This window comes from Panthera pardus, unplaced genomic scaffold, assembly GCF_024362965.1.
Source record: "Panthera pardus isolate Hobbes unplaced genomic scaffold, ASM2436296v1 HiC_scaffold_13, whole genome shotgun sequence".
Taxonomy (NCBI): domain Eukaryota; kingdom Metazoa; phylum Chordata; class Mammalia; order Carnivora; family Felidae; genus Panthera; species Panthera pardus.
The window spans coordinates 70,796,138-71,084,495 of NW_026526688.1; the positions used below are offsets into that span (position 1 = coordinate 70,796,138).

The window sequence follows — 288,358 nt, forward strand, 5'->3', positions numbered from 1 at the left end:
GGGATTCTAGAGGAAACCCTCTGGGTTATCTGATTTTGATTCTAGGGAAACTATGAAAGCTATTTTCCAACACCATAAATTGTAGATAGCTGTTAGTAATGCAAAAATAACTCTTGTCTATGTACATGCAAATTCTGTCCTGTCCAGTAGAAGTCCAACTGACAATCCCTCACCATTACGGGAAAAAAAAACAAGTTTGCCTTCACTTGTGCAGTCATTTCAATATTCCTGATCTATAAATGTGCCCAGTCTGGATTTTCTTTTGAAACAGTTACATTTGTCTGCTTTCCTCATTGGCTACGAGTTTAATGAAATCTTTAATATGTATTCATTTTTATGTCTGCGTGGGAGTCATGATTTTCTCTTGTTTAAAAATTAACTTTTAAAGGAAATAAGTCCCTGTTTCATTCTTCCTTCCTGGTGTTGTCATAGGTTCTGACCACCAAACTGATATTGAAGAAATGGGAAATAACAAGAGAAGGGACACCAAAATAATAAGGAAACCTCAAAACCTGCCATACAGTGAATACTTGAAAAAATTGGGGAAATTTATGTTGGAGCGGAGTAATCTAAAAGGGAAATGATCGTTATTCCCCCTAAACCCAAATGGTTATCATATGGAAAAATGACTAGTCAGGCTTTATGAGTTTTCAGAGGATAAATCTGAAACATGGAGTGACATTTATACAGAGGTCAATTTTGACTTAACATAAATCCGAACTTGCCAATAATTAGAACTAAACAGAAATGGTGTAGTTAGCTTTGACATGTCTGGATGTCTTTGCCTCCAAGGGTATTCAAGAAGAGTTCCAACAAAATCTTAAAAGGATTCTTTTAGTGTTGATTAGATTATAAGCTATAGAATTGGACTAGATATCTTGTGGAGAATTTCAATCCAGAGTTATTAATTTCGTGATTCAGTCTGATCCTGGTTGTATATGTGGATTAGAGCTCCTGGAACGCTGGCACCTTTGTAAATATGCTCTCCTGAAGTTACTATGTCATCTTTTTGTAGTAGGATCTTAAGTTACCATTGTCATCTTTTTTTTAGTAAGATGTTAAGTAAGGCTTTGCCTATTATCTGGGATTTTGGGTTCAGATCCCAAAGCTGAGGACAAAGCATAAGAACCCTTGATATGGGTGATTAAGATACTCAACTGTGTAGAATGGAGTGTTTGTCAGCTTGCCAGAGACATAGAAATAGATCTCTGTACCCAGCTGGGTGCTCATGAAACTGTAGAAACTCAGTCCTTCTTTCTAAACACAGTGGCAGAGTCCTTGGCAGTGTGTGATCTCTGGGGCTTGGGGGTGAGTGGTTGGTTGAGACAATGGGGATTGATTCTTCCCTGCTAGAGTCAAAGTCTAGGATTGAAGTTACTTGAAGATCAGAGCAAAGATTGTGGCTGCCAGGGGAGTGGCCAGTCTGTAAAGAATTTGGTGGGCAAGAGAAGTGTAATATTTCCCAAAGCCAGAGGCAATAGCCTGGAAGGTAGCCAGGTGTGAGTCATAGGGAAAGAACATTACACCAGTGACTGCTCCTCTGTGAATACTGTTGGGGCAAGAGCTGAGTGGCAATTGTAAGGAAAATGTTAGCCAAAAATTTCACTGCTTGAATTAGGAAACAGTACAGTGTTGGAGAAGGGGGGTGAGGACGGGAATGGGGACTTCTCAGGTCCAATAGGAGAGAAATATAATTTGGGCCTTTGCCATGACAGAAGACCCATATTCCGCATTGCAAGAACAGCAGTTCCTAAAAAAAATGTGTCCTTTTCCTCTCATTCCTTCCCCTTTCCTCATCCCAAGGAGCCATTGACAACATGGGAGAGGAGAAGGGGTAGCGGGGGAGCAAGTGGGGAAAGAGAGAGGAAACCTGCCATCCCCCAATGCTTAGCTGCAGAATTCCTGGCCTGGTCTGTGCTGGGACAGGGAGAAGCTTTGGGAGATTAAAATTATGACATTGTTAGATTAGAGAAACATTTCAACAACTAAAACTGAAATTGTACTAATAAGCAAAAGACACTGGAAGGCTGGGGCAGAAACAGGAGAGAGGACCCCAAAAGGCACTAAGTCTGTAGAGCTGAGGTGAGAGAACAAAGCTTTGTCAGCTTGAAAGTACGACAGATTTTATGAACCTGCTTCAGGTATCACAGCAGAGTTTTATGTCTGAACATGAGCTACCCTTTCTTGGTCACTCTTTGCAGTTATGTATAGATCTGGTAATAAAATGCATCATTCTATGATTTCAATGAGGCAGCATCCACAGTTCAATCAACTGTCATCAGACAGCTCACACAGAGTTCACAAATTTACATTGGTGAAGAAATTCTTCGCACGGCCTAGTAGAATACACAAGCGTTCCCTCTTTCTCGTCTTTTTCTTTTAAACTAAAAACGTAATACATTTTGGACATTAGCTATTTGAGAACATTAGTTTAGTTCATGAGTTGAGTTATGGCTGGAAGATCTTTTGCTCCTCCTTGGCCACATCCTTCACCATTGACACTCCACTCTCTATCCACTACCAGCCTGAGACACAAACAAGGAGATGGGAAGGAAATGTTAATATCATGGAGGGGATATTTTAAAAAATAATTTGAAGATGAAGGAAAGGGCAATGCTTGCTTAGAATAACACTGGACTGCAAATTGTTGCAGGTGTTCTAGCCAGAGATTCAAGTTTACTTTTAAAATTGGATTTGTTTTTTAATAGTCCGTCTAGAAGCCAGATGACTTTGAAATTCTCAGTTCTACCTCCTCCTGCTGCTCCTCTATCCTGGGAGGATGAGCGAGGGAGAGGAGAAAGGGCAGCCACTGGCCCAAAAGGCCACTTATAAAGAGATTCAGAGAACCTGAATGCACGGGGAAGAGACGGAAAGGGAGGCTCAGGGAAAAACTTGTTTTGTTATAAGTCAGCCCCTAGAACTAAGCCCCCAGGCCTGGACACCGAGATGGGAAAAATGTGGGGGGAAAAAACTGGAGCACTCAGAAATCTATGAATCTTTCTGTATTTTGTACGGGCCAAAATATCTACCTGCTGTTCTTCTTGACCTGTCTCTAATTCAGTCTGCACCTTGCAAGTGGAATAAAGCATCCTCTCTTATCCAAGACCCCTGGTGGATGCCCAAAACCATGACTAGTACTGAACCCTATAGGTGCTATGTTGTTTCCTATACATACATATCTATGAAAAAGTTCAATTTATAATTTAAGCACAGTAGGAGATTTATGACAGCAACTAATAATTAAGTAGAAAAATTATAACAATATGTTGTAATAGAAGTTATGTGAATGTGTCCTCTCTCTTATCTTATTGTACATCTTATTGTACTGTATTCACCTGTCTTCTTGTGATGATATGAGATGATAAAATGCCTACCTAGTGAGATGAAGTGAGGCAAATGGCCTGGACACTGTGACGTAGCATTAGGACACTATAGATGTACTGATGATTTGGTCATCTGCTTCTAGACCCGGGATGACTGCAGATAGCTGAAACCTTGAAGAGGGAAACTTAGGATAAGGGCGGAACTACTAATCTTTCTAAAACACCATTTGAATCAGGTCATTCGTTCTACTCCTCCTTGCCCCTAGGACAAAGTCCAACCTCTAGACTAGGCATGGAAACTCTGCTCCACTCTACTTTTAATGATGACCCCTCCACTTCCTTAGTCTTCAAGAGCCAGTAATTCCACATATCTTTGTTTCTATTCCCTCAATGAGCCACATTCCCTCTTGCCTTCAGGTGTTAACATATGATATTTTTTTTCTGATTGGAATTCTTTCCCACCCCATGTTTACCTGAAGATCTCCTGTGATTTCTTTATATCTCTTCTTTGTATCTCTTCTTTATATCAGAGTACCTCCCTCTGGGAAAGCCATCCCTGTCCCCCAATCTGGATTAAATTTCTTTTCTATGTTCTATGGATGTCAGCTCTTTTTCTCTCAGGATATGGTACATGGTGCTAAAGTGACTTATACACATGGCCTATATGTTCCAACTGTGCTCAGACCTGGAACCTTCGGGTCACTGGCTGATCCTTAGTACCTAGCACCTGCCTGGCACCTAAGAGACACTCCGTAGAGGATCATTGGGTAGATGAATATTGAAGTTTACTAGACGACATACTTGACTGTTGAAACTAAAATTAAGAATTAAGCTTCTTGTCTTCTGAAACAGAACCACTGGTGGTTTTCCAACCCTTCTACAATTCTAGAGTTTGATCTCAGTATTCTTTTGATCAGTGACAAGGACCTTCATCCATGTTCCAGCAGTTGTTTATATTTCTTTTTTACTGAATTACATTTTATTATAAAAATGTGGTTATGAATGTGTTCCCCCAAAAGTCTCTCAACATATAAGAAACAACATATTTTCTTCATTTTAGTATTGGGTGACCTACATTATAAGCCTTTAATAAGTGTTTGCTAATGTTTAATGGAACCTCTTACATAAAGTGATCATTTCAGAGAAATGATCCCTCTAGTGGCTAACCTATTTCAATACATATTTTTACGTCAACGAAACTTAAGTTATGAACCAACTAAGCACAATATAGAAAGTGAGAATTAAATTTTGGTCTATCAATCTTATTATATGATATTAGCATTACCTCAACTTTTGTACACCTTAATATTGATGAGAAGGGAAAGATGTGGCATAATTTGTTAGTATGTTTAAAATACGAATTCACTGCATTCTCATATTTATTGATCTCTTAATATACGTCTAATGAGCAATAATTTTTTTTTAAATTTTTTTTAACGTTTATTTATTTTTGAGACAGAGAGAGACAGAGCATGAACAGGGGAGGGGCAGAGAGAGAGGAAGTCACAGAATCTGAAACAGGCTCCAGGCTTTGAGCTGTCAGCACAGAGCCCGACGCGGGGCTCGAACTCACGGACCATGAGATCATGACCTGAGCCGAAGTCTGACGCCTAACCGACCAAGCCACCCAGGCGCCCCAATACTTTTTTAACAGCTACAAAATGTTTGCAAGAATTTGTGGGAATGTAAGTATAATTTTACAAGAAAAAATATTTACTGTAAAACAATTAAATAAATAGTTGTTTTTCCTACATTACCATGCCGGTAACAGGGAATGTGATAGCTCAATGATATACACATCCTATTTGGAATCTATTAGATTCTGGATGCATTCTTAAGATTTGGCCTATTAACATTTGAATTGATGCCATGAACTTCCAAAAAAACATATTTTTAATCTTCTCCTATTTGTGTGAGTGAAACCCACCAATTGTTATTTGATCAGAAACCACTCTTAGCAATTTTTGCATTGGCTACATGGGGACTGAGGAGGTAATAAAACTCCAATTTCCATCCTCGTTACATGTACTTTCAAGAAATGCTTTTCTAGTAGCTTCATGATATGGTAATAATTTATCTTTTGATTTATGCTTCTAATGCAACTATGTCCATAAATTAATATGACTAATTTAGGTTTGAACAATCATCTATCCAAAAGTTCTTTGTCATACTCAAAAGAGGTTTTGGGATATCAATCACCTATACCAATATGATTCAAAACATACTTTTTAGAGCATCATATTAGTAGAGGAGCATACATGTACAGTAATACCTTGGATTGCGAGTAACTTGTTCTCTGAGTATTCTGTAAGGTGAGCAAACATTTCTAATAAATTTTACCTTGATAAACGAGCGACGTCTTCCAATACGAGTAGTATGTGCCACTGAACACCACACGATCACAACTGAGCCAATGGTTCTTGAAATTTGCTTTGATATATGAGGACTTTGGATGACAAGCATATTTCTGGAACAAATTATGCTCGCGAACCTAGGTTTTACTGTATATGGCTTTATTTACTTTGCAAACATTTAATGTTCATCTGCCACATGCCTGGTTTGCGACACAACCTCTGTCTCAAAATTTGGGGATCAGGGTGGGTGGTAAAGATATATAAACAGATAATTATAACACAGTGTGGTACATGAAGAGATGGAGATATTCAAAAACTCTTATGGGATCACAGAGGAGAGTCATCTTGCTCAACACAAGAGTTTGTGAAAGTTTCTTTTTTTTTTTTTAATGTTTATTATTGAGAGACAGAGAGACACAGAGCGTGAGCAGGGGAGGGGCAGAGAGAGAGGGAGACACAATCCGAAGCAGGCTCCAGGCTCCGAGCTGTCAGCGCAGAGCCCGACGCGGGGCTCCAGCTCACAAACTGCGAGATCATGACCTGAGCCAAAGTCGGACGCTTACCCAACTGAGCCACCCAGGTGCCCCGATAGAGTTTGTGAAAGTTTCTAGAGTGAGATCATGTCTGAACTGTGACTTAATATATAAATGGACATGAGCCGGGGGGAGAAAGGGGAATGAAAACTTGTAAGTAAAAGTATGAAGGTGAGAAGGATCTGATGTGTGGGAGAAAATGTGCGCAGTTTGATATTGCTGGCAACTGAATCCAAAGCAGTGGTTCTGAAAGATGAAGGAAAACAAGTCGACGACCTGCTCTCTTGTGAAGATCATGCCACATTACTTCGTAGTGAAGAAGAACAGTTGAAGGATTTTGAGGGGGAACGATGTAGACAGATTTGGGAAGAAGTGTGAATCTGAGAAAGAAAAGGCAAGAAACACCAAGATCAATTAAGAAGCACCTGAAATAGCTCAGGCAAAGATAATGAGGCCCTTAAATAGAGCAATAATAGGAGGACTAGACGGCAGAGGATGAATTGGAGAAATATTTAAAAGATCACATTGGAAGTATCTGAGCTATGAGGGAGATAGGAGGAATTGAGGATGACTTCTTAGACTCTAGCTAGGGTGATAAAGCAGCTACAATAATTTATCTCAGAGGTAATAGAAAACCCATTTCAAACTGGCTTTAGAAAAACCGAGACTAAAAATTTCAGAAGTCGTTCTTGCTTCAGGCACAAAGCTTGGGCTGATATGTCATTGAGGCTTAGACTCTTTGTCCTTCCTTTCAGCCCAGTTTGAGCCACACCTCTCAAGTGCACCGGCCAACAGAGGGCTTCTCCAGGAGCCCCTGGGCTTCTCTGAGATCCAGTAATAAAGATTTGCCTCTGGCCCAGCATGGGACCTCCCTGAATCTGCTCCAGTACTTGGTCAATTTAGGTGCTGCATATGTTGTTAAATATTTTGAATAGCTCCTTTTGATATATGACTCATAGCACATATTAATTTTATATTAGACATATGTAATAAAGAGTGCTTTGTTATATGAGATGATACTGCAGATTAATCAGATTTGAACAGGAATTGGCAAGTACTCTGGATGCCCTAGTGAAAAACATGTGTGCTGGCCCATAAAGCTTAAAGAGATTCAGGGGCCTGGCACGTTGGTGAAGTTTTAGGGGTCCAGTGATCTGAGTCAGGCCATGATGTTCTTTCCATGGCACTGGATATATTGTCATAGTTTACATTCCCCTAGAAGCAAGGTCTGAGACAAGGGTTAAAGTGTAACAAATTTATTTGGAAAGTGATCCTAAGAAACACCAATAAGGCAATAGAGATGTTAGACCTAATAAGGACATTTTACAAGCAAATTACCATTATGTCAGTGGCTTGGTTCCATGAAACTCTAGCAGGCAATAAGGCTTGAACTCAAGCCGCAGTGTTGGTCCACTTAAGAAGCATAGGAATTGGGATATTTATACGTCAGCTTCCACTAGCCATTTGTTAAGAATTGCTTCTAAGGGGGTTAATTCCCCAGTACTTCTGGTTTTCAAGTAGTTCTGACCACCAAGAAAACACTCAGTTAAAAAGTTGCATATGCTGGCGTTTAGAAGTTTATGCTGAGAGAAGGCTGAGAGAAGGATGAGGCACCACTGAGATGTACTCATGCCCCTTGACAAGTTCACTCTGTCCTGTCACTGCTTCTTCAAGGTGATGCCTATCACATTTTCTGATAAAAAGGATTACAGCAGAAGGATTTGTAGAACCAGATATTGTCCCTGCTGCATCTGTTGAGGTCAATGATTCAACTGATATTTATCAACTCCATCCTTTACCTCCCATTCTAGATACTTCTCATCCATAGCCATTACCTCTTGTGGTCCAGTTTGCTTTCCCACTGGAAAGATCTATGCGTCAGATCTCATCCTTTAGGGTTGTAGCCTGTGGTTACTCTGCCCTTAGCAAACAGTAGTTGCTGCAATTGCCCTGCCCAGGCCATTATGGGCCATGGAAGCAGAAAAAAGCACCAGAGTGAATCTTCTGAATTCCAGACATAACACTTCCTGCTCCATTACGGAGTAGCAATCCTATCTCTTTAAGATAACTAGTGTCAATTAGTCCAGTTAGTTTGGGAAACTTTTTCTTTACTCCTAATATGTGAGTATGATGAGCCCCACATGATCAGAAGATAGTTACACTTTTGTAGAATTCTTAATACTGTTTCTGGTAGACTATTTCCCCTAGCCAAGCACTCAGGAACCAATATCACTAATTCAGCAGAGCCCCTCTTATTCCACTCTTGATTCTAAAACCATATATTCTAGCTACTGGGCACAAAGCCCCATATAATGAACATGGATTTAAAATATACATGGCATCTTGAAGGTCAGAGCCTCAACCCTACAAGGTATCCACTGCCAGCTAGCACCTTAGCTACATCGTTATGAGGCTTTTTCAATATTTTATTGGTCCAAAAACTTCCAGATATGTCAAAATCAGTGTATTCCAATATCATATTTTCACCATATCATCTCATTTACCTTGAAAGGGATTCCTTGGGCGAAGGTGATGTTTTGTAGAATGTTAGTAAACCAGACATTATGAGCCCTTACTAGAATTACACAAGAATCACCAAAGATCTGTAGAATACCTAAATTACACTATCAATCACCTTCACAAATTAGTGCAAGACATGCACTTCTCAAGTTTGAACACTCACCTACATAGACCACTTTAGGAGGCCAGTGTTACATTAACACCAAAGCGAGAAAAGACATTCCAAATAAAGAAAACTGCAGACCACAGACACAAAAATTTTAAACAAATTCTTTATAAATTCAGTATTATCCAATTGAATATGACAACAAATACATAGAATGATACATCCTGGCAAAGTAGGATTTATTCTTGTAATGAAAAATTTGGTTTAACATTTGAAATTTATCACAATCTTAAAGAAACATAAGAGAAAAACTTCATGGTTATCTAAATAGATGCATTTGATAACATTCAATAGATTCTCAACAAACTAAGAATAGAAGAGAACTTTCTCAACCTGATAAAAACTCCTACGTAATGGTGAAATGGTCTGAATACATGCTTTCTGAGATTAGGATCAAGGCAAGAATGTACCTTCTCCTCAGTTCTGTTCTACATTTTACTGGCTATCTTAGTCACTGTAATAAGACAAGAATAAGAAATGAAAGACCTAGAGATTGAAAAAAAATAAAACTGCTTTAGAGATGAATATTATTTTCCTGGGGTTGCCACACCAAAGGACCACAAATTGGGTGGCTAAAAACAACAAAAAATATTCTGGAAGCTAGAAGTCCAAAACTAAGGTGCATGGTCCCTCTGAAACAACTAGTTGTTTTCTTTTTTATTTTTATTTTAGAGAGAGGGGGAGCACACGAGTGGGGATGGGGGCAGAGGGAGAGAGAGAAAGAAAGAGAATCTCAAGGAGGCTTCACTCTCAGCCCTACATGGGGCTCGATCTCATGACCCTAGGATCATGACCCGAGCTGAAATCAAAAGTTGGGCACTCAACTGACTGAGTCACTCAGGTGCCCCTGAAACTTCTAGAAAGAAGATCCTTTCTTGTTTGTTCTTAGCTTCTGGTGGTGTTGATCAGTCCTTGACATTCTTTTCCTTGTTCAACTCTAATACCTGCCTCCATCTTCACATGGTGTTCTCTTGTGTGTCTATGGCTTTACATGTCCATTTCCTTATAAAGAATAAATTATATTGGATTAAGGCTTACCCTAATGACCTCATCTTAACTTAATTGAATCTGCAAAGATCTATTTCCATATAAGGTCACATTCATAGGTACCAGAAGTTAGGACTTCAACATATCTTTTTGGGGGAAATGTTCAACCCATAACAAGATGATATGATGTATACACAGAAAATCATAAGAAATTTACAAAAGAGGTATTAGAATTAATAAGTGGTGGGCGCCTGGGTGGCTCAGTTGGTTAAGTGTCCAACTTTGGCTCAGGGCATGCTCCCACAGCTTGTGGGTTCGACCCCCACATTGGGCTCTGTGCTGACAGCTCAGAGCCTGGAGCCTGCTTCAGATTCTGTGTCTTCATGTCTCTCTACCCCTTCTCCTTTTATGCTTTCTCTTTCTCTCAAAAATAAATAAACATTAAAAAAAAGAATTAAGTCAATTTACCTAGGTCAACAAGATCAGTAATCAAAGCTTAATATTATTTTTATTTACTAGGAAATCAATTGGAAAAAGAAATAAAAAGATATAATTCCATTTATAATAGTATTCAAAAAAACCCTGGAAATATTTAGGGGAAAATTTCACCAAGTATGTACAAAATCTATAGGCTGAAAACTACAGAACATTGCTTAGAGTAGCTAAAGATGTGAATCAATAGGAAATAATGTGTTCATGGATTAAAAGATTTGATGCTATTAACATGTTGATTCTCCTCCAATTTATCTGTAGTTTTAAAGCAATTCTATTTCAAATTCTGGCAAGATTTTGCAAAGAATTTGACAAACTGATTCAGATTATGTAGAAGAGTCAAAACAATTTAAACAAGAAAAAGTCCAAACCTAGAGAGAGGACTTATACTACTAGAATTCCAGGTTTGCTACAAAGCTACAAGAGTTAAGACTGTGGTTTTAGCATAAGGATAAAAATATAAATTCAGGGAACTAAACAAAGAATTTAGAACTAGACCAACACATTTAATTGTGTTTAATTGGTTGTCAAAAAAAAAAAAAAAAGTGTCAGGACAATCCAATGGGGAAGATCAAATCTTTTCAACAGATGGTTTTGGAACAATTAGATATTCATACTGAGGAAAATGTTGATTTTTTTTCTTTTAGCCTTTCTCTGTGCCCAAATGTTAACTTGATATGGACCATAGACCTAAATATAAAAACTTAAACTGTAAAAGTTCTAGAAGACAAGCATAGGGGAAAATCTTCTAACCTTGAGAGATAAAGGTTTCTCAGATACAACATAAAAAACGCGACAAACTTTGTAACAAAAACCCTAAAGTAAAAATGATTTATCAGACTCTATCCAAATTTAAAACATAGTCTTCTGCAAAGATATCGTTACACAACAAAAAAGGCTAACCACAGAATGGGAGGAAATGTTCTCAATATTTGTGGTAAAAGATGTTTATCTAGAATAGATAGAGAACTCTTACTATTTAATAAATAGACAAATAGGAGATGGGGTTTCATATCCATAGCAATACCACAGACTGAGTAGTTTAGCAACAGAGATTTATTTTCTCATGGTTCTGGAGATTAGAAGTCCAATATAAAGATATGGCCAGGTATGATTTCTTCTGAGGTCTCTCTCTTTGGTTTGTAAATGGCCACCTTCTCACTGCGTCTTCATATAATTGTCACCCTGTGCATCTGTCTGCTATCTCTCTGTATGTCCAAATTTCCTTTCCTTAAAAGAACAACAGTCAGGTTGGACTAAGGCCCACCCTAAAAACCTCATTTTTATCACTTCTGAAAGATCACATCTCCAAATAGAGGTACTATATTCTGAGGTACTAAAGGTTAGAACTTCAACATATAAATGAGACACAATTTAGCCCATAACACTTGTGCAGACACTTCACATAAAAAGAGTTCTAAATGGCCAATATCAATATGCAGCTGATCAACATCATCAATCATTAGAGAAATGCAAGTTAAGGCCACAGTAAACCATCACTACATGACCATTAAATTGCCTAAAATTAAAAATATTGACAATACCAATAGAGGAACAATTGGAACTTTCACACACTGATGGTGTTGTTATGAAATGGTACAACCACTTTGAAAAACTGGCAATTTCCTAAACAAATATAGATTTACCATGCAGTCTAGCAATTCCACTCAAAGGTATTGATCCAATAGAAATGGATATATATGCCTTCATAGAGTTTTACATGAATGTTCCATAGTAGCTTTATTTATCACAGCAAGAAAAAAAAAACTAGCTAGACATTTTCAAAGTGTCCATCAATATGCAAATGAATAAATAAGCACTAACCAGTAAGTAAATAATTATAATGATACAATACAATAGCATCAGCAATAAAAAATAATAAACCACTACTTATAAAAACGTGGATGAATTTTTGAGTCATCATGCAGAGTTAATGAAGTCATAAACAAAAGAGTACATACTGAGTGATTCCATTTATATAAAATTTTAGAAAATGCGAACTAATTTTTAGTGACAAAAAGCAGGTCAGCAGTTGTCTGGGAACCGGGGTAAAAGGATATATGGACTACAAAATAGCACAAAGGAATTTTTTAAAGTAATGACAATGTCTCATATCATCAATGTATAGATCTGACAAAACTCACTAAATTGTCCACTTAAAATGCATTCACTAATTGTATCTAAATTATACGTCAATGAATTATTTTCAATTAAAAAGTAATCTACAATTAACTCTTCAGCTCATTGTATTCTGTCATTACTTTATCAAGAAAAGTTTTGTCAAGGTCACTGAATTTCCATGTTTCCAAATCAATATATCCTTCTTCTTTTCTTTTTTTTAACGTTTATTTTTGAGCGACAGAGAGAGACAGAGCATGAGCAGGGAAGGGGCAGAGAGAGGAGGAGACGCAGAATCCGAAGCAGGCTCCAGGCTCTGAGCTGTCAGCACAGAGCCAGACGCGGGGCTCGAACTCACAAACCGCGAGATCATGACCTGAGCCGAAGTTGGACACTTAACGGACTGAGCCAGCCAGGCACCCCTCTGCTTTTCTGTTTTTGCTGTATTCTATCCATTAGCTGCCTTCCATACCTCCGGCCGGTGAATGAATTCCTTCTTCCGAGCTTTCATGACAGCATCTCTTGTTTTATTATACTCAAAGAATTGGCTCTTCTTAGTCTCTTTTTCTCAGTTGTACTTCTCTACCCAAAGTCTACATATTAGAGATTTTCAGGGCTTCATCTTGGGTCCTTTTTTTTTTTTTTCTCAATCCACTCTCAATTGTCTTCCAGAACCTAGCATAGCGCCTGATAGTCATCATTAATATTTGTTGAAAAAAAAAAGGGTAAATCAAATATGAAATTACAAGCTCAGAGAGAGAGTGTCTGTATTAATACACTACTATAATTTACGATCTGGGCTGGAATATCTTTCTAAGATCTTAATAGTGACACTTTAATCAAGTAAATACTACAAGATAAATTTGTCTCCTCATTCTTTAAACCTGATTTTGGGGGGCGCCTGGGTGGCTCAGTCGGTTAAGCGCCCAACTTCGGCTCAGGTCATGATCTCATAGTCCGTGAGTTCAAGCCCCGCATCAGGCTCTGTGCTGACAGCTCAGAGCCTGGAGCCTGCTTCAGATTCTGTGTCTCCCTGTCTCTCTGACACTCCCCCATTCATGCTCTGTCTCTCTCTGTCTCAAAATTAAATAAACATAAAAAAAAATAAAGTTTATTAAACCTGGTTTTGGTCAGTGTATTCAACTAAAATATATCCATCACATATTCCAATTTCTTTTTATGATTTCTTTCATGTTATAGGTTAGAATAAACAAATAAGTGGCAGAGCTGTGATTTGAGCCAGATCAAGCATCTCTAGAGCCTATGTACTTAATAATAATTTAAATATTTTTAGAGAAAAACAGAAGCTGTGGTTTACTGTCCTTAAAACTCAGCTATTTATATCATTGCAACAAATGATATGTTTCTTGAGAAGAAAAATAGGAAGCATATGACTTTAAAATTTGAGGTCTACTTCCCTACAACAATTATAAAATGGTGGACAGTAATATTTTAAATTTATGCATACATGATGGTTTCTCTCCTTTAAAATATGTCTAATAGTTACCATAGTAACAGAGGCAGAGTCTCCTCTATGTGCCTCCCGGTGTTACCAGTGTGAATAACAACACAATATTATATTCGTAGAAAGACGAAGAACAAATCCGTGGCAGAACATCATGAAATAAGTTTTAATTGTAGTGTTTTAAAGTTACCTTTAAATGTATAAAATATTCATATTCATATAATATTATTATATAATTATAAAGGAAATATTTCCCTTTGTATCTAGAATATATTCATATTAATGCAAATATAATTTGCATATGTATAGAAGGATATACAGAGCCATCAATCAATATCCTTTTACAGGACTCTGTGGTGTGCAAACAACATAGTCTTGCTACTGTGGAACCACCAGCACGGGCCAAACCAGAAATTGGCCGCTGTCATTTGACAACTTATATTTATATAAAAAGATGCTGACCAAAGGCAATATTAAAATCTTACATTGTTAAACATTTGAAGAACAATTTGAAAAATAGAGTTTTTTAAAAAAATTAATGTTTTATTTATTTTTCAGAAAAAGAGAAAGGGAGAGAGAGAGAGAGAGAGAATGAACAGGGGAGGGGCAGAGAGAGAGAGAGAGGCACAGAATCTGAAGCAGGCTCCAGGCTCTGAGCTGTCAGCACAGAGCCCAACTTGGGGCTCGAACTCACGAATTGCGAGATCATGACCTGAGCCGAAGTCGGATGCTTAACCAACTGAGCCACCCCGGCACCCCTAAAATATATCTTTTTTTAGAAAAAAAATTAACGTTTATTCTAGGGAGAGAGAGAGAGAGAGAAAGAGACAGGGTGCAAGCAGGGGAGGGGCAGAGAGAGGGAGACCCAGAATCTGAAGCAGGCTCTAGGCTCTGAGCTGTCAGCACAGAGCCCAACTTGGGGCTCGAACTCATGAACTGTGACATTGTGACCTGAGCCAAAGTTGGACGCTTAACCGACTGAGCCACCCAGGCGCCCTGAAAAACAGATTTTTCTAAACAAATGGAAAAGTTAATTATAAGAACTTTGTCTTCTTCCCTTGAGAGCTTCTTCTTTTCTTCTTTTCTTTCCTCCTAAGTAAGTTTTTGTTTTTTTAAAAATTTTATAATCATTTTACTCTCATCTATACTCTGTCTCTGGTCAGAAATGTCTGCAAGGCCCATATAGAAATGTCTTTAAGAAACAATAACTGCTTAATGGGATATCCTGCTACGTAGAAGAAGCTCTCTGGACTAACGTTGTTTTTCCTCCAAAGAAAAAAGAATCTTTGAGAAGTAAATATGAGAATACAAGAATGAGAATCTATATGTTTCCTAGTAGAAATAAAAGAATTGGATATGAATCAGAAAATGTTCAAAATGGAAAGAATCTTGATATCAGTCAGGTAAACGTACATTTTTTTCAGCGATGGAAGCTGAGGACTCAAAAAGTTAATTTAAAGTCACCTAATTGTGGTAGAACTTAGAATTTCTGATTGTGAGCTCTTATCATTTTACCAAGATGTCTAAATAAATTTACAGTGTGGACTAACAATTTGCTGTGTTTTGAAACATTTTTAAAACTTTCAAAATTAGATTACTAATGAAGACTCACTTTCTCCTATGAAACCTAGTTGTCTGATCCATTTCACCAGGGACCTTTAAATGGAGCAGTGGTTGAAAACTCTATACTATGTCAGCTGCAAATGCATTTAAGCATATGACATGTATCAGAGACATCTACCAAGGGATAAAGGAGAGATATCATCAGAAACAGCATTTTTATATCACAGTAAATAGAAGCAATTTTTATGAGTTTGAAGAATCATTAAAGTAATTGTATCTTATCTGAGCTCATTAAGGAAGTTCATTATTACTGTACTATGAATTAATTAAGTTATTTCACAAAATAGAATCTCAGAATGTATACTGTTTTCAAAGTAATACATTGGTGCCAGATAAGGGCAAGAAAACATAAAGTGCCATGTTTGATTCAGTCCATGACAGTTTCTTTATATTTTAAGATATTAACAGAGAGCTGAAGTCTCAGAGTTCATAGTAAAAGTAATTGTCCAAAATACATGAGATAACAAATGAATTGTCATTTCATTAATTTACTTTACATAGGAATATTCATGAAATAGCAATGCTTCATACCCTATTTTAGGTTAGTGGCTCTTAAAATTTCCTCTATCTGGGCAGTAGTAGTCAGTAATACTTTTTTCAAAACCACATGCTTTCCTATATACATATTTTAAATTGTCACATACAGACTTTAAATCTAAAAAGAAAAAGCAAGATTTTCATTTGATGTCATATTTTCAAATTATGAAGAAGATACTTCCATAGAAGTTATTTTCCAAAATGATGACATCTTGGATACAACAGATTGGCTATTAAATAGACACAGGTTTGTGAACCATCTGTTATGTAAAATTTCTCTATCAAAAAGAATTAACTCTATTTCAACCAGTCAGGCAATATGAGTATGGGCTCTTTGCCAGGCCTTAGAAATAACCTTGTCATATTGGCATGAATGTTACCACAGTATTTGTGAAAAGACAGATAGATACTCCATTTCTGCCATTTTGGAAAATGCCTACCTGGTCTTCTTTTCAGCTCATCAAACACAAAAAGTTATATGAATAACTTAGGTGTGAGCTTAAAGATTAGTATAGTTTGACTCCTGTTTTCCATAATTTAGGACTTCCTTTTATAAGATCCCCAACTTTGACCCACAACCAAACAAGTAAATGAACTCCACACAGTTCTAGTCACCCTGATTATGTCAGAAGTAGCTGTTTCCTGTATTATTCTTTTATGAAGATTTATCATAGTATTTGCATTTGGCTACTTCCCATTTTTATTAATTATACTCAATAAGTTTTCAAAGATGTGCTAAACATGGAAATCCACATTTATCTTGGAAAGTTCTTAGAAGGATGAGAGACATATTCCTATATTGTGGGTAGTGATGATGGAAAAGGGAGAGAAGATAGGGAGACAGGGAAAATCCTTTTTACTTAGTCAAAAAATTACTTAGTGTTATCTTCATTTTTAAGACACCATTTATTATAAAATTTCCCATTGAAATAATAACAACCTTTGGGAAAGAAAAAAAAGGATAGTTGCCAAGTTTCTTTTGACATTGACTATAAGACATGTCAGAAATGTTAAATAGAAGAAAAGTTTATTTTATAATTCAGAAAATCGGTTACACAATTGACTACAGGAAAAGATACTCAAGGCATTGTACCAAAGGCTTTACGTACTTTGTCTCATTTATTTCCCACTGATTTCTGAGGTAGATTCTATTATTATCTGTTTATAGTAATAGTGATCTATTAGGTGATATGAGGTGATAACCAACAGTGAATATTAGGTCTGGCATATGTTTCCTTAAATGTAATGGCTAAGATGTTAGCTTATATCTCTGACTTCAGTGCTTAGGTAATGAGTGGGAGTCTATACTGTCTCCAAATATTGCTTGGACTCTATTAGAGGCAAAGTGATGGTCAAGTGTGGACTACTCACATTCAAAGCCCAGCTCTGTCACTTTTCCACATGTATGGTCTTAGGCAAATTGCTTAGCCTCCAAGCATTTTACTTTGTTCCCCTCCAAAATCTATTAAATATATCTGTCTCATATGTTTATCCTGAGGACAAAGGAATGAATGTATGTGAAATTCTTAAAATAGTGCCTAGCATATAGTAAAAGTTAGCTATTATTATTTAATAAGTGCAGTAGGTTAAGTGTTGTGCTAAAGGGGACAAAAAGTAGAGTAAAAAATAATAGAATAAATGCTATATTGGGTTATGTACCATGGTGGAGGGAGAATAAGAAGCAAAGACAGTAGGTGCCAGTACATAAAGTATGTCGTCAGGAACCACAAGACACTCCGAGAGCATGGGACCTGGGCATGTAGGGAAGAGCGGATCCTGCCTATGGGAGTATAGATTTTACCTGCAGCCAAAAACCAGACAGACTGGTATAAAACTTTCAGAGTAGAGCATGGGATGGTGATCACATTTATGTGTTAAATAGATCAAGCTGGTCACAGAAGGATAGTTTGAAGGAAGGTAAGAGTTAACTAGGCAGAGAGCAGTGGGAAGGAAGGCCTTTGTGTAGGGGAGTGGACAATTCCATAAGACAAGGATTACATTTGAGGTGGACTCCAACGCGAATGAAGTTTGATAGGATACACAGAGTGAGGTGAACTCCTTGAGTGTAGCAATAATGTCTTTTCACTTACTTTGTAATTTGTAACTTCTTGGACCCAACAGCATGCATTGTTGTCCCGGACAGATTGCTGTTTTGTAAAGTCTGGGATCATCTCCAGGTTAGTGGTAACAGAAACTGTGTCTCTTATTTACAGTTTTCACCTTCACCAAGAAAATAGTAAGTCATCTCACTAACTTTGCTTTTTCCTACTATCGTCCTTCAGAAACTTATTTGAATACACATTATGCGCTTCCTTCATCATAGGTTGTCAGCACCAGCAACATGTTAATGGTGATTTTATGGCAAAGTTTTATTGCTAAGAATAAGGGCAACAGATCCTTTTTTCCTTCATATAGTTTCAGAAGATTCATTTCTCATTTCTATAGCCACTAAAAGGGGTATTCAGTCTAAAACACAGTGACATTTTCATTGACTAAGTGCTTAGTTCCTGTAGGCTTGGAGCACCGTCCTTTTGATGTCAGGCAAAATCAGAATGATTTACTATTTGTTGTTGGCAATAGAATTTTAAGTTACGTATTTATGACTGGGATTGTGCGGTGTTATAAAATAAACACTGAATGCTTAATATAAATGTACATTTAATAAGTTTGAAATGTATTTTTTGAGACAATACAAACCCAGCGTTGTGCTAGATGAGATGGGGAGCATGAGAACATAACGTTAAAAGTTCCAGCTCTCTGGGGCGCCTGGGTGGTTCAGTCGGTTAAACATCTGACTTTGGCTCAGGTCATGATCTCACAGTTTGTGGGTTTGAGTCCTGCGGCGGGCTCTGTACTGACAGCTCAGAGCCTGGAGCCTGCTTCGGATTCTGTGTCACCCTCTCTTTCTGTACCGCCCCCCTCCACCCCCCTTGCACTGTGTTTCTTTCTGTCTCTCAAAAATAAATGCACCTTAAAAAATTTAAAAAAAAAAGTGCCAGTTCTGGACTGACTACCTGCGTTCAAATTCTGGCTTCAATACTTGTAAATGGTATGACCTTGGGCAAGTTACCAAACCTTTCCGGGGCTCAGTTTCTCATCTTTATTTATTTATGTATTTATGTATGTATGTATGTATGTATGTATGTATTTATTTATTTATTTAAAAGTTTATTTATTTATTTTGAGAGAGAGAGAGAGAGAGAGAGAGAGAGCATGCAGGGGAGGGACAGAGAGAGAGAGAGAGAGGGAGAGAGAGAATCCCAAGCAGGGTCCACACTGTCAGTGCAGAGCCCAACACAGGGCTCCATCCCACCAACCCTGTGATCATGATCTGAGCTGAAATCAAGAATTGGCTGCTTTACCCAACTGGACCATCCACACACCCCATTTTCTCATCTTTAAAATGGCACTTGTATTAATATTTACTCATAGAGTTGTTAATTTATCAGTTGTTTAATAAGCAGAGGATCCCCTTGTGGAGTACTTCATTGTGAATATTAAAAAAAGAAAAGTTAATTGAGGCCTCTGGTTGGCTTAGTCGGTTAAGTCTCCAACTCTTGATTTCAGCTCCGGTCATGACCTCATCAGGCTCTGCCCTGACAGCATGGAGCTGGATTGGGGTTCCCTCTTCCTCTCTGCCCCTCCCCCACTCATGTTCTCTCCGTCCCTCTCTCTCTGTCTCGCTCAAAAATAAACACATCAACATTAAACAAAAAAAAAAGTTAATAGTGTGACATCAGCAGCTCCACACCACGTAAAATGAAAGTATGTAGGCTGCTCTAGTTCACAGAATAGGTGACCAGTCCTTCCTATACCAGACTAGATTCTCAGGAATGAGAATCTTTCTTCCCCTTGGCAGGGCTGAGAATTTTGAAAGTGGGGAGTAAACTGTGATAATAATCTTCAAACAGAAATCTAGATAGGCCGAAAGAAAAATATATTAGGGAGTGCTTTGAATTCTTAAAATACCATTTTTATGGATTCATCATATTATCATTCACCTCAATAAATATGAGTAATTGTAGTTATAATAATTAGCTAATTCTCACATTATTCCATTTTTATGTGTGTTTAAAAGCCATTTATAAAAGAAAGGGAACTAAAGAATGTTTTTCCACTTACTATCCAGTGGGATAAAAACTGGGGTCCTGCACAAGGTATAGCCTTTCAGATACAAATGGAATTTATCTAAGGAATTAGAATTTCAATTGAAGCCTTTTGCTTGCCTGAGGGCTTAACAAGTCACTGGTTACTTCTTGGAGCAATCTTTCTACTCTGAATAACTCCAACTAATCTAAAAATACCTTTGTAAAATTATCAATGAAAATGCTAATTTTCCTCACCTTATGACTTAAAAAAACCCATAGAACCAGGAATTGTAAATTAGAAACACATGGGGGGATACATATAGGAATTTTGTAAATAAGAGAGGCCTAGTCTCTGACATCTCTAGTTAATCATAAATTGATTCTTCAAAGGGAGCCACTGGGAAAACAGTGTATTTCTTCTCAGCCCTGATGCTTTAATCCAGTAGCAATCATGAGTAGGAAAGGAAGAATGATAATTTATTCCCTTTGTCCTCAAAGACAAGGAGATGGATTCTCTGAAATAACTGCCCACAGATGGTCTAGGCTAAGGCATTAGCTGGATGACTAACTTTGGCCTGCCTGGATAAACAGGATACTCATGCTAGCCCACACTTTGGGTGGGCTTCCGCCCCAAGGCCAGCTATCAGATGCCTTAGTCACTACCACTGCTTAAGTAACCCGTATTCACTCTGGCTCAAATATTTTACTTAGGCTGTTCTAGAAAGATAGCTGTCTAGTGTTACATTAGTGTTCTCAAACACATGGGAAAATTCATCTACAGATCCCATAGTACACCTCAAGTTAAACATAGGCAAAGACCGCCATTGTGGAGGAAACCTAGAGGGGAAAGGTAAGACAGCTTCAATCAGAATGTTTTCGCCCCCAGTCCAGGGCCTAAGTGGGCGAAAAGCCCTGGAGTAGAAAGGGGAAGACCTGAATCAAATGGTGACTGTACCTGTCATTGATAGTGTCACCCTGGGAAAACTCATTATCCTCAGAGCTTGAGTTTCTTTACAGTAAAATGGCAAAGCTGTGATCATCCTGGAAGGATTGGTGGGCAGATTCAATGAGAAAATGTATCTGAAGGTGTCAAACAGTTCCTGGGACATGATAGGTGCTTCAAAAAGTAAATTTGAATCTGAAGAATTCTTTCCTCATTTTTATTTTCTTGGTTGGCTTTTTTGAACTATAAATCTTTTGAGCTGCCTGTGAGAGGGAAACCTGTTTTTTTTTTTTTTTTTTTATCCTCCATGGAGGACAGGTGAAAGAAGATTCAGATGAAGAGAAAGGAGACAAGGTGGTCCAGGAAGATGAGGAAAATGTCAAAGCAAAATGTGCTGATAAAACAAAATTTGGGAATATAAAATGATGCCTTAACATGTTGCAAAGTTTTGGGATATAAGAGGACAAGTATCTTTCTTACTGTAAAGATTGCAAAGAGCAAAACGAGTAAGAAACTCTTTTGAACCATCTTGAGCTTTAGAAGCAATGATATTTCTAAAATGTTCATTAAGTAGTGCACTGAGACTATCCACCTCTTCTGTCAAGGCTGTTAGCCAAGGAAAGGTCTCTATGTGAAACAATGATCACAAAGTGAAAGGGTTCTTCTCCCATGACCTTTGAAATAAGAGGGTTGCTATCTGAGAAAGGAGGATCTGTAACTGGGCCATGACCTCTTTCCTACGATTTGTCACAATGCGGACAGCAGCCTTCATATCCTATACATGATTCCAGGGAGAGAAGAATGACATCTTATTGAGTGGAGGATATGACCAAACACAGTGTTAAGTTTGCTGCCCACATGTTTAGGGGATGCCCCTTGCTCTCAGGATTGTTTCACATTCTCACTGACTCTACAGAACAGTAGGAGATCAGCCATCTGTTCTTGGCTAATACCAATATTATTTCTTTATTATTTACAACTCACTCATGTGCTATCGCTATTCTTCTTTACTTTGAAACCACACTCTGCCTCTTTTCATATTGTTATCATCATACCAAGCAAATATTAAAAATTGAAACGCGGATACCTATACATAATTTATTTAGGTTTCTTGAAATCAATAAAATTCCTGATACTTGCATTAGTCATTGATTTCCAAACTCTTTTTTACTCCTTCTCTTTTTGTTTATCAGTAGAACCTGTCTTTCCAAACTCTGTTCATAACAGATGAAAGAGGTCTACCTTGATTGGCCAAGTTTAGGGAGAAGAACCCCTTTCATCATCTCTTGCCAGCCACCAAGTCACCTTTGGAGTTGAGGCTAAGAAACCATTGTTTTAGCCATGTATTACCACAGAAGCACAATTAAGTTAAAAAAAAATTTTGCTATCATTATCTCTAATAGCTCAGAGAATCAGAGAATTCTAGAACAGTAAGAGGATTGAGACAGAATCTGGTGTAAATTTCTTATGTAAAGAAAAGGGAAAGAGGATTTCTAGATCGAGGTTGTACTGTCTGGTAGTGGTAAAGCCAGACTAAGTCCCTGGTGTCCCATCTCTGGGTAAAATGATCTTCTGTTGTGGTGGTTCACAAGTCACCAGGCCTCTCCTTTCTTTGGGGCTGTTTCTGGCTATGTACTCCCTCTGAATTCTGTGTCAGACAAGCACTTCTGAGATTTTGAAAAATATCTTTGCATACTCAACCATGATTTCAAAAAGGAAACTGCAGCTTTACTTCAATGGGAAAAGCCACAGAGGGTCACCCAAAGGCCAGTTCTTGTCACCTGTTTCCTTGGCCACATACTTCTAACTTCCTACCTCCCAACTCCCTTCCCCAGAAAAGTAAAAATCAAAAAGTGCAGGGCCTTAGCTCAACCCTCTACTATTTGCCACAGTGAGCAGGTCTTTCTCAGATTAACAGTTGTTACACGGGCAGGTAAAGGGTGATTGATCTAAAAGTAAAATTTAATCAATAGTGTGTTTTACAATTTTTAGGTTAGAAAAACAGAGTATTAATATATCCTAGATATCTGGAGCAAAGTCATACATTCCTCAAGATGGGTATAGTTGGAGAAAATAGAGAAAAGGGTGACTCTGGGAGGGACTACTATATATTTTTTTCTAGAACACTCTTGGAGCACCTGGGTGGCTCAGGCAGTTGAGCGTCCAACTCTTGATTTTGGCTCAGATCATAATCCCAGGGTTATGGGATCAAGCCTTGCATCGGGCTTTGTGCTGAGCATAGAGCCTGCTTTTAAGATTCTCTCTCTCTCTCTCTCTCTCTGCCCCTTTCCCCTTGTGCTGCACTCTCTCTCTCTCTCTCTCTCAAAAAGGAAAAAAAAACCATCATATGACAATCTTTATTTCTGCTATGATCTATGGGCATTTACTTCCTTACTAATAATACCTCCAGCCCCAGGCCTCATTTAAATGCAGATGTAAGTGTTGCTTGTCATTCTGGAAACACAGTGGGGATTTAAGTAGATCAGAAATTTCCGAACTTCAGAAACTCACGCTCAATTATCTGCCACTAAAATGCTGAAAAGTTAGAGTTCTGGGAAAAATTGTAAAATAATTTTGTATATATACCTATGTGTGTGTATGTGTGTGTGTGTGTGTGTGTGTGTGTGTGTGTGTGTGTGTTTGGATCAAATCAGAAGAAGACAGAGCAAGAAAACCTGTAATATTTGATTTTCTGAGGCAAAAATATATCCTTATGGTTCTTGCCCTCCTGGGTGTCACATGACTAGCTACATGAGTAATTTGCTTTAGATCTTATTTCACTTAAAAAAAATTAATAGTGACACCCATTCTCCCTCCCCCAAATTATTATTGTTAATAACCAAGTACATTCTACCATGTTCTTCAATAGGAATTTGTAGGTAACAGTGTTCATGCATTCAGCCTGAATGGGCACTCCTTCCTAAGGTTTAAGAAAACATGAAAACCACAAAGAATGTTTGCAATTATTTTCTCTTGGTTGGCGGAACAGATGCCTTTCCTCAAGGAAAATGCCTTAGGCCAAAACAAAGCCATATTCATTCAAAATATATTGTTCAGTAATTGTGCAGACTCTGGATTACATAAAATTGACTTTCAATGCAAGGGCCCCACTTTTCTAGGAAAGGTTTATAAGCAAAATGGAGCAGGAAGACAGGCAGAGGATAAAGTGTTAAAAGAATCAACTATGCCAAGGGCAAGGGCAGTACAAGGAACAACAATGCAAGTACATTGAAAGGAAACCAGTTGATGTGAACGTGATTTTGTCTAGGGGTCATGCAGGAGCACCTGGCTGGCTTTATTTATAAGGTGATTGTCAAATCAATCTGTAGAATATGGATGAGGTGAAATGCAGAGGTAGAGTATTATTCTAGATCATCTGTAACTTTTCAAATACAACCTTCATGCTGAAATTCCAGGGAGAATGTAAGTGACTCCAATAAAGAAAACTGTCAGTCAGTCAAGAGTGTTTATTTATTATCCCCCTGAGCCAGGCACTGTTCTAGCCAATATGAAATGATACAAAATAAAGAGTAGTCATCACCCTTATAATCTCATGAGAGCAAGTGGATTAAATCTGCAGACACACACACACACACACACACACACACACACACACACACACACACTCTATGTGGGTGGTCAAGAAATGTCAACTATAGGGACATTTAACAGCCTCATTTAGAAAAATCCTGATTAGAAAATTAACTTACAAAGTTAGAAGGCTTAATTACAAATTAGTAATTAGTTTTATTACAAATAGATGAAAACACACTCATAAAGCGTATCTTTTATATAACAAGTCTCATTATGTTATTAAAATTGGGAACACCCCTCCCCCCCAAATCTACAAAGTAGTTTTGGAACATATTTGTCATGCAAATATGGATTCACTGTCATGTTGGGGAGCTGCTGAAGTGCATAAAGTAACAGGCCTGTGTCTGCTAACCTGTAAATTCTTTCAAGTCAGAGAATGGGCCTTGTATATTTGCCTTGATATCTTGTACTGTGAAGACAGAGTGGTAAAGAAATAAGAATGAATGAATGAATGAATGAATGGGATAGGTGAGTAAAGAGGAATTGAGCTTATTTGAATTTTAAGAAGCAAAAAAAAAAAAGAGGACCAGGATATTGCAGAGAGGTCAAGTTGGTGGGTCTCAGTGGGTGTCCAAATACAGGGAGAGGGCTTGGCCTTTTCAGCATGACTGAGGAAGGTCAGCTCCTGGTTTGGTCCTATCGGTGAACTTTCTCACCGATCCTATCGGTGTCCTATCGATGCCTTTCTCAAGCATCCCTGGATCCTTTTAAAGGGCAGCTCTCCTCCACCCTCAGTAGATGGCCTTGCAAGGCCAGAAAGGGTCTCCTGAAAAAGAGCCATTTGAGACTCCACGCATATTTCAGCATGTACCTTAAGGCTATATCCTTTCTTCCAGCACCCCCCCCCCCCCCCCCCCCCCCCGTGGAACACCATACCTGGCCAAATTGTTTGCATGCACTTAATTTAACAAGAGGCAGGGTGCCATTTGTGATGATTTGCTTGCCACGGGACTCTCTTGATATTAATTTAATGAAGTTCAACTAGTATGCAAGCTTCCGGAGAACAGAAACTTTCTTGTGTTTTCACTACCGCCGCCCCAGCTCCTAGAACAGTGCCTGACACAGTAGGCGGTCAACAAATAACAGTGTTTGCGAAATGAATGAATGTTGCTGTTAATGTGCTGGCGGTTTGTCTTTACTTTTCTTCTCTCCATCTCGCTTCAGAGAGCTGGCAACTGAAGGGAAATCTTTGAAATCTAATTTCCCTTCTTCCTCCGGTCCAGAAACTCTGGCCAAGCCTTTGGTTACGGGGATACCCTCGGAAATTAATGACGAGTCACGACCACGGGGGGCGGGGGACGAGGGAGAGTTGCAGGAAGTTCTTCTGCACTCAGTTTTGCGTCTGCAGTACCCTTCGCCACCCATCTTGCTCTTTATTTGGGGCTAGGGGTGTCCCGGGGGAAGGAAACCAAGGGCCGCTCCGGCTGCATTCCTCGCCTGGGCCATTTAGGTCCTGTCTGCAGCGAGCCCCGCAGCACCCCCTGTCTGTGCCAGCACCTGTTGGACCGCCAGTTGGCGGCCCGAGTCGGCGCGAGCGGACGCGGCCCGGGGCTGCCCCTCCCGGAGGCGCCGACCCTCGCCCGCCCCTGCGGCCGCCCGCGGGAGAGCGGCTCAGCCTCCCCCGCTCGCCAGCCGCGCGCTCCGCCCGGGCTCTGCCCACGGCCCCCTCCTCCCGACTGCCGCCGGCTGGGGGAAGGTAGAGAAGGGGAGGGGACAAGCCGGAGCCTTGGGCCGCCGGCCTTCTCTCTCTACCCCGTGCCGAGACGCCGCGCGGAGCCCCGAGGTTTGCGCGGAGCCCGAGGCGTGGGGGGAGGGGACCGGGTACGACTGGAGCCCCGCGGTGACCCCGAGCTGCCGAATTTCCCTTGGCTTCGAGGAGCGGGGGACGCACCCAAACAAGGTGAACTTTGGTCGCGGAAAACTCCAGCCAGGTGCCGGTATCCGTGCTGCTGCGGCGGTCGGGACCGGGTGCAGGCTGCGCGCCGGGCTGGGGAGCGGGAGCCCAGCGGCCTCCCTCCGCCGGCGCCCGGGGCGGCCTCGGCCCGGAGCCCCCCGGCCTCGCTCCGGCTCCGCGGCCCCGGGGACCCGCCGCGGCGCCCTAGCCTTGTTTCTTCCCCCTCCCCCTTCGGGGGTGGGGGTGGGGCGGGGGAGAGGGGCGCCCGGAGAGCGCATCTATTGGCAGCTTTGTTATTGATCAGAAACTGCTCGCCGCCGACTTGGCTTCGGGCTGGCTTCGCTCGACCCTTGAGTTTTCGCCTCTGTCCTGTCCCCCGAACTGACAGGTGCTCCCAGCAACTTGCTGGTGACTTCTCGCCGCTCCCCCGGCTCCCCCGCGTCCCCACCCCCTCTTTCCTCCCTCGCCTTCACCCCCACCCCCACCACTTCGGCACAGCTCAGGATTTGTTTAAACCTTGGGAAACTGGTTCAGGTCCAGGTTTTGCTTTGATCCTTTTCAAAAACTGGAGACACAGAAGAGGACTCTAGGAAAAAGTTTTGGATGGGATTATGTGGAAACTACCCTGCGATTCCTTGCTGCCAGAGCAGGCTCGGCGCTTCCACCCCAGTGCAGCCTTCCCCTGGCGGTGGTGAAAGAGACTCAGGAGTAGCTGCTTCCAAAGTGCCCGCCGTGAGTGAGTTCTCGCCCCAGTCAGCCAAATGCTCCTCTTCGGGCTTCTCCTGCTGACATCTGCCCTGGCCGGCCAGAGACACGGGACTCAGGCTGAGTCCAACCTGAGTAGTAAATTCCAGTACTCCAGCAACAAGGAACAGAACGGTGAGTCTTTTCCCCCCTTCTCCCCCTTCTTGTTTCTCGCTGTATGTGTTACGTTGGCATTGTGCGTTAGTGTGTGATGTACACCAGCCTGCGAGGGTATTATCGTCTCTCCATGCAAACACGCGCTGCGTTCATTGGCATGGGCTTGAGGAGGTTACGTGCAGTTTGCAGCTTCGGGAGCTGCCACAAAGCTGTAACAGGGCAACGTGAGTGCCACTGCTGGCTGAGTTAGAGAGGACATTCTGGGAGCGATTGTGAACGTCAGTTCAAACGCACATTGCAGAGCCTTTCATTGCCAGAGTTATAAGTTCAAGAACTGCCTCTAAAAATGAGTCCAAAATGAATGAGTCTTGGCATGTTTGACTTTACTCAGCTTTTCTTTTTCATGGGGAGGGGGATGTTTGAGGAAATCTATCAGCTGCATTAATTGAAGCACTCAAAGTGGAAAGGCATCAGTTAATCAGTAAGTAGATAGGAAATACACAGGTCAAGAGGCTGTGTGGATGTTTTTGGGGAGAGTTAAAAATGTATTTCTCTTGCGCTCTGTTTTTTTTTTTTTTTTTTTTTTTTTTTTTTTTTTTTTAAATGTGCCTTTGTACTCTGAAGTCCTTACCTTTATGGTGTGTGTTTTTATATGTGTCGGTGAATGACTGCTATTTTGTGTGTGCTGGAAACGACTTAATCCTGCATAGGAAATGAGAATTACTTTCAGCTTTCAAGTGTACCTGAAATGTTTAGAAAACTCTCAGATGCAAGTTCCCTTGGGCTGGGATTGCACAGAGCTGGAGAAAGGCTCCTTTCATAAAGCCAGGGCAGCGTCAGGGTGTGTAATTTGCTTAGCCTCTGAACCCCATATGATTTACATCATTCAATTTCTAAACTCTTTTTCTCTTGATCTACCATTATGAAGTCATTTTTGAGAATACTTTGTAAATAGAAATTTTATACTGCCCATGAAACCACAATGTTAATGTAGGCTGTCTAAAATTAGAATATTAAATACCCTGTTTACAAGTGGTGGCTCTTTACTTGAAAAGAAATGTGCATGTTTTTACTGCTTTGGATGCCATCTATTCAGAATGCAAGGATGCTGTCACTTTATTAACCAGGCGAAAGGAACACAAGCAGCGTACCTAGAAAATCAGAATGGTGTGTGCTCTGTTTTTAAGTCACAGCAACTTTTTCTTTATGTATTGGGGTGTTTTAAAACTTCAACGTTGCATTTAAACTCTCTGAAAGTGTTCATCTTTAAGAAAGCACAGAAAGTTTTAGAGTACAGAGATAGATTAAATAAGGATTCCTGGGATTTTTGTAGACATTGTTTGGTATTTGCTGTATGTGCAGTAAATATACATTATCACGTTTATCAGTCACTATTAATGTAGTTGCTTCTTACAACTTGCTAATGTGATGGCTCATGGCACCTGCAGGCTGCTTGAGCTGCTGATCAAAGGGCAGCCTAGGGATCTATCTCTAATCACAGGAGCTGCAGAGGACTGGGGGAAAGTGATCAAAGGAGCCCCAGCACCAGCTGTACCCTGGCAGGAAACAGATCAGACCAACCTTTGTTCTTTTTCATGTAAAATAAATGTCCAATTCAAAATATTGTTTCTTACTAGACAAGCTTCTCTAAAATGACAGTGCACAATATTCCTGGCTTCTGTCTTCTATTTTTTTATTGTTCCTGTGCCATTATCATTTCTCCTTCTGCTTCTGTTTTTATCAAGCCTGGCATCTGTCATCTTCCTGATTCCCTTTGCTACTTGTGCCTCTGATTGTCATTCTTTCTTGTGATCCGCCTACCATCACCTCTTTGTAATGGGCCCCAGACCTCTCGCGTGGTCGTTGGCCACTTTACTGAGTAGGTTCACACTCTCAGGAGAGGTGAGTTCATTAAGCCAGGCAGGCCACACACATTCTGTTGCCATCAGAGGCTGGGCCATTTCCATTCCTAAGTTGCATGATGCTAAAAATAGCCTGGCTGTTTCCTAATCTGTGGGTAGAGGATTGGGCTATGTTTAGCTCCTGGGAGGGTTGGCAGCAGGAAGTAACTAGAGGTAAGGGAACTACTCACCTTGTAGTTTTCAGCCTGAGAAGAAGTGGGACTATCCAGCACTAGGGGGCAATATAGAGCTATTTTCCTGCACATGCTCAGGTTGATTTTATGCTTCGAGGTTCCAAGATTTGAGGATAACAGGTAGGTGCCAAAGAAGCTCCACCTGGAATGTGAACACATTTGCTGGAACGTCTTCTTCTTTCTTCTTCTTCTTCTTCTTCTTCTTCTTCTTCTTCTTCTTCTTCTTCTTCTTCTTCTTCCTTTTTTTGTGGGGGGGGGGGTGTTCCAATTTTCAATTCCCTTATGTTGGTATTTTTTGCCCTAATAGTGATTTATGGTTGATTTTTGATTGCCCTCTTGCTATTCTCAATTTTGATGATTGCCCAGTTCTGGAAGTACAGACCCTTCTGGAGATGCCACATAGAAATGTCATTGGTCCATTGTGTGCATTGCATCATTTTGTGAAAGGTCTTCTAAGTGCCCAGTGTCCAAATCGATCTATTTATTATGACTATAGTAACTCATTCTTGTTTTCAAAGACCTTTACCCAATGATACTATCTTTTCTTCAGTATTCTAAAGTCTCAAATGTTGACACAATCAGATCCCCAGGACTGCGTCATTTCAGTATTGACTTAGTGTCCCAAGAGGTGTTGTAAATAAATGGAAATTGATTGCTGTAGCCAATGCTAGATATTTGGATTTAGAGTGAATCATATGCAGGTGCTTCAAAATTAGTTTTGAGGGATCGGTGTCATTTACCCTGTTATTATGACTTACCTGGCTTTTGACTTAACGCTATTTGCAATTCTTGCCACTTTGCTGTCAGAATAGTTTTATCCTCCAATATTATGAGTTACCTTTGTGTCCTTCATCTTGAACCTGACTTCTAACTGTGAAGTCTCACATATAAACCAAGGGTCTCCAGATGTAACGTAAAGGACATAAAAGATAAGAACACTGACTTATATAGGGTTCCTGGCCTATACTTCTTTAATGACCACAGGAAAAATTACTAATATCTGTGTGCACTCACTTAGAAGAGAATACCTCCTCTGAAATTGACAAGTTCTGGGCTGGTTCTCCTGAGTTGTAGCAGAAGAGATCATATACATCAAAAAACGAAAAGAACCAAAGCTTACTTTGTCTATAGCATGTAGCCCCAAATAGACACCAATCACAAAGTTGTTGATGGAGTAAGGCCTCACCCACTTTGTGTCATTGGTAAGTGATTTTAATTCATCCATAGATCTGAAATGTGCTTATTGTTCTCATTTCCTTTAACCATTTTGAGTATAGATTTGGAATATGCCTCTATTAGGGTTATCCCTGTGAAAATCATTTATTGTATGTGCTCTTTTCCACAAGAACTTTTGTGGCCTGTGGGGCCATTTACTCTGCAGACAGGTGGTTATCTAGTGATGCCTATCTGAGTACATGTATCTTATGCTTGTGGCTTCTCTGTCTCTCTCTCTGTCTCTCTCTTTTTTTTAATGCCAACTTGCTCCTCCTCTTCCTGCCATGTGCCTGTGTCTAACAAAGTTGTGTCCATTCCCCCTACCCTTTTAAGGGTACCCTTCAAAGCTCAATTTTACTGAAAATAGATAATCACCATCCCTAGAATGGTGTCCAAGAGTAAATAGTCTCTGACTGAGTGCTAAAGGGACTTCCTGTGAGTTAGTCTATAAGTTGTAGTGCATGACCTTTGTGACATTTATTTTTGTTGTTTAGAGGCTTTTTTTTAAAGAACTTCCTCCTTGTTCTCTGCTCTGTTTGAGATTGTTGAGGAAGTTGAAGAAGTAAAGTGTCATTATGTAATGATGAATATTGTTTTTCACAATAGATGACCAAAAAAGGCCCATTCTATTTTTTGGGTAACGTTTCCCTCCTACCAACTGTTATCTTTTACACTTAATGTGATATATTTTATATTTACCTCTAAAAGGTGACCAAGTCTGTAGTAGGCTTTACATAGTTGTGAATAGACACCAGGATCTGACCCTAAATATTCCCCAGTGGTGGCGTTTTAGAGAGCTCCATCTTGGACACCAAAATCTTAGCTTTGTCCATTCTTATTTCGGCCTTCCTGACACTTATTTTTTTTACAGATCTTCTTTATATTCTTTTCCACTTCATGTTTTTTCAGCCTTTATAGTGCCAGAATTCTGCTGTATGTACAAACATGCACATTTGTTGTAGATATAGAACTCTAATCATAATGTGATGAGTGTTAAGTAAATAGTAATTGAATCAGTGCATTCATCATGTCCATACTCCCCCACCCCCATAAAAAAATGTTTCCAGAATTGCTAAAATTTTCCTCATGGGTTTCTATTGGTGTTAGCTCAAGTGGTAGAAGTCATAAAAGTCCCTTTATTTACTAGGTCTAGTTTTGATGTTTCTGGTTTTATTTGGAAGTACTACACGTAGCCAGAGTATCTCTATGCAATGCTGTATAATGTCTGTGTAACTCATATATGAAACAGTCTGTCTGTGATATTTTTCTCTACCACCTCTGCCAACTGTGGTGTGTGTGTGTGTGTGTGTGTATGTGTGTGTGTGTGTGTGAATCTCTCTTATTTCATTTCCTAAGGACACCTCTAGTGGTTGATTTTTATTTGGGATGCACCAGCACCACCCCACAGATTGTTAAAATCTTGAAATATTCCTAACGGGCTGGGAAGGAGCCAGTGCTCCTCTTTTAGGACAAACTGACCATCTGTGAATCAGAAATGACAAGGTTAGTGTTTGATAGTTCAGGAATTCTAGAATACTATTTCCACCCCGCTGGCCTCCTTCCTGATTGGTCGGTGTGCCTGCCCCGTTGATTATTATCCATTTTCACACTTTTAGCTACTCACAATTTCAGTCATATTGGAGTTCCAACACCTCTCTCTTCTGCTCTCTGCCTGGCAGCAGAGGCCACGGTGAGGCGTGAAGGACCTTGAGTGAAGAAAGGAGATGGCCTTTTTAAAGCCTCTTTCTTGCAGCTTCTTTTGTTGTGCTGCCTCAAGGGTTGGGGGCTGGGAAGTGAGATGAGGCATAGGGATGTGGCCTACAATAGCACGGGATTGTAGTCCTCAGTTGGTTGTCCTTATTTCTGTGGGCAGCACTGGTCAGGTGCATGTGTGTGGGTAGCCCCTTATTGGCATCTGAATTAAATGGATCACTTTCTCAGGGAGGTCTTTTCCTGACCACTTAATCTGAATTAGCCAGCCCTCACAATCACATCAAGGCTAACTAACTGCATAGTGCTTATTGTCACGTTTGGATATTCTTCTTGTTATTGAGTTAAGTCGTCGTCAGCGTACCCCGACCACCACCCCCAGAGTACACGAGTTCCCTGAGGGTATGGACCTTGTCTGACTTGCTCTCTTCAGGAGCTTGGAGCTTTAGCATCTGGAACAGGGGGTTGTATACAGTATGTGCTCAATAAATATTTGTTGCATGGTTCTGGATGTAGTGCCTTATTAGAGTAAGACTGTGGTGTTGGCTATAATATTAGGCCATCTTTGAAGATGTCTGTTGGTCTTGGAACTTGTACTTTGTTTTAGATTTTTCGTAGGAAGGTAAACTTGTTTATTTATTGGTTGTGATGGGATATGCCAATCAGAGTACTACTTTATAATCTTGGTAAATATACCATGTTACCTGGTGAGCATGTACCAAGCAAGTGGGTAAGTTTCCTAGAACTGGTGCTAGTAACTTTCTTAAAAGTGCCATTGGTGTGCATACCTCTCTCTGTGTTTTCCAAAGATGGGGTGTTGTGTGATATGGACCAAGGATCTGAATAATGGTAAATTTTAGGTGGCTAGACGTGCCTCAAAAAAGCAGTGTGCTTTCCATCCTCTGCTTGTGGCTCACAGATAACTTGTGCGGGATGGACGTCAGCAATAAATATGGCGTGTGGAATGTTAGGACTAGAAGGATCCTGAGAGGCTCTCCTCACCTATGTGTAAAGCGAGACTTGGAGAGCTGAAATGACGTCATCAAGGTCACTGTTGAGTGCAACAGTTTTAAACTGCTAATGTGGTGATATATTTTTGCTTGTGTAAAGAACCAACTAGGCAAATGGGATTCTCATTTTAACTTTCTGATGCATTGTGTAAAAGCCATTCTTTATTACTTTAGGGGGTTGCATGCTTTGTGGGTTGTGAAGGAAGATGGGACGCCCGTGGTCCTGCAACACAGCTTATAAGAACACTACGGAAAACAATGTGAAAGTAATCACATTGATTACATGTGACAGATACTCTGGCTAATATCTATTACAGTATTTCTGTTGGGGTAGCAATCTGACAGTTTGGCAAATAACTTGAAATGCTATGTTTAGAATTGTTAATATTACATGTCGAGACTTTATTTTAAGCAGGTGTACCCGATCCATGGATGTTTATTTCAGTATTTTGGTTTATGAATTGATGATGAAGAGGATGGTTGACATTTGAATACTTGATTCCACAGGGAGGTTTTTTTTTTTTAAACAATAATTTTGAGCATTTCGTTTAGGAGGATGTCTCCCTGGTACAAGTTCCATGGGAATGACTAAATAAGCATGGCTTAGTGGGTTCTAGAAAGCACAACCTGTTATTCTTTCGAATGAATTTAATGAGTGGCCTTCATTTTTATTTACATTATAATATATAGGATTTTCTATGCCAAGGTTCAAATTTCTCTTGAATGTCAGCAACATCAGGAAATAAATTCATAGGTGCGGACTTGAATGGCCTGCCAAAAACAGGATTAAATGACCAAAATTCTGTTTGTAAATTTTCCAAATCTGAGAACAAAAGGAGCTACAAATGATAAAGAGGCGTCATACTAACGACATTTATCGTTAAAGTCAAGTTACTCAGAGTGATTTTGGGAGTAGCATTAGCTCGTTTCGTCTTTGACTTCACGAGAATGCATTTTAAAAAAAATTTTTTTTTTAACGTTTATTTACTTTTGAGACAGAGAGAGACAGAGCATGAATGGGGGAGGGTCAGAGAGAGAGGGAGACACAGAATCTGAAACAGGCTCCAGGCTCTGAGCTGTCAGCACAGAGCCTGACTCGGGGCTCGAACTCACAGACCGTGAGATCATGACCTGAGCCAAAGTCAGACGCTTAACCGACTGAGCCACCCAGGTGCACCACGAGAATGCATTTTAAATCGAGCTGAGCCGATCCTGTTATCTGACTTCACGTTACGTTTCCTTTGCCATCTTCAAGCAGTTACTGCCCGTCCTCTGGTGACTGAACGGTTTCTTCCCTGGATATTTGGCTTTTGTCTAAGCCAAACCATCTTTGCCAGGCCGGCTTCGCTAATTTTGCTTTCTTGGTGTTAGGCTTTATTATTCTTTTACTTTCAAGCTATGATTTTTTTTTGTACTGGGCTTTTACCCTATCGGATAGTAGTTGAGCCATTTTTCAATCAAATGAGGTGTGTATTAGGTTGTTGCAGGGAGTGGAGAATGGAGGGCCTGTTTTTCTGAGGGAAACCAACATCCCCAAACAGCATGAGGCACATTGATGGTAAAGGCAAGGATATAGATTTGTACTATTACTGGTCACTGCGTCCTGGCAAGACCGCCGTGAGAGCTCTCAGGAGAGACACAGGGAGCGCAGTATTTGGATGTGTTTTTTTGTGGGTCGGTAGATGGGTCTAAAGATCTCCCAGTGGGTCTCTGGTTTTGTAATGCTTAATAATGACACCCGAAGAGTGCCTGTTAGTTGCCACACTTGGGCTCAATGTCTGTAGACAGTAGACAGCTTATCTTTATAACCTCCCCGTAGGGTATGAATGGGAAAAACACCAAGGCTTCGCTAGCTAAGTAGCTTAGCCAAGGGCTCAGAGCTGGTAAATGTTTGGACCTAGGTCTGACTCCAAGCCAGGACGGAGTCACATGCTTCTTCCTTCCTGAGTTAAATGGTCTAACGTTTTATTAGAACATTGTTTTTATTCAGCACGTATTCATAAGCATCTGCTCTTGGCGAAGCTCTGCACTAGGTGCTGGACCCACAAAGAAGAAGATGCGGTTCTGCCCTTGAGGAGGTCTGTCCAAGAAGGATGACCGGTCCTTCCTTTGTCTCACGGTCTGTGGCGCTGTGCTCGACGTGCTATGGGAACACAGAATGCTTTATTTCACTTCAAAAATCCTCCTTTGATGGATGAAGCGATTGATTGTGCCTGGAAGAGACGTGCAGGGAGAGAAGTTCCCACAGGGGACGTGACATATTTTGAAGTGGGTTTGAGAGAGGAAAAGAGGAAAACGTTCTAGGTGGAGGGAATAGCGTCCGCGAAAGAATACAGACCTGAGAAGGCATATCATGTGCGGGAGGCAGGAAGAATCTAGTGTTGTAAATATGAGTAGAGGCAAGAAAAAAGTGGAAAGGTGTCCTGGATGGCTGCATTCAAAGGCCCTGAGGCTGTTTGCAGTGTGCTTCCTGCAGAGTTTGCACTGAACAAACCACGTAAAAGAAAAAGTGGTCTCGCAGTTTCAGGGTTAGTTATTTTCTGTCACTTTCTGAGCAGACAGTGGAGTAGCAATGTTCTACTTTGGCGTGGGTAGTTGACTGCTTCTTGGTGGAACTTTCTCCCAGTCATTAGACAACGTTCGGATGTTCGGACTTGGATAGAAGGGCAGCCTGTATAGCCTCCGTTACACTCAAATAAAGTAAGCCTGTGTCCACACTACTCTCTATTGCCTTCCTTCTGTAAACAAAGAACTATTTTCATACTTCATTCACAAAATGGATGGCATGCGGAATGAGGCTGGGTGAGGGATCAGGAGATTGTGGTAAAAGGTAGACAGCTTCCAGCCCACCGAATTAGTGTAATGAAGCTATTACGTTGCAGGAAGCAAAGAAAACAGCCTTAACGCTTTTCAGGGAAAGGCTCTCAAGTTTTGTGGAAAATTAATTCCCGTGAGTGTCCTCTACCTTGAGAAGCTGCAACGTTTCTCTAGTGAGGTTCCTTCTGGTCTCTTGTGTATGCATGGGTTCTAGAAATATTTTGTGGGACTTAAGGACTTGACGAGAATGAGTTTTCTTGGTGGATGTGCTTTCTAGATGCCATGCCATTTTTTTGAAGCTATGCTATTTGCATTCTAGGAAAGCCTCATTTGTGAGTGGATACTATTTTGGGCTTTCCAGTGTTTGCAAGATGGAGATAGGCTTCCGCACTTAAATATGCCCAGCTGGCCATTGCACCTGCCTTTTGAGTCACTACAGAGATCAGGAACCATTAACAACAGAAGTTGGACTTTCGTAGTACTTATCTCATGTTGTTTCTGGCAGTTATTTTTGCTGGGTATTTATAAGGACATCTGTCTTTTAAGGAGTCGTATTACTTATCCTTTTTTTTCCCACTAAGGAATAAATCACAGCTTGTTTCCCATACTGCCACTCTCATTCATAGTCTGAGGTGATTAGAAATGCAAATTGGGAGTCATTAAAACATTATAATTTCTTTTTCTATGGCATCAGGCGATGTTTAAAATCAGTGTGCTAAGAAGGAACATGTGCTTAAAATGTGATTAAGATGTGAACAAATGAGTAGAATGAAATATTCACTTCCTTCCTGGAAATCTCTTACTGGGTCTGGAAATAAGGGGGACCTGTAGTATTCATCATTTCTGATTTATCATACTTGAAGCCTGAGACGTAAGCCTGAGATGTGCACGTTGTTTAAGAACACGGGAAAACACAGTAGCTTCTAATGTTTTCAAATTGCTTTGTGGAAATATATACTAAAGACTCCTTCTTGCAAGAGTGTGATTTACAGTCGGATTACCCACTCAAAGGACAGATCAGATTCAGCTGTATTTCTCGTAGTGATTCTTGGATATGTAAACACTATAAAAACAAGAAGGAAAAATGGGATAGCTTAAGTATGAAAAGTATTGATCTGCACATTCAGAGCCAGAGATGGGATGTGCTGGAGGCAGATTTCCTCCACTGGAAATATGTGTATGTTGTAGGTAATAAAAAGTACTGGGGGATGCTTCCTATTCAGTAAGTAGCAGTGTCTCTGTAAGTATGCATTTTGTTCCTGACTTTAATTTATAAACAGAAGTACATTGTCTTTCTGGAGGTCTACATGAAAATGAATTGCTTTTACAAAACAAGGGACCAGACCTCATAGTGTTTTTATAATTTCACATGCGGTTTTACGTATATTGGAGATATATATGATGGGCTCGGCTCTGTCTTTACTTTGTGTTAGTCACTGCAGTCAAAACATTTTACTATTTCTAGAAAAATCAACAGTCTAAAAATAGCAGGTGTTTCCCAGGTCAAAAAACCTGCCTCAGATATTGAGAGATGTTGACCGTCTAGATACCTAAATGATGAATGCTAAACCCTGAAAATATCATTTTAATCTGTTTTCTTGTGAATATTAGCAGGCTTGAGGTTTATAAGCAAGAATAAGAATGTAAAATTAGGAATCAAATGATCTCTATGTTGAATTTTTTCAAAAAAGCTTTTCTTTCATGCTATAAAATTTATCTTTAATCTGTGCTGATAACTTTTAATGGGCATCAGTTGGGTACCCCATTAAACTAACTGCTTTAAAATGGTTTCCTTTTAGAACTCACATTTACATTCTAGGAAATCAATTAGAGTGCATGGATTTTACATTTCCCTTGCAATCTTCCTTTACAGTCATTTCTGAATGACCAGCCTACCAGAGCAAAACACTCAGAGGTGCAAATCTTTTGGAAGAAGTGCAAATGCCACACTTTTACTTGGAAAACTGGAAAAAAAAATTGGACTTATTTAATATATCTGCCGAACATTTAAAACTGCGGAAAGCACGGGAAATACTTTTGGTGTATGGGAATGTGTGGTGTTTCCAAATTACAAACATTGTTTTGAAAATTTCCCCGGTAGTGGTGAATTATATGAGACCACGTCCATCCAAGAAGAGCTTGTTTAACTGGCTTGTGGTTCTGGGGCTCATTCAAACACTCTTAAACAAAATAAAAGGAATGGATGTAATAACCTCTTTATGGAAAGGCCGTAAAAAGGTACAGGGCCATGTAAACAAATTGGGTCATTTACTAGATGTTTTAAGTGATAGATTTGCAATCCAAATTCAGGGGTGTGTATTAGGTTTTATAGGATCGTGACCATGTTCTGTTCTGAAAATGAAGGTTCCAAGCTTATTTTTTGTTTGTTTGTTTGTTTTTCTTTAGTGCATGGAATCCTATTTTACATATCCTATAGTACATGCTGTTTTATACTGTAGTTTGAACTCACACTCACGATTTTGAGCATTTTCACTTACAAGTTTGTTCAACTTTGGAAAATGGTTAGAAACCCACGTGTGAACAGTTGAATTGACCTGATTTTTGGTAGCACTGGGTTCTGTTCAAGGAAAATAAGATGATTGAAATTGAAATTTTCCTCCTGGGCTCAGACATGTCTAAACTAATTGTAAAATAATTGTTCTGGCTTACAAGAGCAGACTCATAACTACGACTATGTAAAGTAGAAATCCAACAACAGTTATGATTTACAATTACTGTAACTCTGCCAATCTTGTAATAAAACCGCTATTATAACCCACCTACCGTGACATTCATTTGCCTTCCTTGAGACATAGGTTAAAAAAAAAAAAAAGCCTCTCCCAAGTTGTCTGGCTTTAGAGAGCCATTCCATTACAGCAGGGTATTCATTTATCTTCTCTGAAATGGGTACGAGGGTTGTGCCAGAGCAGCCTGACACGGGGAGGAGGGTGGGCGGGCATACAAGAATGTGTGGTGCTGTGCTCCGGTGGTGATGCCTAGTGGCAGTGGAAGCCAGAAATAAATTTGGAAGGTGAAGTGAGGAAAGGAAACGAAGTCATTTCTCTGTTGATACCATAGCATTCATTCATTCCGCAGCTTCTCTCAATCAGGGTTGGCTCACTTGGCCTTAAAGGAAGTAGATTGTGTAAGAAACCTCAGTAAAAATCAATGAGCCTTTCTAAGTTTTAAACACTGATGGCATCATACCATACTGGCAACTTTTAAGTGTTGCTGCTGGAAGTTTGGCAGCAGAAATCACTGCTCCAGGTTCATAAGCCTTAAAAAACAAGGGACAATGGTGGATATTATAGTTTCTGTGTAATTTGTGACTTGCTATTTCCTTTCTTCTTTCTTTTCTTTCTTTCTTTCTTTCATTCTTTCTTTTCTTTCTTTTGTTCTTTCATTCTTTCGTTCTTTTGTTCTTTCTTTCTTTCTTTTGTTCTTTTGTTCTTTCTTTTGTTCTTTTCTTTCTTTCTTTCTTTTTTCATTCTTTCTTTTGTTCTTTTCTTTCTTTCTTTCTTTTCTTTCATTCTTTCTTTCTTTTGTTCTTTTGTTCTTTCTTTTGTTCTTTTCTTTCTTTCTTTCTTTTGTTCTTTCTTTTGTTCTTTTCTTTCTTTCTTTTCTTTTGCTTGCTTGCTTTCTTTCTTTCTATCTTTCTTTCTTAACTTAGAACTAGATGGCCTTAAGTCTATGGAAAACCTAAGCTCTGTCTTTAAATTGGGTTCTGGGTAACCTTAAAAACAACGATTCACATCTTTTTGCCTTAGTTGTGCACTCACCTCTTTTATGTAGCACGGAGTCGTGTGTGGTTGTGTACTACATAAATACGCATCAAACTGAGGTGAATACCACAAAGTGACACCACTACCTGCCTGGAACCGTGAGGTGTTGTGAGAGATGCGCTGCTGACTTTGACTTAATCACTGCCTTCAAGTAGTTTATAGTGCAATGGGGAGATAAGACATAGAGCCAGCTGTAATACAGAATAAAATGCAGCATTGGGGGTGGGGATTGAGGGAAAAGCAAACTTATTTACAGCAGAGCCATTAGAAACCACTTAGGAGAGTTGTCAGGGGAGACTTCTATTTTGAGCAAAGGTGCCTGGAAAGATGAGTGGCTGTGTGCATGCGGGGTTGGAGGTACAGTGGAGTGGATTTTAGGTGATGGGAGCCTGCTGGAAATATGAAAAGGAAGGGAGTCCGGGAAATCCATGCAGTCAGTCCAGTGGGGTTTGTTCTGACTGAGACCTCAGAAATGGATTCAGCAGCCAAATGACTAGAAGAAGCACTAGGGGTGCCCACGTGGCTCAGTCGCTTAAGCTCCCGACTTGGGCTCAGGTCAGGAAGGATCTCACGGTTCATGGGTTCGAGCCCTGCACTGGGCTCTGTGCTGACAGCTCAGAACCTGGACCTGCTTCGGATTCTGGAGAGAAAGAAAGAGGAAAGAAGCAGGTTGATTTAACTTGTTTGATGGGTTTGAGAGTCTCCGGAGGAGACCCAAAAGGTTGTATGTGTAACGAGAGATAAGACTTCTGGGCTGGAAATTGCCTGTGCAGTTGCTGAAGGAACATGGGAGAAATGACCGCAGAGCACTGGGCAGCATGTCAAATTATCGCAGAAAGAACTGAGCATACCTGGCAGAGAAGAAGGAACTAAATTTTGGAGGAAGCGAGCCTTGAGGCAAATTTTGACCAAGTGAGAAAGTGAGAGGAGATGCAGGAGAAATTGTAGTGAAGTTTCCCTGGAGGTGGTGTCAGAAAATTCCATCCCTATGGTGACGTTTTAGTCCTGCCTGGTGTGTAAAGTAGAAGCATCAATGATAGGAGGGACGAGATAACAAAAATAGATGTTTTGGCTTGGTCAGTCCACCTGGAGGATAACGGATTAGTTATCCCTAAGTCTGGGGATATGGGGATGGAGGAAGGAGAGGGGGGCTGGTAGGTAGAGGTGTATGATTGCAGTGGCCGGAATCAGCATCACATGTAGTAGAAAACAATAGTTACGGGGAAGGGCGTGACATGTGGAAGAACGTATGTTTAAAAGACCCATGCTAAACCAGGGTGAGTCAAGGCTTCTAACCAGTTACAGAGCTGCAGAGACGTGAAAAACAATCATGGACATTCAAATCAAAAAGCCACTTTAATGCCCCTTACTTTTTCTTTCTGGTGCTGATGCCCTTAAAAGTGTGCGGTCAAAAATGATAAAAGGATGGGGGGAAGCCACTGCAGGCCTCTGGGATCTCTGCTGGGGAAACTCTAGCATCTGTTGCAAGCACCACACAGGTTTTTTGTTTTTGTTTTTGTTTTTTTTTAACAGCTATTAAGACTGCAGAAAATTGTTGGGGGGGGTTCAAGGTACACCTATTGTTTGCTCAAGAGAAGAATATACCTCGGTGTGTGTATTCCGCACTCCCCAGAGAGGCTGTGTCCTGAGGATTGTGTGTGCTTTGATCGTGGGGAATCTTTTATGTTCCTATAACCATTGGCAACGTGTGCGTGGAACTGGTTTGTTGAATAACCATGACCATTGATTGAGTCTTGATCAAAAATGCAACTTTATTTTTGTTGTTCCTGAGTTTTATTGAACAGGGAAAATCTTCCCCTGTTCCAGTATGGATATTTCTATAAGACATGGTTTTTCATGGGCACCTGAGTGGCTCAGGAGGTTAGGCATCCGACTTCGGCTTAGGTCATGATCTCGAGGTTCGTGAGTTCGAGCCCCGTGTCAGGCTCTGTGCTGACAGCTTGGAGCCTGGAGCCTGCTTCAGATTCTGTGTCTCCCTCTCTCTCTCTCTCTCCGCTCCTCCTCTCCTTGCTCTCTTTCTCTCTTTCTAAAAAATAAATAAACATTAAACAAATTAAAAGAAAAAAAAAGACATGGTTTTTCAACTCACCCTTAAGAGATGCTGAGTTTGAGAGTGGTTTCAAATGTAAACACCCTATGATTTAGAAATAAGATTGCCCAGGCCTTTGGCAGTTAAAACTCCAAATGTCTTCACTACCTACCCAGGTCTGCTGCTGAGTGGATTCTGTCTGGGAAAGCAGCTGGCGGGAGGAGGCAGGAGTTTTGATGTGTCTGAGGGGTTCCACCTTCAGGGAGTAGCTCCTGGCCATTTCCCATGAACGTCTTACTATCGCTGTGGTGTAACTGTACCCATCCTGCTGGCCCCTCAGTGCCATCCATTCTAGAATTCAGGTACCCGTATGTTCCGAGGACTCCCTTTGTCCGGGGCTTGCTTTCAGGATTCCAAATCTGAGAACGCCACTTCAAACGAAGTCTCTGTTCTGCTTAAATAGGATTCCTTCACAAACATTTAAAATGTGGAATATGGTCCATTAAACACGCACAGACTTATCGTCAGGCTAATGAATGAAAACATTTCTATTTTTGAGTAAAGTAATTATGTTGGTATTTGTAATTTCTGCATTCTCCCTGTCATCACCCCTGGTCGGGTGCTGGTCACCTAAACTGTTGCATAAATGTCCTTATTCTTCCTTAAGAGGGTCTTTCCATCCCCCCTCCCCCCCCCCCCCCGATGGATCATATAAAAGAGGCTGAGGCTGATATAGGATAATCATCCTGTAATAGAGTTCTGGTTGTGTTTACTCAGTGCTTCTCAATCTTTTTTTTTTTTTTTTTTTTGGAAATTTTATTTTTTTTAAGTTTATTTATTTTGAGAGTTAGAGGGAGAGACAGAATCCTAAGGAGGCTCTGTGCCATCAGCATAGAGCCTGATGTGGGATTCAAACTCATATACATACTGTGAGATCATGACCTGAGCTGGAATCAAGAGTCAGACACTTAACTGACTGGGCCACCCAGATATGCTTGTGCTTCTCAAACTTGAACGTGTGTACACATGAGCTGGGGACCTTATTAAAATGCACATTCTGATTTTGTAGGTGGTTGGTGGGGCCAGAGAATTTGCATTGTAGCAAGCTTCCAGATGCTGCTGTTGCTGGGCCGAGGACCAAACGTTGAGTAATGAGGGCCTGCTTGGGTGTTCTCAAGGTCTGCTGTGATCTCACCTCAATCTTTCCAGTGAAAAGATTGCACAGAGCTGATCTCTGCTCACCGCAGAGATGACTCCATGCCTCTGATCTTGGAACTCTTTTAACCCAGAAGTCAGTTCATTCCAATAAATATCACATGCCTTGTGTTCTAGTTACCATGGCACATCCTGAAAACAGAGAACAAAACGCAGGTTTTTGAGTCCTGATGGTGACAACCAAATGTGGCTTTTCCTACACTAGAGACAGGGGTAGGCTTAGTATGCTGAAGGAGCCCAGAGATGTTCCGTATCCTGGTCGTGAACGGCTTCGGGTGAGGCCTTCTCTTAATTGGGTCTTGAAGGATGGTTCCCTAGAAAGTAAGAGGATTCGAAGCAAAAGTCAGAGACTTGTAGGAAAGCATGAATGAAGTCTTTTGAAAAATCAGCTCTGTTTTTTGGAAAATAAGATTGAAAAAATTACTCATTGATTGTGAAGAACTCTGTGTGATATACTAAGGAGTGTGTTTAGACATCATGTTCGAGGTCCTAGGGAGAAGGCTGCATGCTTTCTGCACCAGCTTCTAGTGATAGTGGCCTGTCTTTCCCCCCATTTTCGTATTCTTATATCTGTAACAGATCAGTAACTATTCATTGAATGATCTGATTTAGGTTTGGTTTTGGTTGTTTTGTTTTTTGTTTTTTGTGTTTTTTTTTGCTTCCAAAAAAAGAAAAAAAAGTATAGCAGGATGATTGTAAAATACAGAGAAGTGAGGGACAAGGATACCAGTTTAAAGGCATTGGCAATAGTCCAGATATCAAATAATGACTAATGGACCAGTTACTGCCTGTGGGGAGATGGGAAGGGTAACCATCAGGTAACTATCATCCCTCTTTCACTCTGTCTGTTCAAAGCCTATGTGTATTTAAGGTCCAGCCCGATTGCTGCTGCCTCTACAAATCCTGTGTGTTTCACTAGTCTGACATGTGTGCCTGCCCTAAACTCCCAGGATATTGCAGAACTTGCCACTTTCTACCTTAAATTCTAGTTCTGTATGTGCCTTTTCTTCCATCATTTTCAAGTGTCAGAAAATAAAATGTTAAATAATCTTTAGCTTAGTGTCTCCTTAGATGGTAGATCTTTTTAAGTGAAGTGAAAACAGCCCACTTGGACCCAACACAGCCGGTTCTGTTGTAGCGTTGACATCTGGTCTCCCAGGTCATCACTGATAGGCTCTAAAGAGGTCATATGCTTTATTTCACAACTGAGGGATGTAACTGATGTCTGGCTTCATTTTGAGGAACTAAAAGGGGACACACTGGAAGGACTCCTAATCTTTCTGCTTAGACTGAGTAAAATGAATGTACAAAGAACATTATTAGCAAAATTATAATGATGACTGTTTAGAATGTTATTTCCTCAACAAGAAGAAGAAATGTATCATTTCCAGGAAACTTATTTTTAAACAGGGAACTTTATGATAGCGTTTATTGCAATCAGTTTAAGAAAAGCATGACTATCAAAAGTCTGTTTTCAAAACTTTAGCTTATTTTTATTTTGAAGTATTTCCTCCTTCTGTTCTTTCTAGTGAATGTGAGATTTATCCTCATGTGCTTGCTTATTTTCAGTTTGCTTTTCCTTTTTTTGTTTTCGGCTTTTGAGACTGACAACTGTGATTTATCCCCGGGAAAGCAAAAATCTTGGAAAAGTCATTATTTCAAAAAATCATTCAAAGGATGTATTTATTTTTTTCTTGGAAATAAAGTCGATTTTCTCAGCTCTGATCATATGAGATTATGGGCAAGTAGTCCTTAGTTCTGGCATGTGGACAAAACAGAAGCAGCCCCTGGAGAGAGAGTTCAAAATTCATGGCAGTAAGCACATGTTCAGTATGCCAATATTTATGGTGTCACAACCAAATTAAAACCATACCCTCTGTGATTTACATAAGTACGGTACCCAGACTACAGAGGGTTATGCCCAACTTTCTCAGTAGATTTAAGGCAACACGGTTGTTCAGGACTCTCGGAGACCAGTCTGTTTGTTTTTATATTCATTTTATTCATCTCTGTGAGGGAAAGTGAATTATCTTCACTTATATTTGTTTTGCAGTCATCCCGAATTAGCAGGGGTGGCAGATAGCAGGGCTGAAAACTGACTTTGTGCTTCCATATACAGTTTATTCAGGCAGTTGTATCCTAATATTCTCAGTTCCTGTGCTGGGGGAGTTAGATGTATTGGTTACTGAGAGTGAACACAGATAGATGGGTAATTCTCAATCTTTCATTTCTCGTGTCTTACTCATGCTATTAGAAAACCAAGGTTTCACCAATTTGGAAAAAAAAAAACCAGAATATATACTTTTGGCAGGAGGGCATACTTTATGTCTTTTTATGGCAACTTTTAAAGTAATACCATCTGGTAAGATTTTTAAGAACAATAAAGTTTCAGAAGCCCTGTTGAGAATACATCGTATTTCTCTACTTTGACCAAAGATATCTAGAAATGTATATTCTAACACATGATGCACTTGTACAGCAATGTAAGTGACAAAGATAATTCAAAAACTACAGTGGGGAGTAGGTTTGGTAGGAGCTAGTGAGTCACCTTTGCTGGTGGATATGACATTAGGGTGTTAATGCTTTCTTAATGACCCTTTTGAAAGTCCCAGATTTTTTCCAGATTCCTCCTGATTCCACTGTAGCAGGGACTCTAATCTAGAAAACAGTCTGGACAAGAACCCAGTTCCTGGATGTTTTTAATAGATTGGCTCTTTAGGGTTTTGAGAGACGGTCATATAACCATCATGCTATCAAGCAGAAATTTTTCACAACTGATGACTGCAAGTGGCAATCTTTTGTGAAGGCAGGGAGGTCTTCTCATTTATAGGATAAAATCATTTCTTAAGAGTAAGTCTCATGTGAACAAATGAAGCTTGACTATGTAAATCTTTCTTTTACTATGGGATAGAATCCAAGGTATGTAAGAAGTTATTTTATTTTTTGAGTTCAGTAATTTAAACATTGTGCTTCGGCTCTTTTTTGGTACTCCAAACATTTATTATTAAGGTTTCCTTTGGTGTTTCCTTAAAAAGACAAAATTCAGCATGTTTTCTTTGCAAACGATTGTCTTATACACAAAACAGAAAACAAACTTTCCTTTACTATTTTTTTCTCAGACCTAATTATTCAGTTGTTTTTATGCCTACGGATTTTTCAATGATCACAGATTTTTCACAGATCTTTTCATGTCTTATATTGGTGCTGGAAAAAAAAAAACTGTTTGAATCCTGTGCAGATTAATACAAAAATACCGAGGAAATTTGCTTGGTTGTGTACTAGAAATTTGAGGAAGATCCCTGACTTTTGCAGTTTATTAGTGGATCAATTTATTGAATGTTTGGTGTTAGGTATCTCATGTATCAGACGGGTCTTAAGAGCTAGAGAAACCTGGCCTGTGCAGTTTCCATTCTCGTCTAGCTGCCAAAATTGATTTTTCCATTTTGTATATGACTTAGGTCTTTGTACTGTAATAGATGCCAAGTTGAAGAATTGTTTTTGTCTTAAAACATGATTAGATTGAGTCAATGCTGTCAATAATTTTAGTGAATAACAGAAAATACACTTTCACTTAAATGTTCTTGAAGATTTCTATTTGATTTTCTACATAGTAATGAATAATTACTATCTCCCTCAGTGATAACTGACAATAAATAAATATTACATTTCCTAAGAAACTTGGTAGTGTCATCTTAGGTCTGTGTGTACTAACTAACCTATAATTTAGGCTAACTCCATCATTATATTGTGACTTGAGATTCTTTGTTTCTGACTGCTTCATGATTCCTCTTATATTTTATGGAAAATACCTTGTTTATTTAAGTGCAAAGAGGATGTTGGTGAAATGAGATATTTAGTAAATGCTCTAGGAAAAAAAGAAGTTTTGATTATTTGAAAACCCTGCATTTTAAAAGCCAACAGATTCATGCTTTTGCCTAAATGTATAATGCCTCATGTTATAAACAGGACATTTTTTGTTTCGTTTCAGTGGCCGTATTAAAACAGGTTACACAGCAAGTCAGCTAATGTGACCAATCGTTGTCATTATACAATTTTTTGGGGAAGGAAGTCTGAAGCAGAAGAATATTCCTGGGGGAAGGATTTCTTTTTTTTCTACCAATTTAGACCTTCACTGGCAGTCTCTTTCCCCTAAAATTTATTCTTGAAATGGCCCAGAGATTTTAAATGTGGGGCATGTTAGGGGCCTTAAGTACGTTGGTGGATTTAAGAATGATTTGCTTTGAACCTTCTTGCAGTGAATCTTCAGTAGAAAGCAAGGATTTTAATCTCTCCAACCAGATGGAGTGTGGATCTCCAGGCTCAGATTTTGGCTAAATTGAGAAAGACCTTTCTCTGGCTAGGTTAGTATTACGAAACTAAGGCTGGCTCTGGTACCGGGGCAGGGATTTCCTTCTTTTCATTATTATTTACCATTTGAATTGTATTTGACAGGTTAATATCAAGACCCGCAACAAGAAACCACTCAGGAGTCCTGGTTAACTTATGCCCACTTAATGACATATCAGTTGACATTTTTATTCTGAAATCTTTGCCAGTTTTTATCATTGACTGAATTTTTCATTCCATGAATTTGTAAAGCCGTTTAGCAATTCAACAGTTCTAAATTTCAAAGATCTATATATCTGTGAAAGTAAGTAGAATGTTTCCAATTGCAGCACTGCTCTTCAAGTTTCCTAGTGAATTGTGGGGGCGGGGGAAAAAGGCAAAAAAAAATCCTTTTTTCTACCCTTTCAGGTTCTGTTGTATTTGAATTTAACTGACAGAAGTCAAATTATCAGGAAAAAAAGGCATATAGATTTTGTTAATATTTTTAGTTTTCTGTGGACAAGGGCTTTACAGAAAGGAATGAAGAGCTCAACGTAGCAGTTAGACTCAGAGGCTTATATACCATTTTAGCAAAGGGCTATAAACTGTGGGAGAATTATTGGCTCTAAAACACATGGGGAAGGGGCGCCTGGCCGCCTCACTTGGTGGAGCATGTGACTCTTGATCTCCAGGTTGTAAATTCGAGTCCCATGTTGAGCGTAGAGATTAGTTAAAAATAATTTATGCCACCTTCACAAAGGGAAATTTATGCTCTGCTTTTAGGCAGATAAGGGGAAGACAGAGAACTTTTCCTGCATTTGTTGATTCTCACTCGCCGTAGGCTCAAAATGATCCGTCTGCCAAAGCGGCATATTTTGGGGTGGCATCCCTTCATAACCGTCAGATATAACAGTTGGCTTTTTCTAATAACCTGTATGTTCTAGAAGAGGGGCATGGGGGTGCTGGTGGTGTGTGGTTGCTGGTGCTTTTGTACCTCTGAGCAAAGCTATTTTTATTTTCTGGTCCACTCCTTCTTCTCCTGTAGGTAAAGCTGACAGTTACAAATAATATGTCATCCGGTTTTTAATAGTTTCTGCCAGGACTGGATCTATACCATCTCAGATATTTCCTCAAACAGGGTAGGGAGGAGGGGCAGGGCGAAACAGTCTACATCCTCATTTGTGGCATTCTTGATTTCCGTAGAAAATCCGAGGTCATTCTAGTAATATCCAGTTAGGAAATGTGAAGTGTTATGACTCACTTTATTTTGGCTTTGCACAATATAGAAAATTTCTTGGCTAGGAAGGAATTCCTTTTCAAACTGCCAGTCCTCCCCAACAATTCTGAATAGGTAGTTCTCTCTCTGCACATTCTTTTGGGTTTAACTGCTGTGTAACCTCCTAACCCCTCATTAATAATTTCCTGAGGCTGGTTTGTTATAAAGAAACATCGCAGCACAGACTGTGTGTGTGTGTGTGTGTGTGTGTGTGTGTGTGTGTGTGTGTAAGTATGTGAGTGTGTGTGTGTGTGTGTGTGTGATTACTCCTTAATGACCAACTCAAATGGTATTAATGCTCTGAAGGAAAAAACAAGTGAACATTAGCTTCTTTCCCATTAGTGCGCATGTTAATCAAGGAGATCACACCCTTAGGCAGAAAGTAATGAATGCTTTTTAACTTCTCTTCATTATTCAAATTAAATGGCCCATTTTCTATATTGTACACACATTTCAATGGCTTGAGCATTTAAAGGAATAATCATGGATCTTTCAAAGCCTTCTTAATATCAGGATTCCAGAGAATAAATTTGTCTCTTTTTGGTTCTTAACAAGAACAAGAAATCGCCAAGGAACTGAACGTGTTTTGAGATGGGCACTTGGGCTTCCATTCTTCCACCCTGTAATCTCTTCTCACCTTTCTCATATTTCAGCTACACATGCCATCGGTGAATTTGACACTGGTCCCGTGTTGGTCAGTAGAGTAATAAACCTCCCATGAGAAATGCTGTGAATTATACACAGTTGTTGTTACTCATGGGATTTAGGGTGGTGATCAAAATGTGGTGTCCTCTTGGGAAAACGCTCACACTACGCTAAGTGAAGAAGCAGGGTGACAGTAGCATTGTAAATATTTTTATGCGTGCCCACATACATCTTTCCACATAAGTAGAAAGACTAAAATGAAGTATAGTCAAATGTTATTAGAATTTTGTCTAGAGGGGCTGTAGGGGAGCAGTGGGGGTGTTGATATTTTATTTCCTAAAATACATTTAGGATTTGCTAAATTTTCCATAATAATCTATACTATTTCTGTCATAGAAACAAGGCTGTGCAGATTCTAAGCCTAATTTAAACAGTGAGGAAGGGGGGCAAATACAAACAATAGCCTTTTCTTCTATTCTAAAGGAAAGCACCTAAAATGCAAGACTTGTTTTTTAGAAGCTTAGGAGATGGCATTCTGAAAGGTGGCCCTTTGGGGTTAAGATTTAAAGTTGACTCTTAATTTTATCCCAGAGGCTAGATGTGGATAAGCAAAGCAGTAAGGCTGTTGCGGCAGCCGGTGAGGAGAGCCATCACAACAATTATCTGTGTTGTTTTTGGCACTTTGCAGGAAATGTTGTTTTCATAAGACCTAAGAGTTTTGTCTGGGAAGAAAGAAGATAGCTGCCAACATTTGGCACCATATGGGATTTTCTTCTTTTTTCTTTTGTTTCTTTCCTTTTTTTAAAAAAAAAGCTTAGCGTGTAGTCTGTACATCCTGCTCTTAAGCCTGAAAGATCAAGAAAATATTATGGGGTGTTTTTTTCCCCCGTACACTTGCTGGAAACATCTGGAACATGCCATTTGTTTGCACACCACAGGCTTTAAGAGTGTGATATAAACCATGATAAAAACCCAAAATCAAACCCCTGCCTTCCTTTGCAGCTGCGTTCTATAGCGCACTGTGAGCCAGGGTCTGTATTGACCATACAGATGCTCGCCAATCACATTTATCGAGCCTGGTGGATTGAGAAACCGCACGTTACTTGACTTTCTAAGTACGGTGTATCCTTCAGGCATACCAGCACCTGGTCCCTCATGGAAATCAGGCAGCTTCTGCCTGTACTGCATTAACCCTGGGGCTGCATGCTCACGCGCTTTGCAGTATGTAAGCTCATCTGTTCGGTGAGCCTTTTAGAAATTCAAGAGTAAAAATTATTTCAGACCCCAGGTGTAAAGCAGGTAGGAAATTCTCCTCTAAGGAATAATACTATTTCATTTTTGGAAGAAATACTATAGCTGCATTTATGACACTAAACTTTCAGTTAAGGGAAAGGAAAAAAAAAAAGACGAGTGGTGAAGACTTTGTTTTTTTATACTTGTGATTGAAATTACACCTCAACCGAGGCTCACATTTTGGGATTTCACCCATGATAGGTTCATCTAACACATAAGAAATGAAATAAGTAACAAATAAAAAACCCAAATAAACAAAACCCACAAAGTAACAAAAAACTACATGTTTTGTTTCCTGCATCTCATTTTTCTCATATTGCTCGTATCCTTCGTCATCATGCCTTCATTTTGGTGTTTAATTATTATGGTTTCATGTCTCAGGTGAAAACTTCTGTCTGCAGAGTCCAGAACCCCTCAAAGTGCATTGACCTCTGAGACTAGGATAGTCTCAAGGGAGAACTCTACATTAAAAGGGAGTTTTGAGGAGGGAAGTAAATTTGGAGCTTTGAGTAGGGAAGGGAGTGCCAAAGCAACCTTGTGTGTAAACTGTGGAGGGTAGGGAACATCCACGGCAGAGGCCTGGGGGGCCACCGCTGTGTGTATATATACAGATCCATAATAGGAGATCACTAGTCAGGGCCTTGTGTGTGTTCCTCCTTTATTTCCCCATTGGTCTTCTGCCCTGTTTACTTCCTGGTGTCAAGAATCCTAAGAGATCCAAGGGCGATTCCTTTTGTTTCATTCTGCTGCCCTCCTTTCCTTATGCAGTTTAAGATTCGTAATGGTGACTCATGACCACTGTGCTATGAGAGAGTTGGAGCCGGGTGATGCACACGCACGCTCCTGCGTCCAGCCCTTCTCAGCTTTGGAACAGACATTACTCTGGCCCTCTACCCTCTTCACCAAAGTAATTGTAAACATTACTTCAAGCATTCTGAAATGAACGTGAAGATGTCTTTTTAATGCTTTTGTTCTGGAAAGTTTCAGGGCTCGCAGAGTCTTTAAAAAAATTGGGAACGTGCCCCCGGGAGCGACGTAGGTATGGTCTCGTGAAGTCCTCCTTGCCTTGTTTTCCCAGAGGTGAAGTCATTTTCTTAGTCATGTAGATCTTGGAAGCAGGAACAGAACACAAGTGTAGCTCTCTGTGCTGGGCTCTGTCGGGCTCGGCCCAACATGCTCCGTTCAGGTTGTCTTGTTGATAAATAGGTGAACTCTTGAGAGAAGGCAGGAGCTCTTCCCTCAGTGCTTTGGCAGTTTTGAGCTCACTTGTTGCTCAGAAAACGGATTCGTCCTTTAACAAATACCGTGCTCACTAAACGAAGAAATAGTATCAAGGCCTTTTGTCAAAACAGGTAAAAACCTTGCTCTGGCTTACTCAGTTTATAATTTTCATTGCGAAGCAAATGAAATCATCTTGGGTGAAATATTGTGTCGTATGCTTCCAAATGGGTTGGTCTCTTTTTCCGATTTATACATCTTGTATTTCCGGGTAGTTTGTTTACCATATGCTGTGAAACCAGAGCTATTATTTTTGCCTCAACCCGAGAACATGTTCAGTGTTCTAGGTGGCAGATAAGGAGAGACTTCAGCCTCTCACTTCAGATTTCTTGAGTTTTAAAAATTATTTTCTCCGTATCTTCTTTGTCAGAGGTGAATAATATTAAGTAGTACTTTCTGCAGGACTCACCGTACTCCTATCTGCATATTCTGTAGGCTGTTTTTTTTTTAAATTTTTTTAACGTTTATTTATTTTCTTGAGACAGAGAGAGAGAGACAGAGCATGAACAGGGGAGGGTCAGAAAGACGGGGAGACACAGAATCTAAAACAGGCTCCAGGCTCTGAGCTGTCAGCACAGAGCCCGACGCGGGGCTCGAACTCATGGATCGCGAGATCATGACCTCAGCTGAAGTCAGACGTTTAACCGACTGAGCCACCCAGACGCCCCTCTGTAGGCTGTTTTAATAGGTGGGAGGACATAACCTACTTTGTCCAGTTTTTTTCATAAACAAAATGCATGCTCCACAGTTTACAAGAAGATTAAAGTATGATGTCGTTGGAATGATATTAGCAACCAAATATGAGAAGAAGACAGAATGTGAATTCTGATTTCTTAGTGTTCAGCGGTTGGTTTGGGTGAGACGTGGCTAGCTTGTGGCAGCAGAGGGCTGGAATCCTTCTGATAAGGGCCCAGGTGCTTCAAGAGTCATACTGAACTCATGAGCACCTCTGTTATGATAACAGAGGACAGTACTGGATAGTTTTCAGGTTAGAAGTGAAACTAAACTGTTGAGTCTGTGTGGTCATTAAAATTCCCGAGGTGCTTTTTGCAAGATTATGAGTGTTAGCCATCTTCCTGGCCAAATGAGTAATTGCTCTGTCAGTCGGCCCCTGCAATTTCATTCGTACAAGGTCATCACATCCACTCCTTGAGCTGGACTGTCACAGTAAGGGAGAATGGCCTCTTAAGGGAGATGGGACAATCTCTTTAATTAACAAACTCATACATTTATGAAGGTTTTTTTTTTTTTTTTGCCCCTGCTTTGAGAAAAGATAGCAGTTGTTCAGCTTCTATAAATTGGAGTTTAGTTTTTTTTTCTTTTAAATCTTTGGGTTTTGATTTAGGTTTTTTTTTTTGTTTGTTTGTTTTTTTTTAATAGGAGAAAGCATTTTGCTGTCTTAAGTTTTCCCTGTGGAAGCTATATATGTGTGTCTTGAAATACTGGAAACATCTAGACTATTTATTTGTCTAGGGGTGAATAGGATGCCCCCTGCTCGTTTGTTCTTTCAATGAGAACATTGAGCATTTATTACGTATGCAGCAGGATGCTAGACACGGGCGATACAGCTGTGGACAGAACGTACAAAACCTGTGACCTCATTGAGTTTACACTTGAGGGAGGAGAGGAAAATGACAAATAGCATACATAAGTGAACTGTCAGTAGAAGAGAATATGATCAGTGTTGTGTATTGGGAGACCGGGAGTGTGTCTGGTTAGAGAACATTGTGAGGTAATACAAGCAAAGAATATTCAAGTAAGCCCTGGGCGGGGGGGCACTCAGGTGACTTGTTTGAGGTGGTTGACGTCTTCGTTGCTTTGGAGGTGAGGGGCAGGTGCTCAGGAGCTCTTGGTGGGCGGGCCTGCTTCCTCTTCACCATTCCAGGCTGTGGCTGCCAGGATGGCTCCGGCTCTGAGAATGGCAGCCAAGGGCAGACCTGGGCCCCACTGGTGCCTGATGCTGCTGGGGGTGGCCCATGGTGGTCTGCACGTAGGAGGTGGCGGGTTTTCGCTGGCCGGATCTCTGCTCCACGACCACCACGCCTTTGTCTTCAGCCGGCCGGTGGCTCCACCCTCACGGGCTCGCGAGGAATCAGCCTGTCGTAGCGGAAGTTGCGAGCTTTCAGGTTATGGGGCTCGGTGCCGCGTGCCCGCTGGATCCTCCTCATCGGGAAGCGGGAGCAGTTCCGCACCACCATCCGTTGCAGTGGGTGGACGTGGCGGCAGCTAGAATTCCTAGATATCTCCTAGTAGTCCTCTCACTACTGCGCCTGGAAATGGAAAAAGCCCACCGAGGTGCCTTTGACCTTGGAGCTGAGGAGATAGATGGGGGAGAAGGCCTTACCGGCAGGGCCCGTGGGGAGTGGCAAGACCCTAAGAGAAGAGTGTGGCTGGCAAGATGGGGCACAGCTGGGGAGCCGGAGTGAGCTGAGCAGACGAGTGATGCATTTTATAGGGATGATTATTTCTGCTGGCATGAGTGGGGAAGGGAAGACACGCCATCCTGGTGTCTTAGACCAGCATGAAGTAGGTAAGTGGTCAGTGAGATTTTGGATATATTTTGCAGTTGGAGCTGTTAGAATTGCAGGCGGACTGGAAATCAGGAGATGTGAATGGATTGTAAGGAGCAAGGCCAAAACTCTCACCTGTAGGTCTGGACATGCATCTTGGTCTTTGGCCTGTTGTTTATGTGTTAAAAGTCTTCAGGCTACCGTTTGTTAACTGTTCTAACTAGGTACCAGTGGACACATGAATTGACTGTGGCAGGCAAAGGCTGTAAAAAATACAAGTTGGTGATGGATTTTATAGTTCACTTGTAATAATGATAAGCAATCAATGTATGTGAGGTTTAGATCAATGAAAGAGAAGGAAGCAAATGTCGTATTGATTTGGAACACTATTACCAACTGCTTAGCTAAGTGGAAGGATTTTTTTTTTTAATAGAGGCAGGTTATACTACAAGCAGAAATTCCATTGAATAATAAATATAGTTAACACTTATTAAGTGCTTACAGCACACCACACGTGCATTAGTATATGCTTTACATACATTAATTCCTTTAAACCTCACAAAAAAGCCTGTGAGGGCACAATTACTAGTATTATTCCACGTTTAAGAAGAATGTAAGCCATTTGGCCAAGGTCAAGTAGCTGAGCAAGGGTTCCAACGAAGACAGTCTGGTTCCAGGCTGTATGCCCTTAATCATGACATTATCAGCTTCCAATAGCTGCTTTAATTTGTTAGAACTACAGCTCTAATTTGGTTAGATGCTGAGCAGACTTGCTCAGCTTATGGTCACTTCTTAAATGTAGGGAAGTCAATGAAGGCTCTAAATACCCTGGAGTTTTTGTCTTGCTAATGCCACATATTTATTTTCAGTAGAGGAAGCCTGGATATTTGGGATAAAAAGAATCCATAGAGGAAGAAAAGGCAGAGTGTGAAAATATGACTTACTGAAGTCTGGAACTGAGTTTAAATCCTGGCTTACCCACCTGTTAGTTACATGATCTCAACTTAGTCACTCAACCTTTCTGATCACCTAAGACTCCCAATTTGTAGAATTTTGAAACAAAGAGTTACCTCACAGAGGTAGAGTTAATGAAACTCCCAGCAAAATGTCCGGTCTACTTAATGAATTTTACTTTCTTCACCCATCTTTCCAGCCAGATAGGCTGAAAATGCACATAGGGGTTTCTAAAAATAAATTGGATAGGATGAACAAAAGAAAAAGCTTGATGTAGGGAGGCTAGCAAAATAATCCAATGTGGCTCCATAAGAGAACATTAAAGAAATAATGGGTGTGCATGTACTTAGATCAGTGCTTGTCAGACTCGAATGTTTATTTGAACCCTCTGGGATCTTGTTAAAATACAGATTCTGCTTCAGTAGGCTTGGGGTGGGGCCTGATAGTCTGCATTTCTAACATGCTCATGTGATGCTGATGTTGCTAGTCTGTGGATCACACCCCGACCAGCAAGATTTATCAAAATAGATTTATGAAGTACGATGGGAAGTTAAAGTGGCTAACAGTGAGGTTGACATCAGTGAGACAGTTTGCCCGAGCTTCTCAGAGATGAAGTGAGCTGTGTCACAGGTATATTTCTTTCACTGCTGACCTGTACTATTGATACGTCCAGTAATCCGGAGGCGGAGCTGGGCTTGCATTTTATCCTATCCACGGGGGCAAGTTAACCTTAAGTAGAAGGTGGTAGAACATTTAAGCATTATTGGTTAGATGGGTTCCTGGGGGAAGGGACTGAGTCTCTCTGGACTGCAAGACCACGAAGCACAGATGTTTTAGGTGGAATTCACTCACCGAAGAGATAATCAAATTAGACGATTGCTAATGTTCACTTTGGCCTTGTAATGAGTTTTTATGTCAGACTCTATCTCAGTGTGATAATCTGAGATCTATATGGCGTGCGTCTAACCCATGTTACTAAGCAGAAATATCAGAATTTCCCAAGAGTTTTAAGAGGAAACCATTCACTGTATTCACAGTCATGTTCACTTGTTTGCTCTGTAATCATAATATTGTAATTATTCATACACACACACACACACACACACACACACACACACACCACCTGCCAGGTATTGTGTACCTGCATTATGCTGTTCCTTTAATGTATTGTTACCAGTATTTTTGGGGACCTGAAACGGTCATGATAATTTGTTCACTTACTATTTCTCAGAAGGTTTCAAACTCTTGCCTTCTAAGTTACTGAGAAATGTCAAGAGATAGGGCATTGTTATTGACCACAAATACATTCTTCCTTATTCCTCAGCTTTCGCACAGCTGTAATGTTGCAAGAAAAAAGTGCCTATTTATGGAAATGTGTTTTCTGTCCTCCTGCTGAAACTTAAAGGCTTATTTTAAAGTATTTGTAGGGCTGCCACCTGTTAAATGATAGCAATCTTAGGCTTTGTAGATATTTTTATCATGAAAGAACATAAGCTAGAAAAATAAAGTACGTTCGATGTTGGAAAATGTCTTAGACTTTTTGAATCCTGTTTGCGTCGAGCCTGTGGACCCTCCTCTTCTGGCCAGCCTTCAGGAGTGCCTGTGAGCACAAAGGAATGGCATGTATTTATACTTGTGTAAATAAGATCCTGTATACTTTCCACTGAGAACATGCAGGCAGCCCTTTTATGGTCAACAAGGGGTTTTCCCTCTGGCCTTTAGGCAGACCACAGGGCTAGGCACCCAGGAGTGTATTTTTGATATCATACAGAATAGTTTCACAGCTGGCTCCCTTTTATAAAATCTTAGAATGGTTTTGTTATGCTTGCCTTTACTCATTAATAAGTCATTCAGGAACTTATGAAGGGTTTTATATAAAAAGTCCAAGTTGTATTATTTATTTATTTATTTTTAAATTTATTTATTTATTTATTGATTGATTGATTGATTCAAGTTAGTTAATGTACAGAGTAGTATTGGTTTCAGGAGTGGAACCCAGTGAGTGATTCATCTCTTACTTATGACCCCCAGTGCTCATCCCAACAAGTGTCCTCCTCAATGCCCATCACCTGTTTAGCACATCCCTCAACCAGCCTCCCTTCTAGCAACCCCCAGTCTGTTCTCTGTGTTTAAGAGTCTCTTGTGGTTTGCCTCCCCCTGTGTTTTTATTTTATTTTTCCTTCCCTTCCCCTTTGTTCATCTGTTGTGTTTCTTAAATTCCACATATGAGTGAAATCGTATGTTACTTGTTTTTCTCTGCCTGACTTATTCTGCTTAGCGTAGTACCCTCTAGCTCCATCCACGTAGTTGCAAATGGCAAGATTTCATTCTTTTTGATTGCCGAGTAATATTCCATTGTACATATATACCACATCTTTATCCCTTCAACAGTTGATGGACATTTGGGCCTTTTCCATAATTCGGCTATTGTTGATACCACTGCTATAAACATTGGGGTGCATGTACCTCTTCGAATCAGCATTTTTGTATCCTTTGGATAAATACCTAGTAGTGCAATTGCTTGTTGTAGGGTCATCCTATTTTTTTTTTTAAGTCACCTCTGTTTCTGTTCAATTTTTAGCTTTGTTACTAGGTTTTGCCTGCAAAATGGATAATACTTTATGTGTTTGATTATATCTTATGTTTAGAGTTGCTAGTGTCCCTTTAAGGGATATATAGCACCTTATTTTATCATTTAAGTAACTTCAAAATTTGTCTTTGATGAAGAGTCTTATGCATTCACATATCCAAAAAATGATTAACAATCTGAAAGTTGAAAGCAGGATAATGGGTGAGTAATTTTAGAAAACATAATTGAGCAAACATGTGTTTCATATTTTGTTTTGATTTGACATTATTTTTAACAGCAGTTAGTATTAATGTTGATTTTTTAAATATTTATTTATTTTTGAGAGAGAGAGAAACAAAGTGCAAGTGGTGGGGGGGGGGGGAAGAAAGAGAGGGAGACACAGAATCTGAAAGAGGATCCAGGCTCTGAGCTGTCAGCACAGAGCCTGATGTGGGACTTGAACTCACGAACTGCGAGATCATGACCTGAGCCAAAGTCAGATGCTTAACTGACTGAGCCACCCAGGTGCCCCTATTAATGTTGATCTTAATAACATTTTAAAACATATTAATTCTAGAAAATGACAGAGCTAATGATAAGCCAGTCTCTTTCCCTTGAAAGATGGTTGGATGTCCAGCTTCGAATCCAAGATTTTCTCTAGAACTACAGAATAGTTTGTGGAGAGGCATTCATTTTTATGACTGGTAGCCCCCCATCTTGTCCATTTTCTCCTTTGTAAGAAAATAACTTCATTTTTAGTCATTTTCTATAAGTTATTCAACTACACGGAAAACGTTTTAAATAGCACTGTTTTTAAACTTAACCTTTCACTCGTCTCAAAGACCTCTGTCCATCCCTTCAGATCTTGGCTTAGTAATCACTACATTAGTATAACCCTCCCTGTTAATTCACTAATCAGTACTCATTGACAACCAACTATGTGCTCGGCCATTTGTCCTCAGTCTTCTTGGTCTCAAGATCTTTTTATACTTGTGAAAACTATTGAAGATGCCAAAGAGCTTTTGTTTGTGTGGATTATGTCTATTAATGATTATCATATTAGAAATTAAGATTGAAAAAGTATAAACATATTGATTTATTCATTTAGAAATAGCAAATTCACTTAAAAAGAGCAGTGATCAACATATTAACATTAACCTAGCTTATGGCGACAATAATTATATTCTCCAGAATAAAAACACTTAGAAGAGTGGCATCGTTTCACATTTTTTGCAAATCTCTTTAGTGTGTGGCATGCTGGAAGACAGATAAATTCTCGTATCTGCCTCTGTGCTCACTCTACTGTGATATCACATATTAAGTGATCTCAATAAAACTTGACTGCACACTTATGGGAAAATAGCTTTGATCTTATAGACCAACACAAGGGTCTTGTGGACAGACTCCCAGAGGTTCCTAGAACATACTTTGAGAACCTCTGGTCTAGGGTGTAGACCAGGGTACAAAGAGATGCCAATCCTGGCCCTTGTGAACCTGAGGCTTATTCTCATAATACTGAGCGATTTTCCTTCTTAATTTGTACTTCTAACTCTTTTACTAAAGTGAAGTTTCTAAAATGGCAGAGATTCTTTGTTTTCGATTCTTACTCATTGGTCTATTTTTCTGGTTTACATTATTAAACATTTATTGAGTGAATGGGTAAAATTAACTCTTCATAATGTTGAATATATGTTTTCTAATCCTATATTTAGGGTATTCACTTTATTAGCATAGACATGGTGTGATTCCAAAATCTTAAGGAAGACCGGCTTAAGTCTCCCCAGATTAAATGTGTACCTTTTACACTTTTTCAGGGTACCTGGGAATATATACTTAAGTACTTATTTAGGAAGGAATGGCTATCTTCAAACTAGAAAATAATTGATTTGATGTAATAATGGGATGGTTTCCGTTACAGTTTAGTGACTACAAATCAATGATTTGACTCTTTAAATGTGTATTTTTTATTTTTAATTATTTTTTAAAAAGTTTATTTATTTATTTTGAGACAAAGAGAGAGGGAGGGAGGGAGAGAAAGAATCCCAAGCATACTCCATGCTGTCAGTGCAGAGCTGGACGCAAGGCTCCATCTCATGAACCGTGGTATCTTGACCTGAGCCGAAACCAGGAGTGGGACGCGTAACCTACTGAGCCACCCACGTGCCCCTAAATGTGTATTTTAAGTTATTTACATTGTTCGTCATTATAAAGGCCTTTCGTATATGAAGTAGCTATCTGAATTGTTGTTAATTATTTTAGACATAATGAGAAAATCCGATCTTTTTTTTCCATGCATGTGATTGTAAGTAAGGAACAGTGCTTCTAGAAAGCAGTATTGCGGACTGACTACAGTTGCTCACAAGTTTCCAGTGAGCCACTTTCTTTCCACTAAGCCACTAACAGCTTTATATGTTGTAAACCCTAGTAGTGGTTCCATCATTATTCTGTTTTCTGTCAACAGGAAACTGGTATCAGTGTTCACAGTGTTATATCATATGGGTTGTATCTAAGAAGTAATGTTTGTAGAGGAAGGATCAGAGTTAGGAATCAAAATTATTACACAGTCAGTGCTTAGAATTAATATTTGTTAGAAGGATGTGTTAATTCCATTTCTTCTTGAAGATATGTTGATTTTATAACCTACTTTTGAAAGGTATTTTATTTTAAAAAGCCACAATTTAAATATACAGTGATAAAACATTTTTTTTTTCATATATTTCATTTGGCTCATAAGACAACTCTGAGGTGAATTTCTCATTGCCATTTAAATGAAAAATATCTTTTCTTATATATGAGATTTGTATAGACTCATCCTTTCAAGCCCTCTTTTATGAGCCTAATTTTATTTTTTAGGTTTATGAGAGAAGATCCAGTAAGTGAGAATAAGACCTTGCTGATTATAGGATTTTCTTTCATGTAGGGTTGAACTTGCTTGTTATTTCTTGTTTCTTTGTATGACTCATTGAGTTATTTTTCTAGTGAATTCACATTGTTCATGATGTCATGATATTACAAGTTTATACACATGTTGTTGTATAATATAATTTAAGACAATATTTGGAAGCAGAAAACAAATGTAACTTTAAAGGGGTGATGTAGTAACTCCAGTAGAGGTTGGAGTAGTGTGTATGGCTTGGCATATCTTTGAGCCTAAATAGCGATAGATGAATTAAATATCAAATGATCTTTAATTAATTACATAGGCCTGGATTTTATTCATCCGAAGGCTGAAACAGAAACCATTATGTGGTTTGGATTAATTTGTGGGCAGTACTGAATCTCAAATCCCAGATCCTTAGGGGTCGTATCCTGTACTGGCTTTGACATTTATTTAATAGAAAATCTAATATTTGATAGTAATGCAATCATTACCTCAAATCAAATTTGATTACAAAAACTTCAAACTATTATACCTATTTTAGTATCTAGAATATTTCTCTAAGTAGCAACATGTATCATCAAATAAACTATAGTTAATAGTTTACTTATATGAGAAAGCATTAAATATACAGATGGTTTATAATTTCCAGATTTTTTCTTTTGATAAGAATGTCTAAAATCTACTTGCAGTAGCTATTCTTAATACTTTGTTACATGGCTTTTATAACTTTTTATATGTGTGAATATGTATGCATTTCGAATTATCGTTTACAAAAATGAGATCTCATAAAAATGTTATTTTTCTGATTGAAGTATAGCTGATACCCAATGTTACATTGCTTTCAGGTGTACAACATAGTGATTTGACAAGCTTATATGTCATGCTGTGCTCACTGCAAGTGTAGCCACCTTCTGTCACTATACAACATTCTTGCAATATCATTGACTATATTCCCTCTGCTTTACCTTTTATCCCTGTAACTTATTCATTCCATAAGTGGGAGCCCGTATCTCCCATTCCCCTTCACCTGTATAGCCCATCCCCCCGCCACCTCCCTACCCTCTGGCCATCATCAGTTTGTTCTCTATGTTTATGGGTCTGTTACTGCTTTTTGTTTGTTCACTCATTTTTTCTTTTCGATTACACATGTAAGTGAAATCATATGGTATCTGTCCTTCTCTGTCTGACTTATTTCACTTGCCCTCTAGGTCCATCTACGTTGTCATAAATAGCAAGACTTCATCCTGAGTAATACTCCATTGTGTGTGTATTATATATCTCCCATATCTTTATTCATCTATTGATGGACACTTATGAGAAGGGGTTAATATCCAAAATATATAAAGAAGTTACATAACTTTACACACCAAAAATAAATATTCCAGTTAAAAAATGGGCAGAAGACCTGAATAGACACTTTTCCAAAGAAGACATCCAGATGGCAAACAGACACATGAAAAGATGCTCATTCTCACTAATCGTCAGAGAAATGCAAATTAAAACCACAATGAAGTATCATCTTACACCTGTCAGAATGGCTGCAATCAAAAAGACAAGAAGTTGGCAAAGACGTGGAGAAAAAGGAACCCCTCTGCACTGTTGGTAGGAACGTGCAGCCACTGTGGAAAACAGTATGGGGATTTCTCAAAAAAATTAAAAATAGAAATACCATATGATCCAGTAAGAATGGATGTTTACCCAAAGAAATAAAAACACCAATTTAAAAATATAATATATTAATTTAAATTCTAACACCCTTATGTTTGTTTATTGCGGCATTATTTACAATAGGCAAGATATGGAAGCAACCCAAGTGTCCATCAATAGGTGAAAGGATATGTTATTTTTTAACCTGATTTTTTCACTTGACAAAATACTGTCAGTGTCTTTCTGTATAAATAGTTGCTTGTAATGTCAGTGATCCTCAAAATCCTTTGTGTTATAACTCATTTGATATTCTACATAAATCTGTGGAACATCTCTCTCCATCATAAGAATGTATATAGAAGAAAATATTATATAATGTTGTAGGGGTCTCAGGGCCATGAATCTCTGAATGAGAAACATTGATCATATAATTCTTAATTGCCTCATAGGATTCCTACCAGTGGAATGTAGTTTAAGTGGTAACACATGGTTGGGCTTTAAAATTATTTAATTTATTTTTTTTAATGTTTAATTGTTATTTATTTTGAGAGAGAGAGAGAGAGAGACAGGGAGAGAGAGAATCCCAAGCAAGCTTCATGCTTAGTGCAGAGCTGGACGCAAGGCTAAATCCCACTATGCTGAGGTCATGACCTGAGATGATATCAAGATTCCACTGCTTAACCCACTGAGCCACCCAGGCGTCCCCTAAGATTATTTTAAATTTGACTCATACCTACTCTACAGTGAACATTTTGGTTATAAACATATTTATATATATATATATATATATGTATATATATATACATATATATATATATATATATATATATATATATATATATATTCTATTTCATTATAATGATTTCCAGAAAGTTGAATTATTGGATCAAAATTTTGCTTTATTCAATATGTTTGATACATATTGCCCTATTGCTTTAAAAAAGTTATACTAATGTCTTTTCATAAGAACTATGTAAGAGTACCATTTTAGTTTATTTGGTATAATGCCTCTAATATTTGTCAACCTGATGTGCAAATGTATTATATTACTTTATAATTAGTAAATGTAACATATTAATATTAAGTGTGTTACTAAAATTTAGAAGAATTTTCAGGTCCTGGTTTTGTTAATCAGCTAATGGATTGTAAATCCCCTGGTCGTTGTCTTCTTGAAGGAAAGAATTCAGTCCATAGACTGTTAAAGCAGCAAAGGTTTTATTTCGTAGAGCAAAGGTACACTGCAGAGAAGTAAAAGAAGCAGGCTGGCCCGAAGTAGGTAACCGCCCTGCTGAGTTCCGCATTGTGTTTTCTATGGGGGTCTGTTTTGCCTCCTCCTGCCCATCTTGTCATTATTATACCACCCTCTGGATCTGCCCTGGTTTCCTCCCCTCCAACTTTGCTTCATGTTAAGCGCCATCTTCCCAGGAGTGCCTATGGGATACCCAAGGTGCTGGAGGGAGAGAGCAAAACTGCAAAGCAAATGATACCATAACAGCCTTGGAGTTACTAGAGGACAAAGTTTTTTCCTTAAGTGTGCATGCTCCAATGTTGAGAACGTCTCTGTGGCTTGTGTCTTTTGCTTATTGGGCTGTGCTAAACCGCAAAAGGGATTGGTCTAAAGGAGTCGGGTGGTCTCTGGGCAGAGACTGGGTGGTCCCTGGCAGTTTCCCATCTACCGTCCTCTCCTCTCTCCTGCTCACGTGTACATAACTGCCTACTCCAGATAGATTACCCTGCTGGTGCCTTCATCCTGCATTTCACAGTCTCTAGAACAGTGAGAAATAAATGTTTGTGTAAGCCACCCAGTCTGTGGTACTTTTGTTATAGCAGCCCGAAGGGAGTAAGACATTATAAATTAAAGCCCATTATGGATTCTTGTTCTCTAAGAACTTTGTCTTAGGTGACTTTTTTCCCCACCAGGAATAAAACTGCGACAGAAAGAAATTTTGCTTTCGATAAATGTTAGAGATGTGGGGGTCATAGAACATTCAGAAACTTATTTAGAGATTTTTAGAGACTTTAAGAAATATTTAGTCCAACATGTTCCAATAGATGATTATGTCTTTCTTATTTTAAGCTATCTAAGTGATTTTTTGGATTGTTCACTTTACGTTTTATTGTGGCGACATGCAGAAGAAATCACTCAGATTGGGTTCATGACGGAAAGGCTGTAGCACGTCATCCAGCTCCACGTAGAATCTTATGAACACTCATTCTTGAGAAACAAGACTCAAAAGCTTTAAATGATGACGTTTCCAAGAATCCCATCTTAGCCTTCTTACTATAGCCTTTTCTTGGGAGATTTCTTCCACGACTGTGGCTTCAATAACCATACATTTATTGATAATTTTCAAATCTGTATTTTCTGCACACACGTTGCTTTTGTCATTCAGCCCCAACGTATCCAAATGCCTGCCGGTCATAACTACGTGGATGTTCCCTTAATATCCCAATTTCAATATATTGAAAACTGCTGTTGACTCCCATGCTTAATTCTTCCCAAAGAATTCCATTGTAAAGGAATGTCTTAGCCCATTGGGCTGCTATCACAAAAGTAGTATGGACTGAGTGGCTTACACAAACATGCATTTCTCACAGTTCTGGGGGCTGTGAAATGCAAGATCAAAGCACCAGAGAGATTATGTATCTGCTGAGCGCCTGCTTCCTTGTTCTTGGACAGCAGTCTCTTCACTGTAACTTCACATGGTAGAAGGGGCAAGGGAACTCTCTTAAGGCACTGATACTATCCATAAGGGCTCCACTCTCATGCCTTAGGTCCCACCTCCTGATAAAATCACACTGGAGTTTAGTTTGCAATATGTGAATTTCGAGGGAAACAAACGTTCAGTCTGTAACAAAGGGAATAGTAACACTTTTCACCAAATTGTTTCAGTCGGAAATCTGAATTCCTCATTCCCATCTCTATCCTTATATTTAAATGTTTTCCAGGATCTATTGTTTCTACTTCCTAGCTCTGTCTTAAATATTCCTTTCCATCACCTCTGTTGCAGCTTGAGTTTTAGGCAACATCATAGCCTCCTGGATTATGCAGTGGCTTCCAATTTGCCATTCCCCTGCCATTCATGTAGCCCATTCCATATGTCTTCTACACTGCTGTCAGAAATATCAGTCTCTTAAAGTTCTTCTGTCGATGGAAGCCCCTTCCGTGCCTCTGTGCCTTACCTCTGCACCAACCTTAGTTCTTGGGTTGGACCAAGAAACTCTCAAGTAAGTAAGAGTTTAATGGCAGTTAAAGGGAAAGTACGCTTGTAAGATGGGAGAGCGCGCAGGCCCAGAGGTACCAAATGCCGTGGGGTTTAGGAGCGTCTTTTCTTCTTATGTTTGCAAAGGTTATGGGTCATAGCTAGGGCGGTCTCCTGCTGAGGTTGCCTCCACTCATTTAAGAGACTCCTCCAACCAGTGAGGAGGGGATGTTTTTGGCTGTGTATGGTGATTGCCAGAACTGTCCTGACAGTTATCGCTGTGTGTGTGTGCGTGTGTGCATGTGTGTGTGTGTGTGTGTGTGTGTGTGTGTGTGTGTAATCAGCAATATACATGTGTTATGCTGTAGCTATAGGTTACTGTAGAGCAGCAGTTGTAGGGAAAGGTACATGAATGCTCCCGGGGCTTTTTCTAGCTGTTTGTCTTCCAGGGGTGGTTGGTGGTTTCTCGATTTCTGTCTTTTTAGTGGTCAGAAAGTACCATTCCCTGCTTACATCTAACTAACTGCCTATTCTGTCACTTCTGACAACTCTCCTTTCCTTTTCAGATAAAATCTGGGTTTCTCAGCGTGGCATTCAATCTTTCAGTCTAGTTTTTCCTCTTCTACCCTCCACCCTTCATTAACCTCATGGTCGTACCGCATGAAACAGAACTGCAGAATTGGAACCTCATGCCTTCTCATAGCTCTGCATATACCCTGCCGTCTTCCTGGTACACCCTTCCTCACCATGAGGCTATAATTCTGGCGCTCAGTTCTGGGTTTCCTCGTCCACAAAGCCTTCCCTAAATCTTTTGTGCTGTGTTCTATGTTTCTCCTTCCTTTCATGGATCTTGGCCACATGTTTACTCAGGCTACATTTTGGTGTATAACCTCCCATCTTTTTTATTGTGGGTGTATACATTTCTGTTTTCACAAACATGGAATCATGGTGCATCCCCTTTATAATATGATGTTTTCAACAAATAATAAAATACAATGGGTATTAAACAATTTGTCCAGAGCATTACTTTATTCACCATATGCTGCTGTTCTTTTCAATTCATGTTCTGCAATTCCTTCAACCAGTTGTCTGTTGAACACTATGTAAATTTTGACTCCAATTTTTTTGTGTCTCTTTAAGCGATGATATAATGATTATCCTTTTTGCCTAAAACTTAAAGCACTTAAAAGCCATTTCTCATTTTGGTTAGCATGTTTTTAGTGCTAGTAGAGGTACACATTTTTCTTTACCAATTTGTGGTCATTTGCTTCTCTCTTTTGGTGAGTACCTCTTCTCACCCTCGATCTATTTTTCTGTTGGTCAACATCCCTACTGTGCCTGAAAGGGTCCTGGCAAGAAACAGATGGAAACTTAATAATGAAGAAACTTTAATAATATACTCATTATATGTTAACGTAACTTTATAAAAATAATCCAGTTTTTCAAAGAAGAGCTTTATTGATAATGATGGAATCGTTTTAAATTTTTGGAATTTTCTTAATGTCTGACATCATGGAAGATAGGTAGATGTTCATTTCTGCTTCTGCATCCAGTCCATCGTGATACCATGCCATGTTGGCATTGACAAACGTCACTGGACCCTCATGAGACAATGAGTATGCAAAAGGCAAAATGTATGTTAAGATTATCATGAAAATAATTTTGATATCGTGGACCTCTTGAAAGGGCCTTGGAAACACCGGGGGTCCCTGAATCATACTTTGAGAGTCATTAAGGACAGGGTTTTAGAGGAAGAGGTCACCTGACTAGAAAATAAATAACACTCCAGGACTTTAGTGAGACAGGATATAGAAGTAGATAGCCTAGCGTTTCTTTCCTTTTGCCCTCTGTAGTTCTGCCAGTGCTTTGCTTTGACCAAATCCAGTCAGATGCTGGAGGGCAAGGGAGCCTGGTCTGGGACCCTGTCAAGGTCAGCTCCCTGAAGGCACAGAAGGAGGCACAGAAGGAGGCAGAGCAGAGTGCAGAATGATGAAGGGATCAGCCAGCTCATCCTCTGCCTTTCTTTGTACCGGAGGATAAAATAAAGAACAAAAAGCTGAGTGCTGGCATGGGTAAGTCCAGGAGAAGGGGTAGAAGTTGTTGCTGTCGTTGTTGTTATTTCAGACACAGCAAGCACAGTAAGCCACTTGTTAGACCAGTTAGGAGTATGAGTTCCTAGGAGCATAGGGTGAATCAAGTAAAAACTTGAAAAAGGAGAGAGTGGTAGTTCCTTCCCCCTCTCTTGAATAGGAGTGAGTTGGGGGTGTGTGAGGGAGGTTGTGGGGAAGAAGAGGACCTGAAGTTTGGTGGAAATTGCCTTCCAAAGTTTCTCACCCCGCCACCCCCAACTTCTCACTTATTCTTGAGATGCAGTCAAGGCTTGAAGTTCAAATACTCAAGGGAAACAATTCATATCCTGGACAAGCTAAAGACGGATACTTTTGAAACTCAGCCTACAGAGATGATGGGCATGCGTAGATTTAGCTAATAGATATATCAGACTGTGATAGGAAGTCATATAGCTAATAAATAAGCCAGGCATTTTTGGTATTTACTGCAGCCAAAAAACAAGGAGGTAATTTATATTTTAATATTAATCTCCAATGACCTGACGTTTATGTTTTTCACACAATAGGAAAAGGAAACGTTCTGATTTGTAAATTACACCTTGCCGATCATATTTCCATTCTAGCAGCTGTGAGTTTGTATTCTAAAGTTTACAAAGTGAGTGGCTGACATTTTAATTTCTTTGTGAGTAAAGACCTACATTTTTAAATTGTGTATTACTGTTGTTTAACATAAAATCCAGCATACACAGTTGGTTCTTGTAACTCATTGTAGTTATGTTCTATAAAGTCATTAAAAACATGGAACTAGTGAATACTGAACCATTGCTCCTTGGGGACATATAGGAGGATCAAGTTTCTTTGAGCCCTTTGTCACATTGTCATCAACTGATAAATAGAAAAACTTGTGTTGTATGTACTTCTGTTTAAAGACACCTTATGTTATATATATTGTTGAATCATTGACACTGAATTCATAGCCAACAGCGCGATAACTCGTGCCTGAATAAAGCTTACCTAGCACACCTGTTTTCTCCGTAAGGACTCAGTCTATCCTTCCTGTGCCTAGGAACATTAGATAGCACTTCAGAGGTGTGCTTGGGGCCTTTTTAAACAGTGAAATCACCAACAGAAAGCAGAAAAATGCGAAAAACAGGGCACTACATGCACTGTGAAAGGGACACTTTGTTGTCAGTGAGAGAGCTGAAACCAGCTGGCAGAGGATTACCTTGGTCCACATAGGCTGGGAATGTGCACCTTGGATGATTCCAAGTTTTTACAACTGCACATGCACTTGTCCACGAATGACCACAAAAGTGCTGCATGTGGATTTTGGGGTTGCAAAGGACTTTTAGCCAGTAGGCAAATTAGCAAATATGGACTCCATGAAAAATGAGAATCTACTATGGTAAGTTTTAATATTTTATTAAATACATGAACAGCATTCCATTTTATAGAAGGAGATGGAGCTAATATCTAGCGCTATCTACTGTGGGCCAACATTTTGTTAGCTTTCTTTCACTTAGGTCTGTAAGCGAACCCATGAATTAGCAAAGATGAGGCAGCTCGGACTCCAGAGAAGTTATGGAGCTTTCCCAGGGTCTTAACGGTGGGGTACAAAGTGGCAGCCCTGTCTGACTCCACCAGGTGATGATTATGAACAAATATTAACTCATTCCACACTTTTTTTTTTCTTCACTCTTTGACTACAAATACAGTGTGCCGTTTCTGGGTTCACTTCCTTTAACTAGATAAAGTAAATATTATGCTTGCCCGGATATCTGAAAGCTAAACCTGAGTGCATTCATTTATATTTTTTTTCAGTGTTGCCCTTAGAAATGTAAATTGTATGAAATGTGAAGTTCAACTTAACACAGTCAGACTCCTGCTCAGAGCAGACTCTTTGGCGTATTAAAAGCTCCTAATAATAGATTAAATTAGCATTACATTAGTAAGTAAATGTACCCCTCTCACTTCTTTGGCTTATACATTTTCTAAAACTTGGAGCTATTTTTAAACCAAATTATATACTCTAAGTGACATGACTAGGTATTGTAAGTGCTTTTTAAATGTTGCCGTAATATACTTTTTATGCAGAATGTATGTACTGATTTTCAAGGGAGAGAAGGTTCTTAAAAAAATAATGAAGCACATGGTACCACCTGAAGGTTTTCTGTTCAACAGATATAGTTAAAAAAAAAACCTCCTATAAATGTAATGTTTAAAATACATATGAAGATACGTTCCACTGTAAGCATAACCCCTCATTCTGAGTAAATATCTCCACTTTAGTTGAAGAGGATGGTTAGCAAAGTGAATGTCTGGGTGGTCCAAGATTTCATGGGAGCAGAGCAGTCCAGGGCATAAGGGCCAGGAACTTCATTTCTGATATTAACACCCTTACATCCGGCCACTGTCATGCCCTTAATTGTCCCAGCTCTAATAAACAGTTAAGGTGTAATGTGCTTCAAGATTATCCTGGGACACTTTTCCTCAATAGCCGTGGAAGAGAATCACCACTGACCCTCCTCCCCCACTGCCAGCCAACCCTGTGATTGTCAGGCTTTCTAAAGCACATGCACTAACCAAAGAGGTTAATGTGAACCTGGGCAACTTAAGCCTTCGTGGATCTCTGCCTACAGAGAGTGTTCTTCTCACTAGAAATGCAATACTGTTTGTCCTGTAGCTTAGAGGCCCCCTTTAACAATCTTTTTATTGTCACTGTGCAGTTATCTTTTCAGAAGCTGTATGTTAACATCTTGGGAAGATAATCCCAAAATGTTTTAATAACAGGAAATATTTGCCATTGTACCCAGAATACAAAAGAGTTCATGTGTATTGGGGAGCTGAGTCATACATCTGGTTTCAAGTTCTAAAGGTCAAAATTCTGGGGCTGTCACATCCTTTGTTTTCACAATTCTTGTCAATTTTGTCTGTTCAGAACGACTTTGCTGCATTCCACACCTCGCCCCCGCCCCCTCCCTCCCACCCCCAATAGGTAGCAGGGAAAAAAAAGTTAAAATACAGTTATGGGATTACTGGGCAGGAAAATTAGAACCAATAATAAAGGTGATAAGTGAAAAGAAGTGAGTGTTATGTACAATAAAAATATAAACCCAGATTCTTAATTGTGGTCTTTATTACAAGGAGCCTGGGCTTTATAATGAGATTACGTTTTTGTTTACAATTATATGACTATTGTGGTCAGGTCTTATTTAAATGAAATTTCTTTTAAGGTAGTGTAAACATTTTACTCTGTACGTTGTGTTCCTCCCACACCCCCCAAATCTAATAGTAGGATTTCCTATTCTACGAATCCTTCAGTGATCAAGCTCAAATATCTTACGGCAACTTCATTCATCCTCTTTAGATACCTTGAGTTGAGCCCCTGAGAAGTCTTTTCAGTTTTCCAAATTTGATGATGATTCCACAATTTTGTATATGCTCTTTCTTCCTAATGCCTGAAATTCTTTTTCCACTTGTCTGCCTGAAAAAAAGTCAATAGACTTTTTTCAATAAGAGTAAACTATATATTTTTAGTTAAATCCGATGTTGAACAAGATTATTTTTTCGATGCTATTTTTTCTTAAAGTGCAATTTTGAGTAACATGTGCATCCAGTATATATAATAGATTACCCAGTATTCACACAAAGGCATATACTGGTGAGGTAAAAAGTAAACTGTGCTTTTGGGAGGTTGGAGATGTCAGTCTAATGACAGACAAATGAATTCAGTTAGCAAGCCAGTTCATTTAATTTAAATCCAAAATCAAATGACAACTTATTTGGTGTTCTAGCATCTGGTATATTACCATCTGTGAACCCAGATTTTTTTCAACATTTCTACTTGTGTGGGCCTTCTGAACACGGCTGTGCACTTCTCAGGACACTACAAGTTCTAGCCTGTCAACACAGATATCTTGAAAGGGCCATTTGAAAGTAGGTAACTTGTTGTGAAATCAAATATTTAAAAATATTATCAGCCATTCCTAATATCTAATAAGTCACTGCAGGATAAATAATCAGGATATATTTTCTGTTCTACTTTACATTAAGGTTGAGCACTAGCTCCCTTTTTCTTTTCTTTTCTTCTTCTTCTTCTTTTTTTTTTTTTTAAGTTGACCTGAGTTAACCTTTATTGAATGGTAAATCATTCACTGAAGGAGGAGGAGGGGGAAGAGGAAAGATTGTGTCTCTTTGGATAATTCTTTTGTATTTTTATGCTTTCCAGAAGGCTGGAGGAATCAGAATTGTATGCGCGGGTGCCCTGGGGCAAAATCAGTTTTATTTTTTTAACTGGAAAGTAGTTTATATTTTATTGATCTTTTTTTGCTATGAAAAATTGATTTTATGTACTGTAAAATTATTTTTATAAGGTACTACTTACTTTTTCCCCTTTATTTCCTTTTTCTTCTCTTTCCTCCCTCGACTGATTATCAAGGTAGCTTAAGACATAGAATGTATATTTTCATAATTTCTAAGTTTTGAATAGACAATGATAAATTTTCTTTGGAAGTACATAGATATTTACATGTTGGATTGGGACATTATTTACATAGTATTTTTACCTTTATTCAGTCATTTTCCAAAGGGTTGATGGACATACATGTTTTATCTTCTTGCTGGTTGGCATTTTGCATATTTACTCATGTATTTATATAAGTACGTATGTATGTATGTATGTATTTAGAGTGAGCAGGGGAGGGTCTTGGAGAGAGAGAGAATCCCAAGCAGGCTCTGCACTGTCAGCACAGAGCCCGACGTGGAGTTTGAACTCACAAGACCTGAGCTGATGTCAAGAGCCAGACGCTTAATTGACTGAGCTGCCCAGGCGGCTTTTTTTTTAAACTAAGATTTTCCAAATTTTGAGGGTCTGTAATGTTGTAATGTTCAGTCTGTACAGCAGAGTCACTGCTTTCTTGTCTGTTGCTTCCATTTGACATCCGTGAGTGTCCCCCTCATGGGCTCATTTATTTGAATTGTTTCTATTCGTTCTCTATTTTTGAAAGAGTTCCTGCACATTTTTGTGTTTAATGTTTCGTTGCCTTGTTGCGTTTTCTCCTTCTTTTGTTTGGCTCTCTTGTGCATGTAATCATATTGTTAGCATGGCGGTCCTCTTGAGAACCTCCATGGAGATAAACACTTGGTCCTTCACTAATGATAAACTTTATTCTTATGACCAGCAATATGAGAAAAAAAAAAAGGATTGTCTTGTAAGCAGTGTTTTTCAGAAAGCTCTTTATGGCTAAATTGTGTTTTTTAGGGGCTGTGTATGAAAAAGTCTTTAAAGGCCACCATAAAAGGATGTTTCTCATAGTCTTTTAAAGAATGGCAAAAAGAAACTGAACTTATGCGTTTAAAATGAAGTCTGTCTAACGTGACTTTTGATCACGGGGCCGTGAATTTGAGCCCCACGTTGGGTGTAGATATTACTTAGAAAAATGAAAGCTATCTAAAGGAACGAGTTTAGAGCATGGAACTGGGTGAAATACCTCTTTACAGTCTGTGAATTTGCCCATCCCTTCTGTTGGCCATTTGTGCCTCCATTCTTCCCACCAGTGTGCCCCCTGGTGCTGTTTACTCCTCTGAGCCTGTGTTTTATCTCCTTACCCAGCCTACGTCTTTTTCTTTTCCTTTATACTGACTAGCTTATAATGCATGAGTTTCCAGCGTTTAAAGATAAAGTTGGATAGATGGAAAAGGTGCTATGAAATGATTAAATGAAGAAAAATATAACCAAAATGGACAGTAGATGTGAGAAGTGAATTTCTAAGCGCAGAATGATTGCTCATGGTGCATTAGTACAGTGAATTGAAATGAAATGAACTTACGGCTTAACATTTTTTCTTAAACCCAATCAAATTTGTGTTTGACACCATGGAAAGTGAATTATTTCTTTACATGGAAAACGTTAGAGATGTATTTAATAAATGTGGTATCCTAGAAATGTTCACCATCTATCCCATTCAGGTATTTTATCATCTAGCAAATTGAACTGTTCAATGAGCTCTAGAATTATCCTCCCTCCAAAGTCTTCTCTCTGTGGTTTTGTTCTTTAAGTCTCTCACTCTTGAAATGCATCCACTTCCTAAGTGTTTAGAGGGCAAGTTTTACAAATTTGAAAAGGCTTTAAGCCCCAGCTTAAATGCTGTTTTCCACTCAAAACCTTTTATGATTTTGCCAGGTGGAAATAATCTCTTTCTCCTAAGTTACCATGGTTCTTTCTCTGTATCTCTCTTAGAACAATTACCACAGTCAGTCTTTAATCTGTATGGGTTTAGACCCTGAGCCCTTAAAAATGAGGATTAATATATGATAGATTTTAAATTTCTTACAGTTCTCGGCGTAATGCCCTGAGTCTATTTTAAACTCAATAAATACTGAACGAATGAATGACAGAATGGGTTGGCCGTGACTACTGAGGTATATTTTACTGTGATACAATAAAATGTTATTGACAGATGTGTTCTTATTATTTGCAGTGTAAAAGTCGGTCTTTGGAGCCCGTTTCTTCTTTATGTATAATACTACCCCTGATCTAATTTCTTGCCTTCCAGTGCTATACACATGTAGATGCTTCCTTTGTGTCGGTCTCTGGTCCTGATGTTTCTCTGGTTCCAAACTTGTGTCTTTAACCTTAACTAAAAGAAACTTCACTGTTTTTCACAAATCTACTTCTCACCTCATCTTCTTCCTTCCTAGTAAAAGGGACCACTGCGCCTACCTTATATAGAGTTGCTAGTGAGGGATGTATGAGGGATTCTTCACCCCGCCTGCCTCTCCCGTACCCTTTATTGCATATCCAGCTCCCTGGCAGGTCCGCTTTCTTCATATCTCCTGCCACCACTGTAACTTCACTGTGGCAGTGTCCCCAGTTTCTTATTTTCACTCATGGTCCGACTATTCATTTGCACCAAAGCCCTCTTTTCAAAACGTAGGTAAGATCCCGCCAAGCCTGTACTTCCCACCCGTGTCTTCCCAGTTTGATTAGAATGAACTCCAGGCATTTTATTCTGGCTTCAGAGCCCTTTGTCATCTGGTCTGTATCTGCTTTTCCGACCTGATTTTCCCAGCCTCCCTCTTTGCGCCATGCATTCTGTCCAGCTGACCTTTTCATAAGTATACCGAGCTTGATCTTGTTCTGGCAGTTTCTTGTGACCGGAAAGCTTGTATCCCAGATCCTCCTGTCCATTTAGATTCCAGCATATATGTATGTCGCCCTGCCATCAGGCTTCATGCAGGCCCGCCCGTACACTCTGCTTTGCCTCCTTCACAGCACGACGGTGGCACCTGCCTTTGATTGTCCGCATGCTGTCTTTCCCCATGTGGGCCTCCTGTTACTGACCAGAAGGACACAGGCACTGGGGAAGTGGTTCTGTCTCCCCCATCAGCTCTCAACCAGGAACCGTTAGGGTTTGGTATATAAATATCCCAGCCCCCCCACCCCTCAGATGGAAAACTCTGAAGCATGCATATGTTCACTGGGTCCCAGAGTTGACCCAGTGGGATTAAATAAAGTTGCTGGCAGTGTAGCTGTCCTGGTAAGGAACCCTGTAATGGCCACTTGGTCTCCTTGTCTTAGTTCCCGCCTTCCCACTGATGTTTCCTCCACCCCCCAACTAAACTTTTTGTACCTAAATCCTTTCCCAAGGTCTACTTCTCCAGGAATCAAAACTCAGACACCTTCTGAGACCACCAGCAGACTCACCCCGTCATTTTAATTCTCTGCATAGCACATATCACTATTTGATAGTATTTTTCCTTTTACTTTAGATAAAGTTTATTTAAAAATTGTTTTTCTTCCTGCTGGATTTTAAGAACTAGCAGCTTTTTTTTTTTTTTTCCCCATTAGCAACTGTGTGTATGGTTGGGGCAGTGGTCCCTTTTATTAAGAAGGAAAACCAGGGGAGAAGTGTATTTGTGGGAAAAAAAACAATGAAGAGTTTGTTTTGTTGTGTTAAAATTGAGGTACCTATCAGATGTCTACAGATAGATTAAGTATAAAAGTTTGGAATCAGAGAAACATCAGAACTAAGTATATATACCCACTTCATTATACCCAGCAACTAACGGGATGCCTTGTGTATCATAGGTCCTCAATAAATGATTGGTGAAGAAGTGGGTACCGCTCTTACACAGAAAGAAAGAAAGGGCTCGATTTCAGGAATGCACATTGTAAGTTCAAAACTGTTCAGCTGTTCATGAATAGACACTTGACTGCACGCAATGAAGTTTTGAACTTTTACATGGACCAGCTTTGCATAGAGGGAAAAAAATGTCTATTCATTTGGCCAACATTTATTGAGTAGCTCTTCAGTGCATTTTAGGGTAGGCTGCCCGGCTAGGGTAGAATATTAAGCAGATCCTTTTAAGAGTAATATTTCAACTGCTGCAGCCATGGGGATTGCAACTTTTCTTTTTAGGAATAGGCGTCAGCATTTCCTCACAGCACATCTTTCTTTCATTTTCCCTGCCCCACGACCCATCTGTCCGTGTTCCCCATTGGTCTCTCCGCCCCCTCTCCCAACACCCATGTTTGCTGCTTTTCTGTCCTGACTCTTTCTCTAGACCTTGAGGGGCAGAATTGCAAGAACTGATTTTTTTCTCAGCTCTTTGTGCTCTGTTTCTTGCATGAGTTAGTAAATGATGAGTAAATATTTGCTGACTGATTAGATGTTATGTCTGTTGGAGTGTGGGTTTATGTCACATTGTCCTTTTTCCAAGAATCATGTAGGTTACTTTAAAAGAATTAGTGGCAATTGTTTGTCGTTCTAATGACATTGAATGGAATTCAGAAAAAGAAGCTCTGCTTTTATATTTCATTTAAAAAGATGTCTTGGAGAAAATGACTTTTGAGTTTTCTTTAGAACTACTTCTTTGTTTACTTCCGAATTAATGGCTTTTTGTAGCGTTTCCCTTTAGTGCTGGTAATTAAGAGTATTTAAAAATAATTGACAAGCACATCCAGTCCTGATTTTCAAAGTCTGTTCATTGGATAAAATTGAATAGTGTGGTTTTGTCTTTTTATTGTTTTTCAGCTAGTTTTCCTAGCTGTTTATTTGTTTATTTATTTATTTATTTTTGTTGTTATTTAAGGTTCACAGAGCATTGAGTTTGATTCATAGATTTAAAATAGTTCTTGGGGCGCCTGGGTGGCTCAGTCGGTTGGGTGTCCGACTTCAGCTCAGGTCATGATCTCACAGTCTGTGAGTTCGAGACCCACGTCGGGCTCTGTGCTGATAGCTCAGAGCCTGGAGCCTGCTGTGGATTCCGTGTCTCCCTCTCTCTCTGCCCCTCCCCTGCTCATGCTCTGTCTCTCTCTGTCTCAAAAATAAATAAAAAACATTTAAAAAAATTAAAATAAAATAGTTCTCATTGAATTCTAGCTATTAACTAGTTTGAGATATTTTTAATAGTGTACTATAATTGTGGGAGAACATGAGCTACAGATAGATATGATGAATTAATAATTATATGTTTTATGAATATATGTTAATTTTCCCCATACTTAACACTTTTTATAAGGAAGAAATTAATTACCCTTAACTGTTTTAGTCACATAACTTATTTCTAAAAAACAACAAAGTACGCATATTTGAGGATATTTTATTTTTTAATTTTTAACACTTTTGAGAGAGAGAGGGAGAGAGAGAGAGCAAGCGTGCACTTGCACAAGCAGGGGAGTGGGACAGAGAGAGAGGGAGACAGAACGCCAAGCAGTCTTCATGCTCAGCGCAGATCTTGACGCAAGGCTCAGTCTCACGACTGCAAGATCACGACCTGAGCTGAAATCAAGAGTTGGGACTTAACCCACTGAGCCACCCAGGCACCCCTGGGACATTTTAAACAAAGATTTTACAAAGCCAAAACGGATAGCAATGGTCTCTGGAATTTCATGTCTAATGCACAATATTACTACAATCTGTAAGCCACTCTTAGGGAGTTTTGTGTGTAAAAATGCAGGAAATTCAAAACTCTGTTTCACATTTATCATTAGCAAATGCTATTCTTTAGGACTGACTTTAACTTAAACCATTATTAAGAAAAAATAAAATGGGGGCCCCTTGGGTGGCTCAGTCAGATGAGCATCCAACTTGATTTTGGCTCAGGCCATGATCTTATGGTTCATGAGTTTGAGTCCTGCATCAGGCTCTGTGCTGACAACACAGAGCCTGCTTGGGGTTCTCTCTCTCCTCTCTCTGCTCCTCCCCTGCTTACTCTCTCTCTTTCTCTCTCTCTCAAACTAAAAAACATTTAAAAAAAATAAAATGGGTAGGCCTTGCTATTGGAGACATTTCCAGTTACACTTTTTATATATTTATTGTGCACATTATTTGTTATTTTGTCAAACAGTATTGGCATGGGTTAATATGATTTTTGTGTACTTTTTCATTACGCATACAATCTGTTTATAACTTAATAATAGCAATAAATATAACAAACTGATTGATGGTGTTATAATCATTTAATATTCCTCTAGTGAACATTTGTATTTCCTTGATTCTAAGACACTCGGTTTTTATAATTTTCCATTTGCTGAAAGAGTAATATGCCTTCTAGTTGGAATGCATACATAAATTAATTAATTTTTAAGTTTGTATCTATTTATTTTGAGGGAGAGGGAGAGAGAGAGAGAATGAACAAAGGAGGGGCCAAGGGAGAGGGAGAGGGAGAGAAAGAATCCCAAGCAGGCTCCAAGCTCAGCATAGAGCCCAACACAGGGCTTGATCCCACGAACCGTGAGATCATGACCTGAGCTGAAATCAAGATTTGGATGCTTAACTGACTGAGCCACCCAGGCGTCCCTGGAATACATTCAATGTCCTCTTGGTTTTTTCTTCAAAGCTGTGATGTGTCTTAAAGCAAGTGACATCTTAGGCATATTAATTATATATAAACAGTATAACCCTTTTAAAGTGTGACATATGATGATTTAAATCATATGTATTTGAGATAGAAAAGATCTTAAGGTATCAAATGGTTCACTAGAGCACATTTATTTTACTGCTAAGGTAGCTGAGGTCCAGAAAAATTAAAAGAAGTATTGAAGGCCAGACAGCTAATACATTTATGAGTGGAGTAAGGGGACTTCAGTAATAATGTTTATTATCTGATCCTTTAGAAATTATATGTTATTTTAACTCTCCTTCTAGGTTAGTGAGAAAGAAGGAGATCATATTATTTCTTTTATACCAGCTTCCATTAATGAGTGCTAAGACTAGATCTATGGCCTAATTATGTTATTCAAGACAATGGCCACCATGTACATCTGGTTATGTAAATTTAAATGAATTAAAATTAAATAAAATTTAAATTAATTTAAAACATTAATTTCTTCCATTGCTGTACTTACAAGTCTATGATCACAAATGGCTAGTGCCTACAGATATTTCTATATTCGAGAAATTTCTTTTGGATGGTGCTGGCTAACTGATGAGAAATCTACATTGGGGTGGTATCTTTGAAACTTAAAAGCCATCTAGGAGAAGTGAATTTTTATTAAGACTTAATGTGACTGGGAGTGCATGGCTCAGTTGGCAGAGTATGTGACTCTTGATTCCAGAGTCACAAGTTCGAGCCCCAAGTTGGGGGTAGAGTTTACTTAAAAAAAAAAAAAATAAGGTGAATGAATCTCTATCTATATTCTGAGGCATTTGTCTTTGTTTATTAACTTTAACCTTGGTAGCAAAATCTTTTTAACACCTAGAAGAGGTCATTAGAAAGCGTTCTTCATTTATGGGAGATTGTTTCTCTTATAAGATATTTTCACTGTCTTATATACTTAACTTCAGAATGTTGTATTTACCTAGATGCATGGTTGGGGAGGCCTATAAGTCTCTACTTGTCCTGAATCTCTTTTCCATGGGCTTGCTCTGTAATGCCTTTCCCTCTGGAAGGAGTGCGATTCCTAACATTAAGACCCATCACTACATTAGAAATCAAAGGACACTGTTTCCAGAAGGCTGCTTGTAACATTTGTTCTGAGACTGGAAAGAGGAAGTAGCCTCTGTAGCAATTTCCTAGGAGAATAAAGTATTAATATAGTATTAACCGTGTCTTCAAAGTTGTGCTCATAGTAGGTGTCCAATAGATGTTTGAAAATGAAAGGGGATTGGAAGAAAGAATGATTAGATGGCTTAGGAAGAGTCCTTTAATGTTGATGTTGTAGGATTCGATAGTTGAGCCACAACTCTTATCATAATGACCTGTTGGTTTGTTAGCCCATTTAATAGGAATTCATTGAACTTTTGTCATGTACTGGGCACCCTTAGGCAGGAAGGATGTGTTCAGCTACTCAGTTGATGATTCATACATTGCTCAGGCTGATTTCACTGTCCCTACTAGGACTAGAGTGCTAGACTAGAGCTATGGCCTAATTATGTTGTTTAGTACACCACCCTAGTCTCAGTCTCTTGGGATGACAGTCTCTTCCTCATTTCTAGAGAGTATCAGTACTGTCCTTGCTTCCTCATGGGCTTTAATTTCGATCTGGGGCTATTAATTTTTTTTCCTCTTGCATTCTAATACTCCACTTGCCCTTTGAGCTTTCACTCCTGTGTTACCTCATGTTTATCTCATATCTCCTGTCATCTCATTGAGTATGTCACTGTTTCAGCAAACCTTTCTACCAGCCTTCCCATTTAGTTGTCCTCTTCTGGGCTTATCCCTTTCTTAGGTCCTCTCGCTCATTCTTTAATATCTTTAATTCTTAAATATTATTATGAGGGTCTACTATGTGCCAGGCATTGTTCTCAGCGCTGGGAATGGAAAGGTAAATGACAGAGGGCAAGTCCCTTCTAGAGTTTACATTGTAGTGCAGGAGAAACAATAAACAAGAAACTTCACACCACACACACACACACACACACACACACACACACACGAAAGAAAAAAATACGTCTTTAGATAGTAGTAGCTGCTTTGAGTAAAATGAAGCAAGACGAAGGGAACAGGGAGGATAGGAGTGCATGGGGGAAGGAGTGTGAGTGCGGGAGAATGGGGTTAGTCATGATGGACAGGAAAGGGCGTCACATCTGGCTGGAGACATGGATGATGAAAAGGAAGCAGCTATACCCAAACCAAAGGCAAGAGTTTCTAGGCAGAAAGAAGAGGAAGTATAGAGACCCTGAATAGGGACCAGCCTAGCCTGTTAAAGGAACAGCTTCCAGCTCTAATAGTTCCTGATCTTTGATCATAAAGATCAAGTTAGTTTACATTGTCATTTTAAGTTTCAAAAGTCAAGCATTGCACTGGAAACATCCTTCTGTCCCTTGACTTGATCACCAAGGGAGGAGGGAAACGCTTCTATTTCAGTGGTTGTCTCTTTTTTTTTTTCTTTTCCTTTCTTCTTTCCTTCCTTCTTTCCTGCCTTCCTGCCTGCTTTCCTTTTTTCTTTTTCTCCTCCTTCTCCTCTTCCTTCTTTTTCCTCTCTCTGTCTCTGTCTCTCTCTCTCCTTCTTTCCTTCCCTCCCTTTTTCTTTTCTTGCTCTTTTTTCTTTCTTTTCTTTTCTTTTTTCCTTCCTCCCCTTTTTCTTCCTTTATTTCCAGCTGCTTCTCCCTTTCCCCTCTTCTTTTTGAAAATTCATGCTTACCCACCAAATTCTCCGGACTTGTGTGATTATATTCCCTTAATACCCAAACACACCCCATCCCATTTATTAGGGGAAGTTTAGCACTGTTCTTAGTGTTCTTGAGGCTGGGTTTGAGTACTTACTCTCTGAGTACCTGTTGTTCTGAATACATGGTTATAGCTTGATTGCATTCTTTTTAACACTGTGTTATTTTCTATTTTAACTTTTTTTTAATTCATTTTTGAGAGACAGAGAGAGGCAGAGCATGAGCAGGAGAGGGGCAGAGAGAGAGGGAGACATAGAATCCGAAGCAGGCTCCAGGCTCCAAGCTGTCAGCACAGAGCCCAACACGGGGCTCGAACTCACAAACCGCGAGATCATAACCAGAGCCAAAGTCAGTCGTTTAACCGACTGAGCCACCCAGGCACCACAGCTTGATTGCATTCTTGATCACTACTCCTTCTGTCCTTGCCGTCATGCATTCTGTAGCTTTGCTGCACATATGGGACAGTTCCTCTCTTCTTTACTAGCACAAAGTTGTTATGTATTACAGACTTTAATTGAAGCCTTGGGGGTAAGCAAGGAAGGCAGACTCATCATGGTAAGAGAAGAAAACAGCCTGAAATTGCTTAGGAATTTTAAAATTTCTGTTCTTCACATGGCAATTATCTTATTGGTTGTCTTATTCGATAGGCCCAGCTATGTTCTTAGTGTTTGAGGGGCCCTTTCTCTATTTTAATCCATGTTCCATCTCACTTCTGTCTCCCCAGGTTACACATTTTTGTTATTTTGCTATGGAGAGAGAAATTTAACGTTCAGTCTCTAACCACTAGACTCCAACATACCTTGGCATATACAAGTGTTCGTTACGTTTTCTGAAACAAAAGAACCATCTACCAGACCATACACTTTTAGAACCAGGAAAAAAAAAGTAGGAAAAGGTTTGCAATTACAGTTTCATTTAAGTCCGGCCAGAGCAGATTCTTACGCAGAACTGTTCCCTACTCACGGGACAAACTATAGTGGTTGTGTGTGTGTGTGTGTGTATGTGTGCACGTTGTGTGTCTGTGTTTCCTTTCCTTTTAATCTTTTCGAAAGCAGAATTTATATACACTCAAAATACAAATACTTTCTCAGATCACTTGATTGTTCCTTTAAATGGGGAAGTCTGCTGATTTAAGCTAATTTAAAAATTATCTTGAAACTAAAGACATTTTCCTTGAGCTAGTACAGAAGTTTGAAGAGAGTGTAGAATTTGGAGCCAGACTCTTCTGTATTCAAACTCCCAATTAGCTTTTTTAGTTATTTGATCTATAACCTCAATGTATCCGTCTGTAGAAACTGTGATAGTACTCTCCACTTCACAAAATTGTTATGGGGACTAAATGGGACTAATGGGACCCAGGCCTACTTTCCTATGTAAGGAACGTATTGCTTGGATACATTAAAATTTTAAAACAGAGAAGTGGATCGTAGGTTTATGTATGAATAAGAACAGTTATGCTTTTAAAGAGCTAAGATATTTTGTAAGTCCAATGATGTTTCATGCAGGTAACCGTGTCCAAATTAATAACTGCTGTCTCACTCTTCAAGTGGCTACAGGAAGTCGCGGCTGGACTGTAAAGGGTTTTTGACTTCTGATAATGCTGATAATGCTGACTTCTCTGCATTATCCTTTAAGGGGCTAATGACACATCCTGGGGAGCCTTCTGTCTGGTCCCCAGCTTCTCTCCTCATTATCTGTGCTTCCTCCTAAGGACAGGGCCTAGGCAGACAGCTCCTTGGGGGTGATTTACAGTCTGATAAGCAGGATCCCAGGGAAGTAGGAAATACAAAGAGGAACAGAATAGAATGCATGTGAGGAAATGGAACCAGACTATCACTTGAGTTGTTTCCTTTTTTGGAATTAATCTTCCTCTTCAGTTGGGGGTTTCAGAAAACTTCTACATAAGCTCTTTGGATTGGTCCATTTTCCATACCAACAATTTCTCTACTCAGAGTAAAATTATGAAATTTGGGAATCGTTTAGGAAAGTTAGCAATTACCTCTGGGTAGAAAGAGGTATGTGTACTTTTCTCTATTGAACTGTTAGCTTTTCTTTTTTAATCTGTAAGGAGATAAGTGAGAAAATATGATTTGTAAAGCAGACCTGCTTTAAAAGATAATGCTTTGCTTTGCTTTTTTCAGATGTCCTGACATAAAAAATATACTGCATACTTTACTCTTTTAAAAAAACTTATATTGTTGGGGCACCTGGGTGGCTCAGTCGGTTGAGCATCTGACTTCGGCTCAGGTCATGGTCTCACGGTTTGTGGGTTCAAGCCCGTGTTGGGCTCTGTGCTGACAGCTCAGAGCCTGGAGCCTGCTTCAGATTCTGTGTCTCCCTCTTTCTCTACCCCTCCCCTAGTCATGCTCTGTCTCTCTCTGTCAAAAATAAACATTAAAAAATTTTTAAAAACATATATTGTCTATATTGGATTGTATGTATATTTGGAAACAAGTGAACATTTTTGTGGGTCTGAAAGAGGGCGCTTAATATCATTGGAAACATGTTCATACTTGTGAAGTCATTGAAAAATCACTTTACTTTTTGGCCGTACCTTTATTCCCGTACAACTTAATTGGTACAGTACCAAAAAACATTTTATAATGTTCATTGAAAGAAAATTCTTTTAGGGAATTTGGTAATGTCTGTTTTGATAACTTTATGAATTTTACTTTTCAAGGATCTTCACGATAACAAATGACTTGGGACATAATAACTATCTAAGGGGACATGATCTACAGATATCACTTTTTCAATTCCTGTTTTCTCCTTTATTTTTCCTAAATGGAACTTATATCTCTTTAACTCCCTATTGAGTGCAGATCTTTAGTGTTAAAACAATTATACTCTCCTAGAGTAAATTCCTCAAGACCAGTTATTTCTGAGGAGAAGCATAACTTTAAGAGTAACCCAATTTTAAAATGCCCCTAGGACAAAAGATAATAAAATATATTAAAATATGACTTAAGGATGACGTAGCAGAAGTGTTTGATTTATTTAGCAATGTCAACTTTGTTAGGTATATCAGTATCAGAAAGTAAATGCCCTGAAGCAGACATCTAAAATTTGAGAAGTTTTTTCCCCTAATTAATGGACTTTAATTAGATTTGAAACAAATTAAAACTCTTCCAAATGTTAGAACAGACAAGTGTTTTGAAGTTCGGGTCTATTTGAGAACCCAATGAAACAAAAAAAAAAGTATTATTTATAGTTCATGCAGAATTCTTTTAACATTCTGAAATTTTGAAAAACTAAAACCTCCATCTGCAAGCAAAATATTCCGTTGACTGTAACTCATGTCAATTAAGTGAGTTAAAGATGGATTAACTTAATTTGGTAAAGATTTCGCAAAATAAACATTTTGAAGTATCGTAAAACCCTAACTTAGGAGATTTTTTATATCTAGTGTTTATAATATGTAATTGAAAGATCAGACTCAAGGCTTAAAATAGAACCCTTTATGTTTAAGTTTTAGCATTGCTGTTATACAAGTGTGATAGCATTAAAATGATTCAAAGGTGCTTTTCAAATTGTATTTACTGGAACCTTTTCTGCAGTGCTTATGTTTTACCCTAGGTATGGATGGAGAATTTGACAACTCTCATTTGTGTCTCTAATTGTTTTATTGTGTAAGAAGCGGGCGGGGGGGGGGTGCTTTCTGAGTGCCTGGGTGTTACAGTAGCACGGGGTAGAGGCTTGAGCTCAAGCCTCCTTGAACTTCTCCAGAATGCAGCCCACTGAGTCTCAACCTCCAGGAAGCTCAGAGGTTCAAATTAAATCTTAAAAAATTAGGAGAAGGTAGTTTTTGATATATATAGGCATTGGCTAACCTTTTTTGGAAAGAGCAGTTGAAGATTATGAATATGATGATGTTCATATATCCAACAGTTTCTGAAATGATGATGAGAATAATTAGTAAATTAAAATGATGGCAGCCCCATACTAATGCCGAGTTAATTAGTTAACGTTTATGAAGTTGTGAATATTTGAAAACCATTGAATTATACACTTCATGGGGGTGAATTATATGGTGGCAAATTATATCTTAATAAAACGTTTCCAAAAAAATAAATCATTGACTCACGAGCTCTAGATGGGCTGTGGCTTAGCTGAAGGATGGAAGTAGGAGCTGGGATTGGGAAATGTTTGCTATGTAAGTGCCAGTTGATGTCCAGGGTATCTGTGAAATTTTTCAGGATCTTGTTTACTCTTTGAACAAAAAAGGGTATGAAGGAGACTAGCTTTGAAGAGGCAGATTTTTTAAAAGTCAACATTATCTTTGTTGTTGTTGTTAGTGTTTCATGGGAGGCAACTTCTCAGCTGTAAGCCTGCATCTAAAATGTAAGAATGGATGTGGGTTGTGTCTCAAAAGACTATAATCATAAAAGTGAAGGGAAAATACCTCTTGGAGTTTTGTTTTTTTGTTTTTCTGTTTTTCTTTTACTCCTCCAGCTCTTTCAGCCAGCATTCTTCTTATTTTAGTTCATAGTTAAAAAAAAAATATGTGTAGGCTATGTGGCATCCTACTGTGAAGGACACCCAAAATCTGAATACCTCCCATGTAAACACACATTTAAATATTCATGTAATATTGACAGTTATATACCTCTTGAGTTTGCCTCTTAAGATTATTATTGACTTCTTTGGTTAAAATTCCTTTTCCTGTGTAATCTCATTGGAGTAGACAAACGATGCCAACTTAGGTCATGGTAGGTCGTTAGAGTGCTTGTGGTTCATTCTCAGAATTTAGGGATACTTCTGTGGCTTTGCCCTAGACTTCTTAGGGTTCCATACAATTTCCTTACCTACCAGAAAGAAAGGAAGGAAGGAGGGAAGGAGGGAAGAAGAAGGAGGTAAGGGACATTAAGGAGAGGCAGAGGGTCATTTTTAAAGGACATGTGCCTCCACTGCAGTAACCACTCCAAACAGTAAAAGGCAAATATTAACAAACATTTGAACATTTGAGTGTCTACTATATATAAGGGACTGAGCTCTCAGTTGTAGCAGATTTAATGTTGAAAAACATAGGATGCCTGGCCTTGAAGGAGTTTACCAGTTTATTTCTCAGATGGCAAATGCAGCCAAATGGAATATATGGGTCCAGCTATTTTCAATTTTGATGATATCCTTAGGATTTCCCTTGTTCCATTTGATTTTCATCTAGCTTGCAAAAATTGGAAGCCCGGTTCTTATACTAGAATCCCTTTTTCCTGACTGCCAGGAAAAAAGTCAATTTCCTAGTTCAATACTAAATTCACTCTGTCTCCTTATGTATTTTTCTTGTCTAAATTCTTACAAAACTCTTCTACTCTCTCAAGTCCAGACTCTAATCCAGTCTGCTTTTTTTATATTAAAAGTTTGATCCAAAATCATTTAATGTCTGCTAAAGAATACAGGTAATTGCTGCTTGACTGTAATTAGTTAATTCTCCCATCATCATTCTATCATGTATAAATCATAAACATATCTCTGCATTGGAAATCCAACTTTTACCTACCAATCCATAGTCCATTAACTATGTAGATATATTTTCAAATATCCCATGTCTTACACTTCACTATTTAGATGGCCATTTAGGATAATTACACCTATATGATTCTCAAGGAACTAATTCTAGAGTCAGACAAAATTGGATTGATTTCTCATCTCTGTCACTCTGTAGCTGTTGTGGACCGAATGTTTGTGCCCCTCCCCCCACCCCCCTCAATTCATATGTTGAGGTCCTAACTCCCAATGTGAGGTACTAGGAAATGTGGTAGTATAGGAGGGAATGTCAAATGCTATAGCCACTCTGGGAAGTAGTTGGGCAGTTTCTTATAAAACTAAATATGTACTGACCATATGACTCAGAAGTTGCACTCTTGGGCACTGATTCCAGGTAAACGAAAGCTATGTTCTCACAAAAAAAATCTGTAGATGAATTTTCGTAGCAGCTTTATGGATAAGTTGGATGTCCTAAGGGCATATCATGCCTAATGAAAAAGCCAGTTTTAAAAGGGTACATGATGTGTAATTTCATTTATATACTCTCCTCTAAATGACCAAACTATAGAGATAGTATCTGATTTGTGGTTGCCAAAGGACAGGCTGGAGGTGCAGGATCTGAAATAACAGAGTTCCATGAGGGAATTCCTTTGTGGCTCTGGAAAACCAGACTGCAGTGGTGGTTAGCAGAATCAGTACATGGGGTCAAGTTAAACAGATTTAACACACACACACTGGTACACACTCGCACACACACATGCGTACATAGATGAGTGCATGTGGAGAACTGATTGAAGGTTGTAGTCCAGTCAACAGTGTTGTTCCCATGCAGTTACCTGGTTTTGGTATTTTGCTGTACTTGTAGGAGATGTCCCCATTAAGGGCAGGGCAGCGGGTGATAGGTTGAAAGGACAGTAGTTTTACAACTTGATGAGTCTGTGATTCTTTCAAACTATTTAAAAGTCAAAAATTACAGGGGTGCCTGGGTGGCTCAGTTGGTTAAGCATCCGACTTCGGCTCAGGTTATGATCTCATCATTTGGGAGTTCGAGTCCCTTGTAGGGCTCTGTGCTGACAGCTTGAAGCCTGGAGCCTGCTTCGGATCCTGTGTCTCCCTCTCTCTCTGTCCCTCTTCCACTTGTGCTGTGTCACTCTCTTCCTCAAAAATAAATAAACATGAAAAAAAAATTTTTTAAAGTCAAATATTATAAAATGTAGCTACTGTATCAGTTTACTAAGGCTGTGGTAGCAAATTACCGCAAACTGAGCGGGTTAAAATAACAGCTTCTTCTCCCACAGCTCAGAAGGCCAGAAATATGAAATCAAGAGGTCAGCAGCATTGGTTCCTTCTTGGAGTCACTGATATACTTCTCTCCTAGCTTCTAATGGCTCCGGTGATTGTTTGGTGTTGTCTTGTAGTTTCCTCACTCCAGTCTACCTTTGTCTTCAAAGGACTTTCCCCGGTGTCTCTACTCTTTTCTCTTGTGAGGACACCGATCATTGGATTTAGGGACCACCTGCAGGATGGTCTTATTCCGAGATTCATCATCAAAGAATCCATACAGATGTTATTTCCACATGAGATCAAATCTCTCTCTTTTCTCTTGTGAAGGCACCAATCATTGGATTTAGGGACCATCTTAAATGCAGGATGGTCTTATCTTGATATTCATCTTCAAAGAATCCATAAAGATGTTATTTCCATATAAGGTCACTTTCATAGGTACAGGGATTTAGGACTTGGACTTCTCTTTTTGTGGGAACACTTTTTAACCCACCACAACGAAGAGCAAGGAAAAGAAAATAACCCATAATTTCATTATCCAAAGATAACCACTGTTTTAATATTGGAATATATTTGTATATTGATAATGTCACCTCACTTGTCTGGTTGTTACCTAAGGCTATTGAAATTATAATTTCAAGCACAGATCCCTTTGAGGGATAACTGGCATGGATAGGGGACTTTAATATATGGTAGGTTCAGGTAGCCAGAAGTCCACACAAAGTTACTAGATGGGAAAGAGGTTGTTCAAAGGATTGGGGTTTGCCAAAACAGAAGTAGGATATCATCGCAGTATTACTAAAATTTGTTATTTTGTTTAATGTTCTTGTGCTGACAGTTTCTCAGTGCCTGGGTTTGATGCTTTTTATGACTTTTAAAATGAGAAAGAATGCCATACTTTTGTGCTTCTAATTAAAAGTGTTTCTGTGGTACCTGGGTGGCTCAGTCGGTTAAGTGTCTGACTCTTGATTTTGGCTCAGGTCATGATCTCGTGGTTGGTGAGATCAAGCACGAGTTGGGCTCTGCACTGACAGTACAGAGCCTGCTTGGGATTCTCTCTCTCCCTCTCTTTCTCACCCTTCCCCATTCGCACTCTCTCTCTCTCTCAAAATAAATAAGTAAACATTAAAAAAACAGTATTTCTGTTGCATTGTGTAGCAGCTAGTATTATTCATATAAATATTTTAATTTGAAATTGGCATTTCTAGATTGAAATAAAATCATTATATTTACATGAATGAAGAGAATTACGAAAGTTAAATTGTTTAGTAAATTGCCATTAATGAGATATTATATGTTTCATCCACTTTCCAGGTAATTAGAATACTATCTTGATGAAAACAGTGTAAATGTGTTATAAATATCAGTATTTTATTATTAATCTGTTAATATTTTATTATTGCCTTAAAGCTAAGCTTTCTTTTTGTGAAATGAAATATAAGTGAATGAAGTGTTCAAATGTTGAGATGAAGCAAAGCAAGAAGAAAACAAAGTTTTCATTTCATCCATTTTGGAGTATAAGAACTCTAAACTTTTATGTTCCGTTTTTCTGGGTATAGATACCTAAAGTAAGCTTTAGACATCCTTGGGTTTCTTTTGTTTGCAATTCTGACTTGCGTTTAATATTATATAATTTCACTCATAAATAAGTAAATGTGTAGTTTAGAATTAAGGTGTTAGTTTAAGACAATTTGGTGAAAAAATCAAAATGTGTAAAAAGGTATAATGGTTTTATTTTTCACGTATGAAAATAAAGACAAGAGCTATTTAAGAAATCATGCATCTTTTTAATCTCTTTAAAATCTCTTTAAAAACGTATTGTTAATGTCTTTTTGGTCCATGTGTATTTAAGTCTATTGCAGTAGTAAATACTCCTGGTGTAAGAGGGTGGGCTCCAAACGTGCACGTGCTCTGAGCAACATAAATACAGCTAATAAACAATAGGATTTGTTTGTTTGTTTGTTTGTTTGTTTATCAGACGAAAGTACATTTTTTTTTCCCTTCAGTACAGACTTAAGTTCTATTGTGACACGTGTTTGACTATATGCACATCAGGTTTTTGATGCACGGTGTCGTGAATGGGACAGAAGCAGTATCCCATCTGTCTTCATCTTCATGCCATCACACAATCCCATCTTCCTGAGCTGCCATGATACAATACCATAGACTGGGTGGCTTAAACTCCAGGAATTTATTTCTCCCAGGTCTGGAGGCTGGGAATTCCAAGATCAAGTTTCCAAATCAAGTAGATTTGGTTCTCTGGTGAGAACTCTCCGGTTTGCAGACAGCTGCCTTCTCACTGTGTCCTCACATGGCCGAGTGAGAAGGAACTCTGATCTCTCTACCTCTTGTTAAGGACTCCAATCCCCTCATTATAACACATGTAGCATAGGAAGGTTAAGATGGTAAACATAGGGAAATAAGGGTTAGGGTTTCTGGGTACTCTGTGCTATCTTCACAGTTTTTCTAGAAATCTAAAGCTTGTCTAAGATAAAAGTTTATTTAATTTTTTTTAATGTTTATTTATTTTTGAGACAGAGAGAGACAGAGCATGAATGGGGGAGGGTCAGGGAGAGGGAGACACAGAATCTGAAGCAGGCTCCAGGCTCTGAGCTGTCAGCACAGAGCCTGACGCGGGGCTCGAACTCACGGACCGCGAGATCGTGACCTGAGCCGAAGTCGGCCGCTTAACCGACTGAGCCACCCAGGCGCCCCTAAAAGTTTATTTAAAAATTACATGTAATTAAGGACAAAAATCCCAGTTGCCAAATTGAATTGATATACAAGTACAGCTTACTATGTCTTCTCTTCCCTTAAGACTCCCTCAGAACAAGACTCCCTCAGAACAATGCAAAGTATCATCAGAAACCCATGTCTGCAAAGAGGAAATTATAACAGCATTATGAATCACAAGTCTATTTCCACTCTAATTATATCCCTAAACTTCAAAGATAAACTTTTGTCCATGCTCAGAATTTTTTTGAAGTACGTCATAAATCTGTTTTAAACTGTCCCCCTAAGCTACCTTCCAAGAATTCATAATTAACAACACAGTGCAAAACCAGGAAGTCAGCTCTCATTATTCATCTGTCTACTCTTAAGATTATAGTTTTACATTCCATTGTATCACATATTCTACAAGTGATTGTAAAAAAAATACAGTAAATCAAAGGGAGAAAGTGATTATTCCAACTTTACATTACATAGGAGTAGGCCAAACCACACTTCACCAGGAGCCATAATCATTGTAGAATTTTAAGCAAAGAAATAGAAATGGAATTTCAATTACCATCTTTAACAATAGATAATAATTTTGATGAAAAGAAAGCAGAAAAGCTTACATTTGCCATTTTCAAATTTAGGACACTAAGAAATCTAAGCAGGCGATATGTATGTATATATGTGTATATATATATTTTTTCAATGTTTATTTTTGAGAGACAGAGACAAAGCATGAGCAGGGGAGGGGCAGAAAGAGAGGGAGACACAGAATCTGAAGCAGGCTTCAGGCTCTGAGCTGTCAGCACAGAGCCTGATGTGGGGCTCGAGCTCACTAACTGCGAAATCATGACCTGAGCCAAAGTCGGACACTCAACCGACTGAGCCACCCAGACGCCCCAGCAAGCGATATTTTTAAGTGATTTCTATTATTTGCGTAAAATGACCATGTGAAATATTCTGTTTGTTTTTAAAATTTCTGATCTTATAACTGCAGAAGTGCCAGCATGAAAAGTGTATTTTGCGTGTATATATATTATATATATATATATAAAATATTTTATATATTTAATTATATTATTTATTTATATATCTATATATAAAATATATATATATGAGAATGCATATATATGTGTATAGACATGAACATATGCATATTGACATGAACATAAATGCATATGTGTGGGTTATAAGTACATGTCTCTCTGTATACTTACACACACACACATACACACACACACACAAGCAGACGAAGGAACAAGCATTTTTCTCCTCTTAATCCTGGCTTTCATGTGTTACCTTTGGTCCCTGACACACCTGTATAGTGGACATGTAAGCAGAGGTAAGGTGTATGTTTGAGGTGTTGTGTCTGCAGTATGTTAAATGTGAGACAGTATTTGACAATTGTGTCTTTATTCCATCTCAGAGATAGAATATATAACTTGAATGCCCCTTGGGTAATATAGAAGCCTTTTCTAATGTAATTAAAATAAAGCTTAGATCTTTAAACTCTAAACTGAGTTACTTTGGTATCTGAGCAAATAGTATTTCTCTGGGAATGAATCAGAGATTGGATGCGACTCTTTCTAAATGGTTGATGAAAAGGGGAGAGTTAGATATATTTTCTACTCTAAGTTGAACCACTTGATAGTTTAGAAGCTCTCATTTATAAACATTTGAAGTGGAAGTTTAATATTTTAGATTAAGGAGCTTTGAAGATTAGGCTTGGGTATAAATCCTGGCTCTGGTACCTACGTGTCTGTGTTATTTGGGTAAAATTTACTAACCTCTTGAGTCACAGTCTCAGTTTACACATCTGTAAATTAGGGACAACTATCTTATCTTTGAGAAACAAACATGCGATTAAGCGAAATACCTTAGCAAGGTGTGTTTTGCACAGGAGCAGAATTCAAAGATGATACTGAAGCCACTCAGGGTTTTAGTGAGGATTCAATGATATAATAAATATAAAACATCTGAAGCAATGTCTGGCGTAGAGTCGACACACAGAATAACGTCGTCATTATTCAGCAGGTGCTCTCAAAATCATACTTTTATTCACTAAGAAATTATGATTAATTCATTCATTCAAATTTGAAGGTTACATTTGAAATTAGTGTTTATTTCTGGTTCTCAGCCTAGTCCAAGACTTTGCCTCTCCAGCACCTCTGTCCTGTCTATTTCACACATGTCCAAAAGAGGCACAGAATCTCGTTCTCACAGCCCCATGGTTCCAAGATACTGTTGTTGCTAAGATACGGGAATCTAAGCAAGGATGATTTTCCACTTCCAGTGTTCCATTTGCTCTAAAGATAATTTTCTTTTTAAGAGATGCCTCTAGATAATTTTCTTCTTAAGTGATGCTTTTATTCAGCAACTACTTATTGAGCACCTGTTATGGCAGCAGTTTTGCAGTAGCCAACCCAGATGCAGCCTCTGCTCTCATGGAGCTTACATTCCAGTGGGGATAGGCAACAGACAGACACATGATATATCAAGAGGTGAGGAGTGCTAGGAAGAAGAATAAAGCGAGAGCAACAGATTAGAGAGACAAATAGACTGGTTGGCAGGTCCTGTTTTATGAGCCAGGGAGGACCTCATGGAGGAGGTACATTTGAGCGTCAAGTTGGAACAACTATAAAGCACATGAACACAGATGAAACTTTCTTAAAGCTTGTTCATATCCCCCAAACTTTATGCCACATAAAAATCTTAACAGATAATTAATTCTTTTTGGATCTTATACATGGTGGGACTAGTATTTTGAGAGATGTGTAAATAGTGGCCATTTTTACTAAGGAAAGGATAAGTGTTTAATATGCAAAGGAACTAATAAATACAGGACCCGTTCAATGGGTTCTTTTATTTACTGTTCACAATGGCTTAAGAAGGTATAATTAGACCTGTTGTAGAGGTGATAGAAGCACAATGAAATTAAGTGATTTTCCTAAAGTCACTATTAACGACTGATGGAAGAAGGATTTCTGGCCTGATCTCTTGCCTTTCCGTGAACTTTTATCTATTATATCACGTGATCAATTAAGAGCACCTCAGGGATGAAAGTCTACGTCAGCTGATAAGGAACTCGGTTCTTTGTTCAAATGAAGAGGATTGATTCTCTCCTAGGTCTCCACCATTCCATTTTCATCCCGATTTAATCCCTTTTTACCTGTAAATCGTATATTGTCATTTCATTGCAACAGTATGACCCATAATGTTCACTTTCATTTACAAATTCAGTTATTACATTTTTTTTGCAGTTATTTTAGTATTTAGGTTACCTGGTTTTGGATTACTAGCAAGGCATGATTGAGTCAGGGTTCTCGAAGGCTGGTATTTATCACTTTGAACATTAGATCACCCTAGTGAGATTAAACTGGCTAAAAAAACTTGCATCATCTTGGCTTCTGGAGTCTTGCTTTCCTTCTTCTTCCTGCCAAACCTGTGTCATTACATATTTTCTCTACATGTACTTTGCTATAGTTTTAAATTAATTTTGAAATCCTGTCAAGAGACTATACTGAATTATTTGCACTACAAAGTGGATTGTCTAGTCTGTTTGCTGGTATTTGATGGAACACACTATTTGCACCCTTGGATTTATTTCTACTTCTATAATTTGAAGAGCATATTGCCTTGAATAACCATGTCTGTTGTTAGTTTTAGCAGCCAAAACCCATTCTTTTATTTTTGAGTCACTTTCATTCTTAATATCTGTTTCTGCACTTGCTATGTGTTATTTTTTATGATATACTTATGTGTTGTTCATAGATGAGAACTGTCATGTTAACTTGCTGGTGTGTATCATTTGTAATAAGTATAGATGTGGAAGAAGTACTTAATTTTGCTATGTTGGAATATAAATTCTTGTGAGAAGTTCTTCTATCAACTTAGTTTGGTGTGGTCTTCTATTTGTTTTCATTGATAATGTATTCAACTATTAAGACTTAGATGTATACGTATACACATTTGATGTTGCTTATTGCATCATTTTATTATAGAAAGTTGATGTCTAATTGGTTCCATAAATTACTTTATTTCATAATGATGTACTATACAGCAATTAAATAAACTAGAGCCCTTTTTACATGGATAAACCTCAAAAACATATCATGGAATTGAGAAAAGTAAAGTGTAGGCGATCCTTATAGTTTGATAGAATTATGTGAAGTGTGGAAACATGCAAAGCTATACATATGTTTATGAATATACACATATTGGGGATATTATAAAGCATTCACGAAGTAATTGAAACCAAATTTATGATAGGGGCGCCTGGATGGCTCAGTCAGTTAAGTATCCGACTTCAGCTCAGGTCACGATCTCACTGTTGTTGAGTTCGAGACCTCCGTTGGGCTCTGTGCTGACAGCTCAGAGCTTGGAGCCTGCTTTGGATTCTGTGTTTCCCTCTCTCTGCCCCTCCTCCCCCCCAAAAAATAAATAAACATTAAAAAATTAAAAGAAAAACAAATTTATGATGAAAGTTATCTCGAGGGGGGCAAGGGTCTTCAACTGTGTCTTCAAGAACTAATTTCTTTTAACAATTCTGAAGCAAATTTGGCAGAATATTAAGATTTGTTAAAAAGCTGGATAGAAGATACTAATTTTTCACTGTAGTAGTTTCTCAACTTTTCTTTTAGTTTGAGATATTTTATGTCAAAAATGACATATATTTTATGATAAGATATGGTAGTAGTTAAAAAACAAGAAGTTGAAGAAATAGAGGAGTTAGATTCTGAAGTGTCTTGCGTGGCATGCTGAATGTGTGTTCTTCCTATGCAAGCGTGTCTTTGTTACTCATCTTTTTGTTGATGACTCTGACGTCATTGAGCACAACCAAACCCAGCCTACTCCTGTGCAGATTTCTGTATCCTACCGCCCTTGATCTGGTATCATGGGCATGTTCAAAACTAGACGTCTTTTACTTTATGCTAGATACCTAGCTGTAATTCTTATCTCTCTCTCACCACCAATATATTATTATTCACTTACTTCTACCTGTTTCTTCCTTCCATAGATGCAGAGTGTGTGATCTCTTTTCCCCTTTGCCATCATTAACTCCGTCTGGGGTCCCTCAGTTCCTCTTTCCCTGCCTGCTGCAGTGTCTTTGTTGGCCTTTTCTGGGGCTTACTCTCTTAATATAAGTCCTTTCCGTAGTTTCTAGAGAGACCCACCAAGAGCAAGTCTGACCATTATGTGTTATTCTCTTGCTGAGAATACTTTTATGACTGCCTATTATCCTTAAGAACATTTTATATGATCCAAGGATCTCCCAATATCAAAGCCACGTGTGGTCCTTGTTAAAAATGCCATTTCCCTGGCATAGATTCTGAACTGATGAATCAGAATCTCTAAGGATGGGTCCAAGATATGTATTTATAAGAAACATCCTGGATGATTTATGTGCATAATACAATTTGAGAACATCAGTCTGTTAGATAAAATACAAGTTTTTTTTTTTTTTTAATAAAGCACTCTCTTTTTTTAAAGTTTACTTATTTATTTTGAGAGAGACAGAGTGTAAGTGGGGAAGGGGCAGAGAGAGATGGGAGAGAGAGAATTACAAGCAGGCTCCACACTGTCAGCACAGAGCCCAATGTGGTGCTCAAAGTTGTGAGATCATGACCTGAGCTGAAACAGAGTCGGACCCTTAACTGACTGAACCAACCAGGTGCACCCTGAAATACATGCTTTTTTACTAGATATAGAAAGCCTATTTTTCACTCTTTAGTCTCCTCTGTTTTCATTCTCTGCCTTCTATATTCCCTTCCCTGATCTCTTCTTTAGTTAGTACATTCTTGCTTATTTTCTTAAGAATAAATACAGTACCCTCTCCTCTCAAAGTCTTAACCTGTTACTGTCCCCAACTCCTCACATTTATCTCTATCATTATACCCATCCTATTTTTTCAATTCCTCCCTTCCTTTAAATAATCTTGGTTGTGAGGCTAGGAGATTTTTTTTTTTGCATGACCTATAACAAGGTCTTATCTTTGTTAAGATACCACTAGGCATACAGTGGGCTTTTTAAAAAGATTGTTAAATGAATGACATTGCTCTTTAGTTGACAGGGTGCCAACTACAAAATTTGAGCCCATATTTTAGGTAGGTCGCCCGAGAGCTGTATGAAGAAGAGACCAAAACTGGAGACAGTGGATTCTAGTTAGAATTTATAAAAGCAGATGCTTAGAAGATCAAGGTTGAAGAAGAACAGTAGATGAAAGTAGAGATGATTAACGGCTGAGACCAGTAGCCAAGGGGGAGGCAGAGGATGAGGGTGTAGTTTTACACATATTTGGTTCAAATGTTCTGTTTATTTCTTTAATAAAGATGACCAGTATTTATTTAGAGATATAAGGTCGTGGTCTTAAGTGTAGAAATGAACTATTTGGCAGATGGCAGCCAAGTTGGAGGTAGGTGAGGTGATGTGATTAGATTATCATTTAGAGTAAGGAATACAAAGTGTGTAAATTGTAGAGAATACCAATATTTAAAGAGACATTGAGAATCAGGACTGCAGGGGAGTATCCAGATAGTAAGAGCAGAAGAGCAGAGGTGTTATGGCACAAGGGAGTTGTCATCTGTGTGAAATGCTGCACTAAGGTCAAGTGAATTTAGGATTGGAAATTATCTTTTGGATTTTGCACTTAGGATGTGAATAGACACCATAAGAAAAACAATTTGAATGGTGCTGTGGGAGTGGAAGCCATTGGGTTAGTAAGTGAATGGCTCATGAAGATACATCGACAATGAGAATCCACTACCTGTTCAAGAAACTTTGAACTAGGGCCATAAGGCAGTAAGGCAAATATGGTAAATAATACTGTATTTTGCTGGTTTGTTTTGTTGGTTTTTAATTACGATAGGTGTCACCGGAGCAGTGTGAATGCCGAAGAGAGGGAATTCCTAGAAAAAGAAAAAAATCCTTAAGAACTGGGAATTGATCTTACGATTGATACTAAGAGGGGTGTGGAGGTAGATTATCCCGAGCATAAGGAGCGGAACTTTAACTTGAGCAGGGGAGCAAATACCTCTTCCTCTGGAATGAAGAGGAAAGAGAAACAGAAACTGTAGTCGGAGTGAAGAACTAGAAACGAGAGAGCAAGGAGTAGGATCTGGGGGGCTTGTCATACCAAACTCATTTATCTTATCCTCCTCGACTATAGGTTCTGATAACTTTCAGGGTGTATTTAACTTCTTTGTTAAGATACCACTAGGCTTCATCTCCTCCATCTCAGGCAGAGCAACAGCCTTATGGTATGAAGCTTATGATTTTGAGAGACTTATTCATGAAGTGAGACTCACTTTATTTTTGAGTCAAATGCCTTTCTGTTTACCTCTATAGAACCTAAAAAAATTAATCTCACTGCCTCTAAATCTCCAAATAAGTTTCTCTCCTACTTCCTGTTCTGCATAGAGGTCTGCACATTGGAAGATTTTGTATTATTGAAGAGGGGTATTGGCCAGCTTTCTTAACGTAGATATTAAATTATACTTCTCATAAAGTGAGTGAGATCATTTCTGCCAAAAATGATGCCATCATTTTAGCAGATGGTCGATAGGCACATTGTTAGTATCTTCTCGGCTCAATTTCAAATCTTAATAGAATATCTGTCTTCCAATAAAAAAAAATCTATTTCCAGATATGGTGCTTGGTGGTACTTAAAGCTTACACAGTTTTCTCATGAAGTGTCTTTCAGTGGCTGCTCTTGTTTTCCTGAGCTTCATGTACCTGAATGGTTGAATAACTTTCTACTTTCTACCTGCTTTCGTTGCTATAGTAACTTGCTGTTCAGAGAGCACAGTGAAATCTGCATAGTTTTCTCTTTATTTTCACCTCTCAATGCACATTTGATGTGCTATATGTATGACTTTTGTAACTATATAACTGAAATTTTTGATTTGTTCATGTTCAGTGTTGTATCAATCTGTTAATTATGATTTACCAGTTTGAAGTTGTGATAATAGTTTGCCGGGCTTTGTTATAAATAGTAGCTATGACAGAGGGCTGGAGGGAACCAGCCTGTTCCCTGTAAGAGAACAGTCCAGCCTATGGACCGCTGTGGCCAGGAGCACGTAAAACTCCTTGATCCTTGGGTTTCGCATCTGCAAAAGGAAGATATCACTTACCCCTCAGGGTTGTTTTGGGGCAATGGGGACCTAAGTACTCTTACAGTCATAGATTAGATACTCATAAATGTTGGTTGAAACTTGTTGACCCTTGGGGCGCCTGGGTGGCTCAGTCGGTTGGGCATCCGACTTTGGCTCAGGTCATGATCTTGTGGCTCCTGGGTTCGAGACCTGCATCTGGCTCTGTGCTGACAGCTCGGAGCCTGGAACCTTCTTCGGATTCTTGTCTCCCTCTCTCTCCTCTCCTCCCCTGCTCACACCCTGTGTGTGTGTGTGTGTTTCTCTCTCAAAAATAAACATTTAAAAAAAGAAAAAAGAAGTTGTTGACCCTCAAAAACTTAAGACAATTATAATTTTTATATCTAATCTGTAGACATTTATAGGGTTATTAAGTATTTTTTAATTATGCCAACAAAGATTAAAGTATGCCCTATATATTTGATTAAAAGGTACATTATGTTTGATAAATTAATTGCTTTGATTAATATTTAATTAACCAGAATTTTTAAATCCTGATATTGAATTTTCATCATTAGGCATTTTCTTTATAATCTGTAGTTGAAATGCCATAATCCTTTCTAATCGTATTTAATTTTTGGGAAGATTTGGCTGAGTTATCTTCTTTTGACCCTCTCCATGAGTGTGAATTAATTATTATAGCAACATTAATGTTTACTATATTAGTCTTGTTTTTTTCCCTAGTAAATCAACATTTCCAGCTCTTCTGTTACTTTACTAACTTCTGTTTCAATATTTTATTCTTCCTTGTTTACTTATTCTCTTGCTTTTCTGTGTGACTTGTTTTAGTCTCACCGTTTTGTTTAAAACCACGTAGATGCTTTACACATACAGCATATTGTACTGTATATACACAGGCATGTGGACCTATAGATTTTAGATCTTTGAGGAAGACTGGTAGAACTTGTATGATAGCCTTGCTTTTTCCTGTTGATTGTTATCATAAATTAGATACAACAGCATTTAAATTCTTGTATATTTTATAGCACTTTTGTGTTAACATCTTTTTTAAGAAAAAGATTTTGGGAACTAAGGGGTCCTTACAAGCTTGTCTGGTCTTCTGTCTAAAATGAGTGAAGAATCTATCGCTTGGTTTTTGTTCATGTTCCTTGTAACTTTTCCGTTAACTTTCATGACCTCTGTCGTCTGGGTTATTAAGCAGAGGCCTTTTAATTTCCTATTTGGTGGCATCCCAGTTAGCCAGCAACCTTATGCTGTCCATTTTATCTTCTGTTTAACGTATTTCCTGCATACTACCTGCCTCTGCACTAGAGAATTCGTCAGTGTTGACTACAAGCTCTTGGAGGTGGAATTATTGCTATACATTTGTCTTGATTAATTGATTAGTTGCTAATTTTCTTAAATGTGTGTTGAAGCACCCATTGTGTACATTGCAATAGTGATGGGTCCAGCCTTGCTGGAGCACAGGGTTAGTGATGGGCAGAACGCTAAGATACTGTTGGAATGTGGTCCATGACACGGCTATGCAGAGACTTCACTCCTAGGCCTCCGTGTGAATTTGGGGGGAGAACTAGATACGTAAGCTGTCCATTTAGGAAGTGAGAGTGGCAGTCTCAGTTTTGAGATTTCATGTTGTATATTTAGACTCTAATTAGGCTACTTTTTCCCTAAAGATTTTAAAAACAGCCTCCAATTAAAAAGTCAAGATTATTCAAGTGAAATATAGTCAATCAAAATTGTACACTGAGGGAGTTAATACACTGAAATCGTTGCCAATATGTTTATAGTGATAAAGTAATAAATTTGGGCACGATGTCCTTTTAGGTGTGGAACAGTGGAATTGAATAAATGATTAGTTAGTTCACCAGTTATTTTTTGAGCCCTTGCTATATATATCAGGCACCTTAGGGGATGTTAGGAATAAAAAATGAATGATACAAAGGTGTGAACTTCAGGGAATGCACAATTTAAGGGGGTTTTTCAAAGTCTAGTTTTATGAGAGAAAAAAATTACCAAAGAGAAAGAAGTCATGTAGCCGTTGGTATGCTTTATATGGATGACTTTAAAACATAGTATTTATGTATATTTTTATTTTCTACCTAAGATGTCAAAACACTTTGAGTTTCTAAATTATATTTGTTTTGCTTGCACTTTGATTTTCTTAGTGTACCTCACTGCTGTTTAACCAAGTGTAGAAATCAACAGACCATTGAGAGCAGTAATTGTCCCACTATTGCTTCATCAAGAATATTTTTTTAAAAGTGATGAATGATTTCATAAATATATCCAGTAAAGCTCCTTGTATTCGTTGTATTCACAGGGGCCTTCTCACCATTAAATCACAGGACTAAAGTTTAAAACATTTACCGTTACTGCTATAGGTAATGAACAGAATAGCTCTGTTCACGTTAAAAGAACTAGACTCTCATCTTAACCTTTTTTGTTTTTACTGAAACTCTTTTGTAGACTTGCAAAATATTTTATTTTAATTTTTTCTAAATGTTTATTTATTCTTGACAGAGAGAGAGAGAAAGAGCATGAGTGGGGGAGGGGCAGAGAGAGAGAGGGAGACCCAGAATCTGAAGCAGGCTCCAGGCTCTGAGCTGTCAGCACAGAGCCCCACGCAGGGCTCGAACTCACAGATCGCAAGACCATGACCTGAGCCGAAGTCGGACGCTCAACTGACTGAGCCACCCAGGCGCCCCTGACTTGCAAAACAGTTTAAAAGAACTATGACAGAGACTGTTATTCTATTTTCAAATGGACAATATTGAAATGCGAACTACTGAGAAAGGATGTTACAAGGTCCTTTTAAGAATTGTGTGTTAACCTAAGAACCTGTGTGGTCGAGAGGGTAGTGAGGACTTGATCAGGCATGTGCCAGGCATCTGTACAGTTTCACTCCAAGGCACTCAGTGGGAAGGGCAAGTCCTCTGAACACACCCGCAAGCACATAGCTGTGAGAGCCCCGAGCCCTGCACTGGAGGTCTGACACCATAAGATCATAGCTCGAGTGACAATACTGTGGTCTCCCATGCATGTGCAGTTCAATTTATGTCATCTGTGTCATCATCTGTCAAGAAGTGATAAATTCAGATGAAGTCCTTTGGCCGAAAAGTTCATTTATGGAATTCATTTATAGTTAGTTTTTGTCCAACTTTCCCTTCCCCCATAATAGTCCCCTGCGTTTTTTATTTTTTTTTCTGGACTTCACGTTTACCATTCATCAAGGATTAGGACAGTATTCTGTTATGATTTATGTTTCATTTGAGAGTCGTGGTAAGAGAAATGATAGTGCCATCAAAGAAAATTTAAAAATAACTAAAAAACCCCACAACAACAAAAATTAAAAATAAACACTGTCTAAGAACTGTTTGTGGGGAGACCATTAATTCTGCATTGCATGTGTTGTGTTTTGGTTTCGCAGGACTTCAGAGCTGAGTTGGGAAGCATGTCACTTTTGTGAATTGTGACTCAGCTAGAGTATAACCTACTTAAAGAGAGTGACTGTCATTTTTGTCATAATTTCTGCCACTGTTGATGTGTCAGTGGTCTTGACATTTACTGGTGCTTTATATATGTTTTTGCATTTGTCTTGTGAAGCTGTATTATTTCCCCCCTTTTTTATAGATAAGGAACTCCAAGAGTAGGAATTTTAATTAATTGTTCTAGGCTATCTGGCTGGTAGAGCCAGCCTTTGAGTCTAGCCTTGACTGTGTTGAGAGCTTGTGGAAGACTTACTTTCCAGTCCACACAATGAAGCTAAGTAAATGCCGGTTTAATAGACAACCAGCAAGTACTGCATGTCTAGGTAAAATAGAACATTCTATTCATCATGAGAGTGGCGTTTTGAGTAAGAGTACTAGTTTGTGTTCAAATTTTTCAATTATAAAAATCTTTAACATACATTGATGCTGATGGAACATTTATTTTTAATCACACTATTTTAATCACACTATTAATTAAAGTGTTCTTTTTTGTATAAATGAATGGTGAATTATTCAACCACAAAGCTAGCTACCTTTAGTCACCACTGAGTCTTAGGACACATGCTAAAGAGGGGCGAAAGGTTTATATTGTTAGCCTTTATCTGCACTTAACTTATTTAACTGAACACTATAAAAGTTTGCTAAAAGGTTAATCCGAGGTCATTTCAATTTGTCTTTGCTTACTGGCCTGGTGGAAATCACTGTTCCTAAAGGAATAGTGACTCTGAGGGTTAATGTCATAAGACTCTGAGGGTAACGTTTGCAGCCTTGCCAATCCTCAGTGAGAATGTAATGTGTGTGTATGTATATACATATATATATATATATATGTATATACATACACACACGTATACAACGAAATAAATATGGGGATACAGAAAAATTTAAACATTGAAATAATGTATTTAGGTAATAGTAGGTTTATAAAAGGTATTTGTATTATATTTATATCTGCCATTGAGTTTACATTTATATTTGCTAATGGGTTGCTTTATCAATGTTTACATGCAGCCTTATTTAATTTATTAAGTTTTTTGTTTGTTTGTTTTTTGTTTTGTTGTTGTTTTTACATTAGCCTTTTGGTCAACACATGTATTGAGCATCTCTTGACTCCTGCGTCACATGGGCTGGGCGATCTCGCTCCTGTTTCAAAGAGATCTCAGTTTAGTGACAAAGACAGGGAAATAAACCAACAAAAGTGGATTCACGGGCTTTGGTAGGATGAGAAGGAACGAGCCTTAACCCTCAGTTGAGTTGAGAATATATGCAGTGGTGGGGGCAAGGGGACTGCTTGGGGAAGACTTTTCAGACAAGCTGAGACTTTCCCCAGCCCTGGAAGGTCAAGAGGAATGAGGTAGGTGGCAGAGGACATTCCAAACAGAGGCAGCAGCACGTGCCAAATGCTGAAGCAGTGCTGCCTGAGATTAGGACGTACATGATAATTTGGCTCAATTGGAGTGATGGGTGCAGGGGGCGGGTCGTCACTTTCAGACCAGCAGAACCTCAGGCCTCCGGGAAGAACACACCGTTCTTTGCACCGTTCAAACCCTCTGCCGTCCTGGCCTTTCCACTCTCTGGGTGAGCACACAGGCTCCTCCTCTTTCTTTGTAATTAGGTTCCCGGCAGCTTGTGTTTGTGCTACTCCATGGGTCACTACTTGTAACGGACACCACCCCCCCCCCCCTTCCTGTATGCTTCAGTCACCTCACGTGACACGTGTAGCTTTCAGACCAGTGCTCAGGGCCATCCTTGTAATCCCGGGAACTCACAAAACAGAGAGCACTCAGCATGTATTAACTCAGACATCCTGCTTGGGTAAAAATAAGTAAATGAATAAAAATAATAGTCAGTGAATCTATCAAATAGCTAGAAAACCTACCCACCTACTCCCACGCACCATATACGTTTTCACCTGATACACTAGTACTTGGACCATTCAACATTTTAAAAATAGTTATATATATATATATATATATATATATACACACACACACACAGCTTTATATGTATATATATATATATATATATATATATATATATATATATATATACAGCTTTATTAGACCTTTATAACGAAGCTTGCAAGGCTACTGTTTAGATATACATATAAGCTAAATTATATGCAGAGAAAGCCAGTTGGCTGTTGTTGAAAGTTGGGCATACTCTAAGAGTGAAGAAAAACAGTATCTCTGAGCTTCAGATCTCCTTTAAGTTATGAAGTTCACCATATTCAGCGGGTCCACTTATGTTCTGTGGAGTTGCGTGACCTGGGTCTACGTTGGCCTCAGTTTATGCCGATGAATTAAAGATTCAGGTTTTTACATGTGAACTCCAACGTACAACATTGGCATACTAGTCTTCTGGACAGGTGATGATGAATGTTATGGGCAGGATGGCCATTAAGAAGAGCATTGACTTTGAAAGTTATATACGTTAGCCTCCCAGTTTTTTTTTGTTTTTTTTTTTTTAATTTTTTTTTAACGTTTATTTATTTTTGAGACAGAGTGAGACAGAGCATGAACGGGGGAGGGGCAGAGAGAGAGGGAGACACAGAACCAGAAGCAGGCTCCAGGCTCTGAGCCATCAGCCCAGAGCCCGACGCGGGGCTCGAACTCACGGACCGTGAGATCGTGACCCGGGCCGAAGTCGGACGTCTAACCGACTGAGCCACCCAGGCGCCCCAGCCTCCCAGTTTTAACACCTGAGTAGGTTACTTAACTCTTCTAAGCCTAAGTATTCTTGAATATTCAGTGACGATAATACCTGTTCTTTCTGGATAACCCTGGGACACTATGAGCATGAGATGATATATACCTATGTGTGTCTTGGAAAGTATAAAATGCAGTATAAATTAGATTGGATGCGAAGGTCAGATGCTTAGGGAAACTACAGATCTGTATTTGATATTCTGTAGTCACGACTGGGTATTTGAGTAGATGAAAAGGTGAGGACAAAATAATTAGCATGAACACAGCTAAGAAATCATGGCTGATGGGAGGGGAGCCCTCTGTCTGGGCAAGCAAACTAGATTTTTGAAGATAATAGCTTTGAATGAAAAATGAGAGGTTTGCTATCATCCACAATAACAAGTGTCTGAATTGTTCATCACACAGTAGTAGACACACAATGTGTTTGTTCTTCCAGAGTTCTGAGGGCAGCTCACAAAGGAATCATTACACACCATGTAGTTCAACATTGGACAACCCCCAAAAGAGTGAATACCTCAAAGCATTTAACAGACTGACTTTGAAGAAACTTGTTTATTTTTTCAAGCATGTAGTTCTTGGGTGAACAGTTTTCCTCTCTAATTATCTGAGTTGTATGTACCCCCTTTCTCCCAACTTATTGTGAATACTTCATGTAGGTAGCCACTGAAGGCTTGCACATAAATTGGAAAAAGATGCATAATTGTCCAGTAATAAATATATGGCGTTGTGGGGGGATGACACTGGAGGAAAATGAATGAAATACTAGGAAAGACTGATGTGGCATGCAAACAAAACAAAAGAAAAAAGATGAAGCAAGATTGAGGTTTTTAAGAGGAAACTGAAGGAACAGGTAAAGGGAATCAACAAGAAAGTTACTTGGAATCAACAGGAAAGGGACTTCTGAGGAAAGATTTCTGGGTGTAGACCAAGAAGCAAACGCATCATGTGATGGGGGGTACTCTTTAGGGAATATTTTTATTTCAAACTTAATTTTATATCCCAACTTATAAGGAGAAAAGATCTTCTTTCCTTAAGGGCTCTCTTGAACTAAATTAGAGTATAAATAGTTAGATGGTCTAAACATGTATACAAAGCTGAGTTCTGTTTGTTTGTTTATATATTTATTTATTTAAGAAAAAAATTAAGTGGACTACATGCCCAGCGTGAGGCTTGAACTCATGACCCCAAAATCAAGAGTTTCATGCTCTATGAAATGAGCCGACCAGGTGTCCCTAAGAGTTGAATTCTGAAACGGTATTCGTGTAGCGGCCAATTGTCTAATCGCAAGCTTATGACCTACCACAGTATTGTTTTTTTGTGTTTGTTCGTTCGTTTGTTTGTTTGTTTTTATTCTCTAAACATCAGAATGAAGACTAAGTTTCTGTTAAAGTTGTAATGAAGGAGGTAATAAATATGCAAGTCGGGGCGGGGGTACAGCAGGGATGTATGTTCATTATACCTCTCCTGTGGTGAAAACAAGTAGTGCTTTTGGCCAAACTGGGGGCCTCTCTATGGTCCCTCCATGGTTTGACATGCATTTAAACTATTGTAACCTCTTAAGGCTGATTAATCTGTAATACCCGTATACATTATAACCATGTTTGAATTTCCTGTTGATATTTACCAAAAAGAGATTTAAGAGGGAGTATTGTTTAGAAGAGAGGTTCCTGTTGGAAAGCTTATTGAGCTATTACAGGCGTGGGTTGTCAGGTTTCTGCTTTTCCTCTGCTAGTTTAATCTTGAACGCTCATTTGTCTCTTCTCCCGCTGTTATCACCATGGGCTCTTAAAGTTTCTTTAACAATTGATTTATTCTTTTTTGTCTTTTGAAGAATGTCATTACTTCTGTGACATTGTCAGTTAACCCATTACTAAGAAAGAGTTAAAATAAAATATGTGACTTCAGACAGAGTATTAATGCTCACGTTTATGGATGACGTACATCGCCTGTTGGGAAAAAGAAATAAGAAGCTCACAAATGGAGAATGACCCAGTACTATTGAAATGAATAACTCAGTATGTTCTCTGTGTTACTTGTTATTAAATAGCAGAGCTAGAGGAAGTCTTCCTGTCAAGGTAACAGACTTTTAAGTAAACAATTGGCACATAGGCATGCCTAAATCAGATTTTCACACCTACACTAAACAATGATGCTGCTAAATGTTTATGGTGGTCCTCTTCCTCACATTTTATGAATATATGATCTAATGGATGTTTGGATAGAGAAATAAGTTTTTTAAGAGTAGGTCATATGGCTTTGTATTAGGATGAATATTATGTATATATACCTACAAAAATTCTTACGGAGCATCATCACTTAGGATACTTCTAGCTGCCGATGCTAGAAGACTCAATTGATGGCTTAATTATTAAATTTATTGTCTCATGTAAAGAGCAGTCTAGAGTTAGGGTATCTTCAGGCTTCCTTGATTCAAGGGCTCAGTGACATCATCACCAGGGTTTTAAAATCTTTTTTGCCTATCATCCTTAGCCTGTAGACTTTAGTTAGACCTTAGGCTTGTCCCAGCATCACCTCCCCACATAGCCGGGTGCAGGACACAGAAAAGGGAAGCTTCTCCACAACTGTGTCTTATTGCAGTTTCCACTTCATTGGCCAGAATTGGGTCTCATTACTCTGCCTAGAAAAGTGGCTAGCCAACTAGCAATGGGACCACCGTTAATTGTATTAGTTCATTTGTGATTTCACCGCTGGGCTGGGGAAGTGTTCAGCCTCTGCTGAAGGACCTGGTCACTTTGGGGAGGAAGAATAAAATAAAGATTCTGTTAACAGAGTATAGTGAGTGTAGGATGGCAGTTGGGTTATTAACAGAGTTGTATCTGCCAAATATCAATTCACGAGATTTTATAACATTGCTAAATAAGAAAAACTACCTTATTTTTTAACACAGAATGTAAAAAAAAAAAAAAAAGGATCTGAGTAAAACCGGAAGTCTTGTAAGAACAGTCATTAAGGATGAATGAAATAGCAGTTAAGCTTTTGGTCTCCTAAGAACAGTCATTGCAAGATAGTTTGGCATTTTATGACAGACAAGTGAAGTGTCTAAAAAACCTTACCCCCCAAATATTCTTGCATCTATCGTTATGATGTAGATGTTTTATCTTATTGATAGTTTTGTCAATAGTTTTCTGTAGGAGACTTTGCTATAAGTTACTCTTGATTGATTGATCTTATGTAACCTCCTCCTGCTTCTTATCCCCATCGAAGTGTCTCTTTCCTCTCCACCCGCCACCTCCAAGTCTCATTTCCTGCCAAACCTGCCGTAGCTTGGCTTTTGCGGTACAAAATTTTAATAATTTAACAAGCATTCTAGGTGATAATTATCAACCCAGGAGTTGTGAACTGTAACGCAAGATTAAATCTGTTAGCTCAAGTGTGCTAGGTTACCTAAGAGGAATTTCCAAAATTATTTTGTTATATGGGAAGTTGAACATAAGAAATATAGAGGTCTAAATCTTATTACACAAAATGAAGTGGCAGCAATTTGACACTAGAGGATGATGTTTGTATTTTTATATGCTATCCGTATTTCAATTGTTAGAGTTAAATTTTTTTTTAATGTTTATATATTTGGGGGAGACAGAGAGACAGCATGTGTCGGGGAGGGGCAGAGAGAGAGAAAGACAGAATCTGAAGCAGGCTCCAGGCTCCGAGCTGTCAGCACAGAGCCCAACTCAGGGCTCGAACCCACAAAGCGCGGGATCGTGACCTGGGCTGAAGTTGCATGCTCAACCAACTGAGCCACCCAGGCGCCCCTGGAAAGCTTCTTTGCTGAGAGGTTTGCCTTCGCCAATCCTGAACTCCCAGCAAGTTGAGGCCTACAGATCCCATCATTCTTGTCTAAGAAATCATTGATAAGATTCTACATTTGTAGAATCCGTTAGGTGATTTAGTGTGTTTTATGACACCAAGGTAATAATTTTGTGCAAGTACATATGTAAAATCACTTTCACATAAAGTATTTGCTGCAGAGAATTTAGGTTCCCTCTTTGCTAAGCCTTGGCATGCCTGCATTTGAGGTTTGGATCAGATAAGCATCTCTTTAGCCTCTAACATGAAAGTGCTTGTCAAACTCCGCACAGGTTTTCAGAGTTAAATCTGTGGGTTCTTTTTCATCTTTTGAGAGCATTGGAACTTTTAAAGTAATCTAAAGCAGACATTATGTTGCTTAGACAGAAGAAAACCATCTGTCATAGTTGTTTTCTAAATACAAACACAAACTTACACTCCGTAGATGACAGACGTCTGGTATGAAAAATTATATCCATAAAAATATATGTATATATTTAAATCAGCTGCAGAAACAAATATTTAGGCCCAATAAAAATAATAGCATAGTGCATTTATATATTCCTAACTATATATGAACTTCAAATAATTATTACGGTCTTTGATTTCATGACCTATTCTTATTACATGGAAAAGGGGAAAAAATAAGTATGAAATTTTCAAACTTCACAAATGTTAAAGACACATTATTTTAGCTGATTTTATCTAATTAATATGAAGTGAGTAAATGTGACATTGTCATGGAATCTATATTGGAATGTAAAAAAACCCAACATGAGAACTAGGGATTATTCACTAAACTCTGAGACTAATTCATTTGTGGTTGTTTATAGAGATAAAAGTTTTGATCTGTATTTCTTTATGGATGCCAAGACTGAATATTGACTAGAGCCAAGAACTTAAAACTTGCAAGAATGGGTGACTTAGTCGGTTGAGTGTCCGACTTTCGGCTCCGGTCATGATCTCATGGTTCGTGGGTTCAAGCCCCACGTCGGGGGTCTGTGCTGACAGCTCAGAGCCTGGAGCCTGCTTCAAATTCTGTGTCTCTCCCTCTCTCCACCCCTCCCCCACTCATGCTGTCTCTCTCTCTCTCTCTCTCTCTCTCTCAAATGTAACATTAAAAAAAATTTTAAGTTGAAAGAATGGGACTAAAAATGAAAAAAAAACCCCACAAAAATTAAACAACTACCTATGCAAGTAATAACTCTAAGTTATTGTATAAAATAAAAATTAGAAAAAGAAATTAAAGGGCAAAAGTGAGGAATTTACCAGCATAATGATTGACTGTATCAGTTACTTTATCTTATGGAAATAAAAATTAAGTCTGAAATAGACTGGATGCCATGTTACAGTATGTTTATCATTGTTGAAAAAGAGGATTGAAACTTGATCCATTGTGGAATAGACTCAAATATTCATTAATCTGTTTATTTCATAAAATGCTTTCCACCTAACTAGTTTCCTAATGTGTATGTGGTATGGGTGTACTTGGATATTAACAAATTGAATTTCATGTGTTTTTAATTAAATGTTAAAATTTCTTTTTTCATGGTTGTAAATAATTACCACGTCAGTGAACAGATATTTAAATGGAAACATTGAGAAGGTATTTATGTGGACAAATAAAAAGAGAAGCCAATTGAAATTTCTGATTACTTTTATTTCTGTAATCTTTTATGTAGAAAGTATTGAAGAGGCAATATATCTGGTGGTTATTTTACTTTTTTAAATACAGACCCTCCTTTCACTGGTTATAGTTAGTTTTGTTATTGACTATTTAAAGTATTACATGTTAGAAAGAGAAATGGCCGGAAACTCTTCTCTGTGTCAGATTTACCTCTAGTGTGGTGAAATCTAACTGCCTCCCAGGCTAGGTTCTGTGTGATCTGTTAGCAGCAGGATACTTCAGGAAAAAGGCACATTCTTCATTACCAGTCCACGGAGTTTCTGCATGAGGACTTAGAAACCAGAGAAGGTCTTTCCCACAAACCTAGACTAGTGCCTAGATATGGGGTCTGTTTCTTGTCTCTTTTACCTTGGGATCAGCCATGAACTCCGCCTTACGGATTATCATTATAGCTGAGCAAGAAGGAAGTCCGATGAGAAGATAGGAAGTGCCTTTCACAGATGAAAGCTACCCTTGCAGTGTTTGCCTTCCCACAGGTTTCCTCTTGATCTTGTTTAGTTTTCCTTCTCAGAAGCAATCTCCAGGTAGGATATGACCTTAAAGAAGGGAAGGGATCTTTAGGGACTCACAGAAGAATACATGCCTTTAATCTTCGGCTGAAAATCAGGGTGGATTAATTCTAAATGGCCTGTGGAGATGGAGATCCTTCACTTCCCCTCAGGATTAGAGTGGGTACTATTTGCCAAAGGTGACCCTTACCTTGTGAGTGTGCTAGGACTCAGGTCCGATGCTTATAGCAAGGGGTGAAGGCCAGTTAAGAAGTGGCACAGAATTTTTACTTTGCACATTACTGGAGGCTTTGAAGGAACTAAATTTATTTCAGGAAAGGAAAAATAATGTGTTATTATTGAAAATCAAAACAGTGAAAATCTGCATGTTCTATCTAGTAGCTAGAAAATGCTCATGAGTCATGTTTTAGAATATTGGAATTTCTGGTAAAATACCCCCATTGTTTGTATAAAGCTTAAACAGAGATCTGATAAGCAGCTGTGTTCTTTTTTATTAATGTACTATATTTGCTAGTGACACCCTATTGCTTTATTTTTCATGCTTTTGAAGTATTCATTTTTGTTACCTTTGTCACTGTTAGGGAGATTCAAGAAAGTAAGCAACTTAACAGAGGCAACAAGGAACTGGAATCTAAAACACTTTGCTTTTCCCAACCTGGCTTTGCTAGAAAGGATTGGGGGACTGATTTCGTGTCTTGGTAGATCATTTGTTTATTTATAGATGTAAAAGTAGTTTTTCAAAATGCCTTGTGGAGATAACAAAAATTACTAGTTACTCTTATCAACCAGCAAGGACAAACCTTTCCTTATTGTGATATCCAAAGAGAGAATGATTTAAGGATTTAATTTTGTTGCGGTTTTCAAAGTAAAACTTTCAGGGCTCGTCAAGACTTTTCGGTGTAGAGCAGTAAGGAAGCCTCCAAAAGGAAGAAGAATGGGAAATTAGGGAACTAGTTTTTAAGCAGATACTGTACATAGGTCACCCTATAAGGAAGCTGATATTATCCACATTTACGGATGAATTATCTGGGGCACAGGAATGTAAATTAGTCATGATCACATAACTAGCACACGGTTGGGAAGGTTCAAAATCAGACATATTTCAATCATTTAGGACCTATAAGGTGTCAAGTTCTTTGTTAATCTTTGGAAATGCAAAGATTAATTAGACATAGGAATGCTTGAATAGGAATCCCTTCGAGTGGTAAAGTGAAGTGTTCTCTAATTCTAAAGTTGTAGCTCTGTTTGTTTACTAGAGAATAGTGCTGCAGGTGGCAAGTGCAGACTGTATCAAGACTGTTTCAGCGGGAGTGGGAGCAGGAAAACCTTTGAATACTAGACCAGTGATTTTGTGTTCCTTCATTCTGCACTGGGAAGCCATAAATGTTTTTGAGCAAAGGAATTACATAATCTCAACCAATTTTGCCAATTACAATATTTAAAATCATTCTCGTGTTGAATTTTATTGGCAATAAAATTCAGTTTGCCATATTCCAGTTGTGTCTTACTTTTCTCAATCATATCATGACCCCTAGGCACAAAATGATTGGATTAGGCTGGACTTGACAGCCCCTTGCTCATATCCCCCCTCAGTGAATCTCGATTTTGCCTCCTCTCCTTTCACAGATAGCCATTTATCTATCCTACCCATCCATCCACTTACTAACTTCACAAATACTTATTAAGTGATTTCCACATGTAAGGTCCTGTGGTAAGCCCTGGAGTATGATGGTGAATAAGGTAAACTTAGTCCTGTACCTAGGGAATTTACCTTCTAATTGGTTAGGCAAAAAAGCAGACAATGAATTAGTTTAATTGCGTTTATTATATGTGCTATGGAAGACATGTATAGGATGTTGGGAGAGAATATTACAGGGCATCCTCTCCTAACATGGTAAGTGAGAGAAAGACATCATGAGCAAATGACATTTGTACTGAGATATAAAGGGTGAACAGAATTAAGCCAAAAAAAAAAAAAAAAAGGATATAGATTATGGTATTGAGATTGGTTGGAAATACCAAAAAGGATGATCTTAGAAGAGGAAGCCACATATTCTGTTTTATTCCACTTTTACCTCTTCTGAATTTTTTAGCACTTTAGTGTTTGTACCAGACATTTGGATTTTATTGAATAAAAATATAGTGTATTGTGCTTTGCCTTATTATTTCATGAGTGTACATTCCTAGAATATTGGAATTTGTCTTTTAACAGCCACAGTGCCTTGAATAGTGCTTTACATATATTATTTGTTCAATAGATAACCTGATATAAGAATAGTTTTTGCAAATTTGTGGGACAGAATTAAGAAGGAAGACAAATTTTTATAAAAATAACCTGTACAGGGGCGCCTGGGTGGCTCAGTCGGTTAAGCGTCTGACTTCAGCTCAGGTCACGATCTCGCGGTCCGTGAGTTCGAGCCCCGCGCCGGGCTCTGGGCTGATGGCTCAGAGCCTGGAGCCTGCTTCTGATTCTGTGTCTCCCTCTCTCTCTGCCCCTCCCCAGTTCATGCTCTGTCTCTCTCTGTCCCAAAAATAAATAAACGTTAAAAAAAATAAAAATAACCTGCACATCCATCACTTATCTCATTATAATTTCAAAATCTACCCAGAATAATTTAGTTCCGGTCATTTGAAGGTGCCCCTTCAAATTGTCATCAGTAATTTTTAGATTAAAAGAGAACAGCGTTGAAAATGAAATTATGTCTTGCTTACCTAGAAAGCTATATCATTATTAGGTAATACTGAAGTTATTAATTTGAGATGTTTAGATAAATGGACTACGCTGTTTTAGATTACATATTGTTTTTGATTGTTGAAAAGCAGAGTATAGATATATTGATTTTTGTTAATTGAACATCTGTTTCTTAGCTTCTATCTTATGAGAGGGAAGGGTTGTGCTTAGGAACTATGCTGCCATTTTTTGTTTTGAGGGTATTTTAGTAAATGAAAAGAAAGTATTAACAATGAGAAAAACTCCAAAGTTTCACAGTTTTAGTAAAGATGCTTTTAGCATAATATGAAAAATAACCTCTATTTTGAAGCATTCACTGCTATAAAATTCTTGCCAGAAATCCTATATTATGAAGAAGGGACTGATGTTATAATTTCATATTTAAAAAAGAATTAAGCAGAGGAATAAGAAACCCTGGTAACCAAGATTCTTTGCAATATGCACAGTGACTAAAGTTTTTATAGACCTCCTCAACCTTTTCCCTCTTACTGTGGTATGTAAATCGTGCCTCCTCAGAGTCTTGTTTAATTTTCTGTGATTCAGTTTTCTCATCTATCAGGTGGGGGATTAAATGGTCCCAGTTCAAAGCTGTGTTGAGAAGAGTAGAAAGAATAAGTTATCTGACATTTACTTTGGGATTCCCCCCCCCCATATTTTTATGATTTAAAGTCATTTGTGATTTTAAATGATTAAGAATAGAGTTTCTTTTATTAAGTGCGATGGACACAGGGACACTTCATCTACTTATTCAGGTCATTGCTTTGTTTGTGTTTTTCTTCTAGCACAACAAAATATTTGTGTTTGATTCTGTTTCTGTTCCAACAGATGCTTCCTCTGGAGCATCTGTCATTCTTAGGTTGAATCTCCATTCTTTGTGTTCTCTGTTAACTTTTCCCACATCTCAGGGTTAATGGACCCTCGGCATTTCATTTGTAATATTAAACAGTTTTCAAATTCTTTCTTAAAGTTTTCTGTGCTAAGTCACTTTTGAGATACATTTTCTCTTCTGATTTGTCAGGATATTACCTTTGGCTTGTGTGTGTGTGTGTGTGTGTGTGTGTGTGTGTGTGTATATATATATATATATATATATATATATATATATATATATACTTTTTTTTTTTTAAGTCTCCATTTACCTTGTTTGAATGAAGAGACATCTGGTGAGTCCTGGGGTCACTAACAGATAGAATGTGTGGACTTCCTTTTAATGGCTCATCATCCACTCGAATGATGGTCATATTCTCTCATCGGTTCTCAAACGAGAGGGAAGGTTGATATGCTTAGACCCAGAACTTTCCAGTGAGGTGAGGGATCTTCATTGCTCACATTCTGTTTTTCTGACGAAAAGGAGGACATTATGAATGTCTATAAATCCCGCTATGTGCAGGTAACGGGGGTATTCTTGAAGGTACCCTGACCTTAACAGTCACCTCCACTGCATTTTGAATACCTGCCATCTCTCCTTTCTACTCGCACTCATACATTGTTTTCGTTTTGCTTTCTAATCATTGCACTATCTGAACGGTCATACATATTAAAAGGCTATGTATACACATAAAATGTTTCTGGGCATTTCAAAAATAAGTTATAATTAGAGGAATGTTTATTTAGTCTGGCATAAATTCAGTGTTTTTGGCTAAGAGACAGGTGAAGGGGAAGAGGCAGGATCTTTCTTCTTCCCCTTTTTTTATTCCAGATGGATTGCCCTTTTTTGTTTCTTAAGCTAAATCGTAGCTAAGCTGCTGATTTACTTTTCATTTCACCTGCTTTGACCATATCATTTTGTGGAAATTCTCCCCAGATTGTGTAAGATCTGTTTTGTTAGGCATAGTTTTCAGTTGTATTTCAGTTTTTTTCTTTTCCAGGATTAATCTCAGAAGCCACTTTAAGGTCATTCTTATGTTTGAGTTTTCAAAGCTGTATATTTAATACATATTTTAAATATTCAAATAAATATTGATACACAGCCTATGGTTCTATAATATTTTACTTAAATTTTTTTAATGTTTATTTTTGAGGGAGGGAGGAAGGGGGGGAGAGAGAGAGAGAGAGAGAGAGAGAGAGAGAACTTGCGGGGGAGGGGCAGAGAGAGAGGGAGATGCAGAATCTGAAGGAGGCTCCAGGCTCTGAGCTGTCAGCACAGAGCCCGACACAGGACTTGAACTTGAACTCACGAACCACGAGATCATGACCTGAGCTGAAGTCGGATGCTTAACCAACTGAGCTACCCAAGCTCCCTTATAATATTTTACTTTTTAAATTATTTGAAGATGACAGTCTTTATGGTATATATTAATATTTCTTTACTTGTTAATTATAGTTAAGACAGTTTATTAACTATATAATACATGGTGTACTTCGTTGTCACATTTTGTGAACATCTTATAGTCTTTTTTTGTTTTATTTATTTTTGAGAGGTGGAGAGAGAAAGTGTGCACATGCACACAGGGGAGGAGCAGAGAGAGAGGGAGAGAGAGAATCTCAAGTAGGCTTTGTACTGTCAGCACAGAGCCCAACGCAGGGCTTAAACTCTTGAACTGTGAGATCATGACCTCAGCTGAAGTCAAGAGTCAGACGCTCAACTGACTGAGCCACCCAGGAGCTGCAACATCTCGTAATCCAATGCCCCATGTAAAAGCTAATGCCCAAAAGGCTGTTAGGCTAGATATTTTAACATGGAAGGTACTTTATGTCTGGTATTAGGCCATGCTATGTTCTGGTCAGTCCTATAAATCTCCTGAGAACCACTGCTGCAAATGATGATATATGCATATGTAACAATAAACACCAAATTTTTTTATAGTTGCTATTCGTGGGTGAGTCTGGGCCTCCAGTATGTTCATTAGGAATGAGCTGTTGCAGACAATTTAGTAAATAACAAAAAGTCTTTGGATCACAGGGACTTGAGAATCTTGTAATTGCTCCTTTACATAGAGGACTATCTTTTGCTCAAAGAAGATATGTTTCATTTTTTTTTTAATGAGGTGACAAGAGCTATCCATTTTATGTTTTCTGCAAATGTATATTAAGAGCATAGTAAGTCCAAAGAGTGTTTGAAGACTTTGATATAAAATAATGAACAAATCAGCCACTGTTCCCTCTTCATGACCCTATAGCCTTTATCTCAAACTTGGCCACACTTTCACAATTTTTACAAAATCATATTTGCCTGTGGCACTATTCACTAAGTATTTTTTCTTACATTGAGAAAGTTTTTTTTTCTTAAATAAAGTTTTAAGAGAAGCTGCAGGAAATGCCCATGGAAGCAAAATATAGTTTTTATATATGCAATATCTCTTGAAGTGAATTATCCACTATTAAGATAAAGAAAGACCATGCCCTTTTTATGTACTAGCCAAAATTATATTAAGGACCACTAGTTACCACACTTTTAGAAACAGTGACCAGAGTAAAGATTCTGAACTGAGAAGCCTGGAGGGGCTAGCTGTCCTCATCACTTTGGGGGTGGGAGGTCGGGAGATGAGTGCAATGGACAAACTGCTTGTCCTCAACCTGTTCCTAGGGAGTTACTAATATTGATGAGTAAAAAGTCATTGGACAAAGCCAGCTTTGGAAAGGGAGCATTCACAATAAATAGTCAATGCTTTGTGTTTTTTGTAAATCTTGTTGTGCATTTTGCATTGTATATGTGCTTTCAGTGTAAGAGTTTTTTAAAAAGACTAATAGTACAAATGACTTTTGTAATTCATAGCAATCCTGAAATGCATGTGTACTTAAATGCTTATTGTGTGCAGAAGTATTTTCTTATCAAAGATCAAATCATTTGAAATTTTATATTCAGTGGCATTAATGTGGAATGTTGAAAGGAAAACATAGTAAGATATATTTTGTGGCTTTAACTGATTTTCAGTCTAGTTAAGAGATAAAACCTAAACATATCCTGAAAGCCTTTAAGCTTAAACTGCAAAATGTGTGAGTCTGACAGATGTGCCTCAGGAGTTCAGATGGGGTGAGATCATTGTGTGCTGTATAGGTCCAGGGGCTTTGTGCAAGAAGTCAGACTCTGGCCAGCCCTTTGAAGCTTTGAGTCAACAGGGTATTCCAATTGGAGTGCATCAAAGCGATACCACCAATAATGTTTAGTAATGTATGTGCTAGAAAAAACAAATCCTTCATCAGTTTTTTTGGATTTGAAGATCTACTCTTGTTTGAATTTCTTCTAAGCCATAGACGCATGCTCTGGTTACCCAGAAATTCACACCTGTGGCATATTGTTTTGCATATGGGTTTACTGATGTGTGTGTGTGTGTGTGTGTATGTACAAATAAATTTCACTATATTATCATATATGATACAAGCACAGTAAATGCAACTCTTGCATTAAAGTGGTCCAGTTAGAACCAGAGTGGGCAAAACTATTACTTTTAATCAACAGTGGTAAATTAAAGAGTTTTAGTGATGGTATATTATATGTGGTTTTTCTTAAGTGGTTTATTTTTGTAACCTTAGGTTACATTTTTTTGTTATTTATGCTTTAGTTTATTACATATTTTTAAAGTGCCATTGAATTACTCAGAACCGAAAGAGTGTAGACTTATTAGAAAAACTGAGAAATAGCCTTCAGACTTACGTAATAGACGGTAGTACAAATTTTAGGTGTGAAATCAGTGTATCCTTGGATGTCACCTGTATCTTTCTGTATATAACACATGATCAGTATTTCAGTGTTTATTTAAAATAATACTTAAGTGTTACAGCCTAGTCTATAAGTTTCATAAATCATCCATAGAATTCACTTAATTTGAAATAATGTTTAAAATAGTTCTTATTTAAGCTTGGGTCTAAAGTACTTAAGCAGTATATTCTAAGCAGCATAATAAATGATTTTCCTGGATTCTGTCTTTAACTCATTTTCATTTGAATTTAGTATTGTGAACATAGTTTATATTAATCCATATGCAAAAACATTAGGATGTCCATACTGAGCAAAGACAATTGAAAGCTTTAAAATAGTTGAAGGTGGTTACAGGTGAGATCTCTTATCCATGGTCCATTAAAAACGTAAATATCTTCATTCATTTTTATTTTATTTTTTTATTATACCTGCATCATCCCTTATCTTCAGTCAAATTTGTAAGTCAGAAACTTGGAATGACACATTAAAGTTTTGGTTACACTCACTGGATCCTTGTGATTGCTTGTTTTGCTGATTTCCAGTCTTTGCCTGAAAAATAGTTTTAAATCTAATCCTTTTTAGACATGTTCATCTATATATTGACTGGATTTTTTTCAGTTTCTTCCATTTGTCTCTTTTTTTTAGTGCTAATATTTGCAAGGCATTTCTTATACCACTTTCCATCATATGCTGATTAAAACCCCTACGTTGGTATCTGTGTAAGAGATGCCTACAAGGTAAGCAGTTAATAGTAAAGGATAGTGGCCTTTTTCTTCCCACTGTGGTGTTCTTTGCACCATACATTATACACAAAACAGCTCTTGCTTGCGAGCAGCCATTTTGTTTATCTATGGGATTTTCCCTCCACAAATTTACTTCTGGTATTTTGAATCATTCAGCATTCAGTGTTTTCTATTATGTTTTCACCACTAGTTTTTCCTTTGTACAGTTTCTTTAATAAATTTTCCAACAGTTTTACAAAGCATAGTTTTTTTTTGTCATATAATGATAGCAAGGTATAACATACAAGTAAATGGCAATATAATTGGGTTAAACTTTGGATTACTGTGCGAACATGTGCTGGTGAGAAAACGTACTTAGTTAGCTTTAGGAAATGGCTCTGTATTAAAAGGATTTCTTAATCTGCGTGGTGTTTATGTATCAACTTCATAGGGATTGAGCATTCTTTTGAAGCATTCATTCTGTATCTCATTAAAAAACTAAATCTTGGATTAATAAGCCTCGTGGAACCAATTTTGCAATATCAATGTATTTATAGATGACAAGGATGAAAGCCATTTAAATGCAGCAAAGATAACACCTTCTTCAAGAAGGTTATGGAGAAGAGTTAATTTCACAGGAACCACATACTCAAAAGGAAACTTTCTTAGAAGTAGAAGACAATAATATGTCATGTGCTCATCTTTTCATTCAAGATTTAAGACAGAAACTTTTTTTTTAAGTTCACTTCAGCCTTGCGGTATAACATATATAGTATATATGTTATATATAGTATATATGTTATATATAGTATAACACTATGACATACTGTCTGTCTTGAAACGCTTGAAACTTTAAAGTTCTAATGAGATTCTCTTGGGTAAGATAAATGTATAGGAGGGTGGAGAAGAAAAAGAAAATTCTATTATGGTAAAGGAAGAGGAAAAAAAAAAGACTTGTTAATGTGTGATAAATGTGTAGAAAGAAGTGAAGAGAAGAATAGGTAGAGGCATGAAATGGGGAAGTAAGTCCATCAATTTTGTTTAGTAGACTCAATTTATTACTGGCTGCTGGCTATGATTTCAGCCCTTTTTGTGTCCTCATAATGTAAGACAGGATTACAGAATCAAAAAACAGTTAAGACAAACAGTCCATTATATAGTGACAGTTAAGGCATAGCATTAGATAGATAGGAATATATTAATTCAACAAATATACATTGTGTACCTCCTTTTGGCGATGTACTGTTCTAGTTATTGGGAATGCAACAAAATACATGCGAGATCCGTGTTTTCAAGGAACTTATCTTCTGGAAGGGCGAGAAGGGCAATAAAGCAAACATATGTTAGGTAAGATGATTTCAGAGAGTTTTAAGTACTAAGGGAAAACAAAGTGGTGTGATGAAGAGTGGGTGATAAATATAATGAAAAAACTATCCTGTTCAAACAACTACAAAATCGCTACATTGTAATTCATCTTAAAAAAATAAAAGATGTGGAAGATGTTTGTGAGGTTAATTAAAACTCAGGGTGCCTGGGTAGCTCAGTGGTTTAGTGTCTGATTCTTGAATTTGGCTCAGTTCATAATCTCAGAGTTCCTAAGATGTGGCTCCGCGCTGCTGAAGGCAGGGAGCCTGTTTGGGACTCCCTCTCTGTCTCTCTTTCTCTCTGTCTCTCTCTCTCTGCCCCTCCCATGTGGGTTGAGTGCGCATGGTCTGTCTCCCTCTCTCAAAATAAGTAAACATTTTTTTTTAAAGATAAAACTCTACTGAAATTGAAGCTGAAGAATTGCTTAAAGGCTGTGAATGTGACTTAAAGTAGGGTGGTGTCTCTTTTGGTGATAGGTAAGAGAACCACAATTTAGAACATTTTAACATCTGATGGTTTTGAGGAATATGGCATAGATTACTTTTTCCGCTGTGCATTTGTTACCTTTCGTTTTGGCTTTGGGATGTTGTCACAAAATAAATGGGCAGAGGAATACCATGCTTACTGGTGGGGAAGGTAAGATTATAGCTTTGTAAAATATCCCCCAAATAATTTTATAAATTAAACATAATTTCAATGAAATTCTGTAAGAATTTCATGGACTCTGATCTGCTCATCTGAAAACTGATGTAGAAAAGCAAAGGCCATAAGTAGTCAAGGCGTTAAAGCTTATTATAAAGATATAATAATTAAATGGTGTTTTTGTACAAGAATAGGTAAAGAATACAGTGAAAAAGAATAAAAAGATCAGAAATTGATTCACAGATGTATAGCATTTTAATATATTAGACAAAGAATGGGGAAAGTCCGAACTGTATAAAATGTGATGTTTAGATTGGCCCATCCAAATGTGAAAATGTAAAAAATTAAATAGGGCTCACATCATAAATATTTTTTTAAATATTCCAGGTGAAATATAAAAGAATAACTTTTTGACATTTTAAGTTATAGTTTCTTAAAGAAGACACAAACGACTCACAATTTGGATATTAAAATTAAACTTTTACGTGTATGTGCATGACAAAAACCATACCACAGTTAAAAAAAAAAAAAAAAAAAAGAACCAGCCTTCCTTTCGTTTTGTTCACTTGAAAATTTAGTCCAATAAAATCAGGCATGGATAAGCATATTTAGTGATACATGTTTACTTCCTATGTTTATTCCTTAAGGAAGTATGAGATTTTCAGCATTCATTTTAATACAGAATATCTGTTTCACTTCAAGATAGGTCTGAGTAGTACACAGACACTGTTGCTTGAAGATGACAAAACTCAGAAGGCTAGAAAACTGAGTATTAAAGGGGAAGATTGCAATTTGAGCAGACTGAATAGTCTGTATGGAAGATGGTTGCATTAAGTAATATGTACTGGGCACTGGCCATGTGCCAGACCATGTTTTATTTAAAATGCATCTCAGGGGCGCCTGGGTGGCTCAGTTGGTTGAGTGGCCGACTTCGGCTCAGGTCACGATCTCGCGGTCCGTGAGTTCGAGCCCCACGTCGGGCTTTGTGCTGACCGCTCAGAGCCTGGAGCCTGTTTCAGATTCTGTGTTTCCCTCTCTCTGACCCTCCCCCGTTCATGCCCTGTCTCACTCTGTCTCAAAAATAAATAAAATAAATAAATAAATAAATAAATAAATAAAATAAAATGCATCTCAGTCATATCAAGTTGACCACATAAAATGTCATAAACAAAAGTTCAAGTGAAAATGATGATAGTTTGAGGCTAACTGGCTAGTGAAATGATAATTCCATTAATAGAAATGCAAAAATAAAGCAGAAGAGAATGAGCCCTCATACATGATCCTGAGTTTAGAGTAGGATATATTGATGTGAAGGGCCAGTGAGACATTTGGGAATGTGCTTTTGTGACTTAGGAGATAATTCTGATCTATTGCTACAGATTTAAAGGGCATAGGCTTATGAATGGTATATATTTAAATTCAGGAAGTATTTTAGGTCACCAAAAATTTGAGAGTATAGAAAGAAGACTGAGGATAAAATCTTGGATAAGACCCAACTCCAAGCATGAAAGGATCCAGTGCTGTAGAAGCTAAGATATGTAAGGTAGGAAAGGAACGAGGAAGTAGTGCCAGATAGTGTAATAAAAATGAGGCAGTCAAAAGATTAATCAGTAGCTGTCATGTCTTACCATTGGTAATTGGTGGCTCGCTGATAGAAAACAATTTTAAAATCAGCCTTGAAAACGTGTGTATTGATTATCCGTGTATTGAAAACATAGTTTGCTTCTAATTTTGTGAGAATTATTTTACATTTTTTATTTCCCCTTGGATGTTTTTGTTCATTGTAAAGCATTATTAGTTTGAGCCTCTATCAGATGCACTGACCTGCCCTTTGCATTTTCAATGCCGGTGACAGATAATTCTCAAATAGCAATGTTTGCACACAGGAATCATTTTCAGAACAATTTATTTTTGCAGGGCTGAAATTTTATTTGACTTTAATTTTTTTTTAACATTTATTTATTTTTGAGACAGAGAGAGACAGAGCATGAACAGGGGAGGGTCAGAGAGAGGGAGACACAGAATCGGAAACAGGCTCCAGGCTCTGAGCCGTCAGCACAGAGCCCGATGCGGGGCTCGAACCCACGGACAGTGAGATCGTGACCTGAGCCGAAGTCGGACGCTTAACCGACTGAGCCACCCAGGCGCCCCTTTATTTGACTTTAAAGTGATAACATGATGGATTAATTTCCAGCTGAACAATTAGTTTTACTTTAGATAAAAAAAAAATACTTCATTTGAAGTTTCAAAATGCTTTCCTTTCTTTTTAGTGACAGCTATAAGTGTCACTAAAACTCGCAGATGTATGCCATTCATAATATTTAATATACTGCCTTTTTTGTCACAGAACATTTGATCTTCTCACATGACATTACCTTTATCAGTGAATCAGATGATGTGATCTTTTTTGCTTGAATTCTAACGTTCACATTTTTTTTACACTTGCATAGATTCTTAGCACTTTCACTGATTCCTTTGGCTTTATGGTTTCAATTTTAGGAACTCTGTCTAATATAGGGAAAGCATTAAAAGTAGCTATAATCACATGCTTATAAACAACAAGAGAGACAAATCACTTCAAATATGAACCTCATGAGGTTACGGTGAATGTTTTTCAGGTCTCTAAACCTCCTCTAGATTGCCTTGCTGCTTGTGACAGCAGGGTGTGGGAGATTGGATAGATAACTTCACTTGAATGAAGTACACTTGACCTTGGCCATGATGTTAACATACTAGCGTTCTACCACCTGCATCGTCACCAACCACCACCATCTCCTGAAGCAAAAAGAAATCTTAAAGACTGTGAATATGGAGACTTACCATATGCTTTTAAAAGTCACTTAGTTCAAGAAGTAGAAGGGCCACCTAGCAATATTGCTGAGAGCTTTGTAGTTCAAGTAAATAACACTTGAGTCTGTGACTATGAGCCAGGACTCCACTGCAGCAGGCTGGCTCCATGCCTTATGCCCTTAATCCAGTAGACAGTCAGTGAATACTTACTCACCTTGTTATTTAGGCATCGTTCTGAAATCTAATTCTACTTAGAATGTGTTCTGTACACGGGGTCCCTGGGTGGCTCAGTCGGTTGAGTGTCCGACTCTTGATTTCATCTCAGGGTATGATCCCATGTTCAAGCCCCACATTGGGCTCCATGCTGAATGTGCAGCCTGCTTGAGATTCTCTCTGCCCCTCTGCCCCTCCCCTGAATGTGTGCGCATGCTTTCTTTCTCTAAAATAATAAAAAAAGAATGTGCCCTGTATGTGATTTACTAAATATTTCAGCTTAATACACATGCTAAAATATTTTGCTTTTCACTAAAAGATAAACTTTGTAAGTAATCAAATTTTTTAAATTAAAATTTCACCCCTCTTTAGGACTTTTTTTTTTTATATTGGACCTTTTATACTGTACTGTTATATTACACTTTTTTATGGGGAGAGGGTACATGAAAAAATAGGAAGGAGATCACAGTTAATGAGTGTCTTTTTCATCCCTCTTACATTCTTCAATAACAGTAGAGAAGTAATGATGATCCCTACATTACATGATCCTGAACCCAATGATGATTTATAATGTTTCCACTGTATCCGTTTTACCATGAATTCCTTGTACTGTACTCACTGAAGGACTGAAAGAGAAACCTACTTACTGCACAATTATCAAGAAAACACTGTTTCAGTTTATAGTGTTGAGTGTAAATGTTAATTACAAATGTGGAACTTAAGTGTGTGTGTGTGTGTGTGTGTGTGTGCATGAACACATACACACACACACCAAGTTTTTTTAAACTTTCTTTCCTCTTCTTTATGAAATAGAAAATATGGTGAAAGATTTCAATTATATTGTTATAACAGTTCTTTAAGATCCAAACATAACAGCATATGCAATTCTTGTGTTACTGCTTTTCGACCTGAGTGAACAGGCTTTTCTGCTGTTTAAAAAAAAATTGAGGGAAATTTCTAATATTGTCTTAAGTATCTTCTGAAAATGAATCACTATTAATTCAGTCACAAAAGAAGTAGGATCAACTGAGATAGGTGTTGTGCTGTCTGACCCACCTACGTGGATCAGGACAACCACCACCTTTTTTAAAGTCCATGAGCTTCTCCTACTACTCATCCTAGGGGTAGTATTGATGAGAGCATTGAAAGAAAACAGCTTTGTCATCAATCCATTCCTGCAGCTCAGAGCATCTCCCCTGGTGGGACCCACATTTGTTATTTTGTTGTTGTTTTTACTTGGTTCATGATGTCTTGGTCCGGTTAGAAGTTTTCTCCTTGGTAGAGTAGTGGTGATAAAATCTGTCTCACAGCATTGCTGTGAGATAGTTCATGTGAGTGCCTACCAGTTTCTAATCCACTATTAGTGCTCCGAAATTGGCACCTGCTCTTGTCCTTCGCACTTAAAAAGTATGATAGTAAATAAATTCTTGTAAATGTAAGAGTGTAATGAAATTATCTGCTATATTCTTTTATGTATACATTTCTCTTTTTTAAAGTTTATTCATTTATTTTGAGAGAGAGAAAGAGAGAGAGAGAGAGAGAGAGAGAGAGAGAGAGAGAGAGGACTCACGTGTGTGCATGCAGGGAAAGGGCAGAGAGAAAGAGAGAGAAAGAATCCTAAACAGGCTCTGTGATGACAGCATAGAGCCCTTAGGTGGGACTTGATCTTACAAACCAGTGAGATCATGACCTGAGCTGAAATTGAGAGTTGGACACTTAACCTACTGAGCCACCCAGATGCCCCTGTAAATTTCTTGATAACAAATGTTTAAAATTTCCTTAGATCAGATAATACATTTTTCAGTATGTCAAGAATTCTGCTGTTGTTTTAAATTCCATATTTTAGGTACATTTTTTCTAGAAAATATTTTAAATACGTTTATACAGTTGCATTGGAAGTTTGTGAAATATTGTCATTATTTTTATGTAAAAAAACACAATACCTACCCATATATACATGTATCTAAATTTTTTTCCAGCTCATTCCAAAACTCAAGTTAGTCCTTTATAATGCATTTATTTTTTAATGCCTGATTACTAAATCTGTTACTGTTCTGCACTGATTTTACCGAAGTGGCACTGTTAGCCCACCTGACTCTGGAATAAGAACTCATTGTTTTGCTTTTATAATGGACAAGTTATTTTTGGAGACAGTGTTCTTAACCTTGATTTCATAGATGAAAGGGTTCCTACGTAGTTTTTAGGGGCTGGATGAAATCTATGAAATTGTACGCCATCGTGTGAAAAGTACAATAGCTTGTCTTTAGATATATAATTTTCTGGTTTCAGCACCCATATCTTTCATCAGATGCTCAAAACTTTCTCAACCCATTGGTTTAAAAGGATAAAAACAAAACAAAACAAAAAAACAACCTAGTTCTTGTTTTTAAATACTTGGTTCAGAAGTTTAACATACTTGAGGAATTCTGAAGCCTAGTTTTATAATTGGAGCAATTATAAAAGAACAGAGGATTATAGACATTATTTAGCAAATCATGTCAAGGTTTGTTTTTGTCTCGGAAACTTCCTACATTATTATATTCTTCTGTCGAGATCATCCTGCTGGCATGCCCTTTACCATAATGGTGCTACTGTATTACTCTACCATACCGTTACCCTTTATACCTGTCATCTGGCACAGAAAATTTAAAGCATAAGGCTAACTAAAATTTTGATCCTGGAATTGTGGTAAGAAAGGGAATTGTGAAGAGAAAAATCTCAGATTTTGTGTTGCCTAGTATATATGTGTGTTTCCAAAGTCTAGCCAGGAGACTGGGGATCTTATTTTTCAAAACAGATACTTAACTTTTGATTTCAGAAAGGAATAACAATTTTTTTTTCCTTGAATATTATGCTCTTTATGTGAAATCTTGCAGTTGCTGGAAGTTTCATTTTAGAAATCGTGGCAAAGCAATTCCAAATATGAACTTAACATAACTTTATTCCATAGAAACCTATCTGATGGCATGCAATGGGCTGCTGGTTTCTCTCCATATAATGTGAGGGATTTTAGTCAATTCTTCCCAAACCAGCGATCTTTGGAAAATAATGACAGGCCAGGAATAAAGCCATATTTCATCCTTTTCATGTACAAAATTTTGTTCTAAATAGACTTGCAGGTGCAACATGGGCTTTATTCCTAGGCAGTTCAGCCAGTCAACAAACATTTATTATTTATTATGTGTGAGTCACTGTGTTGTACTTTCAGGGATTCAGTACCAGTAAAAACAAACAAAAATGAAAACCAAACAAACCAAAATATAGGCAAAAATCCACAATCCTTTAGAGTTTAATTGAATGACATACAGATACTTAAAAACTAAATAATCAAGTAAGTAAATGAATAGACAGGCGAGACTTGCATTCATAGTGAAGGATAAGCAGTGTTTATGTTTTAGTACAGTTTCATTTTCATAATTTCTTTTAATTTTTTTTGATGTTTATTATTTATTTTGAGAGAGAGAGTGCGTGCCCAAGTGGGGGAGGGGGAGAGAGAATCCCAAGCCAACTCCTGCTGTCTTTGCAATGCCAAAGTTGGGGCTCTAACCCAGGAAACCATGAGATCATGATCTGAGCCAGGATCAAGAGTCAGATGCTTAACTGACTGAGCCACTCAGGTGTTCCCATTTTCCATAATTTTTAATCCTAATCCTTAAACATGTTTTAAATGATCTCTAAGTTAATGTAGAATTTAAGGAGTACCAAATTCTGGAAGAATGTTTACAGTTAGGAATAGAATTAATGTCAAACCTATTGTTCTGAACAGTGGAATGGAGCCAGAATCCAGCAAATCACTAATAATTGGTCAGAATGTCTCCTGCTTCATTGGTTATAGTAGAAACACCTCACAACCCATTAAAAAGCAGTTAAATGGAAAAGGTTTCAGAATCTCTGTTTTTTTGTTTTAGCTTACCTTAAATAAAGTACTATAAATGTAATAATATTACCAAGTTTATGAAAACAAAGAAAAAGCTCTCAGTGGGCTATGTTGAACAAGGATACTAATAGGAAAACATATGCTTAAAAATTAATCACATAGATGTTGAAAGATTTCCTGGCAGAGTGAAAAGAATATAGGATTTAGACTCAAAAGCTCTGGATTGAAGCTTAATGTTGTCATTTTTCATTAGGGTAGTCATATGTCCGTATTTTCTAGGGACCATTAATTGGGGACACAATTAAGAATACCATCCTCCTTTATTCCTAAAAATGTATTAGTGTGGACAAGAAATTATATGATCAACTTACTGTGCCAACCAACACTATTCTCACAATAATAAAGCTTGCATAGTGCATTTGGTTTTTAAGGTTGTGGGATAGAAAAAATAGTGTAAGAAAGTGTTCTATAATCTGAAAATTATTGTAAGAACTATACAGAGATATATCATTGCCTTATTCATTTGGGCAGAGTTCTGTAAGAACTATACAGAGATATATCATTGCCTTACTCATTTGGGCAGAGTGATTAAGGCAACTGTGTAAAAAGTGAGTGGTTTTATTTTAATCAGCCATTCTTGATCAAACTTGGTATTTCTGTTCGAGTGGCTGTGTACTACCTGATCTGCCCAAGGTGTATTATGTTGGAATCACCTTGCAGACCACGACTACCAGGGATAGTGAAACCCAGGCTTTATTTGTGATAAGGATAAGGGACATATTCTATTTAATTAACAAATAGAATTGCTTCTGAAACTGAGTAAGGAAAATAGAACCACTTATTTTGTGATGTCATCAGTATTCAAATCAGTTTTGAATTTCTTCTAGACTGCTCCTTTATTGTCCTCAGGAGGTACCAGTACCCTCTACTAGCTTTGGAAAATGTTACTAATTTTATTATTCTTATAAGTGATTATTGGTAATCACAAACTTTAATGTTTATCCCAATGAATTTGATCTTAAACGCACAATTTCTCAAAGAAAAACTATTTCATTCAGCGCTATTCCCGTGAACCCCATTACGTTTCAGATGATCAGTTTAACCTCTGTAAAATGGCTATAACTTATCCTTTGAATTTCTTCCTGGAAGCTTTTAGAGGACATGTATTAATTTGAAACAAAATAAATCATAAACAGTTTTTATCAATGGCAAGTGAGTTTTCAACAACTTCAAGGTCTCCTTTATCAGTAGGAGGAAGAAACTCATTCTCCCTAAATCTGTGAAGCCGTTAACTGAACATCAGGAAGACTGCAGAAACTTGGCAAGCAAGAGTCAGCTCACCATGTGGAACTAAAAAAGATACAGTTTCTGGGACAAGATTGTTGGGGATGATAATTACTTCACAGGGTTGTTAAAAACATTAAATAAATAATGTATGTGAAAGCATCTGGCTAGTAACTTGCAGCCTACTAATGAGTGATATTCAGTAGATATTTGTTAAGTAAATGAGCAAACTCTGGGAAGAATGAAGAGTCAAGGGAATATATCCTACAAAATAATGCTCTTTCTTTTATTTTTTTCTATGCCAGCCAAGACCCTCTCCCTTAAAGATTGGTACGAATGACCATGAATAAAAGTTCATTTAACTGACTCACATAATAATTTTTACAAGCTTTATGTGTCTTTTCAATCATTCAAATTTTTTTACTTCCAAAATCTGAAACTGAAGATTCTGAACCACCTAGATTAGGATGCGAGGTCACCAAAAGACTCAATTTTACTATCTCCGTCTACTGGCAGGGAGGAACTATACCCAAGCATCTGGACTGGCATAGAAAAGAGGAGAAAGAACATTTAAAAGGTAAGCAAAACATATATTTTTATTTACTCTGAATTTTGAAACTTTTCTTATCATGCGCTCTAACGTATTCTCACAATTAAGGTTGATATGCTGAACCATACATATTAAAGAAGAGGATTTGTTTAGGTGGTATACTGCTCTTACCTGCCTTTTTCAACACAGATTGTATAGATTTGAATGTCTTTCTTTCATAACGGGAGTCTTTTCTACCCCTGTATTTGTAAATTTTTTATCCGGTCATTCCAGTGCCTGAGTGTTGTTTTCATATTCCTAATGATCTTCAAACTGTAGTGGGCTCACTGAAATGTCTCTATTCTCATTTCTCTGTTCCCTGATATGTTAAAGGATAGTTTCCCCTGGCATTTTAGTCTGACTCTTGTGGTGTAGAGAGAGTAGAATTGTGTGTCTCCACGTGTAAGGGATGATTCTGGTGTTTCTTAGACTTTTTTTGTACGTTGTTTTTCATCCTTCATTTATAAGTATTTTCTTTTGGCAGAAAGTACTGAATGAAAAGTTTCTTGTTAATGACTACAAGTTTCAATACACACTTGTATCAGGTTTTGTTTTTGTTTTATTGGTATATTGCCTCATCAGAATTTTTTTGCTTGTTTCGGTTGACTTGTGTTGTTTTATTCTGGTTGGCTTAATGAGAATACAATATTGTAGTCAAATTGTGAAGTATGAGAACTGCTATAAAATGGTTGATAGTTTGTGGAGATGTACAGAAATAGATCTGTGTAAATTTACATCATGAAGTTTAGTTTTTCTTAAAGCTTATGTAGTGCATATCTTTCTTAAAGAGCCCTATCTCAACGTGAGAATAAAAGTAATAGCCATTTGTCAAGATAATTAATACTGTTAAACTTGCTGCAGTTAATTTAAGTATAAGTTTTCTTTTTTCCTCTTAGTTTTCTCCTGCTCTCGTTGACCTCCCAGGCATTTGTTTCTGTATCTTTTTTTTTTTTTTTCCATTTGGGGGGACAGTGTTCCATTTCTCTTGGAAGAGGAATGGATGGACTTAGAGGAAACATAGGTAGAGAATTTTCAACATCAAAACTGGGTTTCACGGACAAGAATTTTCAAGGAAATGCTATGTTCAAACAGGTCTGTTTACTGGCTGGGAGGTCATGAATGCAGCTGGTCCATTTGCTGGCTGGGGGATTACACTCTTATAAACAGTGCAAATACCATAAAGAAGGACTCTCAAATCTTCTTGTGGCCTCTGACAATGTCCAACCTGACAGTTATATCCTCAAAGTCTTCTCTGAGATCAGATGGTAGGGAAGTAGGTATTTTTCAATACGGTTGAAAAAACGAATGATAACGAGGTGTTGAAGAAGAATCTCTCCTCACAAATGAAACTTCTGCTAGAGCCCTTAGAGTCCAGTTCAGTCCCTGTTTTGAATAAAAGTGTGTCTCTCGAATCTGTTCTAACGTAGGTTCAGCTTCTCTTTTTAGACATTTTGCCTCAGGATCTTCGGTTTAATTTTGACACTGTTGCTAGAAAGCTAGCTATTGCTAAAGAATGCTGTTAATGGATATATTCAAGCCAATTAAAAATATCATTGCTTTGGGGCTCCTGGGTGGCTCAGTCAGTTAAACGTCCGACTTCAGCTCAGGTCACGATCTCACGGTCCATGAGTTCGAGCCCCGCGTCGGCTCTGGGCTGATGGCTCAGAGCCTGAAGCCTGCTTCCAATTCTGTGTCTCCCTCTCTCTCTCTGCCCCTCCCCCATTCATGCTCTGTCTCTCTCTGTCTCAAAAATAAATAAAGGTTAAAAAAAATTTTAAAAAATATCATTGCTTTGAGAAGTAATTCAGGCAACCTATTTTCCTACCGTTAACTTAAGACTTTCATTTCTTTAAAGAGCCTTAACGTTTATATTTTATTTATATCTTAACATTACTTGAAGATTGGCAAGACTTGTTGAGGGTGGTGTGGGATGGGGAAATGATGTTTTCCAGCAGGGCAGAAAGATTAGAACATTTATGATCGTAGTTTGTTTAAACTTATTAGCTAGCCTTTGAGGGGCAATCATGTCCCAGTATAATTGCTCTCCATTTATTCTTGATGCCGCTGTGTGGAATTAACTGCTGAAACCAAGATCTTGCTCCCCATATGATGTGTAAATCTCAGATGTTGTATATGGAAATGCAAACGCTTTATCACTTATCAACAACATTTAGTAGCATTTAAAACATAAGGGAGGAGGACATGTTTTGTAAAGAAGTGATTGGATTTATTATTTTTACTGCCTTTCATATTATGCATAAGAGAATCGTAGGCTTATTACTTACACGTTATATGCATTCACCTGTGAACAGGAAAGACTAAACATAAGTGGGAAGCAGTAAAGTCTTATTTTTCAGCAATTGTAAAGACTGAAATAAATATAGTCCAATTTTGTTGTTTCTTAGGAATCATTTATGTGCCTAATTGAAAACTTAGCCTAAAAAAGAATTTAAAAAAAATTTTTTAATATTTATTTATTCTTGACAGAGAGAGAGAACGAATGAGTGGGGGAGGGGCAGAGAGAGAGGGAGACCCAGAATTCGAAGCAGGCCCCAGGCTGTGAGCTGTCAGCACAGAGCCCCACACGGGGCCGAACCCACGGACTGCGACATCATGACCTGAGCTGAAGTCGGACGCTCAACCGACTGAGCCACTCAGGCACCCCTAAAAAAGAATTTTAAAAATATTTTAAACAGTCACTAAAGGCATAAACTAATGGCCTTACTTGCATTTTTTTTCTGTGAGAGAGTTAAGTTTGTAAAGATTACCTTTTCATTAGTATTTTCATGGATGAATTTTAAACATCTTCCCATCAGAATGTCTGTACTGTATATATCCATTGTATGTTCACAAAGAAATAGGTAGCTACTTCCATATTTGAAATTGCTTGTAAACTCCAATCCGAATGTCGTAAATTATATGTCCAGCGTAGATAGAAAATGGACAGATGTTGAGTCTTCAAAACAGATGAGTTTCTTTAGTGATCATATTTTCTCTTAAGTTAGCTTGTTTGTTTGTCTATGTATTATGAATTTGTGCTTAGTGACATCGGCCAGTTTTTGTCATAATTATATTATTTCACATAAATGTATCCTGCTTAAAATATTTCAGAGCTTCTGATATTTTGTGTAAACTTTCTACATTGAATAATAGTTTTAATTCAACAGGAGAGTTGATTAACTATTGAAAAATGAAATCAATAGTGAATCTTTAAAGGGAATGTTTCTTTTGTAATGTGAATTACTCCTAATTTAGTTCTATTCTACTTTGGCCTCTTTGGGGTGGCTAAAAATGCACAGCTTAACACAGGATAGAAAATAATACTATTGCCTAAACATGGTTCACTATAATGGTGTGGGTATACAATTTTATTCATTATTAATTGGTGTGTAAAAGGCTTCACAGGGATTCTGTGCTTATATACTTGGCTATTTATCCTGTGGCATAATAGCTAATGTCATTGCCCATTTATCTTTCATAACTGAGCCTTCATTTGAAAATGTAGTATCCCATTGTATAAAATCAAATTAGATTATTTTTGCCATTACCTTAAGGCTAAAATACCACACTGTCAAATCTTTACCATTCAGTATCTCATGCCTCAGTACCAGAAAAATTTTATAGATATTACTAGCTGTTATTTATGATGTTAATTCAGATATTTTAGAATGTGAAAAGGGAACACTAATAATAATCACACCAGGACAAGAGGCCTAAAGGAAGGCCACCCCAGGCAAACCCAAACATGTTCGCTATATGATGATTTTGGTTGCAAGTGTAAAAAATTCTAATTCTAACTGGCTTAAGTAATAAAAGTGATTTATTTAGACATGTACCTGAGAAGCCAAGAGATGGCATGAACTCACTGTGTGGTTTGAGCTGGGGCTAGCACCATCTTTCTGTGCTGCCATTTATCTGCCTAATTCTCTGCATTAACTTTTTGTTCAGATTGGATTCTGTTACAAGCTTAATGGCTACACAAGTCTGGATCTCACTTCTTCTGCCCCAAATGATCTCAACTCCAACTGTTGAAAAAAAGCCATTGGATTCACTCTGATTGACCCATCAAAATGATCCATGCAGTGAGGGAAATGGGCTTATTTTGGTTTTCCAGGCACAATTCTGGGGAGGGTCAATCCCAGCCTTTCTTTTCCAGTAGCTGCTTCACAGTAGTGATGGGATGTTGAGGATATGCTCACCATATTAACTTTTTTCTTATTGCATATGGAGGATTTGCTGTGAACTTCCTGAACAAAGACCCCCCGCCCCTTCTTGTCATTGATTCTAGTTAGATAGGCAGCTAATGGGTGAATTCTTGTATGTCTCTAAATGCAAAATAATTTAAATGTTTTATTGAAGATAGTTTCAGGTCAAGGAAATGGCAAAATTTCTATAAACGTTTTTTCCCCCTCCTAATCAACCTGTAGAAGGAAATCAGAAATTTGAAATCACTGCCTAAACATCACCGATTCTTGCTTAATTAACTTGATCTTTGCAAAATTAGAATCCTTGTACATATGACCGATGTTGCATTATCTTACATAGCAATCTATTCACTGGCATCACAAACCTTTGATACCTGATAGTGAATTTTCTCTCATTGTATTTTAATTAGACAGAATATGACAGACAAGGTTTCTCCTTTACATCCATACTGATTTACAATTATCAAGGTGATGAATTTAGAGTTATCATTTCATTTAAACTTTAAAACAGTTTATGATTATCTTTAGTTTAAAAAAGGAAATTCTGATATTAAGTGTCTTGCCTAAAATAACATTTTATCATCAGTTTATTCATACTTCAGAGTTAAGTTAATGATTATAATTATGGAAATCTCAGAGTGTGGTAAAATTATAGAACATGTTCTATTTTCTTAAAATAAGCATGTTAAGAAAATGGCAAATCTCTGTGACCTATCACCTTCAGCTGAAATACGTATGTAGCTATAATAGATGAACTTTGAGTAAGATATCAAATATGAATTAAAGGACCTTACTTAGAGGGAGTGTCAATTGTAAAATTTTCTTATCCTTATCATGTGCAGTCACTGTGATCTTAAGAATGAAGAATGGAATGTTGAAATAATAGGGAAATTTGTTTTCTGCCGTGTTCTGGGATATCATTTTTTTATACGATCAATATGTGTTAGGTAGTGCCATGGGCAAGGCACAGAGGTAGACAGTGGTTAGCTTTTGGATTCAGTAACATGCTTGTTTGTCTTTTAGGAATGAATAGTGTGGTGGGAGGTACGAAAGGTAAACCCATACATTATGATTAAAATAGGCAGTCCTAAAGGAATGTTATAGTGGAAGTCAAAGATGGAATCCTGAAAGAGGTAACATCTGAATGTTCTGGTAGCTGAAGGTTAGTTCACTACTATACCTAGCTTAGGAATAACATTAATGTATAGTCCTAAAAGTTGTCACATTAAGAGGACAAGGCTTTGTTTCGTTTGTGATATCCCAGTCACCTGGAACAGAGCATGAAACATAAGAGGTTTCTAATATGTAAGTTTTTTGACTATTCATTCCCTTGGGGAGTAAAATGATAATCTTCTGGGATAAATTCAAGAATCTCAATGGAGCATATCTTAAATAATTATATTTGTTTTATGGTTTACTTAAAACCATTATTTTCTTTTTCCTTAGTGAAAATGTATTATAATCTGTAAACAGTCGAGGGAGGCAGCGCTGTTGATTGCCTTTGTTTTATTTTGCTGTTGTTTTTAAGGTATGGGAAACAGTAGATTGAACCTATGTAGTATATCATTGTACTTTCGTATGAATAGTCAGAATTTTAAATATTAAACGTAAAAATAGGGTACTTCTATGTACATTGGAACTTATGGAAAGAGATTTGTTTGCATTATGGTGCTCAAGCTTGTCTTCTCTATACAGAATCAGGTAAGATTAGGACGGGATTATTCTGGGTTTTCTAGGCAAAAAGGCACCAGCTAAAGGAGTCAGTAAAACTGTGCACATGTGTATGTGTATCATATGAGTTTGACTATTATTAAAATTGAAGTTTGTTAATTGAGAGTTAATGAGAGCAAAAGCAGAGATATCTATATAAACAAATTAACAAGAATAGGATAAAGAAGGATTATTATAGACAAAAAAAAAAAGAAAAAAGAAAGAAAAGAAACTGAACAGAGCAAAGCACAAATAAGACCAATAAATACGTGTATTTATTAAGTAAGGATTTGGAAAGAGACGCAACTATTAGAGAAACATTTTTGTAAAAAAAAACGTAATTTCAGAATAATGTACATTTGGAAGTAAACACATCAGAAATTTCACAGGATGTCTGGGAAGTCTACCAGTTTACAGGTGACCTGTCTCTACAGTTGCCTATATGGAACAGGAACAGATTTCTTCAGAACTCCAAAACTAACCAAGATTAGAGACATTTGTTGTTTACATTAGGTAAAATGTTACCCATTATGAGTTTCACATTATTTAGATATTATCTAGAAACCTCTTTTCTTCAGTTCTTTTTAAAACATTTTTAAGTATTATAATTTTTATTGCTTGTTACGTTTTTCTTATTCTTACCCTCTTTCCGTCATTGTAAACATGTCTTTAAGGGGACTAATACTACAAAATGCATGGCAAATATTATGAAATTGCTTTGACTTAATGCTAAAATAATTGAATAATATAGATACATGATTATATATCATTGAAATATATGTACATATGTAGTCAACAATTTTACAGTATTTACATTATTATTTTTATTGAGGTATAATTGATATATAACATTGTATTAGTTCCAGGTGCACAGTATAATGATATGATACCTGTATACACTGCAAAATGATAGCCACAATAAGTCTAGGTAACATCCATTATCATACATAGTTAAAATTTGTGTGTGTGCGTGTGTGTGTGAGATAAGAACTTACTAGATTTACACTCTTAGCAAATTATAAATATACAGCATAGTATTATTACCTGTAGTCACCATGTTGTATAGTACATTACATCCCATGATTTATTTTGTAACTGGACGTTTGTGCCTTTTGACCCCACCCCCCTTCACCCATTTCACCCACCCTCCACTCTACCTCTGGTGATCACCAGTCTGTTCTCTGTATCTATGAGATCCTTTTTTGTTTTGTTTTTTTTTTCTAACATTCCACATGTGAGATCGTAAAGTATCTTTCTCTGTCTGACTTATTTTATTATAATGCCCTCAAGGTCCATCCATGTTGTTGCAAATTGCAGTTTCTTTTCCTTTTTATGGCTAATATTCTATTGTGTATATAAAGCACATTTCCTTTGTCCATTCACCCATCAGGGGACTCTTAAGTTGTTTCGATGTCTTAGCTATTGTAAACGATGCTGCAGTGAACATGAGGAGAAGCAGGTATCTTTTCCAATTAGTGTTTTATTAGTATTTACACTATTATCTCCTTCTTCCTTTTTTTTTTTTCTATTTTTGATTCGCTTTAGTTTTCAATAATTTTTCCTTAAGAGGGGCTGGACAAGATAATGTGAAAGGGTATATAATTATAAATTTTTAAATTTAGTGTTCATATATATTTTCATTTTTCATGCTAAATTCACTATCTAAGATGAACCAAGATTGATTCCTCTTTAGAATACATTGCCAGGAGTGTGTTGTAAATACTTTAGTGATTTGCCTAAAAACATTGGTTTTATTTCTTTGCTACTTTTCTTTGAGTGTACTATCCAGTGGATCGTACATGTTCAATAAAATAGTCATAGAATATATACTTGTCTTTTCCTTAAAATACTAGTAAAGTTATATGTTTACAAAGATTATTTTTTAAACAATGAAACTACAGATGTAGACTCCTAATTTAGTAGAACTTAATGTGTGTGTGTGTGGGTTTTTTTTTGTTTTTTTTTTTTTTTTTCTGATTATAGCCCTGGTTGTTTGAGATTCACATGAAAGTTTGACAATCCGGTGTAAATCCTATGTGTTTGGTGGCAAACCTCACTGCATTTAGAGATGAGTTTTCAGGAGCAGTAACTTACAAGGAAGTTTACTATTCTTTGACCACAGAGGAGACCTAGATGTTTGGTCTTTAAATTATGTTTAATTAGAGTGTCGTGGAAATGTGAATTATAAAGAAAAAAAAAGATGTAAACACCATTTAAGTGTATACATTTTGGCAATGATCTTTTGTGACTGAGGTTATCAAAATAGAATTCAGATCTTTTCGTAGCTATTCGTTTTTCTAGATTGTATATGAAAAACATACACTGCTATATTTGTAATGAGTGCCTCGGTTTATATCAGACATTTTTTTAGACAAAATGGAGCAAATAATAAATTGTAGCCAATCTAAGTGAAGCCATTCACTTCTTGAGAGACAGAGACAGAGCATGAGCAGGGGTGGGGCAGAGAGAGAGGGAGACACAGAATCTGAAGCAGGCTCCAGGCTCTGAGCTGTCAGCACAGAGCCCGATGTGGGGCTTGAACTCATGAACCATGAGATCATGACCTGAGCCAAAGTCGGACGCTCAACCTACTGAGCCACCCAGGCGCCCCTAAATTTTCATGATTTTTATTTATTTTTTATATTTTTAAGAAAAATTTTTTTAATATTTATTTATTTTTGATGAGAGAGAGAGACACAGAGCATGAGTGGGGGAGGGGCAGAGAGAGAGGGAGAGAGAATCTGAAACAAGCTCTGGGCTCTGAGCCGTCAGCACAGAGCCCAATGCGGGGTTTGAACTCACAGACCGCGAGATCATGACCTGAGCTGAAGTCGGACGCTCAACCGACTGAGCCTCCCAGTCACCCCTGTTTTCATCATTTTTAAAAGAAAATTTGCCAGAATAGAAAAGAATTCATCTAACTTGATAGATCCATCTATGTTCTCAGGAGATAGATTGGTGCTAAATTATGTGCATAAAAGAAGTATTGATTATTTCATACAAGTTAATATAGCCAATAGCAGTATTAAATATTAGCATCCAATAAGAGAGAGCATGTTTCTGAATAGGTTACTTATTACTGAGGAGAATGGCGACATTAAATGATTTAATTTAAAAATTCTGTGGCAACTAACACATATTTACTAATATGATGATTTTTCTTCATAATGCACACTGGTATATATTCAAAGAACTTATATTGGTCTTAACCCTGTCTTCCAACCCTGACCATATAAAATAATACTTACCAGACTGATTGTTGAAATAGCCAAGTTTAAGAGAATGAAAAAGCTGCTTGAAGAATCATAACTTCAACTTACTAAAGTTATTATTTTTTTTTTTAGCAATAAGACAGGTTATTCTTTAACCTCAAAATCTAACAGCTAATACATGACCCTTGATATTCAGTCTTTTAAATTCAAGAAATTTCTTTTTTTTTTTAATTTTTTTTTAATGTTTATTTATTTTTGAGACAGAGAGAGACAGAGCATGAACGGGGGAGGGTCAGAGAGAGGGAGACACAGAATCCAAAACAGGCTCCAGGCTCTGAGCTGTCAGCACAGAGCCCGACGCGGGGCTCGAACTCACGGACCGCGAGATCATGACCTGAGCCGAAGTCGGCCGCTTAACCGACTGAGCCACCCAGGCACCCCAAATTCAAGAAATTTCTAAGAAAAGTAGTCTTAAATTGCATTTTATCAATGTGAAATAATGTAATTTGAGTAACATAAATACTCAATGAACAGTTGCTACAATCACTGCTGAAGAATGGAGGCAAATTCACTATTTGTATTTAAAAACATTTTTTTTTAATTTTATTTTTTTTTTTATTTTTTTTTTTTTATTTATTTATTTTTGGGACAGAGAGAGACAGAGCATGAACGGGGGAGGGGCAGAGAGAGAGAGGGAGACACAGAATCGGAAACAGGCTCCAGGCTCCGAGCCATCAGCCCAGAGCCCGACGCGGGGCTCGAACTCACGGACCGCGAGATCGTGACCTGGCTGAAGTCGGACGCTTAACCGACTGCGCCACCCAGGCGCCCCTTTTATTTTTGAGACAGAGAGAGACAGAGCATGAGTGGGGGATGGGCAGAGAGAGAGGGAGACACAGAATCCAAAGCAGGATCCAGGTTCTGAGCTGTCAGCACAGAGTCCGAAGCGGGGCTCGAATCAACGAGCTGTGAGATCATGACCCGAGCCGAAGTCGGACACTCAACCCACTGAGCCACCCACGTGCCCCACTGTTTGTATTTTTAAAAATAGAATTAAATGCAAGTTTCTTTTTAATATGACTCATATTTGATAAGTTCTTAGAGGATGAGGGCCTTAAGTCGGCTTTGTTATGATTTCAGGAATCCATGAGTTGGTAGTTTGACATTTCAATAATTAAGACTAATGTGTTATGTTCTTTCAAGTATAAAAGTACTGAGGTTTTTATTCAATATTGTTAAAATAGTTCCTTTTTGGGGTGCCTGGGCAGCTCAGTCAGTTAAGTGTCCGATCTTGGCTCAGGTCATGATCTCGCAGTTTGTGAGTTTGAGCCCCACGTCAGGCTCCATGCTGATAGCTCAGGCCCGGGAGCCTGCTTCGGATTTTGTGTCCCCCTCTCTCTCTGCTCCAGCCCTCCTTGCACTCTGTCTCTCTCTGTCTCAAAAATGAATATTAGAAAAATAAAAAATAATAATAATTCTTTTTTTTTCTGGGTGAGTTCTGAAAAGAGTGATACTTGGTTTCTGTTGTGTGAGACATACCCAACACATGTTTGGGTTAAAATATGGATGACAGAGCAAACGTTTATTTTGAAACCTGCAGTTTTCGAGATGTCTGTTCTAAATGTGTGTCTGTGCCTCTATTTTTGCTTTAGGAGTACAAGATCCCCAGCATGAGAGAATTATTACTGTGTCTACTAATGGAAGTATTCACAGCCCGAGGTTTCCTCATACTTATCCAAGAAATATGGTCTTGGTATGGAGATTAGTAGCAGTAGAAGAAAATGTTTGGATACAGCTTACATTTGATGAGAGATTTGGGCTTGAAGACCCAGAAGATGACATATGCAAGTAAGTTACCATATTCTTGAAATTCAAACAGAGTGTAATGACTGTTATAGTTTTTCAAGTTGCTTCATTTTAATGATGTGATTTTATTTTATTTTTTTCAATATATGAAATTTACTGTCAAATTGGTTTCCATACAACACCTAGTGCTCATCCCAAAAGATGCCCTCTTCAATACCCATCACCCACTCTCCCCTCCCTCCCACCCCCCATCAACCCTCAGTTTGTTCTCAGTTTTTAAGAGTCTCTTATGCTTTGGCTCTCTCCCACTCTAATGTCTTTTTTTTTCCTTCCCCTCCCCCATGGGTTTCTGTTAAGTTTCTCAGGATCCACATAAGAGTGAAAACATATGGTATCTGTCTTTCTCTGTATGACTTATTTCACTTAGCATAATACTATCCAGTTCCATCCACGTTGCTACAAAGGGCCATATTTCATTCTTTCTCATTGCCATGTAGTACTCCATTGTGTATATAAACCACAATGTCTTTATCCATTCATCAGTTGATGGACATTTAGGCTTTTTCCACAAAATGGCTATTGTTGAAAGTGCTATTATAAATATTGGGGTAAAAGTGTCCCTATGCATCAGCACTCCTGTATCCCTTGGGCAAATTCCTAGCAGTGCTATTGCTGGGTCATAGGGTAGGTCTATTTTTAATTTTTTGAGGAACCTCCACACTGTTTTCCAGAGCGGCTGCACAAGTTTGCATTCCCACCAACAGTGCAAGAGGGTTCCCGTTTCTCCACATCCTCTCCAGCGTAATGATGTGATTTCAAATGGCATCTTTTGTTCTGTTTTTCTCATGTTTTTCTGATGATCCAAGAAATTTACCTTATTTAAGCTATGTTTCATTTAAAATCAGGAGACACATACTGTACATATGCATTCATTGGTTCATCTACTGAAAATGGTTTGAAGTAACTTATGGCACAAAGTACATATAGAATAAAACAATTTGACATGACGCGTAGAGAAAGAAAAGCCAAATAAAGAAATGTAGTTGTGCCAGAAAACCTAAGTTATGATTAGTGCTGAAAATTTTACATTTTCTCTTCCCAATAGCCAAGTCAATAAAATAAACAATAAGTATTTAAAAGAAAAAGCAGTGCCCATGGGTGCATACTACCTAAATACACATACGGATGCTTACACGCACACACAGGATTAAAGAAATTCGGATATTTCGTCACAAAGAAGAAATGCAATTCTGAAAGCAGAATTAGAAGTTTAGACTAACATTATGGTCTGCCAGGTAGAAATTCATCATAATTCTCCTAGAGGCATTCATGAACCAAAGTCAGCTGGAGTCTTTCACCCACGCAAAAGACCACCTACTGTATGTCATACAAATATTACTCTTTAAATCCTATGTGAATACACTTGTCAAGGTTGGGTGGTCTTATGAAGACTTTTCACTTCAATGGCATTTGTATATCATGAAAATATTTTACTTGAGCTTCTTTGTGGGGTTGTTTTCTCTTTGATATACAAGTTAAAAGAGAATTTTCACTTTATGGTATATTACAGATAAATATTTCAATGCAGATGAAATAAACTTTGTACTTGCTGTCATCACAGTTTGTATCTTTAACATTTGTGTAATGACTTTTTTTCACATTTCTTCTGTGACTATGCATTTCATGTTATTTTTTTTTTGTCTTACATCTGTAATCTTTGACTTTGAGAACTGGAAGCTATTCTAGCTGCCTTTAGAGACTGTTATTCAACCCTTCATTTTATGGATAAGGAAACAGACCAGAGAAGGAAAGTAGCAGCCCTAGATACCATTCATATTTTATGCCTAAACAAATGCTAAGATCCATTTTTCCTAACACACATGTAGATAGTTTTTCACCATGCTAGACTGCGCCTCCTGGCTTCTTTTCATATGCTGGATTCCATAGCCTTGTTAAAAATTATGATGGCTTTAAGATTTTGCTCTCCTTGAAAAATCTTAGCACGTTAATCTACAACAGTTTCGTGCATGCTGACCAAAGAGGAGTCTTCTGGGTCAGAGACATCAACAGCAGTAGCCAGAATGTTAGCCCTTCTTGTGCCACGTGCTCTAGCTCCTGTTCCTACAGGTCAACGCCAAACGGGCCACTTAACACCTGCACGTCTGGGAGGTTGTGTTACAGGAGAGGCATTATATGCATGTGTGTGTGATGTATATTAGTAGTTAAGTAACAAAAATTAAACCATCATCCAGCATGCCTCGCCTAACTTGTGACTGAGCTTTACTCATTATTAGGCTCAACTTAAGAAAAGTGACACTTTCAATAATTCTGAACCTCCTTTCCCTTGTTCCTCCCTAATTACACCTTCTTCTTGTCCCTGCGAATATAATCATTGTTCTAAGCGTTTTTTCCCCCGTCTACTGATTTTCTCTATAATTTTACGATTGTCCATTTCTCTATGTACTTTCCTATAAAGAGTAAGTTGGTTATTTTTTTTTGCCAGTGTTTGAAATATAGATCAATGGGATAATACTGTATTTAAACTGAAAAATGTGATATTTTAACGTCAGTTCATGTTGACGCAGATAGCTTAGATCATTTGTTTTCCTTGATGCATAGTATTCTGGTGTATGGTGAACGTTTTTGGTCTTTTCTACTTGATGAATGTTTGGCTTGTTCTCCTTGTCTGAAAGTGCAAGAAAAAAAAATTCTGAGTCTATATCTAAGAACCACATTGCTGTCTTAATGCATTTACATTTTCAATGTTAGTAGGTAGAGTTAAGTTGATTTTTAAAATGACCAATTTATATTTCTACCAACAATATGCAAATATTTCTGTTACACCACATTCTCAACAACCTTTTGGTTGTCATTCTTTTCATTTTTGGTAGTATGGAAAGTATAAAATTATACCTCAATATTAATTTTTATTTTTGTTTTCTGATTACTAATGAGGTTGATAAATTTTTATATTATTATTGCCCACTCATATTTACTTTTCTGTGAAATGTCTGTTCATATCTTTTATACGGTTCTTAGTAGACTGCTTGGCTATTTAAATTTTGCTTTTCTTTTTTAAAAAAATTATGATTATTTTATTTTTGAGAGAGAGAGAGAGAGAGTGAGCGGGGGAGGGAAAGAGAGAGAGGGAGACACAGAATCCGAAGCAGGCTCCAGGCTCTGAGCTGTCAGCACAGAGCCCGACATGGGGCTCGAACCCATGAACTGTGAGATCGTGACCTGAGCCAAAGTCAGATGCTCAACCGACTGAGGCACCCAGGCACCCCTAAATTTTGCTTTTGTTATTTAAGTCTTTGATTCATCTGTAATTATTTTTGTCTCTGGTGTGAGGTTTTTCATTAGGGTATCCAGTAGTGTCCCCAAATCATGTACTAAATAATCACTCTTTCCCCCAGGGATACGCAGAGCCAGTAGATTTGTAATCAGATTTCTGCATATGATTTGTTCTGGTACCTGGGGCTCTGTTCCTTTGCTCAGTTGTGTCTTAATGATGCTGTCTTAATCATGTAGCATGTAGAAGCTCTGTGATAGGGAAGTCTCACCTCTTGTTTCTTCTCTTTTGGAACATCCGTGCTATTTTTCATTAATATATTTTTAGAAATAGGTGGCCAAGTTCCTTGAAAACTCCTGTTGTGATTTTTATTGTGATAGCATTGGATATATAAATCATTTTGATGAGAGTTGACATCTTTATAGAAATAACTTTCTATCTTGGAGAACTTTTGTTTCTCCACTTATTGGAATCTTCTTTATCATCTATACATTTTTCAAATGTTCCTTTTAGAGATGTTATGCATAATTATTTAGGTTTATTTCTATATTATTTATAGACTTGCTAAAATCCCCTTCCTGAAAAATATATTCTATTTGTATATTGCTGGTAGTTAGAAATGCAGTTGATTTTTTTTTTTTTTTATTGATCTTATATCCTGCACACTTGCTATAAGCTCTTTTATTTATTTCGTAATTATTCTGGGAACTGTTTTGGATTTAAGCAAAAAAAAAAATCACATGATTTGTGAAAAAAAAAGATTCCTTTCTCCTTCTCACTTTCTCTACTCTTTCTTTTCCATCTCTTATTAAGCTGTAGATTGTCTTAGTAGGTATCCCTGTCATCTTTCTGATTTTAGAGTTTCTTTAAAAAAAAAAAACTTTAAAATTTGGAATAACTTTAGATTTATGGAATGCTGCAAATATAGTGCAGAGAATTTCTATACATTCTTAACCTGGGTTCCTCCAATGTTAATATCTTACGTAACCATGTTATATTTGCATCATTGAAAACCTGACATTCTTGCAATACTCTTAACTACAGACTTTATTCAGATGTCAGTGGTTTTCTCTCTTTATGTCCTTTTCCTGTTTTAGGATTCTTTCTAGGATAAGCATATTGCATTTGGTCCTCATTCTTATCCAATCTGTGACAGTCCGTCTCTTTCATTTTATTCCTCGACCTTGACAGTTTTGAAGAGTATTGATCAGGTATTTTGTAGAAGGTTCCTCAGTTTAGGTTTTTCAGATCTTTTCTCATGATTGCACTGAGGTTATGGATTTGGGGGAAGAATTCCAAATAGATGATATTCCGTTCTCCTCATATCATATCAGAAGGTACATACTGTCTCCCTTACTTATCACTGATGATGTTAATCTTGATCACTGAGGGTGGGTTGCTCCTCTGGTAAGGAAGTATGTTTCCCTTTCATTAGCTGTTAACTGGAGGCATGTAACTAAGTCCAGTACATATTCAAGGAGGAGTGATTAAGTTCTGTCTCCTGGAAGGGGGTTATTTGGAATTTTTCAGAACAGAAAATTTGTGTTTTTTCCTTCTTCCCTCCTTCCTAACTCCCTCCCTCCCTCCCTCCCTTCCTCCCTCCCTTCCTTCCTTCCTTCCTTCCTTCCTTCCTTCCTTCCTTCTTTCCTTCCTTCCTTCCTCTGTCATTTATATCAGTATAGACTCATGGATATTTATTTTATTACTTGTGTTATAATCCAGTGGTATCATTATTTACTTTACAACTGAAATTGTTCCATCTTTGGCCAGCAGGAGTAAAAATTGTGCTGTTAATATACCAATATTGATTATGAAGATTTTTTAAAATTTTATTTAAACCCAAGTCAGTTAACATATCAGGTAATAATGGTTTCAGGAGTGGAATTTAGTGATTCATCACTTCTGTAGGGTATGATGATTAGTGGAGATTCTTTTTTTTTCTTTATTATGTCAAGTACTTCCTTAGTTTGTTAAGAGACACTTTTCCCATTTGGGAAAATTTTTTTTAATTTTTTTAATTTCTGCATTTAAAAAGAAGTTATAGACATAATGACACTTTATACTTCACCATAAATCGCCTAAAACCAAGGATATTTCCTATGTCATTTCAATACCGTTTTCACATGCAAGAAATTTAATATTAATATGAAATTATTACCTAATACATAGTTGATTTTCCAGTCTCCTGATCCCAAAATGTTAACACTTTTTTATTTTCTTTTTTGTTATTATGTTTTGATTTTGAACAAATCATTGACTATATATTGTATTCGGTTATTATAACTCTTTCCTTGCCTTTTCTTGGCTGTTATGACATTGTTTTTTTTAAACAGTCCAGGACATTTATTCTGCAGAATCTCTTAGTGTCAATTTCTTTGAATATGTCTTCATAGTTAGGTCCTGCTTAAATATTTTGGCCAGAACGTTCTCTAGGTGATGGGCACTTCTCATTGCTCTTAATTCCAGTTTATTGTATTATCAGTGATGTGAGTTTGATTTCTCAATCCTGTTTTAGTTGTATCCTACCAATTTTGATAATGTGGCATTTTTATTTTTGTCCATTTGAAGATATTTAAAATGTCCATTGTTTGCTTCTTTTAAGCCATTATCATATAGAAGCATATTGTTCACATTTTATATAAAACTATGAGGGTTTTAAGTGCACATTTGAGGCTTTTAAATGAGAGATTTCTAAATTCACTTAATTTGGAGTAAAAAAATATGGCTTGTTTGTCTATGACTGTTTAAAATGTAAGACTTGGCTTTATTTGCTTCAGATTTTTAAGTTTTCCAAATGTACTTAAAAAGAGAGTATATTCTTCAGTTGTGTGGTGCAACTCTGTATATGTCCATTATATTAATTTGTGCAGTTGATCTGATCACAGCATCAGTATCTTTCCTGAATTTTTTTTGATGTATCAATTACTAAGAGAGGTATTAAATTCTCCTAATAGAGGATAAATACACTTGTTAGTTTCACCATGTAGGCCTACCTTTTTGCTTTATGTGTTTTTTGCTTTATATGTTTAATTTTTTTTTTGCTTTGTATGTTTTTATCATCATATTATTATATATTATTGATATTATATTATTTTTTGCTTTATAGATTTTTAAATTATGTTAGTTGGTGCACAGAAGTTCAGAGCTCTGACCTTGTTTAGTCTTCATTGATGTTTTGGTTTGGCTTTAAAGTATATTATGCCTATAATATTAACAAACTACCTCAGGTAACTGCAATCGTTATTTGCCTGACATTCTTTCCATTCGTTTACTTTCACCTTTCCTGTGTCTTTCTTTGTGCATGTGTGTGTGCATGTTAGTATGTACATCTGTGTGTGTTTTTGTTTTCTCTTATGAAAGGAATGTGAGTAGCAATAAAATAAAATTCAGTAAAAAAATCTTTATATTTAACTTAGGAATTTCATATAGTGCATTGTTTCTTATTATGTATATAACTTTGGGTTTGTACTTCATTTTTCTGTTTCTTCAGTTTCCTTCCTTGCATTTATTAATCTTCTTGTTCCATTTTTCTTTTCTGTGAATTTAGAAAGTATACATCCATTGTCACTTTTAAGTGGCTACCTTAGAAATGCCTATTTAACTTAATATCTAAAGCTAATCCATGTTTAGATCCCCATCCTCAAAATATAAAATTACCTGAGAACATGTTAACTGCTGTGGAATGCTCACTCCCCAAATACCACCACACCTGGTTGATAAGACAGAGCTGTGTTTATGGCTTCCCATGATGACAGAGAACACCGCCTCCACGGTTTTAGTCGTGTCTTGGGGTGGGGGGGGGAAGCAAAACCAGATCTTGTTGAGAATTTGAAGTTTGGTTTAAAATGGATCCTTCAGTGTGGAAATTTGATTAGAATTGGGAAAGGCTCATGATATAATAGCTTGGAATCTCTTGAAACAAGGCAAGGACTTTCGGGGTGAGGGGTTCAGCAGTGCTGGATTGTGAACTGTTGCTGCTTTTAGTTGAAGGAGTTAACGACTCTTCAGGGAAGTTCCATATAGCCTGGGCAATAATGAAGACACTAAAATAGTAATGTCTTGTTACTGTAAACTGTTAACGGGGGGGCGGTAGGTGATCTCATTCTTATTGTCCATGCTGGTTTGGTTCTCATTGCATTTGACCCCACTCCTGATGGTATGTGTCATAGAGACTGAGGATTTCAGTTTTGTATTTTTTAACTTTGTATGTAAGACATTTTATTATTTTCTTTTTTTTTAAGTTTATTTACTTATTTTGAGAGAAAGAGAGCACATGTGTGTGCAAGTGGGGACAGGGCAGAGAGAGAGGGAGAGAGAATCTCATAAGCTGTTAGATCACGACCTGAGCTGAAATTAAGTCAGATGCTTAACCAGCTGAGCCACCCAGGTGCCCCATATTTTCTGTGAACAATATTTCTTTAGCTATACCCATGTGTCTGCTTTTGGTGCCCCGAATATGTCTTCATAGTTAGATCCTGCTTGCATTTCAGAATTTTTCTGCGTTTTTCTTGCATTTCACAGTTTGTTTTGTAGAATTATTTTACTTCCTCCTTAAGTAGAGTGTTTAAAAGTCTCTTAAGTGAAAGCCTGTTGGCAATAAGTGCTCAGCTCTTCTGTATTTAAAAATGTCTTTATTTTACTTCCATTCTCAGAAGTTAGTCAGAATGGATATAGGATTTGAAGTTGTGTGTTTATTATGTTCTCAGTAGCTTGAAGATACCATTCAACTGTCTTACGGCTGCTGAGAAGACAGTCATCAGATTGTGGACATAGCCTTATAGTCTGCCACTGAGTGGTCCATTTTACAGAGAGAGACATGTGCATAGCAGGGGTGTGAGGGAAGGGATGGGGTTAGGGTCCGGCTCGGGGCTTCTTCTCTTGTACCACTTGTGGCTCATTACACCCTCAACTCCTGCTTTTGTGCCCCAGGACCCAGCAGATACTGACAGGACTACAGGGCATATTTTACCTCACTGAAATCTTCACTTCTTATGCTTATTTGTCTTCCAAAGAATTCTCTTATTTTCCTGATGTCTCACTATTACCTTAAAACCACTTCTTTTCTTTCAGTCATTTATTCAGCAATTTTGTTTTTAATGTGCCCAGAGGAGTTTCTCTGCCTAATTTTGTCGACCATGTGGCTGGAATGTAGACTGTCGTCGAGCAGAATAAAGTTTTTCCTTAACACGGCTTGGTACTCTCAAGCTCAAGTTTAAAGTTGTTTTTTTGTTTATTATTATTATTTTTTTTTTAGAGAGAGAGAGCACAAGTCAGCGAGCGTGGCAGAAGGAGAGAGAGAGAAAGAATCTTAAGTGGGCTCCATGCTGAAGCAGGGCTAGATCCCAGGACCGTGACCCTGTGTTTTAATGGCAACATTAACTTCTCTCCATTATAATGCCGTAGAACAAAAATACATATGTTGGCCCCATCCAAGTGCATTTTAAGAATTTAAACTGCCTCGTTTTAAATATTTTCCCAAGTCTGAAACATAGAAGAGTCTAGAAAACCTGAATCACTATGTTAACTGTATCTTTAGAAGAGGACAGACTCAGGTGAAATGTTTGACTCTTTCCCCATAGCCCTACCGGCTGCTCACATCTTCTGTTATAAAGAGAAACACAGAGTGAGCTGTGTCTTTACGCTCTTTAAGACTGGTACTATTACAAGGAGCAAAACAAGTCAGGCAAATTAGACTTTATTGCTTTAACAAGCGGACAGGATATCCAGACGATATGGTGGAGGGACTGGCTGGAATATGGAAGGGGCAGATGAAGAGAGAGAGAGAGTGGGTGTAGTTTGCTGTAAAAGATGCTTGAATATGTCAGTGTTGTGTGTATGTGGCTATTATGTTAATGACATATGGCGTACCTAGGAGGACTCATTTCTACTGGAAAACATCTTTCTTTTAATTCTTTCTGCTTGCTTTTCTAAGGCAAATAATCTGCTTATTACATATAATATTTTACAGAGAGACGGACCATAATGGATAGCATTTGAAAAGAGATAGTCAGTCTGCCCAATTTAAAATATTACCTCGTTTTCACCAAAATGACGGAGTTTCTTTTGGAGGAAATATTATGCCCCGTCACATTAGAAATATTTCAACAATAGAAATGCTAAATATGCTAAATGAAACAGGTTCTTTTGTTAATATTTCGAATTTCAGATGAACAAAACTTTTTTTGTGGTTTCGTTTTGAGAGAGAGAGAGAGAGAGAGGGAGGGAGGGAAGGAGGGAGGGAGAGCATGCACTGGGGAGGGGCAGAGGGAGGGAGAAAGAGAATCCCAGTCAGGCTCCATGTGCAACGTGAAGCCCGATGCAGGGCTGACCTGAGCCGAAATCGAGAGTCGGACACTTAACCAACTGAGCTCCCTAGGCGCCCCTAGTTTTGTTTTTTTTTTAATTAAAAAATAATCTTTTGGATATTTTCCTCTCTTCCCGGCATTTATAGTAGGACTACTGTGGCATCATTATTTGCTCATTTATATACTCTCACGTTCAACAAGCACTTCTTGAGCACTGTGGGAGGAGATGGCCCATGCCCCTAAGGAGCTCACAGTCCGGGGAAAGAGGCAGACAAGTAAATAGGCAATTGTAATAAAACGCCACCAGTTCCAGAATGGTAAACAGAGAGTCTAGTCATGACTGTAACTGGTTATGTTTAGATCACTGTGTTGACCATTTTCTAACGCATACCCCTACTGTGTATTTTACTAGCAACAGTCTATAAATAAATATTATTAATTTATCACAGAGAAATCGGGATGCAGGAGTTAACCCTGCCATGCAGCCCTCGAAAACTCGGATACTCATTTTTTTTGTGTTCCACTCTAGTAGATAGAACTTTCAAGGACAGTATGGATTCCTAATACCAATTTTGCAATAACAGTGCAAGCCGTGAGTGATAAAATTTTCAGGCAACAACTGTTTTATGAAAAGTATGTAAAAATATTCCTTAGTTTCATGACCATATAGATGAGATGAAAGGAAGGCAGTATTATTTATTTAGCTAAGAATGACTTTAGAGACCCATAAGTGTGTCATAAGAATCTTTTGGCCAAGCCAAATGTTTTCATGAATTCCTTAAGAGGATCGAGGAAAGAAAAAGTCACCACTTTTACTATTTTACTAACCACCACTAGCTACTACTGCCATAAGCGACCTTAGGTTTTAGCACCGGATTCCAACGGTGTCACATGAAGCTCCGGACCTACATAATCCCCGGCCTGAGCCTGCAGAACTGGGCCCGATGACGAGTAGCCGGGTGTTGAACTATAACTCAGAGCTTCGGTGCTGTTCATGATGGCAAGAAAAAGAGCCAAAAATCACAGAGGAAGTGAGGTACATCTTGGGAACCTTTCTGTAAGAGCAGATAAGGTTTGCCTGGTCAGATGATGGTTTGACCACTTTCTGTGACATGCCTGCTTCACCCATTGGCCAAGGGGAAGGGGAACCAGATTGGCTTAGAGCATCCATTGTTCATCCCCACGACTTACTTTAGGGGTCCATCTATGCTGAAGCATATGCAGGTTGGTTAGCTAAGTAAATCACTTACCTTTTTTTTTTCTAAATTTTTTTTAAACGTTTATTTTTGAGACAGAGAGAGACAGAGCATGAACGGGGGAGGGGCAGAGAGAGAGAGAGGGAGACACAGAATTGAAACAGGCTCCAGGCTCTGAGCTGTCAGCACAGAGCCCGACGCGGGGCTTGAACTCACGAACCGCGAGATCATGACCTGAGCCGAAGTCAGCCGCTTAACTGACTGAGCCCCCCAGGCGCCCCAATCACTTACCTTTTAAGGAGCAAGGGGAGGGTGCACGGAAGTGAGCTGTGTAGGCAGACAGTAGTGTCCTGCTATTGTCCTAACTAAAAAGTGATGTAAACATGAAAGCATAGCAAGGTTACTTATCATCCAGAGAGGTATGGAAATACAGGGTGAATTAGAGCCTGGGAGCATAGATACAACCTCAGTGGGCTGACAAACACTGGAAAGTACTCAGTAAAAGTCAGTTCCAATGAAATAATAGGCGGATTAAAGAGGAGTGAGCACTCCATGTAAAGGAAGCCTGCAGGTGGCAAATGCCTGGAATAATTGGCAGGCGGTGAGTTTCTCTGGAGCTTGAGAGATGGTGGAGGTGTGACAAAGGGGAGGCTGTACTGTGGGTAGGGTCGAACTGGGAGGGATGTTTGGTAGGAAGCTGATAGATTTGGACTTCCTTTCTTCCTTCCTTATGCTATCAGAAGCCAAGGGTTTTGTTGCAGAACCAGGTAGTGTATTGGTCTGTATTTTCAAAAGAGAGCACTAGCAGAAGCATGCAAAACAGATTGGAGAATTTGAAGGAAGTTCTACCTAACACCTGGAGTCGTTAGGAGGAATGTTGTTATTGCTCAAACAACAACACGTTACAGGTACACATTCTCTCGGACCTCCATTTTGCCTGATTATTTTCTCATTGATCCAGTCACAGAAAGCATATATATTCCTCTCTTACCGTTCCTCTTCCTGCCTTCACCGTTAAAGATCTGTGTGGGTGGGTGGATGCCCACGCACGTATGTGCAAAGAAAAGCTACAGAGATAGCCCAATGCCTTTTATTTCAAAGATACATTCTTTTCTGCTCCAGGGCACAAGTTTTTGGAAGAACAAAACGACCAATGTCAACATTGCTGACATTGGAAATACTCGTATAAAATGACTTAGAATGTTAAATGATCATTTTATTATGGAGAAGAGATAAATGTCTTTCCTCTTTTCTCCAAGGGTCAGGCCAAGTTTACTTGGGCTCTGAGAAGAACAGATGATACAGCCCAATATCGCATAGTGTCTAAGAATAATAACACTAGTTCAGCGACAGATGCACCATAAAAAAATTTAAGTTTCCCTAGTAGGTAGTAGTATAAGTCAACTATATATGTGGGAGTCATACATGGAAATATAACTTGAAGACTCTTTTAGTTTCAAGCAACCACAAATAAGTAACCAGCTTAGAAAGGAAATGTTTGGATCACGTTTCTGAACATTTCAGGGATAGGCCTTATCCAGGTTCCGAATGATGCCATCAACTTTCTGTCTCTTTTTCTCTGCCTCTAAAGACTTGCTCCCTGTGGTCGACTTCTTTGTCAATCTGTCTGTCTTCATAAAATGCAGAGAAGTGCCAAGATTTTAGCACTTGCAGTCTCTAAAGGCTGCAAGAACTTTTCCTGTACAAGCTCTCAGAAGAGTTTTGATTGGCCTGGTTTAAACCAAGTATCTATCCCTGGACCAATTAATATAGAGGGATCTAGGTGCATGTGTTACTGTTCTTGGCAAGACTTGGATTACATGCCCATCCTAGGGCCAAGTGATGGACTGTGACTGGTGGAGAAATGGTCCCTGAAAACAAAATGGTTTATTTTTTTCCACCGGAAAGAGGAAGAGGAGCTGGTGGTACAAAAATAACAATCTCCATTATCAGTGTGAAAAGCCACAAAGAGTTGAAGTGCAGCTTTCAATCTTCCACTTAACTGTTTTTCCTACCTGCATCTCTGGCCCCAGAGTAAAATTGTCTTTAGAGTGAAGATTTGCCAGTGCCCTTTCCAGCAACTCTTTTGAGTGTAGTTAGTTCGATGCCATAATTTATAGTTTGGTTATCCTTTGACCTCTGTAGCAATTACTTTTGTAACTTAAAAAAAAAATCATTCCCAAGAGGGCTTAAAATGAAGGGTGGGGATGTGACCAAGTCTGAGATCAAGGGACTCTGCCCTTGGCTAATGAGATGTTTTGGTTTTATGTTTTGAAATGTTCAAAATCAACATTTCAAGTAGAGAAAGAATGTATCCTGCAACTCCCAAACTCGTGTCTGGCTCACCCAGGGTCTGTCTCTCACTGGCCCTTTACCTTTTTTCCCTCGGCATCTTACCCTCTCCTCTTCCGCTCCCCAAAACCTCCCTCTGTTCTTTGCCCTCCTTTTCCACCTTCTCTGCTGGATCATTGCCCAGATACTGCTTTCTTGCATTGATTTAGAATGAGTCTTACAGTTTCACACTCTGAAGATTTGGGAAGCTTGAAATGCCATTCTTTGTGCCATGTCTTTGCTTTCAGTTGCAATCTTGCTGCCACCGGGATAACGATGAGACCTCTTGTTGGAGTTATCCATCTGGTACAGGGACGCCCATACGGACAACTTCTGGGACCAATGGAATACCCATACTCCTAGCCAGCTAGCCAGTCACCTATGTATGCAATTTTACCCAAGAGAAAAACTAAGCAAGAACCATAGAGCACCAGTCATGAATACAGGACCTCTATATGTGCAGATCTTCAATATACTGTTGTAATTCTGCACTGGCCTTTCTTTTCTCAGCCCTTCCATGTTTTATGCAGTTGTTTCTCTAGTATTAAGTTATTAACATTATTTTGCTGTATGAACTTTCAAGCCACACACTTTCTCCTATTCATCTGGCCCTGACTCTTGGAGAACTAGAATGTGTTCAGATCTCAGCTTTCTTTGTGGAACAGCCTACCTTCTGAAGAAGCCAATCTTTAAATAGGCTGTCTCCTCTGGATTTTATAATACAGGCAGGTACTGATTTGAGATTTATTTTTAATTATTTGATGAAATTGTTTGTAATTATTATTTGATTTCCCTCTGAAGTTTTTTTTTTTTTTCCCAGAGTGACTCCAAAACATCTAAATTTTACAAAAAGATTATTGTTTTGCTATGGAATTAACAAAAGTGAGATTAACGTAGTTAACAAAACTTGTCCAAGTTAAGCTTAAAAGATTTTGTTGTATCTGATTCACACGTGAAGGTACAGAGTAAAAGTTAAAGAACACCTCCCCAGCTTCCTTGGCAATGTTGGTCATACTTGTATCTCTGTTTTCAGTAGAAGGAATGATACAAATATAATATCCTATTCTGTGTTTGCTGCAGATGAGGTAGCATAATCATGAGTCTTAGTAGAATGATGCAGTATTGGTCATAACAGATGCTTGGCTCCCGGCTTAAGAACAAATGGCAAGACCTCTGTGTAGTCACAGACATTCACTCAAAGGTGAGAAAGGAGGAAGGAGGAGACCGAGGTTCCTGCCCCTGTGGAGTTAACTTTGCCTTTGTGACCACCCATTCAGAGGACTAGGATAGCAGGTGGTCTGGTGAGATGTAGGTACGCAAATATGCTCTTGCCCAGAGTAAGGTATACCTTCTTTAATCTCTGTCAATAGATATGTTCAGGTTACTGGTACATGTAGAGGTGTATGTTTCTATTCCATTATTAATATCCTAGAGGAGACCACAGGAAAGGAAATTTGTCTTCATTCCATCAAAGTGATATCCTGAATGCATTTTTCAGTACATACAGTGGTAGGACTACCAGTTTGGGAAATGAGGAATTCCAATTGTGCTTTGCTCCATGTAGTATACTGATCACCTACTTCTATCTGTAGGATGAATTGGCAACTTATTCATGTGAGAGATTTTAATCTACTAGGAAGAACACTAGCTTGGAATGCCTACATGTTTCAGATTCAGCTCTGACATTGGCCACTGGCTATTAGCTTTGGTTAACTTATTTATTAGCCTGCTTAATAATTATATTATTAAATTATAACCAAAATGAGAGATTGGGTTCCAGATGAAGGTTGAAGTCACAACACCGAAAGATTTGTCTCCCTAGAATATTCACAAATATACAGAGGCACTAACATTTATTTTGCCTTGATCCCAACAAGAATAGTTCTAAAAAAGTTCTTTTGAAAATATTCACTTAGGATAATATTATAACTTTTCTGTTTTTGAATGGAAAAGAATCACTTCAGAGTTTTCAGACTGTTCATTTATACATGATCCTTTGAATTAAAATTCATTTTTTAATTTGACATTGGTTTTATGGTAAATTCTTAAAGTTCTGATAAAGTCCAAATTGTAATCACTTTACAAAAAACAATTTTCAGGGTGCCTGGGTGGCTCAGTTGGTTGAGTGTCCAACTCTTGATTTTGGCCCAAGTCATGTTCCCAGGGTCATGGGAATGAGGCCCACATCGGGCTCCGCACTAATTGTGGATCCTGCTTGAGATTCTCTCCCTTTCCCCCTCCCCAACTCTACAAAAAGAAAGAAAAAGAAGAAAAAACAATCTTCTGGAAATGCCACTGTTTCACATTAGTCCCCTCCATTCTCTTGTCATCCCACCCTCTTCTGAGTAATGTCAACAGATTACCTGTGTGTTACCCAGCTCCATTCCTTCCCATTTTTGAGCTTTAAGAATCTTCTTCCTCTAGGGGCACCTGGGTGGCTCAGTAGGTTGGGCTTCCGACTTGAGCTCAGGTCATGATCTCGCTGTCCCTGAGTTTGAGCCCCGCACCGGGCTCTATGCTGACAGCTCAGAGCCTGGAGCCTGCTTCAGATTCTGTGTCTCCCTCTCTCTCTGCCTCTCCCCCACGCATGCTGTGTGTCTCTCTCTCTCTCTCAAAAATAAATAAACATTAAAAGAAAAAATCTTTTTTCCTCTAAATTAAATTTAATATGAAAAAAAGAAAAAAAAAGTTCACTGCTTAGAAGTCTATTAAGTGCTCTGTTGTTTCTTTTATCATTTTAAACTTTTAGCTGGATAACTCAAGATCGCAAAGAATTCCTAAATAAAAGGGAACCAAGAAATTTTTGATTCACTATGCTACTAATAGTTATATAGTAAAGGACTTACCCATTATACACAATACTTTTAAAACTTCATTGCCCAAAGATTTTTCTTCCCCCAAAAAATTATTCCCCACAGCTGTTTGAAGCACTTGAAAAATGTTTGAATAAATTGTCAAATCCCAAGTACACTTTGCTCCCTGTCTACTGAGACACACAGATGGTTTCCCCATATGGCAGCTGATTTAACCCCCCTACCCCTTTCTCACCAGAAACCCCACACACTAACTTCAAAAACATCATCTACTTCTTGACCTTTCTATCTGTAGCTCTCCATCTCAGTCTGTCAGTTTGAATAAGCAAGCTAGTTCATGATATCAAAATATTTGTGTAAATGGAACCAGTCATAATTTATTGCTTCTAAAATTATTTCATGGGATTGTGGTAGGCACTGTTTTTGCTGAGGCATTGAGGTTAATCTCTGTGGAAATGAGGCCTGCACTGTATGTTATCCTAGGGTATTTTGAGGGGGAAAAAATCTCTCTAATCACAGTTTACTTACTATTTGTCTAGATAAGGAACTTCCAAATAAGTGGTTATAATAGTTGGACATCATTCTGCAAATGATGACACTCCTCTACTGAGCTTCCCAAAATTCAGATACTTGTTTATACGTCTGAAGAACTTTAATAAGAGGGATTTCTGAGAAGAGAAAAGGGAAGGTTCAAAGATCTATTCAAGGTTTTCCTTGTAGTGAGCAAAGAAAGGCAAGAAAACAATGAGGGAAGAAAGAAAGAAGAGAGGAAGGGAGGAAGGAAGGAAGAGAGAAAAGAAGGGAAGGAAGAAGAAGACCAGAAGGTTGTCTGCAGACCGCGGTCCTTTCCTTATGCGTTCATTTACTGAGCCAGCTAGAGAAGCCAAGCAGATAGGTGCCATGGAAAAAATGCTACTGTTTATTGAGCACCTACTGTTTGCCAAGCCCTGAACTAAATTAGTTGTCCACGCGACCCCTAATCTCTCTTCACTCCTGTTTACGGTACGTGCAATCCCTGTTTTGCGAAGGAGGGTGTGGGCTGAGAGAAGATATAAAAATTGTCCAAATACGCAGAGCTAGCAAATAGTAGAGATAGTAGTCATACCTTTGATCCAAGGTACACTGTTATATGAGAAGAGAATTATCACTGTCTCTGTTAGCTGTTATATTATTTACTAGACAAGAAAAACATCGTTATCTGCCTTACCTGTTCATCAAAAAACTAAATAAAAATCACACCTTGTAGAAGAATGCAAACTGGTAAGTAATGCAGTCATGATCACACGAACAGTTTATTTCCTATTTGATGATTTGGATAATAAAGTAGTTACTGGTTTACAACACATAATTCCACCCCAGAACTGTTTGCTAATAACAGGAATTTATGGTCATCAGTCTTTTACAATTGGTGCAAAGTTCAAGTTTAATTATGCTCTGGTTTACTGTGCTGCGGTGAGGTGATGTGAGTTTACTGTCCTATAGCCAGAGATTTAAGACATACTTACTAAATTCCCACCAAGAATAAGGAGGCCTAAGTGACAGAGCGGGAGCGATAACATAATCCTTGCCTTCAGGGAACATCTAAACTAGCCAGAGACACCTATGCTTGAAAGAAACAAGGTAACGTGAGATTAAATGTTAAATTGGGAAGAATAGAATGTATGTGCTAAGTGTAGAAGCCTGAACAGAAATGAACAGCCTGGCAGAGGTCAGCACGGTAACTGACAAGAGCCACCAAAAGTTGCTCTTTACCTTCCTGAACTCACCACTAGAAAGTAGCCTGTTGCTGAAATGGCAAAATCTGATCTGAACATTGATCACGTTGAACAAAGATCCGTTTCTCAATGACAGTCTCACAGGAGCCACACTCTCAAAATGCCAGCCATTTAATCCAGGATTAAATGTGTTGCTTTTAAATGAAAAATAAAATGTTCAGGATTCTAGTTTGACAGAGAAGAAAACAGGTAGCCATTGGTGGTGGTTTATGTGGTTTATGCAGCTTGTGTGCCAGTGTATGTTTTATGAAAGTGAACTGACAAAATAAGGCCTGCTTTTAAGGTGGATAAGCCTCACCCTGGGTGGGTAAATGGTATGGGGAAGGAGGAGGAAGAGTATGGGTCAGAGAGGCTTTAGGGAAGGCTATTGGAATAATCAGGATTTGCTTATGGGGGTCTGAAATAATGAGATTTCAGTGGCAAGAGAGGAAATTGACAAAAATATTTTGAAATAGACAAAAATATTCCAGCCGACAATTTACGGGATGGGCTGTGTGTGAGAAAGGAGATGGGTTTATAGACCCCTTCATAATTTCATTCATCTCCTCTTCAAGAAAGCAGGTGGGGAGTTAGAGGGAAAAACTCCTCTTGGGTCATGCTTGTTACTTCCTTGAAAATGGTATACTGTTAAGTCAAAGATACTACTTGATGATAAAAATAAGGTTTGAGTTTACTTGAGAATATGTAATTAATACTACTTTCCCAGTCCTGTATTTAGTACAGTAACGACTAGTGAGGATGAGGTATATGTATCCTCAATTAGCTGACCTCCCTGTGAGCTCTGAAAATGACCCTTGTTGGAGACGTATTTGAAAAAGGAACAGTAAGATACTTAAACCATAGAGTTAAAACACAGCAAGTTGCATAACCATTATCATGCTAGTGTGCCAGGGGTATACAGCAGATCAAAATGTTCCCCATGTAATGGCTAGCATGTGAGATAATGAAGGATGATTAACAGTGTAATGAATTTCATAAACATAGTGTCTAATTTCTGCCCTGAATAAACTCTAGTATCCTGGTTTTTTAAAAGCCACTTAAAATTATTTTTGAGAAAACTAGTCATTCTTATTTGTGAATAGCCAGAATTAGAGAAATAAGGAAAAAAAAATATTCAAGAGTGTAAGTATGAGTTATATAGGAATATTTCAGCATCACATGTGTAATTGTGACTATTTGGTAGCCTAGTGTGTCTGAATATATTTGTATATAAATATGTATGTTAGTATATTATGTATCTGCAAACTCCATCATCCATCCATCCATCCATCCATCCATCCATCCATCCCTCACTAGTCATTTAGTCTCTCCTATGTATGGACCAAATACTGTGCTAAATATTTGGAATAGAGAGATTATTAGATGGGCCCTGGCTTTCAGAAAGCATTGACAAGGGGGCAAGCACGCAAGAAATATAAATCAAAGTGGTAATGGGTGTGGTGGTATGGACCATGCTGTGAAAATATTGTAGGCTTCCCAGAAAGCTTCTCTGAAGAGGTCATTCTTAACTGAGCTCTGAAGGATTAGTGAAAATGTGCCAGCGACGTGATGGAGGCAATACTGTTGGTAGTAAGAGATGTAATCAATCAGCTTTTGAAATATTGAGCCTTTTTCAAGCAAAGGGATCCCATGCTCAATATTTTAAAAGTTGCCATTAGGCAATTTCTAAGTATATCCAATGAAATGTCCCGCCGTATGTGCTTGGAACCCATTAGTCATAACTTGGTGATATAAAGTACGTTCTTGACCTATGACAGGAATATTATTGCTGGAATTGCTGTACTGAAAACTGTGATCACATTTGCCATCTGGTGAAATAGCTGTCTCGCCCAGGTTGAGGTTCACAAATGACTAAAGCTCTAAGTAGCCCACAATTACTCAGTTGCCCAAAGGTCTACAAGTCAAATGGAAAGTTGTCTGTGTTTCCCTGGAGTGTGGTGTGGGGGCAGGGAGAAGAGGCACATTGCTTTCTCTTTTATTTTCTCTTATAGTTTGAGGTACTTGCGTTCTCATATCAACTACATGGAAAGGGACAGTGTCCATTCATAGTGTCATGGAGTAGAGTCTGGGGACACAATGACTTAAAAAAAAATACGCACTGCCTTCAAAGTGCTTATATTCTAAGTTTATTTTTAGAATTGTCCTACGTTGTACAATATTTTAAAGACACGTAAATGTGTATTTTCACTTTTTCAACTCGTTTAAATGAAAATACAAGCACTTTGTAATGTGAAGCCAGAGTACATGCATTGCTATAAGTACACAAATCGGGACCTCAAATTTGCCCATATGTGTGATCATGAACACAGCTTCTCTGAGAAATTTCTGAACTAATAAGGTTTAATTTCGATCTGAGTCTATTAAAGTACTGAAATGATATTAAATGGGAGATTTCTCACTCTGCCAAATGATTTGACACTTGTACTTTGTTTTTACCATTTTTTGTTTGTCCATAAAATTAATAAAATTAAGAATTGAAATGTATGATTGATTCCTGGCATTTTCAGGGAGGGAAATTTAAGCTCAGTGAAACAAATAGGTAGATAAAAATATCTGAATATATGGCTAGAAGTGATGAGCTAATTCTAAAAGAGAGAGAGAGAGAGAGAGAGAGAGAGAGAGGGAGAGAGAGAGAGAGAGAGAAAAGCTGTCCTACCTCTTCTGTCAACGAATGAGAACTCTAAGAGAAAACATCTGGAGCAAAAGAGGAAATGAAGTGAGTGATACATTTGAAACTGTTAAAAACTGCTGAATTTTCTGGTAGCACAGGAACCTATTAAAAGCTATGGTAGGAATCCTGGATATTAAAGCACCTTGAAGGAGTAATTTTAACAGGATAAGGGTAGAAATAAATACAGAGCACAAGGAAAAATGTTAAAAGTGAGAAGAGGAAAATAAAACAAACCTAAGTCCAAAAAAACCCTGCCTAGGGATATTGCCCGGGAAGGTGGATTTAGCCAAGTGGGCACTAAGCCTAGTATTTCTTATTTCCCTTTTCATGCCGCAAAATATGAAGTAATCGCCTTAGCAGGACTTATTACAGTGATCAAATCACCTAACAATCTGAAATGTTTCCTTTCATATGAAGATCTTGTTTTGTTTTGTTTCTGGAGAAAGGACTGTCTTTTTTTCTTCTTCTTTTGAGGTTTTTTTTTTTCTTTTTTTACCTCAGTCTATAGTCAGGTTCTGTGGAAAACAGAATTCTATATATCACATAAATCCTTCGTCACTGCAAGTGAAAGTGATGATCCTAGAAAAACACAAAAGTCAAACGTTTTCATATTTTTAATGTGTAGCATGAATAGAATGACTTGTTTCTCTGATTTCTGAAATCCTAAATTTCCCATAAAAGAGGTTAAATTATTTTTCTTTTGTCAAGATTTGAAGTCTCAGAAAATGTAATTAATGTCTATCTGTCACTAATTTTTTATTAGTTTATTTTAGTCTCCACAGAATCTTGTTTCTCTAGTGAAGATTGATTGCTTCAAAATTGCTAAGTGAATTTTCTACAAAACATGTTTATTCCAGCTTTACCTAATCCTGTCTCTGGAGTCTACATATATTTTTATGTTTTTAAAGTATTCTAAGAGATGAATTGCAGGTATTGATAATGAACATCCTTAAAGTAAATACATACTTGCTTGGGGATAATATAAAAATGAAAGTGATATAAATAGAATTTTACCTTTTCTAACTTTACTGTAAATATCTATACCCTAGACACATACATATGTACGTGTGTGTATGTGTGTGTGTGTGTGTGTGTGTGTATGTGTGTGTACATAACCCCATATATATAAATATATATAAATATATATATATATATATATATATATATATATATATATATATACACACACATACATACATATAGTGTATATAGTGATCATTGAAGAACAGGTTAAAAAAAGCAAACAAAACAGCAGTAAACTTTCTGTTAGTTGTTTGGAACATTGTCACTTAGCACAGGTGAATGGAAAAACTAGAAAGTCTAGAAATCTAATAGAAATTACATTAGATAATAAAAATATATTCCATTTATTAAGCATCCTCTTTATGCCAGGTTCCATTCTATTATTACTTCTTGGCACCACTCTGCTATTATAGCTGATAAGGGATAGGGATATATTTTTTTATCAGAAGAGTCAGATGGAGCCTGTGTCCAATGAATTCTGAAATGTGCTTTCATGTTCTAAAGGCTAACCTTTTAAGGTGTGATTTGTGGTGCACAGTAAACAAACAAACAAAAAAAGGATTCGCCCTGTGGGGCAGCAATTCTAGTCTATGATAACTGCAGGCCCTCCTCGTTTGCCGGTTGGCACTTTGAAAGAGTTTTGTAAAAGTGACATATTAGGAAAAGGTATTATAACATTTCTATTGGAAGCAGTCACTTTCCTTGATGGGATTAAAGCTTCCCATGGTCAGAGGGTAGACCTTTCACAATACAGGACTCGGTGCATTTGTTGGCCTTTCAACACTCCTATTAGTAAGTGGTTTTTTTGTTTTTTTTTCCCCCTCATTTCATAATACACTGGTATTTAGAAGCTGGTTTCCATGGATATTGCCTGTAGACAGTTACGATATTTGGTGATAACAGTTCTGTATAGACTGTAGAAAAAATAAAATTTTCTGGAAAATGTTGTAGTGGATAATGTTCTAATATGTTCTATGTATTAATTGCATATTTTTTGACATACTACACATACAAAAGGAAATGTGATTGGTTTCTTAAGCGGTGGTGTGGGGGGAAGCTATGAGTTTTTTGAAATGACCTTTTTTACTAACTGGTTCATTCCTTTACTTTGCCAAAGAGGAACCTGAAGGCTAGAACCATTTTATTTGAACACCTATTTCCTAAAATAATGTCCATCAATCAGGATTGAAATGTTCTGCTCTTCTGTTTGTGTTTATTAAAGTACAAGTCTATGGATCTGTTCTTAGATGTCAAATGTTGAATAATGAATTTTGCTGGAATGCCTAAAATTTCTTTTAAACTCTGAGGATATTTTTTTCAGATGCATTGACTATAAATCATCTCATCATAAATATTCAAATATATATTCAAGTATAAATGTTCAAAGTAAATATTTAGAAGTTTTTTTAACACTGCTATTCAAGAACTGTACCTGAAATTCTCTAGTACCCTAAAAGGACAGATATTTTCATTTCCCTTTAGTATATTCTAAAACAAACTCATTTTATCATTTTCAGAGACATCATCACCAAAAAGTAATTTTATATATCTAAACATATGAGCCTAAATGCCTTATGCTGCTGATCAGCCATTTAAGTATTTTCTTTTAAAACCAGGCCTGAAGTCATGATAATGCTTTGACAAGCATTACATGAATCCTGTCCAAATTTTATTATCACACTCCTTAAATATTTCTTTTAGGCTTAGATCAATCCATATCTCGAGTACCTTGGTATTTGCAAGCGTAGCAATGATACGGCACAGATAAAAACTGAAAGAACCAATCCTATACCAAAATCCTTTAAAGATGTCTTGATTAATGGTGAAATGGCCTTTTATAAATATGTTGAAGCAATGAAATTGTAAAAGGAGCCACCTGTAGGGTGCCTTTTGGTGGTGGTTCCTTGTGGAAATGATGCTTGAAAGTGTCTAGGTGTTAGGTAGATGAGAGAGTATATTCTTAGCCCTTCCTTCTTATCTTAAAGTTTGATACCCCTTAAGTAACTCTTTATATGTGCGTTCCCATTTCTTTCTTTTTTTTTTTTTTTTAATTTTTTTTTAACGTTTTATTTTTGAGACAGAGAGAGACAGAGCATGAACGGGGGAGGGGCAGAGAGAGAGGGAGACACAGAATCAGAAGCAGGCTCCAGGCTCTGAGCCATCAGCCCAGAGCCCGACGCGGGGCTCGAACTCACGGAGCGTGAGATCGTGACCTGAGCTGAAGTCGGACGCTTGACCGACTGAGCCACCCAGGCGCCCCTGTGCATTCCCATTTCAATATTCCAAGATATACTAAGCTCAGTAGTTGGGATGTTTTCAAGAAGTCCTCCTTTTTTTTTTTCCTATTCCTACCTACCTCTACTGGCAGTCTCTCCCTTTACTCTTACCCTATTCATTGAAAGTAGAAGGGGAAATGACAAGATGATAATCCATCAGAGAAAATGTTTGCTTTAGCCTAAATAGAATGAATATTAACTCCATTTCGTAATTTAGTTTCTCTAAAATATTTCAATACTACAGTGGTTCAGTTGTTGACACATAATAAAGGTAAATTGTTGATCATTCATAAGAACTGTTATTGAATTATTAATAATTTAATAGTGAATCACTCAGTATGTGTGTAATAAACAGCCACACACCACAGAGCATCACAGTAGGCAGGCCTAAATGTTAATGAGATCTTTTTTGGTAAAATTTATCACAAGATAGTAATAAAGAGTATGAGAAGTGTTCTTTAGAGACGAACATGAATCTTACTTGGGCAGCAGCCTCTGAATTGACATCGATTTAGCCACCTAAATCTCTGCATTATTTCAGTAATAGTACTATGATATGAGGTGATGTTTCTGTAAAATATGCATACATACATACAGGTAATAATTGAGAATAAGTAACCACATATTTCAATGGCTAATCAGTCTTCAAAAAAAAAAATTCTGAGCAAACAGGTGAGTGCTTGCAACATATTAAGTCATTTAATGCCCACCACAGTTGTAACATTGATACACTATTGCTATTGTACTCATTTTATAAGAGTAGAGAATATTGGCACAGAAATTAAGTGTTTGATATCTTCACAATGTATTGATGAATCTGTCTTCTACAATGTAAAGAGCAACTGTTAATAATAATAGCAACCAGATGTGCTTATATTGTTTTGTCAGGTTAGAGTCTGGACAGTTACTTCCACACGGAAGAATGGCCAAGGGAGCTGGTTCTGGGGACTGGCATGAGCCAAAGTAGGGATCCATGCCACTTAGCAGTGTATCAGGAGCTCTGGGGTCTGTTCTTCCACGGGGTAGAATCTTCCATGATTTGCATATATATGGCTGCAGTGATAGCAGTTATTTAACACACAACACACACACACACACACACACACACACACACACACACACACACTGACCACTTTTTGAGCATCTTATTTGTTAGGCACTATCGTAAAGACTTTATATGCATTCCCTCATTTGATCCTCACGACAATCTTGAGAGGTAATGAATAGTTTCCACGTTTTTAAGGAAGAGGATCTGGAGAGTTTAAGTCAGAGTTCTTAATAGTGGATTATGAATACTGACATTTAGCCGGATGGTAAGTCTCTGTTGTGTTGTTTAACTAGGGGCAGTATGGTCTAATGGTTAAGAATACAGACTCTGAAGTCTGGAGCAAGATTCCTCTTGCAATTCCATTACTCTTAGCTGTAATGACTTTGCCTTGTTGCATGACTTCTTTGTACCTCAGTTTCCCCATTTATAATACGGTTATAATAATTATAGCTATGGATAGGGCTATGTTGGAAGATTGAATGAGTTGATAAAGTGCCTGGTACAGAGCATGTACGACAAAATGTTTGCTTTATTGTGGTGATTTTGTTTTATACAAATAATACTGAAGTCTTGTTTCTTAAAAATAATAGTGAAGTCATGGGTTTTTTTTGTCATTTAGTAATATTATGTGAATTTACTCATGCAGTGTTTATAATTTATTATTAAACTGATTATTATGCACTTTTATAGTTCTACCGTGAAAGACATTTCCCCTATGCAGTTTCTGGCATTTGTTGTTAAAAAAAAAAAAGGTTACTGATATTTGCATATTGATCCTATATTTAGTCACTTTACTAAATTCTCCTCTAGTCCTGAATGGTTTTTAAAAGCCAAAAGCTTTGGAATTATCTTGGACACCTGTTTTTCTCATATCCTACACCAACTAATATGAGATGTACCTTAAATACAGCATTGGGGCATTGGGTGGCTCAGTCAGTTGGGCAGCTGACTTTGGCTCAGGTCATGACTTTGTGGTTCATGGGTCCAAGCTCAGAGTCGGCCTCTGTGCTGACAGCTCAGACCCTGGAACCTGTGATTCTGTGTCTCCCTTTCTCTCTGCCCCTCCCCCACTTGCATTCTGTCTCTGTCTCTGTCTCTCTCTCTCAAAAATAAACATTAAAAAAAAAGTTCAAATATATACAACATGTAACCATTCTTAACCTCTACCTCCCCTACCATGCTCTAAGCCACCCTATCCCATACCTACTTATTTCCAACTTCTTCCAATATCAGTGCCGACCCTGTTGTAGTCTATTCTCAAGGGAATCTATTATCAATTAAGGATCGTTTTTCTCTTCTCTTTGTATTACAACATATATTTTATTTTCTCTAAAATAGCTAGAGCTCCCCCTCCTCCCCCCAAAAACTTGTAGTGGTAAGAATGGCTAACCCTGTCGTGATTGTAACTTTAATGAGAACGATTTTAATTTTACTTGGTGTAAAACTTGCAGTTAGTTTCCATTAAATAACTTTTTACCATGATTTGAAAGTGTAGTGCTAGTCACATTTTATCTGTAGTTGATTTTATCATGTTGTTTCAGTATTTACTGATACGATCCTATAGTTTTTCTCCTGTTAATAATACTAAAACTTCATTTTTACCTTTGCCTTTATGTTCATAAACTACACCCATATTCTCTCATGAATTACTTTATCTTTTAATCCACTGGTGGGTGATACTTGATGAAATTTTATTTGGTATTTTTGCATTTCCCTCTTTCTAAGTAAAATTGATCCTGATTTTAACTGTTTGATTTGCCATTTATAAGAACTTTGATATAAGGTTTTTTTCTCCCATTTATTGGAGATTTTAATTTTTATTTACTTTTTCCAACCTTATTGAGATATAATTGGCATATAACATTGTGTAAGTTTAAGGTGTGCAATGGGTTGATTTGATACACTTCTATATCTCAGTGTGCTTACCACCAGAGAGTTAGCTAACATCTTCATCAAGACACATAATTCCATTTCTTTTGTGCGATAAGAACATTTAAGATCTAATCTCAGAGCACCTGCGTGGCTCAGTTAAGCATCTGACTCTTGATTTCATCTCAGATCATGATTGCAGGGTCGTGAGATCAAGCCCCTCATCAGGCTCTGCACTGAGCATGGGGCCTGCTTGAGATTCCCACTTGCTCTCTCTTTCTATGCCTCTCTCTCAAAAAAAACCTAATCTCTTAGCAACTGTAATATATATAATATTATAAACTATATCCACAAAATTTAGGCTAGTTTATTTTATTATTAATGTAGGTAGATATTGTCAAATATTTGATATGAATTTTCAGTTTCTTCTAGAGTTATTAGTTTACTTCTGCTTTTTCAGTCAACTTTGATAATTTACGTTTTCCTGGGAAGTCATCAATTTCATTTAGCTTTTCAGATTTCATTGGCATAAAGTTATACAAAACATACTTACAAACTTTAAATACTTTTTTTTAAGTTTATTTATTTTGAGAGAGAGAGAAAGAGAGAGAGCGTGTGAGTGTAAGAGGGGCAGAGGGGGGGGCGGCAGAAACAGAACCCCAAGCAGGCTCAGTGCTATCAGTATGGAGCTTGATGTAGGGCTCAAACTCATGAACTGTGAGATCATGACCTGAGCTGAAATCAAGAGTCGGACACTCAACTGACTGAGCCACCCAGTCCCCTTAAATACATTTTTCTCTGTGATTGTTACTATCTTCCTCACTCCTAAATATGTAAATTCTTGGTCATACTCTCTATCTCCTTCTCTCCCCCCTTGTCCTCTCCCCCTTCCCCTCCCTCATTCCCTGTATCTGCCTATCTCTCCTTTCTGAGAACCAGTTTTTGGTTTTAACTATAAATTCTAATTTTGGTTTCAAATACATCTCTTATACTTTCCATTTCCATTAGTTTTCACCTTATACTTTGATTTGCTTAATTTTTCTACCTTTGTAAGTTGAATTCATGGGTTCTAGCTTTGCAGTGTTTTTATTTAGTAAGAAGATAAATTGAATCTATTAATTGCCTTCCATAAACTACCCCACCATGTAGAACATAACCATTTCTCACAGGTAGAACTATCATATTTTCCTGAAAATTACTTCATTATGTGTTCTCAGCCCTCTGAAGCATGCTTGGCGGTTTGACTTACACATTTTCTAGGTAGGTTTAAAACTATCCATACAGAGGGGCGCCTGGGTGGCTCAGTCGGTTAAGCGTCCGACTTCAGCTCAGGTCACGATCTCGAGGTCCGTGAGTTTGAGCCCCGCGTCGAGCCCCGCGTCGAGCCCCGCGTCGAGCCCCGCGTCGAGCCGAGCTCTGTGCTGACGGCTCAGAGCCTGGAGCCTGCTTCCGATTCTGTGTCTCCCTCTTTCTCTGCCCCTCCCCTGTTCATGCTCTGTCTCTCTCTCTCTGTCTCAAAAATAAATAAAACGTTAAAAAAATTAAAAAAAAAAAAAACTATCCATAGAGAGTAGCTAAAAATAAATACGCTTGTACCTTCCTCATCCACTGTTTCAGTTACTTGTGGTCATTTGAGGTCTGGTCGCAGATGATTCTCTTTGTGCTATATCGTCAGAAGGTCAATAGTACTTAACACTGCTTCATAGTGTCTATGTCATTTACCTTACTTCGGCTCGTCACGTAGGCATTTTATCATCTCACATCATCACGAGAGGAAAACAGGTGAGTACCGTGCAATAAGATATTTTGAGAGAGAGAGAGAGAGAGAGAGAGAGAGAGAGAGAGAGACCACATTCACGTAACTTTTATTATGATATATTGATATAATTATTCTATTTTACTATTAGCTTTGGTTTTAAATCTCTTACCATGCCTAAGTTATAAATTAAACTTTGTCATTGGTGGTATGTATGTGTAGGAATAAACAGTAAATATGGAGTTTGATACCGTTTGAGGTTCACCCACTGATGATCTGGAACATATCCCCTGCAGATGAGGGGGACTGTTGTATTACCAAATTGATTCAAACAAATACTTGGAAAATGTATGTGCCCACATGACCAAGTTTTATTTGAATGACCCTGAATGTTTCTCTAGCCATTGAATAAAACCATTTAGCCAATTTGAACAAAGACACAAATTCTCTTCAGTGAGGCCTCAAAATAAAGCAAATATAATTATGGATGCATATTTCAAATACAGCACATAGAGTGGCTTAGAACTTAAGGGTTCTGGAGTTAGCCGTGGGTTCTAGAGTTCTACTGCCGAAGTGGAAGGAAGCCTTGCCTCTGCATTTAGTCTATGTGACCTTGACTGGGAGCTTAGGTGCCCTGCATTTTATAATCTAGGAAATGGACACAGTAGCAGTATCAACTTTTTGTGATTTGTTTTTTTTTTTTTTTTTGTGAGGCTCAAATGAGTTTGTGAATAAAAAGCAATTGATAAAATTTAATTATTATTTTAAAATTCTTTTCAGTAGGTTAAAGTGTATATAGACATTTTGGGGTCTGAGTAGGGATCTGAAACTTGTGCAATTGAGTAGTATTCTGCTAAGCTGAAGTATCATCCAGTAAGCACTGTGGAATAATTGGCATCTTACTGATTTTATTACCTTTGCCAACAAACTTGGGCGCCAGGTGACAGTTGCAGAGCTGGGTCTTTTAAGATCCGCATGTATTTGTTGGCAGGGTCTCATACTACCGTCGGATTCGGTAATTCATGAGGTAGGTTTAATTGATGGGGTTTTAGTGAGTTTGAATGAGAAGCAGCCTATTTTGCAGGGTTGGTTTATTTTTGTTGAAGGAAGCAGGGTGTCTGACAATTCTGTTTACCAGGGAATTTATTTCTTCGGTTTACTCCTTACGATTCTTGCGAGTTGGAAAGCAGTCCTCATGCCCTCACAGTTTTTGAATTCCCACATGAGAACGAAAATTTTGTCTACAATACCAGACTTGTTTGTTAAACATAAAAGGACATAAATCCTCCATGGGTCCCCAGGGGTATGTTAGAGAAAGGGAGTGATCATTATAAACCACTTAGCGCTGTGTGCTCTGTATCATGTTGCCGTGAGAAAGTGATGTTTGATTGGCTCATAAAATAGGTTTAGTAAATCCTTTAAATACTGATGTGAGCAGTTGTGCATGTTGGAAATTAATACCTGAGAGTGTATTATAAGGATTACCGTGTCTCCAGAACAGTCACCTGGGCATGTGTAGATTTCGGCGTTTAAGGAAGATTACGTTTTGTAATTTCACTTTCATGTGTCAAATGTTCTTGGTTTTTTCATTCCCCTTTCATTTGGCTACGGCCTAGAAACATCTTTTGTCATTGTTTTCTCTCTAACTTGATGTTTTGAGCGATGCTATAGTATATAAACCAATGGACTTCCGCAATTAACTCCATCTGCAAATATCGTTTTATCAGAAAAAAGAAAAACTTCAATTTATTAGGGAAGACAACTGGATTTAATGCATTAGTCTTTTTCCACTCGTGCTCCATATTCTCAAACATTTAAAGGAAATGTAGAATCAAGTGGCAGTGATTTTTGCTTTCATTTTTTCTGTGTTGAAGATTACACACAGTAATGAGGCATGGGAATACTTTACAGGTGGATCTTCACTTGGTCTATTTTACCTGATCTTGAATATGACTTAAGTTTTTAAAAAATGCTATTTTTGTAACCATATCCTTTAGCAAGGGGATTTACGGTTTCAAGAGAGAAAACTAAGCCTTGGTAAATAATGATGGTATTGGTATTTTTCAGCTCCATACACAGCTAAACAGCTGTCGAGTATGACCATAAAAATTGATGGTGGAATAATTGGGTGGAATATTGGGTGAACAATAGAATTATATTGTCATAGGACACCACTTGGGAAGAAAATCTTAAAAGTTTACTATGAAACAATTAGTAGCATATGTTCGATTCTGCTGTTTTATACACACACACACACACACACACACACACACACAAAACAGTACTTTTTTAGATGTCCATTTCATTTAACCTCCATGGAATGCAAAACTATGTAGATTTTTAAAGCACTGTGGTAAATGTGTGCACCACATTTACGTGGTGAGCATGTATGAGCATGTAAGAATTAATTGCCAGCTGTCTAACTGCAAATCCAGAAATTGTTATAAAGATTATAAAGATTGATTTTTTTTTTTAATGGCATCAAATTCAGTAGAAAATCTTCACGAAGAAAGTCATGATGTACTTCTCTTATTTGCAGGACAGGGATTTTTGTTTCAGGATCTAAGATAAAGCCAAGTTTAATTTTAATCGTTCCTTAATAAGTTCTTAACATGTATAATCCAGATATTTCTGTGTGGTTAAAAACTCCTTTTAAATACTTCTACAGAACTTACAAATCACATCAATACGTACTAGTGTTTATTTTCGAACAATAAGAAGAAAAGTGTGTAATAGTAAAATAGTTAACGTGAATTGTTTCAGTTTTCTTGCATATGATCTTTTCTCATACAATGCTTCTATTAGATAATTTTGAAAATGGACTGAAGTACATTTTTGACAGTTTCTGTTCTGCCCAACCAGTTTATTGAAATGACTTCGTAATTGCCAAACCCAAGGGATACTTTTTGGTTTTTAGCGTCTTTGAGCTTTCTTTGGCATTGGTACCGTCAGCACTGTGGATCTCTTCTGTTTCTGGTGGATATTTCTCTTCCCTCTTTGCTCAGTTCTGTGGCATCCCTCATAGTGGCTTTCCCCAAGTTCCCCTGACTGTTCCTTTTCAGGATGTGTTTGTTACAGGATCTCTTCTTTCTACCCACACTTGTATGTTATCATTTCCTGGCATTCCTCAGAGAAGTGGTGATTCTATTCCCTGCCAGTGTTACTCCCTCACTGAAATCTTCATGGCTGTGCCTCTTAGGCCCACATGGGCAAATAATGTGAACGAATGACGATCTGGGCATTTAAACAACAACAACAACAACAACAACAACAACAACAACAACAAAGAAAGTAGATGGGGATCTTTTTTTTTTTTTAATGTTTATTTAATTTTGAGAGAGACAGAGACAGAATGTGAGTGGGTTAGGGGCAGAGAGAGAGGGAGACACAGAATCCGAAGCAGGCTCCAGGCTCTGAGCTATCAGTACAGAGCCCGATGCAGGGCTTGAACTCACGAACCATGAGATCATGACCTGAGCCGAAGTCAGACGCTCAACCCACTGAGCCATCCAGGCGCCCCTGAAAGTAGATGGGGATCTTTAAAGACAGAAAGAACATGTCTTTCCACTTGGTCCCAGTCTCAGTTGCAGTGAACGCATGAAGGCCTGGTGTTCATTCCTTCATCCGCCAAATACTGATACAGTATGTACTATGTTCCTGACACACAGGCGTTAGGGATAAGGCAGGAAATTAAAGACACCTCCTCTTCTGGAGCCGACACCAATTCCAGAGATCTGAACTTCATGGACTCATCCTAGGGCTAATGATACTTAGTATTACCAGATCTTCAAATTTAATATGTAAAAAAGCCAGAAATCCAGATATTCTGTGCCATTCCATTCTTTAGAATCTTGACTTAAATTTGTAAAAAGAAACAGAGCCTACTAAAACTGCACTTCCCTGTTTGCTACATTATGCCTACAAAATATTCTACCCAAAGGCCTTCCCACCTACGCCTGTTCTTCCAGCTTGATCTTCATCTGCTTCTTTGTTCCCCACCTTCTATTCCCAGCCCACCGTGCTGGGCCCCTTCTTTCTTCTGTTGCATCTTACACATTGTCCTTCTCGCTACAATGCATTTCCATTTCCCCTCTTTTCACCCCCGCTCAGTCAGTACTCATTGACAGCCCAAATGTTCCTTTGCAAACTAACCCTAATCTCACTGTATAGAGTTACTCCTACTCTGCCAGTCTTCCACAGTTTTTCCTACGTACTCTCATTAGAGCACTTACCAAAGTGTTTTATGGGCCCTGAGCCCAAGGAAGCTATAGTTTCATCTTTGAATCCTAAGAATCTAGCAGAACACTTTGCACCAAGTGAGCACTTCATAAATGCTTACAGAATGATCGACCAGGTCTCAAATCTGGCTCTCTTCAAACTAGCAACGGTGGTAACCTACATTAGATAGGTTTAGGGGAAAACCTCCCAAGCAGAGAACAAACAGATACAAAAAAAAGCTTTGTTTCACATGTAAACTATCTTGATATAAAAATGATCCTTTCATATAAAATGGTAGTTATCAACTTTTGTACCAAGGAGATCTGAAATAACTACGTAGGTCTGTTCTTTTCTAATTTTTTTTAATGTTTATTTATTTTTGAGAGAGAGAGAGAGAGAGAGAGAGAGAGCATGTGAGAGAGCAGGGGAAGTTCAGAGAGAGGGAGACACAGAATCCAAAGCAGGTTCCAGGCTCTGAGCTGTCAGCACAATGCCCCCGTCGTGGTCCTTGAGCTCCAACGGCGAGATCATGACCTGAGCTGAAGTCGGACATTTAGCCAACTGAGCCACCCAGGCGCCCCTACTTAGGTCTGTTTTGTCCAAGTCCTCTAACCCCTAACCCCACCACTTTTCAGTCCCACCACACGCATATATACCAAACTCCTAGAACAGTTCTACCGGTCGGTTCACACGTTTGTCATTGATGACCGAGGCCTGTCGTGTGATGTAGCAAGTGTTCTCCCCTTTGTATCTGAGTTTTCTTATTTATTGCTTTCAGACTCCCACAGTTACATTAAAAGTTCATGTGGAGGAGGGGGTACGGGATGCAGGATGGAGATGAAGGACAGCTTTAATAAATGGCAGCTGTGAGCCAACAGTGTTTTAGGTACACACACGTCTCCTGTCCCAAAGTATCCCTGAGAGCTAAGTAGCATCATCCTTAATTTAAGACCAAGCAAAATGAGGCTGAAACAAGTCAAGTTACATGTCATAAGCGAGTTCTGGATACTTCTTCAGGATGAAGATTTATAAATAGAATTGGCCCATTACATACTCTGTATATAATTTTCAATAATTTTTTCTTCTGTAAATTCAGTACTGCACAAAACATACTATTTTTGTTGTCTAGTATCTACTGAATTTATATTTTTGAAAACGCCTACCGTGATTTTCAACCATGTCAGACCTACATTTTAAGAAATTTTTTGCAGTGTCCTCTTTAGTATTCTCGAAGGAAGTTCATAGAAGTGATCATCTATTTATATACACAATTGTTTGAAATATAAATATAATGGCATGTGTGCTATATAAAGCTAAAATAACAAAGTAAGTTTTATGAAAATAATGGATTTAAAATCATAAATACATATGCACAAGTATGCGAGGAAAATGCAAGGAAGTAGATATTTGCATCTTTTAAGTAGATTCATTGTGAATATGACAGTTCTAGATATAGACGAATATGTATATGTTTAATTGGTTTAATTGCAATACAGATTGTATAAGCAGTGTTTCTGTTCATGATATGTTTTTTCCAAAATAGTAATTCTTGCTACGTTCCAAAACATAGAAACTTTCTTCAACTTATTTGATGGTTAAATTTCTGGAAAATTTGGTTTTACCTAAAACTGCAGAACATATTTGTGCTTACATGTGAGACAGCATTAGTTTCCAGACTCAGAGGAACTACACCAAAAATTTCACCTACATAAACGTCCAGTGAACTGTTTGAAAGGCATGGGGAGCATGGGGCCAATACTCACTTCTGGGACTTTCCATTATTGAACATTGTTGGACTGTGCCTGCCACGTGTCACAGTGCCATCCCCACCCCTGGTCTCAGTATAAGCCAAAATGCCTCTGAAGATTTCTGGGATGTTTCTTAAGAGGCAACACTGCTCTGGATGAGTACCACTGATCTAAACCTTTCAAACCAAAATTAACATTTGTTGGAAAAATATTACGTATTCCTTATGTTTAGGATACTGTGTGCATTGCAGTGCAAATTAGAAGTATATAAAAACTGATTCCTTTCTTCAGGGATTTAACAGACTATGAAACTGGATCACTTGCATACATATAATGAATATTGAACATATGTGTTTATCAAAAAGAGAAAGATGACGGTGAACTGAGAACACCCAGAAAGGTCTCACAGAGGCAGACTGGTACAAAGTGAGATTTCAAGGGTGTGTATATAATGATGCGGCTGTAGAGAAGCTTGCCTCAGAGATGAGGAAAGGGAGCCAAGGAGTCTGACTAGGGTGAAAGCGTTACTGTCGGAAAGTAATGGGCGATGAGAATAGCACTTAAAATTGGAGTAAAACTATCATGTCCAAATGGAAATTACATTGAATAATTCATAAGTTGAATGTCAGATACGGTTGCTCCCTACAAAATATTTAAGCCTTGAGATGGCTATTTTTAGTGAATTTGGAGTTCATCACCAGCAGCACTAGAGGGCTTAGAATAGAAGAGTCATTTTGCCCACATTGAGAAAGCATTTTTGATTGTGCCTCTTCTTTGGAGTATTTGATTATATTGACCCAGTTAAATTTGGAATGGACTCCTGGCTCTGGTCCATAGATAGCTGCCTTGTATCCATGAACATGGAATGTGAATTGCTAAAATAACAAATCATGCTATGATCATGTTATGTTATGTCTCTTTTGCCTTTGTCTCTTGCAGGTATGATTTTGTAGAGGTTGAAGAACCTAGTGATGGAACTATATTAGGACGCTGGTGTGGTTCTGGTACAGTGCCAGGAAAACAGATTTCTAAAGGAAATCAAATCAGGATAAGATTTGTATCTGATGAATATTTTCCTTCTGAACCGGGGTTCTGCATCCACTACAACATTGTCATGCCAGTAAGTACCACTTACAGATCCCCTGATTTAATTGGGTCAGTTATTTGCTTACCTTAAAAAAAGAAAAAAAAAAAAAAAAAAGGTGGGCGGGGGGGAGAATCAGGAAAAACAAAAAACAAAACCTTTTACCTACCTTGATTTTTTTATCCATAAATGTCACTGTAGTTATCACAAATAACTTAAATTCCATCACTACAGATCACTAATCATTGGCCATGTTAAATACCTTTTCAGAGTAATGAAATAAAACATGTTTTTTTACAACTTTGAGGAGAAACCCCCTTACCCAACTCCCCTGCAACTCACTATTCATTGTTTGTGGGAAGTTGCATAAGTACATAGCATTTTCTCTTGGAAAAAAAAAAAAAAATAGGAAAATCTGTGTATTTATTACTCTTCCCATTTATTTTTTTTTAAATTTTTTTTTTAATGTTTATTTATTTTTGAGACAGAGAGAGACAGAGCATGAACGGGGGAGGGTCAGACAGAGAGGGAGATACAGAATCTGAAGCAGGCTCCAGGCTCTGAGCTGTCAGCACAGAGCCCGACACGGGGCTCGAACTCACGGACCGTGAGATCATGACCTGAGCGAAGTCTGACGCTTAACCGACTGAGCCACCCAGGCGCCCCTACTCTTCCCATTTAGATAATCATCAAAGTTTGGACCATATAAAGTCTTCCTGAATTTCAAGTTTGAGTCATATTAAGTAATAAAATACAATTTTATTTTCTAGCATTTTTGTAGAACTTTCTTATGTGATACTCTTTTGCATTTTGCTAAATGTTACTCTTACTTTAAAGACATAAATGTTGAAGCTTACACGGGATTCTAACAGTTCTAATTTTCAAATTCATTTATATATTTGTTATGAATACATTGCAGACCTAGAAAGCCAGCACTGTTTGATATTAATACCATTTTAGCTAAATTCATGTCTGTAACTGCCCTAAAATTCCAATTTCTTCAGTGATGTTTTACTTTTTCTCCGCCATTAAGGTGGCATCTTTCCTCTTCTGGACCTGCCAAAAATTTATTTTTTATGTGTGTGGTTTATGAACATGTACACAACATTCTGTACATCATATTTTTCTTTTTATCGAGAGAAGTAAACTTACTAGCTCTTTCTAAAATCAGTGTTTTAGTAAAATATACTTTAAAAAGTAGTCATCTCTATTATCCTACTTATGCTAATATTTATCCTGCTTAAATAATACTTGTGGCTGTTCATGTTTCAAAAAAGGAGTTCTGAACTTTTCACTGGAACTTAAGACACCTATTTGGTCTTTAATTGTTACTGTAGTTTTAGTTATATCCTGGCGATTTGTATCCTTTACATATTATTTCAAACATTCATATCTATTTGTTGCACAACAGAAATATTAAACACCCTTTTACTATTTTTATCACATTACTTATAGTAATTCTGAAGTACTCTTACAAATATGATGATGTCACCTAGTAAACGTTTTAAATATAATCAATAATATCACCACTTAAAATAACATAAAAATTGATATCTTCAATACTTTTGACAGGAGATTTAACAAATCAGCAGTCACTCTGGGAACATAACATAATGTGGGTTACATGCATTAACATCTGTGTTCTTACTGGATATAAGAACAATGCTCATGGCAGGCTAACAGTTCATGAAGCCAATTAGAAAATATGGAATCAATATTAAACTTTATATGTTATATTCTTATTGTGATGTTAAGTAGAACTTTCTTTTTTCGGTTGCCCAAATTCAAGTCTGTGGAACATTAAGGATTTGATTAAATTAATAAATTTAAATATTATTGTAGATATAGCTAAAAGAAACCATGAATTCAAACTGAAGTTTGAAAAGGATCTTTTATTCATTTAGTAACAGTAGAATAATTTATTGTGTAAAATCAACATTAAGGGAGATAGCTCTAAACTATATGTCATAAATAAATTGTGAATCTTGATCAGTTACCTTATATAGATTGTTTAAGATATCCACACCTCTGTTCCACGATGAAATACTTTTTGCCAGTAGAGGGTCTCTACCATTTTTAGTTAATTTCCAAAACGTCTCTTACTTTAATAATTTAGTGTTTTTCTTTAAATTTATTAAAATTGAAGACTTTTATCTAGAAATGAGGAATGTTAATAGTAGACAAGAATGAGCATTTTCAAAAACCACTATTGATATTGTGATGATTTGTTTGAATAAAGCCGCTAAGAATCTGTTTAACACACTTTCACAGCATCTTACTTTAGAGAATTTATGAAGTTAAAATTTTTTAAGTCTGCGATGGCAGAGGGAGATAGGACTATACTTCCACAAAGTTGTACAGTCCACATCTTCAGTGTGTGTAGCATATGTAGTGTTCTTAAATATATAAAGAGGAAACAGTTAAGTTTCACTCAAAAACGTAATGATGGGTGTGATAACACAGCAAAGGTTTTATTTATTCCTAATCTGTGACAAAATAAAACTTGAAACTGTGGTGCACCTGGGTGGCTCAGTCGGTTAAGCGTCTGACTTCGGCCCAGGTCATGATCTTGCAGCCCGTGAGTTCGAGCCCCGCGTCAGGCTGTGTGCTGACAGCTCGGAGCCTGGAGCCTGCTTCGGATTCTGTGTCTCCCTCTCTTTCTCTCCGCCTCTCCCCAGCTCATGTTCACACTCTGTCTCTGTCAAAAATAAATAAACTTTAAAAAAAATTTAAAAAAAAACTTGAAACTGAGAAGATACTTATATTTTAAATAAACTGTCTTCTTCCCATTATATTACTTTAAATATGTATAACTAACAATCATCCTGCTACAGAATAAGACATGAAAGCTAAAATATATATATGCCAACATCAAGGGTTGTATTTTTCTAATTTTATGACTGCATGGGTTAGCTAGTTGTATAACTCACAGAGTTGTGTGGATTAAATAAAATACGTAAAGATAAAAACACAGGAAATTTATAGTGTTGTGCTCAGTTCTGGGGCACATTAGAGGTTCTTAATAAATACTCGAATGCTGAGTTGATGATACCATTCACTCACTCCAGCTTAACTAACAGAAGATTCACTGACAGCTGTATTTTTATCTGTGAGAGTGTATCCTGTTCATGAGCCTTGAAATGAGATAAAGCCTCATAGGGTCTGTAGTAATTACCATCCATCCTCTTGACTCAGAAGGGCCCCACCACCTGAATTTGACCTACTATTGGAGATTTACTGTGATTAAGATCAGAAACTGCATCTGAGAGACTTTAGATGGAAGATGTATCACCGGGTGCATCATTGAAATTAAATTCAGTGCATTTTTAAATAGTTATTGAAGTTGTTTGATAAGCTGTAAATATGGGAATTGACATTCTCCTGACATCCTTTGAGCCATGTTTTGCATGGCACCGAAGTTGACCTGTGCTGGGCTGCAGAACATGGAAATATGTAGAAACATACATAGGACATCTTCTATTAATTTGTCTTATGCTCAGGAAACCAGCAGCCATTGGATTGCAAGAAACAAGAGAATTTGATGTCATGGTCCTTGTTGCCTAATAAATATGACTTGGTGATTTTGATTTTGCCAGATTGTTCAGTTCTGTTGAGATTAAATCTATTTTGGCTATTTATCTACCATTTCGTAGAAGCCTTTCTCTTGGTTCCTTGTATGCCTCTTCCCCAACACAGCCACACTCCTGTTCTCAATAACTGCCTGCAGAAGGGTGAGATTTGGTTAGTGAAAAGTTGACAAGTGATTTCGCTGTTAAGCCTTCCAGAATGTTTTGAATTATCATTGTGTGTTGCTAAATGACATCCTTCCCTCCATGCCCCTCCTCCCCACAATATTATTACTAGCCTGGAAAGATCCATCAGTCTTATCTGTGTATCAATGAATGAAAGCCTAAGGGAAGAAAGTTTACCTTTTTAAGAACAGACTTAAAAGTTCTTGTGGCATTTGCTCAAGGGCACATGCCCCTCCAACCCCTGGATCATCTCTAATACTTTTTTTTTTTTCTTTTTTGTCAAGGATGTACTTCATAATTAGCACACCCAGCTCCTCAAAGGCATTGGTCTCATTGACTGCAAACCCACCCTTGCAAAATAGGACCTTGGAGACCACTGGCCACAATGGTCTCCTTTAATTTTCTAATGATAAAAATGATAGGAACCATGGGTCCTTAGTGGACTATTAGATTCCCGAACTGAGGTTTGCTACTGAGTGCCTAGCACACCCTGAAGCACCTGCTCACTAGTATCTCATGGTAGTTCAGCCAGTTCCCCTGGGAGTTGTCTAAACCCCCCTGGAGCTGTACTGACTTCTCATTTAGTATGTGTTACCTCTGTTAATGTTGTATAATAGTGCTGTTTTGTCAGCTAGAGCACTGAAGAATCACACTAATGACACCAGGTATTCTCCTGGTCCTGATATATTAGAACTAGTTTCTCTCTCTCTCTCTCTCTCTCTCCCTCCCTCCCTCCCTCCCTCTCTCTTTCTCTGTCTCTCTCTCTCTCTCTCTTTCTGGTGGGAGTGGAACATCCCAAGTAGTTCAAGAAATCGGTGCCTACTTATGACATTATAACCATTAATGTGTATAATCATACTCATCAGCTTTTTTGTAATTAGATTAACATTTTGCATCTGTTCACACACGAACAAAAACTTCGAGTTTAATCAGTTCTTTTTTTTTTCTGGGACAATTATGGAGAAAGTTTATTTTAATATTCTTTATAATCTACAAGTAAGGGAGACCATTCTGCAGCCTTCTTTTGGAGCATGAATGGATATGTTTGATTCTAACTAACCTTTAAGTCTGGTTGATTCTATACCAACTTTAGATAGTATGTAGCTCAGCAGTAGAATTCTAATACATTAGTTAAAATTTTCAGAAACAGTGTTGCCGTACATGTTGCCATTAAAAACTATGTTCATAACCACATAAATTTACTACATAAATTTAAAATGTTAGCATTTCAGTGTTATTTTCGAGAATTATTTATGGAAATATATACCCCCTTATGCCCCATTAATAAGTAATGAAAAATAAATTCATGCATATTGATGCCAAACAATATACATTCAGCTTTTATGATTGTGCATAAGGAGTTAATAATGTCTTTGATTTTTTTTTCCCCCTTCATGCTAAAAAAAAAAAAAAGGCCTGGTAGATTAGCAGTGAGAGATTGTTTGGGAAGAAATGAAGCAAAACTGAAATAAAACAGTGCAAGCTTGTTTCTGTTTGGAGGCCACACACATTGAGAGCCCAGCGCACATTTCGGATCTCTTACAAAGAAAAGAAAATTTCTTGTTTAATTTTGGAGTAATTTATAATAGATTATGTATGTTTTACTCTGTGTACTGTAGCATAAGCACCATTATTTAAAACTGTTAGCAAACCTACAAAGGCTGAAAAATAGCATCTTTTCTTCTAGCATCAAAAGATCTTATTAAAAGTTTATTTGTAAGAAAATAAGCCTTAATATGAAAATATTGCATATTTTTATCAGTTATTTCAAAAACCCATACCTATTTTGAAATAAAATATACAAATCCAAATATGAATATTTTTAGTGGTTTTATTCTTTACATATAAAACTATTTCTTTTGAGTATAATGTTTGTTATATTTATATATCTGTTTTAAAACAGTTATGAGATTTGAGGATTTTTTTTCTCTCTTTCCAAACCTGGTTAACATTTTGAAGGACGATTAAAATACTATTTATTGATTTCTTTTAAAATAGTGTTTTTGAATATTGTATTTTCCAGAATTTTTTAATTTAAGCTTCCTGATCAGAAGTAATAACATAATATTTTCAACAATTCATCTGCTCTCATTTTCTAATGTAATAAATGGATCAGTTTAGATTAAGAGAAATAGATGTTATAGCTACCGGGCTAATTGACTCCATATATTTTTATCTTCTTTCCTTTATTGCCTGAAAAGAGGAGTGTGGGGTGATGAATGAAGTGAAGACTCCTTTAACTCACAACAGTCTGTGAAACTCATCTTTTAAGTTGCTTCTAAAGTTTTTCTATTATTTATTTTCTGTTTTCTTTTTCCACTGATAAGTGACAGTTGTTTGGATATCACGTAGTTTTTATTCTTTTTAGTAAAGTTATACCCAGAGATGAAATAATACTAAAGAGTGGCACGCAAGTAATGTAGCTACTTTATAACCCCAACTATGGGTTTTCCTTAACAGTGATTTTTTAAATGACTTGTCCAGAGTTAAGTCAGTGCCTGGCCAGTGTGCACTATAGAAGGGTGTATGGTTTCTGTGGGGAAGGCTTAGAAGGACACTTGATGCCTGAGGTGCCATTAAGGAATGCATGACTGATTGCCAAAGTAGTTATTAATTATGCGGGATACAGAGAACAAAGCCGCTCAGTGAATATTGAAGTTGGAGGGAGAAAGGAGGAGGGGGATATTTTTTCCGTCCTTTCTGGCATGTGCCAGTAGGTTATTTCACTCTTAATATCATGTAAAGGAAAGTCTTAACTGAAGGCCAAATTTGCTTTTATGTTCAGGTTAAGAAAAATTCCAAGTAATTCTCAAATAAGGTATCAAGTTCATTTTCTTAGGTGGGGGTGGGGGGGGTGGGAGGTGGGGTAGGGGGGTGGGGGAACAGCATACCTGGAATAAAAATACATACAGCAATACCGTAACCCTTATCCCATAGGAAACAAATTCAGTATTAAAATGTCAAGATTTTAAAAAATCGTGAATTTTCATAGCAAGTTGCACTGCATGCCTATATTACTGTATTAAACTTATTTTAATGAGTGAAAAATTCAGGTTTTAAACCTTTAAAATAAATTTTTTTTAACCTTAAGAGAGAATTAAGAGAAAATAATTGTTAGATTTTTTGTAGTATTTACAGAATAAAAGAAGTTATTTCAAATACTGTATCTCTATAGTATATAGTCTGAAACACTTTTTGAATGATTAGGTTTTTATTAATATATACAGTGTAATTGTATATTTATGGAGGGAGTCTAGAGATGACAGTATTTTATTACATCAAAGAAATTATACAATTGCCACAAAGACTAAGCTTTTACTTGGCTAAGAGCTGTTTAATGTATTTTTCTACCAACTCCTACCCCATGGGCACAGTGCTCTCTTTCATGTGAAGATGTGGTCTCTTCCATTTCTACTGATTCTTTTTTGTTCCAGTTAATTCCTAGCTATCTAAAAAAGAATTTCACAGATGGTATGATTTGTAGTTAGAAAGGAAAAGTCAGTTGGTGCCACTGCAGGGATGGTAAGAGGCAGAAAAACCACTTTAAGTTGATGTACAAGGGGTTATAAATATGAATTTAGGAAAGCTTGAAGTTTGATTGATTCATATTTCATATCTCAAGCCACAAATATTTAAAAGCTTAGACTTAATATGACCCTAAACCTGATGGAATGATTCTCTAGAAGTTGGTTGCGATTTAAAATGATAACATAAATACTTTTGTCTTCAATACCCCATCCATTCTCCTGTTACGTCTTCTGGCATGTATTGAAGAATATTTGACGAAATATTTCATTGTGAGAAATTTTAAAAAATTTATGGCATTGCCCTGGGTCTCTGAGAACTCACCTTGCTTTGAGGGAAAATAAATGTATACACACAACACACACACACACACACACACACACACACACACACCTATATAAATATACTACATGAATAAGTATAATAGAAATGGTTTGGAAAGATTTGGAGAAGAGAGGCAATTGTTCAGAACAGACAGATATTATGACTCTTAAAGGAAAAAACAAACAAGCAATCAAACAAACAGAAACCCTGGAAATTACTTAGTATAGACTTGATGTCAAATATGTTATTAAAAATTTCTAAGGGTGCCTGGGTGGCTCAGTCGGTTGAGCGTCCGACTTCAGCTCAGGTCATGATCTCACAGTTCGTGAGTTCGAGCCCCACGTTGGTCTCTGTGCTGACAGCTCAGAGCCTGGAGCCTGCTTCGGATTCTGTGTCTCCCTCTCTCTCTACCCCTCCCCTGCTCATGCTGTCTCTATCTCTCTCTGTCTCTCTGTCTCTCTCTCAAAAATAAATAAACATTAAAAAAATTAAAATGTCTAAAGAATTTATTAAAAATCATATTACCAAATATCAAAGATGATGATTCTCTTTATCTGGAGTGGTGCTCAGTTATCTGCATCTTCAAACATGCTTGGGGACTCTGATACAAGATGTTCTCACATTGAGCTTGTGGGTGAGAAACCTCTCTCCACTATAACTGAGCAGATGCAGAGAGTTTTGCTACAAGATGTTGGGGAAATACTTTTCATATTCAAGCAAACATGAATATTTTTTGAACAGCTGAGAAATTCTGCATGAATATTTTATTGCTAACATACTCCTGTGTTCTCTATATTTCAAGATTACAAAAAAAGTGGAACTTTCTCATAGAATTAGAAATGGATAGATTTCAATTTAAAAATTTTTTTTTACGTTTATTTATTTTTGAGATCGAGAGAAACAGAGCACAAGTGGAGGAGGGGCAGAGAGAGAGAGAGAGTGAGGGAGACACAGAATCCAAGGCAGGCTCCAGGCTCTGAGCTGTCAGCACAGAGTCCCGTGCGGGGCTCAAACTCACAGACCGTGAGATCATGACCTGAGCCGCAGTTGGACGCTTAACTGACTGAGCCACCCAGGTGCCCCAGGTTTCAATTTTTAATGCTTGCATTTGTTGTACTGACTTTTCTAAGCTATGTAGTGAGGCTTATCAGCTTTGTCAACTGTCAGTATCTCTTACCCATGTAACAAGAATCAATGACAATCTGCCTTCTTCTCTAGTTCAGCACTGAGCTTGGCTGATAATTCACATATGGCGTAGATCCAGCACTGAGGCGTGGTTCTAGACTAGATAGTCATTTATCCTGTGGTATAAAGCACTATTAGTAAAATAAGGCAGTCCCAACCACGAAGAAATATTCTTTCAATCTCCTCAGACATTGTTTCACATGTAATTCCAATTTTTGTCCGAGTTACACTCGCAAATTTTTAAAAGGCAAATATTTCTCTTAGGCTTGTTACAAAAAAGCAGTTGTCCCCACTTTCCTCTGTCCATACTGCTTTCCTGTACTTTGGAGGCAAGTACTTCCACTTCGTTTAACTGATTCTTTTAGGATTGACCTCTGTACCTTCATGTAACATGCTTCTGTTGCTACTTCTTGCTTCTTTGGTTTTAAAGAACTATCTATGATCTTCACTGACTTACCTCTCTGGAATATGAAGCTTTCTTTCTTTCACCCTCCTGCATTTACCACACATGCAGAAGCATCCCGTCATTGGCTTCTCTAGTATATCCTGATTATATCAAGATCCAAATCCATTGCGTACATTATGGTGGCCATGTAATCATTTTTCACCGCTGAGCCATAAAGTATACTGTGACTGCATTTCCTTTCCTGCCTTGTTTTATTTTGTTTTCCTTAGAGTTGTGTTAGTTTTTGGTTTGCTGCTTAGCTTTCTACGTATGTATCAGCTATTCATCCCCAAACTGTTCCTCAAATTGTGTGAATCTCCTCTCAAATTCATGTTCTCTAATAATTTCACTGACCAGAAGAAATCTCTGCTGAAACAATCCAGTCTACTTCAATTTAGATTGATTTCCCTCTAGACCTGCCACACAGCTGTCATCCTTGGGGTGCCACCCACCTCCACTCCCCCCATCATTATCTTGAGTATTTCCTTTGTCATTTTCTTGCTTTAGATCTCTTGTTTGCAGGATCTTTTGTCTTCTTCTCTCCTTTGCTTCCTGTTTGGGAAGAGAGTAAATGAATTTACTGTGAAAAAGGAGCATCAGAGATACAATTTTGTGGGCTTGAATAACTGAAAATTCCTTCACTTAACCGTCAACCCTAAATGAATACTTGGCTAAGTCTAGAATTTGAGTTGGCCACTTAAAAACTGACTGGACATTCTGTGTGTGTGTGGATAGGCTTGCTGACTGCAGTCTTCGCTGTATTGTGAGTTGGCCAGGTCAATTTCTTGAAAGCCCCCTGATTCCCCTAATCTCTTTTCTAAGGGTTATAATCCTGGCTGCCAGTTCTCTGAAATGAGAGCAGAGTGGATTAAGACTGAGAGCCTCGGCATTAAGTGTAAACACATTTACTCAACCACCGCCATAACCCTATATTCAGAATATCACAGCTCCCACTCTGCTTGGGTTCCCCAGTCCATCAATCCTCAGTGTTATTCTGTTCAGGGAAAAAAATTTGAACGAGTCAGTCTTCTGCCACAGTGGGAAGATAGATTTGGAGTGCCTGACAGCTTCATGAGTTTCAACCAGTCTTCCTGTTTTTAGCTCTCCTGTCCTTCCCACTTCTATCAGTACTGATGTCAGTACATCCCAGAGCTTTTTGGTTGCTCTTTCATGTAAGCCAGGTTGCTTCTTGATTGTCCCCTGTGGAATTTTGGTCCACCAATTGAATGATTGCACACCTACCTACTTTTCAGTTTCCAAAATTTTACCACCGTTGACTCCTTTCTTTGGCCTTGAAGAATTATGCATTTAAAAAATATCTTCAGAATCAATCATTTTAGGAGAGAACAGAGTTCAAGTCATCATATTTGTCTTTATTCATATAGTGATGTCCTTATCAAACACTAAGTTTGCATTTGATCAACAAGATATTCAAATTCCGTTCAGTATTTTGAGGGCATGGTATGTGCCAGGTGCCACGCTCTGTAATTGACCTTGAGGGACAACTCCATTATTTTTCCATGCCAGATGAAACATCCCTTATAGCAGTTGCTTTGCATCATGGTGCTAATATTATATTTCCTTTTTTAATGCTGGGGAGTCATAGGTAGGACTTGACGTTGATTAGCCACTTACCGTATCCTGAACTGTGTTGTAATATTAGTATTATGTCCAGTAGTATCCAATAGCATAACAATCATGGTTCATTAATTTTATGGGTTACTTGTTACCAATTCACCATATGATCCATACCTTTTAGAAAATGCTATCCTCATAGTTTTCAAATATTTCTCCATTTGAGTAATGCTGTTGATGTATTTGAATGCCTTGAATGTTACAACTAGAGCTTTAAAAATTTTACTTCTCTCTTTAAGATGACATAATGGCTATTTATTTAATGTTATTCTGAAATCACATGAATCTTATTCTATATACAATATAAGCATCAATTCTTACTTCCTCTTAGAACAAAAGTAAAAGTTAAGTGCAATTAACGTTATATACTTTTGAAGAGGTTAATTTTTGAAAGTCAAGTATATTGTAAACACATATCTTTTTTAACGTTTATTTATTTTTGAGACAGAGAGAGACAGAGCATGAACGGGGGGAGGGGCAGAGAGAGAGGGAGACACAGAATCGGAAGCAGGCTCCAGGCTCTGAGCCATCAGCCCAGAGCCCGACGCGGGGCTCAGACTCACGGACCGCGAGATCGTGACCTGAGCTGAAGTTGGATGCTTAACCGACTGAGCCACCCAGGCACCCCTATTGTAGACATATTTTGGAAAGGAAGTGCTTAATGATATCAACTTGGAAATAGTTGAATTAGGCAGAAGAGAATGATGAATATATATTGAAAGAAGTACTGGGCAGGGCGCCTGGGTGGCTCAGTCAGTTGAGCATCTGACTTCGGCTCAGGTCATGATCTCACGGTTCATGGGTTCAAGCCCTGGATGGGGCTCTGGTATGCTGACAGCTTAGAGCCTGGAGCCTACTTTGGATCCTGTGTCTCCCTCTCTCTCTGCCCCTAACCCACTTGCATTCTGTCTCTGTCTCTCTCAAAAATAAAAAAAAAAAAAAAACATTAAAAAAAAATGAGATAGAAAGAAGTACTGGGCTTGATGGGTGCTTTTATATCATCTGACGCCCATAATGCAGTATTATCACCATTTGATAGATTAAAACTCAGAGAAGGTCACATACTTAGAAGTGAGGATATTAAATAGGGCTTTCCTAATTCTGGGTAAAGCCAGGCTGCATCTGGACTACTTTGGGAAGATCACTGACGAAGGGAAAACAAATGTAAGATTTTCTCTCACCACCTTTGCTTTCTCATCTACTTCTTATTCTTCTATCCCATTTCTATTTTCATCTTTCCTTATTAAAACACTTAAGTATTAAGAAATAATACAATAGAAAATTGATTATGATGTCATGGATACTTTAGAAACTTTGAGAAGTTGCTGAACTGAGTGAGAATTTACCTACTTTTTTTTATATATAAATGAGAGTCGCGATGAATATTGAGGATTCAATTTTGCTTTCTCCACACAGTTACCTTTAAAATGCAAACAAGACTTATAGCTCCTTTAAAAGTTACTTTTGAAGTAGGAGCACCTGGGTGACTCAGTTGGGTAAGCCTCCTACTCAGGGCAAGATCTCACAGCTCATGAATTCGAGCCCCAGGTCGGGCTCTGTGCTGACAGCTCAGAACCTGGAGCCTGCTTCGGATTCTGTGTCTCCCTCTCTCTCTGCCCCTCCCCTGCTCGTGCCCTGTTTCTCTCTCTCAAAAATAAATAAACATTAAAAAAATTTTAAGTTATTTCTGAAGTAAAGACAGTTTCTTTTAAAGAAGGTAAAAATGCACATGGAGTCAATATTTCACTGATTATATTTTGCTTATCAGTCAAATTTCATCACTATTGAAAATTAACATAGTTACTTGCGAGTGCATTAGCAGTCTTTTCAGCTCCAAAGAATTTTTCAGAATTGTGTCATTAAGGAGACTTTCAAGGCTAAAATGTATACAAAAAAAAAAATAAGCTAAAACTGAGAAGCATAGCAAGGAAAAGGAGATTTAACTGGAAGACTTCTATCAAGCACATCCTAAATGTAGCACTGTGGAGTACAAAAGACCCCTGGCATTTTTAGTCTTAAATGAGGCAGTCTGTGCACAGAGTCTGAAATATAATAGGCTTTTGATAATCTTTAAAATGAATGGAAAAGGAAACACAAATCTTAAGGACTGATATACAAGGGAATGACCTGTCACAGCTATTTTCAGGGCGACGCCTCTAGGCGAAGGCCCCACTGAACTAAGGGAGGAAATTCCGGAACCAGGATGTCTCTGTGTCAGTGCCCCCGGGCAAAGGTCTTGTATCTGCCTAGGTGTTTCCACTCTAGTTACGTCAAGTCCTCTTTTGTTTAAGTGTGAATAAAAGCTGGTATGAAAATACCTGCCTGGTACCTTTCCTGTGTTTCTCCACTGCAAGTAGTTATTCAGAAGAGGGATTAAGGCTGTCATCTGTTGCCTTAAAGGACTATATGAATTATCTTAAGTACTTCCAAAGCAGGTTTGCTAAAGAAAGCCAAGGTTTATGTTAGAAACTACCCCCCACCCCGCACCACCATTGCATGGATAATAGGAAAGGCATTGAAGTGGCAATTATCTAAGACTCCAAAATAAAATCTGAAGATAGGAGTTCGAAGTAGGTGTGGAGAGCTCCCAGTCAGCTCAGGTCGTGTCCACTCTGTCCTCTGAGATTGTGCCCTTAAATTTTATAGCACTGCTATAAAAAGGAAATGCCTTTTTCCAGTGGAATAACATTCTGATAGGGTGAAAAAAGAGAAAGAAAAAAAAAAGCAAAACACTTTCCTGCCGGGTGTAAGTTAATGAAATAGCATTAAGTGTAATTAGTTGTTTTAGGAAAAGACATGTGAAAGACAGTGAATTGTTAGAGAGACAGAGAAACACTGCATGCCAAAACTTGACTCCCAATACCTGAGAGAGGCGGTATTAAAATACATGACACATCCTTTGGATCAGATTCTTTAGAAGTCATCTCAAACATTCTGACACAAATATTCCCCCCCCCTTTTTTTTTTTTTTTGGAATATGATGAATGATGCTTTGTGGCACTCTAGTCCCATTACTGATAAAAACGATAAAAAGAACCGCCAGATCTACCCAGGCATACAGAATTTTGTTTTAAAGACGGGGATCCCTTTCAGACTGGGTCTTCTGCAGGATCCTGCATTCTCTCTGAATTCATTGCTTACTGCTATTTAGTCATCTTTTGGAACTCAGAAAAGGCTTAATATTTGATGCCTAAATGTCAAGAGGGGTACGTTTGACTACATTTGTAAATGTAACAATACTGAATGGGAAGGTGTTCGTTGCTACTGCATATTTCAGGGGCTTTCCCAAATGCTGGGATCCTGCTTTTCATTTATCTGCAGTTTATGTTTTCTCTTCCAGTAGGATTTCTAATTACATAAAAGGGCTTCACTGTTTCCTGTGGCTTGCCACAGTCTTTATTTGGCATAAACGGCAGGGGATAATTCCATGTCACTGAGCAATTTTAGGATCTTAACTCTTTAAAAGGATGTATAGGCTTTCAGCAAGATGCTGGACTTTCCGCTGTGGTGCCTTTGCATTTGGTTTTTACTCCTTTATGTTGCAAGGCTGTGGCAGGATGCAATTTAGCGTAAGTAAGGATTCAGTCATTTGACTTGGCGATACAGGTCATTTTGTATTTTAACTATAAGTTTGTATTAAGCCGGGGGAAAAAAAACTACCTAAATAAATAATAGTACACATCATTTCTTGAACATCTGCTACTGTATCGAGTTCCTGATGTATATCATTTCATTTATTCAGTATAATAACTCTGAGAAATGATTCCTCTTACCAAGAGGTATGTTCAGAGAAAGAATGCAATTTGCTTAAGGTCCAGAACAAATCAATAGGAAAAATTGTAGTCTAATCACGAATTTCAACTACAGCGTATAATATCTCTTAATCAACTTTTGTTCAATAAGAACTTTTTTAGCCTTTTACTTTGAGATAATTATAAGTTGGTATTTATTTGTAAGAAAGATCATGTATATACCCTGCACCTCATTTTCCTCAATGGTAATAACAACTTGCATAACAAGATATAGTACAATATCACTACCTAGAAAATGACCTACAATCCACAAACTTCAAAATTAAATTTTTGAATAAATAAAAATATGTAACACCATAGGAGGTGTTCCATGAAAGTCTTTATGAAAAGACTTTCATAAATAAAAATTAGAAGAATATTTGGTGAGTACATATTTTTTTTAATGGCTTAATCAAAAATAATGAGAGAGAACACATTTTTGCATCACAAAATGGCTTTAGCGTGCCAATGTAGGTCAGGAGAGAAAGTTTTATTTTAAACTAGGTAATCTCATAATCTTCATCTAAAATTCTGTGTGGTACAGAACCATTTTCGCAGCTTAGAATAGAACATCTATCATAGATTAAAGATTACAAAATCAAAAATAATACCACAAATCACTCTTCTTGATGTGGGATTCAAAGTAAATGTGTGAAACATAAATAGTCACTATAAATAAATCCATGAATAAGGCTTTGCTGCCTCTGAGACAGAGATTAATGAAGTTTTAGGATGCTAAGAGCTCAAGATATAATCTATAGCTTTAAACTGTTGTCAAGATTGAGAATTGATTGCTTAAAAAGCCCTTCATTTCTCCAGGTTAGATTGATGATTTCAGTGCTACTAAATCTCCTCTCATGCAAAATTTATATAATTTGGCTTCAACAGGTATGGTATGTGTGCGTGTTGGGGGAGGATTTACATAATTGCATAATATGTAAAAGTTAAGCTAGTTCAAAAGCGAAAGATAGTGATGTGTGTGATATTCTCAAGATATTTTTAAATTTTGGAATTCAATAAAAGCCAGCTCATGTACCCATGGAGGCTGATAACTGGCATATTGGCTGACTGGAATAGTTCAGATGGAGAATCATAAAAATGATACACATCTTTTGTGAGCATTTAATTTTAATTTCCTTACTCTTCATTTAGGGCCAAGCCCTTTGTTTTAAGTAGGAATGTGCTGATTGGAGTTCTGTTGTATTTCTTCCACAAAGCTTAGCCATAATGTATTAATCATGACTTTCAGTTTGGGTTTCTTTAAGTGAAAACCAGAACTTGAAGATAACCATTCAAAGCAATCTAAGTGCAGAATTCCTTTAGGATTTTATGAGGTTCCGCCTCCTACATTTTACATTGGTCTGTCTCATACCTACCTGAACAGCAGTTGTTTTCATAGTAACTCATTTTTGTCCTTCCAAAGCATTCATTCATCATGAAGCAGCAACCCATATTTGATTGGGTTACATAGTATTTAAATAGGGATATTTACAAAACAGGTACTACTGATATAAAGGGCTTGGAGAACAAATACAACTGTCTCCTTGTAAGTGTAAAATTCAACTGGGGGAAGCAGAAAGGATGCTGGTGGTAATCAGTGAGCTATGGGCATCACCTATCAACATGCTTGCCTGCATAGGAACCTTAGGGAAACCGGGGCAGTTAAGTAGCACTTGGTTAAAGTAACGACCATTCTCCTTTGTTCAGTTTCAGTATTGATACAGCCTGATAGTGTATCATTGTAATATTGTAAATAAACAAATACTGCATAAATATACAAATAATAAATATATAAATATGTAATAAATTTTAAAATATGTGTGGCCATATTTGGTGATGGGTCATCGTGCCTTGTTATGTATATCAGAATGCCTGATAACATGCCATGGTGCGGTGTAGACATTGAATGCATTTTTATCCACTTCTGTAATTCTTCCTGAGGAGATTTAGCTTCATTATTTTTCAAGCTGTAGGGAATAGCATGGCTACCTGGAAGTCACTTAAAGTTCGAAGGAGTGTTTTCAAGTAGTGAGATATTCTTTATATAGAACTTCAGATAAAGATGTATGGACAAACATTTTTATCTTATTGAAAAAAAGCAACATGGCTTGCAGAAAGTATTAACCAAAGTAATGGAGGAGGAGGGTTCTCTTTTCTTCTTTCTCTTCCTCCTTCTTTCCTCCCTTCCTTCCTCCCTGCCTTCTTTCCTCCCTTCCTTCCTCCCTGCCTTCTTTCCTCCCTTCTTCCTTCCTTCCTTCCTTCCTTCCTTCCTTCCTTCCTTCCTTCCTTCCTTCTTTCCTTCCTTCCTTCCTTCCTTCCTTCCTTCCTTCCTTCCTTCCCTCTCTCTCCTCTCTCTGACTCCCTCTTTTCTTCTTTCCCAAAGACTCCCCTATCCTCAACTACTTCGTGACTTATGTTGTTTTCAAAGTTAATGTTGCAGAGTTTTGTCCATACTTAACCACCCTGTGCTTACATAGCAAAATACCATGCTTCTTTGTTTTTTGTTTTTTTTTTTTAATTTTTAAGTTGAATTGACTTCTCAGTTCAGATCAGGTATTCTACTTTCTAATCTATGGCATGTGCCTCTAATGTAGGGTATGCTCTGATATGACCATCCCCTTACAGGAAGGACAAGGGGTGGTTGAATCCGAGCTATTCGGCTGTGCTGCTTGTTTCCACAGCGTATGAGCCTCCCCGTGACTGTCAACAGATCAAGCTGAATGAATACGGTTTAAAGTGAGCGCTGGTTTATTTTCCTTACAAGCTACCGTGGTCCACATAAACACATAGTTAGGAATGCTTGGATACACAGTATTTTGCGATACGAGTGATATCATCTATGCTAGCAATAGTGTTTACTCCTCTAAGTTCTTGGGCATTACTGAAGTATCCTTAGCGCCTTGGACTGACCTTGACCAAGATTCTTAACGGAGGCCTCACTGCAAAGTTGTGTTATTGGGACCTTGAGTGCCACAGATCTGGCTTGAACTCTTACTCTTCCATTAATCTACCTTTATAACATTGGGAAAGTTTTCCTACCCACAGAATGTGAGTGACGAAAGTTTCTGCCTTATAGCATTGCTGTGAGGATTATTAGCTCAGTGTTTGGCATGCCATCAACAAGTATGTGTTACCTTTATTTGAAAGGTCAGATTTTCTGATTGCAAGCCACTGTCACCCTAAGCGGGTATTCTTTAAACTTTCAGGCCAAGACTCCACCGTAAGAAAACATTTTAAAGTGTAATCATGCATGCATATGTGCAGACACACACACATTTTAAAATAGGATATGCAGGGATACGTATGTATTGTGAAATAATTGTTAACCTTAATATATGAAATCAGTGTGATGTTTTCTGTTTCTTTTTTTTTAAGAATCCTTGTTACGATGTACTCAATTGATTTCACAACCCACTAAATGTGTTACAGCTTGAATTTGAAAAATCCGATCTAGATTGTAAAAGATGTATCATTTATAAATGAAAGAATATACCTGGTCTTCCATTAATATCGACCTATTCAAAACTTACTGCTTTTTAGTAACTTGTCCCCGATGATCGCTTCTCAGAATGTTCCTCCTACTTTAGTGATGCTAAGAACTATTTATTGAATGCCTACTTAACACTCTGTGAAACCAAATGGATAACGTGATTGCAGTCACACCCTGTTGGTTTAATTTGCTCTCACACTTACTTTTGAAAAACTCATGGGTCTTTTAGTGGGGGGATCCACTAATGGTTTTTGAACCAACAGTCCACCCGGCCCAGTAACTGTTTGCCAGTGGCCATGAGCACAGGTGAAAGAGATTGCTTGCTTCCTGCCCTCTGGCTATCTTTATGTTTGCGGTGAAACCATGAAAGAAGCTAGAGCTACTTATAACTGTCCCGTGGTAGTACTTATAAAATGTGGGAGTGTGAACTTTGTTCTCTGTGCCCTCCATGGTATAATTGGAAACACAGATTAAAGGTTTTGGAAAGCCCATTTTTTAATGTTTAGATAGGTCTCTAGGCTTCCTGAACTAGGCATACTACATGAAATGAGGCCTTTAGTGGTATTTACTCTTTGTGTATTAATGGCATTTCTGCCTGAAGATAGAGCATTTTTGGTAAAAATAACTTGTCACTCAATTGAGACGTTTTGCTTGGGAGATACTGTAGTTTCAAAATCTTTCTCTGCTCATGCATGCTCCCTTGTTTCCCCGCTCTTCTTAAACTTTCTGAGCTTGACATGTTTGCTTTTGTTTTTCAAAATCGGCTCTGTGATTTTTACCTGTGCATTGCATCTGTGTAAAGTTATCACTACTAACATGTTTTCATTACTTTTAGAACAATCTTAGGGATATTTGTGATGCTTAATGATTGATGCAAAGTGTTTTTCATGGAGTGTGACTTTGAGGTTTAAATTCAGTTCCTAATTGGTTCAAGCATTCCACAAATACACTGTCACTTGATTCGTATGAAGAAGCGTTATTAATACAATTGTATTTTCCTTCATATATTCGGATTGTGGCTCCAATGAAATCTGTACTTTTAAAACTTCTTACCCGGGGCGCCTGGGTGGCGCAGTCGGTTAAGCATCCGACTTCAGCCAGGTCACGATCTCGCGGTCCGTGAGTTCGAGCCCCGCGTCAGGCTCTGGGCTGATGGCTCGGAGCCTGGAGCCTGTTTCCGATTCTGTGTCTCCCTCTCTCTCTCTGCCCCTCCCCCGTTCATGCTCTGTCTCTCTCTGTCCCAAAAATAAATTAAAAAACGTTGAAAAAAAAATTAAAAAAAAATAAATAAATAAAACTTCTTACCCATTTGTGAATCATACAGATATTAGTACTTAATTAACCATTTTCCTACTCACCCCCACCCATGTCCCCAGTGCTGTACTTTTGAGGACATAAAGAACTTCGGTCTGTTGTTACATTTGTTTTAAGCATAGACAAAGACGCTAGACTTTTTTCTTGACCCTTGGGATTGAGAGAAAATATTTACAGATGTTAACCACGGTGAAACTACTTTTCATATATCCCTTTTGATCTCTATGAATAATAAACGGGAGGGTTTCATTAGGCATATCAAAGTTTCCAGGCCTTCCTAGAATAGATTTGAAAGTTGATGGCCAAATGGAGATTAGGTTTTTAAGCCATTTTAGACAGGGTGTTACATTGTTGCCACCATACCTATACATATTAGGCAGTGAGTACATGTTTTTAATTTATTTTGAGACTTGCCTTTGTATTGCATCTTTGGAAGGTTACTGCTACTAACATATTTTATTGCTTTTAGAACAATTTTGTTGGGGTATGCATAATGGGAAGTAAAGCTAAGTAATTAATATGTAGCACTTTATATTTTAAAACTTATTTAACTGTTGTAAAATCTTCACACGACTTCACGTTTAACAGATTTTTCTTCGGTTGATGTGTGGATCAATTCTTTAGAATTCAAGCCTTATTTTAAATAACTCCTTTTTATTAGTTCATTTTGGTACACTTTTCACGTTTTCTGTGTTTTGCTTTTTGATTTCATAAAGCTGTTTTTAATATATTCTTGATAAAAAAAAGAAAATCCTCGTTAATCTCAGCACCTGGCTGGCTCAGTCAGCAAAATGTGCGACTCTTGATATCGGGGTCTTGAGTTCGAGCCCCATGTTGGGGGTAGAGATTACTTGAAAAAGAAAATTCATGTTTGAGTCTTCTTAGCTCGGATGTATTAAAGACAGATCTTTTTTTAAAATTTTAAGTTCCCAATAAATGTATCATAAATTGAATATCATAAACATTAATAAATATACTTTTTGCATTTGCTCTAAATGCCTTGCCATGCAAAACTGTTTTATTGACTATCGTATTCTCACTTCTTAGCAGAGGACCTGGCACATAGTAAGCACTCCAGAATTCTAATGAGCTTGAAGTGAATGAATGAATGAATGAATGATAAATAGTATCTTTCATGGGTGCCGTGGTGGCAGATGTCTCTGTGATAGCCAATAGCACAGTCATAAATAGCACTGTCTGGAAAACTGCCTGCCTCTGGACTCTTTTGTGGTAAACCAAAGTCCTAGAGCCCAAAGCTGGGGAGCAGCAGTCCTGTGCTTAATATGGATGTTCATCCTGGGAAAACCCTTAGCGGTTTGCCTGAGAAATCACTGCCACCATCCAGATGTGAAACTGATGCTTACGTAGGAACTAAAATTTAAAAGTGAGACGGGGGGTGCCGGGGACACCGGGCTGGCTCAGTTGGAAGAGCATAAGACTCTTTTTCCTCGGGGTCATGAGTTCGAGCCCCATGTTGGGTGTAGAGATTACTTAAATGAGTGAAACTTTAAAAAAAAAAAAAAAAAAAACTAAAAGGAGACAGGAAAAGAGATTCAGCTCATATAAAGTAATAAAAAATGTCCAAGTTCCCACACTTAGCCTTGTTAATTGAATTACCCATTTCTCAGTGTAGCATCATAGTATCTATACATAAGCTTCTGGTTTGCCTTTCAAATTACACAATACTTTCACATACATTAACATGTTCACTTGATTAGGTAATATTGATTTTTTTAAAAATCTGAATAAACAATTGATGCAAACTCCTGTGTTTACTTCTTGAAGTTCATATTTTTATTTAGAAAATTTGGGGTGGGGAGGATTTGCAAAAGACAAAGCAGTGGATCCTGGTGGCCAATTTAGGCTGAAGGTTTTTTTCATCTTATTTTGACTCTATCCAAACAAGTTCATAGAATTTCAAGACTGGAAGAAACCTTTAAATTCGTTTTGCATAACTTCCATCTGATTCACAATCCTTTTGCTCCCCAAACAAAAATAACTTTGGCATAAAACTCATGAATTCATTATCTCTTAGTTGTTGAGGCCACTCCATTTTTAACCAATACTGTTTTTAGAAATTTCTTTCTTGTATTTAGCAAAACCTTTCTTCTCTTAACTCCTCTTACTGGTCCTAATCTTCCCTTTGAAACTGCATGCAGTGATTTTAATGACTTTTTCCATTACTGGTAATGCATAACCACTTGGTACCTTATAAAATATATTTATGCACACCATCTTATTAGAGCTTCAAAACAACCCAGTAAATTAGGTAGCTTATTTATTATTATTATGTCTTACAAATACTCTAAAACATAGAGAAAATAAGTGATCTTCCGTGATCATGCCCACAAATAATAAATGGTGGATCCGGGTCCATGCCCAGATTTTTCTCATTCAAAATTCCATGTTGTTTTTTTTTTTTCGTGGTACAGCATTGTCTCAAAATATCCCTTCCAGTTTGAAGCGATGCCCCATCACTTTTTACTACCTCAGACTATACTCCTCAGTTTCTTCAGTTTTTCAGTTTTGTCAGCCATGCCTCAAGTGGCCTAATTTTCAGTAAGAACATCTTTAGCGGTTCTGGATGGGGCGTGTGCATGTATGCTTGTACATATATGCCCATGCAGAGCTTGGATGACATTCATAGCCTACTGCTGATGACATACATAAAGTATTTTGCAACGATAGCCAGTCATTGTACCCCCATTCCACATAGATGCTTTTGGCTTATCTGAGTCCCTTGCCTTAGGTTAAATTTTATATACATATTTTCAAAAACAAATGCGTACGTTATTTAGCATTTCAGAGTGCATAGTTTTCAAGTGAAGAATTAGGGGCCTCACCCTCATTTTGTGCATTACTGTTTAGTGAAATCAGAACAATAATTTTCTGGGCAGCTGCTGAAGATTCATAAGTTTTTCTGTCTGCCCTCCGTGTTTGGTTCAAGGGAAAACCTCACATCTTACCAGCTTTGGTCACTTGGGCTAGCACAGGAAATAAATGCTTTCAGGCCGGAGCAGTGGAGTCAGTAAAACACGAGAATTTCCAAAGTTCACGAAGAAGCTGCTTTACACAGTTGATACAGGATTACACCGTGCTCCGAATATCAGAAAGAGGTTAGCTCAGTGTCAACAATTATATAACGCCATGCTTTAAACCCCAGAACAAAACTAACCACTTCCTAGATTGTGAGCAACAGTAGCAGAAGCTGAAACCGCAGTTGATCGGTACATCAAAAAACCACAGTCTCGCTGGTACTCGGCTGTAATTATTTCCATATATTCTGCATAAAATCATCAGAAGCCAGAAACTATTTCCACATCAGTAAAATAGGAAAGACGTTTAGAGAGATACATTATTTTAAAGTAACCATTTGTGAAAAACAGGAAAGAGAAGTGGCATCACATCCATTGCATGAATATTCATATTATCGGACCTAAAACAGTGTCTTTAAAGCTGATTTGTCTGCAGCTACACTGCTTATGCAGCAAGTTGCAAGTTCCTCATGAAGTTATTACTTTTCACCAAATACTCTTCTTTTGGTCTAATCAGTTAGGAAAAAATGATTAACATTAGATTTTTAACTTGACCATTTTTTTCCACATTGAACAAGAAGTAACATTGAATTCATTGTGATGACAGAATTAGCCAAATGCTTGATTCAAATAGGGAGTTGGGGCCTGGCTGCATTTCTGATATCTAAATTTAACCCTTCTTAGAACAACCTTTTTGTACCGGTTTGTCTTTAAAAGTGTCTAAAAAATAGGTTGGTATAGACTCTTGTTGAGTCTCTCATAGCTTCTTACAGGGCCTCAGCAACAACATTCTGGAAGTCCTCATTAATCTCAGAACACACTGGAGGTTCTAGTGATGCTCTGTGACATTCTGCCCTGAGCTCGCCGTTTCTTTGTCTTCCTTCGTGCTCAGTGTTTGCCCTGGGCTTTTCTGTGCCCCCATCACCGCAGCATTTGCCTGTGTGACCCCTTGTCCGTGGGTCTCCTCGCCTGAGATTTTTGGCAAGTGCACCCGATTTAAGAAGCTTCTGGAAATACCCAGCCACAAAGTTACGTCCCAACACCATGGATGGCGTCCACAAATGAACTCCTGTTGTCATTCTAACTGAAACTACTTCTGTTTTAGATTCAAATGTTCTGTGGTGATGCTGGACAATCATCCTACCGTTTCTCTGCCCATCCTCTCTCCCAGAGTCCACAACTGCCATTTTACCTTTATTCTCTCTTCAAACCTCCAGCATCATCTCTCCCATCCTCGCTCTCAGAGAATTTTGCTTCCTGTTTCATAAGAATACGGGCACTCAGAAGAGGACTTCCACAAGCTCTCCCCATCCCCTTTCCCCATCTCTCATCTGTATCGCAACACCTGGCCCCCCTATGACCTTGGGTCAACCTTGGAGAACTGGGGTGTCTGCCTAATTCCATCTCTTCCATATCTTCTTGTCAAATCTTCAAGGATGCGCCTGCATGCCTCTCTCCCCCACCACACACACGTGCACACACACGCACCAGCCATCTTATTTTTTTACTCTACTGGTTCATTCCTTTCAGCATACAAACATGCTACTCTTTCCCTCATCTTATAAAAAAATATGTCATTCTCTTGATCCCGTATCCCCATCCAGCTACTAGAGCTGTTGTTTGCTCCCCTCGTCAGCAACTCCTCAGAATAGTTCTTTACGTTTGCTGTCTCTGATTGCTCTCCTTTTATTCTCTCCTAATTTCCACTCAGCGAGTTTCCACCCCTACTGTTCTACCAGAGTTGCACCTGGTAAGGTCTCCTATGAATGTATAGTGCCAAATCCAGTGGGAAGTTCTCCGTCTCCCTCGTCTTAGACCTGTCATCGGTGTTTGACACAGCTGATCCTCATTACCTTCCGCTGAACGCTTTTTCACCTTGGTCTTAGATCATCACACTCTCCATTTTCCTCCTGCCTCACTGACTACTCCTTTTCAGTTCCCTTTACTGATTCCAACTCCTCTCTCTGACCTGACTTTATGAGAATATCCCTAGGGTCATTCCCTTCTGAATCAAGACCACTTCATCCAGACTGGGAGACCATGGTACTCACCTCTTCCTCATCAACACCAACTCGTTTGGCAGTCTCATCCCATCTCATGGCTTGGGTGCTATCCTTAAACCATTGGCTTCCAAGTTTACATAGCCAGCCCCTACATCTAACCTGAAATCTTCTCTTGGATGTCCAGCTACCTCCTCAGCCCTCCCATTTGGATTATTGGAACTACCTAGTAAGTGCCTTCCTATTTCCATCTTTGCCTTCCTACAATATCTTTTCAGCACAGCAGTATGATCCTCTGTAAACATTAGTCATGTAATGTCACTCCTTTGCTTGAAACTCTCCAATGACGCCTTTCTAGGGTTACCAGAATTAGCGAATTAAAACGTAGGATGCCCAGTTCATTTTAATTTCAGCTAAACAATGAATGACTACATAACTTTTGGGTCATACTTATGTTAAAAAGTTATTTGTTGGTTATCTGAAATTTAAATGTAACTGGGCATCCTGTGTTTTATCTGGCAACTCTACTTCCAGATCACCCAGAGAAAACTCTTAATCCTTACAGAGACCTACAATATCCCATATTATCTGGCCCTCCACTATCTCTGATCTAGTTACAGGGCCCCATCCTTGCTATTCCTCAAATAAACCAGACATACTTCCTACCTCGGATTATTTGCCCTCCCACTCTGTATACCTAGAATTATCTTCCTCAGGGAGCCACATGACTTACACTCTCTCCTCCTTTAACTTTTGCTTGAATGTTACCTTCTCACGGAGACCATCTCTGCCTGTCTTATCCCCTCCCCACTTTACTTTTCTCCTATAGTACATCTCACCATCCAATGATCCCTTTGTTTCATTTATTGTATTTATGGTCTGTTTCTCTCCAGTAGGATATATACTTCATTTAATTTGTTCATTGATATATCCTCGACATCTAGCATAGTGTCTAACCCATATTAGGTGCTCAGTATATTGACTCATTGAATGAATTTATATATCATGTGAATGACCTTTGGATAATTAAGAGCCTATTAGTTATGGATGTACCTATTTGTCTATCGAGTAGCAGTTACTCGTTCCACGCGTTTAACCCCCTTAGTGTCTTATCTAAATCAGCTGAAGCAATGAGGATTTTTATAAAGCAAGATGGTGTGAGGAGAGTAAAGATGGCTCCAGAGCATCAGACATTTGGGGCAAAGGTGACAGAGTAGAAAAGCCAGGTAAAAAACAAGACAAAGAAAAATAATATGAGAAGACAGCTATAAATTGACCTTGAACTTTATTAAACTTCGCCATGACTTTGCACCTCCCACGTATTGCAGCTCTCCCCAATCCATGCATTAGATTCTACATACAGAAATTGGTTGTTATTTTAATAATCCATTTAGTTGATTCTGACTGATAGAATTTTACTTTCTTTAAACATGTGAATGTTATACTTTTTAGAATCACAGCCCAGTCTCAGTTGTCCTGACAAATGCCGGCTGCTCCGTTTCAAGACTTCGGTAGCCAGTAGGAGCCCTGCATATGAGAGTGACATCTGAGGAGTCTATTTTTAGATGTTTATTAACCTTAAACTAGGGAACAATGAATGAGATGTTAAGCTGGTTCTTCTTCAGTCTCTTTGCACAATGCAAATGCAAGAACGTAAATCCTCTTGTTTGCTTTATAGTTTAGCTTGGACATAGTTATATCACTGAGCTGTCAGGGCTCATTTCTCCCTTGTTCCAACATACACTAAAATCATTGGCAACATAATGACCATGCGTATGTTATAATCGCTTTTACTTAACAATCTTCCTTTTATGAACACTTAGGTTTTTATTTAATTTTACTCTTCATGCTACAATGAATATCCTTAGATACTAGCTCTGATTATTTTCTTAGGGTAAAATTCTAAATAAGAAATTGTAAGATCTTAAAAGTGAGCATTTTTAAGGCTTGTGGAAAATATTGTCCCTCAGAAACACTGTGACCTCTTAATCTTCCACACAGTTTATGAGGCAGGTGTTCTTGCCCTGTCCTTACCTGAAGTGGACCTAACTCTCCCCAGACTTCAAACTCCTTTTGTTTTCTTCATTAGGCCTCTTCTTTACTGATTGCAAATATACAGAGATACCTCCCCCTATTATGTATAGTAAGCCTTTTTGTAATCATCCTTCCCATAAACCCATTAACCTGTCTCCTTTTTTTCTCACTGTCAAGCTTAATGAAGTAACTTCTACTCACTGTCTCCATTTATCCTCCTTTTTCTTTAAAAAAAATTTGATGTTTATTTATTTTTGAGAAAGAGCCAGAGACAGAGAGACAGAGAGGCAGAGTGTGAGTAGGCAAGCGGTAGAGAGAGAGGGAGATGCAGAGTCTGAAGCAGGCCCCAGGCTCTGAGCCATCAGCACAGAGCCAGACGTGGGGCTCAAACTCAGGAACCGTGAGATCATGACCTGAGCCGAAGTTGTCCGCTCAACTGACAGAGCCACCCAGGTGCCCCTGCTCCTTTTTCTTAATGGCTCTTTTTCTTTTCTACTCACTTTGCTGAAACTTCTAAGGGTACAGACCATCTGTTTAAGAACTACAGTGGCTTATTTGTATCCCTCTTCCTTCTTGATCTTTCCATCACTCTGATGTTGCCGTCCATCTCCACCTGTCAGAATTCTCCTCTCCTTTGGCTACAGAATTGCTAATGCATCCAGGGCACCCCAGCTCTCTTCTAGCCCTTTTGGCTGATCTATTTCAGGCACCTGTGCGGGCTCCTGTGCCTTAGCCTAGCATCTGAATATTGGAAATCCCAATTTCCTCTCTTTGATTATTATCTTCTCGACTCATTACATTTGTTCTGGTTTTCTGTGGCTCGAACTAACCTTATATATGTTAATGATTGTTACTCTCTATCCCTATCCAATCCTCGGTCTTTAATGCCATGGAAATGTCTGCAGTTGTCCATTGGACATTTCCATGCCAATACTCCGTAACTCCTCTGCTTAAAATGACCCAACCTGAGCCCTTTCCTTCTTTCATCCTTACCTATTTTGTCACTCAGCTCATTGTCTCTAGAAATATTTAATATCTTGCTGGGCTTTTCTTTTCTTTATTCCCTGTTCCATCACCTGCCAATTCCTGTTGATTCTACCATGGTGACAGACTTTGACACCCTTCCCTTCATTTCTTTTCCTCAACGGTGGTCATCAGATTATAAAGCATACTTTAAAAAAAAATACTTCATTCATATTTTGTCTGTCAGATTTTAAAAGCTCCTAGGGATCAAAGTTATCCGAGGGACATAAGACTTCACCTCTGCTCTGAAATACTTTATGGGCAAGTGGGGGAGAGAGGTACAATAATTTCATTTCGGTGTACTGGTAGAGATGTTGCAGAGGATAAGTAAAGGGCAACCAGCATGGCGGTAGTGATCTGGAGATGCAAAAGCATGGTTAGTGAAACCCTCCTGGAGGAGTTGACTCTTTACTGATCAGTCACCTTTAGCCAAACGAAGAAGGGAGAAAGGTAATTCTTGACAAAGGGAAACAGCACATGCAAAGGTTCAAAGCCTTCTTTATGACTGCTACCAGAGTCCTCCCACCTCTTTCGTCAGCTCCTCACACAGAAGAGAAGTAGAACTTGATGATATCCCACCTCTCTCAGTCTCTTTGGATTCTCCTGCCCCTTGCGGATTAGATGCAAATTCCATAGCTTGGCGCACACACAGGCTTCCTAATCAGTCAAACCCCGCTCTCCACCGCCGGCATCCTCCCCTACCAGCACCTGCCCTCCTGCTCCCCTGCCCCCTGCCCACCCCACTGTGGCCGTGCTTCAGCCACACTCTTTCTCTGCCTTTGACCCCAGCGCTGTCCTTTCTCCCAGCTCTGGTTCTTTGTAAATATCAGAAGTGCTGCCTTCTAATCTGTGTGAGTGTTTTCTTCTTCTCTGATCCCAACATGAATTTTAACCTCTTCTTGTAGGCTCCCCTTAATTCTTCCGGGTGGAATGAAGTGCTCTCACAGCACTTAGTTTTTAACCCCTGTTGTAGTCCTTACCCAAGGGATACCTGTGTACCCACCTGAAGATGAGAACAGCACAATGGCGATTTATCTTCATCATCTCAGTACCAGCACATAATAGTCATATCACACTTTGTGAGATGACTGCACTTTCATCTGCCCCCAATTTCAAAATCATACCTTGCTTCTAGCAACAGGAGGAAAAGACTTCTCAGGTGTGTTTGGGGCTAAAGGCAGCAGCAACTTTTCACAAGAATATTCTACGCTGTCCTTGGCCATGGGTGATTTCCCTTGACCTGCCCAGAATTCTGACCATGTGACACAGCTTCATTTTAGTGTAGTGACCAGTGTGAAAGGACATAAGGAAAGAACATAAAATAAGCGTATACTTTTCTTTTTCGGAAGTGTTCGGATTTGGAGATGAGCATTGAAGACTTTATGGCAAAATAGGAATATCACAGAGTGATTTAAAATGTAGAAGGAAGTGACCTAGCACTTGATAACATAGTTGTCATCCATATTTTCCTCCATCATTGAAATGAAATTCACTTTTTGCTGAATAGTTACTTTAAAGGAGTTTGTTTCAGTACAATCCCACACACTGTAGTTAAGATAACAGTTACACAGGGGGTCTGACTAGTGAAATCCTACATTTTTGGTGGGGTTTTATTTGTTTAATTTCATAGAAAGACTTTATAGACTAGAAATAAAGATTCCAGAAACTGAAATTAGAGATGTGAGCTAAGGACATTATTATATATATTTTTAAAGTTCCTCAGCATAGAGTTGTTCATGGCCATAAACATACCTAGACATGCATTCACTTACCTTGCTGTTGTGAAATTCCTGTTTGTCCCCTGAGAAGAACTACTGAATATAAATCTGCTTTAACAGAGAAAGGAGTTTGAACAAAGATTTCCCCTCTGGGGCAGAACAAGTTCTGATTTGCCGTGTCTGTGTTATAAGAATGTTGGGTGGGGATATCAGTGAACATTGACTAAATAGGTAATGTCATTCCATACGGCACAAACCAACATAAATCATGAACTAAATTTCTTAAAATATTTTTTTTATCTTGACTAAAGTTGATATAATATGATTAATGCAATGCACGATAAAAACTGCATGATAATGCCTAATATATATAAGGCTCCATTTTTATTAAAAATTTAAATTATACTATTTTACTTAATCTTTAAAACAGTTTTCTAAGGGAAGTGATACTTTTCTGTGCTTTGAACAGTTATCGCTACAGACACACACATAACTAAGATGTTCACCGTGTAATTTACAGAAACACCCAGTTTTCTTGGCTGGTGGGCATGGCTGTCCTACTCTGAAGAGGACATAATTTATATCATCTGCAGGCTGTGGAACAATTACTGAGTGCCTTCTGAGCAGATAGAATGTATCCCAGGGCAGGATGAACAGCCACTTTCAGAAGGCATAATGGGTGAAAAGACGTGTGTAAAATCTGTACCAACTTCTTCCATCAGGTTTTACTGTGAGTAATCAATAGAATGTTTAAAATAAAAGCCATGATTTTTAAAATATGATGTTTAAAAACAGTTACATATTTCTAGAAAAATTAAAACAATAAAAATATGTCTACCATTTGTGGTTGAAAGTGTAAAGCTCTGTTATTTCATTCATTCGACAAAGACAAAGGCAAAAACAGGGAGGCCAGTCAGATTATTGCAGATGGTAGCCTGGATTATAAAATGGTAGCCGTGGAGGTGATGAAAAGTGGTCAGATTCTACACATAATCTGAAGATAGAAGCAAGATAATTTGATGTGGGATGTGGAATGTAAGCAAAGGAGAGGTGCAGAGGATGAGTCCAGATGATGGAGTTGCCATTGCTGTGATAGCAAAAAGGTGCAGGTTAGACATAGGGATTTGATGCTGGTCAGCATGTAAATCACGTGCAATGCTTTGAAACTGTGTGAGATCACCAGAGGAAAGAATGTAGACAGAAAATAGAAGAGGTCCAAGCAATAAACCTTGGAACACTCCAGCACACAAAGGCAAAGTGATCAAGAGGAACCAGTAGACAGAGCTAAGGAGAAGATCTCTTGGGATAGGAAGAAGACTTAGAAAGCTGCTTGTAAGTTAGGACAAAGACTGAGAAAATGGACCATTGGATTCAAGCTGGTGTGGGGGCAGGAGGAAGTCATTGGTGGTGACCTTTCTACTTTATATACATGTGAACTACTTCCATTAGATAGTCTCATTTTACTCCTCACAACCATGTCCTGAGGGTTTTTTTTTGTCACTGTCTCCAGTTTCAGCTACATGCTCCCACTCTTACACTGTCAAGCAATTTAAAAATACATAACTGTACCATTGTTTCTTACCCAAGGAAGGTCTTCCTCCCATACAAAACTCAAATGAGGTTGAGGGTCTTATCTGACTATTGAATTTATTGAACATATAGTCGAAAATATCTGCCAATATAAGGCATCATTTCTCAGCCAGATCTTTACAAAGCATTCCAAAAATTTCCCTTATTGGCTGTTGAATTGAATAGATTGAATTAGGATAGATGTTGAACTAGAAGAGACATTTCTATAAGAGAGTCTTAGGGATTTTGGTTCAAGGTGAACAGTATTGCACGTGTTTCAGTGAGGATGTGTTTTTCTTCTAACAGTTCTTAGTTTACATTCTCTTTCAGTTGAAGTTTCTTACTATCAATCATTTCTCGAGTACTGTAACAAAGCAAATTTACAAACACTCAGTATAATAAGATTAGGAAAGAAAGTCCTGTGATGTTTTGTTGTTAAACACTTGCAGCTGCTACATGTTGTTTCAGCTTTTTATGGCCTGTCACATTTTTCGATTCAGGGGAATAATTTTTAAACTCTTAGTAGAAAAAAAAAAACACCCTTAATTTTGGCTTCCCACAGATGCCATTGTGGAAAATGTGCTTGGGAGTATGTTATTTAGTTGTCTCATGGGATTCTAGTTTTCAGTATAGATTATTACTTCTAATCCACAGTTTTACCTAGGAAGTGAAAAACTGTGTGTTAATGCTGATTCCCCAGGCCGCAGTCAGCCTGCTCCCTGGCAGAGGGTTGGCTTCTGTGAGACCTTCCAACCTAAGGCATTAGCATCAGGGTGAAATTATTTAATTGAGGTGCCTGCAGACCGCAAACACTTTAGGTGAGGAGGATTTGAGGATAACCATGCCGGAATTTGTCAATGTAGTCAGATTGTGGTCATTCTCCAGTTTCATGCTGATAGGAAAACGGAGCTGGTAGCAATTATTTCATCCACTGATTGAGTAAGAAGCTGTGCTTATGAACATCAACATTACTTTTTTAAAGACAACATTTTCAGCACCGCTAGTCATCTCTTTTTCCATATTTGGGCCCAGGCAGAGTCCTGCTGCTGCTCAGGGTTTGCCCGAAACCACAAAGCTCTCAGCGTTTAAAGGTCAGGGTCAGGTTTGAGCCTTGAAATCACTGCTTTTAAAAAAGTTCTGGATGATAAACATTTCTCGCTTTTCATACTGGCCTGTCACTACGATTGGTTGCATAGATATGTCAAATTTTTCTCAATTACCATGCTCTTTTAGTCAGAACTTCTCATATTAAGACTTGACGTGAATACAACCGGCCACCTTCCCTAGGATTTCTCACTTAAATCTATAATCTGCATTACCCACACAGTATTAAAACATCTGCTCTTGAGGCGCCTGGGTGGCTCAGTTGGTTGAGCGGCCGACTTCGGCTCAGGTCATGATCTCGCGGTCCGTGAGTTCGAGCCCCGCGTCGGGCTCTGTGCTGACAGCTCAGAGCCTGGAGCCTGTTTCAGATTCTGTGTCTCCCTCTCTCTGACCCTCCCGTGTTCATGCTCTGTCTCTCCCTGTCTCAAAAATAAATAAAATGTTAAAAAAAAAAAAAAATCTGTTCTTGAGTAGGAATGCAAGCATTTGCTTTTCTGTGCTGGCTTAAGAATAACTTAAAAACACAACCAAGATAACTTTTTGGATGAATTCAGATAAGAACAAGGGGCAGGACAAAGAAGTGTGTTTAAATGAATTGTTCCAGGGCATTCTTGTGTCTTTACAGAACCTCCCGTCAGTTGTTCCTGGCAGGCATTTTTGTCTGTGTGCCCTGTCTGCTTCCTAAACTTTCGAAAAGTCAGACCTATATACATGATACCAGCTTGACATTCTGTAAATGATATTGAAGTCACCTTTACGAAGGGATGTAACAAGACTGAACTTTTTTTTCCCTTCTTTTAGAACACCTGGATTTTTATTTTGTTATTCGTATTTAATGTCTGCAACAAGAATAAAACCTAATCGGCTTTCCTAATCCTTCTGTTAGGTATGAATGAAGTGAAAGGCTCCTTATCAGTTTGAAAGGTACTGAATGCAGAGGGCTAAGAAAGCTGCAACGTAAATCTTGGTAGGCACCAAAAGTTTTGTGGTAGTTGCTATGCTACTCAGAGTAAACATTTGTATGTGTGTATTTGTCCAGGGAAGATTCGTTGTAAATGTTATATTTTTAAAATTGCACTCGCCACAAAAATCCTAATAAAAAGACAAGCTATGGGTTTTTTAAAGATAGGTAACTATTTATTGTGAAATTATAAGCAATTCAGATAGTACTGTTCCAAACAGGAAGTCGGCTTTTCTTTTTCTAAAAAAGGAAAAGATGATAAATGCATAAAATATTTAAAGTAGCTGTAGTAAAATACAAAAACACTAAAAATGTTGATTTCTCCAAAGTTAACAATGGAGAAGTCCATCAGAGGACTCATTCTTGTAGCCAAACTTTCTGTGTTGAGCTCGTAACACTGATTCTCAGATGGCCATAACTGGATGTGAACCCAGGGCTGCCTGTTATTTTTCAATAATAAAAGTAGAAATATATCCATTTTTCAGTTATTTTTTTCATGTTAAGTTCACTTTAAACATTTTTTTTAATGTTTATTTATTTTTGAGAGACAGAGACAGAATATGAGTGGGGGAGGGGCAGAGAGAGAGGGACACAGAATCCAAAGCAGGCTCCAGGCTCTGAGCTGTCAGCACAGAGCCCGACGTGGGGCTCAAACTCACGAACCGTGAGATCATGACCTGAGCCGAAGTCATGACGCTTAACCAGCTAGCTGAACCACCCAGGCGCCCCATTAGTTCACTTTTTATGTTCCACGCCCACCAGGATTTGTTTGATGTGGGGTTGGGTTATTTATGTGATTCACAATAGCAGATTCTCAGTTTGGCTTTGTTTTGGCAAGAAAAAATTACACTTATAATAGGAAAGGGAAAATCTTTCCTATAATAGGGAATACTCAGCTTATAAAAGTTAAACTTCACCAGGGCAAGTATTTTGGTTTGTTTTGTTTACAGCGCCCACCTCATGAGCTTTTGAATAAATGTTAAGTGATTTAATGGGTATAGTATAAAATGAACCTTTGTTTGCTGCTGTGATGGATACTAAGAAGTCGATGACACCATGCTTTAGCTCGCGAGGACTGCTCTTACAAAGTACCACAGATTGGGTGGTTCAAACAACAGAAGTTTATATTCTCACCGTTCTGGAGACTAGAAGTTCCAGATCAGGGTATCAACAGGATTGGTTTCTTCTGAGGCCTTTCTCTTTGACTTGTAGATGGCCATGTTCTCCCTGTGTCTTTTGTGCATGTCTATAAGCACATTTCCTCTTCTTAGAAGGACCAGTCATATTGGATTAGGGCCCTCCCAAATGACCTCATTTTAACGGGATTACCTCTTTAGAGGCCATGTCTCTGAATACAGTCTCATTCTGAGGTACTGAAGAGGACAACTTTAACATAGGTATTTTGGGGGGACACAATTCATCTCATAACCCAACATGTACCTATATGTATTTGAAAACATACTGATATCAATTCTCTGAACATGAATCTGTTTCCTTCTGATTCTTAGAGCTAGATATGTTTGCCTTTCCATTCATAAGCTAGATATATTTGCCTTTCGAGGGACATTTGCCTTAAAAGGCAAGGTAAACTTGTGTGCACTCTCAGGATAGTAAAAACAAACAAACAAACAAACAAACAATGTAAAATTATGTTAGTTGTAGCAGTGATAGGGCAGTGTCTCCCAAAATTCACTGATAATCTAAAGCAACAGGAAGAATTTAAAGGAAAAAAAAAAAAATAGAGTTCCACCCCATCACAGACTTACTAAGGAATATGTTTTGTTCTGAAGCTTTCCAAAATTTTCCTGAAGCTTTATTGAACTCTTTTTTTTCTTTTTTCCTCTTCCGTTTTTAAAGTGAGATGTAATTGACATGTTACATAGTGTAAATTTAAGTTGCACAGTATGTAACTTTGATACATTTCTATACTGCAGTAAGATTACTGCCATAGTCACATCACATAATGACTTCTTTTTTGTGGTGAGAATATTTAAGATCTCTTACCATATATTACAATACTGTTAACTATCATCATAATGCTGTGTATTAGATCTCTAGTATTTATTAATTTTTAACTGCTAGTTTGTATCAACATCTCCCTACCTCACCCACCCCCAAGCTCCTGGTAACCACCATTATATTCTCTGTTTCTACAAGTTCAGCTTTTTTAGATTCTACATATAAGTGAAATCATACAGTATTTGTCTCTCTCTGTCTGACTTATGTCACATAGTATAATGCCCTCAGGCTCCATCCATGTTGTCACAAATGTCACGATTTTCTTCTTTCTCGTGGCTGAGTAATATTCCATTGTCGATATACATCATACTTTCTTTATCCGTTCATCCCTTGATGGATACTTAGGTTGTTTCCATATGTTGGCTATTGTGAATAATGCTACAGTAAACATAGGGTAAACATCTTTTCAATATCCTGTTTTCCTGTCTTTGGATATATATCCACAAATGGGATTGCTACGTGGTATGGTAGTTCTCTTCTTAGTTTTGTACAGAACCACCATATTGTTTTTCATAGTGTCTGAACAAATTTACATCCCCACCAACACTGCCCAAGAATTTTTTGGTAATAATACCAAAAGCACAAGTAACAAGAGCAAAAATCAATAAGTAGGACTATATCAAACTGGAAGCTCCTGCACATCAAAGAAACAGTCAACCAAATAAAAAGGCAACCTGTGGAATGGGACAGAAAATTTACAAACCACATATCAGATAAGGGGCTAATATCCAAAATATATCAGCAACTCATACAACTCAATAGCCAAAACAAAACCTGATTTAAAAAGTGGGCAGAGAATCTGAATAGACATGTTTTGTTATGTTTTGTTTTGTTTTGTTTTGTTTTGTTTTGTTTTCCAAAGCAGACATCCAAATGGCTAACAGTACATGAAAAGATGCTTAACATTGCTAACATCAGAGAAATGCAAAGCCACAGTGAAATGCCACCTCACACTGTCAGAACGGCTCTCATCAGGGACACAAGAGATCGGGGGATTGGCGAGGATGTGAAGAAAATGAGCCCTCTTGTACCTGATAATTACATAAAATTCTTAAATTTAAAACCCGGAAAGAAACTTAGAGGTGACTGAGTTTAGTAGCTAGCACTTCACAGAGGAAGAAACTGAGGCTCAGAGGGGTTATAGTATTTGCCCAAACTCTCTTCCCTAAATGGGAGTAGCTTCAGGATTAGAGCCTAGACTCACTGACTCTTGATCAGGGCTCTTCTCTCATATCATGCTGTCATTCAGAGTAACTTTCACCAAGAAATCTAAAAGACCTCATTTTGTTTAGGATCCTTCTTACTTCTTAGTACATGGCACTGACATTTTAGAAACGCACTGTTCGACAGGACCCTTGACTGCATAGAGATTTCAGATCTCTTTCTGCTCTTTCACCATCTATCCCTCCAAGTAATTTACCTGAACATCTAGGCTGGGACTAGAGAGTCACCTGGTTGTCACTGCTACCTTGCACGGAGTGGCAGAAACTACCCCCCCCCCCCCCACACACACACACCTTTTTTTTCTGGCTTACTAAAGGAAGGGTATGGATTTAGCTAACGTTATAGCACACCAAAAAACTGTGCTTTCCATTACTGACCATTATCATCCACTAAATATTCTTAGGATGACCCATAACTTAGTAGTAAGTATCTATTTTCATGGTGAACAGAAGAGAGTGAATGAAGGATGTGCAAATCCAATTCAATCTAAGGCACGTAGCCCAACATTAGTATTTTTAAATAGAAGATATTGTTAGAATTCTTTAGACACTAAATGTTGGAGGAAAGGCTATGGCTTAGACTAAAAAGAATAGTTTTTAATTAGAGGAAAAATTAAAATGTAAAGGATCAGGGGGCATTTTTTTCCCCTCTAACTTCTGTTTTCCATTGCTCTCCCTTTTCTCTGAGAATCCCTTAGACCACTTAGAAAAGCAGAACTACAGAAGTGAACGACTGGGTTGTTCTGGAACCAGCGGGTGTGGTTAAGAGTCATGAGAAAGCCCTTAAATAAAAGCAGTGCTTCCTCTGTTCTGTCCAAAGACTGATTCTTTGAACCCGGGGGAAGCAAGGTGATTATTCCCTCCTGTGTTGGGGTGGAAACTGCTATGTGTGTATCCTTATCTTTTTAAAAAATTTATCTTAGGGGCACCTAGGTGGCTCAGTCGGATGAGCATCCGACTTCAGCTCAGGTCATGATATCATGGCTCGTGGGTTTGAGCCCCGCGTTGGGCTCTGTGCTGACAGCTCAGAGCCTGGAGCCTGCTTCAGATTCTTTGTCTCCCTCTCTCTCTGCCCCTTCCCCACTCACTCCATCTCTCTCTCAAAAAATAAACTAAATAAATAAATAAATAAATAAATAAACATTTCTCTTATTTTAATTTAAATATTTAGAAACTTGGAGGTTTATAACACCATCCGATATATGGATGCAGTAATGTATGCCAACTTGTTTTCTTCCAGCTTTTGTCATTTCAGGAGATTTGATATGCTGATATTTCATGGAACCCAAGGTGTGCATATTTTGTTTGTCCAATAGTACAGGTTTCTTTTGTTTTGCTTTTTTTTATATAAATACTTTGCGCTTATTTCAGCAGTATTGATTTCAGTTGGAACTTTCCGTTGCTTCAAAAGGAATGTTCTATGCAGAGATCCTCAAACACGGAAGCAAAATAAGCCATTCTTGGATTATGATCTAATTGAAAATGGCTTAAATAACAATTTTATATCATACCTAAAATGTACATCTGCACTCTGACATCTTATTGAATAATATATTTTTGTATTAGCTTTCTACATTTACTCTCTGTGTGCAGATCATGACATATTTGATTTGTTTCATATCGTCATAATCATGAGTAATAACTCAGTTATTCTTTGAGTATTACTGGCCCTTAATTTCACTTTATATAAACATACATTTGGCTTATATTTTAAAAATTTGCAAAACATTTGCATTAACCTTTTCACATTACAAACGTAATCAATATTAACCAAATTGGTTATATCAACAATGAAAGCTTTTATCATACAATTGTTTATTTATATCCATAATATAGTTATCAATTATAATATTCTCTATCAGAGCAGTTTTGCACTTCTTGGACAACTGAAAAATACTAGAGGTAAACAGAAATGTATTACATTTGGTTTCTACTCTCAAAAGTTGGACCGAATAATTGAAAACATCTTCGTGCTAATACTTTAGCCAGACTCTTGACATTATTGAAATTACATCTTTAAAATAAGAATGAAATCAGTGTTGACCCAAGACTGCCACATTCATTTCTGATGATTATGCTCTATAAAAATGCCTCTCTTCCTGTGGGCAGAGAAGGATCTGCACCCATGAAGCTTATGAGCCTCATCTGGGGATATGCCTGCCGCAGAGAACAGTGGTCCTTTTCTCTTTTCTTTTCTTTTCTTTTCTTTTCTTTTCTTTTCTTTTCTTTTCTTTTCTTTTCTCCCCTTCCCTCCCCTCCCCTTCCTCTTTCTTTCTCTTTCTTTCTTTCTTTCTTTCTTTCTTTCTTTCTTTCTCCTCTTCTTTTCTCTTCTTTTGTCCTTTTTCTAATTTATAAAACAGCTTCTGCTTTTCAAGCCGTGTGCCCACAGAATAGCGCAGAGAGAGGATCTTTTTCAAATTGACACAATTGAGATATATGGCCAACAATGGCCCTGTTATTAAGGAAGTTTTCATGGGTGAATCATGTTTCAAGAAAGGCCATTATAAATGGTAAAGATTTATTATGCGGATCACAGGAGAGAGCTTTGCATATGGGGGACGGAGAGCAGTATTTAGCATGGGTGGAGGTACAAGGTCTGCGATGAATATGACATGTGCAGTAGTTAGTGAAGAGACTGGATTGATTGGAACAAAATGTGCATGTCTTTGATGAGTAGAGGATTAAATGGGAAAGGTGAGCCAAGGTCAGATTGTGAGGATCCTGAATGCAGGGTGAGGAATTTGGATTTTATCCTCCAGATGAGAAATCACTCTAGGCATTTGTCCAGATTCATCACATGATCAGTGATAACTTATTTTAGGTAGATTAACCCGAGGTTATGCAGCACAGAATAAAGGGAATAAAGAAAGACTGAAGGCAAGGAGACAACATTAGAGTCTGCTGAATAGAATAGATTGTTTCCAGTATCTAGCCCAGGATCCAAGTAATAAAGATGAAAAGGAAGAACTTACATGATAGTTTTTTTTTTAATTATTACAACAAATGTTATTTTTACTGGATCTCTAAAAGGAATCCATATTTATTATAAAAATGTTAAAAATATAGACATGTATATTATATACAGTAATGTATATTAAATCAAGGTATATTTATATAGGCTGGGGTTTTTTTTTTTTTGTCATTTACTACAAAGTAGGCATTTCTTTTGTTAATAAAAATGCTTAGAGGACTTAATGTTTAATGAAGGTACACTATTTCAGTTTGAGTGCAGTGCAATTAACATTTGCAATACTATAAATTTAGATTTATTATCAATTTTCTGTTATTGTAAATACTACTGTAATGAACAGCAACCAACACAAATGTTTTATTCCATACTCTTCATCTCTCCTCCTCTGAAAAAAATAATAATAATAATAAATAAAAACAAGGGTGCCTGGCTGGACCAGTTGGAAGAACATGCAACTCTTGATCTTGGGATTGTGAGTTTGAGTCCTATGTCGGGTTTAGAGATTACTTAAATAAATAAGTAAATAAGTAACTAAAAATAATTGGGGCTCCTGGGCGGCTCAGTTGGTTAGACGTCCAACTCTTGGTTTCGGCTCCAGTCATGATCTCGCGATTGATGAGTTCGAGCACACCACGTCGAGCTCTGTGCTGACAGTGCAGAGCCTACTTGGGATTCTCTCTCTGTCTCTCTCTCTCTGCCCTTCACCCCACGCTCTCTTTCTGTCTCTCTCGAAATAAACTTAAAAATAAGAATAATAACTAAGTTAAGCATTTGTTCACGTATTTATTTTGCCTGGTTCGATTTCAGTTCTGATCGACCACTGCCTACCTTTAGTCCACTCTAAAAATTTGTGATTGGAGGGGCAAGTTTGTTATTGAACTTTTCTTGAGATCGTGGCCTCATTTTTGTTTACCGTTAAAAATGATGTATTTTAATCCATTGCTCTATCCATGGCCATTCAGATTACTTTGAAGTTTCTCTATTTCAAACAGCACTGTGATGGATTTTTTTGCATATATTTCCATGTGTACAAATAAGAGGACATAAACCCTTTTTTTTATACAAAAGTGAATTACAGGGACATACATCATATAAATCTTTAATATCCTGTGTACATCCATTAAATCAGCAGCAGTGGATGTCCTAATTTACATTCACTTCTGCAAGCGGAACAGAGAAGTTCCAATTTACCCACATCCTTGGCCATCCTTTCCTTTCAATGCCTGCAGTATCTCCTTTTTTTTGTATGTGAAATAATACCTCGTGTTGTTTTGCACTTCTCTGATAACTAATGAATTTTAGCATGTTTTTATATGTCTATTGGCCATTCAGACTTCTTGTCTGGAATTTACCCATTCTCTATCAAGTTGTTGGAGTTTTTTTATATATTCTGGACACTAATCCTGTGACAGTTATGTCATTTATCAGGGTGTTCTCCCAGTGTCTGTCTTTTAATCCTGTTTATTTAAAAAAAAAAAAAAAAGTATGGGCAAATTTATCAAAGTTTTTTTTTTTTTTTTTTATGGCTTGTTTGTGGGCTACTTTGGCTAACAAGTCCTTCTCCAGTGTGAAAGGCTTTTCGCCTGTGTTTGTTCTAATTCTTAATTCTTCATGGCTTAATTATTTTATATTATGTTTGTAATTGATCTGACACTCATTTGCATAACTCCCTGGTGATTTTTCCAGTTTGAGGAAAATGAAAAGTGAAAAGCAAAAGACAAATCTGGTAAACTGTATTATAGTTTCCATTTTAAGCCCCTAATTGAGCCATGAAGACATTTTCTTCGTATTTAAGCAACAGATATCCACATCCGCCATGGTTTGTGATGATGAAAGTTAATGTCCTTCTCATTGACTGCACAGAAAATTTATTGGAATTCATCTACATGAAGTCTTTGCAAAGCAGTTCTCGTCTATGTTGAATATAGTTTCCTCTCCCTTGCATTTTCAGCCTTAGTTTGCCTAACCTCGTGCATGAGTCCAAAAGAAATACATTGTCATTTTTAAAACAGTTAACGTAAGATTCATTTTGCTTTCAGCAATTCACAGAGGCCGTGAGCCCTTCAGTGTTACCCCCTTCAGCTTTGCCTCTGGATCTGCTTAATAACGCAGTCACCGCCTTTAGTACCTTGGAAGATCTTATTCGGTATCTTGAACCAGATAGATGGCAATTGGACTTGGAAGATCTATACAGGCCAACTTGGCAACTTCTTGGCAAAGCTTTTGTTTTTGGAAGAAAATCCAGAGGTAAGTTCTGTCTTCAGATTCGAACCTCATTTGATTTTCTCAACAGCTAATGTTTCAGATTCTTCTACCATAGCTTCTAATGAGTAGAGTTTAAAATTCTTCAGTGATATATTTAACCCATTTTTGTAACATTTGAGCATATTTGCATAGTAAATGAGAGTGCATACAAAGAGAAGTCATTGTAATTCAGTGGGTTTGGAAAATTAAAAAGGACCGTTTTGCTGAATAATTGTGTCATTTTTTTAATTCAAAAATATCATTTTGATGAAGTCCTCTTTTATATCTCATGAGAATTTTTGCTTATTCAAATCTAATTTGGAAGGTATATTGATTTAGAGACTCAAGAAAGACTGCCTTAGCTGCTAAACCAGGTTTGGGCCTAGAAAAGGGAGAAAAACCAAAATCGTTATCTACCTTCTCCTCATGGGTCAGGATTATATTAATTTCCATCTCCTAAGCCTGCAAACTTCTATAAATAATACCGAAAATAACAGTGGCTCAGCGTAAAACGGGACTAGTAGTTTCCAAGATAGAATTCAGAGCAAGAAAAGAATGACCTAAAGAAATTCCCACCATGGTAATTTTTCTCTCTGAAAGTCTGCCTCTGAAATGATCACTTGACCGTATGAGCCTATCTCCCTTCAAGAGTGAAAGTGTTGATGATTAAACTTAATTCCACGTGGTCAAGAAATTGGGAATAATGTTAATTGAGTCTTCTCTAAGGTTAGTTCATTTTCCTAGTGACGTCGGGATTGGAAAGTATCCATATCAGACACAAATGAACACACAACAGAAATAACTGGCGAATTATAATGCACTCAAAAAAAAAAAAAAATCTCTTTCAGGTTCTCAAAAAGAAACATTGAAATCTATCCAGGATCACTCTAGAGAATGGAATGACAGTTTGGAGAATTTATATAGAAGGAACAAGGTTTAGTTGGTTTGAGCAATTCACAAGGGCAGATTGCACCAGACTTGTTCTTCTAAATCTTGTCAGAAAGAAACCCGATTCCTGCCCTTTCCTGCTAAGAGTTGCAGCCCTTCTGGATCAAGAGCTTTAATCTCAGCAGGTCATGTTCAGACTTGCCCAACCATGATATTTTGCTATGCCAACAGACGTGGTTTCCTTTCAGCAATATTTGAAATTGGTGTTAAAGTACATGGGCAGCGGAATCCTGTCCAGATGCTGAAAGCTGTTACATATTTATAAGATTGGATCTTGATGAATAACTTGATGAATAACTTACGAACACTTCCCTTCCCTCCCACTTAGGAACAGGAAAATGAAGATCTGCAAGGCTGGCTGAAACACTTGTGAATAGAGCCTTTGTTAAATTTGAAGTAGATTATCATGTTGATCTGGAAGAAGGCAAAGGGAGTAAACCAGGTTCTAAGCTCAGATCTTGTTTTTGACAGCTGATCTCAGGATTCCAGCCTAAAAATCTCCCCTCTAGCCATGCCTTTAAGCCTGCACCTCTCCACCTGGTGCTTCAGTGAAGATTTGGCCAGAGGCTAGCATGTATTTAAAAGCATCCAGCACTGAACCAGCTCTTTCAAATATTCATTTAGCACTTTCCAAATTGATGTCCTTTGCAGTTTGCCAAAACTATTAACTTTTTAAGCATACAGTAAGTGTGAGAAAAGCAGTGTATATTTTTGGAACTCTACGTAAACTAAAATGCAGGTGTGGGATAACATCTATATAGACAAAACCAACTCCCCTCCCAAGGGTCTTTCTACAAAGGAACAAGGAGTAAAATGTTTAAAAGCTTCTAATTAGACATCAAAATTGATTTTCCACAGAATAAACATATCACAGTATTACCACATTCATCTTAGAAAGACCACCCTCAGATTGCATTACAGTAATAGAATATCCTTGGGCTGAATATCTTAAAAGAATGAACAAGGAACAAAGTGAAGTGTAACCATGATTTGTTTTCAGTGGGTATTACCTTTTTAGTAAAACTTGCAATATGGGTGAATCTGAACAAGAAAATTTGCACTAGGAAAAACAACTTTAATTGGCGCTATGCTCAAAATCTTCATTCTTTAGAAAGACAAACTTGTCTTAGGGAGTAGTTATGAAAAGGATATAAAGAACCCGAACACCGATTTTGATTTTTCAAATATTTTGCAGAGGGAAACTTCCATAATACTATAGCTAAGTTATTAAAAAAAAAAAAAAAAAAAAAGGTATGTGTTGGACATGATCTTTCTCTTTTTTGTTCTTTTTTTTTTTTTTTTTTTTTGGCATAGAAGCTCTTCACAATGTTTGGAGAATTTATGGAGAATTCATGACATTAAATTATAGTCACATGACTTATTTTAATGAAACTTAGATGAGCTTGAAGCCTTACAAGTGGGAAGCTTAAATTTCAAATAAGATATGCCACATTGAAAATCCTTAATTGTATTTTTTAGCCCGGTGTGGACTGCGTTAATGTTTTTCATTTTTTTCCCCTTTTCTTCCTCTGGCTTAAGGTTTTCATTCATACATTGCTACTGCGGAAAAAGAAAATACCTTATTTTCTAAGTCAGGCTTACTTAAAAAGGGCTTTGACTTTTGTGTCAAACATGATAAATGAGTGGAAGCCAAGTTGCAAGGGTGTTTAAATTTTCACATTGCAGCAGGTATCATAACTCAGTTCACTTGGGAAATCTATCTAACCTTTTATTGTGGTTAAGTAAACATTTTAAAGTGAACATATACAGTCTCATTTTCTAGTTGCATGAAATAGTGTGTTTAACACTGAGGTAGATGAATAGCCTTTGAAGGCTAAGAGCTTCATTCACATCCTAAAGAGGTATAAATCTTAAATCAGCGTTCAAAGTGTTGGCAACCGGCTTTTGTATGTTTGTGCATGTTTTAGACTTTCTAAACCCTTCTTGCCCAGATACTAACTTCTAGAGAAAAGATTCAGATAAACTCATATACAGCTTTCACAATGAAAGAGCAGTATGTACAAATACTGTTAGTTCAGTGAAATGAAATCGGGTGAAATGTGTGACATGATTTAACTCAATTATCTCATTACTTTTATTAGAGATAAGTTGGTCTTTTATGATACTCAAAAGAATGAACTCATTTCCTCTTAAATATTTAAAAGCTTTCCTTCACATGATCAATTTTCAGTTGAAAGGGAAATCTTTAAATATTCAAAACAACGGTTTTCTATTGAGTTGGAAAAAATAATTGTTTAGCTAAATAGGATGTTGAAATGAACCTTTTGAATTGGTATTTCCTTGATGTTTCCTTATACTTGACCAAGGTTTTAATCAACCGTATAGTTTACATGTGCTTATAATTTACAATTGCATATGCATGATTTACAACATGTTTATTGAAAATACTTCCATTGGCTTCCTTTGACATTTTAGGAAAATTTTATCATGTGTACAAGTCAATATAGAATTGTAAAGCGAGCAAGAAGAAAACAAGCACTTGATTCTTAATCACCTTGTCATTTGAAAATTATTTTAAAATACTGGCACTTAATTTTTTTCTTTTTTTTTTTTTTTTTTTTACATTTATTCGTTTTTGAAAGACAGAGTGAGACAGAGTGCAAGCAGGGGAGGGGCAGAGAGCAAAGGAGACAGAATCTGAAGCAGGCTCTTGGCTCTGAGCAAGCGTTTAGCACAGAGCCTGATGCAGGGCTTGAACCCATGAACCATGAGATCATGGCCTGAGCTGAAGTCGGACACTTAACCAACTGAGCCACCCGGGCACCCCCAATATTTTTTTTCAACTTTTTTTGGCATTTAATTCTTTAAAACTGGAGTACATAGTGATTATTATTACTTCAAGTCATCTTTAACCAGAAAATGTATTTCTTTTTTTTTCAATTCTTCTTTATAATGTTTCCCTTATCAGTAAAAGGTATTTAACTAGATTTATTGTATTTAGGTAATATTCCAAATTTTAATAAAATCTTTATTTTTGAAGAAAAATTTCTGATGAATTGTGTGTTATCCAAAACTCTTCAATTTTACTGGAACTGCTATTATTTGACTGTTTCTAGGGAGGGAAAAAGGCAAAGTCATAAGGCAGACATTAAAATTATAAAGTTGCTTATGCTAACAGTTAAGTACTATTCATGTTATATATAAATTCATATTAAGTATGACATGCTATTTTGATATCATTTAACTGAGGCAAGTATCATTTTCTAGTTAAAAACAATGATGCTTTCAGAATTTACTCCAACAATCTGATGAAAGAATATTTTGTTTGGTCTTCACAAGTAGGTATTCTTTTGAAGGATAAAACACTGTATAGTTAACCAACTTACCAAAAGAATAGAGACAATTGTTACAAATTAGACACTTCTTCCCTCCTTTAGAAGGAGAAGAATAGAATTCTGAAGGAGTCTCCTTAAGCTGAATTTCAGACTTTATGAATTACTCCATGCATCAGAAGCAGAGGTTTTCAGCAACCTCGGCCCTTTTAAAATGTATCATTTTTTTTTTCACTCATGGCCTACTCCGTTGTCCTCAAAACTTCATTCTCTTCATGCCTTTTTTACATTTTCTGGGTCTTATTGCCAAAAAAAGTTATGTAAAATTCTGTCTGCAAGTTTCTGTAAGTTGTTCTTCATTAATTGCATGAGCTTCTAATCCTTTTAAAAATTCCATTTGTTTTTTAATCAAAGCATTCATCATTTTACATTCTATTATTTCCTCCAGTGCTCTCCTTGTTTACTGTTTTACGAGGGTTAAAAGGTGTAGCCCTCTTTTTCTCTATAAAGTTTCCTATTTATAGCTCTCCACTGTTTTGTTGGCTCCGGTCTTAATATTGCACAATGGTATCTCTTTATTGGTCAGTCAGTCATAATGAAGCTTTGTTTACTATAAAATGAAAGTCCCACTGGCGAGCTGCAATAGCCCTAAAACCTAGTTAAAATAAGAAGGGATATTGTTGGCCGTATTGTTTGTGAAACAAGATCGGTTTCTCTGTGAAAAGAGTCTGATGAGATGAATTCAGGCTCAAGGCATGAACATGTATTTTTCTTTGCTTCCTTTTATGCCATGTAGTGGTGGATCTGAACCTTCTAAAAGAGGAGGTAAGACTATACAGCTGCACACCTCGTAACTTCTCGGTGTCCATAAGGGAAGAACTAAAGAGAACCGATACCATTTTCTGGCCAGGTTGTCTCCTGGTTAAACGCTGTGGTGGAAACTGTGCCTGCTGTCTCCACAACTGCAATGAGTGTCAGTGCGTCCCGAGTAAAGTCACTAAAAAATACCATGAGGTAGGTGTGTCATTTTCTTTTCGGGTTCCTCCACATCTCAGAAGATAACAAAACTGTGTATCTGCAATGGACTGTTATTCGGAAAGGAGACACAGCATCCGGGGGGGGGGGGGGGGGGAAGAAATAAGGTTCACAAACTAGTTCATGTTTTCATTTTTTAAAATTAGGACCTTTAACTCAAACGTCCAGGCGTTAAAGCTGTAGAAAGCTTGTCCTCTGATGATACAACATGGGCAGTGAGGGTGTCATCTGTCCTACAAAAACGAAAATGTGTTCTGCAGTGGAGAAAATGGGTGAAACTTTTCAACTTTAAACTTTTCCAAATACAAAGGGAAAATATTTTAATTTTTTTTTGTTTTTTTTTGTTTTTTAATGTTCATTTGTTTTTGAGAGACAGTGGGAGCCAGAGAGTGGCAGCGAGAGGGAGACATAGAATCTGAAACAGGCTCCATCTGAGCTGTCAGCACAGAGCCTGACGCGGGGCTGGAACTCACGAACCGCGAGATCATGACCTGAGCTGAAGTCAGACCCTTAACTGACTGAGCCCCCAGGCGCCCCTAAGGGAAAATATTTTAAAGACAGACTTAAAGAAATTATTGTCTATGTTGGAGAAAGGAGATCTTTGATATTTCTTTTTCCATTTGAGGCAACGTGGGCACATAAATCCCAAGTAGATATATTCGTAATTTTACCAATCTTCCTATTATTCATGTTGCCCCGAAAAGCATGTTAAACCCTTTATGGATTCCTTTCATCTTTTTATTCTGTGGAATTAAGGAAAATATAAATATTAAATGTTAGTAATGATTGTTTTTCAGACCTTTGGGAACCTTAGAACTTACACACTCCAAATTGTTGTTATTGCTAGAATATCCCCAGTTATACCCAGCCTTTCTCCAGGAGCGTTGTGTAGCATTCCTATATCAGGAAGCAAAACACTCTTGATGAGTCAGCTTTAATCTTATAAAACATTTAAATTATATCAAGTCAAAATCTGCCCTTCTGACTTCATTTCTGTATCATTGCATCTCATTACTTTTCATTTTTTACACTAAATAAAAGAACAACACAAAATAAATACCTACTAACTAAATGAAATAATTTTTCATGTGCATAAGGACATTAATAAAATTCTTTATCTGTTAGTCATCTAAATATACCCAGCGTCATAAACTGCACTTTATAGGACATGGCTGTCCTACCCTTCACCAGTATTGTGTTGGCAGCTGATAAAGGGGGACAAAAGCATTGGATTCCAATAGACAAGGAACACTGTTTTCATCCTAGACCTACCGTTAACTTGTGACCATCAGCAGGGCGCTTACCCTTGTAAAATAAATGTAAAATAGAATAACCTGTCGGGTTTTTCCCAGCTGTGTTATTCCATGACAATTACTACATTGCAGTCTGTGGAAAGTAATGTCCCAAACTGGCAGTCTGTGATAAAAATGGACTCTTTACCACCATTAGTCAAGTGCTACTTTCGTTTCTACATCCCATGCTTCTCAAGATTCTTGGGCTGGGAATCGTCTCCACTCTAGTTTCAGAAGGAGCTAATCATGAGCTTGGTGGCGCAGAGAGCTCCAGCCAGGCTGTGCCCAGAGGTCAGCCTTATTGCTCCTCTGTGAACTGGGAATCTGGGAGTCCAGGAAAAAACACTAAATACAGTCGTTCTAAACAGATTAAATAAACCGCCTTACAAGCAAGGCAGGCATCAGAATTGATCGGTGACCATGAAAGGATGTGATGAGAATAGGAATTAAGCCAGAGTGATCTTTTCTCACCTAAAATCATTCAGTTTGGGGCTTTCTAAAGCCAGTCCTTATTAAATATGGTATATTTGCAGACCTGATTTAGCCAACAACTTTTGGGTTTATAGCCACCATTCTAAGAGCTATACAACCCTGACCAGTCGTATTAGCCTTTTTTAAACAAGTTTATCGGATGCTGGGTCCACATCATGCTTTCTTTCGTTAAATCAGTCCTTGGGTCAGGCATATCCTCCTCCATCCTATACTTATATAATTTCTTTTCAAATCACATCGGTTTTAGGGTTATTAAGATAAGTTGCCCCAGGCGTCACCTGGGTGGCTCAGTTGGTTAAGCTTCTGACTTCAGCTCAGGTCTTGATCTCGAGTTTGTGAGTTCAGTCCCCACACTGGGCTCTCTGCTTACAGTGCAGAGCTCGCTTCAGATCCCCTGCCCACCTCTCTCTTTGCCCCTCCCCCACCCGCGCTCTCTCTCTTTCTCTCAAAAATAAATAAACATTAAAAAAAATTTTTTGCCACAGAGTATGAGGTATCTATTTTATAATCTCAGATCAAACTCTTGTGTGAGAAGGGACTATGGGAAATACTTGTAAACTTACTGGCCTTCCAGAATGACATCGCTCCATTATTCTTTAGTCTTTGGGTGGGGTGGTTATATGTGCATTATCTGTGTGTACACATATACAGCTATGGATGTTTATCTAATTCCATGACCACCTCTTACAAGCTTCCCACAAAGCATCTCTAATGCACGTGTGGACATATATAACTGTATGGTTGCCTACTTCACATGTCTCACAAGTATCTCCGGTAACCATCATGTCTTAATTTTTTATATTGCTTTGTGGGAATCGTTGATTTTTTTCTGTGATAGTGTTTTTGTTAACAAAACACCTTATTAAAAAAAAAGGGGGGGGTTTATTTGTTTGGTGTAATTGATCATTTCTGAGACCTAAATTTTTCTCAGTCATATATTCTGGAAGTAAGTTCTGAGCTTAGTACTACTCCTAGAGAAGTGAAATTATTTTTAAACAGAATTTCAAATAGTGCTAAAAATCATTAAATCATTGAATACCATTAATCTGGATCCAAAGACTTAATTCATTTGCAGTGAAGCCCATCTTGGGCCTTAATTCCTTTTGATGATTCCTTTCTTATTCCTATTGTTCCAGTTTTCAGTTTGAAGACTATTCCACCTCATGGAGAAGACAGAAGCAAAGACAGAGCTTAGATACCCTAATTCTTCTGTCTTTCACCTCTGTTATACTAGTTTCCTTAACTAATAAGCTGAATTATGTTCCTTGTGTTACTACAAATATAACAATTATTCCCCATTTGGGTTCCTTTACCACTTTCGGTGGTTTTTTTTTCAACCATTGTTTCAAAAATAAGTTTAGAAAATTAAAAGGCTTGAAATACATAAGATGATAGTATTGTTACATAGCGTAATTTTTAATTGTTTTAATGTTTATTTATTTTTGAGAGAGAGAGAGAGAGGCAGAGTGCAAGCAGGGGAGAGGCAGAGAGAGGGATACACAGAATCTGAAGCAGGCTCCAGGCTCCGAGCTGTCAGCACAGAGCCCAATGCGGGGCTCGAACTCGTGAACCATGAGATGGTGACCTGAGCCAAAGTCTGACACCCGATGGACTGAGCCACCCAGGCGCCCCAATATTACAGCATAATCCTCTTATTAAAAAGATTCTTACTACTTTTTACATCAAGTACCAGATACTATTTATTGGAAGCCAGTTTTGCCCCCCTCAAAATTCCCTTAAAGATTTTTCTATCTCACAAAAGGATTTTTCAGAAAGCGAGACAGGAACTTTACATATATATGAGCTCAGATGTTACGTCCTCCTCAAAATACATCCGAGTTTCCTGCCGGTCCTAGCGTAACTAGCCCATCTTCTGTGCATGTGTAGAACTTTAAAGACATGTTTATTAGAGATTATTTTTTTGCTATGTCATTCAGAATTATTGTTTATTTTTATTTGTTTTTACCGAATTGAGAACCAAAAAGAACAAAGATAACATTACATTGCAGTACTGAAGAAAACCATCTGTGAAGCCAAAGCTTGAAGCTGACATTTGTTAGCTGTGTGACTTGGGGCAAATTGTTTCTACTCTCTTGCACCTCAGGTTCCGCATGTGTGAAGTGAATATCTAACGCTCATACCTTACTGTGAGGATTAAAGGAGCTGACACAACACTTAGAACCGGGTCTGGCATATTTCAAGCCCTGAATATATATTAGCTATTCTCCCACTCATCTTTATTCCCCACCCTCTCTGCTTCACCTTATTCTTTGCTTATGGCAAACGATCAATAAAAATTTAATGAATTTTGCCCCAAGATAGGTAGAGTATTCTTTTCCAGGCAAAAAGATCTTTGGGATATTTTATTTATTTATTTATTTATTTATTTATTTATTTATTTGGTATGGTCTTGCTTTTCTTGCATAGATCTGTTCTGGATAAAAAGTATATAATTCAACTGCCTTTTTTTTGTAGTGAATACCACCCCCCATTGTTCCATGGCAGCCAAAATTTAACGGCACTTTGCACAGTGTGGGCTGTGGCACATGATCATCTATTTCCTGATGGTTCTTTTTGTACCTGATCTAATCTCTTCCATATTCTCGGATTTTAGTTTTTCCCTGGATTTTTTTTTTCCGTTGGTTTGTAATTTTAGTTTGAACCTCTCTCTCAAAATTGTTTGAGACATGCCTCTGTCTTGCTGTCTTCTTTAATATTATCTGGGACCTGTTGGTCATTTTCCAACCTATCGTTCTCCTCCAAAGTCAAAACTTCATAAAGAAATGAAGGAGAGCACTAATTAAGTCCCCTCCCATGTATTTTTAATTTCTTATCTAAGACTTTGCATCACTACAACATTATAAGATTCTTCTGCTATTTGTAAATCTCCACAAATATCAGTAGATGAAGACGGGGGTGGGGAGGTGCTATTATTCGGTTACTGCACCTCGACATAAGCACTCCTGGAGGAAAGAACGAGTGTAAGATTGTAGCCTGGCATGGCTGCCTGTTACGGCTGTATATGGTAGCTTCTCTAACTCTTACCTTTTATAGTAATTTTTTCCCCCTGCTAACTGGGAAAATGTATACAAGTGGAGTTAGGAATTAAAGACATTGGCTATGCCAATATTGCAGTTTATCTACCCACTCAACCTCATTCCAGAAGGAATTTTTAACAAAAGTTGGGTAAGTTACAGCACCAGTATCTTAACAGTTTTGATGCCACTTTAAGTACAAAAACAGTAACTCAGTATTGACACATATAATATTTGACAGTCATTGGGTTAAGCTTCATGTTAAAATCATATATCCTTAGTAATTTTTATCTTGGAATTGTGAATTTAATAGAAAAATCTGCTTTAAAAGTTCCCTATTTCTCATAGTTATTACAAGACTTTGCTGTTTAGCTCTCTAGGAAGAACGTTATTAAATCAGCAGAATGTATGACTAACAATATATTCTAAGTCTTTATAAAATTATTATCTATCAGTCTGACTTTAATAATTCATCTTTGGCCAAAGTACAAATACTGGTTATGTCCCTGTTCTCTCTAACGCTTCTGGTCACTCATGTGTAAAATAAGGGTAGCAATTGTAAATTACTTCATAGAATTCTTGTGAGTTAAAGTATGTAAAAACATTATTACAGTGCCTGGCACCCAGTAAGCATTCAAAAAATGTTAGCTGATTAACCTTTGATATGACCACATACTCCAAATGAGGTATACATTCTCTACTTTTCTCTTTTAAATCTTCAAATAAAACGGTCATAAGACTCGACTTGTGCCTCTTTGGATTAGCGTACATTTCCCGGAAGAGTATCTTTTAGAAGTTGCTCTATGAAGTTACCACTGTCCTACCCAGAGAACAGAGAAACTAGACAACTTCGTATTATTATGTCCTCTGGTCTTTGTTCATAATCCAAACAAACACAATTCCTTGAAACTTTATTGTTTCTATTATAAGAAATGAAAATACACACTGAGTAGGTAGTTCTTATCAAATACTTCAGATAATCTTTTACAGAACACATAGCTGTGCCTTCCTGTCACAGTGTTAAAAGGAAATATCTTGAGTATCAGTGTCTGTTTTGCCATATTTTTATTAAAAGGCCAAACTGCACATTAAGTTCATTTAATAGAGGCATCATTGTTATTATCGCCAAGCCTCCGTTTACTGCACAGTGGGTCCAGCTGCGGAAAGTTAGCTGTGACGGAGGCTGATGTCTATGAAGTACATCTAATCCATCTCATCAAGTTTATAGAGGACTTGAAGCGTAGCCAAGAAAATTAATGAGTGGCATAATTGAGCAGACTCAGCTGTAGAGTGATCGTGTTTCCTTTCACAGGATCGCAGTACTTGTATTGCTTCAAGTATAAATTTTTGTTAAATGTGTGAAAAAAATGAATGAGTGAAAGAAACCAACAAACAGAAAGACGGCTGGGCAGTAGTGGTTTCAAACTACTTAATCAAGGTGAAATTCTCTGTAATATTGTCCAAGGAGTGAAACGGAGTGCACAGTAGGTCTTTCAATGTCAGGACCGTTCCGTATTCGGAGGCGGCATCCTTCCAAGTGGCTGCTATTAAAACCTCCTTTCTTTCACGAAAAGATGATGATCGTTTGTGATTTCTTTGAAGGGTGGGGGTAGGTGTTCACGATGCCTTCATCAGAAAAAAAAATAAAAATTTGTAAGTCTTTGTTGGGCCCCGAGATTCTTTTCTGAAATTTTACTTGTCCATGAAATCAAACGTTACAGACGTTGGTTGATTTTAAAGATGGCTTACATTGTTCCCTTTCAGGTCCTTCAGTTGAGACCAAAGAGTGGTGTCAGGGGATTGCATAAATCTCTCACGGACGTGGCCCTGGAGCACCACGAGGAGTGTGACTGTGTGTGCAGAGGGCACACAGGAGGATAACCGCATCAGCACGCACAGCCTCTCCCAGAGCAGTACAGCTCAGTGGCTGATCTGTTAGACAACTTGCGCATTATCTCCATCCGTAATCTCAGTTGTTTGCTTCAGGGACCTTTCATCTTCAGGATTTACAGTGTATTCTAAAAGAGGAGACACCACACGGAATTAGAAGTTGTGCAACGGCTCTTTTGAGAGGAGAGGCCCGAATAACAGGAGAAAAGGTCTTTGGTCCTGGAAAAAAAATGAATGTTGTGCATCACTAGCTAGTGACAGAGTTGCCTTGTGCTTACTCAGCTAGCTGTGTTCCGTATTTCAGCTGTCTCCATGTGGCTTAGGCTAATGTCAGTACGGGGAAAAAACTGTGCGATGAGCACCTGATTCTGTTGCCTTGCTTAACTCTAAAGCTCCATGTTCTGGGCCTAAAATCACAGAAATCTGGAATTGTTTCCTTAACATTCACATATATAAACCAGAGTGTTCTATGTCCTACAACCTTGGTTTTTAAAAAGGAAGGGTGTTACGATAAATCAAACTTGTGTCATGCTGACAGGAAAGACTGGATTTTCCATATTTCTTACTAAAATTTCCACCATTTAGAAGAAGAGAACTCTGGAAGAGACAAACCTGAAGAGTGGCCTTATCTTCACTTTATCTACAAGTTGGTTTATTTGTTTTATCGTGTACATTTTTATATTCTCCTTTTGACACTATAACTGTTTGCTTTTCTAATCTTGTTAAATATATCTATTTTTACCAAAGGTATTTAATATTCTTTTTTATGACAACCTAGATCAACTATTTTTTAGCTTGGTAAAATTTTTCTAAACAGAATTGTTATAGCCAGAGGAACAAAGATGATATAAAATATTGTTGCTCTGACAGAAATACATGTATCTCATGGTCATACGGTGCTAGAGCTTAGATTGATCTGCGTTTTAAAATATTGAAGTGGGAAATCAATAGAATTTGATAAGTTGCAAAGACTTTTGGAAAATAAATTATCATATCTTCTACCCCTGTTATTGGAAATGCAAATAAAAAGCAACCTATGAAAGTTAGGCATTCAGATTCAGAATCAACTACTAACCCCTAACCCTTCTTTTGGTTAATGTGAGCCTAGCTCAGAAGAATATAAAGCACCTTGAAGAAAGACTGGACAGCTTACTGACAAAGCGCACTCTGCTGTCCTATAGGAACACATCCTATTTATTGTGATGTTCTGGTTTTATTATCTTTAAACTCTGTTCCATACCCTTGTATAAATACATGGATATTTTTATGTACAGAAGTATATCCCGTAACCAATTCACTTATTGTACTCTTTGGCAATTGAAATGAAAATCAGTAAATTACTTTGCTTGTACAATGCTTAATATTGTGCCTAGGTTATGTGGTGACTATTTGAATTAAAAACGTATTGGATCACCAAATAAAAAAAAAAATGTGGCTATTTTGGAGATAAACGGTGTGTGTGTGTGTGTGTGTGTGTGCGCGCGCACGCAAGATTTGTCTTGGCGCCAGGACAGTGAAGATCAAGTTTTGTGTTACCGTGGTTTCCGTTATGCAAAAGCCTGTGTCAATTCAAAAAAGACAGGTAGAAAAGTGTTAAGGATTCCCTGTCTCTTGTCGCCAATATTTTGGAGCTCATTTCTTTTTCTCCCTGGTCTTGATACTGATTTCTGGTATATTAAATTGCACCTGACTTGAAAGTTGTATGTGATTTGTGAAATGGTTAGTGATCGATCATATGGCAGTGTAAAACTGAAAAAGGAAAAAATCTTGTAACTTTCCACTGTCTTCATTTTCAATGGCAGCTATTAAGTTGGCCGGCAGGGCGGGGGGGGGGGGGGGGAGCATAAATTGATTTGGCATACAGACTAAACATACCTTGTATAGCACACTTCCAGGTGTGGGTCCCTACCTTCAGGTGCAGATTTCTATTCAGGGCTTGTGTCTTTGCCTTTCCACCCGCCCCAGAAGGCCAGGTAGGGCCCAGGGCCATGCTGTCTTCAGACTGCTCCTGTAGGCCTGGGCAGTACCCTTTCTTGGTACTTTTCCATCCAGCGGTCCTACCCTGCGCCCGACCACTTGGAGAACAAATACAGGACCATACAAATGCTGCCTTATTGACTTACCTCCTCGTGGTTTGGTCCCAGCCCTGCGGAGGCCTGCTAGACGTAGTTCACTGTGCTTCACGGAAAATGCAGTGCCCCGTGTCTCCCTCTTGGCAATTTGCAAACCGGCATTAGCATAGCAGAGACTCAACTGAATCTGACAGTAAATGACCTGTGTAACTGTGTGTGATCCAGCGCTTCCCACCGTTGAATGGAACGCCTTCTTTCCCTCTTATTTTTGAATGTTTCTTTTTTGTTTACTTACAAAATGGTGAAAGCCAGAAGAAATGACTCTATGAAGGTAGTCCCACATGCTGTCGCCAGTGAGTGGGAAAAGCCAACTGCTTTATGCTTACTCACTCATAGACCTTTTTGTGCATTGGACCAAAAACAAACAAACAAACAAAAAATAACCCACCCATGGCACCTGTGACCATAATTTTTCGGATTTCCAGAAAAATCTTGTCTGTATTGACCACAAGTGTTTTACATGTGATATATTGGATTAGTGCTTTGCCCCTTGAGAGGAACTGTTTTGCTACCTTGTGATTTTATTAAAATAAAAGAGCAATCCCTAACTGGCACAAGGCGGGCTTTCATGTCTATATTTTTCATTTCTGTATTTCATTCCCTTTCTTATCTAGCAATAAGTGTACGCACTGTGGGAAGGAACAAATGAGAGAGTAATGAGAATTTACACTGTGAAAACACCCTGGCTTCATTTCGCTATTCTCAGAGCATCCCTCTCTCAAGGTGCATTTACTTAAGCTTGTGACTGGACTCAAGGAAAGGCAGAAGATACAAGTCTCCCTCAACATCATATATTTAGTATAATGCAAAGCGCTTACCTCCAAAAAAAGATGCTGAGTTTTTAATGTATTTTAACTATATATTATAAATACATTTAAAAGTTATAAATAATCACAATCCTTTACATGCATAAGAAGGAGTAGAAAGTTGAAAATATAATCGACCACTTGCCTGGCATCCTGTTTTTCCTTCATGCTTCATACGTAGTCAGTCAACAAGTCCCGTTGGCTTTTTACCTTTTCAAAAGTCTCTCTTGTGTCGGTGTCTACCTCTCCATGTCTGCAGCTGCAGCTTTGACTTAGAGCCACATGGCTCGCCCTCATTATGCTGCCCACTCTCCTTTCCCCACTTTTCTGGTCCCTGGTCTCACTCCCCTCTGATCCACCCTTCGCACAACTAACAGGGGGAGTCCTTCCAACAAATCTGATTATGTCCCTGGGGTGGAAAATTTACAATTGAACTCCGAAGGATTAAATTTTAATTCTTTGCATGACACTCAGAATTTATTATTGTCTCATTGTTCATTTTTCACCATCAAGCCTAACGTACAGCTCTCGTCAACGAATACCTAACAGTTTCATGAGAATAGCGATACTTGTGCACATCCCTGTGCTGGCACACGCTGTTCTTGGAAGCTTTGTTCCTTTGCTTACTTACCTCAGTGGCTTCCTCTCAAGTCTCAGCTCAAATGCCACTCTTCAGCAAAACTCTTCTTCCTTAACTCCCACTTGAATTAAGCCATTTCTCCCATGCTCCCAGGAATATTGCAATTACAGATATTGTCAATTTATAATTACTCGCCCTCGTTTTGATGTCTCAGACTCCTAGTCTAACAAACAAATGAATAAGTGATTTTTTTTAACGTAGCAATGACTGACATCAGGCCCCCTGGAGACCCTAAATATCTCTGAACATCAGCACCTTAATCTGTAAAGTGAAAGAGTTAATAGATGGGTGCTGGGTATTTTTTATTTGTAAGCAATCCAGTCTACTGGTTATATTGGGGCACCTGCCACCATGATTACAGCTTGCAGATGAAAATGTTCCTTGTTAGTTTAAGTGATATAATGATTTTCTTCTTTAGCAGTGCTTTGAAACTACATGTTTGGTTTTCTAGTTAATGGTTTTTCTACTAACCGTATTTCAGATATCACTTCTATTCAACTTAGGGGCATTTAATAATTCATTTATGTATTCATGTTTTGGAGACATTCTATAGTATGATTAACTTTTGTGAGTCAGAGTTTAAAAGTCTTTAGATGTGAAACATGGACATCAGCAATTGATGATTCATAATCTCTACATCATTTACCTCTTGACTCATTTTGCATCGTCAATCCCAATGCACAATTGCAGTGAATACTCAGTTCTCGTAAGCACCAATATTCCTACATATGCTCGCACATGCTGGGTTCTCTTTTTAAAGCACTGTTCCTACACTAACCTATTTTAATAACTTCCTCTTTTGTCTGTCAAAATGTTAATTACATACTTTAGTACTCTACCTCAGAAAGCATTTGCCCAGCCACCTACACCAAATCCAATTTCATAACTGCCAAGCCATTCTTATTCAGTATAAATCTATGTAAAGTTTAAGGAAGAGATTTAGTATTCTGGTGGAAGTTTATTTTAAGATTAATAACTATCGCTTTTTAATTACATATGGGATCCCAACCAGGTTTCTTTCTTTTACAGAAATTAGAAATCTGATCCTAAAATGCACTTAGAAATGCAAGGCACCCAAAATAGTGAAAAAATTTTGAAAAATAGCCACATAGTTGGAGGACCCATACTTCCTGATTTCAAAATTTACTGCAAAGCTATCACAATACTGTGGTAAATTTAATAAGTTTAGACCTACAGAACAACAGAATGGAATTGAGAGTCCAGAAATAGACCTTCACATTTATGGCCAATTGATTTTGACAAGGATGTCAAGATAATTCGATGGTGAGTGAGTATCCTTTTCAACATATGTGCTAGGACAACTGGATATCCACATGCAAAATAATGAATTTGGACCTTTACCTCACACCGTATACAAAAAGTTAACTCAAACTGAATCAAAGGTCTAAATGTAAGAGACATAACTATGGAACTTAGATTCTGCAGGAAAAAACTTTGAGGACCTTTGATTAAGCAGTCGTTTCTCAGAGATGACACCAAAAGCACAAGCAACAAAAGAAAAAGTGAGCATCATCAAAATTAAAATTTTTGCCCCTCAAAAGACACAATAAAAATAAAAGATAATTTACATAATAAAAGAATATTTGCAATTCATATATCTGCCTGATTAGGGTCTTATATCTAGAATGTGTAAAGAAATCTTAAAGCTTAACAATAAAAAGATACCTAACTCTATTGAAAAATGAGCAAAGGATAGGGGCGCCTGGGTGACTCAGTCAGTTAAGCATCTGACTTTGGCTGAGGTCATGATCTCATGGTTTGTGAGTTCGAGTCCTGTGTCGGGCTCTGGGCTGACAGCTCTGAGCCTGGAGTCTGCTTCAGATTCTGTCTCCCTCTGCCCCTCCCCTGCTCTCTCTCTCTCTCTCTCTCTCTCAACAATAAATAAACATTAAAAAAAATTAAAAAAAAAAAAAAGAAAAATGACCAAAGGACTTGAATACACATTTCTAAAAAAAAAAAAAACAAAAAAAACCCCAACCATACAAATGGCCAATAAGGACACAAAAACATGACGAACATCATTAGTCATTAGAGAAATGCAAATCAAAACCACAATGAGAAACCACTTTACAGCTACCAGGATGGCTTAGAATCAAAAAGATGGACAATAATTAGTGTTGATGAGGATGTGCAGAAATGGACACCTTTATAAATTCTTGCGGTCAGGGCGGAGGGGGGAGGGGGTGCCTGGGTGGCTCAGTTGGTTAAGCATCGGACTCTGGCTCCGGTCATGATCTCATGGTTTGTGGGTTTGAGGCCTCTGTTGAGCTCTGTGCTCACAGCTCAGAGCCTGGACCCTGCTTCAGATTCTGTATCTCTTCTCTCTCTGCCCCTCCCCCACCTGCACTCTGTCTCTCTCTCAAAAATAAATACACATTAAAAAAATTAAAAATAAAATAAAATAAAATAAAATAAAATATTGCTGGGGGGGGTGGGGGGAGACAGCAAAATGTGGCCATGCAAGAAAACACTTATGCAGTTCTTTAAAGGGTTAAACATAGGATTAAAGTATGAATCAGTAATTCTACCCGTAGGCATATACTCAATTGAAAATCCTACACACAAAAATACATAAAATATTTTTCATAATAGTCAAAACATAGAAACCACCAACGAATAAATGGACAAACGTGGTATATGCATACAATTGAATATTATTATTAGGCAATAGAAGGGAATGAAGTGCTGATAACTGTGGAACATGGATGAACCCTGATAACATTATGCCAAGTAAAAGAAGCCATTCACAAAAGGCCACATTTTTACAATTCCATTTACATGAAATGTTCAGGATAGACCGTCCTTAGAGAAGGATAGTATATGCATATTTGTCAGGGTCTGGAGGAAAAGGAAAAATAGGCAGTGACTGCAAATGAGCACAGGATTGCTATTTGTAGTGATAAAAATATTCTGAAATTAGATAGTGGTGATATTTGTGTGAATGTCTGAAAACCATTGAATTATACGCTTCAAACGGTGGACATTTTGGCATTGGAATTACATATAATAAAGCTGTTTTTTAAAAAAATCATGGATATATGTATGCACTGCAATACTTAAGACATACCCACCCCCAGGAAAAAGAACGAACAAGGAATAAGTAAAAAAGCAAAGCAAAACAAAACAAAACAAAAAACAGGTCATCTACACTTCGATCACCCTTCTGCAAATCATTTCTATCTGCTCTCTGTATGCATACAGGTATGTAGATAAATGAATAGGTGGTGTAGTACACGGAATTATTGGTCTCAATTCCATCTCTTATAGTATTCAACATTTATGCCTTTGCCTTGGCTTAACGGTGGTTGGAGTATCCTTTCCCATTTGAATTTAGTCTTCGCCATATGTCTTGCTCTAAGCCATAGAATAAAAGTGCCTGTGACACAAGCTGAGGCTTCATACGTGCTTGCACGTCTGGGTTTGCTCTCTTTGACTCCTGCCATCCTCAAGAAGAATACGCCCCAGAGAGCTCACTAGTCCAAAAAGACACCTGGTGCAGACTTAAACCCAATCAGTGCCATGGAGTCAAGTCCTGCTGGGTCCAGGCAGTGCCTGGACTGACACGTGTCAGTCCAGGCACAAGTGCCTGGGGGACTCACAAATGATTCTTGTTGTAAGCCGGTGATTTTGTGGGTGTTTGGCATGCAACATTATGTGACAACGGTTGACTAATAGATACATATTATTTCATTTAAATGAGGTCGCATAGTACAACCTATGTTTTAGTAAAACGATCATGTATACCTTCATTTGAAACTATGGACCAAAGACCTTGAAACGGAACAACAACAACAAAAATACACTTTGGAAAATGTGCCATCGACACACAAAATGTTTCCATACAGTCCCACTAAAGTTGTGAAAAAAAAAATGTTACCGAAAACACTAAAAGCATGGGAATACTTGCTAAGCACCTGCTTTTATTTCAATCATTACCTGCTAATATACTGTTAAGAAACAAGGAGAAATAAACTGACAATTTATCCCACCTCTTCATGCTCATTTTTTAAATTATATTATTTACTTTATGTTTTTTAATAAATATTTACTTAATATAGAAGCATTAAAAGCATTTCATAATAATGTTTTATATTTATATTTTAATAAACTCCTTTATGTCATGAAGAACTTTGGGGAATTTTCATCTGTTTTTTTAGTTTATTGCTCTTTCCAAACTTTGCTCGCTCTCTCTCTCTCTCTCTCTCTCTCTCTCCTCTTTTTCCCCTCTTTCCCTCCCTCCCTCTTTCGTCTCCTTCCTCCCTCATCTTCTCTCCTCCTCTCCTTCCTTCCCTCTTCCTTCTATTTTTTAAACATAAGATTATTTGCATCATTTCTGTGTTTTTACGCTGTTTTCTGATCATTTACACCAGGCATAGTTTGTGTCCAGACTACTGTTTACCCTGATGTGGGAAGAGTGATTTCTTGATTCCATTTTTACTTTTCTAACCCTTGTTTGCCAGTGGGATGACAGTTTGCAGATGAACTATTATATTCTATTTAGTTTTGTTTCTTTTGGAGGAAGGAGGTTGAGAGCACTTGGAATGTGCAACCTTTGATGAAAGAATTCTGCTCAGTTCGCTCTCAAAGTGTCATTTGCTGAGATGCACTGTGGCAGAGGCATGCATCCATTCTTCTTGGAGTGAGAAAAGGGGCCAGATCAAATAGGTTTCAGATCTTACTCATAACTCAGTGTGAAGACCTTCAGGCTATCCTTTCATCTGAGGGCATCAGTCTCTACTTTTCAATTTCCATGTTTCGTCCGAAGCTCCTCAGAATCGACTTTCCCTTGCCCTTCTACTCACAGCGGAGAAAAGATAACACTACCTCCTCTGACTGCTTCTCTTCAAAGTTAGCTGGATTCCTGAGGATGCTTGGATCCGTAGTTCAGAAAGAGACGTTGGAATGGAAATTAGCCTAAGCCTCATCATAAAGCTACCCTTTTGTTCTTAAACTATCCTCCTCTGAAGTTTATAGCAGGAAGCATGTCTCTCTCTGGATGCTGTTAGCAAATGAATTCTTTGTTGGACTTGTGTTTCCGCAATCCAACTCTCCTTCACTGGTACTGTCCCGATATTACGTAATATTTCTATGTGGAAAATTGTTACGATTTTAGCAATAATTTAATTTTTGCTTAAACTTTTGTTCTTTGCTACTGAAATAGGCTATTTCCAGTTTTTTGACTTGTAAACTTAAAATTATATGGCCCATAAAAGCTTTTGTATTTGTATTTATATCTTGTTACAGATTTCATTTAACAGGTTATTAACACTGCTCAGTACTAGGTGGGCTGCTGATACTCTCCCCGTTTGTAGAGAAAACAGAGATTTCACCGTATTCTCTTTTGCTGTGAGATAAGGTCCTCCACAAAATTCAAGGGGGGAAGTAAAATAATTCTCTAAGCTGACTTTAAAACAATTTGTACAAGTACTTTTTAACCTCCTGTTTAGAAAAAAAAATCAAGTTTTTATAAATTTTACAATGGTCTTAACTCCATCTAGTAAGCAAATATTTTACTAAGAAGTACAGAATTCAAGTTCTTTTCAAAGAGTTTAGGATTAAGCCCTTAATTGACACCTCTGATGTAAGTCAAATACGTGACAGCTCACTAAACACTATTTGAGGTTTCTGTTTAATCAAAGGAGAGCTTACAAAAAAAAAAAAAAATTTATCATTTTTAATACAGCTCTTTGAGAAACTTTCCGCTGGACTTACTGATAGACAACCAAAAATATATATAAAATATCTTTTGTACAAAATAACTTAGCTTCTGACAGAGCTAAAATGTCTATATATTTAGTAATAATAAGCAATAGACAAATGTTGAGAAGCAATCCTTTCAAATCTGGAAAATAAGATGCATTCCTATTGTTCCATATTTAACGTGTACAGGGAATAAAATTAATATCTCTTAACCCATTGACGCTAATTTTTTAAAGATAGTACCTACGGTAGCGATTGTCTTCCAAATTTCCAGACATTTTAATTTCAAATAAGTATTCATAGACCAGCAGCTACGGGTCATATCTATCAGGAAAGAAATCTGACAAGAAGAGTAGGGATTACATGAATAATTCATTGGCTAGAGGTTGATTTGCTTTGTTTTCAGTCTAAAAGCTGTGATCCGAAAACTGGATTTGCCAGCATTTGGACAGAAGTATCAGGAAGGAAGCTGAGTGTGCTCCCTCCAACTTAGTTTGTCAATGTGCTAGTGTCTGAGGGGCTGCTGTGCTTTTCCAACGTGAGAAGAACCTGACCTTAAACAAACAAACAAAAAAAAGTATAAAATGAAAAGGCTTCAAATGACCAATTCTATGTGTAATATCTTTAGAGGTTTTCCGGAAAACATAATAATTTAATAAAGGAATTTTGATCACCGTCATACATTTTAGTAGCATAGTGTGAATGATTTGCTCAAAATCTTACTGTATTTCATAGGGCTTATCTGTTTTGACAATACATCGTATCTTTGTTGTTGAAATAAAGGCATACAAAGTGTTAACAAGACCTAAGTCTTATTGCAGTCTTCACTGGCATGGTAATAAATCATAGTGATTTGTTTTTAAACTTTTTAAAAAAATTTTTTAATCTTTATTCATTTTTGAGAGAGAGAGAGAGAGAGAGCAAGTGGGGGAGAAAGGGAGAGAGGGAGACACAGAATCTGAAGCAAGCCCCAGGCTTTGAGCTGTCAACACAAAGCTTGATGCAGGGCTTGAACTCATGAACTGTGAGATCATGACCTGAGCCGAAGTCAGATGCTTAACCAACCGAGCCATCCAGGTGCCCCTGTTTTTAAACTATTTTTTATCCAAAGATACTTACATACTTTGCAATGATTATTTTCGTGGAAAGTGTGTGTGTGTGTGTGTGCGTGTGTGTGTGTGTGTTTACAGTTTTTCATCTTAATTTTTGCAGCTGGAGATGGAGTCAGGAAGTGAGAATGTGACATGACTGAATAATCTACATCACACACAGGCATGTAAAAACATTTGAAGAAAATCATGAGGTTCGTGTTTGGTTTCCATTCATGGAAAAGGCAAACTATTTGGCATGCATACGAATCTGCTTTTAAAATTAACCTATGAACAAATAAAGCCTGTGTTCTTTCTTAAAAGCAAACTTCCTTTCGACTATATCAAAAGTGTTTCCCAATATCTATTCAAAAAACCTAAACCATAAGTTCCCAGCAAAATCCTGGAAGCAAAGCAGGTCATGAAACCCTCTACCTTCCACCCCCAGATTATTGCTGCTTCCAACAAGTATGATAACGGATGCATAAAGTCGCTAATATGCCAACTCATCACCCCTGCAGTTATAGCTTATCAACTTCTGGTCCAGAGATGCTTAAATACTTTAACAAGGAATGGCTTGAACCTTTCAGCCCAGACCATCTCCCCCTCAAGCTTCATAGGCAACCATCAGTCCCATACTCATCCCATGGAAATAAAGTCATCAATGGCCCCAATAACCAGCCTACCACCTCATATCTAATAATTTGTCAGTGAAGTTTAAATAAAGAAATGCAGAAGTCCATATCCAAATTACTCTTCTAAGATCTCTCAAGTTTCCGTTTGGCCAATGAGATGATTTGCGGCTTTTTAACCTCATGTAACCCCTGGTTAGGTACCTGGATAGTGTCCTGATGTTATAGATGCAAATTCCTGGTATGTCTCAGAACCGCCCACCAAAAAGAATAAAAATCCACCAAATTTCCTTTTTGGTTGCTTAACCAACTGACTATAAAATTGGCTTCTAGAATTAACATTTGTATGGAATTGATCCAGTTTATGAGTGTAAAAGATAATTAGAATAAAAAAAAATGGACTTTGAGGCTGTCAAGTCTTCAAGGCAATAACTGGCTTTACAGCCTAACCTGTGTGTTAATAGAAACCTCAACCTCTTTTCTTCATCCGTTAAATCGGTGAGTAGTTTAAACTAGATGATCTTTGAGATTTTTCCCAGCATGTCCATTTAAAACTTTGCATGAACACATTCACAGAGAGGGAAGACACTACCCATTGGGTGAGGATTCTGATGACCAGTTCAAACAAAAAATCTGCTTTCCTATAACTTCCATTCGTCAGTCCAGGTTCTGATCTGTGAAACGTTTAAAATGATCTCCCTCAAATATTGGAAAACAACCCACAGATTTCCCCTACGTGTTACCTTCTGCAGGTAAAACTTACCAGCCCGTTGACTAAACTTCGTACGTCATGGTGTGATCATTGTGTTCAACTGCTTGTCCTGAAACTGCATCACATATCGCAGACTGATCTGGATGTGGTGCTCTCGTCAAAGCAGCCTGTGTTTGCATTAGCTGGTCTAGCACCTGGTAAGAAAAGTGCAGTTCCTGTACTTCTAGGATCAGCATCGCCTGGAACTTGTTAGATATGCAGAAATCGGAGCCCTACGACAGACCTACTGACTTAGAATTTGTATGCTAACAAGCCTCATAATGATTTATGTCCAAATTAAATTTGGGGAAGCACTGACATGGTAGAATCATCTAAGCACTGGTGTACATTGAGCTCATTGTCAACTGCAAACCACAAGCAAGTCAGAACTCTGAAACCCCGAGCTGATGCAACTGACTTCTGAAAAAGGAATGTATGTTATACTGATGGTTGCCAGTAAATATAGGCGATGCCCCTAGCCACCTTCTCTCTTAAAACTCTTCCTTTTCTTGTTTCCCAGGACACCTGCATGATGATCCATGATCTGAGCCTTGCGTTTCAGTATCTTTTGTGCTGATTTCTGTCTACTCACTCTTGGTTCTATATATGCTTTTTCCAGACTCACCCCCTGCCTTTTCATGATTTCAACTGCCATCCATCGGCTGCTTATTTTACATTCCATGCCTCTGGCCTTGTTCTTCTGAAGTCCAGTTCAGTTCAACTGAACCATCCACCTGAATGTTCTACAGGTACCACTTAAATGGAATCCACCTTAACTGTCTCTTCTCCTAATTTCTTCTCTTCTTTTGTTTCTGTTAGTTAGTTAACAGTATCTACCAAGTTATTAACTTGTGAAACATTCTAAACCCTTCCCTCTCCAACCACACTGTTACATCTATCAACCACCCAGCACCATCAACTTTGTTGATGAATCAATCTTTCTGTACCCACTCTCACTGCTTCAGCTTAGGCCACCATTGTCTATCAAGCTTTATCATCAATTGCTTAACAAAATGTTTTTCCTCTTACCCATTATTACTCTCTCTGCACTACCTTTGCCCCTTTTCCAGCTCCCCCCTCCAGCCAAACACACAAATCACTTTTTATTTTATTAATTTTAATGTGTATTTATTTTGAGAAAGAGTACGCACATGCATGCTTTTGGGAGAGACAGAAAGAGAGGGAAATAGAGAATCTTAAGCAGATTCCACCCTCAGCACAGAGCCCAATACGGGGGCTCGAACTCACGATGGGAAGATCATGACTGAGCTGAAATCAAGAGTCAGACACTTAACTGACTCAGCCACCCACCCAGGCGCTCCTAATTTTTCCGTAACAATGCATCTAAAACAGATTCCTTCTCCCTCAAAAATCTCCTATGTCGCATTAATATGACCATAAAGTTAATACAACTTTACAATGATTCCAGTCCTGACCTCTACTAAAACTATTCTATCAGCTGTTTCTTCCGCCATGCATTGCCTCAGCTTAGTACCTTCATAAAGGTCATTTATTCTGACTTAAATGCCTTTCTCATTTTCTTTTATTGCAAAAACCTATTCGTCCTTCTAGACCTTGTTCAAATGTCACTTCCCCTGAAATGCCTTCACAGATTCGTGATGTTCCTATTAAGTGTTTGCTTTGTAGATTATACAAACGGAACACAACAGTTCCCTTGTGTTGTTCTGCAAGGGCTTTAAAGTCAAGTCGGTTCTGGTACTAACTACATGATCTTTGGCCATTTATTAATCATCTTGATTTCCCACTTTGCTCAAATGTAATTCAGAGATCAGAGTACCACTACTAAAACTTAGATTACATCAGTAAAGTATTAATCAAGGTGGCTGGTACACTGTAGGTGTTAAGTAATCACTTGTGCCTTATAAACACAATCATTTAGATTTGACTTAGTCTCCCCTTAGCAGATCGTGGACAACTGTCAGGAGGCCCTGGTCTAACCTGATGTCTAACGTTTGCAGCTAGTTCTGAGCCTACCATAGAATAGATGGTATGTTTGTTAAATTGAGATCCTCCTGAAATATTACATTTCACCTCAGTACCGATTTCATAATCCACATAAGGAAAAATAAATTCCCAAACCCCTTAGATGACACAGCCATCTATATGCATCATCCATCAACATTTTAAAATCTTTCTTTCTTTACCCAAATATTCCCTCCCCCTCCTTTTTTTTTCTTCTTTAAATGGAATATATCCTGCAATCTCTGTGATCACCTTATCTGTGTCATTGTACTCATATTTGGCATAGTCATAAAATTGTGTTTCTCAACCTATTACTGTTTCAATCTTCATTTTGTTTATTGACCATACTCTGTATTTATGTGCAGATATTTCAGTCAGAAAGATTACTTTTACCTATGTCCTCGGGCATTTGCTCCTCTGAGGTTCTTCCTAAGGAATACTTACACTTTTCAAAGTAGTCTGTTAATTTTCTGTTGTTTCAAGTTGCAAGCTATTCAACAGTGTGGCCAAATCACCTACTAGAAACCCCTTCCCGTACCTGTAAAAGGTAAATATCTACGAGTATTTTGAGATAGATTTCCTTGGAACTATCATAATGAAGATAAACAAACTCAATTTTGGTTAAACTTATGGAGAGAGGTTCCTGTGTGGCTCAGTCAGTTGGGCATCCAACCCTTTCTTGGTTTTGGCTCATGTCATGATCCCAAGGTTGTGGGGTCAAGCCCTATGGCAGGCTCTATGTTGAGTGTGCAGCCTGCTTAAGATTCTCTCTCTCTCTCTCTCTCTCTGTCCCTTTCCCCCTGTTCTCTCTCTCTCTCTTTCTCTTAAAAATAAATTAAAATCCATGGGGAATTTTTCCATTAAGATAAATTTCCCCATCTTATATCTCAGCAAGCTTTTAAAGTTCAGAATTTATTGTGTATTGATAATGTGGAATCAAAAAGTAACTGTCAGGGATCCTTGTGCATAGGGATCACTCTGTTGTATCTTTCCATAAAAATAAATGACTTAGACATGCAACTCTGCAATTGCTATGTAAATTAATGGGAAACAGGATTCAGTTATGGAATTTTCTCAGAAAATCAGCATAGCTCTCAATGTAAATGTGACCCTCCTCTAAAATTCTACCACTGAAATCTGCTTTCATATTTTAGCACTTAGAGCAAGAGCTCTTACACTGAGGTCCGTGGACACACTTGGAATTACCTATGAACTTCATGATTTGTATGTGGACATTTTGTAAACACATGTATTGTCATTTTTCTAACTCTGTCGAAGGACTTGATGCAAAAAGTTTATGAGCCATCACAGACAGAGCTAGAAGGCAAACAAGGTAGTAATGGTTCTCTACTCTCTACATTTCTGGAGAGTAGAGATAGGAATAAGCCTGAATCTGGTGCTAAAGTATGTAGAGACTTATCTGTGACAAAAGTCCACAGAGTGGGATGGGATGATTTACTTAGAGATCGTCTCTTTTGCCAGCACTGTAGTTGTTAACTTGTATTTTAGTTCCAATGAAAACAGTCCCTACAAATCAAAGCCCTTGGGAATCAGGCTAGTAGCCTCACCATAGGTAAAATGTAAAGTTCAAGGGATGCTTCAGTGCAAGGTGAATTTGACTTACAGAACCACAGGAAAAGTCTCCTGGATTAAGTTGCCAGATATATGTCAGTGATAATTACTAAGAAAGGAAACAGAACCCTCTTTGGTGATATTATGGGAGAGATGACAGACAGTGCAACAAATGCTTAAGCACATTAACCTCTGGTCAATTTTGGACTCACCTCCAACATTGCGAACTCCTAATTTTCATGCATTCAGAGGCAGAGGCTCTCTCCTCCCTATGAAAGTAAATCTCACCATGCGCTTCACAAAAAAACCATGTGGCTCGGACAACATAGTCCAGGTTTAGAATAGAATCAGATAGGAAAAGCATAATTGGTTGGAACATGACCTAATAGGTTTCTAACATGTTAATAAACCATGTCCCTGATGTGATGTCTTCCACTTGGGATTTGGTTTCATATTCGTTTCAAAAAGTGCACACACATTCTTCAGGCCATTCAAACACAAAATGTACGTGCGATATATTCAGTTTTTAACATATGAAGCATATGTGACAGCAGCAAGAATAAGCTTTTAATAAAGCCTACTACTGAAGTTTTGGAAGAGTGTTGACTAGATTTCTATTAATAAAATATTTTCCCTAATGTTAACTTTGGGCTTAATTGTTTGCCATTATCTCTTATAAATTTGGTTTCATAATGTCGATCCTTTCCCCCAGCTTTTTGCTATTAATATTGTATAATGAACGCTTACCCCATGGCATAAAGTTTTATAATTTAATTGAATGATTTTGTAATATTATGGTGTGTGGATATACCATTATTTATTTGTATCTTCTCCTTCTATAAAAAATGTGTTTCTTTTTGTTATTAAGTACACATCTTGGATATCCAGATAAATCGATCCCTATGATAAATATGATGGTGGTTGGCTATTGTTCTAAATCCATTATGAATAAATTACAATGAAACATATGTGTGTTATTTATCAGTAATAATGATACAAATAATGCATGTTGTTTTTGTAGCGGAAGGGGTCTTTTGTTTTACTGAGTCATTCCATAGCCCCTGCTATATTCCTAGCGGGCAGAAACCTTCTGTCTACAGCTTGAATCATGCATAGTATCAGGACAGTATCAGGAGGTAATAAAATACTTTGATCTCTTTTGAGAATCTTTATTGTTCAAATAGTCCATTAACATTGGAACTTAATTTTTTAAATATATTTTTAATTAAGCGGAAAATCCACATGTTTCTTGTATGCAGATTGCTACTTCAGTTAAATGATTTTCTCTTTTTTGTCTCTTAGAAATTACTTCAGTTTAAGTATAGAGACCATTAAACTACAGGGCTTTGGTTTTGGTTTTTGTTTTTGTTTTTTTGTCTGTTTAGCTTGATAATTTCCATTATAATTTTAATAATTAAGTTAATTAAAGTATCTGACAATATGGATCACCTTTGTTGTGTAGTTTTAGTTACATGCTTGTCATTAATACAGGAGCAAAACTATGTGAATTTTCCCTAAAGCTTATTGCAGATTTTTTCTCCTTATATGTCAAGTAGGGAATTGATTGTGTATTTGCAGCGTTTGTAGCAATGGGTAGACCTAATCTAGGCAGTAATACTAAAAACCCACAATGTAAACTTAAAAGGGCTATCACAGCTTAACAGAGAACTGTAAAACCTCAAAGGGAATGAGAAAAATGATTGTTTAAACCACAATGAGAAACAGGTGCCGGCTGTGAAAACTTCCCTTAAAAAATCTTGGCGATTTTGCATTCAGGTATTTGTTTCTTTAATGCCGAGATAATCTCAGCATTTTGTACAAGCAGCAGTGAGGAATAAAATCTGCTTTATGACCTTGTGGATTTGCTAACATTCCATTCATAGAATCTGAGCCCGTGTGCCTGCACACACACATACACACACACACACACACAAGTGCACACAGGTCCACATACACACACGGTGTCACGCATACACACAGCATGCACATGCACCGTATCAAAATGGGCATAATGTGAAGTTTAGAAAAAAGGGATTCCATATAGATTATTATTTTCTGAAAGTGCTGAATAAATTTTGGAGCTATGTCTGACACTTAATGGGTACTCGGTATTTGTTGTCGACTCGTTGAGTAAATAATTGAGTTAATAAATGAAAATACTAACATAAAACAAGAATATTATGAGAGTTTAGGGGCGCCTGGGTGGCTCAGTGGTTTGGGCGTCCGACTTTGGCTTGGGTCATGATCTCACGGTTCGTGGGTTTGAGCCCCGCGTCAGGCTCTGTGCTGACAGCTTGGAGCCTGGAGCCTGCTTCGAATTCTGTGTCTCCCTCTCTCTCTGCCCCTCCCCTGCTCATGCTGTCTCTCTCTGTCTTTCAAAAATAAATAAACGTAAAAACAATTCTTTTAATTGTATATGCCAAAGTAAATAAATTAAATGCTCTAAAATACTCACTTTTTTTTTTTTAAAGGAGATAGGCAGGAGGAAACTTCTGGAGATGATGGATATGTTTATTTAATTGTGGTGATTATTTCACAGGGTGTATGCATATAGTCAAACCCATCAAATTACTGTATACATTTAAATATGTGCAGTTTTTGGTGTATCAACTATATTTCAAAAATGCTGTTAACAGGATAAAATTTTAGATACTCAAAGTAAGTAAATTTATGCTCTAAAACATTCATGTTTAATGTTTCCTTGACAAACCCTGTAGAATCTGGGTTTTATTTCAAGTAACTCAATGTTGCCTTGTATCAAACATACAGATTAAATTCAGTGTTTAAGATATGCTTTGCATACTGGCACCTGGGTGGCTCAGTAAGTTAAGCCACCGACTTCAGCTCAGGTCATGATCTCACAGTTCACGAGTTCGAGCCCCACGTCAGGCTCTGTGCTGACAGCTCAGAGCCTGGAGCCTGCTTCGGATTCTGTGTCTCCCTCTCTCTCTCTGCCCCTCCCTAACTCGCACTCTGTCTCTCTGTCTCTCTCTCTCTCTCAAAACAATGAATTAACATTAAAAAAAAAAAACAAGAACAGTTTGGGGTGCCTGGGTGGCTCAGTCAGTTAAGCGTCCGACTTCTGCTCAGGTCATGATCTCACGGTTCACGAGTTCGAGCCCCACGTCAGGCTCTGTGCTGACAGCTCAGAGCCTGGAACCTGCTTCGGATGCTGTGTTTCCCTGTGTCTCTGCCCCTCCTCCACTCATGCTCTGTCTCTCTCTGTCAAGAATAAACAAACATTAAAAAAAATTTTAAAGAAATATATGCTTTGCATATAAGATTTACCTATCTGCCATTTTTTCATGTTGTGTCCCCACTTTAATAACTTCTTTCTGTAATATGTCTACATCCTGGCTTAAATAAAACCTGCAAGCACATTGTGATTCTTAAACCTAAAAAAGTGATTTTTAAAAGTTTTGGGCCCATTAGCTTCTTTTATTACTGTTTCTCAGTGCTATAGTATAAGGAAGGACACTTTCTAATTAGGAAAAAATTGATGTTTCTTTTTTTTTTCCATTTTAGTAGTTCAATATTGTACATTACCATAGGGAGTTAAATTAGTAATATTGTATTTCTAAGAGAATTTCCTTTACTCCTTTGTACTTAAATGAGAAGTAGGATTGCTTCATTTCCCTTGACAAAAGTTTGGAAGCCAGAAAGAGCCTCTGTTAAATAGTTTTCAACTCTGAAATCTGCATTTCATATATTAAGCTACCTCCTTAATGCACTTTTATGAATGAATTGAGTTCCCTACCTCACTTCTTTCTGATGGCTAATGATTTCCATAAAACTGATTTCTAGCATCTGCCTATATTTTACTACTATTTCATTGCTGTATTTCGGAGAATATGTTTCTTTTGGTAATTTCTGCACCCCTAGAAGATATTTCTGGTAACAGTAGTTAGAGCCATTGTGAAAGGCAATAAAGTATATGGTGGTTTAGAAGTAGGGCTCTAAGGTCAAAGAGAACACGGTTCAAATCCCAGCCATACCAGTTATCAGTCATGTTACCTTGGAGAAAGCAATTAACCTCTGGAAGTCTGGGAGTCCTCAACTCATAAAAAGAAAGGGATAGAAACAATACTACCTTTTCAATGATTAAAAAAAAAAACATTTTTAATGTTTATTTATTTTTGAGAGAGACAGAGACACAGAGCATTAGCTGAGGAGGGGCAGAGAGAGGAGGAGAGACACGAAATCTGAAGCAGGCTCCAGGCTCTGAGCTGTCAGCACAGAGCCCCATATGGGGCTCGAACTCACAAAAACCATGAGATCATGACCTTGGCCAAAGTTATATGCCCAACCTATTGAGCCGCCCCCCTTTTCAAGTATTTTAAGAGTTAAATGAGGGGTGCCTGGGCGGCTCAGTCGGTTGAGCATCCGACTCTTCATTTTGGCTCAGGTCATGATCCCAGGGTCACAGGATCAAGTCCCGTGTCAGGCTCTTCACTGAGTGTGGAGTCTGCTTGAGATTCTCTCTCTCCTCCTCCTCCTCCTCCTCCTCCTCCTCTCCCTCTCTAAAAAACAATAATAAAAAAAAAAGAATTAAATGAGAAAGTCCACAGAAGCTACTTGGTCTAGTGCCTAGAATAATGTATGCACACAGTAAACATGAGCTATTTGTATTTTTATTATTAGTTGCATTCAAATTTCTATATTTGTTTTGCTACCTGACTTTGTAATTATCCTTAAAATTGTAGTTTCTCATGGCTGTTCACTTGACCACTTGCTCTCCTCACTGTGAAGTGCAAGCTTCATGGAGCTCTTGGGTCCTGATATAAATAATGCTGACGCCTCTTCTCTTCACATTCTTGGAAGCGATTTCTTCTGATCACAAGTGATGAGCGATCTGCCTCTCTCTGCAGCTCTCCGTGGTTGATAGGGTGGTGGGAGCTTGACATAACTGAGCCATCACTTCAGAATTTTTTTAGAGGATTGTATCCAATCTTGGGGTACCATCATGTTCCAAGTGGCCATGGAGCCCTGTGGTCATATCAGAGAGAAAGCCAAGGGGATGCTTTGAAGGGAGAAATGAGGCCCGATGGCTTATGAGATATAGGTGTGAGCGTATTTGTTGAGAGAGAAGACTGTACAGGGAGGTGAGCCTTCTAGAGATGTGGAGAATAGTTTTAAGACTACTGAATGAGTAGAGGAGGTCTGCCTGTGGGCTCACAGAGGGCAAGAGAGAAATGTGAGGGGCTACAAAACACAGAGATTAGTAACATTACTAGGTACACAATGCTTGGCTTCCTGTGAGACTCCTTATATTCTCAGAACCCATGTGAAAAATCACTGCTTTTAACATTATATGTTACTACTTTTCTGATACTGAAATATAGATGTCTCCCGGAACAGAGAATTTCTTTAACTAGCATACATAAAATAGAATGTCACAAAGGCTTATTTCCAAAAATAAGAAGGATTCAGACAGAAAAAAAAGCAGTTGAAATATTTCTAGATGAAATTATGTGTTTTAACTTACCTGACCTTTCACTCTTCTATGATGCAACAGTACATGATTTAAATGACCCCATTTTCCCTTTAGCACATTTCATGGCAATCAATTGTTTTCATGATGTGTCCCCTATTAAATGAAAAGTTTCTTAAAAAGAATTACTAGGTCTTATTCCCCTAGTGTGATCCCCAGGGCCTGAAACAACAGCTGGTGAATATTGAAACAAAACAAAAAACCCTGAAATCATACTTGGAGGTTTAGGTGTTTTGTTTTGTTTTGTTTTTGTTTTTTTCTTTTTCCCCCCAACAATTCTATACATTTCTCAGTGCTTGTCAGCATAAGTCTACTCTTAATCCCTTCTATCTATTTCATTCATCCCCCCACCCACCTATCCTCTGGCAACCAGTTTGTTCTCTGTATTCAAGAGTCTGGGTTTTTTGGTTGTTTGTTTGTCTCTTTTTTCCTTTTTTTTTTTTTTCCCTTTGTTTTATTTATTAAATTCCACAAATGAGTGGAATCATTTGGTATTTGTCTGTCTCTGAGTGATTCATTTCACTTAGCATTATACCCTCAAGATTCATCCATGTTGTTGCAAATGGCAAGATTTCATTCTTTTTTTGGATGAGTAATACACACACACACACACACACACACACACACACACACACCACATCTTCTTTATCCATTCATCTGTCAATAGACATATGTTGGCTACTGTAAATAATATTGCAATAAACATAGAGGTACGTATATCTTTTCACATTAGTGTTTTCATTTTCTTTGACTAAATACCCAGTAGTAGAATTACTGGATTACATGGTATTTCTATTTTTAATTTTTTTAAGGAATCTCCATACTGTTTTTTTTTTTACAATATTTGCAGGTTTTTTTTGTTTTTTTTGGGTTTTTTTTGTTTTTTTTTTTTTTACCAATTTGCATTCCTTCCAACAGTGTACAAGATTTCCTTTGTCTCCACATCCTTGCCAATGCTTAGTGTTTTTTTTCTTTTAGCCATTTGAAGGTATCAGGTGATATCTCATTGTGGTTTTGATTTGCATTTCCCCAATGACAGGTGGGCATCTTTTCATGTGTCTGTGGGCCCTCTGAATATCTTCCTTGGAAAAATGTCATCTGCCAATTTTTAATTGGATTTGGGGTTTTTGGTGTTGAGTTGTGTAAGTTCTTTATATATTTTGGATACTAACCCTTTATTGGATATGCCATTTGCAAATATTGTTTCCCATTCAGTAGGTTACCTTTTTGATTTATTGATAGTTTATTTTGCTGTGCAAAATGTTTTTATTTTGATGTATTCCCAAAAGTTTAATTTTGCTTTTCTTTACCTTGCCAAAGAAGACATATCTAGAAAAATGTTTCTATGGCTGATGTCAGAGAATTTACTACTTAAGCTTTCATCTAGGAATTTTATGGAGTTAGGTCTTACATTTAGGACTTTAATCAATTTTGAGTTAATTTTTGTGTATGGTATAAGAAAGTGGCCCAGTTTTATTTTTTTACATTTAGTTGTCCAGTTTTCCCAGCACTGTTTATTGAGGAGACTGTCCTTTCCTCATTGTATATTCTTGCCTCCTTTACCCATCTGCAGCTACGTGGATGGAAATGGAGGGTATTATGGTAAGTGAAATTAGTCAGTCAGAGAAAGACAAAAATCATATAACTTCACTCATATGAGGACTTTAAGAGACAAAACAGATGAACATAAGGGAAGGAAAACAAAAATAATATAAAAACCGGGAGGGGGACAAAACAGAAGAGACTCATAAATATGGAGAACAAACTGAGGGTTGCTGGAGGGGTTGTGGGAGGGGGGATGGGCTAAATGGGTAAGGGACATTAAGGAATCTACTGAAATCATTGCTTCACTATATACTAACTAATTTGGATGTAAATTTTAAAAAATAAAAAATAAAGTTAAATCAAAAAAAAAAGTGGCCCAGTTTTATTTTTTTACATGTAGCTGTCCAGTTTTCCCAACACTGTTTATTGAAGAGACTGTCCTTTCCTCATTGTATATTCTTGTCTCCTTTGCCAAAGATTAATTGACCATAAATCACATGGGTTTATTTCTGGACTGTATTCTGTTCTGTTGATCTATGTGTCTGTTTTTGTGCCGGCACCATACTGTTTTGATTACTACAGCTTTGTAATATAACCTGAAGTCTGGGATTGTGATGCCTCCAGTTTTGTTCTTCTCTCTCAAGTCTAGGGCTCCACTGGCAGAAGCTTAGCAGCCCATAGTAGTGCAAGTCTGCAATCTCTTTTTGGAAATACTATGAGCCAAGTATGTTTTGAATTCAGAATATTTTAGATTTCAGGAAGGCAAAATGGCGGGACATATTCTGGATATTGCATACTAACCCCATTAGCATCTCGGGAAGCCCCCCAGAAAAAAAGCACGTTAAGAGCTCAGTAGCAAAAGGTATAAGTAAATAAATGAATACATAAATAAATGAATAAATACGATAAATGATATGTGAGTTCAGGTTATGTGTTTCTACCCATTAAGCTAAGTTCAAGTCAGGTTTTACAGTCAAATGAATTTAAAAATTCTTCTGGGGGGGCGCCTGGGTGGCGCAGTCGGTTAAGCGTCCGACTTCAGCCAGGTCACGATCTCGCGGTCCGTGAGTTCGAGCCCCGCGTCAGGCTCTGGGCTGATGGCTCGGAGCCTGGAGCCTGTTTCCGATTCTGTGTCTCCCTCTCTCTCTGCCCCTCCCCCGTTCATGCTCTGTCTCTCTCTGTCCCAAAAATAAATAAAAAACGTTGAAAAAAAAAAATTAAAAATTCTTCTGGGTTTCAGATATTTTTGGATTTAGGAGCTGAAGATAAGGGTTTATAGACCTAGAATAGCTTCTTTGCATAGCTCTTTCTTGTTTTTCAAATCCTTTTGCCACAATTAGTGTGTCTCAATTAGAGCAGATCCAGTGTTTCTCTTTGAATATAAATAACTTATAAAATTCTCTTTACACTCCTGAAATAAAGCACAGAGATAATACAATGTGGCTAAAAGAATAGGTTTTAGAAAAATTGTTATAAAGTCCTACTATGCAAAATAGAAATAAGAGAAATGGATAATAAAAAAATACAATGTAACAACATGTAAGTGTTTAGAATCTGAACCACTAAAAAATATAACAAAGCAGTCCAGTATCTGTACCTGTGGTTAGAATCATTATGATTGTGGCAGCTGCAAATGTAGAGAAGGTAGTTTATCGGCCACATCTGGAGCAGTGTTCCCAAGGGAACGACTTGCCAAATACTAAACAACCCTTGGAAGATTATAGTATAGATGTATACCACACACACATACACACACACACATACACACACACACATACATACTACGTATCATTAGATGTATAACCTACAGAATTTTGTTGACAGCTATTTTCCTACAAAAATTGCTGTTTCTCAAATCACCTAAAAAGAACTTTGCAATTGTACATAAAATGCTCAAGGCCAGATAATTCCAAGCTGGCTTTCCCTCTAAGACGAGTGGCAGGGTATTGGAAATGTTGTGGAATTTGAGCAGTTTGGCACGCCCCGGGACTGCACTGTCCTTCACACCACAAGACAACTCTCACCTTCGGCTCTTCCCACTAAATGTCAGCAGCGCTCTACTCATCATGTTGACAACAAAAGCTGCCCCCACACATTTGCCAAATGCCCTCTGCCTCCCATGAGAACCACTGGCCCGTCTCATCCTGACGACCACCCAGTCAATGTATCTTTTCTCACGTGGTACATGAGGCCACCGAGGAACAGAGAAACTTATCAGGCTGTTATTCCTGACTTTCAAAGCAGGACTCTACCTGACAGACATTCTCACTTCTTGTTCAGCTGTCTCCTCCCTGTACAGGCCAATACCTCGGAGTCTTTAATCTGACTTGTTCCTTCTCATTTTCACATGCTTGTGAGATAAATCTGTTGCCTTGTTCTTTTTCATTTTGTTATTATTTTCTTTGAGACAGAGAGAGAGAGAGAGAGAACACAGCAGAGGGAGGGCAGAGAGAGAGGAAGACACAGAATCTGAAGCAGGCTCCAGGCTCTGAGCTGTCAGCACAGAGTCTGACACGGGGCTCGAACCCACGAACAGTGAGATCGTGACCTGAGCCGAAGTCAGATGCTTAACTGACATAGCCACCCAGGTGTTCCTGCCTTGTGCTTTTTCTATCCTCTTCCAGAAAGTATTTAAGTTCTAATGTTACCTGTTCTAGGTTTTTTAGGCAGAGGAAGAGTTATTTCCTGACTGTTAGTTACAAGGAAAATGAGAATTATTTGCATTTTTGAGGTGACATCCTATTCTTGCAGTTCTGCTGTGTTCTGTTTGAAAATAAATGACCTCGCAATTGCCTTGCCACCAAAACAAACAAACAAAACCCCAAAAAACAAAAACAAAAACAAACAAAAACAAACAAAAAACAGGTCTACCAACAGGAGACTGAGTGGTTCTATTCATTATTTATTCCGGAATGGCAAATTATCTCTAACACTTGGCATCTTAAAACAATGGATATTTGTTATTTCAATAAGTTTCTGGGGTCAGGAATCCAGGAGGAGCTCAGCTGGGTAGTCTGGCTTAGGCTCTCCTCACAAGATTTCAGTCAGGATATAGGCTAGGACCGCATCCTCTGAAGTAAGTGGGTCTGGAGGATTGATTTCCAAGCTCATTCCCATGGTTGCTGGCAGAAGCCCTCAGTTCCTCACCACGTGGGCCTCTCTTGATCATGACATGACAGCTGGCTTCCTCAGCAGAACAAATAATCTGAGAGAGAGAGAGAGAGAGAGAGAGAGAGATAATATGCAGGAAGTCATTCTTGCCTTTTATGACCTAGTCTCCCAGTCACAAACCATCACTTCTGCCTTACTGTGCTTGTCAGAACAGAGTCACCAATTCTAGCGCATACTCAGTTGAGAGGAATTAAGCTTTGTTTCTTGAAAGAAGGAATATCAAGAATTGTAGACATATTTTTTTTTAAACCAACAGTGGTTATCCCAGTTTTGAGAATCTTATATGGTATTTTGTTTCAATAGGGAAATAATTCCACTCTTGATGTCCCACCCAGAATGCCTCAGGTCCCTTCTCCCAGTTTTGTGCACCCATTCTCCAGTCTCCATTTCACTGCTGAAGGCTAGCACTTGCCATATTTAGAGGTTTGCTCTTGGCCACTGAAATGCTTCACACATATGGAAAACCAGAAACCACATGAAGTCTTTCCATACCTGAGCTGACTGGGATAAAGGTCACAAAGCCCAGCCACTCTACTCTGAGGCAGAATAGCCTCTATGGTGTCATTCCCTTTCCACCACTCCCTCTGAGATCAGGCTAAATCTGGGACTTCATCTAAATTGCACTTGGCTTGGCTTCTTCCTCTTCCCCATTCTGCTTCCCTCTACCCTAGACTGCTTTCTCCTGAGAGACTGTCCTTCATAAATTACTTGCAAGGATTCGGGGTTTACTTCTGATTCACAAAGAACATGTAATATTTTCTTTGCCTAGAGCTTTATAAAAATTTTAAACTCTATATATTTATGTTATGGAAGGCATTTTATTCAGAGCTATATTGTTTGCAAAAAAAAAAAACAGATTCAAGCTAGCTCAAGTGAAAAGTTGTCTAGTTATATAATTTCATAAATATTTGTTGGAAAGATATTTAATATCAGCCTGGAATCACAAGGATGTAATGTGGAAAAGAGATTTTCCATCTCCCAGGGGATATATGACCTCTCCCATCACTGCCTTTCTTGGTGGATCTACTCCATTATTCGATTTTCTCAAATGACTTCTTCAGATTATTTTTCTCAAACACAGTTTGACGCAGCTGTTACCATGACTCTCTCTATTTCATGAACTCTGTTCCATTACCCATCATCAGTTCCTATTTCTTGCTTTGTTTCATGTTTCGAATTAAGCAAAATTCAAAAAATTCAAACAAAAATCCTGATTGAGGTTAGACTCTATGTAAAAGCCATCCCATCTAAGGATTCATTAGATGCTGCAGATCAGATTCCCAGGAAGCAAACTCTGAGACAGAGATTTATACAAACATGGCCTATTGACATGTATTCTCAGGATCAACGCTCTGAGGGACAGATAGAAGCAGAACAGGACAGAGGGAAAAGCAAGGCTGTGGTGCAGTCACAATAAAAGCCTCAGCCATGCCCTCCAGGAGCTCTGAAGTTGGGATGCCCTTCCCTGCTGACCTGAGCTGGAACCAGGGTCCTGAGCCTTTACTGCCCCATATTACACAGTGCATACGGAGAGGGGCTGTACTCTTGGAGTCTCTCCCTTCAGGTAATGACAATTGCCGGGAGACACTGTGCAAACAGCCAGTCAGCAATAACCCCAGCATCCTCAGTCCTCGGGGGGTGCATCTGGGTGCTACACTAAAGCGTCCACCAACACAGATTCAGATCAGATACCCCTTCCGTAGCCCAACCTGAGCGTGCTGGAGCCATGGCCCGCTACACACTCAGCACTCAATTGCTTGTGTGTTGCAAGGTCTGCGGACGAGATGTGAACAGGACCGATCTCTTAGAAGGTCAGTTTAAGTGAGATCTCTTGGAGTGGGGAAAGAACGAAACTGTGGACAATAATGTTAGTGATAGGTCTGATGGAAACTGAGAAAATCGTTTATGAATTACAAGTTATTTGTATATTCTATTTTAGAAGTCATTACATGTATACAACAGTTAGCCTTAAAGCGGAGATCCATAAATTTAGGGGATGGAAGTAAGAGTCATGCAAGATGCGCAAAGTCAGCTTATACCCTCATCATACTATACAAACACACTTGAGTTAAACCCGTGTAAGTCAAAGTATATTGTACTGACCCAAAAAGAAAAGGATCTCTAATGTAAAATAGTGTCTTTGGTGCTTGTTCCTTCAAAACATACTAACGCATATATTTACCTCTGTGAAAATGTAAAGCAAAGTGTTTGTGGAAACTATTTTATAATTCCCTTTACCACCATTTTAAGGTGGCACTTAAAGAAGTGAGGGCAGCATTCCTCCCGGCACAAAAAGCCATGAACGAGACTCACTGTATAAATATTTTGTTCTATGGCACCAGCGTTAACATATCACGGCTACAAAAACAATACTCAGTCATAGTGCCTGAGTTTGGGTGCTGTCTCAAATGTGGTAGCTGAGGTTTAAATGATTATAAACACAGGGGATTCCCTTACACGATGTCTGGAAAGTAGTTTCAATGCGCTTGCCTTCTTGATTCACCTTCCTGGGGAGAAGGAAAAAAAGAGAGAAGCAAATATATGAAACACTTCCATCTGCATGGCCAACGTTCTCCACATCCACTTGGCCGGGCCTCCCTGTATTCTGAGAGCTCAACAGAGCCTGCGTGTCAGTTGAGGTTCTTACTTGCAAACCACAGAATCCTTTCTGACTAGTGTTAAAAAAAAAAAAAAAAAAAAAAGAAAAAGAAAGAATGGAAGGAGAGGGTATCAGGTTGGTCACTAATGCCCTGCAAGGGCCAGAGATTCATGTTCTATGATCTCTTTGTTCTCCTTGACACCTTTTCTCTCTGCAGCTAGTCTGTAGTAGGTGTTACCAATGAACAACAGCAGCAACAACAAAACTATATTTGAGTTATTACCTATGATACTTATTTTAATTTAATTGAGTTTGTGATATTAGAGAAAGTGTTGTATGCAAAATCCAAGGGCAAGCTATTTGAAGGATCCCCTCTGTCAGCATGATGCTTTAGTTTACTTATTTATTTTTGCCACATGTTTTTCAGATGAATAGTATCCAGATAAACAGCTGTCTTAAATATATTGTGTAACTTCCAAATTGTTAGATGTCTTACTGGATTAATTTTAAATGAATATTTTCAACAGAATGTATTTCTTGTTACATTTTCTGTTTTCTATGAATATTTTAATGTTTCTTTTGTCTTATAAAATGAAACAGAAAAATGAAAAAGATGGAAAAGTAAAAATAAAATGTTATGTATTTCAAACATGAATCATTGTTATTTTCTCCCTTTCTTTAATCCTTCTTTTTCCCCTCCCTCCCTTCCTTCCTTTCTTCCTTTCTTTCTTCCTTCCTTCCTTCCTTCTTTCCTTCCTTCCTTCCTTCTTTCCTTCCTTCCTTCCTTCCTTCCTTCCTTCCTTCCTTCCTTCCTTCTTTCCCTCTCTCCTTCCTTCTTTCCTTCCTTCCTTCTTCCTTCCTTCCTTCCTTCCTTCCTTCCTTCCTTCCCTTCTTCCTTCCTTAAGTCAGTCAGCCCTTCAATAAAGACTTATTGGTCACCTACTATATACCGGACTGCATGGTCTGTGCCAGGAATCGCATAAACAAATAACTTATTGCCCAGGATATAAAAGGCCTCATAGTCTACTGAAAGAAATGTATATATAATGTGGTATTTCACCATAGATTTTGTTGTAGAGGAAATCTGTTATTTACTCTCCAGAACCAATCCTCCCTTCTTTATGGTAAGAGTAACTTGAACTTATTTTCAGGAACATTCCTTTTCCTGCCTAAGTTTTCAAGTTTGGTTGGAAGTGATATCAATCACAGATCCAAAAACGGACGCTGCTGATTCTATTTCTCTGGCAACAGTTATTGGCATATAGCCAAATGGAGGATGAGGGCAACACAGGGAGGAAATGAAGCTTAGTGATGGACATTGGCGGTATTGCTTACAAACTGAATTAAGACAAAGCTGTGCCTGGAGCCAGAACTATCTTGAGACTTTTTTCCTGTCTTTCCATCGGTCACAATGACAGGTATCAGTAAAGATTATTGCTTCTCCATCAGCATATTTCATCAGCAAGATGCATCAGAGGGATGATGTAAAAGAGTTTCCGGCCAACCCATGATATACTGCAACACAAATGAAAAAGAAGTATTTGGGGGCGCCTGGGTGGCTCTGTCGGTTGAGCGCCGACTTCGGCTCAGGTCATGATCTCGCGGTCCGTGAGTTCGAGCCCCGCGTCAGGCTCTGTGCTGACTGCTCAGAGCCTGGAGCCTGTTTCAGATTCTGTGTCTCCCTCTCTCTGACCCTCCCCCGTTCATGCTCTGTCTCTCTCTGTCTCAAAAATAAACATAAAAAAAAAAAAATTAAAAAAAAAAAAAAGAAGTATTTGTCCCTTTGAGCCGGTGAGATTTTGGAATTGCTTATTAAAGCCACATAACCTGGCCAATCTTGACCAATACAAGGTACACAGAGATTGATGATATTTCTGAGGAACAGGGATCAAAAAGCTATTTGCAAGGGGCACCTGGGTGGCTCAGTCGGTTAAGTGTCTGACTCTTGATTTCGGCTCAGGTCAGCATCTCACTGTTGAAGAGTTCAGGCCAAGTGTCGGGCTCCACGCTGACAGGGCGGGGCCTGCTTGGGATTCTCTCTCTCCCTCTCTCTGTCCTTCCCTGGCGCTCTCGTTCTCTCACTCTTTCAAAAATAAATAAATAAATAAATAAATAAATAAACATTCAAAAAAGCTTTTAACCCGGGAAGAGTCTAATTAATGAAGTTCTTATAGAATGCAAAATTACTGCTTTGTAGTACATTTGCCAGTGTTATTAACATGCAAACTGTGTTTATGAAATTTGACATGTATATGTTGCCTTGAGGCCTAGACATTTGCCACAAATTTTTGTTCCTTTGTTTCTTTGGCCTTGACAGCTTGCTGTATTTATTTATTTATTTATTTATTTATTTATTTCCATGACCATGACCTCAAGATCATCCTTGTGCTACCCGTTTACAGTAATGCTAGCATCCCCTCTCCGTCGTCTCTCTAACTGTTGGCAACAGCTTTCTGTTCTCCATCTCTATAATTTTGACATTTGGAGATTTATAGTGATGTTTTCAACGTTTATTTATGTCTATTTCTTTTTGAGAAAGAGAGAGACAGAGTGCGAGGAGGGGAAGGGCCAAGAGAGGGGGAGACACAGATTCGGAAGCAGGCTCCAGGCTCCGAGCTGTCAGCCCAGAGCCCGACGCGGGGCTTGAACTCATGAACTGCGAGATCATGACTGGAGCAGAAGTTGGACGCTTAAGCAACTGAGCCACCCAGGCGGCCTGGAGGTTCATTGTGTGTTGGAGTACATTTCTTTGTATAGCTTTTTCAGTGGTTGCTGTAGGGTTTTTTTCTTCAACTTATCAGTGTCTATTCGTATCAAGATTTTACCAGTGCAGGTGAAGTGCAGAAACTTACCTGTCTTTATATCCCTTTACTACTCCCTCTTATAATAAATTGTCTTAAGTATTCTTTCTATGTGCATTGAGAACCACTTTAGTGTTATAATTTTTGTTTCAGCCATCAAATATAACTTAGAAAACTCAAAAGAAGGACAACTTATGTTACTCATATTTTCACTTTTTCTATTGTTCTTTCTTCCCTGCTCTTCCCAGAATCCTTCTTTTTTAAACATTTTTGTTTTCAGGTTATTTATTTGTTCTGAGAGAGAGAAAGAAAGAGAGAGAGTGGGGGAGGGGCAGAGAGAGAGAGGGAAAGAAAGAATCCCAAGCAGGCTCTATGCTGTCAGCAGGGAGCCTGACACAGGGCCTCATCTCCCAAACATGCAATCATGACCTGAGCCAAAATCAGGAGTCAGACCTTAACCTAACCGACCAATACACTCAGGTGCCCCCAAGGTTTCTTCTATCATTTTATTTCTGGTTAAAGAATGTTCCCTAGGCATTATTTTTGGGTAGGTGTGTTAGGAATGGTTTTAGTCTTCAGTTTTCCTTAATCTGAGGAAGGAGACTTCCTTCATTTCTGAAGGATATTTTTGCTGAATATAGAATTATGCATGAAGCTCTTTTCTTTCAGCTCTTGAAAAATACTGGGCCACTTTTTTTCTGGTTTCCATGCACTTACATTAGAAATCTGCTATCACTCAGTTGTTTTTGCCTTGTATATAACGGATCATTTCTGACTACCTTTAAGACCTCTGTCTTTGTTCTTAACTTTTCAGAAGCTTGACTATGATGTGTCTTGGTATGGATTTCTTTGAATTTATTTGTTTAGCGTTTGCTCAGTTTCTTGAATCTATGGGCTTATGTCTTTTGCCAAATTGGAAATTTTTCAGCAATTTTGTATTCGAGTAACATTTCACTCCACACTCTTTCTCCTCTGCTTCTGGGACTCAGATGATATAAAAGTTAGACTCTTGTTTGTTTGTTTGCTTGTTTTGGGGGGGGGGGTGTGGAGAGAGAGAGAGAAAGGCAGAGGAAGAGGGAGAGAGTCCCCAGCAGGTTCCATGCTGTCAGTGCAGAACTTGAATGAGGGGTTCCATCTCACCAATCATGAGATCATGACCTGAGTTGAAATCAAGAGTTGGACGCTTAACTGACTGAGCCACCCAGGAGCCCCTAAAAATTAAACTTTTTATTATATAATCCTATGTCCCTGTTTGTTTGTTTGTTTGTTTTCAATTGACTTGATCTCTTGCTCAGATTGGGTAATTTCTAATCTTCTAGCGAGGGTTTTATTTCAGGTTTTGTATTTTTAATTCTAAAATTTCAATTTGGTTCTTCCTTAGGCCTTCTATTTCTTTGTTCAAATACACTATTTTTACAATTCATTTTAAGCATGTTCATAATTGCTTGCGGAAGTGTTTTTTTATGATGGCTCCTAGAAATCCTTGTCTGATAACTCCAACATCTGTTCTGTCTGGGTGTTAGTGTCTGCTGATCGTCTTTTCTCATTCAGTTGAGACCTTCCTTGGTATGAGGAGTTTTTTTGTGTGTTTTTTTTAATATGGACAGTTTTGGTATAATGGTATGAAACTCTGGATCTTATCTAAATCATGTATTTTGGCAGAGCTCTCTTGTTAGCTCTTCGTCAAAGGAAGTCGAGCACTGCTTCATTACTGTCAGATGAGAGTGGGAGTCTAGCTTCTCCACCTGGCCTCCATTGACAAAGGAAGCAAGGGCTTCTTCCTACTGCCTGGTGGAGGTGGAGTTCAGGCTTCCTAGTAGGCCTCCATTTATAACAATCTGGCTAGGAGGGAGAGAGTGCTTCAATATTGCTCTTTACATGGTCTCTCCTAACAATGTGGGGGGTGGTTCTGTTACTGCTGAGTTGTGCTGTAAGGCCTGACTTTCCACTAGGCCTCCTATATACTACCCTAGCGAGGATGAAGAAGTATGTGCTTTATTACTACTGGGTGGGGTGGAAATCCAGGCTTCCTACTTAACCTTCTCTTACATCACGCAAGGGGAAGGTTGTCTTGTTATAGCGTGGTGAGGTGGAAATCTAAGACTTCACTCAGGCTTTGTTGAGAGGAGTGGGGGACCACAATTTCTTCTGTGGTGTTTGGTTGGAGCAGAGTGGCTATGTTCTGAAAGTTCTCTGTCTTTCTAGGATGCCCCGTTCCTATTCCTTTGGTGGGAGAGCAGGCTTTTCTTGGACCTTCTCCGGGCTTTCTTTGTCTGACCCTATTGGCATTTCCATATTGTCTGTTTCTCCAGTATCTCATCTACCCAGTGGTATACTAGACACAAAGAAAACCCAGGGCATGCACCACTGTGTCATTTTTCAGATCCTGAGGTCTCTATCTATTCTGCCTTCTTCTTTCCACCTTTCAGAACATTCTTATGCTTGTTTTATAAACAATACCAAGTGTTATTACCTGTACTTACTGAGAAGAATAGAGAAATACCTGTACTCCATCTTTCCAGAAGCAGAAGGCCAGAAAAAAATTTTAATAACACTGGTAACATCTTAATTTAATTACGATTACTATTTCTTCTTTAAAATTCTTTTAATGTTTATTTATTTTTGAAGGAACGAGATACAGAGTGTGAGCAGAGGAGAAACAGAGAGAGAAGGAGACACAGAATCTGAAGCAGGCTCCAGTCTCTGAGCTGTCAGCACAGAGACCCACACCGGGCTCAAACCCACAAACCGTGAGATCATGACTTGAGCCAAAGTTGGACGCTTAACTGACTGAGCCACCCAGATGGCCCATGATTAATATTTCTTCTTATTTTATGCCAATTACTATTTGAGTTTGAATAATTATCTAATATATTTCTTATAATTTGGAGAATCAACTTAGATCATTCAGTCAAAGAACCAAGGGTCTTACTGCCCTGTGATACTTAATTTTAATGCATTTCACTGAAAAAGAAAATTGTGATCTCACTCAACGCATTTTATTTGAGGCAGTGTTTGACTATTTTAAGTTCTCTAACACTCTCCTAAGAGTGATTTACAAAGAGTCTAGCTTCATTCCAGCTAACCATGAGATGATGATCTAGAAAATAATTCCTAATTTTTGATATGGGGCTACTTTCAAAATTCTACCCGTTGGTCAGTTTAATTCAATTTGAGAATAAATCCAGCTCACAGGTCTATTGCAAGTCTTTGAGTGCATAGACTTCTTCTTAATTTTCTTTGGTTATAATCAGTTGTGCTTACTACCCTAATTCCATCTAAATTAGCCTTACAAATGGGGAGTGCAAGATGTAGTTTTACAAAAACTAAGCCAAAAGTAAGTTGGCGCAGATATAATGAGCGTGATGTTAGCACTTGGACAACGAGGGTCATGAGAATTATAGAAGAAACAAATGGAACGACTTGTAACAGTATTAACTTGTCTTGGGAGAAACTGACTTCATGATTCATTTTCAGAACCTTGTTTCTAACATTCATGTAAGCTTTTATGAAAGAAACTTATACATTTGCACTTTATTTTTACTACCAGAGTAGAGTCATCTTCGAGGTAAGTTAGATTTTTAATTTTCTAGCAAACCGAATCTGTTTCCTTTTATTAATGTTACAGTAAACTGTTTACCAGACACTAAGCTCCCAGAAGATCTCCTGATAAAATGCACATGGAAAAAGAAAGAAATACACCATATTTGGTTGGAGTAATAAAAGTGGGAGAAAATCCAATGACTTGTTTTCAAAAAGCATTTTAATAAGAAATGTATTTTACTTGTTACAGGATTCCATTAAAATATGGTTGCCGATTCTTTAGTGAATTAGTATTAAGTCCTAACTACATATTACCTACCGCTTATTCAACAAATGCACAGCAATGTCCTATAACAGGCAAAGCATTGTGTTATTATGTACAATGTGGGGTAGGGACAGAGACATACAGAAAATGACCCACACTTCCTACATTGCCTTGAAAGAAAATGCTGAGTCTGGTTCAAGAGGCAAAATATACACTCTTGAAAATGATGATAAATGAAAAAAATTGTAATGTCAAATGAATTGTAATAGTCAAATGCTGGAACACCTGCTGGATGAAATAGAAAATTCAGAGGAAACTGAATTGATTGGGAGGTTAGAGTGGCAGCATAAATGGAAAGCAACACAAGCAGTGCAAGCAACGCTGAAGAAGTGATAAAGTATAAAGCACTATAGGTCCCAACACTGGGCCATGAAGAGTGAAAGGTACTATGGAATGGATAATGGAAAACCAGAAGGAATGAACACTGTAAGAGGAGATGTTCTATAGAGGGGTGGAAGGAAGGGAAAAGTGACTTGGAGTCAGATTTCATACTTTGAAAGCTTTGGAAATTTGGTGGAGGAGTTTCTACATTATTTTTGAGATCAGAAGAAAGCTTAACAAACTCTGATGAAAAGCATATATGTGATCCAAGTGTTATTTTAGGAGGTTACATTCTGCAAAAGTTATTCTATGTATGGGGAAAGTAGAAGATGCACCATTCAAAGATTAAGATGGCAAAATAAGTTTTGAACTCATCAAGCCTATTTATCACATTAGAAATAAAATGGAATTGTAATTATGAAAGGAAGCAAAGATCTGGGTTCTCAATTGTATGCAGGCAGGAAAGATGGAAGGAATAGAGGGATGGAAGGGCCAGGGATCAGGAAGAGTCAACAAGTACTCTAAGCATAATTTGTTGTTATGGTTGGAAACCAACTTATACGTTGTTTAAAATGTTTGATGAAAAAAAATGGAGGTTGCCTTTGTATAATACTTATTCAAGATATTGTCAAAGGAAAGACTTAGAGAAAGAAGATGATTGTAAGAGACAGTGAAGGTCAGTAAATGTGTTGGTCAAGTGAAGGGGGGGGCAGATAAAGCAGAGAAAAGGGAGTTGTTTAATGGGAATAATTGAACGAAGGGATAGACGCTAATGAGAGAGGAGAAAACCGAGAGATGTAGGATCAACATCCTGGGGTAGGTAAATGGATAGGATTGGGAGCAGAGACGGCCATTGGAAAAGACACATATAAACTTGTCCTCCGACATAGGAGAGAATGAAGAGAAGATGGGTGTGAAGACATCTTGAGAAGCAGTTTGTGTAATGGTCAACTGTCACAGATTTGGGACTTGAGTTCCCTTTCTTTCCAGTTCTGCAACTTTAGGAAAAGACCTCTCTTTCTAAATTTCAGAGCTTCCCAAAGCTGGAGATACTAGTAATACCTATCTGGTTGGGTTCTGTAAGGAATAAGTAAGATAAATTATATAAAACATTAGCATAGGGGCATCTGGGTGGCTCAGTTGGTTGAGCATATGACTTTGGCTCAGGTCATGATCTCACAGTCTGTGAGTTTGAGCCCCACATCGGGCCCTGTGCTGACAGCTCAGAGCCTGGAGCCTGCTTCAGATTCTGTGTCTCCCTCTCTCTCTGCCCCTCTCCCACTCTTGCTCTGTCTCTCTTTCTCTGTCAAAAATAAATAAACATTAAAAAAATTTTTTTTCATAAAAAAATAAAATAATTAGCATAATATCTGGCACATTGCAACCTACTAAATGATAATATTGTTATTTCAGATGTTCATTTTGAGGTGGAGATGGGCTCATGAAACTTTTTGCTTGAAATAGTATACAGATAATTTAGCTATTTCAGCCAACTTGTTTTCTTTTGCCCTCAGGGCTGTACTCAGAAAGTTAATCCACCCAGAGAACATTTGCATTCTAATAAAGGCCTTCAAGCCCTGGAGGAGAAGATGGAAAAGAAAAGGAGCTTTTCTGCTTCTCAAGTAACATCCTATAAATGAACATTTTTATGCCTGTGTTTGTATAAACTGGTCCTGCTCTGTACCACATTTGTAATAGGATTTTTGAAAAATATTCCAGTTAGTTTCACCTAAAGACATATTTAATAATATGTTTAGCTTTAAATCATTTATAAATTCCCTTAAAGTCACAGAGCTCTTGTCGGGTCGGATTTCATTACAACATAGGATTAAACTCCCGGAATACTGGGCCACTGAACAGAGCACCGGTCACTTCTTTTCTCAGTTTGCGTTTCCGGATGAGCGTGTTCTCAAACCCTGCCTTGTGAATGCACCTATGTTGTGGTGATAGAATTCTCCAGAAGATTATATTTTGTAAAAAAGTAAGATAAATCAGAGAATGATTTATACATTTGATTGGTGCTCTTATGGTTTTGAATTAGTAAAAATCAACACCAAAGATTATTTGTGAGAAAGAAATATTGGCCAAATTGGTATATATGTTGGGAGCTTAAGCTTTTTTCATTTTAAATATTTTTATTTATTGGGGCACCTGGGTGGCTCAGTCAGTTAAGTGTCCGACTTTGGCTCAGGTACTGATCTCACCGTTCTCGACTTGGAGCCCTGCGTCAGGCTCTGTGCTGACAGCTCAGACCCTGGAGCCCGCTTTGGATTCTGTGTCTTCCTCTCTCTCTGCCCCTCCATCACTCATGCTCTGTCTCTCTCTGTCTCTGTTTCTCTCTCTCAAAAATAAATAAACATAAAAAAATTATAAATATCTTATTTCTTTGTTTATTTATTTATTTATTTATTAAAGCACGAGAACTGGGGAACAGCAGAGAGAGATAATCCCAAGCGGGTTTTGTGCTGTCCGCACAGAGACTGATGAGGGGCTCAATCTCGATCCCGTGAACCATGAGATCATGACCTGAGTCAAAATTAAGAGTTGGACACTTAACCAAATGAGTCACCCAGGTGCTCCTAAGCTCTTTTTATAGTATTCATTCATTAGTATACGCATATATATTATTTTATAACCATGTACCTATTTGTGGTAAGATGGTAAATACTGGAGAACTTTCATGTTATACTTTGTGAGTTCAAGAAGTTTTTTTGATATGTAAAATAAAGGTTTTGGATTGGGTTTGGAACTTAAGTGCAAGTTGTGCTCTCCTTGGACCCAAATAACTGAAAGTTTATTTTTGGCCCTACTTACAGCATGGGAATTGAAGCCTAGTATCCAGAAATCTCAATGAAAACAATAAATATTCGGCAGAATATTCAATCAGAAGTTAAAAACTAAATTGCATATATATGCATTCTTCCATGGGAGTTCAATTTAGAAAGTGGAAAATTCTGTGAATTATTATATCGTATAAAAACAAATTCATTTACTTCTCTGCATCTTAGGGCAGAATTTTGCAATTAAGACAAGTGAAAACACAGAGAATTTGGCACAGTCACTACCAAGAACCAGGTAATGATGGTGTACTTGATGAATGAGCTCACACCTGGTTCATATCCATAGCTAGACTCACCAGTCATGACTGCTTCTGTGATCCTGCAAATGCGACAGGTTTAAACTGAAACATGGAACACATCTTATTCCTCAGTGATAACAGATCAATTACCATCAAAGGCAAGACTGGCATTTTGATGGCAATATTTCATATGCTGCTTCTCCCTGAAGCACAGAAATCCAAGTGTAGATTAAAAAAAAAAAACAAAAACACCTCATTTGGCATCTTCCTCTTTCTTTTGCAATCTGGTTTTTAAAGAATTTGTTAATATGAAGATTTTGTTTCCAAAAATAAAAAAAAATCAACCTAGTTTATTCTTTTCTGAAAGAAATGTTAGCTATAATAATTAAGATACTTCTGTGTTCATTTTTCATTTTGGCTCTTATAAACTAAATTATCTCTCTGATCAGCAGTTTCTTAAGCTTGCCAAATATATGGCTCTCTATTGACTACATAATTTAAAATAAATAAGCCTGATTTTCTCATTAAACTACTTCCTTTTTTTTTTTTTTTTTTTTTTTGTGAATGTTTTTGAAAATGACACTAAATTTTCCAGCCAGGAAAATATTATTCACAAATTTCTCCATTTACTAGATATTCTGGGACTGGAAGAATATTGCAGGTCTGGGTCCCTGAAGTGCAAATTAGGAGATGGAGATTAGTGGGCAGTTTATTAGGGAGTGTTTTTCAGGTTCAACACCTATGTGGGAAGGAAAGGAAGCATGGCCTGCCCAAGGGAGAAGATGGGCTGTAAGACAGTATTAAGGAATGGGTCGTCCTACTCTGTGAGAAGCTCTACAGCTGGGATGGCCCCTCAGAGTGATAGACTAGGCAGTTAGCTAGATGTAAGATAGAACCAGTGCTTTCCAATTGGTAAAAGGGCAGAGGCCAGGTTCCCAACAGCTGGGACAGACTCCAGGGGATACACAGGTCTTCTTCCTGTAGACCATTGCCCTACAGTAACCTATAGCTTCATTATAATACATTTACCCTGTGGTCCCCCCCCTCCAACAGAGAAAGGCTGCCATGACAGTTCTGACCATATAGACCATATAGAACCAACCATCCTGTAGAAGGACTCTTCAGATGATTGGCTGCAACCTTGGTCAGAAACTGCCCTAACCAAGACCCATAACCTATTCAAACATAAAAAGAAAAGACAACCTTGACCTCTGGTGCAGCTGCCACCACTGGACCTGCTTGCTCCTCCATCTGGAGGGTGTATTTTGCTTAAACTTCTATTAAACCCTTGCTTGCTTAACAGGTTGTCTTTGAATTCTTTCCTGGCCAACTCAAGAACTGCGGCCAGGGAACAGGACATGACGTTGACAGGAGTAGTCCTACATTGGGACACTGTAGGTGCCAGGCTGATATTATCCTGCACTGAACAGTCATTGGATGTAGGCTGCCCCCAGAAAGTAGGCATAGCCTCCCTCATCATGAGGCAATTTCTGGAGACAGCTGATAGCTATAGACCGGAAACTGGCTTTACTACCAGAAGTGGAGGAAGGGTCCTTCACACTTGGGGTAGAGGGGCTGCCTGGAGCATCCTGGTATCCACAATAAAGAATTAGTGCCATTAAAAAATGTGTACCCTCAAGGATTCCAAGCGCTGTCATCATCTTAGAAAAATGAATGTAGTAAAGTTTGTGTTAAAAAAGTATCAATGGTTAAAAAAGTGAAAATTGCTTAAATTATAATAATTATTGAGATTATCATAAATTCTCCCTCTCAGACAGATTTATTGTATTAGTTGTATTCTCAACCCACCTTCCTCTAGCCTTCTTTTTTCAAAACAGTTTCTGGAAGCAAAGTTATATAGAAAAGCAACATGGACTTTAGAGTTAGATTTGACAGTGTCCACACTTAGGTTTCACCACTCACTTGGTGTTCAGTCTTGGACAATAACATCCTGGAACCTCTGTTCCCTTATTTTTACAAATGAGTCCAATCGTGGGAGGAAAATTAAGTGAGATGGCATTTTTATTGGAGTCCACCTTAATGCTTTTGATTTAGATGCAGCTAAGAGTTTGTTTGTTTATTTTTCCTGACTATTACAAAAGTAAACCCACTGCATTAACAATTAATATAAATATTAGGAATTTTGTGTTCTGTTGTTAACTTAGAGATTATTCTTCCATTTCTGGTAATAGCATTCTTCTCCTTCGGTGAAGTTAGCGTATCCAAAAAGAAATTGTAGTCCACAGGTAGAGAGTTTAATTAATGGTGCCAAATGTACTGGTGACTTTCACCACACTGAAAAATTAACTTTCAAAATAGTTGGTTAGAAAACAACATTTGCAGAAAAATATATATACATATATAATATATAAAAATGTGTATATATATACATACATATATATACACACGTATATACATATATACATATATATACATATATACACATACATATATACACACATACATATACATATATACATATATATACATATACATTCATATATATACATACATATATATGTATATATATACATTCATATATATGTATATATATATATATACTGTGTATATATATATATATACATACACACACACACACACACACACACATATATATATATATATATATATATATATATACAGCTGACTATTTTATCAATCTTTTTTATGGTCACTAACTTTTTTACCTCTCCCAATTAATATGTAAACTCTCAAAAACTTCACAAAAATAAAATGAATTTATTTCAAAATTATTTACCAAACTAAAAGTATTCTCTCAGAAGAAGAACTGTTAACGTTCTATTTTTAAATACTCACACTGTCCACAAGAAGGGGTGAGATAGCTAGAAATAATGTCACCTCAAGGGAGAATGACAGCAGTGGTGGCTTGTCTTTAGTTGTTAGAACTCCATATTTTCTTTTCCCTTTTTAAGTTCTGATACTTAATTCCCTCTTGCTGTTTTATGGCTTGGCAATATGATCTGTCTTTCTTTTCCTCATTTACTAAGATGCATCTTTCTCCTCTCCCTCAGTCTCTCAATTTCTTTTTCACCCAATATGTCCTATATCTGAATCTAACAAAACCATTCAGTTGGACAGTGAGGAACCTATACCCGACTTAATGGGCTAATCCTGTGTGGAGAGGATGTGTACATGTTAACTCGGCATCCCTTAATGGGAATTTGTGGGAAAAGAAATCAGGTGGGTGATGGAAGCTGGATTGTGAAAGGTCTTGTATCAAGTGCTAAAGAGTTTTAGACTTTTTTTCTATGTGTGATGGAGCCAGTTAAAATTTTTTGAGCCAGGAAATAGAATGATTAAATTAAGAATAATTAAAGATATAATCATAGTAGGCTAGTTTTGTTCAAGGTTCTGATACCTAAAAATTAATGACATCCAAAAAAGTCTGATCCTAAATATTGTTAGTAGACTCCCTATTCTATAAATGGCCCTGATATGATCAGATTAATTTCTTCTCAATATTAGATTACACCTTTGGAAACTAAAAGTGTTTCACTTAGTTCACTACATATTTTATTTTAGGTTTACTGATATATTTATTTTTTAATTTATATCCAAGTTAGTTAGCATCTAGTGCAACAATGATTTCAGGAGTAGATTCCTTAACACCCCTTACCCATTTGACCCATCACCCTCATACAACCCCTCCAGCAACCCTCTGTTTGTTCTCTATATCCCAGAGTCTCTTATGTTTTGTCCCCCTCCTTGTTTTTATATTATTTTTGCTTCCCTTCCCTTATGTTCATCTGTACAATATATATTGAAGATGGACTAGTCTTATGTAAACACCAACAATTTACTCTCAACTGAAGAAGACTATGCTATTTCGCTGAAAAAAAAAATTCAATTTCTTCCCATGCATTTCAACTTCTCTCTGTTTTTAACTAGACCCACATTTTCAATATATTGCTAACCATTTCTGTATACATGTACCGCTCACCCTCCTCTCTCAATATGATGCATGCCAGCTCATTTCCCTGACCCTCCCTTCCCCACTCACGAACTTCTGCTCTGCATTTCACTTCCAATCAATCACAGAGCCCTTGATTGTCTACTTCAAAATGAACCTGAAATATTTGCCTATTCTTATCTCCCCCATATTCATTGTTATTCTATTTGTTCAGACCCTTATCATTTTAATTCTGAACTGTTGAAATAGCCCCCTGACCCTGCCTCTGTCTCTAATTTCTTATCTTTCCGATGCTCTCAGAATGCTGCTATCATAATTATCTCTCTAAAATACAGCTTTGGTAATGTCACTTCCCTGGAGGGACTTCTGTGGTCTCACTGGATCAAGTCTAAACTCTTTAGTGTTCCAAGTCAGTCACAATCTACCCACATTCTTTCTTCAGCCAGGTCTGCAAAAAGGAACTCTGATTCATTTAAGAATAAATTTGCTGATGAAAGTTAAAATTAAAAAAAAAAAATCTGAATGAACGATGAAAGGTTAAAACTGCTCTGTGGTAACATGTTTTTTGACCCTTGGGTAGAAAGAAGGGATTGGTCATCTGAGTATTGCACAAACTAGTGCTGGACAAAGGGATCCGTTAAGATACACCACGTTTAAGGTTTAGGGAGCACTCCCTCTGACATCTAAAAAATTCAGTGGGACAGACAGAAAAGCAGCTGCTTGAAATGGTTGATGGCAGACCTCTGACAGGGACATCCTTTGGGAAGTAACTGTGACAGTCAAGTGAATTAGAAAAGAAAGACCAGGGTAAGCTTCCAGTGGCCAGAATCCGAGGAAAAAATAATTCTTTTGGAGACGTACCTATGAATTCCCCGTCCACCAAAAAAGGGAGTGAATACTTTTTTTTACAAACTGAAAATAAATGAATTAACTGCAAGTCAGGATTTCCAGTTGGCATGGCCTGAGCGGAATAGCCTTGAACATTTTGCTGGTCTCATCTCTTATCACCTGCTCTTCTCTCCCGTTGACTGTATAGCCTCTCCTGAGTCATGCCAGCTTGTTCATTGTTCACTTCACGTACCTCTGGACTCTTGCATGATTGACTTCCTCACTGAGAAATTTCCATTCTTTCCCTGCTGATCAAAATTCCAAAGATCTGTGTTGAGAACCAGTTTAAATCACTTCCTGTGTTCTTTTTGGTGGACGCAGTAGCCTGGGGAAACTTTGCAGCGAGAGAGGGTCTAATACTCCCCCCACCTCCCACATCCAGACTTCAACGAATGCAAATCTCAGACCACGTGCTGTCACCCACACCCACCACCCCCTCCACACACACACACGGTCAACAAACACTTATAAAACAGTATGCATATCCTTTTTTTCTCCCCCAGTTCAGTGCTCCATGAATCCCTAGACCTCAGAAATCCTTGGAAATTATATTGCTCTGGGTTAAACCTTAGCTCCACCACGTAGTTCTTGAGTGACCTCAGACAAGTTACTTAACTTTTCTGATCTTCCCTTTCCTCATCTATAAATTAGGGTAATGATCCAGGCATGTAGATATGTTATAAGCAAAATATCCACGAGGGAGCTGGAGTTGTCATGGAATTGGAGGGGTGTGGTGAATCGAGTGATACATTTTCAGGAGTTTTATGAGACAGCTGCTACCACGGCTATCTAAAAAAAATCAAATTGTGTAAACTTGCAAGGAAAGAACTTGTATAAGAAACAAAGGCAAGCAACCCTAAAAATTTTTAAGTTCCTATTTATGCTACTACATTTTCCTATTTTTCTATGTACATATGCTACTCGTGTATACAGGATAATGTTGTGCCACTGCAAATTTCTTCCCAAATTTGTTTTCACACACATGGTGTAGCTCGGGAGCTGAAATTCAGACATGGTGAGAGTGTTCTACCATGGAAATCAGCAGGCACTAAAAATCAGGGTTCGATTTATCGTTTTGTTGATTGTCTTTAAAGTTAAAAAATCATGAGGAAAGTGCCAATCATGTGATTAAACTCGAAGGTGTATGGTTTTTACATAATGGATAGCACAAAAATTGAAGAAATATATTTTTGGTATTCAAAAACTATTATCAATTCTGCCAAGTTGTTCACATCATTGACAAACTATTGAAGTTCTAGCATAGGACATTTGAAATTATATTCATTTATTAATTGCAAACGTAAGTTACTTATAGACTTAAGAATTTAGAAAAAAATCAATGAATGAATTCTGTGAGGCTCTATCCACATGGAAATTACAATAAAGGGTATAGTATATTTTATTATTTGTCAATTGTGTACTATATATGTTTATATCATTAATTTTTATAATAAAATTATTCATATGTATCTATATATACATATATATTTTTTCAGATAGCTAGTTGTTAAAAAAAATTACCAGCATTCTTTTGCATATATCCTTCTCTTGACTTTCTGCTCAAATGTCACATTCTCCATGAGGTTTTTTTTTTTTTTTTGAGGGGGGTGTATTTTGCCCATATCAATATTAAATGCACCTTCTGCCCTCCATAACAACTTGGGACCTAATTAAAATGCTTTTTATCCTAAAGAATAATTAGTATGCATATCTGTCCACCTCACTATGTTGTTACCTCTTAGAAAATAAGAGAAAAAGTGTTCTATATCTTAATCTCGGTATGCAGCATAGCATCTCTCTATGTAGTAAGACTCTCAGGAAATATTTGTCAAAAAATTAAATATTTTACCAGGTTTAATTTAGATAGCATTACAAAATATAGGTTCTGTTTTCCCATGGATTCTAAAATATCTTCTCATAGCCAGGTAGGAGATTAGCTGACAATAAAATGGTTTTAAGATTAAAGAAATTGAATTAATATTTCTCTTTCACCAAATTAGTAACATACATCACATCAGTAAATCTCGTAAAATTAATTAATTAATTATTTTTAAGAAAAACCAAACTTTATCTTCACGAAATATTCTTACTAAACAAACAAACAACAACAACAAAAAAATGGGCCAGGATGAAACTACTAGGTACTGAGCCAGCTTTTACTTTCCTACAATTTTCTCAGTCTAATAATATTTAACCAACTTTTGCCTAATAATAACATTGATAATTATAATAGCTAATGCTTTTATGTACCTACTGTGCTCCAAGTGTTTTACTTTATCTAATCCTCATCACATTTCTATAAATTAAGTGGTATATATATTACTCGATATACGTATATATTATATACTACATATGTGTATGTATATTACATACACACACACACACACACACACACACACACACACACCTACACATATGAAGAAACTGAGTACCAGAGTATTTAAATAACTGTAAACTAGTGAGTAACAGAGCTGGAATTTGATGTCTGGCAGTCTAGCCTCAGAATTAAATTTACCAAAGCAGTTTTTGATATCCTAGAAAGAGAATGTCTTTTGAGAAAATAACATTTTTGTGTGTGTGTTCTAAAAAATTAAAAGCCTGAAAGAATCAGAGCATATAGTTTACCAATAAGCCACAATTTGGGGAAGAATTCATGATTCTATAAAATGTAGATTTCCTCCCAAAAGGAGATAGCATTTCACCATCTGAGAGAGGAAGGGAAAAAAGAGGAAACTAATCACTGCAGGGTTAGATATTGGTGCGGTCTCAGAAAAAATGAAGCTATACTGGTCAGCTCTGCCAGGTTGGTAGGGGAAAGGAGCAATATCCTCCAGATAGATTTTGGGGGATCCAAGAACAGAGAGGATCCAGGTCTCAGTCCTAGCCTACAGCCTGGGGATTCACAAGCCTCCCAAGGAAGCCCCTACCAGAGCTGTTCCCAGCTGGCTGGAGAAATGGCAGCCGGGATGGTCTAAGGCAGAGGAGACCCAGGAGAGCTCTGTGAAACTCTGGGGTCCTTGGGATGACGGAAGAGTAATTCAGCAGTTTTTCCCGTAACTAGATGGGCATGAGAGGATCGGGAGGGTTCTACAAGTTATGAGAAAGCCATGCTATAGGCAGACCTCCCTCAGGGAAGGTACAGGAACTGATGTTCAAAGACCAGACAGAAGGAATGATAGTCCACAGACGCAGTTTGATATGGAGCACTCTCCAGATTTAAAATCAGAGTTAACTGACTTTTAACCCGGAGTTAGGGGGCAATTTCTAGTTTCACTGAGTTCACCTGAAGGATGATTAAATGAGGTTTTGTGCATTAGGGAGAATAGGGATTTAGACAGGTATTAAATTGAATTACAGAAATTAAATTTAGAATTCTTGTAAACTAGAGTTACAAACAATGAAATTCAAACTGGTTGTATACTTTCCTCAAAAAGTGTATATGTCCATTTAGGAGATAATAACTGAAATATAATAGAGAATTCATGTCTTAGATGTGACATGTGTTCATTTAATATACATATGTGTATATATGTGTGTGTGTATAACAAACATATACACACATACACCCTTTCATTGACTGTGATTGATTTATAGATTACTTATGTAGGTGTTTATTTATAGAACAACACAGTAGTTTTATTTCTCATCCTTAGATTCTGTAGTTACTGAGTTCTCAAAATAATACTGATCAAAATTTGAATCTAAATTGAGGTCAAACTATGTAATAAAAAAAATCAATATGATTTAAGACCCTTGGAGATGATAAATGGAGGTTTAGTTTCTGTTCTTTCATTTGATAGAGGTTCAGAATAGTTTTGGAAGTATTTTTGTGAATTTTTGTCATGTAAGTTACAGAATGATTCCAAATCTAAAGCAAAGAGTGCATGAAATTAGTTTAGCAGTTTTTTATACTCTTGAGAAACTTTAAAAGCCAAATCAAGGATTATACATTCAGAAATAATCCAGAGAAGTAAATTTTGAGGTAAATTGACATGCAGTATTGTTTTAAAAGAAAATTTTGGAACATAGACTAATATTACACATTACTTTTTCTAAAACCAAAATAATTGTTTTGCTTTTTTTTCTTTGCAAGTTTAAAGTTATTCACAGTTATTAGGAAATAGAAGACTTAAATGTAATTGAAGTTGTATATTTAGTGGCATAGACTGTAATATTTTATCCTTTAACATTTGATTTTATGTTTTTGTCAGTGAACTATTAGGTAAAAAATAATAATGATAATAATATCCAAGAAATAAGGCACCATTTCCTAACTCTGCACTTAAGAGTAAGTCCTCCTTAAGCTGAAATTGAATGAAATTCTGAAAATTTAAGATAATGTGACATAGTTCCTTGGCAAGTCTGACAAATTGAAAACATGATATAGTATAATCAAGTCATTTGCTTTCTTACTAGTCAAAATGTCAATTCTACATCTTTTCAAGAAAGAAAACTTGAATTATGAACCGTTTGCAGGAGACTCAATATGATTTAAGACAGACCTCGGGGCCACAGTTTTTTCATGTGTAAGTTGAAGTTTATTAGATTATCCACCTAGTCTAATATTTTTAATATTCTTAAAACCTGAGTGAAAAATAAGCAAACATGATTCTAAAAGAAAATATCAAAGATGCTTCTAATGACTTTTCTACCTGTACTTCTACCCAAGTAATTGTAGAATTAACATCAAGAAAATCTGTAATGGCAGCTATGTAGCTTGTTGCTACTGATTAATTTCAGGCCACTGCATTCCATGATGAAACTTCAGAGTTCTGTGGCCTTTATCATACAATCCACTAAAGTGCTGATGGTGTGTACTTGAAATTTGGGAAAACACTAGGGATTAAAGCCCACCTGGAATAATCTGGTAGTTTCCATGGTAAAAAAAAAAACAAAACAAAACTAAATGACCTCATCAGTTTCTAATTTCCATGATGCCCTAATTGCCGTGCCCAAGAAAAATGCCACATTTTATTTCACCCACAATCTATGGTACTTGATATAATTATTGTTCTTTGCATATGTGTATTCATTTCAGGAATACCTCAGCTCTGGACATAAAATCTCATTTCTTTCTTAATGAAGATTCTGTCAGATTTTACTAACTCTCCAGTGCATCTGCAAACTTAAAAAAAAGTTCAGTGGAAGGAGATCATTCTCCATAAAATTCGATACTGTTGCAGCAATGAAAAACATACATGAATTTCAAATAATTAAAGTTGGAAGACAATGTGGTTGTGTATTCTCAATTGCTCAGCCTCTTAGTCCCCACAATTATATATATATATATATATATATATATATATATATATATATATGTATACACACAGAAATCTTCCACAGAATGACATCAGCATCATTGAGAAGTTCAGTAATGTCTGTCCTTATCTAGACCCCGGCTGATAGTATGATGTGCTGTCACAGAGCTGGGCTTCTTTCCAGCAGTGCTGATAATAGGATTCCAAACTAATAAAGTCCAGGTGGTAGTGCAAGGTGTGCACAGTTATCACAATCAGTGGCAAGTTTAGAGTGGTGGCCAAGAAAGCTCAGCTTTCAGAGAGGTATAGAGAAGGTATTCCTAGAGGCAAGAGTTGAAGAGCAGTCGATAAGGGTACTATTTAATTTATACAACCAGGAAAATTAAAGATGGATAAGCAGGAGATTGAAGGTGGCTACTCTAATAAAAAGTCATGATTCCTTACTCCAATTCTGTACCTAAGCCAGTTCTCAGAGTTGGAACCCATTAACTGAAGGAGGAGCCACCTTCCTATGAGGAAGGACGCTGCAACAGTGCAGCAAGTGTATTCAGTGGCAATTCCCCAGTTTTTTTTTCCTAAAGTGAATTATAAACATTAACTCTTGTAAGTGTGCATGAGGGAGAGGAAATTATCCAGATTTTTAGAAGATTATTGGACAGAGTCTAAATTAATGTTATTGTCCAGGAACCCAAAGTGCCCTGTTAACATGGGGAGATGTGATGGCCAGGGAAGAAGTGGAATCCTGCTCCGGGTCCTGCTTATAGTGGGACCCTGGTGCCCACAAACCTACCCTGTAGGCATTTCTCTAATGTGTGATTGGAATGCACATACTTGATAGATGACAAAACCCTCAAATGGTTCTTGATGTTTGGGGTATCAGCTACTGTACTGAGGAAGGCCAACTAGAAGTCTATGAAACTGTCTCTTTCTTTTCAAGAGAGTAAATCAATACTGCATCTTGGGAATGAATGGCAGAGATTAGTGCCACACTCACGGAACACAGGGTGGTCTCTATTATATTCCCATTAATTGAACCAACTTGGTCTTTACAGAAATATGATGGATCATGATGGATGACAGTGAAATTCCATAAAGTTAATCAATTAGTAGCCTTAATTGCAGCTGTTATGCTGGATGTGGTATTTTTGCTAGTACAGATTAACAAAAATTCTGATAATACGATATGTTGTCATTGAGCTGACGAATACCTTCCTTCGAATCCATATGGGAAGAGAGGATCAGAAGTTGTTTTCATTTACTCGGAACAGGTAATATTATACATTTACTGTGTTGCACCAGGTCCGCATTAAAATCTTCTACTGTGTGCCATAATATAGTCGAAAAGAGCCTGAACATCACATTAAAAGGACCAGATGAGCACAAAGGATGTGTGTTGTGTTAAGGCACGCATATTCCTAGGGAAGGAGACAAACTCTGTGAAGATTCAGGCACCTACCAGGTCAATGAAGTGTTTAGGGGGGCTAATGGCCTGGAGAATTCTAGGACATCCCTTCTAAAGTAAAGGGCAAATCCTAGCATATCTCACCTCCCACGCTAAGAAAGAAATGCAATTCTTGGTCGAATATTTTTCCCGAGATCTGGAGACAGCATATTGTACATTGGAAATATTCTTCTAACTCATATACTGGTTCTGTAAAAGGCTGCCAGCTTTGAGTGGGGCCCTAAGCAGGAAAGAGGTCTGCAGCATATCCAGGCAGCAGCAGCAAACTATATAGCATTCAGAAAGTAGCAACTGGAATGTCAGAGACCTGACCATGGAACATCAAGTGACTGGTATAATGCGGTCAGAGATGTCCTTCTTGAATAAGATTCTGCTGACCCACCAAGTCATATGACCAGGCAAGCAGAGCAGTAATCCTGTATAATGGAAGTGATTCCACAAGTTCCAGGCACAAATAGGACCGGATGGCACAAGTAAGCTATACAAGCAAGTGGTGCAAGCCTTCTTACCTTTTAGGATCTACCACTTACCCCTGGCTTCATGTGGGTGTTGAGGTCCCTTATGACCATCTGATAGAGAAGGAAAAGGCTAGCTTGGTTCATTAATGAGTTTGCCTAGTATATTAGTGAACAGCTGAAGATGAACTGCTGCTCTTTTCAGGACAGTCCTGAAAAAAAGTGGCGAAGGGAAATCCCACAGAGCAGAGTTCTGGGTGGTGCACTCACTCATCTAGTTTGTGTGAATAGAAAAATGAAACAAAGTAAGAATATACAGGGGCTCCTGGGTATTGGTGCTGATTGAGCAGGCACCCAAAAAGAGAAAGATTGGAAGTTCTGGCTGAAGGGATCTTGGGAAAAGGCATGGGAAAGGATCTATAGACATTGCTGTGCAGTAAGATGTTCTTGTCCTGGTGCTTGTGCTGGTATCAGATGTAAACACCCACTGGAAAACATCCATCACTGAAAAGACATTAAACAAACAAGGAGACAGAATGACTTGGCCAGTAGATCTCAGTTAGGCTGTGTCACTAAGTACCCAAGGGCTGGCATAATGATTGACTGTATGGAGAGCAGTCATGGAAGTGCAAGATGGAGCCTGTAAATGGGCCTGATAGCATGGACTCCAACTCACCAAGTCTGATCTAACTATTGCCACTGCTGAGTGTTTAACTTGCCACCAACAGAGACTGATACTGAGTCCCTATACACTGTCGAAGACCAACCAACCACGTGGAAAAAAATGACTGTATTGGATGCTTTCACCTTGAGAGGACAATAATTCCAATCTTGATTGGAACTGGCACTGGTTCTGGGTATAAGTTTGCCTCTTTTGCACACAGAGCCAAGGCCATTATTAGAGAACTTGTGAATTCTTTTATCCATAAATACAAGATCCCAAACAACACTGTGTTATACTAAGGAACCTATTTTGGATCAAGAGAAGCACAGCAGTGGGCATATGAGCTTATCACATACTCCACCACCTATAAACTACTGGCCTGAAAGAGAAATAGAATGGTCTGTTAAAAATGCACCTGTTCACCAGGTCTGAGATAACACCTTGAGAGGATGGACATTTATATGATGCTGAGCCCCCAGAACTAGAACATATGGACCCAGGAAACAAAAGTGGAAACATGCATGATAGCGTTACTTTAGTGACCCATTTTGTACTTCCCATATTCCTGAGACCCTGTGGGTCTAGGGGTCCTAGTTCTCAAAAGGAGAACACTTTTACCAGGGGACACAGTAAGATTCTCATTGACCTTTAAGCAAAATATGTCGCCTGATCAATTTAGGCTTTTCATACTAAGAGACCAGCAGGCAAAGAAATGGATTATTTTATTGGTATTGGTAATTGAACTTGATTATCAGGAGAAAATAGGGCCACTGTAATACAATGGGGCACAGGAGATTGTTTGGCGTCAGGCAATCCATTGGGGCATCTTTTGTTGTTTCGTGTTCACTTTGATGGTAAATGGATGATAGAATAACCATGGCCTAAGTAGGGACTAAGATTCACTGGGAATGAGGATCTGAGTCACCCCTCCAGGCAAAACAACCTGAAATGTCAGCCCAGCAATGTGGGAAATTCAGAATGTGTGCTGGAATAGAGAGCTGATGAGTAACAGTCATGACCTTGAAATCAACTGCAGCATCAGGGCTATACTTTGTTTTACTGACCTTTTCTTCTACGGGGCTCAGGAAGCTCTTCCCTAGTGGAACAAACTTACTCTAAGAAACAATTAGGTTTGAGTAGTACAAGATTGATTGTAGGGAATACAGTAGTGCTCTACTCAGACCCATTATTATTATTATTACTAATTATTATTATTTTCAGCTTTATTGAAGTATAACATATTCAGACTCATTATTAGGGCTAATGTACTTACAGGTATCAGAAGCTGGTTTCTCACAACTGAGTCTCTCCCTATGAACTTCCCTAGCTCCAAAGAACTGCCTCATTTCTGGTCACATTGCCTTCAGGGGAAGGAGGGGGGCACACTACCAATGACTTGCTGACTGGCTGATGTGGACCTACAAAGCCTGACCCTCTTTCTTGTATTTGGGACAATTCAGAAAGACCATTACAGCTCCACAGCTCCTAGTAGAATTGTCAGAGGTCTCATTTAAAACTGCTGTGTACTCAGCTTTCCCCTCTCTTAATTCTGCCTTCCTCACTTTTTTTTTGAGAGGTAGTTCTCAGAGCTTTCTCTAGTAAAATTTCTGCATGCCACCCGCCATCTCACAGTCTGTTTCCACGGCACCCAATCTAAGACAGATGGAGAGAACATTCAGGTCATTTATAAACCCAAGTAACTCCAGGAATGTGTTCAGCATTAAATTAAGAGCCACATATTTTGAATAGTGGAAAGACAATACTCCCCGATCTATTCTTTAACAAGTTTCTGGATAATTTGAATAAGGTATATCTGTGTACCATGCTAACGTGAATTATTGTGACTTAAAAAAAAATTGATGCTGTATTGGCAATTTCAAAGATTATTTTCTCTACTTTCTAAATTTCTTCTGCTCTTAGAGGTTGGCATATACATTATTTAGCATTAAAATCATGTTCTATTATCAGCTTACTTTATATAAAACTAAATCTTGAATTTTCTGGTTTTTAGATATATGTTCTCTTATTTCACCCAAATATTAAAAATTTTTCACACAGATTCATGTAAATTCAACTTCTCTAAAATGCATGGCATAACCCATATATTCTTTTAACAGCCCCACACACAAAAAGAAAATATTATTATCAAGTGCCTATCCATGATTTAATTTCTGATGCAGAATTTTAGTAAATTCTTTCTGGTAATATCATATATGTCACAAAGTAATACCGTGCTGCAATGATAATTATGTGCTATAAACGTGCTTTTGCATGGGGATCTTGAATGAGTGTGTGAGGCCATATCCTCTGTGCTACTCACATATCATCGACAGTTCCTGTTTTGTCTGACTAAATCGACTTAATGTCTTACTGTTCTTTTTTTTTTTTAATTTAACGGTGAACAGGAAGTCTTAAATTCTGAGTATGCCTGACTCAAATTGAAATAAAAGGTATTCTTTTACATTGACCAACATTTTCTATGTTCTAAAACACCAAGATGTTTGACATTCAATTTTCAAGATACTATATATCAGTGTTAGTAAACAAATTGAAGAGAAACTTTGTTTATTTTCTAAAAAAAAAACACAATTAAAACTAAAACAAATTAAAATTAAAACATACATTTGTTGCCCATATCTTCTACACACACACACACACACACACACACACACACACACACACCTCTAACATGGTACAACATCTTAGTCAACAGTTAGCACAATTACTGTGGTTCCCAAACATTAGATAGTTTCAGAATATCTTAGAGAGCTTGGAGAATTATATTCTGGAGATTCTGATTCAGTAGTGTGACATAAGTTTTCGGCATATGAATTTTCCTCCAAAACTCTGGGTGATCCTAAGTTACACCAAGTTTGGACCCAATTGAAATAAAAAGAAAGGTAAATGACACAAATTAGCTGTTAATAGTTTATACACAAATTGTATATGGAGGAATCTAATGTCCATTTTTGGTAATGCCAATACTGTAATCTATTATCTATCTATTATCTATCTATTTATCTACTTGTTTAAAAACATTTATTTTGGTGATGAAGCTAAGGTTCTGAGATTACCTATATGATAATACTGTTCACTTTGGTCAGAATGAAATGTCCTTATGAATAATTTAGTATAATATTTGGGTTTTCCCAAATATGTCTGTGTAAGAGATTTTTGCAATAGCAAAAATTCCGGTAACAGCTAATTTTGTGACTCAGCACATTCATAGATGGTTGTCTCTTATTATGTAGGTCAACTTTGAATCAGGTAATCAAGAAATACATCCTGCTATTCATACTGGCATTCTGACTTCAAGAATTTCTTCCTTCCGGGGAATTTTTAGAATAAATTTAAACATTTAGTTCCCATTCTTTACTGTTGAGGTGAGTAATCTAAACAAAATCACTCCACATCCTTATTTCAAAATTTCCTCATTTGAAGAATAAAGGGTGATCCTGAGGAAGTCTTACTAAACTTCATATCTAAGTTATATAGTTTTGAAAAGACAAAGGACATACCTTTCCCAGCATCAACAAAAAGAAAAATCAAGAGCTAGGTTTGCTGGGGGAAAGGGGGTTGTGGAGGTGGAAATCAATTATGGTTTACTTCTGGAGGCTTAACTTTTCAGGTTATTTATTTCTGTATTTCTCATATCTGAAACTCATCACCTTCCCGGAACGGAGAAAATTGAGATATATTTTGCTTCCTGTTCTTTAAATTTTATATAATGGATTGTTTGGAAAAAAATGAAAGACTGAGGTTTATACAAAAATGAACATTTAAATTTGTCATTTTTTTCTTCATTTGTCGCAGGAGTGGAGGCCATTCTTTGAGCTAAAAGTTTATTTCTACCTTTGCCTGGGTGTTCTTCTCTTAGTATGCAGGAATGGAGCATCTTACCTAAGAAGAGTATGACCTGAAAATAAAGTTTAGCTTCAGTTTTACTCCCACAAAACTCTGACATCTATAATGAAATCCTATTCAGAATGTCTCTAATTTTATAATAGATGAGAATACCTTGTATATTCCACTTTGGTTTTCAGTACAGGATTTAAGCACTACTTTTAGGATATTTTCTGTAGGTTGTCTATAATGGGATTCCCATTTTTCCTTGGAAGATGAGCAGTCATTTTTACTAGCCTGGTGGCAAGTTAAAAATTGATAATTTGAAAAAGTTAATAAGGACAACATTTCCTTTCTTGATGTAGTATCATTCAGAAAATTTAGTAGGTAAAAATTTTTGAAATATAAAAAATCAATTTAATATTGTTAAATACATAGTCACATCAGTGGAAGTGTAAACATTAAACAGATTTAGGTTTGAGTGAGAGAATAGAAGACAGTCATTTTCCCTTTCTTTGTGATTCAACATTAATTATCTATAGCCAGAGAAATGAAGGAATATAATTGTCTTACAATTCATTTTGCATTTTCTACTCTATATAAGTCTTCTAATGAGTGTATATCTATCTTGATTTCATTTGCTTTCTCTCATAATAGGACCTGAGGTCTTCCTTTTTTTTTAAAATTTTTTTAAAAATGTTTATTTATTTTTGAGACAGAGAGAGACAGAGCATGAGCAGGGGAGAGGCAGAGAGAGAGGGAGACACAGAATCTGAAACAGCCTGAGGTCTTTCTATATGCCTTGACATATATGGTTTTTAAATACGTGTGCATAATTTTCGTGGTACTTGTAGAAACAATACACTGAATGCCCCTTTTAGAGATTTTATTGATGTGGTTGATTTCTGCTTTTTTTTTTGAAAGATCTTTTTTAATAGGAAACTTAAGAAAAGTCTATAAAGACTATTAATATAATTCGTACCACAAAGGACACCTGACAAATTACAATGTCTAAAACTGTCTGAAAATCAGCTCTGGAACCACAATGAGAGATATCACCTCACACCAGTCAGAATGACTAAAATTAACAACTCAGCTAACGCCAGATATTGGCAAGGATGTGGAGAAAGAGGAACCCTTTTGCACTGCTGGTGGGAATGAAAACTGGTGCAGCTACTCTGGAAAACAGTGTGGAGGTTCCTCAAAAAATTAAAAATAGAACTACCCTATGACCCAGCAATTGCTCTCCTAGGTATTTATCCAAAAGATACAAGTGTGCTGTTTCGAAGGGGCACATGCACCCCAATGTTTACAGCAGCACTATCGACAATAGCCAAAGTATGGAAAGAGCCCAATGTCCATCAACAGATGAATGGATAAAGAAGATGTGGTATTTAGGTATAATGGACTATCACTTGGCAATCAAAAATAATGAAATCTTGCCATTTGCAACAACGTGGATGGAACTAGAGTGTATTATAAGCTAAGTGAAATTAGTCAGAGAAAGACAAATATCATATGATTTTACTCATATGTGGGATTTAATATACAAAACAGTTGAACGTAAGGGAAGGGAAGCAAAAATAATATAAAAAGAGGGAGGGGAACAAAACATAGGAGATTCTTTTTTTAACGTTTATTTATTTTTGAGAGACAGAGAGAGACAGAGCATGAGTGGGGAAGGGGCAGAGAGAGAGAGAGAGGGAGACAGGCTCCAGGCTCTGAGCTGTCAGCACAATGCCTGATGCAGGACTGGAACTCATAAACTGCGACATCATGACCTGAGCTGAAGTTGGACACTTAACTGACTGAGCCACCCGGGTGCCCAACAATGTGAAGGATTTAAATTAAAATTCAGAAAGGGAATTTCAGTCAGAACGGGAGGGATGTGGGATTGGAAAACTGATGGTGTTTGTGTCAGGGAATAGAGGGTATGGGGTGTGATGTTAGTTTCATTGCTATTCACAAGCAGGTTGACCTATATCAATTCTAGGAGATATGGGATGCTCTGTATTGGCTTGTCACTTTAGGAAAGCCTCAGAACATGGATAAAGAAAATATGAAATGAGCCCCTTCCTCAAGGCACTTTTGTCAAGGAAAAAAGGTAAAAGCTGAAATAATGGTAATAGAGTCACATGGAAGACAGGGCAAAAGGTTGCCTTGGAAGATTAATAATACTAGTTGACAATGACCCACTTGACCTTTTCTCTGTTGCAGTGAGGACCATCTGTTTGCTCAAACACTATTTATTCACAGTAGTCTTCTCACATTTTCTCTCTGTCCAAAATAGGTTTCATTTACTTTTGTTGAAAAAACCCTAATATTCTCATGAAGTGCCTCATATATATACTTTTCGCCCTTACCTATTGCATGCAAGATGTCAAATTGGTAGTTTCTGGCCAGGAATACAGACGAAAACTGAATTTGGTGAGACTCACTCTGTGGATAATCAGTCCTTCAATGAAGAGGACTGACTTACGGAGTGCAGACATTGAGGCCAAGTGCCTACAAAGTGGTCAAGAAGCCAGCAGAGCCATGGTCCAATATTAGTGAGAGAATTAGAGATCTTTTTCCTAATACAATCTTTCCCCTAAAGTTTGTTTCTCAAGCTGTCCGGTGCATAGATGGATCTTGTTAAAAATGGAGGTCCTGATTCAGCTGTCTAGGGCAGGGCCCAAGATTCTTCTTGTCTAAGAAGCTCTCAGGTGATGCCGTTGCTACTGGTTCATGAGCCACACTTTGCGGAACAAGACAAGATGGAAGAGGGAAAGAGGTACAGTCTCCTTAAGGGATTATTGGACATAAATCAAATCAGGGCTTCAAAAAATATTTCCTTGCTTTCCCACAGGACGGTCATGAACTCAGTTTAAAGATGTTTGATCTGTGGTTGAGGGCAATGGTACCATTAAATGAAAATATTTGAACAGTGGAATGGCACAAGAATCCTTCTTTAGAACATGGCACGTGGACTGGAGGAAGGAAAGAATGAAGGCAAGATGTCTGGTTAGATGCCACTCTAGTTTTGAGGCCCTGAGAGTCTGAACAGAAGGGGTAGCAGCAGAAAGGTAAAAGATAAAATTGATCTAGTTTGACTTTGAAGATGGAAGACCATGAAGGAGGGATAGCATGCAGAGTGCAAAAAGGAATTGACGAGAAAGTATACTACCAAACCAGAAGACACGAGTCTCACGGAGTATCTCCTTACTCTAGTCCGTGGATACACTCATTCACTCTGTCTTTTATTGTCTTGTCTTTTTATCTCTGTTTTGTCAAGTGGGGATGGACATAGAGTGCTTGGGGCAGAGTTCACCTTTTCTTCCACTTCATGCATCATTAATTGTGAACAGTAAACAACTATGAACTACAGCTACTGGGGCAAAGACAAAAAGTCCAAAAATATGAAGGGTGAGACTTACTAGCAACAGTCAATTCTCTCTACCAGGGAGAAACAAGGAAACTGTTTTTATTGTTGTTCTACTGGAGCCTGATGCTCACATTTGTTTTAAGCAACTACCTTTGGTAGATTACCTTGAAACTTAAGAAATTTAGAAGTATGATAGATGGGAAATGTAGCGCAGATAAACCCTGATTTCAGCTGCAAAATAAAGGGAAATTCAATACCCTGATAGTATTAGCATTGTATTTACAGCTGTCGCTGCTGCCCACATGAA

The 288,358-nt window shown here is 37.9% G+C and overlaps 1 protein-coding gene across 1 annotated transcript; it reads left to right on the forward strand.

Annotated features, from left to right (window-relative positions):
- Nucleotides 1-27,237: 27,237 nt before the first annotated feature.
- On the forward strand, nt 27,238-231,683 carry PDGFC (platelet derived growth factor C). The gene is made up of 6 exons (XM_019441162.2): nt 27,238-27,516; nt 141,081-141,276; nt 176,495-176,675; nt 217,797-218,004; nt 223,039-223,256; nt 229,861-231,683. Exons 1-6 carry the CDS (start codon nt 27,399-27,401, stop codon nt 229,975-229,977), a joined length of 1,038 nt encoding a protein of 345 aa, XP_019296707.1. The 5' UTR covers nt 27,238-27,398; the 3' UTR covers nt 229,978-231,683.
- The last annotated feature ends 56,675 nt before the right edge of the window (nt 231,684-288,358 follow it).

Excerpts from the sequence above, each read along its gene's own strand:
- PDGFC (XM_019441162.2), top strand. The coding sequence starts at position 27,399 with ATGCTCCTCTTCGGGCTTCTCCTGCTGACATCTGCCCTGGCCGGCCAG. Across the intron at positions 141,277-176,494 it reads CCAGAAGATGACATATGCAA|GTATGATTTTGTAGAGGTTG; the intron begins GTAAGTTACCAT and ends TGTCTCTTGCAG. Across the intron at positions 223,257-229,860 it reads TCACTAAAAAATACCATGAG|GTCCTTCAGTTGAGACCAAA; the intron begins GTAGGTGTGTCA and ends GTTCCCTTTCAG.